This window comes from Oculina patagonica, chromosome 13, assembly GCF_052425735.1.
Source record: "Oculina patagonica isolate OP01 chromosome 13, crgOcupat, whole genome shotgun sequence".
NCBI lineage: Eukaryota > Metazoa > Cnidaria > Anthozoa > Scleractinia > Oculinidae > Oculina > Oculina patagonica.
This window is the reverse complement of record NC_135770.1, coordinates 30,719,690-30,936,025: the sequence shown is the minus strand read 5'-3', so window position 1 is coordinate 30,936,025 and position 216,336 is coordinate 30,719,690. Positions and strand designations below refer to the sequence as shown.

The 216,336-nt window shown below is 39.5% G+C and overlaps 4 protein-coding genes and 6 long non-coding RNA genes across 11 annotated transcripts; 5 read left to right on the top strand and 5 right to left on the bottom strand.

Moving 5' to 3' along the window:
* Positions 1-11,690: 11,690 nt before the first annotated feature.
* LOC144635570 (uncharacterized) lies at positions 11,691-14,752 on the top strand. Its single transcript, XM_078494663.1, has 6 exons — positions 11,691-11,697; positions 11,902-12,065; positions 12,177-12,585; positions 13,487-13,537; positions 13,964-14,029; positions 14,503-14,752. The coding sequence occupies exons 1-6, from the start codon at positions 11,691-11,693 to the stop codon at positions 14,520-14,522; spliced, it is 717 nt and encodes a 238-aa protein (XP_078350789.1). The 3' UTR covers positions 14,523-14,752.
* Positions 14,753-33,337: 18,585 nt separating this feature from the next.
* LOC144636103 (uncharacterized) lies at positions 33,338-33,847 on the bottom strand. Its single transcript, XR_013567467.1, has 2 exons — positions 33,579-33,847; positions 33,338-33,522 (listed from the first exon to the last, which is right to left on the bottom strand). It is a non-coding gene; the product is annotated as an uncharacterized LOC144636103 (long non-coding RNA).
* Positions 33,848-41,568: 7,721 nt separating this feature from the next.
* On the bottom strand, positions 41,569-86,212 carry LOC144636080 (uncharacterized). Its single transcript, XM_078495223.1, has 4 exons — positions 86,048-86,212; positions 85,492-85,562; positions 55,788-55,966; positions 41,569-41,958 (listed from the first exon to the last, which is right to left on the bottom strand). The coding sequence occupies exons 1-4, from the start codon at positions 86,209-86,211 to the stop codon at positions 41,848-41,850; spliced, it is 525 nt and encodes a 174-aa protein (XP_078351349.1). The 5' UTR covers position 86,212; the 3' UTR covers positions 41,569-41,847.
* Positions 60,890-62,903, top strand: LOC144635568 (uncharacterized). The gene is made up of 3 exons (XR_013567380.1): positions 60,890-61,658; positions 61,798-61,878; positions 62,819-62,903. It is a non-coding gene; the product is annotated as an uncharacterized LOC144635568 (long non-coding RNA).
* Positions 86,213-87,130: 918 nt separating the features above from the next.
* LOC144636098 (uncharacterized) lies at positions 87,131-93,107 on the top strand. 2 transcript variants are annotated; one of them, XR_013567462.1, is made up of 3 exons: positions 87,131-87,220; positions 90,158-90,960; positions 92,976-93,107. It is a non-coding gene; the product is annotated as an uncharacterized LOC144636098 (long non-coding RNA). The 2 variants fall into 2 exon arrangements; XR_013567463.1 differs by having other exon boundaries at positions 90,158-90,965; positions 92,980-93,105.
* On the bottom strand, positions 90,839-96,867 carry LOC144636102 (uncharacterized). Its single transcript, XR_013567466.1, has 3 exons — positions 96,661-96,867; positions 92,940-93,119; positions 90,839-90,949 (listed from the first exon to the last, which is right to left on the bottom strand). It is a non-coding gene; the product is annotated as an uncharacterized LOC144636102 (long non-coding RNA).
* Positions 96,868-100,158: 3,291 nt separating this feature from the next.
* Positions 100,159-125,632, top strand: LOC144636041 (uncharacterized). The gene is made up of 9 exons (XM_078495182.1): positions 100,159-100,289; positions 102,425-102,755; positions 109,758-109,884; positions 110,996-111,053; positions 111,838-111,933; positions 112,929-113,113; positions 114,275-114,695; positions 115,425-115,478; positions 124,139-125,632. The coding sequence occupies exons 2-9, from the start codon at positions 102,475-102,477 to the stop codon at positions 124,201-124,203; spliced, it is 1,287 nt and encodes a 428-aa protein (XP_078351308.1). The 5' UTR covers positions 100,159-100,289; positions 102,425-102,474; the 3' UTR covers positions 124,204-125,632.
* A 36,866-nt stretch (positions 125,633-162,498) lies between these two features.
* On the bottom strand, positions 162,499-174,576 carry LOC144636104 (uncharacterized). Its single transcript, XR_013567468.1, has 3 exons — positions 174,532-174,576; positions 167,079-167,188; positions 162,499-162,594 (listed from the first exon to the last, which is right to left on the bottom strand). It is a non-coding gene; the product is annotated as an uncharacterized LOC144636104 (long non-coding RNA).
* Positions 167,375-171,472, top strand: LOC144635567 (uncharacterized). The gene is made up of 7 exons (XM_078494660.1): positions 167,375-167,451; positions 167,910-167,949; positions 168,013-168,604; positions 169,256-169,402; positions 169,556-170,276; positions 170,618-170,849; positions 171,185-171,472. Exons 1-7 carry the CDS (start codon positions 167,375-167,377, stop codon positions 171,470-171,472), a joined length of 2,097 nt encoding a protein of 698 aa, XP_078350786.1.
* Positions 174,577-198,721: 24,145 nt separating the features above from the next.
* On the bottom strand, positions 198,722-204,990 carry LOC144636099 (uncharacterized). The gene is made up of 4 exons (XR_013567464.1): positions 204,770-204,990; positions 201,163-201,235; positions 200,445-200,517; positions 198,722-198,820 (listed from the first exon to the last, which is right to left on the bottom strand). It is a non-coding gene; the product is annotated as an uncharacterized LOC144636099 (long non-coding RNA).
* Between the last annotated feature and the right edge of the window lie 11,346 nt (positions 204,991-216,336).

Here is a 216,336-nt window from a genome sequence, read left to right as displayed (position 1 = left end):
GCATTTTCGAGCTTCTTCTTCTTCTATTTTTCTGCGGGACGGCATGCCCCAGAGCCTTTCGGAAAAGCTGGCCTTAGGGCCCCTTTTGTGGTTACCGTCGCCTAGTACACCATCGGAAGTCGCTTATGAAAAATGTTATTCAAACCCCTGTTTTTCGAGAGTTGATGAAAAAATCCTCGGTCGAGCTCCTCTGCCCCAATCCCCTCGAAAAGCGGCCTTAGGGCCGATTGACCAGGCCTACAACTCTTTAAAAAGCTGGCTACCCCCCTGAATTGTGAATTTCATTTAAGAGAAGAAATGTTCAATAGTTCAGCAGAGAAAACTTTATGAATAGAACAGTTGTTTTATTCATTTCGTTTACCTAAATATACTAGTACACTTAAAGCTTCAGTTACAGTTTCCTAAATTGCCGTGCAGTAGCATGACATTGAATCTTAATTTTTTAAAAAATGACAAGAGAAGTGAACATGTTTTAAGCCTAGTTCTTGTTTTGACTAAGTGACATCTACTCGTTTTGTCCTTTGACTAGATAAGAAGTAGCATATAGTTTCTGTGTTGTTTATTAGCATCAATTTGGGGTCACTCCCACTACCACATCTTCCTAGCGTCTTGCAGCCCCTGGTTCATTGCCAACCTTGACCCAACGAAGGCATCCTAACATCTAACATGAGAGAATAAACAGATAAGGGTGAGTAGGGTGACTGCCATATGCAAGAGATACATTAAGAATATTTAATGGTGGCAAAAAGGTTTTGATTAAATGTTTAAATCTTTAAATGTTCAAGCACTTACGGGAATCGTCCATGCAATTTTCCTCAAAAATTAAAGACCTTGACGAAGTTTAACTAGTATTCACGAGTCGATTTACGTTGACTTCTCGAAGTTCATGCGGACGATTTTAAAATGGAACTATAGACGAACCAGCAATACCCAAAATGTGCAAGGAGTATAAATCGAGTCTTATTAGCCAAAATTAGATTCGGGGGGCTTTTAAATCCATGCAGAATACATGTATAACCCTGTTTTAAAGTGGAGGCAGTGTTGCTATGTGGTTTAGGGCGCTGGTGTTGTAATTCGGAGGTCCCGGATTCAAACCCTCCACCCTGTCACTAGCTGGATTTGTTCTCGGTCTTCGCAGAGTCAAAATTCACGTCACGCCTTGTATATAGCCAACTGGTCTATCTCATTGGAAGTTAGGATTTGAAACTATGTTATGTTCATTTAAAATATTTGTTTCTTCCGTTTCAATGGCATGCATGTAAACTAGCTATCTCGGAGATGTATAAAACTAAGTGCATAACCACTATAAACAACATTTACATTTTACATTTAAACCACCACCGTGGAATTAACCGAGTCATGCACGATGATCCGCGATAAAACCACTTTTTCTGAATTTATTTAACTAAGCAGATGACAAATCATCTATTATGATTAAACTAGAAAATGAATTTTCATTTCCATGAAACGAACTTTCATTTCCGCGAATTGAGAATGTGTGTTTAAGCTTCAGACAGGTGGTCAGTTTCTACGAGATTTCTGAGTGTACAATTTCCTAGTAAATACTAACACTGTCGTACCAGTGAATCAATTATGACTCGTTCATCACAACATCGGATATCAGCAATAAAAAAATCATGTATTGACATGGAAGAACGAAATGTAAATGGTTATAAGGCATCCATGCAGGATCACGCGATAAGTGTCGCTTAACGAATATTAGGAAAACAATAATTTTGTTGGTTAATGCCATAGGGGCTCACTTTCGAGAGGAGACAACTGATTTGAATGGGATTTTTTTTTCGTGGAAAAATGGTCGCTTATTTCAAGTGGCAGCACAGGGAGCTTTGACAAAATTATTTTTTGTTACTGAGTTGATAAATGAAAATATAGAGTTGGAAATAAGTTTTGGCTTTTTTCATATTTTTTTATCATAAGTTTCGGCGAAAAATTAAAACAACACTGAAGATAATAGAGTTTTCATGGAAAAACATGATCCTTTATATTCATGCAACTCAGTCCGGCTATAAGTAAGTGATACCTTACGGAACTGCTGATGAGTAGTGGCTTCCCCAAAAAATGGCTTGATTGTAACCACCCCCGTTTCAGGTATCAACTTGAATACTAATTCTTTTGGAACTGGTGTTCCTGGCTCTAACTTCCACAATGCGGAGTCATTAGACTGACTTCCGTCCCATAGATGAACATTGACACCACCTGCTCGCAAACAACTGTTGTCGAAAAAAAAAAAACAAAAAAAAAAACAAGCAAACAAAACCAGTAGTTTCACTAGCAACCTTTGTGGCATCCCAGGTGTTAATGTATGGAATCCCAAGCTAATGGGTTCCCAAGTCTCCACTAAAAATAGTGGGAATAAGGAGGGGAGAAGTATGCATGTGGAAGGGGAAATGTTGTATGTACATGTCAAATAAAATAATAAATGTACTAGCGTTGAGGGACCAACAAACTGCAGTGCAGCCAACGTCCATCACAAGGCAGTACTAAAAAGTGTGAAATGAAATAAAACTCTGCACTAACGTTGAGGGACCAACAAACTGCAATGCAGCCACGTCTACCACAAGGTAGTGCAGGAAATGGCAAAAGTAACAGAAATAACTGAGTAAAATTAAAACAAAGATAAAATTTGCACTAGCGTTGAGGGACCAACAGACTGCGATGCAGCCACGTCCAACACAAGGCAGCACAAATGAAATGAAATAATAAAATGAATAAAATCAAATAAAATATTAAGTAATTGTTACCAAAATAAAATTTTAAATTTAGCACAGAATAATAAAATAGTAGTAATAACAAAACATTTAATAAGAATATTTTAAAACATCATTAAGGTTTAGCTTGTATGTTAAAACCTACAAACAGTTTTATGTTATGTTATATTACAGGTTTAAGGTTTAAGGTTGGGGAAAGGCTTTAGGTTAGAGGGTAGGGAAAGGATTTCCTTGGTTGGTTTAAGCTGAGAGTAGTGTAACTTTCTCTAAGGGGAAAAATTTAAGGTAAGGGGGCAAGGCAAAATTGCTTTTTGGTTTAAATTTGAGTTTAGATTAAGGTTATGGATTCGCGTTAGACCTGAAGGCAAGTAAAAATTTAAATTTGGAGGTAAAAATTATTTCATGTAGTAGAAAAATAGCTTAACTTGTGGGGTTGGTTGAGGTTTTGTAAGGTGGGGAAGGGGAAATGTCTTAGTGTAAATAACAAGTGGCGTAAAAGGGTTAGGTTAAAATGTTGTAATGTTGCATATACATGTAATGTGCATGAGTAGGAGTAATCTTGATATATTACTTATTTTTCGTTCTTCTGTTTTAGATTTTAAAAATACTTTTTATTCCAGAAAAAAAAAGCAATAAGAATGGTGAAACATTCACGGTAACTTTAATCAATGTTGCACTCTCTTTTTTCTCCGCTTAGGTACAGCCATTCTTCATGGTGAATGTCAAAATAGAACCATCTGTCACTTTTGGAACCAAGATTAGCTTTGACAAAATCTATTTGCCTTGCTCGCTTTTCTCCTTTGGATTGCGGGGCCCAGTTTTGCGAAGTTAAGATCCATTCTGCAATTATACAAGGTGAGCAGCCATTGCCAATGAAAAATAATAAGAGTTTGAAAGTGTCACAGTCTCCTATGGGTTTTTTCCAAAAAAGTGCTTTAATGTCTTTTGGCCAGATGTTTAAAGGATAAAATAAATCGCCATTAAGTAGGTTGAAGAGCTGTAAACGTCGGTTGGAAATTTGTTGTCTGTTGAGAGGTCGGATGTGCGAAGCATAGAATAGTAAAGTTGATTCTTCTGTAGTCTCTGCAGTAGCCATAGTTAGGAAAGAGTTGTTGTGTCTAGTATAGGAATAAGATTAAAATAAGCATAATGAATTTGGGTTATGCGTAGGTAATAATCTGATTCGTTGTGTAAAAACATAAAATCAATTTGTGTAAAAATGAAAGAAAAGGAATTAAAATGAATTTGGTATGGTGTAAAAGGAATGAAAAGGTGTATAGAGTCGAGAGTTAGGGGTATTACTCTGGGTAAGATGCAAATTGGCAGAATGGTAAAAATCTTTCATTTTTATATTCGCTTTAAAAGCGTGTTAAAATAGGTTTATAATATATATGGTCGTAATCAGGTTCTAGTGAGAGGCGCGGCGGTCCAACGGCCAGCGTGCCGTACTCCGAACCGAGCGGCCCGGGCTCGAGACCTGGCCGGGGTTACTGCGCCGTGTTCTTGGGCAAGACACCTCACTCCCACAGTGCCTCTCTCCACCCAGGTGTATAAATGGGTACCGGCGACATAATGCCGGTGGGTAAACCCGCGATGGACCAGCACCCCATCCAGGGGGGAGCAGAAACATTCCTAGCTGCTCAATGCCACCGAAACCGAGATAAGCCTCGGCAGTATGGGCCGCATGGCTCGAGGCTTCCCTTAATCAGGTTTAAATGAGAGGGTGTGGTCAAGCTTTCTGGAGTTTCCTGGTGCTACTTTTTTGTCTCGTTTAGAATTAAAGAAAGAAAAAATCCCTTGGGGGTTGGGGGGGGGGGGTTAAATAACCCTTTGTATACCTGGGAGTTTAGCTACAGGGGTGAAAGGATGGTACACGGGGTCAAGACAAGTATGGGTGACTTTTCCAATGGGGTAAATGGAGAATATTAATTGCCAGTGGAAGGAAGAGTTTAAGTTAGTACATGTATTTTCGTTCTTTAAATGGTTCAAATGGGGTTAAAAAGCTTTGGAGGGGGGGGGGAAGTTAGGGGTTTAGTATTGTCTTTGGTTTATGAGATGGTTATCAGGGTAAGGCATTTGAGGGTGAATCTTACGGTTGGGTAAGAGGGAATTTGTAAATGGTAGTAAAAATTATATCGTTCTGTAGTCGAGATAAATTGGCTTGTGTCAGGGTTGAAGGAGGAACTTGTCAATGGAAATATAAAACCTGTTCGTTCTCAAATTGACATAAATGGGGTTGGGGGGTTCATCCTGTTTTAAGGTGGGATGAGAGGAAACTTGTTGATGGAGGGGAGAGAGAAAAATTAAAACTTTTTCGTTTCTTTTAATGGTTAAAATGGGGTTAAGCGAGATGTAAAAGGGGAGGGGGTTTGAGGGCTGGGTTATATCCTGTCTTGGGGCCATGAGGTGGTTTACTGGGTAAGGTATTAGGGGGCGAATCTAAAGGTAATAATATGCGTTTAAAATATAATGCAAACTAATGTTATTATTTTTTATTATTTTTATAGGAGTGGGATGGATGGTGTGATAATACAAAAGAAAGTGCATATGATTGGTCAAGGAGAAAAGGTGTAATTCCGAGAAAGGAAATGTATATAGGAAAGAAGACGGGGAATTCGCCTGGCCGGCCAAACAGTAAAAGGATGCATCGACACCAAGGCTCCTAATAGTTGTGAGTCGTCAGGGGCAAAGCACAACTGAGCGAGGATGTTTCTAACCTGGTACCCGGTCATTGCCCGACATCCTCGTGCCGAGTCCTTATAGAAATGAGATGAAGAGATTAATAGAGAACATCAAGGAGAGATTATAGAGACCAAAAAGGAGGACAGAAACGCAGTGTAAAAAGAGAGAGACGGACAGAAAAAAAAAATTTTTGTATTAACAATATTACATGTACGAGGAGAATGTACGAGGATACTTTTAAACGGAACCTTGAAAATTGTTGTGTACCGTGGTGAAATGTATATAAGGGGGAATTTGAATAAAAAGAGAAAAATTAAAATTTATAAAAAGCTATTAAAAAACAAAAAAGTACGAGTAACCTTGTACAATTTTTAAGCCATACGGGGGGTGGGTAACAATAACATAGTAGCAGATAAATCCTAGCGGGAAGAAATAAATAAAATACCTTGCGTAAATGATCCGCGTCAGGCCAGTAATATCCAAATCGATGTCAAAATAACCAAAAGCTGCTAACAAACGCTTTAAAAAACTTGAAATAAAAATTTTTTGCCGGGAAATACTGTATCAAAAGGCCCGCAGAGCGTAACCAAAAAAAAAAATTTTTTGCGGGGTTGATCACGCAAGCATTGCGTGATCAATGTGACGCGCATTAAAACGCTACTGTAGTATCATCGGTCAGCGGTCTTTATTGGGAGCGAGTGTAGAGCGGGCGGTAAGTTGCTTTCATCATCGTTCTGTGGAGTTATTTCGTGGCAAAATCTTGAAATTATCTGGAGTACGACTTTTCGAGGGTCGATTGGAGGTAAAATAGAAAATGAGATATGTATTGGAGTACGGTTGATGCAGCTTGTAGATCATGTAGGGCAATTCTTCGTTCTTTACATCACGCGGTCGGGTGAAAGATTCTTCGTTCTAATTTCATCATGCAGCCAAGAAAACGATGGTGGCGTGTACATGAAGGCACGTTGTAAAAGGTTGGTTGAATTATTTTTCGTTGTAATTTCTTGTGGGTAAGTTGTAAAAGGTGGGGTGGTAGAATTATACTCCGTTTTCATGATTGCAGAACAATTGTTCGTTCTTTACATCGCGGTCGGTAGAATGATTCTTCGTTCTAATGATCATACAGCCAAGAAAAACGAAGGTGGCGCGTATACGATGGGACGTTGTAAAAGGTCGGTTGAATTATTCTTCGTTCTATTTTCCTGTGGGCAAGTTGTAAAAGGTCGGGTAGTAGAATTATATTCTGTTTCCATGATTTTTAGTTGGTATCTGTGAGAAGTGAGATAGAAACTCGGGAGATTTCAGTTCGTAAGGAGCCTAATGGAGCTGAGGTATGGTTAGGGGGAGAAAGAAGAAAAACAGAAGAAGTAAAACAGTTACATAACATTGGTCATTAGGGAACCATGCCCTCATATAATGTGATATAAATAATGTCATATAAAATGCTTTAAGACATAGCTTAAAATATTTATTACAAATTGTTCAAAGAGCTTGTACATGGTGTATGGTGTACTAAAAAGATCCATGTGCAATAATTGTATTTTGGCTTAAAAGTGTATAGATATTGTGGACGTTATTTGGTAATGATTAAGATTAAAAACAGAGGCTCTAGATAATTTGTAATGCAAAATTAGCTAGTGGGAAATGCTCTGTATGGTACAGTTCATTTTACATAAATCATTGTTTAAAAGTTTTGGCTTTCAGAGAGAGATTAAAAGATGTTACTATATACATGTACATGTACACCTGTACATCAGGAAAATGTTTTGGAAATTATGACACTTATAATGAAAAATTACATAAGTAAGCAAATTATTATAACTAAAATAAAACAAGAAGTATAGCCTGCAGGCAATCTTTGCAGTCTTTTCTGCTAATAATAATTTATAAAAACATGGATCATTATGGCAACATATTGTCATGTGCTTGTGGTATGTAAGGATAATTTATTATGAAGTGATTTGTTTGTGAGGAGCATTGTGTGGAGTTTTGTGGTATTGCAGTAGGCTTTTGAAAGTTTGGGAATACGTAAGTTGTGGTATTTTCGTAGGATTTGTTGTACTATTTTGTCTGTTCGTAAGTGTTTGTTATATATAGTTCGGTAATAAACAGTCGATTTGGTTTTTGTTTGTCGTGTTCTGTTTCGTCTTTTGTGTGCTGTGAAAGGGAGCCATGGGAATGAATTGTCTGTGATAAGTTTGTCTGGATAGTCAAGTGCGTTCAGTCTTAGTCGAAATAAATTGTGTATGTAGTTGTAGTCGTCAATTGTCTTACTAAGTCGGCTGTATCGTACAGTTTCAGTCTTGATGATGCCAGAAAAAATGTGTTGAGGATGATTAGATGAATAGTGCGGGTACATGTATTTGTGGTGTGGTTTTTGAAAAATGTGGTAGTGAACTTGGTGGTATCTGATGGTATGGTGATTTAATGAAATGGTGAGGTCGAGGTAGTTGACTGAGTGATTGCTGGATGTAAAAGTGATTGGAATTTGTGATGGGTATGCTGCACATAAGTTAGCAATTAGAATGTTAGTATTAGCTTTATTAGTAAGTATAAAGCCGTCGTCAATGTAACGACAAAAAATAAAAATGCCATTAGTATTAAAATTGTTATAGAAGTTATACTCACTAAGGAGTAAAACAAGATCAGCAATTTGTCGACTATGATAGCTGCCCATAGCGACGCCCTTTATTTGCTGATAAACAAAATTGCCAGCCCTAAAATAATTACGTTGGTTAATAAAATTATTAAGGTTAAGTAAATAGTCTCTATAAAGATTAGGCAAATTAAGTAGCTTGCAGCTGGTGATAATGGCTTGTATGGTGTTTTGATATGAGATGTTGGTGTAAAGTGATGCAAAGTCAAAAGTCGTGAGCTGAAAGTCATCTATGTCCTTTATGTCAACGGTTTGCAGTTTGTTTATCAGTTCAGTAGAGTTGTTAACCAAAGGAAAAGGAATGTTGTTAGTAGTAAAAATTGTTTTCAGTTGCAAAATAATATTGTCAAGTTCTTGTCCTAGGAGTCGTGAGGGGTCAGATGTTATCCAGGAGTGTGCAGTGATGATCGGTCTACCAGTAAGTTTGTCAATGTTAGTTGTTGAGGCAGTATTGTCTAGTTTATGTACTTTAGGTAGGAGTTTCATGTAGGGTATCTGTAAGTTTTTTTCTTTTTTGTTGTACAGGTGGGTGTATACCGCAAGACCACACATACGAGCAAGTATTTAGACTTCCATTCACACAGCCCAGCGCAAAGCAAGAGAGCCGTCGTTAAGACTTTAATGGACCGAGCTAAGTGCATTCCATCAACAACTGCGCAAAGACAAAACGAGAAACAACGCGTTATTAATGACTTAAAAGCTAACGGTTATCCCGGGAGCTTCATCAAGTCAGCTGGCGAATCAAACTAAACAAACACGCAACCAAGAACCCAGGAGAATCCGAAGGCATACACGTCCATTCCATATGTGAAAGGAGTGTCGGAGCGCGTTCGACGGATTTTGAGCCGCGAAAACATCAAGACAGCGTTTAAACCAGTACGAACTTTAGGAAATATCTTCAAAAAGCCCAACGACCGACCGAATAAAGATCAATTGAAGGGAATCGTATACAAAGTGACTTGTAGGACATGTCCATTTACATACGTTGGGGAAAGCAAAAGAAACTGGAAATCGCGGGGAGCCGAACACAAGCCCGGAACAAACGGAAATATTAACTCCGCGATTAAACATCATGCAGAAATCGGCCACGACATACATCCAAGTTACGCCGAAATTCTTGAAACAAGTGTAAGCAGCAAGAACAAAAGACTGTTTCTGGAATCCTTGCATTCCTTCTCGACAAAAACACAGCAGGAGGGCATTTTGCGGGCGCATGCGTGCAACCGCTGTACAAAGACCGCGTGATCTTGGGAATAAAAATGGCGCGGAAGATTCAAACTTTGTTTTTTGTACTGTTTATCGTCACATAATTTAATATAGACGTAAACTTCGCTAAGAAAAAGTGTTTTGTGTGTGGCAAGGCACTTATAAAGCAGATTTTCTGGCCTGCTTCGGGATCGTTGTTGCAAATAATGCCAAAATATCTGGGGCAGGTAGGAAAGCCTTCACCGACAAAAGTCAAACAGGCCGTAAATAGAGGAAAACATTTATTCGTGTGGTGGAGTGTGATATATTAGGATCAAAACTTCACATCAAATCAATTGCTGTAATACAGGCAGAGTGCGAGCAATATTATAGCTTGTCGGGAGATTTTTTGCCTAAAGGGACGGCCACCAAAGAAAAGGGTTTTCCCTGAGGGGAAAGACATGTTTGGGTGTTCTGCACATGATAATGCAGCTCACTGATGACTCTAAAGCAAAGCCAACTTGCCCTCGACTGGCAAACAGGGTTTCCTGGAACAAGAACTGCAGTTCTTTAAATCACATTTAAGCGACACAGAAGTAAAACAGTCGTTATAACAGAACGAAAATCAATCTTAAAGAAACAAACGTTGAATGTAATTTGAAAATAACATTGTTTATAGTTAAAAATTATTTCTTAAGACATTTTATGCAGCAGTTATTAGAACGTTTCTGAAAAATATATATATCGCTTGTTCGTTTCGTGCTATTTTTTGACTGGTGATCAAGGCTAGATTTTGATAAAGGAGCCAAAAATGTACTAATTAACATAGTAAAATGTAAACAAATAGTCTACCAGCAAAGAATTACCATAACACTTTAAAATTAAGACCGATCTCAGTAATTCTTTTCTTGTTCAACGGAATAACTGTGGTACATCGAAATGTGAGGTTATTTTGACCGATGCTTAAGTTTAAGGAAATAATCACAAACGATAGTTTCTCTGTTAGAATAAACCAGCGAGAACGTATGTTAAAGAAAGCTAAAAATTACCACAATAGACCATTTTTTAACGCTACCTTCGCAGCATTAGACGATAGTTCAAGTACTTCAGGCTCCATATATCATCGGTAGACGCTGGAGATCAAGGCTAGATTTTGAGATTTTTGCATCGTGAGAACGATGAAATTGCAGTTTTATGAAAAATCTGAACAAAATCATGACCACTCGCTCAAACCCGGGATACTTGATTATAACATCGTATAGTTAAAACTGCTGTTTTATATTTTAGTACTAAGTAGCCGTAGCGCTTTGTTCGTTTAGATATCCCAGCTATTAAAAACATGGGCAACGTATTTAGGTTCTCGACATTCGGTCGCCATTTTGTCCACGCGCAATGTTTAATACACATATAGCCAAAGTCGATCAGATAAACGGCACGCCGACACCAAACTATGCTTGTTGTTGTCAGAAGATAAAGCAAGGACTCTTAGTATTGTATACAGCAAATAAAACTTAAAACACCTTTTATTTTGAGCTGAAAATTGGGCCATAAATTGTGAAAAATATGTAAACAATCGATAGCAGAACTTCTCTGTCGTACGCACTAGCCCATATCGACGCATGCGCACGCAAAATGCCCTCCTGCTGGCCTGGGCTAACTTGTTTTTACCTAAGCATCTAATTGTTTTAAATTAAACTCTTCAAAACAAGTTAATAAAATACCACAAATATAGAATCGTTGTTTTTGTTTTCGCTCATTTATGAGAGTTGACGCAGCTTTTTTCACTTATTTATTTCTCAAGTGTAATTTCTGTTTATCATTACATGTTCAAAGTGAAAGGAATCCTTAGGAAAATAGTTTTTCATGGCATCAACGAACCCGTAGATTCGGAAGATTATTTCGAGCTTGGCATTGAAAACTTAAACTAGGTATTTCTGAAATCATGAAACAGTTCAGTTAAGCTGCCTAATATACAACAAGGCCAATTACTACTGAACTGGACAAATATAAAAACGATTGCCAAAATAATTATTGTAAAAATCATGAGATCAAAATATATCCCGATTTTAAGTTTTAATCGAACTTAATAACTCCTGACTAGTTTTATCAAGCAACAGAAGCAAACATAAATCGTTGATGTGCTAAAGAAATCGGCCACCTTGTCCCCAAAGTTCAGCGTAAATCTTAAAATATGGGTCGCAAGAATTTTCTGTTTTTTAAATCAGGGTAGGTGCACCAGTCGCTGCTCGCGTCCTGCGTCCTGCTGTGTGGTTGTGTTATTGTATAGTTTGGTCTATATTTTGGTTTGAAATGAAACTCTGCTGTATCTGTTAAACGTTTTGACTCTCCGCCTCTTGTCCTTGCAAGAAACACTGGGCTTTTGACGTAAGCGAAAGTCAGTTACAAGGAATTGCTTGCACTTGAGTCCTGTATTAGACATGACAAGTAAAGAAAACAAGGGATTAATAACTTTAAACGAAAATCACTTTTAGAACAATTTGAAGCAAATATGCCAATATTTATTCTTCCTACAGCTCTTCGAATTCTCTTTAACCTCTCTTGGTGATATTAAAATAACCCGTGTGAAACTCATGCTTTATTTCAACTGAAAACGTCAATTTTGTTTGAATTTTTGTCTGATTTCTTTAGTGTGGCTATTTGCGGACACTGTTTTTTTCGTCGACCATGGAGGAGAATGCCTTACGGAAGTCCTCAATGGAACCATTCGTAAAGTTTACCTTTGGGAGCTCGACGTCGATGAATACCAAAAAGCGAAAAAGCATCCAAAGTTCGAGGGGATTTTCGTCTGTCCTGTTAGTATTCACTGGTGACGAAGATATTCATTCCATAAAGAATTATGATCATGGGCTTGTTTTATTTCAGCACCACAACTAAAATTATTTGCTCTTTTTTATGTAAAACAGTGGCCTCCAGAAGGAAAATCCAAGCTGATAAAGGAATTGTTATCATTACCTTGGAGAAAATCTGGAGAACAACCCTCTGGAGAAGTGACGTCTCTGTTAGACGCAAGTGTCCTCCGGCAGCTGGTCAGAGAGTATTTAAACAGCAACCCTCCCAAGACCGTGGAAGACGTTAATTCTCGGGCCGAGCTGAAGGCTGTAAGCCATTGGCGCTGGCTTGAGGGCAGCGAAAAGGTAGAATTCGTTCCAGGTCCTCACCATGATCCACGGCTGAAGATAGCAGCCGATTTTGTGTTGAAAAAGTGGAAAGCTGAGCTGCTCGAGGAGGAGAAAAAAGCAAATCAACATCCTCCTTCTAAGAGGAAGAAGATGGATGCCGACGATGACTCATCCAGCGACGACATCATCTCAGGTGGCTATTCTTACTAAAACATTTTGTGGCAATAGTTATTGTGTTTATATTGTATTTAACAAATTGACATCAGTTTTTTATGCGTCTGTCCTGTTATTGATGATAAATTGCGTCATAAAATTGTCAAAGTGTTGTAGATCCGCGAGCCGATAGGCGAGTGGATCTACAACAAACTTTGACAATGTTATGACGAAATTTATCATCAATAACAGGACAGACGCATAAAAAACTGATGTCAATTTGTTTTTTACAATAACAAAAAACCAAAACTGATTTTAAAACGAAGGAAAGAAATGCACGAGGAAGATGCGATTGCCGTACGGCCGCAGAATCTAATTTCGTCGCTGCCATTCGGAGAATCACATTCACAGGCTCGTAAATTAAAAGTTTGGTAAGAATACGGACAGAATTAGAAGAGAAAATTCGAATGGTTCAACTAACCTTTAATCCAGTGAAAAGTGTTCACAAAATAATCGGCCAAAACGCGGTTCAGCTTCGTAATTTCATTGACAGCACACATTCCCGCTCAACGCCGATTTTCAGATCTGAATCCTCAATAAACATCCTCATATCACAACCGATAAATTTTTGATGATTTTCTCATTGAAGACTTCTAGTTTCGTGGAATAATTCTCAACTCACCAAGAATACAGCGCTAAATCAGCGCTGAAAAGTTTGACAAACTCTTCGCTAATTGCGTCAGCAACGAGTTTCATGCGTCTGTCCTCTTATTGACAATGAAAATTAACCAATCAGCGCGCGTGAATTCGCTGAGTTATTGTAAAATACTTTGTATTATTATATTATTTTTCCTTCGCGCATTTTTTCGCTTCTCGTTCGACAAACTAACGGAAAAGAGAGGGACTACTGGCGTTATTTATTTCATTTATTTTTGCTTTAGATCTCAAAGAAGGCATATTCTTTTTGAGGATGTATTACAAGCCATCTGAAGGTTAGTCAATTGAACATATTGTTATCCGTTCACTGATCAAAATAATTTTCATTGATGCCGATATACTGTCAATATTATTGCAGCTGAAACCATTGAAGCTATCGGTGCATGTCGTGTAAATAAGTGAAACCTGAAAGCTCCCTCTTTCGCATTATTGCCAAATTCAATTTGCTTTGTGTGGCAATTAAATAAGAACTTATAACGACGTTTAAGAAAACCATTTAGAGTCATAGAGGGAAAATTTCATAATCGCCCGCGAGGATACTCTCGGCCCAAGCCATCACTCTTTTTCAAAGTGAGCTAGAAGATCCGTTGCACTTTACAAAACCGTCAGAGTTAAGACGGCGTTAGTATGATTCACTCTAGTTTATGAAAAAATAATAGGTTAAAAGATGTCTGATTATTGTATTGTTAATTTCCTCGTAGACGAAAAGAATGGCATGGTTAAAACACCATGGCTCCGTTCCACAGATAAACGGATTGTCTCCACTGGTGAGAGAAACGTTAAAATCTCCTTTTTAAGCTAAAGGCTTACACGAGTGACTGGGATATTCTTAGTAGGAAAAAACACCATTATGTGAAAAAGCGTAAAGACAGGCTGTTGCAAAATGATCGTAATTTTTGAAAGATAGTCAAGTGCTCCAAAAGTGTTTGATATTTAAATCTTGTTCACCTAATACTCGCCGTGAAAAAAGGCGAAAGATTGCATAACGGAAAATGATAAACATAAAAAATTTAACCCACAAAGTGGCTTTAAGAAAGGAAGAAGGGATGAGATAATATTTGACAGATGTAAAGAGGAGGGGTCGTAAGGGAAAAAATCAAGTCATTTTGCTTTTTTTGCTTTTCATTTCCCTGCCAATTTATTTCTTTTCTTTTTTTCCAGTTAAGGGGAACTTTCATTTGATCCATTGACTCTTTTGTGGGATTTTAATTTTCTTTGATTCTTTGTATTTAAATTGCAGAGAAAGAAGCAAAGGTGTGACTCCCCCGTCCGTTCCTGTCAAGATGGAAACCGCGGTCCATAATAAGCACTGGTCAAAACTAATTCACCCACGTTCTAATAGTGTGATTTCACAGACCACATGCTAGCCTAATGACAATGTTGAATGCTATCGATCGATTTAGCGGAAAACTCACTTAAATGGAACACATTTTTCCACCTATTGAAAATCTTATTCAGTTCACTTTGACAATTAAAAGTACATTAATCTGCTTGCTTGTTTTGTCTGTTTCACTGAAGGAAAGTAGGATGCTACAGTAGTCTACGTCAATAAGAAAAGAAGAAAACTATGTTGCCGTCAAGTTTGGGATTGTGTTAAACAGTTTTTTTCGGAACCATATCAAAAAATTTTAAAATAAGAATTAAAAAAATACTGTACTTTTGATTTCGAATAAAATGCACAACAATATTCTCTACCATTAACCTGGCCACGCTACGGCACTCGCGGCCACATTTCTGAACAGCCAGCCGCACATTTAACGTCTTACGCTTTGGTTGTTGTTTTTCCTCCGCGTGTTGTCCACTGCTGAAGAGCAGTGTAATATCACCATGCTTTGCAGCTCTCGTGAAATGACATGTCTGAAGGCAGTCAGTCCCACAGTTTCAAAAAAAATTATAAAGAGCAAAAAACGAAGGTGTTTAGTTCTGAAACAAAATGCAAGATAGAAAAAATGTGTGTGATGTTCGCAAAAAAGTTGATATGCAATGTTTACCCGCGTGGAATATTTATTTGCATGAAATGAGAACACAAATTTTTGATTATAGAACAAAAGATACCGTTTCACTTTTAAAGTTGCATCTTTCTATTTGGTGGCAACAAGCAAGTTGCAAAACTGTAGAGAAGTGTGAAGTTCCACAAATGGCAAATGTTTGAATGGAAAAATATGCTGCGAAAAGTTTAATGTTCGTTGACGTTTGGGGTTTATTTAAGTGTAAGAACTTGTAAAATATTTCTTTGTTTTGGAGCTATTGTTTTCCTGCTCTTCAATGTTTCGAGATTCTTTGTTGTCTTGGTCGTTCTTTCTTTTACGTCACTTTGCAATTGTGATCAGTTTCACAGGTTTCACGCCGAGGAAGAGCCGACGTTTGTCACAAGCTTTTACGTGTGCGATAATAAAAGTCGCCTCCTTCCAGTAATTATATTTTTTACACAATAGATACTCTGTCACCTAAAAACATTTTACTTTAGTTCTCTCAGTAAATGTACTGCTGTTTTCAAGAGTGAAGTTATATCTAGAGCCCTCTATATATTTTTCTGGGAAAGCTCTGATACGTAAATTAAACATTGTTTCTTGATTTGCAAGTTAAAAATTTTGTTCACATAATATATTTGTCTGTCTGTATTTCCAAGGAAGACACCTTTATAAAAAACTGTTTTATTCAGAAGTCAAACCATCATATTCTTCGTATCACCATCTGTTTTTGCAGTGTTATCGCCGGCCCATACCTTATTCCCGCTGGGAAAATGAATGACTGTTATTCTTGGCCTGACCTCTCATTGGCCTGACCTCTCAGTATCAACTAATTTCTTAATTTATTTCCTATGGCCCAACTGTGGTCGTATTAATGGACTTCATCTGTACATCTAATATGTACGGATGAGTTGGGACTGGACAACTTAAGGCCAACGTATCTCTCAGTTGTTGCAAATAATCTCAAATCTTCCAGAAGGTTTCTGATCGTCACTGAACCAGTCAGAAAATTCCATCACCTCGCAGATATTGTAAATTAACATATCAGCTTGTCTCACGTGGTTACTAAGTCTCACGTTCGCGCACAACTTCTTTTTCTAAAACCATCGGGCTCAGTCAATTCCCCAGCGTTTGACGTTGTTCCCAGTCCAGTCTGGGCAAGAATCATACTGACAAGTAGCTCTCATGACTTAAAGCAATTATTCACTTGAAAATGCAGTGTAGATCGCAGCATTTTTAATTAAGTCGCTGGAAAAGATTCAGAACGCTGATTTAAATAAAAAGAGTAACGTTTTACGCTTCGTTTGTTCAAAGGGTAGATGTAACTTTATCCGGTGTATTAATGAATCTCTATCGGCAGGGGAAAATGGAGTTAAAACGTTATCTACTGAGAGGGGAATTCTTTGAGAATAAAAGAGAAAATGAATTATGAAGTGCCGGTGTTAACGAGAGGAGCGATGCGACGAACAACACAAACAACTACTCGAAAACTGCCACTCGCTTGTTTTAATCCCTTAATATGCAACTCAACATACACACAAACGTTACGCAAACAGTACAAACGTCAACTAATCTTTAGATTGACTTCTGTAATGGCATCTGAAAACATTACAAATAAAGCATTTTCTTGCGAAAGATGTTAAAAAATGCCTTACTTTGATTCAATATATAATCAAATCGCCACTAAACTGAAGGGTAACATTATGTACGTTTCATAGTAACTACTATATATCAACAACAAGAACAACAACAACAACAAGCTTTATTTGCATGACTATAAGTACATACAGTATTGCAAAGCGTAAAACTTAACTAGAGCGAAACTTATAACAATCATAATCATGTAATAGGAAAAAAGCAAATTTTTATGTATGTTACATTAGTTTCATTCTGTTGAGGAGAGCGTGACTTTTCAGTCTTGCGTGACTAAACAATCGTGACGTTGCGTTTTGAGAGTTATGTGAGTGACAGGTGTCAAAAGGAAGATTCGCACGCGGTGTTGTAAGAGTTCTCGCTAGGCTATAAGTTTCGGGAGTCATGTTGTGCATAAGAGCTTCTTGTTGCATTAAAAGTTGTGTTTAAGAAGAATATGGCTTGTTATCGTCGCAACATTTTTGGCGACCACGACGGGAGAACATGAACTAGTGGAAATTCGAGGAATTATATTGCTCAAGGGGAGCTCAAGGTATCAATTCGCATCGCTTCGCATCGCATCGTCTCGATTTGGATTTTGACAAGGTGTACAAGGCTATTTTGGATTTCGCTTGTGGAACTTCGCACAGGATTTGGACTGTTTGCGGCCGTAAAAGTTCAGGAAAATTGTGTTCAAGGTTTGTTATTCGAGTTAGGATTTGTTATTGGCATTGTGTTTGGATTTGCAATTCGCATCGGTCGTTTCGCATCGTGTTTGGTTTTTGCACAAGGGTGGCCATATTGGATTTCGTCTTGGAACTTCGCAGAGAACTTCGAAAACGTTTTGCACCGGATAAATTGACTCGAATCATCGAGGAGGATTCTAATTCATGCATATTTTTCGTTTCACGGTTTTGTCGTTGTTTATTATCTTGAATTATTCGTCAGAGTCGTTCGTAAGGAAATCGAGTCAACAAGAAGGTTTTGGACATATTTGTAGAGCACGTGTCGTCGAGGGTTTTGCTTCACATTGCACGATTATGACGTTGACAGGAGAGTCAGAAGAGGTTAACAAAGATGAAGAGCGAATTATAGAACTTAAACGAGAAAAGAGGAACAGAAAGACTGCAGTTACGAAAACGCGCCACAATGTGGAAAGAATGTGCGCGAGTGGCGAAGATCCCGAGTTGATTCAAAGCGAAGTTGACACTTTGTGGAAGGTACTGGAAGCATGCCTTGCTGTCATGGACGAGCTACAGAAGGCTTATCTACACTTGGGGGACAACGACAGCAAAAAGTCGGTCGCGGAAGAAATAGAAGCTTTGGAGAACGAAACAAACAATGCTATCGAAAAGGCCGAACGTGTGGTAAAGGACATCTTGGAGAAGAAACACGTGGATGCAACTAAAGAGGTATTGCCGCAAACTCCCCCGATGAATTTACCTCCTCCGTCAGCACATTCGCCTGCTTACAGCCACTCGTCAGGTTCACAAAATCCAGGTAACTGTAGCCAGCGACTTAAGCCTTTGAAAGTTCCAGTGTTTAATGGTGAGAAAAGTAAATTCGAAGATTTCTGGGAGATGTTTTTGAGTCTTGTCGACCAGGGAGGGGAGCCGTCAACTATTAAAATGGCAAGATTGAGACAGAGTCTTACAGGAACTGCCCTTGAGGCCATTAGGGGTCTAGGGGTTACGGAACCCGAATATAATGAAGCTAAAGATATTCTTCAGTCGAAGTTTGGTGGCGAGCGAAGAAAGCTACAGGCATACATGGACCAGATCGAAAAGATGCCCCCATTGAAGAGTGCTGATGTCCAATCTTTTGAGCGGTTTGCTGATCTTGTTCGAATAGCAGTTGTTAAGTTGCAGGCAGAAGGGCGTGGTGGAGAGCTTGGTGATGGTACATTGCACAGTTTGTTGGTTAAGAAGTTGGCAGACAGTCAGGTTGAAAGTTACAGTCGCTGGTTGAGAGAACATAAGAAAGACAAGTCGGTGTTAACTTTGAGGGATTGGTTGAAGGAGGAAGTGAGGGTCCGAGTCGAGGCAGTGGAAATGGCACATGGGATTGAGGCTGAGCCTGTTGGAGGTGCTGTAGATGGTGGTAAGCATGGTGATAGGGGTCGTGGAAGCAGGAGTTTTTTCGGTGAAAATGGTAACTTTGGTAAAGAAACACCCTTTCAGAGAAACAAGCCACCATGTGCATACTGTAAAGGTCACCATGGAGTGTGGAGCTGCAGACGCTTTCAGAATCTGGAAGTGAAGGAGCGTTGGAATATCGCAAAGGAAAAACGGCTTTGTTTTCGTTGCCTGGCAAGTGATCATGAAGGAAGAGCTTGTACCAAGACTCGACCATGTAACATTAACGGTTGCACGCGGAATCACCACTACTTGTTGCATGGCTTCGCACAGGATAATACAAAGGATGGGAGAGTGGTGACTTCACGGGAGGGGGCACCTACTCATACACACACATCGACCGCCAAGCAGGAGACAGCAACCGAGGCCCTTTCCCTTCGTACAGTGCCAGTGTGGTTGAAGGCAAATGATCGCAAAGTAAAGGTGAATGCTATTTTGGATGATGGTTCTAACGAGACTTTTCTTAACGAAGAAGTCGCAGGAGTTCTTGGTCTCAAGGAGAGATACCAGACAGTTACAGTTAATGTTTTGAACAATGAAGTAGAAACATTTCAATCAATGCCGTTGGATGTGACTATCGAGAGCCTTGATGGGGAGTTTAGTAAGGACATTAAAGTAAAGACTTGCCCTAAAAGGGTAACTGGAAACTACAAGGTAGAGAACTGGAAACAAAGTAAAGACAGATGGGCTCACCTTAAGGAATGTGACTTTGCTGAACCTGCTCAAGATGGACTTGTGGATTTGTTAATAGGTGTGGACAATGCAGAGCTGCATTATTCTAGAGCCGATGTACGTGGTGAGGAAGGAGGGCCAGTTGCTCGCCTTGGACCTTTGGGTTGGACATGCATTGGATCACCAGACGGGAAGCCGTGGACAGGAGCAAGGGCACATGTTAGTCGCACTTTGTTTGCCCGGGAGCCCAATGTCAGCGTTGATGGTGTTTGTTGTGACATTGATCGTACTTTAAAGGGATTTTGGGAGATAGAAAACTGTGGCATTGAGGGACATGACACTGTGATTCTCACTGAAGAGGAGAATGAAGCGTTGGAGAAACTTAAGGGATCAATTCGTTACACTGGGAAAGGATACAAAGTGGGTGTACCGTGGAAGGAGGATAAAGCTCGGTTACCGGATAATTGTCAGACAGCATTATCTCGGTTGTGCAACACAGAAAATAAATTGAAGAAGGACTGTGCTCTTGGAACAGAGTACTCTCAAGTTATCAAGGGTTATGTTGAGAAGGGGTACTTGCGAAGAGTTGAACCAGATGAACCATCACCACCGGAAGTTTGGTATTTGCCTCACTTTCCAGTAGTCCGCATGGACAAATCTACCACTAAAGTACGCATCGTGTTTGACTGTTCTGCGAAAACAGATGGGGTTTCGTTGAATGATGTCATTTGTGCAGGACCTAAGTTACAGAAAGATTTGTTTGATGTGCTTATTCGGTTCAGGAGGAACCCTGTAGCTTTAGCCTGTGACATTAAGGAAATGTATTTGCAAGTGGAGATCGAAGAGAGAGATCGTCCTTATTTTCGAATATTATGGAGGGACCTTGATTCCGGTCGTGAACCTGATGTCTATGAGTTCAGTAGAGTAGTATTTGGTAAGAACTCTGCACCGATGGAGGCGCAGTTTGTCGCTCAAGAGAATGCTAGAAGGCACCAGGATGTGTATCCAATGGCCGCTGAAACTGTGCTGAAATCAACTTACATGGATGACTCGATTGATAGTGTGGAAACCGTGCAGGAGGGTATTCAGTTGTACAAAGAGCTGGACAGTCTGTGGGGAACAGCAGGTATGCAGGCAAGGAAATGGATATCGAATTCTCCAGAGGTTGTTGCAGCCACGCCTGAAGCTGACAGAGCAACTGAATTGCAGATCACCGAGGGTCAAGAACCTGTTGTTAAGACACTTGGTATTGCCTGGAATAGTACGGAGGACACATTCACAATTTCAACTGCAAAGGTACCTACGGAGATTCAGCCGACGAAGCGAGATGTACTGAGGAAGGTTGCTACTGTATTCGACCCACTTGGGTTTGTCAGCCCTTTTGTCGTCAAAGCTAAGATTCTGCTTCAGGAACTGTGGTCGCGGGGATATGACTGGGATGATGTCATACAAGATGAAATTGCGAGTAGAATTGGGAGCTGGTATGAGCAGCTTAGGAGCCTGGGTAATGTGAAGGTGCCTAGGTGTCTTCGTGAAGCAAAGGAGGTCGTTGCTAAGAGAGTTGTTACATTTGTCGATGCTTCGCTGCAAGCTTATGGGACTGTTGTATACTTACAGTGTGTATACAATGATGCTACTACTACAAGTCGGTTGATTGCTTCAAAGTGCAAGGTGGCACCATTAAAGCCAATGACAGTGCCACGCCTGGAACTTATGGGAGCTGTACTTGGTTTGCGCTTGACACAACGTTTAGCTCATGTACTTGGACTGCCCATGCAAACTGTAACATTTTACTCTGACAGTATGGATGTGTTGTGGTGGATTCGGGGTCATGGGCGGAGCTTTCGTCCCTTCATCGCCAATCGCATCGGGGAGATACAGATGGTGACCGAGCCATCGCAGTGGCAACATGTAGCCACAGGAGAAAACCCAGCTGATCTATGTACAAGAGGGGCTTCACCAGATGAACTAATGGATAACTCACTCTGGTGGCATGGACCAAAGTGGTTACTATCAAAGGATAAAGCAAGTTGGCCTAAGATGGATCTTAGGAGTCGTCCCGCTTCGTTACCAGAAATGAAGACTTCAAATCGCAAGGAAGGGGTAGAAGGTGTCCCAAGTGTTCTTACTTGTCGTGTGCAGAGCCTGACAAATCGAGAAGGGAAGAGAGGGAAGTGTGAAGATTGGAGGCTTGAACCCACTCGCTTTTCAAGTTGGATGCGGTTGGTACGGCTACAAGCCAGGGTGTGGCGAGTGACCTACAATATGCGTAACCCAAAGGACAGGGTAAATGGGCAAGAACTGTTGCCAGAAGAAATTGAAGATGCCGAGGAGGAAATCATTAGTCGAGCACAGTTGGAGGCATTTCCTGAAGAATATGAGGCATTGCTGAGGGGAAAGGAAATTCCTAAGAAGAGTTCACTGGGCAAGTTATGTCCCTGGTTGGATGATCAAGGTGTAATGCGGTGTGGGGGTCGACTTCAATTTGCTGAATGTCTTCCTTACGATGTCCGGTTTCCTGTAATACTACCAAGGGGTCAGTGGGTGACAAAGCTGATAGTCAAGTATTACCATGAGTTGTCCAACCACAGTGCTGGGACAAATTTTGTGTTATCACAGATAAGTGGAAGATTCTGGATTGTCGCAGCCCGAGAGGAAATAAGAGCGTGGGAGAATGAATGCAACGAGTGCAAGAGACGAAGGAACAAACCAGCCACACAGATAATGGGTCCATTGCCACAAGTAAGGCTGCGCTTCACATTTCGGGCATTTGACCAGACAGCGGTGGATTACGCAGGCCCGTTCACCACTATACAAGGCCGTGGGCGTCATCGGTTAAAGAGGTGGTTGTGTGTATTTACATGCTTTTCAACTCGTGCTGTTCATCTCGAAGTGGCGTGGGGGCTCGACACAGATAGTTTTCTAAATGCATTTACCAGATTCACCAGTAGGAGAGGAGTTCCCAAAGAAATGGTTAGTGATAATGGCACTAACTTTGTTGGAGCAGTAAATGAACTTAAGGAACTTGTGGGTCAATTAGACAAGGACAAGATTCAGCGAACAACTGCACAGACGGGGATAAAGTGGAAGTTTAACCCCCCAGGAGGACCTCATTTTGGTGGGGCCCATGAAATCATGGTGAAGGCAGCCAAGAAGGCGATTTATGCTGTGCTGAGTAGCAGTGATGTCACAGATGAGGAACTAATCACAGTCGTCACAGGTGCCGAGAGTTTGCTTAACTCTAGGCCACTCACCTATCAGTCAGCAAATGTTAAAGATGATGTGCCGTTGACACCCAATCATTTCCTGTACGGGCAAATGGGTGGACAGTTTGCGCCAGAGTGTGTCGATACTACGAGGTTCAACCCAAAGAAGAGGTGGCGGAAGGTTCAAGAGCTGATCTCTCGAGTGTGGTCCAGGTGGCTAAAGGAGTACTTACCTATGTTAAACACTCGTCCAAAGTGGACCGAAGTTGTCAAGGATCTCAAGGAAGGAGATGTTGTGCTGGTTCTGGATCCAAGGCTGCCACGTGGGAAGTGGCCATTGGGACGTATCATGGAAACATACCCAGGGAGAGATGGACATTCTCGAGTCGCAAAAGTTCAGTGCGGAGAGAAGACTGTGGTGCGACCAATTCACAAATTGGTACCACTCTTGTAAAACATTGAAACATTAGGAAACTTTTAAGTTCAGAACATTTATTGTTAAATTTCATCGCGTTATACACACTGCGGTCCCCTCAGTGCGGGGAGGGGGAATGTTGAGGAGAGCGTGACTTTTCAGTCTTGCGTGACTAAACAATCGTGACGTTGCGTTTTAAGAGTTATGTGAGTGACAGGTGTCAAAAGGAAGATTCGCACGCGGTGTTGTAAGAGTTCTCGCTAGGCTATAAGTTTCGGGAGTCATGTTGTGCATAAGAGCTTCTTGTTGCATTAAAAGTTGTGTTTAAGAAGAATATGGCTTGTTATCGTCGCAACACATTCAATAGAAGATTATTTCGTAAAGATAAGCATCTCAAATGAACACAATTCATTAAAGGAGAAGTTCACACCAAAATGGCCATTTATTTTCTTTACGCCAATAAAAAGTTTATACAAAGAAATGTTATTCACCAAATTTCAGCCTCCAACGTGCGCTAAAACCCTACGAAATCTTTCTTTGAAGTTCCCCAAAACGGGACTCTGTAAAGTGCGAAAACGGACGGCGGACGGCGGACGGCGGACGGCGGACGGCGGACGATGGATGGCAAAAACGAAATTAAAATTATAATAATAAAAAACTATAAAATTAAAAAAAACTATTAAAATGAAATAAATGAAATATTAAAAATCACATTACTAATAGTCGAAGCATCTTCCGATCACTGCTGGGAACTCCTTGAAAAATGCTTGGAAAGTTTAGAAAAGTGCAAAAACATGTAACGTAGAACCACCAGAAACTCAATGGAAAACAAACGGTAAATTTAATTTGCTCGTCCGTTACAGAGCCACTTCACACTAGATCACACTACACTTTGAATACATAATCGAGAGCCTTATATCTAAGGACAACAATAACGTACTCACGATTGGCTCACACACTCTCTAGAGAATCCACGCACGTTCGACCGCTCGACACTACATTCTCTCCTTTTCTTAGAAGCCCTAAACAAACGTCCTAAACATAGTCTCTTAGCTTTGTTTTATAACTTAGTTCACAGAACATAGTCCTGGAAACGCACAGGTTTCCTGACAACTCTCGAGGACCTCCGAACTGGAACTTCCATACTGTCCTGACCTGTCGCTGACGACGCTTGTACCATTTCATTTCCCGGAAGACTCTCGGGTTCTGCTTGAACTGGACTTGACGATTTGACTGGACTCCCTCCAGACAACTCTGAAGACGGTACTTCATCTCCACCTTCTCTGGGTACACCACCTGGGTCATTGTACCTCTTTACAAAAGCCGTGTTACGTTTAAATTCCTCGCCAGCCTCGTTTCTGGCCGTAACCTCGCTTCCTGTTTTCTCAACGACTTTTAAAGGACTCAGACGGAAGTTGGTGGATAGCTTGCTCGACTTTTCCCCTTTCAGCAAAACTGCATCCCCGACACGAACAGACTTGGGCGTGGCACCCCTTCTAGCATCTGCATAAGCTTTGCCCTTCAACTTGTTCGACCAATCACGATCACGAACCTCTTCCCTTGGCACCTGGACAGTCTCTCTTCCAAAATTGGAAGAGAGCGCTAACATTGGATGATTTGTTAAGGATTGCAAGGTCGCAAGAAGCGGTCGATCGACAGTTGAAACAGTTCAGTGCGGACCAAATGGACGATCAAGCAAATGGGCAAGGAAATGTTCAAAAGAGTGACCAAGTAAATGCAGTTGGATGGTCGGAAAGGAAAGATTTGCTTTGGTTGCGGTCAAGAAGGACATTTCAGTGGAGGCAAGAAGTGCCCGGCTCGTGGCCGAGCTTGTAGAAAGTGCGGCGGTATTGGACACTTCAAAGTTACATGTCCCCAAGCACAACAGCGCAGCGGTGGCGATTCAGGATTCAGGGCAAAGGTTCCGGACAGGAAAGGTGCCACTGGTGGAGGCAGAAGGGGCGGTGGTAGCAGAGGAGATAGACGTGGTCGTGGAGGGACGCGAGAAACAAACCTTGTGGCTGGTGGTAATCAAGGTGGAGAACCTCCCGGATTTGTTCAGCATAGCCCCGAGTTTGCATTTTCAGTGGGACAGCCTTCGGGCCATGAGAAACAAATTGCTGGTTTGGTGACCCTGGTCGTCGGAGGCGTGGTTGTGCCTGATGTTCTAATTGATTCTGGAGCTACTTGTAACGTGATGGGCCAACGGACCTGGGATTTGTTGAAACTGAAAGGAATTAAATGCGAGTCTCGCAAAGCAGCCAAGGAACTCTTTGCTTACGGTGGTAAGGAACCATTACCTACTCTTGGAAGTTTCACCGCAGATGTGATGCTGGCTGGAAGCAACGTCCGTTGTAGGACTGACTTCGTGGTAGTTAAGGGAAACGGTCGAACGCTACTGGGTCGTGAAACGGCTGAATTACTCAGTCTTTTGCACGTTGGACCCTCACAAGCGAACAGTGTTACTAGTGGACAACTGGAGAGCGATATCCGAGAAAGATACAAGGAATTGTTCACTTGTGCTGGTCTTTTGAGAGATTACGAGCTTAAACTCCATATTGATGAGTCTGTGAAGCCCGTGGCCCAGCATGTACGGAGAATACCGTTCGGTTTGCGCGAGAAAGTTGACAAGAAGCTCGACGAGCTTTTGGAGCTTGGCATAATTGAGGAAGTACCAGAGGGTCCGTCAGGATGGATATCACCTTTGGTGGTAGTTCCCAAGGGCGATGGAGACGTAAGGGTGTGTGTAGACATGCGTCGTGCGAATGAAGCAATCATCCGCGAAAGACACCCAATTCCTACTGTGGAGGAACTTCTGCATGACTTGAACAGCAGCACTGTGTTCAGCAAAATTGACCTCAAGTGGGGTTTCCATCAGATTCTACTCAGCGAGGCTGATGTTTGGGGTGACCTCGGGGCCGAAAAAATATCAGTAAATTGTCAGAGATGTGTTGAGGGGTTGCGCTGGAGTTGCGACGTGGCGGGTGATCTTATTATTTATGGCAAGGATGTAGACGAACATGACCGAGGTGTTTTTGCAGTGTTGGATAGATTGAGTGAAGTGGGGTTGACGGTGAATGAAGACAAGCGCCAGTTTCGATTGTCAAAGATCACGTTCTTTGGTCATGAACTGACCAGCGATGGCATCAACCCAGGTGAAGAGAAGGTTGCTGTCATTAGAGATGCATGGCCTCCTAAAGATGCAACTTAGGTACGGTCTTTCATGGGTTTGGTTCAGTACTCAGCTAAATTTATGCCAGATGTGGCATCTATTGCCAAGCCTATTCAAGAGTTGACCAGAAAGGGCGTAGCCTTTAACTGGGGCGAGGAGCAGCAAATGGCTTTCCAGGAGCTGAAGCGTTTAATCACTCAAGCAGGGACACTGGCCTACTTCAGAACCAATTTAGGACCAGAATTGTTGAAGTATGCGTTGAGGAGCTTGACTGACGTGGAAAGGTGCTACAGTCAGACGGAGAAAGAAGCATTAGCTCTGGTCTGGGCGTGCGAGCGTTTCAATATGCATTTATCTGGGCTGAGTTTTGAGCTTGAAACGGATCACAAGCCCTTGGAACGCATTTATTCGCGTACGTCAAAGCCATGCGCCCGAATGGAGAGATGGGTTTTGCGGTTACAAGGGTACGATTTTAAGGTGGTGTACCGGCCTGGGAAGACAAATATCGCTGATGCCCTTTCCCGGTTAAACTCTGTTGAGCAGGATGACTTTGTCAGAGCTGTCGTGGGGAGTTGTGTGCCTGTAGCGTTAACACCGAAAGATATTGAAGAGGCATCTTACAATGATGAGGAACTGTGCCAAGTGAAGAACTGTGTGAGGGCTGGGATCTGGGAACGATGTACTCTTACTTTGTATGCGCACGTCAAGGACGAATTGTGTACCTACGGTGAGCTTTTACTTCGTGGCAGAAGGATAGTTTTTTTTTTTAATACTTCAGAAGACTTACACTACAGTACATTACATTTTAATAACCCTACATACAATACATTACACAGTACATTATATTATATTACACAAACATACTACATTACTTACGTTATACGTTACATAAGTAATTACGGTACATGTTAAACACCTAATCTCCAAAAAACTTAATAATCTTATACATTATATTACAGAGAGTTGATAATTGGCTTCCACTTTTCAACGTGGCACAAGGATAGTGGTTCCCAGAGTTCTGCGAGACAAGGTGGTGAAGTTAGCTCATGAGGGTCATCAGGGTATCGTGAAGACAAAGTATCGGCTCCGCAGTAAGGTTTAATGGCCGGGGATGGACAAAGATGTTGAGAAAGTATGCAAGGCTTGCCATGGTTGTCAGGTGACTTCAGGTTGCGACACACCCGAACCTATGTCTCGTGTTTTGCCTCCGAATGCTCCTTGGCAAAATTGCAGTGCAGACTTGTTAGAGACATTGCTTCGACGATCTTGGTGCTTGTAGTAGACTTCAGAATTGCAACCTGTAATCTCTGTATCTTTTTTTTTTTTCAGGCTTAACACCATCAATAGTGACTAAGTTTAGATAATAAATACCGGACTAATATCTGGACTAATATCTCAAGGGAAAATTTAAACTCGAACGAACAATATCTCTTCCACTTCACTTTGTCGTTTCAGTTTATTTTATCGTATCAGGCAAACTATGTACTAATTAAGTTAAGACGTCATTGAAAGTTATTCCTTTGTATTAATCAAAACGCCGACAAAACAGTTTTTAGAAAATATAAAATCACAAAGTTGTTATTAAAGGCACTCATCTGGCTTTCATGAAGTTCAACAACAACAATAAAGTTCTAGCTTCTATAACGGCGAATGTTATCAGTTCACTGAATGGAGTGTTTGTTTCGAAAAACTTCTTGGTCATTTCCCCTTGCTTCTTTGTAAACATGTTTTGGCGGGATAGCTAGCGACGCCAATTACCGTATTTACTCGAATAAGCGCCGCGGCGCTTATTTCATTTTTCGCGCCTCAAGTGCGGCGCTTATTCGAGGGCGGCGCTTATTTAAAAACTGGACGCCACAAACAATGTCATCTAGACGAAACTTCTACAGTGACTAAACGAAGGGCATTTTGATTGTCAGTATTCGGCTCTTACGGAAGAAAGTAGTTGCGCTTGCTGTCCCGACAAAGTTCACGAACTTCAAAACGTTAACAGAACTACGTATTGTAAGAATTTTGGATAGAAAAAAAATGGGCGAGCGGTAGAACTTGAACTGCAAAACATTGCTTTTGATGAAAAGGAATTTCCAAGGCTGTTTCAGAGTTTCATTGTAGTGCTATTTTTAGTTATACGGAATTCTTCGAACAAGCGCCGCATCGGGTCTGCGCGCTTATTCGGGGGCGGCGCTTATTAACTTTTTTGTCCCAAATGCGGCGCTTATTTGAGGGCGGCGCTTATTCTGGGGCGGCGCTTATTCGAGTAAATACGGTAAACGTTAGTTGATGTTCGGCTAATGGTTTATATACCAGATTTTGTTTAGAGGCATAAGGTCACAAAAACTAAAGGGGGTTAAAAGATTACTTCTCTTGTCAATGTTCTTGTACTCTTAAACACAGGCTTTATACCGAAAGCAAATTTTGCACACTGCGCCCGTTTTTAGAAGTGAAATTCCAGCTGACTACATGTGACAGGGAAGTGACAACACGAACACTGAATTGCATTTGATTGGTTTACCAATCTACAAAGAAGCTAAATGCTGCATTTGAGGCAATTTAGGTTAACACGGTCTTTTCTAACCGAACAACAGCCTAAGGTCTACATTACTTGCAAAAATGTTGAACGATTTTCATTTCGAACAAAAACCGGCCAAATTTTTTAAGCGTCCGAAATACAATATACAGTACAGTATATTTTTTTCAAGTACACAAACAAACCTGATGAATCAAGGAAGGGTTTTGAGATGACAGAAAGAGTGAAAGTTGTAACAAAGAAAATAGAACCAGATGATCCTTTTGAAGGTCTTGTAGCAGTTATTAAGCCACTTTGAGCTCCAAAGCTTTTACTGTCCTTTATGGAGCGAACCCTAGTCGAGACACGGCTTAAGATACGTAACGGTTTGATAGTACAGCATTTGTATTATTTTCGCGTCGGTGTATCTGTAAAATCTTAAAGCTGCAATAAAACTATCAATTTCACAGATGTTGTTTCAGTCTAATTCGTGTTTTGTAGGTGTAAATTTACTTTAGCTATGTTTCAGCAAAGTTTTCGAAATTTTGCCCGAAATGAGACAAAAGTGTCCTAAAATTAAACATCGGAAATCAAACGTCCAGATTTTTGTCAAGTTATGTAAGTAAATTGTTGCCAGTCTATATACTCACCAGTAAATTGGTTTGGTTTTCAGCAGATGATGCTTCGACTAATAGTAATGTGATTTTTAATATTTCATTTATTTTATTTTAACTACATGTATTATTTCTTTATTTTATTATCATTTTTTGTTATTTATTATAATAATATATATTTTATATATTTTCAGCCTGAAGTTTGTCGGACAATTTAAATACTTGAAACTCCTTTCAAGGTATGTCATCCGTAATCTTTACAGTCTTTATCAAACCATTTTTATTGGATAGTGGCTTTATTTTTTTTTTGCGAAGTTTTGGTTTTCTTATCTTCAAGCTTCTTTTAGCTGCTGAGATTAGCATGTTCTCCACTTTTTTTAGCCTGGTGTTAACATCTAGAAACAAGTTGTCGTCATCAAGATAATCTCGTATGAGCATTTGAAGATCAGGTGAGCGCAAGACATCTTTGAATTTTGATGCACAATCGTTTTCCCAGAGGAACTGCATAGGAAGACGTGACAGTGGACTATTCTCAATTGAGGATTCAGGTTCACCAATAATTGTGTAAATATTTGTCGAGGTGATTATCGAACTATGATACGATAATAATAATAATAATAATAATAATAATAATAATAATAATAATAATAATAATAATAATAATAATAAAAAGGTGCTTAAAAACGCATTTTACAGCCTGACGGAGTCTCAATGCTTTTTACAATACGATATAGAAAATGGTTCGGTTACGACAAAATTTGAAACATTTGGAAACAAATATCGAAATATATCTACGTTGTACACATATAACTGTTATTTTTAAATATTAAAATATGTTAGCAGCCCGAAGATATACTCTGAGACAGAAGAATCCAGCTATTACTTTAGATACTGCTGCTATGTTTCAGCTTAGTTAATTATATACTTACATAGAAATTCAATGAAATTTTCTATTGCCACCAAATTATCACTTATAGATTTAAAGAGACATCTGCAGAAATTAGTTTACTTGTTACAGTTGTGTTTGAACTATGCGATTTTACAGAAATATTTTTACAACTAAAAAAATATTAAAAATCTAATTCAAAAGTTGTTAAATACCTGAAAACCAAAACTGTATAAAGAGCTGAGCTAAACCCCTCCCACAAATATGGGGCTGAGGCCAGCCTCAGTTTCAAGAACTCGGTTGACGACGTCCCATTGGACTTGTTGCATTGCGTTTCTGAAGCTGGACAGTTCCTATTTTCACGGAGGGAGGGGAGTTGTTGGCGGTTGCAATATCCACAGTTCGTGCATCTCCTTTAAGAATCTGGCTGGTTTCTTCGCTCTGTATCGAGATCAGTTTTAGAGTCTGGCTTGTTCCCTCCACGTGTGACACTCAATCTTGGCCGTTTTTGATTCTTGTAACCTGCGTTTTGTATTTTTTTTTCAGGATCAGGATCTTCACGGCCTTTTCAAGTTAAAGGGCTGCTCCCTTGTCACAGAGTTTCAGCTTGTAACTTTCTTCCTTGTAAGAAAAGGTACGTTTCCCTCTAAAGGCTTGCTCCTAGAAATCGGTTTGCAGTCCGCGGCATTTTCTTTGACGACCGAGGAATCAACGGTACTCCTCTTGTCGTATCAGTCGAGGGTCTCGTTTTTGAAAAGTGTTTATCAAACTTTCCCTTTGGGGATGCGCAGGTGTCAAGATTTTCCGCTGGGATTTTTTTCTCCTCCTCCCGCGGCGTCGTCGCGGTCGGGTTGGTAGGCAAAACATGAGTAAATCAAAACGGATAGCGCGCTTATGTTGTTTAGTACATCCTAGGCTGACATGATGATAAGCAGTTGGGCAAGTCGTTAATGTAAATAAGAAACAATAGGGGACCAAGGATTGTTCCTTGAGGTACCCCACATTTTAGCGAACAGGTTTGAGAAAGAGAACCTTTAACATCGTTGTGTACACCTAGTTAAATATGAGTTGAACCAGTCAAGAGCTACTCCTTGAACACCGTAAATGTTCATTTTAGTTAAAAGAATTTCATAAATAAATAAATTAATAGCAGCCACAATTTCATTTCATCGGTTTTTTGGAAGCTTCAACTGCCTTCAATTTCTCAATGAGTGAGCAGGATTTTCGGTCTAAATTCCCGGTGGTTCTGGCGGTCTGGCAAATTGCACGCTTTCAACCATCTTGTTTGAAACCATGTGTTAAGGATCCGTGTGCAGTTTGACCGGTCAATTCGTCTTTTTGATCTGTTTGTCGGACTATTTTGATGGCAGCCGGCTGTAGGCTAGTAGAAAGATCTCGCTTAGCAAATTCAGTGTTCATTTGTCTCATTCTAAGCGAATTTCCCCTCCTGCTTGATTTGGTAACCTCAAAATAAGAAGATAGTCTGTGTTCCATAGTTACCACTTTAAACATTTCTAGTGCCACCTTCTTCTTATACATATAGGCCAGGTTATGCCATTTAACACGTTTTAGAACTTGGTGATCATCATAGGTGGTGGGAACATCATGTATCTGCCGAGCAGCTTTTATATGCAGGTTTTCAATTTCATCAAAAAGGGCATGTGAACAACTACCCCAAACTGATATGCAGTACGTTACATTTGGCAGAATCATTTTGAAATAAATATCCTCTAATTGGTTTACCGGGAGGTACTTCATCCTTTTTAGCATCTTAAGTTGGGCGGAAAAGGATTTCGAAAGCTTCTTAATATGACTATCCCAGGTGAGTCTATTATCAATTAATACACCTAGTGATTTAGCAACATCAGTGAAGTCAAGCGTGAGATTTCCACACCTCACTTGCTGAAGAGGACCAATGAATTTCTTTCTGGTAATAATCATGGTCTCGCATTTCCCTGTATGTATTGTAAGCTTGTTTATACTGCACCAGTGAACGATTTCTTTAAGTAGGATGTTAAGTAGTTGAATGACTTGATCTACTGAGTTTCCGATAACAAAAGCTGTTGTGTCGTCAGCGTAAAGGTGCAGTTCTCCATTTGAAATGCTCTCTGCAAAGTCATTTACGTAGATTGAAAAAAGCCGTGGACCCAGTAAGGACCCTTGTGGGACTCCATGTGATACAAGGTTTAATTGGGATTTTACCCCATTAAGTTCAACAAATTAGTTTGCGATTATCCAGGTAGCTAACTAACCACCTTAGCAGATTTCCATAAATGCCGCAAGCTTGCATGGACAAGGAATATAACTTTCTGATCTCCCTGTGAACTCATTTGGTTTGTCTGACATTGTCACGGAATACTGACCGCTTTTCGTCTTGTTTCATTCAACTTACAAAGTGAACACGTGCAGTATCGGACTCCCCTCACCCCCTCTCGGGTTGTACAGACAGAGGGCGGGCGGGCGTACGCTAAAGTCAGAACCAAAATTTTTCGGCATGATGGGTTTACCAAATTTCTTTTAGCTAAGGGGCACTGTTAACATCTCACAACATACAACGTACAACTATTTTGAAGTGAAAGACGTTCTTAGTTGAAAAAAGGTGCAGGTCTGATCAGTGACCAACTTGACCTTCTTCCATCCCAAGTGTGTTGTTTACAGTGCGTTGCTTGCTCTACAGCATGGTGGATTTTGTATTGTGTGACCTTCAATTGCAAAGGGCTCATTTAGTTCAAATGTGACAAAAGGCCACAAACTATTGGAATGCGGCAAGGATAAGTTTTGTCGATTTGGGAGAATGAGTGAAAATAAATGATGGGATATGTTAAGTTTGGAGGAATATGACAAAGATGTAAAAATAGATAGACAGACACACAGACAATTTTATTTCAACACGGAATCTCTTCAGTTACAAAGAATTGGTTCCTAGAAAGCCGTGCTATGAAATTGAAAAAGAAACTATACAATTACAAAATTTAATAACAGGAATGAAAAATGCTACTGTTAAAAGCTTTTCTGGAGACTGTATGTGCGCAAAGATTTACTTAATGCATGGCTCAAGAGACTGTTGCGCTTTGATGGAATTCGGAAGAAAATTTCATAATTTAGCACCACTTTATGAAAAGCTCCTTTTTAAGCTTTCAGTTTTTTGTTTCTGGAGCGCTAAATTGTAGCTCGAGTCTCTGAGATTGTAAACAGTTTTGTCACAAATCGGGTTAAATACCTCAGTTAGGTACTCTGGAGCTTTGTTATGCATAATTTTATGCATTACGATCGCACTGTGTTGTTGACGCCGAACTCCAAGAGTGTCCCATTGAAGCTTTTTCAAAATATCAACAGATCTAGTTTCCCAGTCATTTTGAGTGATGATTCGAGCGGCCCAATTATAGAGTTCATCGATTCTGTCTGACAGGCCCTTGTTAAAGTGTATACGACATGAAAAATATTTTTTGCTAATTTGAAAGGCCTTTCGAAATACAGAAGAATGGCGTTTTTCTTTTCGAAATATCTTTTTTCGTTTCAGAGATATTGACGTTTTTGTATTATGCAAATTAGATCAGTGATGACGTCACAAGATTTGACTCAAAAAATGGTAAAATACTTCTCCGGACGCCGCGACTTCAATGGACAAAGGCGAAGTAATGGCCGCTTCGAAATCAACAGAAGGTTTTGGAGAGAAGTTGGACCTTATCCTGGCAAGACTGTCCAGTTTAGATATGAAAATGGAAGATTTAAACTCCACAGTTAAAAGTTTGGAAAGCAAGATGTACCAAATGGAAACCGAAATCGACTCCGTGAAAAGCAAACACAAGAAGTTAGACGAGAAGTTTACGCAAATGGAAACGAATGCCACGCTCGTCGATGAACACATTGTCGAACTTAACAGCAAATTGGATAAACGCAAGGATGAACTCGACGAATGTCGCCAAAAGATGCTCTATTTAGAGGCTTATAGTCGAAGAGAAAACCTGAAATTTGAAGGAATTGCTGAAGCGCCCCAAGATAATGCAGCATCAAGTCCAAGTGAGGCGACCAAAGATGTCCTTGTGGACTTTCTGGAAAACGTGTTGGAGATCGAGGACGCCAAAAGCATCGAGTTCCAGCGAGTGCACAGGCTGGGAAAACCAAACAGCGATAATGAAAGTGGTGGCCGCACTATAATTGCACGTTTCCTGAGATACGCAGATAAAGAACGTGTCTTCAAGCAGGGGCGTAAACTCAAAGGAACCGATTTCAAGATGTTCGAAGACATACCAAAGGAGTTACATCAAAAGAGGAAAGCACAGATGGAAAGATTAAAGGCGGCGAGGAAAGAAGGAAGACGCGCAAACTTTAGTAAGTCTGAGCCGGACAAACTGTATATTGATGGAAAATACGTTTAAATGTGACTCTCAGTTTGGCTTAATTTACTTTGAGTATTCAGAATTGACAATGTTTTTGTGGTATAGTATTTGAGCTTAAGGTCTAGACTCTGAGAGTAATGGACAAATATTTTCGTTCTTTACTATAACAATAGACGGAATAACCGCCGTTTTAAAGTCTCATTCCATAGCACCCAGATATTGTTTAATTAATATTTGATCTGCGGTGGTGGAGCTTAGGAAGGTTGTTTCTGGTAGATGGATATTTACATGGAACATGAGGTAAGTTTTCTTTCTTTCCTTCTGTTCCAGCTTTGTGTTGTGTACGTTAAAGGCAATGGAAAATTTTATTACTACTTATATGTACTGATGAGGTACGTCGCGCATTTTACAAGTAACCCGAAGAGAATGTTTAGTTTATTATTATTTAAACGTCGCAGAAGCCCAGCAAAGCGCTTTTCAATTAACACGTACAACTTCTTCTATTTTCTTGCATTCTTCAGTAATCCCAGAGTTAATCCAATCTCTATGAAATAAGCGTTAGTATGTGCAAATTAATTTCGTTAAATGTGAGGGGCATAGGCAACTTCAAGAAAAGGAGAACGATTTTCACTTGGTGTAGAAAGCAGAAGGCAGACTTTATCTTCTTACAAGAAACTCATTCAAAAAAAGAGTCAGAGACATGTTGGAAAAACGAATGGGGTGGAGAGGTCATTATGGCACATGGTATTCAAAATTCCCGTGGGGTGGCAATTCTTTTCAAAAAGGGTGCTGATTGTAAAATTCATTTAAAAATTCTTGACCCCTTGGGACGGTATGTCATGCTGAAAGCAGAAATTAAAGACAAAATGTATGTTTTGATCAATATATATGCTCCCAACAAAGACACGAACATCGAAAACTTTCTCAACAATCTGCTCATGACTTTGCAAAAAAATAATTTAGACGAAGAAGAAAACATTGTGATAGGCGGGGACTTTAACTGTCCTCTAAATCCGGTTTTGGATAAAAAAGGAGGTCTATTGAAACCTAGAAAATCTGTTGTAACCACAATACAAAGTTTACAAGAAGAACTTGATCTGATAGACATATGGAGAGTCAAGAACCCAATGGAAAAAAGTTTTACATGGAGTCAAAACTCTCCTAGGGTTTTTTGTCGATTAGATTACTGGCTGATTTCAAACACTCTACATGATCTAGTTAAAACGACGGATATTATTCCAGCCATTAGAACAGATCATGCAGCTATCTCTCTTGAACTTGTTAACGGATCTAATGATAGCAAAGGTCCGGGTTTCTGGAAAATGAACACTTCTCTCTTGGATGATGAAGAATATGCAAATAATATCGCAGAGAAGATACCAGTTTGGTTAGCTGAAGGTCGTAATGAGCTGTCGGACAATCGAAGTATTTGGGACTGGATGAAATACAATATCAGGGTATACACAATTCAGTTTTCAAAAAGAAAAGCACGGGAGAGAAATGAAAGAGAAAAAAGTCTTCAAGAAGAGTATGTTAAAGCAAAACGTAACTATGAAAAAGAATCCAACGATTCCAATGCGACTATTCTTAATTCCGTTAAAGACACTTTGGAATTGTTTTATGAAGAAAAAGTCAAAGGAATTATTATTCGTGCAAGAGCCCGCTGGCATGAACACGGTGAGAAAAGTACCAAATATTTTCTGAATCTTGAAAAAAGAAATCACATCAAGAAACATATGAGAAAATTAAACATTAACGGTTCGACGACCACGGATCCATTCAAAATTTTGTCCGAACAGCGTCGCTTTTATCAGGAATTGTATACGAGTATAAATAAGGATAAGGATAACTCACAAATAATCGAAACTTTCTTTAAAGATCTAAACATTCCAAAACTTTCAGAAGAACAAAAAATATCGTGTGAAGGTAAAATCACTTCAGAAGAATGTAAATTGCTTTTAGATGGTTTCCAAAATAGTAAAGCTCCTGGGAATGATGGAATTCCTATAGAATTCTACAGAAAATTCTGGTCATTAATTAGCGAGCCTTTTATCAAATGTGCAAACGACTGCTTTGAAAAAGGTGAAATGTCTTCCTCTCAAAAACAAGCTGTCATAACTCTCATTGAAAAAAAAGGAAAAGACCGCTCTCTTTTGGAAAACTGGCGACCGATCTCGCTCGTAAATGTCGATGCAAAAATTATGTCTAAAGTTATAGCTACTAGAATAAAAAATGTTCTGCCAAATATTATTCACCAAAATCAAACTGGGTTTATAAAAGATCGCTATATTGGTGAAACTGTACGCTCAATTCTTGACATAATGGACTTTACAGCCGAAGAAAATATCCCTGGTCTATTGATCTTTATTGATTTTCAGAAGGCATTTGACAGTTTGGAACGGAATTTTCTTCAAAAATGTCTCATGTCGTTTAATTTTGGTCCTGATGTCATTTAATGGGTAAGAACTTTTTATAAAAACATTCAAAGCTGCGTTATAAACAATGGTGTTACCTCCGATTACTTTACAATTGAACGAGGAGTAAGACAAGGAGATCCACTTTCCCCGTATCTCTTTGTGGTGGCTGTAGAAACCTTGGCTATCGCAATTCGACAAAACTCGCTGATAAAAGGTATTACAATTGGAGGGGAAGAAACAAAGTTACTTCAATACGCAGATGATACAACGGCAGTGCTTTCGGACACTAATTCAGCTCAAACTCTTTTCAGGATGCTTGACGCTTTTAAGAAGGTTTCAGGTTTAGAGATTAATCCTACCAAAACTGAAGGGATGTGGATTGGTTCTACACGTGAAAACAAAACAAAGCCCTTTGGAATTAAATGGCCAAGTGAACCAATTAAAGCCTTAGGGGTATACTACTCTTATGATCAAAAATTACTACACGAGAAAAATTTCATAGAAAGATTGGATAGCGTAAAGAAGCTCTTAAATATTTGGTCTGCTAGAGGTCTCTCTCTCTATGGGAAGGTGACAATAATAAAATCCATGGTTATTCCAAAATTTGTTTTTGTAGCATCATTATTAACCGTCCCCAAGGGAGTGATCCAAGAACTGAATCGATTAATATTTAAATTTCTATGGAAAGGTGTAGACAAAGTTACGCGTTTGTCAACAATAAATGACTATCAAAAAGGTGGGTTGAAAATGATCGACTTGGAAACAATGTGTAAATCTTTAAGACTAGCCTGGCTAAAAAGAATTTTTATCGAAAATGGCGGCACTTGGAAATATTACTTAAATCACCTATTGAAAAGCTTCGGTGGCCTTTTTTTATTGCATTGTAATTATCATATAAAGGATATTGCAATACCTTCACTTTTTTATACTGAGTTGCTTCAATGTTGGGCAGAATTTCGTGATGAGTTTTCTACCGAAAAACTATGGCAAAGTGTAATTTGGAATAATCAAGACATTCGCATAAATAATACACCGATTTTTTATAAACACTTCTTTGAGTCCGGCTTTATTAATGTAATGGATCTTCGATTTGACTTGAATACTACAGAATCCTATAATATTATTTCAAAAAAGCTCAAAAAAGCAAACTTTTTAGTATGGACAGGCCTCAGACATGCCATACCGTCCCACCTCCAAGAATTTAAGTCAAAAGCAGACATCAGCACCCCTCTGGCAACCTCACCCTCTTTGGTTATTAAAAATAATGTTTTTGATATTAAAATGAAAAAATCGAAAGACTATTATACATTGCTTATAAGCAAAAAAGCGCAATATCCTAATATCTCTTTAGCTCTAAAACGCGATTTTAATTTAACTGACGATCAATTAGAAAAAGCTTTTCTTTTACCGCATACTGTGTGTTCCGAGCCCTACGTCAAGGCCTTTCAATACAAGGTCCTTAACTCTATACTATATACCAATTCCAAATTATACAAAATAGGATACATCACAGATGATAAATGCTCCTTTTGTAAGTTTGAGCCGGAAACCCCGAGACACCTTCTTTTTGACTGTGTTTATTCAAAACTCTTCTGGAAAGATTTTGAATTTTACTTTTATTCTGTATCAAAAGAATATGTCCACTTGAGTTTAAAAGATGTGTTTATAGGCATTACAACTTCAGAAAGCCCCTTACTAAACTATTTCCTATTAATAGGAAAACTGTATTTATGGGATTGCAGAAGATCGCAAATACTACCAAGTTTAGGTGGGTTTAAAATAAAGATTAAAATAAAATTTCTAACAGAAAAATATATCTCAACAAAGAATAAGACCTTAAAAACGTTTAATAAAAAATGGACGACTTTTTGTCCTACTTAGTCTTTTTCTCTTTCATATGTATATATATTTTTTGCCTCATTTAGCTTATTTTTGTAAACCTCTATTGCCTTTGTAAGTGTTACCTTTTTAGTTGTAAGTGAGAATGTAGGTAGTGTCCTCATTATATTGTAAGTAGCTTTATCATTGTAAGTAGTGTGAGTAAGTAGTGTAAGTAAGTATTGTAAGTAGTGTCCTCATTATATTGTAAGTAGTTGTAGTATTGTAAGTAGTGTAGGTAAGTAATGTAATGTAAGTATTGTAAGTAATGTCGTATTGCAAAATAAAATAAAAGAAAAAAAAAGAAAAAAAAAAGAATGTATGAAAAAAGAAAAAAAAAGAAAAAGAAAAAAATAAATGCCGCAAGCTTGCATGGACAAGGAATATAACTTTCTGATCTCCCTGTGAACTCATTTGGTTTGTCTGACATTGTCACGGAATACTGACCGCTTTTCGTCTTGTTTCATTCAACTTACAAAGTGAACACGTGCAGTATCGGACTCCCCTCACCCCCTCTCGGGTTGTACAGACAGAGGGCGGGCGGGCGTACGCTAAAGTCAGAACCAAAATTTTTCGGCATGATGGGTTTACCAAATTTCTTTTAGCTAAGGGGCACTGTTAACATCTCACAACATACAACGTACAACTATTTTGAAGTGAAAGACGTTCTTAGTTGAAAAAAGGTGCAGGTCTGATCAGTGACCAACTTGACCTTCTTCCATCCCAAGTGTGTTGTTTACAGTGCGTTGCTTGCTCTACAGCATGGTGGATTTTGTATTGTGTGACCTTCAATTGCAAAGGGCTCATTTAGTTCAAATGTGACAAAAGGCCACAAACTATTGGAATGCGGCAAGGATAAGTTTTGTCGATTTGGGAGAATGAGTGAAAATAAATGATGGGATATGTTAAGTTTGGAGGAATATGACAAAGATGTAAAAATAGATAGACAGACACACAGACAATTTTATTTCAACACGGAATCTCTTCAGTTACAAAGAATTGGTTCCTAGAAAGCCGTGCTATGAAATTGAAAAAGAAACTATACAATTACAAAATTTAATAACAGGAATGAAAAATGCTACTGTTAAAAGCTTTTCTGGAGACTGTATGTGCGCAAAGATTTACTGAATGCATGGCTCAAGAGACTGTTGCGCTTTGATGGAATTCGGAAGAAAATTTCATAAGTTAGCACCACTTTATGAAAAGCTCCTTTTTAAGCTTTCAGTTTTTTGTTTCTGGAGCGCTAAATTGTAGCTCGAGTCTCTGAGATTGTAAACAGTTTTGTCACAAATCGGGTTAAATACCTCAGTTAGGTACTCTGGAGCTTTGTTATGCATAATTTTATGCATTACGATCGCACTGTGTTGTTGACGCCGAACTCCAAGAGTGTCCCATTGAAGCTTTTTCAAAATATCAACAGATCTAGTTTCCCAGTCATTTTGAGTGATGATTCGAGCGGCCCAATTATAGAGTTTATCGATTCTGTCTGACAGGCCCTTGTTAAAGTGTATACGACATGAAAAATATTTTTTGCTAATTTGAAAGGCCTTTCGAAATACAGAAGAATGGCGTTTCTCTTTTCGAAATATCTTTTTTCGTTTCAGAGATATTGACGTTTTTGTACTATGCAAATTAGATCAGTGAGACGTCACAAGATTTGACTCAAAAAATGGTAAAATACTGAATGAATAATATCTCTAAAACTATTGAAGCAGTGTTCTTAAAACTTAGCACCACAAATGTGCATCACAAAAGGAACAAAATGACACCCTTAGTATTGTTGTCATAGCAACTCTTTCAGCTCCAGTCTCTCTCTGTCAAAAAGACAAATATCCCCATATCTGACCTCTTAAGTGAGACAAAGGGTCCTGCTTAGAACAGACTAGTTCCCATATTGCCTTAATTCCCACCATTGGTTTGGCTGCGCTAGATGGTTCTTGGTTTAAGACAAAAACTAGGAATTTCAGTTTTTATTGAGACAGCACCAGCGGCAAAACTGTTGTCATGGCAACAGCCCTAAGAGTAACATTTAGTTTCTTTTGTGATGCACATTTGTGGTGCCAAGTTCCAATAACACTGCTTTAATAGTTTTAGAGATATTGTTTATTCAGTATTTTACCATTTTTAGAGTCAAATCTTGTGACGTCAACACTGATCTAATTTGCATAATACAAAAACGTCAATATCTCTGAAACGAAAAAAGATATTTCGAAAAGAAAAACGCCATTCTTCTGTATTTCGAAAGGCCTTTCAAATTAGCAGCAAATATTTTTCATGTCATATACACTTTAAGACCAACCAAAACTATATCACAGTAATCGAAATAGGAAAGAACTAAGGATTAAAAATTTTGATTAAAACTTCTGTTGGAACAAAATGTCTAATCTCTTCTAGTTCAGCAATGCCTGAAGATATCTTCAACGTCAGTAGTCAATGTGATTCGACCACGATAGATGCTCGACAATTCAGACACCTAAAGACTTAGCGGTTTTTACTCTCTTTATCGGATCATTGCCCAGTCTAATTCGGAGAGGAAACGTCACTACAGTCGCGCTGCTTATAGATAAGAGCAAACTAATAAATACTGGGTCTTGACTACATTTAATCTTAACTTATTGGCTATAAGCCACTTCCCGTTCGTGTTAGAATTTTTGTTATTAAGCTTACTTGTGAGTAGCCGAGACTAGTAAAACAAGAGAAATAATAGGTGATGTTACTAAATGACGTCTCTAAAAGCCGCCCTTAACGTCGCCCCCGGCGTTGCCTTGGAGATTGCGTTGAACGTTGGTCTTGCGGTTGCGGTTGCCTGGCATGGTCATCGTAAACTTTCCTCCAGGGGAGACATTTGAACATCTATACAAGGAAAGAAAATTACAAGTGTGACCACGCATAAATAATACATCCCACTATATCACCAAATCGTAAGATGAGACTAGTGACAAATACGTTGCCAAAACGTAGTCCGGATTTACATTACTTTTCTCTGCTGAATACGGTCTGCAGACACTGTCAAAGGGGCGCATTCTGATTGACTTAAAATTTTTGCCAAAAGAGAGGATATTACAGTCAATCGGAATATAAATTACAACCGACACGTTATTGATGATGTACTTGACAAGCTCCATCTCCTATTTGGAAACAGGATGGAAATGAGTGCGAGCCAAACAGCATATGCTTAATTTCCATGAGGTAATTACTTTCCAATTTTCTAAACAGAATGTCTCTCAGCAAAAGAGGAACTCAGTCATAGCAGTTCTAAAATGCCGTCACACTTTGATTCGGCAACCATTGAATCCATTTTCAGCCGTGCGTTTACAAGGCACGTCATTCCAAAATGGCAGGGAATACATTGTTCTTTTGTCTAGATGTTAATTGCATGGCCCTGATTGGCTCGTTTAAGCCAAAGATTCTACTGATGCGATAATCAAGGCAACGAGGACCAATTAACATGGAGACAAAAAAATAATCTATTTTCTGCCATTTTGGAATGAGGTGTATTCAGCCACCCGAAAAGTGATTCATCTCCATCTCCTCAGAAATAGAAATCACGTATACAGATATTCTCAACCCTCTGAAGAGATCATCTGGTAGAAGTAGATTTTGGTCTCGTCAAATGTGTCAGAAATCTGACACACGACGCGTCTACGCATGCACTGCAATTACTTGTAACGTAGATGGATTGCTCACTTGGTCGTTATAAATAGGTCACGAATTACTTTTCTATACGTTTATGAAGGACTACGACAAATAATTTGTACGGCAATTCGGCTAATCGTGCCCGTCTCGGCGAAAAGTGATTAAAACAAAACAGCTCTTTTTTAGCGACGTTTCTTCTTGGTTCAAACAATGGTACATGTCAGTATGATCGTAAACATAGTCGCATTTTCTTTGTGATTTTTTTTTTGTTATTTGTTTGATATAGGAGTTGCACAGCAGATTTTCAAAACTTAGCAGAAACACTTTACATGGCACCTGGTGCACCTTCATTGTGACTGCGCCGTTTTATCGTGACTGCGGTTTCATTTTGAAACAAGGAGTATTTTGACGAGTGGGATATTTATTGCTGTTTGCCTCGAATAAATTGATGCACTTCATCGTTTGCCGAGTTTTAACAGGTTTCCTTAAAAATTTCAGCGCCTTTAAACTACACTGGAAACCACATTGGTTTCCAGAAGGTAAAGTTTAAGCGCGTCGGGCATTCTTCGCTTTCGAAATGATCTTTACTTCCGCTCATTTGAAATTTAAAACTGTAGAATCAGATGGTTTTAAGTTTCATCTCGTCGCAGTCGCAGGGGCCGTTCGCTTTCCTATAAGAGTCGTAATTGATATAGTCTCTTACGCACACACTCTTTTCGCTCGTAAGGCATGACGAACGCAAACAGCGTCTGCGTAGGAGGATATATATAACTAGTAGTAATTGGAAATTATGATAGTGGAGGGGGGGGGGGGGGGGCAGGGAAAGCTGGAGGCAAGGAGTGGGAAGTATGATATTATATTTTCATATTTTCTTAATATTTGAGTTCTGTTTGTGATGTGCAAACTACAATGAAAAGTCCATGCAGAAAATGTGACATTGCCAAGCTGATGAAACCTGATCTGCTTGTACCAACCCATCTTTCTAAACCATAAGAGAAGAATAAAGCCTTTTGATTGTGTCAAGCGAAGTGGCTAAAGGTCTTTAATGAATGCAAATAGAGTACAATGTATATTACCCTGGAAAATGTTCGTATAGTTATTTGTAATTTATGAAATAAAACGGTCCTGAAGCCGATCTGTTTTTTGGAAAACTAAATTTTCGGTGACTTTCCTGTTCATCTTCATCAGAGTTCAAAAGTTCGTTTGTGCTCGCGCTACCAATCCATTTCGCTTCTTACGTTATTGATTTTAAATTAAAGGCACATAAGCGTGAGGGAACGCTTTCCGTTCGTTTACAGCGTCGCTGTAATATATAATAATATATACTAACAGTAATAAAAGACTACTAAACTGAAATGTAGACATTCTAAACATTTTGATACCAGTCCATTAGTAACAGCTTTCAATCATAAAATACAATAGAGGTAACTCAACAGTAATATAAAATGGCTCAACAACTTGGGACAGTCTGTATACAGCTTGTCAATGCTTAGTGGCCGAAGGGAATATATTGGTATATTAGAGAGTCTCCCAAGTCTGTACTTAGCCTGAATTTCAGACATCCCTCTGTGGTCGCCTACTCCCCAGAAGAGACGTCTGAACACATCTGGCTCTAATGCCGTCCGGTGACGTCACTACACTTTGGTTTTAATTCATGCGGAAAAGTTTCTGTCGAGGCCATGAAATTGTGAAAGAAAAATCGCTTCAATAAAGGATTACAGGGTAACAAATTGTTTTAATAGTAAACTATTGAAGACTTAAAACAAATGAATGAGATTTTAATCGACTGCAGGCTATATTCTTTTACGGAACCGATTTAATCTGAACTGATTTGCTTTATCTAGCGATCAAAATATAATATGTTACGCAGCGGACAAATACAACACACTCGTGAGTACTTAAATGAATCAGTTTAGACGGTTACAGAGGCATCAAGAAACGGAATTCAATACAAAAATATCCTACTTGACCGTGGGCACTGAGTTCAGAAATCACTGGCTTATCGAGGCTACGTAGGACATAAGCGTCAAGTGGCTTTGTTGACAAAACAAGAATACGTATAAATTTGGCAAAACACTGCATGTCGAAGCGACGAATGCCGCCAACTTAAAACCTACCGGTTTCCATTACTATTCTTTATCCATAGGTAAACTGATAAAGTAATAAACTCAAGGTAAATGACTAATAAATTCATTTCTGGGAAGGTGAACTCTTTCGAACTCTTTCCAAACGTTTTCCATTTACAATTCTCGCGCGGTAAAATTCAGTCATAATTTCACATAATTATGCAAATAATTTTGAAATCAACCAATCAAAATCACTACCCGGTTTTCGGGTAGTGACGTCACCGGACGGCATTAGGGCCAGATGTGTTCAGACGTCTCTTCTGGGGAGTAGGCGACCACAGAGGGATGTCTGAATTTCAGGCTAGTCTGTACTCAGAGAGAAGTTGAATCGGTTGAGCTAAGCAGCTAAGTTGACACATCACAACTCGGTGTCATCATCAGGGGCGAATTGCAGCGTCTGTTTCCTAGAAAACAAACCACTACACAGCTTTCTCATTATCTGATAAGTAGCTTTAGTCAGATTTGCCACTGATGCTCTGAGTAATATAGATACAACTTCACTTAAGCTTACCTTGGAGAAAACTGCGAAAAATATTCGAAATTTAAGAACGCAAAGGAACGAAGAAAGCACACACGAAAGCGCAGTCGAAAGTGCATGGATTACAAGCTCTGAGCCTGTTATCCTTTCATCGCTATTGTTGCGTTTTTGCGAGAAACAAAAATACCATTTCCCGTCGCGTCGCCGCAGGTCGTCGCGAAGAAGCTCATTTAATTTTTCACGAACGGCCACTATTTTAACGATGTTCGGTGGCGGACTAAAACTCTACTTCCCTGGATAAAATCCTGTTATGCTTTCCATGTGATTTTTCGGTATTATTTTAACTTCGGGTACACGATTCGGCCATTTCTTCAAACAAACACGCTTGTGCGATTCCAAAATGGACGCCATATTGAAACATCACGAAGCAGCATGGAGATGATGTCATTCGCCCCTGAAAAATTTTCTGGGGTGGCCAAATTGATAACCATACATAGATAGATAGCCCAAAAAACTCGAATAAAAACGCAATTAGAAAGCGTTCTCCGGCTTCGTCGAACGCAATAATGTAGAGTACACTTATAGGCATAAAGGGCGTTTATTAGAGCAGGACCTTTTCCCTGGACTGGCACAGCTTTTATGATAAGTTCAAGATAAGCAAGGACGCTCCGTAGGTTCGAAGTTGCCCGTACGTCCAGGTTTTTTAGGTTGGATACACGACCAAGCTATTTCGCAGGTTGAACAGAATACGCAGCTCTTTTTTAGATGGAACAAAGCTCTGTGTTACAGGGTACAAAACCAAGCCCTTCCCTTTCTCTGGGCAAACACACACGACGAAACACGACAGAACACTTGATTGACGAACTGGCTTTGAAAACTAATATGTATCCCCCCCACACACACACACACTTCAGTGCCGTAATTATCGCTGGCGCAGCACAAAATTGGTTTGTCAAGACACAAATCGTTTTATCAGGATCGTCCTTGGCGGAATAGTATGGTGTAGGACCTTAGGACTTTAAGCGCCTAGGGCTGTCCCAAAGATGCTCGAACTTTCCCAAAATGTTCCTCAAAATTTCTAAAAAAAAAGTTGCTCAAAATCCAAAAGTTGCTCGAAAGTTGCACCAAAAGATCCAAAAGGCTGCTTTTGAAAAAGACAATTCTCCAGATAAATGCTAATTCCCCTTTGAAGGTAAAAGTTCTAAGCATTGTCATACAATTCAACTGTAACAGAAATATCTAAATAACATATTAAGGCCAAAATGTGTTGAATTACAATGATTTCTTTCACTACTAAGAACAATCGTGAAAATTTTGATGACGTCATGTTGCTGACGAGTTTTTAATGCTGAATGATCTGAAAGTTGAAGCATCTTCTGAACTTTGTCGGAAATCTTCGGCAAATTTCGTCAATCTTCGTAGAAGTTCGAAAAATGCCTGGAAACGTTCGTATAACCTTCGAACAATACTAGAGCAATCTTCAGAAATCTTCCTTTAAAAAATGAAAAGTTGCTCAAAAGATGAAAAGGTGCCCAAAAGACAGCCCTAGATGCGCCGCGCGGGGGAAGGAGGGGGTGTATGCGCTTGGCTTGGAGTACGACGCCCCCCCCCCCCCCACACACACACACACACACGTTTTAAAACGCTTCGCCGCCTCTGAATATCAAGGAATTGTATAAACCGAAATGCGAGACAAATGTAGAAAACTGGTGGGCGACGCGGAATGTGAAGCAAACTGACGGGAAAGCTAGTGATAGCAAGACTTAGAGTACATGTTCACAAAAATAGAACAAAGTCGAAAATTCTTGGCAAGTGTCGAAAAATGGAATTCGCTCATATTCCTACCACAGGTAGGTTTTAGTATGAAAGGAATCACTGTGTACGTTGTTTGGATGAATATCGATTCGTTTTCGAGAAAATCTATACAGTCAACTCTCTCTAAAACGGATACCGTCGGGACCGGCTCCAACTGTCCGTCTTAGAGAGGTGTCCGTCTTATGGGGAGTTTTGTTACAGTAAAATGACTGAAAAACGGCAGGGACGGGACCAACAGCAGGTGTCCGTCTTACAGAGGTGTCCGTCTTATAGAGGTGTCTGTTAAGAGAGAGTTGACTGTAATACGAATACCGCAAAAATGACGCTTTCGGTGCTCAAAATTTACGCCGTGTTTGTTAGCTTCGCGTCAAAAAATAAAGCAGTCTGGAAGGAAAATACCTTTTAAGTAGAGAAGGTGCCCTCGTCTGAGCTGCGGGGAGGGGGTGAGCGCCTCGCCTTACTTTTTTGCTTCTTACTATCGAATATAGTGTAGCACTGATATTGCGTATAAACAAGAATTACATAGCAAGACTGCTTTGCAGCTCTTTACATGTAATTGTTCTTGGCCGTTAGGAAGACAAATACCGGCATAATAACCATAATAATATTCTATCACCACCTTTAAAACGGTTCAGAGAAGTCAACTTTTCTGTAACAAAGTTCGCTCCGGGAATCGAGTAGGGCTTTCCACAAGTTGCTCGAGATTTCCCAAAAAGTTGCCCGTAATTTCTCAAAAAGTCGCTCAAAAGTTGCTCCTAAAATCCAAAAAACGTTGCTTCTGATAATAAAAGTTGCTCGAAAGTTGCTCCAAAAAATCCAAAACGCTGCTTCTAATCAAGAGAATTTCTCTAAATATATGCTAATTTCCCTTTGAGGGTAAGATATCTAAGCAGTTTTATGCAATTTTACAGCAAAAGAAGTATCTAAATAACATATTAAGGGAAAAATGTGTTAAATAACAAGGATTTCTTTAACTGAGAAAAATCGTGAAGATATCGTTGACGTCATGTTTGTTGACGAGTTTTGTAATGTTTTAATGCAGAATGAGCCGAAAGTTGAAACGTCTTCAGATGTTCCTCGAAAGTCTTCGGCAAACTTTGTAAATCTTCGGAAACGTTCGTATTGCCTTTGAACAACATTCGGATTATCTTCGAAGATCTTCGGCCTGGAAATTGCTCAAAATGCAACAAGTTGCTCGAAAGGAAAAAAGTCGCTTGAAGGGGAAAAAGTTGCTCGAATGATGAAAAGTTGCCAAAAAGTTGCCGAGCAACTTGTGGAAAGCTTTAGAATCGAGTAAGGCGAATAAAAAATATTAATATTTGCTTGTGGTTAGAAAACTTGAGACGTAGTTACCAGATAATATTTAAAACTTGCAACGTAAACAGTGTTAGCTCTAGTTTAAATCGTTTCCAAAACGACTCAAAAAGACACCGGGAAACAAGTAAATAACAATATTTTGTTAAATGACTATGTTATTGCTAAAAACCTTCTCCACCGCATCCCCTTATTTACGCCGGACCAGCATAAATTTTTATCATTCACGGAAGACAGACCCAACGACAATTAACATCTTAGATTATGTTTTGTAAATAAAACGACGCCAAGAGCTCAAACTGCTTTCCACGTAGTGATTTGATGTCATTCTTCAACATTTAACAGGTATTTTCATTCCAGAGTGATTCAATTTTTGACGCGAAGCTAACAAACTCGACGTAAATTTTGAGCTCCGAAAGCGTCATTTTTGCGGTCTTCAAGTATCGATTTTTTCAAAAAACAAATCGATGTTCAGCCAAACAAAGTATACAGTGATTCGTTTCATATTAAGGCCTACATGTGGTAAGAGTATGAGCGAAATCCATTTTTCGACTCTTGCCGTCTAATGTCTGACCAAAAAGGCCGAAGTAGATGTTCACAGGAAATCCACAACATAAGCTTCAAATCTTCAACATGAACCCGCGCTAAAGGAAGCAAATTCACAACATTAGCTTGGAGAATAGTCTAGGAAAACCAATAACACCAGAAGCATGAGCGACGGCCATAAGATTTACGGAAAGGCGGCTTCGGGGACGTAAGGACAAAAACTTTGGACAAGACTTCAAGACCTTGTAAAATTAGATGAGGCAGAAAACCTGAATAAATGAGCCTACATATAGGCAAAAGAGGCCTCTGGGGACTTGAGGGTCATAAGAGCTAGTTCTCACCACCGACGAAGCAGAAGGCTGAGCCATATTCAAAAGCAGAGAACGTTATGGTCTAGTGAAAATCAAACAGACGGAGTTGTAAGCAGAGTTTTCAATTTAGCTTATGACTCCGTCGCTTATAATCCATTGAAAACTTAACTGTCGGAGTCGCAAGCAGAACGGAAGTACTCGGAGGGCCCGAGAGCTAGCATTGTGATTGGTTTGTTCTTGCGCTTCTGCTTGCAACTCCGTCAATCTTGTTTCACTGAATGATAAGAGGAATGGGAAGAAAATGGAAAAGTTCTGATTCTTCCAACTCCGATTCCGTCTAGCTTATGACTCCTCTTACGACTTCCATTTTCGAATTTCACTGGGTCGTAAGCGCCCTTACGACTCCGACTACGACTCCGTCGCTAGTGAAAACCAGCCTTTTAGCTACACGTCTGCACTTACAGCTCATAGCAAGGAACCAATCACAACCTGCCCATCATCTCAGGCCTTGAAAAACCGACAGAAACACAGAAAGTGTTTCTACAGTAGACCTTCTACTTTTGGACATCTCCATGCATCTGTGTTTGTTGCTTGACAATATCCACTGAGACTTGTTCTTTAAATTGTAATACTTCGACCATGAGAATACTGTCTTAAGTCATTCGCACTCATCTGAGAAATATGCCCAAGAAGATAATCGCGGTGATTGATCCAGCATAGTTGTCAATAAGCCTCGTTTTTTTGCGATTGCCTACATGACTTGATCTGATAGTGAAGAGTATACCTGTATTCGTAGGTCTTTGTTTCTACTCGAGGGTATCAGTATAGTAGCTGGATGCCAAGAAAGGGAAGCATTCCATTGCTTTCAATTTCCATCGTAAATTTCACTTGGAAATACGCGTTGTTGAGCATGTCTAAGAAATCAGTTGCTGTTGCTACATCCTGCATAACGTGAGTGTATCGTCAACAAACCTCCGGTAGAAAGTGCGGAGTAAACCTTCTTGCTCAAAGCGTTCTCAATGGAAGACATGAAAACGTTGGCTACTTCTATGGAAGTCACTAAAGTGGTAAAATGCATTCGTTAATTTTCGTTTGGCGCTGCGTCAATATACAGATCACATGAATTAAAACTTTTATCACGTGGACGCTATTCATTCATCGGGAAAGCCAACACAAAATTTCGTGACTTTGGGGTACTCTCTGCTGAAAAACAGTATGAAATACTTTAAATTTAAACAGGAACCTGCTTCTCTTTTAGGCCGACCATTTGGCTCAAAAGCGCCATTTTTTCATAAAAAGTCTGAAACAACGATGTTTACATGGCCATGGAGTAACCGTCAAAAATAGCATCATCGCTGAGAAGGCGCTTGCAAAAGCTAACCACGTGACAATATTTTCAGATCACGTGTTAAGAATCGAATTCCAATTTTTCAATGGCGGTTTTACCACTCTAGTAGTTTTGACATAAGGGACTGACTGGGGATCCAATAGCAACGCCATAAGTCTGTTGGTGCCAGGGGGAAGAAAGTCCGCACTTTTCTTTGACGACATAGCAGTGCCTGGAAACGGTGCAAGTCTGTGTCTATCAAGCCGTTGCTAAGAAAGACGTTACCCAAAGTTTTGTTTTTCTCAGAAAGATTTAAATGTCAATGACTGCATGTGTGTGAAATGCGAATAGTTATCTATTCTCACCTGTCTCCCTCACACCTATTGTTGAGTATGGGCACCAACAGTCTCGTGTTGAGGATAACCCTAAAATACCATGGAGGAGACCACAAAACCCGAACCAAAATTGCCCATCCTCAAAAAGAGAAGAACCCCATACTAAAACCCCATCCTAACAAAAACAGAAATTAGGAATGATGAATTGCAGCGTAACAGCCTTTCAAACGATTTAGATGCACATAAAATTATTAACTTGCTGAAAAGGAGGCACCCGAATCCTTTGAAGACAATAAGTTGGTGAAGTGGGCACCTGCTTTTGCGCGTCTATGGTACGGAGTGGAATGTCGGAAGGATTTGTCAGCCTTTGAAACTGTTTTGATAACGCGAAAGAATTCCTGGTCAGCCAACAAGGATAGGAAATACGCCTTCAACTGTACTGCCAGCACATGCAACTTCTCTGTCAAGGTCGAAGCAATGACAACATAGCTGGCAGCCTTGGGATTTGGTAACAGAAGCCAACTCTCCAGCATAACGAAGAGCTTAATAAAAGACATGTGATTAACAGCAACACCAAAAAGAAAATGTTGTGCATTTCTGTTTTGTTTTTTTTGAAAAATAACTAGAAAGGAAAATGGCGCGCAAATGTAATTTGAATAAGGGCCGGTTCGCACTAACGAATAAGTTTGAACTGTCCTGACATGTGACAAAAAAAGAAATTATCGCGACAAGTTGTCAGGGACATCTTGAAGAGGAACAAAAGAGAAAATACAAGTTGAATGGCTTTGGACTTGCTTCTGGCATCCTCGTTCACTTCTCAGCGTGACCGTCTTGAGCCAATATCAAATATGCAGGACCACGTGGTGAAAATTTTAAAACAATTCGCATTTGAAGTGCGCGTGTTTGTTCTCATGCAGCGGAAAAACGAGTCGTGACAAGATGACTTTTCTTTTCTTTTCTTTTCTTTTTTACCCATACATTGGGACAAACACTCAATATATAAACATGCTTTACGGTGCATGCTGTAACACCAAGTTTTGAGTACGTGTTGTTTTCCGGTGCAATCCGGGCAAAAACACAACAGCTAATTAACAACATTATTGTTATCTGGCAATATAAGGGGCATCAGCAAGCAGATTGCCATGAATTGTCCAGCCCAGACGCAGGACAAGGACCCCTTTGAAGTTTCGTCCTTTTTGGCAAAGATTTTTTAGTCCAAACAAGTCATTCAATCTTGTTTAAAATTTTTGCGAATGTTTTACATAGAATGACAAAAATGTACCACGCGTGCAACGCGGACCAATCATAAGACAACTCGGCTGCTATTGTTGTCATGTATTGTTGGACTAGTTTTGCGTTTTCAAAATTAACAAAACGTATTCGCACTCGTTTTCTGCAACAATTGACACATTAATGGTGAAATCTAGCAATTATTGATACCAAACCAACCGAAAGGCTCCTAAGGGCCTGTTTATATGGAGGAGAGTTGTCCCTGGTACGAGGGTTACCCTCCATACCGAGCCACCCCAGGCAAGAGAGCTTTTCATACGTTTCTTTATAAATAGCTGCGAACTGTTTATATAAGAAATTGCAAAGTTGGCTCGGGGGGCAGGTTGACCCTGGGTGGAGGGTCACTCGCTTTGAAGGTAGGGTGACCGTGGGGAGCGAGCCAACTTTTTTTCCATATAAACAGTTTGGTTATTTTCGCCTCGCCTGCCAGGGACAAGTTGACACATACGGAGCATGCGCAAATGCTGGAATCGGCCAAAACAACATCGAAGTCGGCGGTAAATTTGTCCAAAATGGACTTCGTCGATGTTTCAGTGTTCCTGATTTTAGAAAACGCCGCTCTAATAGATATTTCAAAATAACTTTTGCCAGTCTTTTGAACCGAGAGGGCCAAGTTTTGGCTCGGTCAATAGGGACAACTTTCTCATATAAACGCTCGGTAAAAGATAGCGCGGGGAGAGGGTAACTCTCCTACCAGGGACAACTCTCCTCCATATAAACAGGTCCTAAGACAGAAAAAATCGAAATAATACAAACTTGCCCCAGTGGAATTTAAGAGGCAGGCACAGTGCGGTAGATATGCAAATGTATAAAACCATGTGAAACAAATTACAGGCGCAAAGCCCGGGATCGATGTAACACGGGGCCGACAGAAATAAAAATTTAAAAGGAGAACGAGTTAAAAATTCTAATTGACCAGCCAAAAATACACACAAGGTGAAAAACCAAAGTGCAAAAACCCATTCAAAGAACAAAAGCTGAAAAATCACGGCGTACAGCTTGTGACATTAAAAATTCAAATAGCGAACGTGAAAGGCGAAGGTGAAAAACATTACGGACAACATGAAAAATACAAAAGCCCACAGAGCAGAACTAAAACAAGCAAAATGTTAAACGCAGCTCAAACAACAAACGAAGTCAGAAGTGTTCCGCAAAGCCCATATGAAATGGCAAACGTTAGAAGCAGGGCGACTGATAACATATGTAATAAAAATCTGCAATAACACAGAAAAACATACCAAACTTGTAATAGCCCGCAAAGCCCACAAAGGGACAAAACATTAACGGCAGAGCAAACAACATCTGAAATTAAAAAAATGGCCCGCAAAGCTCGCATGAAAAGGGGCAAAACGTTTAAAGCAGGGCAAATCACATACAAAATTACAAAATGGCCCGCAAAGCCCACATGAAAAGGGACAGACGTTAAAAGCAGGGCGAATAACATACCAAACCAAATATAGCACGCAAAGCCCACAAAAGGGGTAAAACATTCAAAGTAGGGCAAACAACATATACAATTACAAAATGGCCCGCAATGCCCTCATGAAAAGGGGCAAACGTAAGAAGCAGGGCAAACAACATACCGAACCAAATATAGCCCGCAAAGCCCACAAAAGGGGCAAAACATTCAAAGTAGGGCAAACAATATTTAAAGTTACAAAATGGCCCGCAAAGCCCACATGAAAAGGGGCAAACGTTAGAAGCAGGGCAAACAACATACCAAACCAAATATAGCCCGCAAAGCCCGCAAAAGGGGCAAAACATTCAAAGCAGGGCAAACAAAATAAACAATTTAAAATGGCCCGCAAAGCCCACGTGAAGAGGGGCAAACGTTAGACGCAGGGCAAACAACATACCAAACCACATATAGCCCGCAAAGCCCACAAAAGGGGCAAAACGTTCAAAGCAGGGCAAACAATATATAAATTTACAAAATGGCCCGAAAAGCCCACATGAAGAGGGGCAAACGTTAGAAGCAGGGCAAACAACACACCAAACCAAATATAGCCCGCAAAGCCCACAAAAGGGGCAAAACGTTCAAAGCAGGGCAAACAACATACGAAAATACAAAATGGCCCGCAAAGCCTTCATGAAAGGAGGCAAACGATAAAAGCAGGGAGAACAAAATTAAACAAAACCGTGGAACCGAAATAAACGAAGCACATGAGCACTGCAACGAAACACGTGGCAAAGAACAGAGATAACAGATTTTACAAACCTCCAAAGAAATTGCATGGGCCTGCGCTTGTGCTGCCGGAATAGCTTCAACTTGGGCTGCGTTTAGTGGTGGGTCATTTAATTTTGCAAAACAGCTTGCGCTTCTGGAACTGGATTCGCAGGAACCTGTGGCTCAGCCATGCTCAAACGACCTACAATGCTGCTTCGAGAGAATGGCAACATTCCTTTGTTTACTCTTCCTTTTATACGTGCGAGGTGACACCGCTGAGAATAGTGAACGACACGCCACTCCGTTTTGGTGCCTTTTGTACAATCGCTTCATTTAGATCGAGTTTTCACGTCCACATCATGTAATCAACTTTTCAATAATACCATTTGTTCTTGTTGGATAAAAGATCATTTTAATCAACTCAACGCTTTTGTGGATATTTCTTATCTTGGTTATATACAATGCGTGGCTCAAGGAATAGTTTACAATTATCTTGAATATACTCTAGGCCTTCCTTCCGGCCAAATTTCATCACAATCTCATGATTCTCTTCCGATGTCGTCAACCTCGCAGGTTGAGGTAATTAAATATTCTACAATATCTAAGACCTGACTTTTCGCCACGTTACCAGTAAAAACCTCTGAATTGTTTCTTCAGCTATTTTTGCGAGTGCACTACCGCTGAAAAATTTTCGGGGCTTTTTTAAATACTGTACTTGTATCCCTGGGAGATTTTGCGGCAAATGAAATCGATGAAGACAGGACCACTGAAAAACATGCACAGTCGAACCTCTCCGTACGGACACCTCTCTAATACGGCCACCTCTCTAATACGGACAATCTCCGATGGCCCAACAAAATTCTCATATATTTTCTTTAGAAAAAACCTCTATAATATGGACCCTCTCTAATACGGACAACGGACACTAAATCTCGGCCCCAAGGAACAAATTCATACAAACTTAACCTCCTTATTATGGACACTTCGGTGATCAGGCGATGGTATTTTGTGTTCGTAATGCAATTTCCTCTTTGTGGTTACAAAAAATACAAACGTGACGCTTTATTCATCTTAGACGTTTTCGGATTTGTGCTTAGTGTAAATGTTTTACCTGCAACATTGCGTTGCAGAACATTTCGAGTTACTAAATACTTTAAGCTGTCAATAAAGTCGAAAGTGACGTCATAGTGGTGACCTCTATAAATACGGACACCTCTGTAATACGAACACTTTGCTCTGTCAATTCGGTGTCCGTATTAGAGAGGTTTAGTTGTATGTACAACAACAAAAAAAACAACAGTAACAGCAACAAAAACAATCATTTCCTAAACCTTTACCTTTTCTAAATTTTCTTGCGACACTCTCCTCCTGGGTGAAATTACCCCATGCCTACGGCCATCGTAAGAAATTTCCAGTTCTTCTGGGAATGGAGTGTTAAGGTCCAGCTGCCACAGCCTCGCTGTGTCTTTACGCAGAAATTCAGGCATTAGCTCTTGGCTTGAAAAAACACTTAAACCTGTTGTAAAACATCGCAGTTATAAAAATTAGAATTATTGGGGTGTCTGAAAGACCAGGAACACATCCGGAACACCCAGCAACACCCCGGAACACCATTTTTTCAACACAGATAGTAAAAACTTAAAATGAATTGAAATATATTAAAATATATAAAAATAGACAAAAATTAATGAAATGAAAAATATTTAAATAAATATTATATAAAGCTGAACTGGAGAATACTCATTGCTTAAAATTTATACGCAATTAGAATTTCAAAGATTGACCTTTCACAAACGGACTTCAACTGAAGGCTCTTAGAGATGTTTACGGAAAGTTCCATACTCGGCCTAAGTAACTTAAGACTTCCAACAATGACCCGAAGATTTCATAATATTTCCGAAGTTCGTTGTCTGAGAACAGCGAAAGAAAGTCATAAGTTCCATATCTATGTCGGATGTGACGTCAGGGGTAAATATTAAATTGTTGAGGACACGCATAGTTCCATATCAGCATAAGTCACTGTCAACTTTCCATCGAAATCTCCCTCCTCCCCCCACCTACCCCCACAAGGACCTACAAGAACGGTAACTTTATATTGCGTGACAATGAATGCAGAGTAAAGTCGCGTTACACGTTTGAAACAACAGGATTTTTTTTCCGTCGGAAATTTTGATGGTCTCGTTTGCGGTCACAAAAGGACAGTCCTGATTGGTTTACTAATAATATTTTTGTGATGAATAATCGTTCAATCTGCAGGTTCTTTTGATGCTATGAATATATTAAATAAACGTGGAAATAACGTTTAGCGGTTACTTGCATTGAAGAAATACTTCTCAATCTTACCGCATTTACTCGAATAAGCGCCACGGCGCTTATTAAATTTTTCGCGCCTCAAGTGCGGCGCTTGTTCGAGGGCGGCGCTTATTTAAAATTTGGACGCAACAAAGAATCTAACAATCTTTTACAGTAATTGAAAATAGCGCCTTTTGATTGTCAGTATTCGTCTCTTGCTGATCATGAAAAGAGAAGAGGCGCTAGCTGTCCTGGCAAGGTTCGCGGCCTTCACAACATTTACAGAACTACGTATTGTAAGAATGGTGGATAGAAAAACTAATGGGCGAGCGGTAGAACAATCCCTTTGAACTGCAAAACATCGCTTTTGATGGAAGGAAATGTCCAAGTTTGTTTTAAAGTTGCTTTGTAGTGCTGCTTTTAGTTAGGGGGGGGGGGGGGCTTATTCGAGTAAATACGGTAATCGTTTCTGGTTCACTTTTTGTCTTATAGAGGGAGGCCACGGAATTTCCCGCCATGTCAACATTTTTCCCGCCATGTCAACATTTGCTTTGTGAGGCCGCAGAATTTTCCCGCCATGTCAACATTTGCTTTGTGATCTGAGGCCGCCGGAATTTCATATCAAAGAACAGATAATGTTTCTTAACAAAGGTCGCAACTAACGCGCTGGTTTATCAAACTGTAGGTTAGGAGTATTTATTGTAAAGGGCTTATTATATAAAAATACAGGCACGCTTTACTGTTCTTAAAATATATTTCTTTTTTTTACGTTTATTGCTGTACTGAGGTTTATTGCTGTAGTTAGTTCACAGTCCTATACGGGTCTTCTGATCGGTGTATCAAGCGCAACAGATTCGATGCACTCCCACGATGATGTTAAGCGTTGACCTTATCTGTTAATAAACGACACGCAATGCACGCACAAGAGATGACGTTTTTTCCTGAACTTGCAGCAAACGAGCAAATTCTTAGTGGTCCAACAGGCAACAAAAATAAAGCCCCTTTTAGCTGGCGACAGTGCCTATCCACTAACGAACTGGCTAGTGAAACCCTACCCGGACGCCTGACTCAGGAGCAGAGAAAGTTGAAAACCTAAAATTCGGTGCGCTACGATCTGTAGTGGAACGAGCATTTGGCATGTTGAAAGTACGTTGGAGAATTGCGTTGAAAAAGGTTGAACAAGAAACGAGCATCCTAAAAAAGAATATGATTGCTACGTGAGTTTTGCACAACATTTGCATTGAAAGGGGTGACAACGATAACAATGATTCAATAACAGAAGATAAACGATTAGATAAAGACAATTATTTTGATGCTAAATCTTTAAAAATGTCAACTGTGGCATTTTTTTGTTCCATTTGCCTGCTGCGTCATGGAACATTTCAGCCGATCGTTCAAATCTTGCGTTGTGCTGTTCCATACTTTCTTCCCACATTTCAATAAAAGAACTCTGTCAGTCTGGAGTCGTACTTTTTTGCCTTTCTTTTCTCAGGCGGTTCTGATTCATCGAGAGAAACATTTACACTTTCGATTTGCGAACCCTCGTTTACACTCGGCTCTGAGGTAAAGGTAGAACTCAAGTCATTGCCATTTTAATAATCGGCCATAGGGATCGGCCATTTTAGAGGGATCGATGATGTCGCGGTGTCCTATCACCTCAACAAAGATGTCGAAATTTTCTGAATTCCATCTTCTCCAGTCGAGCGAGATCGCTGCTTGAACTGCTTGAACTCGTACTCTAGATTCTGCTGCCGTTTCTTCACTTGCTGTAGCATTCTCTGGCTTTCTGGACACCTTTCTTTATACAAAGAATATATATCGTTCCAGATTTTGATTTTTTTCTTTTTGTGAAACTCCCCACAGCATACTGAATTTGAAGGCCCACGCTTCAAGACGTTCGTGCGTTTCTTTCTCAGTCCTGTCAGCAGACTAAACGCGAGGTTTTTTCGTTTTGTGTTTGCCGCAGCAGCAAGTACTTCGACATCACTTGCAACTGAAGACTAAGGCGATAGCGTGCTTCTTGCCAGTAGAATTGGTGATTGCATGCGAAGTGGATCATGTAAAGGCTCTGGACCTGCTGGCAGGCTTCGCAGTTCAGCTGGATGATAAAATGTGGCGCTTGACGATGGAAATGGCCAATGTTGACCGCCGTTCATTGGCTGATCTGGATTTGCTCCTCTTGCAAACCGTCGATTTAAGGAATAAAATGCGTGATTTGTGATTGTGTGAATTTTCTTTTTACAAAAAGAAATGAGCGTGTCGTACAAGTCTTTGCGTGTTCTGATAAGGCATTTGATTGACATTCAATTTCCTGAAATTGTTTTGATAGTGCGGAGTGTTTTAACATTTTGGTTAAAAGGTGGCTGTTCCGAAAACGCGGAGTGCGGAGTGCGGAGTGCGGAGTCCGAAAATGCGGAGTCTGTAAAAAAATAAAAAAAATAAAAAAATAAAAATAAAATAAAAAAAGTGTGATAAAAAAATTAAAATAAAATGAAAAATATATAAATATTAAACTATAACCAACAAATGCAGTGAAATTCTCATCTGCTACAAAGTGCTCAATAGCTGAACTAGAGCGGTGAATAACAGTAAAATCTCAAGAGTTAGTTTATGTGGTCATTTATTCGCTACTCTGAGTTTCATGCCTCGTGCGAGGCAATCATCAGGCGACTGCCAGAAAAAACGGTTACATTCAAAGATATTTGAAAATACAGAACAATACAATACATTGCGTGTCATATGTCACGTCACGCGAGAACTTTATCACTAGTTAAAAAACGTTTTTCAGTAAGAATTTCCTAGAATGTCTGCAACACGATACAAGCTCATTTCTGCTGTTCAGAGTTGACATTTCCGGTTTACATAAAATGAAAAATTTCTCCCACAAACACAAATTACATCTCTTGGTTACATTCGAATAAGACCTAGCCTGTTTAACTTTGCGCCACTTGATGTCATACTTTACTTTCTGATCTTTCAGGTTCCAGATATACTTACTTAGTTCAGTGGCGTGTTTATACCGCTCATTTCGAAAAGAACATACATGATTACGGTATCTTAATTTAAACGTAGTGTCACATAGCCCGATGTATGTTTCCTTCGTGGTTGGTGTGGTGACTTCGGCCTGGTAAATAATGCTTTCAATGTTACAATTTCCATCCATAGGACACGTGCTAGATTTCCGGCAATTGCAATTTTTCGTTTGGTCAAAAGCGGATACCACTTCAACCTTTCATTCAATGCCACGCCAAACCAGACACCCCGCACACGAAAAAACAGGCAACGCAACATCCTATGGTTTAATCCACCATATAGCAAGAACGTGGAAACAAACGTCGGCAAATGCTTCCTTTCCCTTATTGATAAACACTTCCCCAAATCTAACCCACTTCATAAAATTTTTAATCGTAACACAATCAAATTAAGCTACAGCTGCATGGGCAACATCAAAACAATCATATCTAACCATAACAAAGCTGAAATTAACAAATCCACCAGTACTAATGACCAAACGAAAAATTGCAATTGCCGGAAATCTAGCACGTGTCCTATGGATGGAAATTGTAACATTGAAAGCATTATTTACCAGGCCGAAGTCACCACACCAACCACGAAGGAAACATACATCGGGCTATGTGACACTACGTTTAAATTAAGATACCGTAATCATGTATGTTCTTTTCGAAATGAGCGGTATAAACACGCCACTGAACTAAGTAAGTATATCTGGAACCTGAAAGATCAGAAAGTAAAGTATGACATCAAGTGGCGCAAAGTTAAACAGGCTAGGTCTTATTCGAATGTAACCAAGAGATGTAATTTGTGTTTGTGGGAGAAATTTTTCATTTTATGTAAACCGGAAATGTCAACTCTGAACAGCAGAAATGAGCTTGTATCGTGTTGCAGACATTCTAGGAAATTCTTACTGAAAAACGTTTTTTAACTAGTGATAAAGTTCTCGCGTGACGTGACATATGACACGCAATGTATTGTATTGTTCTGTATTTTCAAATATCTTTGAATGTAACCGTTTTTTCTGGCAGTCGCCTGATGATTGCCTCGCACGAGGCATGAAACTCAGAGTAGCGAATAAATGACCACATAAACTAACTCTTGAGATTTTACTGTTAAATATTAAACTAAATATTAAAAAAATAATACACATTTTTGCACAGCTTCGCCCGAAGCAGTGAAGCGGATCGTTCAGACCGCGGCCATTTCTTTCTTCAAAAATGACTGCAGTTCACGTTTCACGAAATATTAACAAACAGTATTTCCAATTTTTTGGAATCACTACTCGTAAACTTCAAATAACTTTAGTTTCTTTTTTACCAAAGAGCCTAAAGCCATGTTGCCTCGTAAAAAATAAAATACGCCTGGCTTTCCAAGATCAGGATACACAGGAAACCCTCTAAACTGAAGATCCATCAGCTACGTGGCACTTGTCAACTCCGCCTTCTAAACTTTTCGCATTCTAATTGACGAAGTTCATTTTTTAAAAAAAAAAAAAAAATGTGTGACAACGATACGTTACGCAGACTTATAGTTATAGTGAAGTAAAAAAAAAGAGATTGGCCAATAAAAAAGCAAAAAATAAAACTTTTCAAAGAGTGCCAAAAAAGCCATTCAACCGCACTGCTCTGCTTGTCAAAACTTCCATTCATCTCGCCCGTCTTGGATCGATCTGTCACAGAGAGATGCACGCCTTGCGCGTCGTGTAGCCATGTCGGTCAGAGGACAAGGTTAGTAAATCGATTTCTTTGCAAGAAATGTGTATTTTTTTGATTGGTTTGGTTGAAATTTTCAAAGATGTTATGCTTACGTTCAGTTATGAACTTCTTCTCAGATAAGGAACATCCACTGGTGATTAGTAGCGACAATGAGAGCTCTGACAGCGACAAAGCCAACGAGAAATCGTAAGTTTGTATATTCAGTTGAATGAAGTTGGGTACTTTTTCTAACTTGACGTTGTACACGAGAATTAAATCACTTAAATATGACAAACAGTACTTTATACTCTTGGTAATTCCGTTTGTTTTTTTCTTCCCGATCTAGTTCCAAGGAGTTAGATGTTGATTTGGTGATTTCTCCTCGTGGTATAAAGACAGAAGCAGTAGAATTATCAGCGAATGAAAGGTACCATTGAGTTCTCAGAGTTCCATGTTTTAAGAACAAGCGAATAATTTATATGATATCAAGACGTTTAATAAATAGAGGCTAAACATCAAAGAACAGTATAAAACAAGGAATCCGCAACGACAAAATGAAACGAACTGAGTGCGAATCACGCGTCATGGGCATCCAACAGTCCGTTTCGGTGAATATCTGTTCGGAAGACCTATAATCGCCTACGATTTTCGGATTAAAGTGTGATGAAAAACTTGAGGTTTCTACAGCTCAAACTTTCGTGACATGGGGAAAGTAATGCCTGCTGTTTTCGGAGAGAGAAAAATGTCGTTTTGGGCACGAAAAAGGACCAGCCACGTTTTTCGAGAAGGCAACAGCGGCTCGTAAATTCGGGTAATAATATTTCGTTACCTAAAACTTTCTGAAGTTTGAAAGTTCAGCTTGCGTATCCGAAAAGATACACTTTTCTTAGCGTTTAAAAATAAGGCTTTAAAACGCACAAACGTAAAACGCACATAACGTAAAAACGGTGTTCCGACACCTATAGTAAAATTTTCTCGTTGGCTGCCCCTGACGCGTTTGCGAATGCAAAATTATTGGGGCCATGCTTTACTGTGTATTCGTGGAAAGCCAGGCGAAGCAACATGGCTTTAGGCTCTTTGGTAAAAAAGAAACTAAAGTTATTTGAAGTTTACGAGTAGTGATTCCAAAAAATTGGAAATACTGTTTGTTAATATTTCGTGAAACGTGAACTGCAGTCATTTTTGAAGAAAGAAATGGCCGCGGTCTGAACGATCCGCTTCACTGCTTCGGGCGAAGCTGTGCAAAAATGTGTATTATTTTTTTAATATTTAGTTTAATATTTATATATTTTTCATTTTATTTTAATTTTTTTATCACACTTTTTTTATTTTATTTTTATTTTTTTATTTTTTTTATTTTTTTACAGACTCCGCATTTTCGGACTCCGCACTCCGCACTCCGCACTCCGCACTCCGCACTCCGCGTTTTCGGAACAGCCGTTAAAAGGTTGAATTAATATATGATCGGAATTTCCGTAATAGATAGCTTAGCAATATGTGTGTTTAGATGAACGCCTTTGTATCGAGTGGTTCATATCTTGTGACTCCTTGTAAGCGAGAACAAAAAAGAAAGAAAAAAAAAACAACAAAAAAAGAACAAACGAATTGCCCATGAAAGTTACCATGGATACCATCCATGAAGTTACCGAGGTAAATAGGTAGGTTTTTCAAGTACCCCGAGATAAAATGACCGATCGCGAGGCAAACTCAAAGATAAGCAAATAAAATAAACAGAGAAATTTGAAATTAAATATGATGGCGCGAGGTTTAGATTTCCGGAGGTCAACTTTGCGTGTTCAAGGCAGCAAAAACGTGGTCTTAGAATGTGGAAAGCTAAATGGCTTGCTGATTTATAAGTATAAGCTTTTTTTTGGAAATTTGGCGTTTTAATGAATAAAACACAAGTCAAGGAAGATCTATAGTGCATTTTCTTATATGTATTTCGATTTCATCTCTTATAAACGGAGTCTTCACTTTCTAATTCTTCGGTGTCTGAAACACTGACATAACAAAGCAGTAGAGGACTGTCGAAACAGTATGAATAATAAATGCGAGATGATGCTAGCAAGCACCCTCGAATTATCCACTTTCGCATTTCGCGCCGAAAACAGTATGAAAGATTGACCTTGGTAAAGTGTTAAGTGTGTGACCGCAAACACCTCGGTAACGTATTCCCGCGTGAGTTTACCTTGGTGTTATTTACCTTGTGTATGTGTAAAACGTTCGTTACAAACATACCGGAATTTCTATTTTTAGCGTTTTCGTCACAAAAAACATGTATGAAATACAGTAGAACCCCTATAAGCGGCCATCCTCGGGGAAATGGCAACTGGCCGCTTAATAGGGGTTCGTCAGAAATTAGCAAAAGACATTTTAAAAAGGTTTCGTTTCTTCAATACAATTATAGCGTGAAAAGGAATAACGGAATCACATGAAGACGACAATAAACCCGTGTTTGAATGTTTTTATCAGCCGTCACTTTCATTTTTGACTCTTATCTGTCCGAGCTTGTTGAAAACAAAACCAAACATCGTAAATTACATTCTTACTGGCCGCTAAATAGGGGCAAAAGCAATAGAAAAACGCTCATCGGGACGGCAAAAAAGGTGGCCGCGGCCGCTTAATAGGGTTGGCCGCTTAAGAGGGGTTTTTCTTGACAGTATTTTACTGACAGTAGTTTCGGGACTTCAGTAACTGGCCGCTAAACAGGAGGTGGCCGCTTAATGGGTGGCCGCTTAATAGAGGTTCGACTGTACTCTATTTTCAGATATTGTTCTTTGATCGTTAAAAGCGGACAATGAATCACAAAAGAAGTGGAAAACAGCGCAAAACGGTCGGCGCAAGAAGGTGACGTAGGGGACGAGTGATTCGAGTAACCCTCAATTCCTCTTGCGTTCTTTTGCGTCGAAAATAGAGAGCACGTTTTTTTGGTAAAAATCATAAATAATATGTGTTCTGTCATTTTGTTTTCCCGCGTGTTTTGTAATTTTATCTTCCCGCTTGTTTTGTCATTTCGTTTTCCCGGGTGTTTTGTCGTTTTGTTTTCCCGCATGTTCACCATTTTTATTTCCCGCATATGAAAAAAGAAGACTAAAAATTATCTCAGCAAAATGTTCCCGGAAATGGTATATCTTCTAAAAACACCTTTCTTTTTAGTGGCGCGAAAGTCTTTAATGAACTCCCTGTAAATATTGCAAGCGTAGATAACATACTAGCTTTTTACAGCTTAGCATAACATTTCCTTTTATAATAACTTTTTCTACCTGAATGACCCACCCTGTTTAAATAAAGTTTCATATACTTACTTACTTTCGTAATGATTCAGTATACTCACCAGGTAATGAGCTAAAAATGAGAAACAATACTGATAATAAACAATACTGAACGATTGCTGTAACCGTTCTTGGGTGTCCTCAGTCACCAAACAGCTTCATTCTGATGTCGAGTACACGCTTGTCTGACTAGAGAGAAGAGATGTAGTATCCCAGTGAATGTTGTGTACCCCTACTGAGTGGTAGCTATCAGCAGTCTGTAAGTGCTCTTCACCAAACAGTTTCATCATACGCGCGCTTCTTGGACTCCAAAGTGGAGATGTAGTTGCCCAGTGAATGTTGTGTAACCCCCTACTGAATGATAGCTCTCAGCCATCTCTGAATGTTCTTCGCCAAACAGTTTCAGACTGATATCAAGTACAAGCTTGGATCCGGCTCCAGAGCAGAGATGTAGTCGCCCAATGAATGATGTGTAACACCCCTACTGAATGGTAGCTGTCAGCTGTCTCTGAATATCCTTCACCAAACAGGTTCCATCTGATATAAAGCGCACGCTTCTTGGACTCAAGAGCGGACATGTAGTCGGCAAGTGAATGCTGTGTTACACCTACTGAATGGTAACTGCAAGTGGTCGTTGGATGTTCTTCACCAAACAGTTTCCGTCTTATTTCAAGTGCATCCTTCTTGAACTCGAGAGCGGAGTTGTAGTCTCCAACTGGATGTTGTGTAGCCGCCACTGAAAGATAACTGTCAGCAGTCTCTGAATGTTCTTCACCAAACAGTTTCCGTCTGATATGCTTCTTGGGCTCCAGAACGGAGATGTAGTCGCCTAGTGAATGTTGTGTAACCTCTGCCCCAAACAGCCTCAGTCTGATGTCGAGTACACGCTTCTCTGACTTAAAAGCTTCTGAGCAGTCCCCTCTCCTGTGTTGAATGGCGGCTTGGTCTAAATAGATGTCTGGAAAAACCGAATAGCGAATAGTCGCGAATAGTACGAATACTCCCTAATAGTCGCGAATAGTATGTGATAAGTCGTGAATAACGGCCAATAGTAGCGAATAGTAGTTGGATAGTGACGAATAGTAACAAATAGTGACAAATAGTTGCAAATACTAACGAATAGTTGCGAATTGTGACGAATAGTCCTGAATAGCGACGATAACGAATAGTGACAATTCGAGACCAGAATACTCTTTACTACTGATCAAAGTCAATGTCTTATATTGATCTGTTTACTTTTCAGCATATACCACATTCTTCCTAATTTGGAATGCCCCTTCTTTATAATCCTCTGCACCCTTAGCGAATTGAAACTGTCAAGTTGAGTTTAAGACGAAATAAAACTACCTGGTAGAAAACTAGCCTTTGAGCCTGAGAACTTTACAAAAAAAAGAAACAAGACCAGTTAATACATCAAAAAGAATTATTAACGAACAATCATTTTATGAAATTATGGAACGAAAACAAGCTGAGCACCAAAACGAGGCTATACCTCGTGGTTTTAACACTGAAATCGCAAATTACACATATTGAAAAGAGTGACACGAGACAGCCCAAAGGGCCTTTGATTGGTGTTCCGTGGTGAAGCTATACCAAACTGATTTCTCTCGCTGTTTGTTTTTAGTCAGAAAATCGGACTTCGTGTTCATTATTGTGGGTAAGCGTACACTTGCCACTTGCTTGTTGGTAAATCAAGACCTTTCACACCTTCATACGTTAGCATAAATTAGGAAATAATGATGGTTTCATGTTTGTTGGCAATTCTAAACTAGCCATCATTAAAGAAAAGCAAAAAATTCGCCATTCGCTAGTTAGCAGTGTAGTAACAGTTGTAAGTTGTTAATTTACTACAATGTATTACTGCGAGAGCTTGTCCGTTTGCTTCCTTTTTAGTTAACTGACCCCAATGCACTGTAATAAATTTTGTGCCTTCCTCTTCCGAATTATCGTTCGTACTTATAACGAGCGCGTCTTTGTTTTACCATTATTTGAATAAATTATTTTAAGTGGCCATTGTATTTTCCAACGGAAATGTTTTTCCACAAAAAACCGACTTATAAAATATTCGGAAGCATTATTGGTGTTTTGAAGTGTTCGAGTCGTTCTCGTAAGTCCTCGGACAGCTTCGGAACTTTTTGTAAAAATCTTCGAAACCCTTTTATTTAAGTCCGTTTGTGAAAGGTCAATCTTTGAAATTCTGATTGCGTAATTTTAAGCAATGAGTATGCTCCAGTTCAGCTTTATATAATATTTTCAATCATAATTATGGCAACAGCCAACGAACCATGAAAAGCAGAAACAAACAAAATGGATCGAAATCTACCAATTACAACTGCCAAACGTGACCTTTTGACCCGGTTGAAGTGAGCTTCTGTTTCCCGAGAGGTCCGCTAAGATGATTGACGGCAGCAAAAAGTGTAAACCGTTGGTTGAGAATTGAATTTCAGAGTTCGCATATCACTGAAAACCACAGTAACTAGAACGTTTCTTTTTCGTTTCCTTACAATGAAATATCACTTGGTTGGAATTGTGTTTATCATGCCAACACTTCTGTCGAAGTTTGGGAGTCTTTCAAACACCTAACAGCTCCAGGGGGGCCTATGTAACCTATGGGTCAGAGGGCAGTTATTGAATATTGTTGGCTGAATTGGGGTTTGGGGTGGGGACATTTCTGACTCAGACTCTTGGCTGCCAAGACTCGATAATCAGGTACCCCAGCATGGGATACCCATAGCCCCAAATGGGAAAAGATTAGTAACCAAAGGTTTTTGCAATCCTAACGGTTTCTCTTGCTGAGTGAGGCTATATAACACACAGAAGCAGGCCCGTAGGGAGGGGGGTGCGACGGGTGCGTCCGAACCCCCCATCCCCCACCACCCCCACGAGCGTTGGAAGTCCGCTCATTGTGACAAAAAATCAAATAAATAAATAAGTAAATAAATAAATAGAGACAAATGGTAATGTATTTCTGTACTTCGGCTATTTACATTCAATATGGTCCTTTGGGTTGAAGGTCCACCATCAGCTGTGGTACCGGTATATTTTGGACCAAATTGTACCTAAGTTCTACCTAATGTCCTGATCCTTCATCGGATTTTCAACCTTGAGACTGGTAAGTCGACATTACTCTTTCGTTACAGATATCATGATCGGTTAGACCGGTCGTCTCTAACGGTAGACGACCGGACTCAGTTTGTGTACAATTGCGCAACCAAGCATCCCCACTAAAAGCACCCACATTTGTTGCACTTTTCAAGCAACAAATCTCTGTACTTGTTAGGCACGCACTTTACATGTGGTGTTTGTACTTTTTCTGGCACATTCATTCAGCACAGATTGTTCTCCCAATAGATTATAATTAAAAGTCGAGGAACCCTACAAAAAAACACTGCCTTGCTAAAAATGATTAACGGCAGCATGCATATAACTTATTTAACCCTTAGCTTACTTATGTTAACATTTTCCTTTCCCTTTGTTTTGAACCATCGTAACTATATGATATTTTTTTCTTGCTCTATGGTTCGCATTTTTAATTCACTGACTGTTGGTTTTCAGGAATATTTTTTTGTTATTGCTCTAGCTTGGTAAAGTCTGCGTTCGAGCCCAATCAGGCCGAATCTTTTCCCGATTTCTCATCATAAGGAATAAATAATCGAATCAACAAGGTCTTCAGTAGAAATTGTAGAGCGGCGTGACAGGGTTTTTTCTTTACATCGCACGATTATGCCGACGACAGGAGAATCTAAAGAAGTTATCGATGAGGAAAGAGCTATAGAACTAAAAAAAGACAGGAGAAGCAGAAAGACTGCAGTAACCAAAACGCGCCACAATTTAGACAGCCTGCGCGCGCGTGGGGGAGATTCCGAGTTGATTCAAGATGAGTTCGACACTGTAGAAACCATTGGAAGCCCGCCTCGCCGTTATGCTTGGGGGAAAACGAAAACAAAAATTCGGTCGCGGTAGAAGGAAAGGGTTCGGAGAACGAAATAAACAATGCTAGTGAAAGAGGCCGAACGTGTGGTAAAGGAAATCGTTCGTTAAGAAAAAACACGTGGATGCTAGCTGCTGACTCCTCCACCGAATTTGCCTTCTCGGACAATCCAGTCGCCCGCCGAGCGACACTCGTCAATGGTCACGTCACTCAGGTAACTGTAGTCAGTGCCTTTAACATTTAGAATTCCAGTGTTTAGTTGGTGAGAAAAATAAATTTGAAGATTTCTGGTTAGTTGTTTTTGAGTCTTGTCGACCAGGGAGAGAAGCCGACAAATATTAAAATGGTAAGATTGAGAGAGAGTCTTACAGGAACTGCCCTTGTGGCCATCAGGGGTCTAGGGATTACTGAGTTATTCTGTAGTCTTATTTTAATGACGAGCGAAGAAAGCTTAAGGACCAAATCGAAAAGATGCTCCCTTGAAGAGCGCTGATGTACAGTCTTCGAGCGATTTGCTGATCCTATTCGCCTAGCAGCATTGCAGGCAGAAGGGCGTAGATAACTGGGGGGTAAAGGTACATTGCATAGTCTGCTGGTGAGGAAGTTCAGTTGACGGTTGGAAGCTACATTCGCCGGTTGAGGGAACATAAAAAAGACAGGTTGGTGTTCTGTAAATGCTAAAAGAATCTGGGAGTGAAGGAGAGTTGGAATATCGCACAGGAAAAATGGATTTGTTTTCGTTGCCTGGCTAGTGGTCATGAAGGAAGAGCATGGGATCATGGGATGGCATGGAATTGGATCCCAGTTGAGCCTGTTGGAGCTGTTGCGGATGGTGGCAAGAACGGTGATAGAGGTCAAAGAAGCAGGAATTTGGAATTTAGACAGTAACTTAAGTGAAGAAGCACCCATGCCTACAAGCAAGCCACCAAGTGTGTACTGTGGAGGAAATCATGGAGCGGGGAGCTGTAGATACTTTCAGAATCTGCGAGTGAAGGAGGAATATCACAAAGGAAAAACGGATTTTTTTCGTTGCCTGGCAAGTGGTCATGAAGGAAGAACTTGTACCAAGGCTCGACCTTGTGACAGTAATAGTTGCAAGAGAAATCATCATCACCTATTGCATGGCTTCGCACAGGGTGATGCAAAGGATGGGAGAGTGGTGACTCCACGGGAAGGGGCTCCAACTCCACACACACACACACACACACACACACACACACACACACACACACACACACACACACACACACACACACACACACACACACACACACACACATCGACCTACAAGCAGAAGACAGCAACCAAGGCTTTTTCCCTTTGCACAGTGCCAGTGTGATTAACAGCAAAGAGATGTTCGCAAGGTGAAGGTGAATGCTATGTTGGATGTCGCAAGAGTTCTTGGTCTCAAGGAGAGATACCAGACAGTTATAGTTAATGTTTTGAACAATGAGATGGAAACATTTTAATCAACGCCATTTGATGTGACGATAGAGAGTTTTGTACGAATATTATAGTACAAACGTGCCCCAAAAGGAAAAAGGGCAAACGGAAGCCACAAGGTAGAAAACTGGAAATAAAATAAAGACAGATGGGCTTACCTTAAGGAATGTGACTTTGCTGAACCTGCTCGAGATGGACTTGACTTGGATTTTTTAATACGTGTGGACAATACAGAGCTTCATTATTTCAGAGCCGATGTACTTGGTAAGGAAGGAGCCCCAGTTGTTCGCCTTGGACCTTTGGGCTGGGCACTCACGGCACTGGATACTTAGTAGGAAAGCAGTGGACAGGACCAAGGACACAGTGTCGATGGTGTTTTCTGTGATATATTGACCGTACTTTACAGGAATTTTGGAAATAAGAAAACTGTGGCCTTGATTTATACTGAAGAGGAGAACTCGGGATCTTGAAGAAACTTCAGGAATCAATTCGTTACACTGGAAAAGGATACAAAGTGACTGTACCGTGGAAGGAAGATAAATCGTTCTTACTTTCGTATATTATGACGGGACCTTGATTCAAGTCGTGAACCTGATGTCTATGAGTTTAGTAGAGTAGTATTTGGTAAGAACTCGACACCAGTGGAGGCTCAGTTTGCGGTCAAGAGAATGCCAGAAGACACCAGGATGTGTTTCCTTTGGCCGCTGAAACTGCGCACAAATCCACTAATATGGGTAACTTGATTGAAAGTGTGCAAACTGTGCAAGAGGGTATTCAGCCGAACAAAGAGCTGGTAAGTCTGTGAGGAATAGCAGGCATGCAGTCAGGGAAATAAATATCGAATTACAACGACGTTGTTTCAGCCACTACTGAGTTGCATCTTACTGAGAGACAAGAACCTGTTGTGACACTTGGTATTTCCTTGAATAGCACAGAACTGAGACAAGTTTACTTTTCCGACTGTTAAGGTACATACGGAGCTTCTACTAACAAACCGAGGTGCACTGAGGGAGGTTTCTACCATATTCGACCTGCTTGGGTTTGTCGTCAAGGCGCAGGTTCTGCTTCAGGAGCAGTGGTCACGGGAATATAACTGGAATAATGCTATTTATGATGAAATTACAAGTAGAATAGGAAGCAACTACGAGTAGCTCAGGAATTTGAATAATGTGTAGGTGCCTAGCTAGGTGTCTTCGTGATACAAAGGAGGTAGCCGCCAAGAGAGTAGTCACATTTGTAGATACTTCGCTGCAACTTATGGAAAGTTTGCGTGTGTATACAATGATGCTATCACCACAAGGTCGCACAGAACCCTTGCTTATTAATAAATTCAATAGCCAAATTTTCTTGGAGGGGTGTTATCTCGTAAAGCATAAATTCCCTGAACTTTGAACATCAATTCCTCTAAAATCAACATAGACTTATTAGGGGATGATGGAATTTTACCATGATCGTTGTTTCACTGGCAGATTACCGTTTACGGTAATGCTTGAGCACTGAGAGTTAAACTGCAGATAATGCGAGTTTTTAGCTAGAATAACGTATCGAAATAATAATCATATAAATAAGGTTGCCCCTTTCGAAAATCTTCCGAGTCGATAATGCTAACAACAACATGCGCTTTTTAAAGGTGTGAATCTAATTGCGATTTAATTCATATTCGCCGCGATCCGTCTAAATCAGTTTTGAATGTGGTGGTGTGGGTCATATTCGCCGTTGTCCAAGAGAATAATTTAATTGGCGCAAAGCAAAGGTAACTGATGGTGGAGAGCGCCGACCAGACAATTCTTGTGCAATGGTGCAACGTTCATGGCATCTGTTGGGAGCGTGAAGTCTGCAGATCAAGAATGTTATCCATGGGTGGACGACTCGGTACATCGAGTCATACGACGAAAGAAAAGCACGTTGTGATGAGTTTCCAGGAATTTCATGAGCCAGAAAACGTTGCGATGGGAGAAGGTCGTGTTGTGAAAGCATTAAGATCTGGAAGTGTACGAATGAATATGCTGTTTCAAGCAACCTGTTTTGAATAATGCGCTCGCTATACGTGTCTAAACTCACTTGCAACCTGTTTTCTGTAAGCGCTACAGATACAGCTGCTGAACGCCGTATTTGGCCCCAAACAATTATCTTGGATGAAAATGGAAAGCTTCGTGGAATGAGATCACTGGGTGATTAATTTTATCAACTAGATTGTCAAGTTGTCCCTACTGGGTACGCCTCAGTTGCGTCATCTCAAGGTAGCGACTCATAGCATCAACGTTTTGGACATGTACACTGGTCACGCCTCAAGAAATGTGTCGAGAGTGAATATTAATCTGTACAAGGGATTGACATCCAAAAAATGACTGTACTGTATTTTGGTGAAAGATGTTTGGCAGGGAAGATGTTTCAAAAACCATTCCCCGCAATGGGAGAGATACGGCCGACGCGGAAACTACATTTGGTGCATAGTGGCGTCTGCAGTCCATTGCATATACACTCGATTAGAGAAACGAAGTATTTCGTTACGTTTGTTGATGATTACACTCGTTGCTGTGCTGTAAACTTAATTAAACACAAGTCAGAAGTGTTTGATAAATTAAAGAATTGGAAGCCACAGCTCCCACGATGTCGGCAAAGCGATAGAAACTTTGCGAGCGGACAATGATGGAGAGTATTTGTCTACTGAATTTAAAAACTATCAGAAAGAGAAAGGATTTAGACATAAGTTGACAGTACCACACTCACCCCAACAGAATGGTGTAGCAGAACTAATGAATCGGCCTATATTTGGTCGAGTCAGCACGCTCGATAATCGCGCATGCAGGGTTATCGAACATCTTTTGGACCGAAGCTGTCTCTACAGATGCTTATATGAGAAATCACCTTCCCATGACGGCCCTAAAAGAGAATGAAACTTCTTATGAGCGGTGTTATGGGAGGAAATCCGATGTGAGCTACTTACGAGTATTAATTTTGGATGTATGGCCTATTTCCAAGTGCCAGACGGTGAAGGACGAAAGCTTGACAACACGCCAAAGACAATGCGTTTTGTGGGCTAACGGTTTGACGTTGATATCCTTTTTTGATAAGACACACGAAAAGCGCCTGTCAGATATGGCTACGACAAAAGAGCAGACACTTCAACTCACCGCGTGCACCATGTCGCCTATCATCTATGCGAGGTTGATGAACCTACAACTTTACAAGGAGCAATGTCAAGTGACCACGCTGCAGAGAGAAAATTCGCTACGGATTCAGAGTACAGTTCGATGATTGCCGGGAAACAAGAAGTATTATCCCCAGGTCGGAAAGCTATTGGATGTAAATGGGTGTTAAACTGAAACACGCTGGGGACGGTAAAGTGAAACGTTTTAAAGCACGCTAAGTGGCCGAGGGTTATGCCCAGAAATATGACATTGACCATGATGAAACTTTTTCGCCTGTAGTTCGCTCAGTTTTGTTCAATACGTTTTTGTTGGCGTTTACAGTCCAGAATCAGAATGATTTGCTGATTCACCAAATGGACGTAGAAACAGCATTTCTTTGTAATGGTGAACTTGGTAAACTTGATGAAGAAATTCAAATGAAACACCCGGAAGGATACGTTAAACAAGGAGAAGAGCATCTGGTATGCAAGCTAGAGAAGTCGCTGTATGGGTTAAAGAAGACGTCCCGATGTTGGAACAAAACTTTTCGGGAATGTATTGAGAAGATTGGTTTTACTCCATCCTCGGCAGATTCCTGTTCGTTCGTCAGAAAGGAGGATACGTTAACAATCATTGAAGTCTACGTTGATGATCTGATGATACAAGCGAGAAACATTTCGGAGATGAAAAGAGTCAAGCACAGCCCGATGTTGCAGTTTATGAGACAGCTGCGTTACTATGTTGGAGTCTGTCTCGTTTATGAGAAGGAAAACAAGCAATTCCAGCTTCATCAAGGATAGTACATCGAAAAGGTGCTCAATGAGCAAACAGAAGCGAAACCAATATTTTACCTGCTGTTTTGAACGTCAAGTTGCAAAAGAAAGGTAGTGTTAGCAGACCCGTCGAGTCGATATCGTGCCAGTCCATTGTTGGGAGCCTACTTTACGCTGTAATCGCAACTCGATAGCTCGTCAGGACATCGCCGAAGCAGTGGGAGTTGCGTCGAAGTTCTACGCAAATCCTACACAAAATCATTAAACTGCAACAAACGGATCCTCAAATATCTGAAAGGAACTGCATATGTAGGGTTGGGTTACAAAAATTGCAAATTGGGCGGGTGATACGGATGAACTTCATTCCACATAAGGAAACGTGTTTTCTTTGGAGAGGGAAGCAGTGAGCTGGTTGTGCAAGAAACAGGCTATCGGTGCCGCAAATTTCCCTTTCGTAAACGGTCGTTGCCATTTGAAACGGTCGATGCCATTTCTCAGAACGGTCGTTGCCATTTGAAACGGTCGATGCCATTTAAACTTTGGACCAAATCGCATGAAAGGATCTTTCAAACTTCTTGAGAGTATCAGATGTTTGTTTAGAAATGTCAAGCGATTCCAAAAATTATTTTGGTTTTCTAGTTGACGAAATATCCGAGCTTCGGTATACCATAAGATCGCTATGTTCTCGACAATTTGGCTCAGCCCGGAAGTAAGAAATATTGAAACAGAAAATTGCTGAAAACCTCACGCAAACGAATGAATGGATGAATATCTCCATTTACTTTAGTAACCTAATGAGAATATTCTATGCCTGTTTAGAAATGCCAAGCGATTCTTAAAATTATTTTGGTTTCGAAGTGGACGAATTCTTCGAGCTTGTGCATACTATTAAATCGCTACGTTCTCGACATTCGGCATGCCGGTATGCACAAGCTCGAAGAATTCGCCCTGAATTCGTCCACTTCGAAACCAAAATAATTTTAAGAATCGCTTGGCATTTCTAAACAGGCATAGAATATTCTCATTAGGTTACTAAAGTAAATGGAGATATTCATCCATTCATTCGTTTGCGTGAGGTTTTCAGCAGTTTTCTGTTTCAATATTTCTTACTTCCGGGGTGAGCCAAATTTTTTACAAGTGTCGAGAACATAACGATCTTATGGTATACCGAAGCTCGGATATTTCGTCAACTAGAAAACCAAAATAATTTTTGGAATCGCTTGACATTTCTAAACAAACATCTGATACTCTCAAGAAGTTTGAAAGATCCTTTCATGCGATTTGGTCCAAAGTTTAAATGGCATCGACCGTTTCAAATGGCAACGACCGTTTACGAAAGGGAAATTTGCATCGGTGCCCTATCAACAGCAGAAGCGGGGTATGTAGCCCTCAGTGTGGCCACCCAAGAAGCAAACTGGCTTTGAAAGTAACTCGCAGACGTATGTCATAATAAGGAGTACCTCCAGAGGGACCAACCGTAATTCATAAAGACAACCAAGGAGCTAGTGCAATGGCAAAGAAACTTGTGGGTCATGCTTGGACCAAGCACATCGATTTACGCTACCACTTTGTTCGCGGAGGAGTACAGAATGGAGCGATCGTTTTTAGATACCTTGAGGTTGCTATTGTTAGCGGCTAATAATTTTAGCGATTTTAGCGAGTTGGGCGAAAATCGCTAAATTTAGTACAGTAGTTGAACCTCTCTAAAGCCGGGTTTACACGGGCATTTTTTATGTGACAAATTTATTTGATCGTGTAGATGGCACAACAATTATTTGTCAGCAGTTCAAAGTTTAGTGCGCCATTAATGACCTTGGACAGTGGAGATATGCGCTGAGATACGCGCGCACAGTGCCCAGTTGGAGATTGGTGACCACATTTGCTGACGCAATATTTGCCACATTTTATGTGACGAGCCGTCTACACGAACAATTTTCCTATGTGACAACTTTTATTTGTCACATGAGAGCTAACACGCCAGCTTGTCAACAAATATATTTGTCACATAAAAATTGACCATTTTTTCTCATCTACACGAGCAAATAAAGATTGTCACATAAAAATTGCTCGTGTAAACTCGCCTCAATACGGACACCGAAGGGCGGGAAAGTTTAAATACTCGAAACGCCTTGTCTCTTTGTAGTGGCTTTTGTTTGTCAAAATGCCTGTTTGTGCAGCTCAAACAGAGCTTCAAGAGATACAAAAAGAGTTATTTCTTTTCACCGTCTTTCAATATTTAAAGGAGAAGTTCACTCCAGAATGGCCATTTTTTTTTAAGCCAATAAAAATTAAGTTTATACAAAGATATGTTATTCACCAAAATTTCAGCCTCCAGCGTGCGCTGAAACCCGTCGAAATCTTTCTCTGAAGTAGCCCAAAACTCGACAACTGAACGTTGCCATCTTGGAGCTGGTAAGTTAATTAATAGTCGAAACTCCTTGTTTCTTTGTAGTGGCTAGCGCTTTTGTTTATCAAATTAGCTGCTTGTGCAGCTCCATGTTGCTCAAACAGAGCTCCAGGAGATACAAAAATCTTTTCAAATGTTTGTGTGTTCCGAAAACTATTCAGAAGACTACTTCTAAGATCATAGATTCAGTCTCCTACGTGAAAAACCCACAAAAAAATAAAAGCCAGACGCAATACCAACCAATGCTACGTTTTTTGTTATTTCACTTTTTACTTATATTAAATAAAAGTAAGTCAGGCGTTTATTGAAGCCGGCGCTTAATCGGGATCCGGTGTTTATTAACGAAGTGCAATTTTCTGTATTTTTTTCAGATTGATTTATTATTACCTAGCTTTACCTATCCTTCAAGACCCACGATTTTTCCCGCCCGACAAACTGTCCCTGGGTCCCCGAGGATGACTATTACCAAAGTTACAGCATTGCATAAGGCACGTGCAGGTTGTAATCAAGATTTGTGACAAACAGAACATAAACAACCAATAAGTCCATAAACGGCAATGTGGCCAACATCTTCCGCGGTTATAAACGTCCTCTTCCACTGTTATAAACAACAGTGCGTCAGTCATGACAACACGAACGCAAACATTGCTGTTTCATTTGTTTACAGCATCCATCCTAGTTATTTTATACCGGACGTTTCCTTGAACATTATAAAAAAAAAACAAAATAGCAAATCGTACCGGTTTGTCGTAGCAGTGCTTTTTAAGAGAATATATATTTACATGTTTGCTCGACCGCAAATAAACGCCGGGACCTCGATCAAACGCGTACGCCCTCGGCGTTTATTTGAAAGTGAGCAGTTTTGACCTGGCGTTTGTACGAAGCCGGCGTTTAATTGGGGACCCGCGTTTGTACGGCGGGGGTAAAGGTGAATTTGAGTGAAATTTAAGGAGGTTTAAAGAAAGAAAGGAGAAAGAAAATTGTTTTTGAAACACCACTACGACGACGGCAACAACAACAACTACAACAAAAACAACCATTTTATTTGCCAGAAAAAATGTAAATAATTACAGCATGAACAAAAATTAACTTAAATTGGCAAAAAACGTCTCAGAATAGAAATAACTAAACAGGCTGACTTGTTAAAAAAAACTTGAATGCTATGACCGGAATGTACATGAAAATGAATATAAAAGGAAAAAGTCTGAGAAAAAAGTAAAAACAAGTAACAAGTAAGGTTAAAATTTTGCTTGATCTAAAGTGATATAATTCAAACATTTCTAGCCTTGTCAGTCAACTACAAAAAATGACATAAATCACTTTGGAAGTTGCGATCTTAAATTTGATCAAGAAGAGTTTCTCTAGTTGATTAAAAACCCTCTCTGAAATGGTTGGTGTTGCGTTGGTATTTATTGTGTTTAATTCCACGCAGGAGACTGTATCTGTGACCTTCTTCGAAGCCGTCTTCCGTATAGTTTTTGGAACACACAAATATTTGTGTCCGCCTTGGCAGGAATTTTTCGTTCCTGCCCATTCTCATAAGCCATTTTTGAGCAATTTTTTCTTTTAGATATTGAAAGGCGGTCAAAAGATTTCTGTATCTCATGGAGCTCTGTTTAAGCATCATGGAGCTGCACAAACAGGCATTTTGATAAACAAAAGCCACTACAAAGAGACAAGGAGTTTCGAGTATTTAAATTTCCCCGCCAAACTTCAGGCTGAGCTCTTTGACGTCACGCATACATTACCAGCTCCAAGATGGCGGCGTTCAGTTGTCGAGTTTTGAGAAAGATTTCGTAGGGTTGCAGCACACGTTGGAGGCTGAAATTTTGGTGAATAACATATCTTTGTATAAACGTTCGATTGGCGTAAAGAAAATAAATGGCCATTTTGGAGTGAATTTCTCTGACGATTGTATTGCCGGTTCGTTCAATTTCACTTTGACTTCCTTAGCTATCATAGCATATCGTACTCCAACCCAAAGATATGTTCATTAACACGATATCGCTCATTTTTTTTTCAATTTTTGGAAATCGCTAAATTTAATACTCGCTAAATATTGCTCAGAAAAGTTCGCTAAAATTAGTAGCCGCTAACAATATAAGGTAATGTTGCCACTGATGAGATGATTGCAGACATTCTAACAAAGGTAGCATTCCTTTAACTAATCTAAATCGGTCTAAGTCCGGATTTTGCGATCGAACATTGGGTTATGCGTTCCATTTATGGACAAACCAATCTTATATAGTGAAGAAATTATTCAACATGACTCGAGCGTGGGACAAAGAAAAAAAAATCTGAGTCCCCGACGGGAATCGAACCCATGGCCTCCCAGATACCGGTTGGGCGCTCTAACCAACTGAGCTACGAGAGACTCGCTGTGAGCTGGGCCATTTACTAGGTTGATATGTGACACGCGTCCTGCATACTGCTAGGATCAGCAATGTCGAAATCATTCACTATTTATCACCGAGCTTGAAATTTACCATCTTTATTATTTACCAATCTTATATAGTTTGCAATCCGAACAATTCACTTCCGATGGTGGATCGTTTAAATAAATACTGTGACTGGTTTCAGATTTTCGTTCCATTTGTGCGAACTTCGTCCGAATTATATAACATGGTCGGTCAGCTCGGCCCCTTGTCGTTGTGGCTCGATTATTTTTTTATATTTTCGTTACAGCTAACACAAAGATTCAAACAATCTGAATGGATTAGATCCTTTGCCTATGAAGCTTTTTTTTTTTTCGCTTCAAAAGCTATAAACTTGTCGAAAGGAAATGAGGTGATTAAAGCCATAATCCTTCCCGCACCCCTACGAAGTCAGCTTTTGATTCAGAAAGTGAATTAAATATTCCTTGGAGTACGTCGCACTATTTATTCCGAATGCGTGCGAAAAAACAACTCGTCAATGAGCATGAACTTCATTTTATTTCATGTTGTTTTTAACTTTCTTGGATGGCTTGTGATTACAACATCGGTTTGCCTGTCTGTCTTTAGCCTGCATAGATTCGCTCTGTGCTTTCGGCTTTCACCAGTAAACTCTTTTCTCAAACACTTTGCAATTACATGTATGAATTATAGACAGTGGTTGTAGATAGTTTCTGTTATCAATTTCTGTATTTCTTGAATAATTGTTTACGAATTAATGTTATGTACTGTTCCAGTTTTCCCATATGTTTGTGTCTAAATTTTCCCATGGACTTAACACACAAATATGTGAAAACTTAAAAAAGACTAGTATAAGACCAGTATACAAAGTTTGACTAGTATAAGACTAGTATAAGAAGTGAGAAATTGTCCATCAGGGAAAATTAGGGTGGTGTATGTAGGGAATCACACTTTAAAAGCGGATATCAAATCAAAAACCTCCAACCCCTACAGAATAATAATTTTTTTGAGCAAAGGGGGTGGGTCATGTAATTTTCAACCCCCTATCAGGGCTGGGTCAGTCAGTTTGGAGCCAGAAGGAAGGGGTGGGTCACAAATTTTCAAGCCACCTCTTTTCCAATTGCTCCGGCCCACCCCCCTGGTACTTATTGACCAGTCCCTTACTTTTTATCTACGCCGTCTCTGCTGTCTATAAAGTTGTCCTTCAAGGTGTATGTTACTTAACACAACAGGAAAATCAAATATACAAGGACTTTGGAGAGAGCAATTTGTTACTTTACTGTGACTATAATTGTTTTCACACGGACACTTCGCCGACAGGAAAGAAACACTCAACGGCAGAAATAGCTAGAAGTATTTCGGCTAGCAGTTGAACTTGTTGAAGGATCATTTATAAAGACTATAATAGGACATTATGTCCTTTTGGGATTTTTTGGCGGTAAACTTTCGGGGCTCGCAAAAAGAGGCTCGCGGCTGGGAATAAAAAATGGCACGCGATGCATGCCGAAGCGATGCGGTTTCACAGGGGGTCTTACATAATTTTGAGGAAAAAAACTTTTTTTTTTTTTTTTTTTATTGCAACATACACACACACAAAAATTAATATATAGCCTACTTACAGAACAATTACTTAGGTTACCTACATGTATTAACGTACAATTACTTACATTTTTACATTTCACTGCATTAGAATTGCTTGCATTCTTCACACTACTTACACTACATACATTACTCACATGCCGGTTACATTACCTAATGTACAATAAGTTACATTTGTTACGGGACATACTACATCACATTGCTTACGGAATCTTCAGTTATTATTTTCACTATTTAGCTCTCCCTATTTACCCTAATGGACGTATAAATAAAGGACGAAGAACTTATTTTACTAAAAAAAAAAAAAAGATTAAGGTAAATTTTCACATCTTAGTTTATAGTCAAGTTTTGTTTTAAACTCAGCCCAGTTAAGAATTCTCTCATTAATTTTCTGAAAATGGAGGAAGTAATTTGCAAACAGGAGGCAGAAGTTAAATTTCCTTAGGGTGTTGTCCTTAGAGTGTGGTACGCCAAAGAGAAATTCGTAGCTTGTAGGAGAAATAGAGGTGTTATGCATCCCATTGAACCACAGTAATACTTTGTTGTGAAAAGATATTGTTTCACTACATTCTTGAAATGTATGGAGAGCTGAATCAGGCTCACCACAATAAAAACATCTGCTGTTATGCGTAATTCCATAGAGATTGAGCTCTTTCTTTGTCACCACGATTCGATGAATCAGCTTATAATAAAATTCTCTCAATCTATTTTCTTTACAAATATGTTTTACTCTGGTGAAGATTTGACGCCAAGGCAAGGCTGCCGGAGCAAGGAAAAAACTTAAAGTAAATAAAAGTAGCTGACACCTTGTGTGTGAAAAAGACTGTTATCCAACTGCAGCTTATATTTTTAAACATAAGAAGCTTGTTAGACGCATTGTTAGTGATTGTTGAGGCAAATGTATATCCGTAGGGTACTTTGTTTTGTCTTCAAATGTGTATCTGGAGGTGCTCCGGTCCAATTACAACACTTGTGGACGGAGCAGAAGACTAATTATAATCTTAGAAGGAAAAATTGCTTGTCAGTACCAAGACCAAAGACTGACTTTCTCAAAAAGTCGATTACTTATGAAGGGGCCACATTATGGAATTCTTTGAATAACGAGGCCCGCCTTAGAATCGTTGGCAAGTTTCAAGGGTGCTTTGAAAGTATTAGGCATTTAGAGGCTGTGTATTTTTTGTTTGTTTGGAATGCTTAGTTTTGTAGTCTTTATTTGTTATTTAAGAGTTTAGTTAGCTTCATATACTAATAGTAATTTGTAAACACGACCACATCAGCTATGCTGCAAAACATTTATCGTGTATAAATAAAAGCTTTTATTATTTATTATTTATTATTATTATTGTATCATGAATAGCATAGCTTGAGGATCTGAAGGAATTCAAATAAGTACAGATGTTATGAATTCACAGACCAAGGATGCAAATAATACACTTTCTTCGTAGATTTGCTCAATTGAACAACAGTAATATTTTATTTTATATTTTTATATTTTTTTTAGATTTCCCTATGTTGTCTCAACAATTTTTTTATACTGAAGTGTGATATCACGGATAAACGACATACGATACGCGCGATACGCGCGAGCAAGCTTTTAAAGAAAGGTCAAACGGTCTCTTGCTCACAGTGTCCCTTTATATTATAAGAATTAGAAATTTCTGTCTACTAAATCGAATAGATTCCATCAGATATAATTAGTCTCTTTCGTTTATACACTGTAGCGTTCCGTTCTAACTGCACGGAAGTATTTTGCTTTTGTGTTTTACACGGCGATTTCTTGTTAAGTTAAACTTGATTTTCTGTTCGATCGGGCCAAACAGACAAAAAGAACCGATCGTTCGATGGCATAAAGTGATGTCACGCCATCGCTTAAAAAGGCTCGGGCTCGCAGGCTCGCAGAATAGCCTCCCCCCTTCGAAAAAGTTGCCACTGAACTAGAAATGAAAACTGTCAAGTAAGCAACATCAAAAGTGAGTGTTTCATTTTTCATTTTATTTATTTTTCCATCCTAATGTTATGACAGTTATTTTTGACAGTTGCTATTTGACCAGTTGGAATCTGGTTACCAGTTACCGGTTACCGATTTCTAATTTGTATACGTAATTGGACTACATGCTGTCCAATTTGGAAATAATTTGATGAAAAAAATTCCGAGGGCAGCCAAAATTGGACGAGGCCGTAAACCGAGTCCAATTTGGCTGTCAGAGGAATTTTTTGAATTAATCTAATTATTTCCAAATTGGACAAGCATGTAGTCCGGTTACATACTAATTATATAGCTTGTAGTCTAATCCAGCATAAACAATAAACTTATGTCCAGAACGGGAAAAGCATTCAACAATAGTAGGCATAACACAGCACATGCAACTCACTCAAAACATTGTCTTCACAAATAAAACTTAAACAAAACAGTGCAATTTTATTCACCTGAGTTTGCGAAGCTTGCTACAAAGTAAGTGAATACACTGCATTAATCGATGAAAGTCGTAAACAGTGTCCGAAGAGCTTTACAACTTCTTGAATCTGACATACTTCTTCCCACTATATCGTTCGTACTTCATCGCCGTCTTTTCTTTTCGAATTTCAGCAAAAAAACGACAAAGAATTGCATCTAGCTCATGGCCATGAATATCTGACAGATTTCTGGCTTCGCTTCGCTGCACTTACGTTCACCCAAGTTTTGTTCTATTGGAGGTGTTTTGCTCTTGGTTTTTGCTACTTAGTGAAGCTAGCTCCTCTTCTGACAACGCAGAAAATTTCTCTTTGTTGTTACTATTGCTGAAAAGCTCAAAAGGAATGGAAAAACGTAGCAAACTTCCCTTACAAAATTATGCCATTGTCGACTAACAATGCCACAAGTTCACATGGCTGACGCTATGCTTTGTGCTAATTGGCTAATATCCGTCACATGTTGTTTTTTCTTCGATTTGATTGGCTGAGACAAAACTGTCCAATTTTTCTTACATTGGACAGTTGGTGCATTTTACCTGAAAGTCCTAATTGAAACTATCCAAATTTAATCCCAAATTGGACAGTTCTCAGAAATTAAGGAAAAAAAACTGCGCTGACAATATAGGATTTACTGACAGCTATATAATTAGGTATCTAAACTAACATTCTTCGATCCAATTTAAAAAAAATCCTTATGGGAGGAATTGACAGGCATTTGTATAATTCTGATACAGCAAACAAAGTACAAGAACAAAAACAAAACATATATTTTGCAGTGGCTGTTAAAAATAGCATTTCTTGTCACGTTTTGTTCATTGTGCAAGGTTTGCGAAGTTTGAAGCGTTATAACTTAGAGAAAATTAGGTTTAAAATTCGGTTCTTTGCAGGCGTGATGTTACACTCGTTACTGTAGTCATCGCAATATTTCACTCGCCGATCGCAACACATGCTCAAGGTATATCAGCTTACAAAGTATGGAGTACGCATCTTTTTACCCAACGATGTGCCATTTTCAAAACGTTATAACTTTCTATACCGGCAATGAAATTTAACAGAAATGCACAAACAGGCACACAACTGGGTGTACTATACATCGCAACTTGCAGAATATCCATCGCAACAACAATTTCAACAAAATGACACCGGTACTCCGGGCCCAAAGAAACCCACTTCCGGTTTACCAACTCCGGCAATCGACTTTGAGGCTTAATAACTTTCCACTCCTTGAGAATATTACTACAAGATTAACAGTATTGCTAGCTCCTAAGGTCTTCTATTCATCACAATCCACAAACAGGCCATCACCACAAATGTCAGTTGTATATCAGGCAACAAAATATGGCTGGCTTAACATTTCACTCACCACATGCCATTTTCAAAAGGTTATAACTTTTTTTGCAGATATTGAAATGAAATGAAACTACACACGCGAGCACATAACTAAGTGTACTATCCATCGCAAGTGTGTAGATATCCATCGCAACAACAGTAATCGATCCATTTGGGTACAAAACAACGCTGTTGCTATGCCTGGAAATGACTACTTCCGGTTCTGCTACCCGGATGCCGATTTTGTGGTTAAATAACTTTTGTCTCTGACCAAACATTATACCGAAAAACTCAACATCGGGAGATAACAAAGTGTATCATTCATCGCAATCACCCACAAGATCTTCGCAACGTTTTTCAAGTACATATCAGCCAAGAAAATACGGCCGCCATAACGTTTGACTCGCCACTTGCCATTTTCAAAAAGTTATAACTTTCTCTACAGATATTGCAACGAAATGCGACATAGACAAGTACGCACATAACTTAGTTTGTTAGCCATCGCAAGTAAGGATATATCTATCGCAACAACAATAATCGATTTATAAGGTACATAATAATACCTTGATGACACTGTTCGAAAGTAACCCACTTCCGGTTCACCTACTATATAAGGTTATTTTTCCTTTTCTGTGTACGAATGTAACCGTCGGAAAGAGCGAAATAAATTGTTTGTTCAACGTTGAAAAATCAACACTTTTAAACCCGCGACATTTCCTCAACGTTTGAGTAGATGAGTACCTTTTGTCCCTTTCCTTTGCACTTTTACGGCCAGTCAAATGAACAGCATCTCGACTTTAGTTTCCACGCTAAGCAATTCGCAATGTGAATAGTGTCGCTGTCGCAGTGATCTTGGCACTGCGACATCGCTTCAATGTTAACTTCAATTGAGTCGCGCTATCTATGGCCTGTGATTTCCCTCTTCCTCGACATTTGCTAATTCTTCCAGCTTCAAACAGAATTATTTTAGTACTTGAAAGAGTCGCGAAAGATAGTTTTGTTGTTTTGGTGACTGACGTGAGATATTTTCCCGTCAATATATTCTGTGACCGTACAGAAACAATGATACTGACTGTAAGAAACAATTCTTCCTCATTCGCCACAAATTCTTTTAGTTTTGTAATCGTTAAGGTTCTTTTAATGAGATACCCTACTAAAACTTATGCTTGACAAGTTCGCATTTACGTGGAGGTCAGGAATATACAGAAATGTACATCACTGCGACACCGATCGTGAACATTGTGAATAAAATGATCATCTATGTTGGCGCGAGCTAGCGCTGCCGAAAAAAAATTAATAATTGACTCTCACCTGAGTTTGAATTAGGTTTTATGAAGCCGTCTTCATCCGTGATAAAGTCTATTTGCTTCGTGTGTTCTCCTCTATTGTACAGTTTTACATGAAATAAAATAATTAAAATAAAGGTGACAATCAAACACAAACAATACTGATCATATTATAACATTGCGAATACGTGTTCTTTGACACAACAATTGCGTCATATATTAGATATTTAGCAACTGGAGTGCTCACACAACTTCTTCGTGTTATCTTCAATAGCTTTCGTTATAGATAAATGGAAGGGCAGTTTATTTCTAAAATACTCGTGGACTGATTTACTATTCAGCTCCACTGAGTGGCAAGAGCTCGCAGCCGACTTCGCAAATCGGGCGCAAATCCAGCTCAATACACAAAATTGTAACATATAATTAAGCATTTAAGTGTCTGAACATAATTGACAAACTGAGAAAATAATGCTTTTCTCGAGTACGTTCGATGACCGAACTACACTGGATCAAACTAAAAGTTTGATAACTAGCGTTCGATTACCGAACGATTGCTTAGATCACTACAAACTCCAAATTACCTTTGATGTTCACTCTCTCTCATACACCGAAGACGTTGGTCTATAGGCTCGCGTCTACCCCCTTTTCTTATTAGATTAATGTTCACTGTTTGATGGTTAAATGTTAAATTAAACCGATCGGCATCCTCAACGAGACGCAGTACCGGCTGATTGTTGGCGGCCATACTTGAGTCGTCACGCAACGCTTCCTGCAGATGTGGTGTTGGAGTGAGGTGTGGGATTGCGGAAAATTAATTCAGTGGATGAAAGAACGAGGCATATAACAAATGTGCTGTTTTGTCATTCTTTTGTTATTTAATGAGATGCAAATGAGCTTGAGCTGTTTTTCTGCAATCCCGCACCTTAGAGTGGTGTTACCAGTCCGGATTGTCCTAGACTGTCCACAGCCCTCTATTTTTTTGTGTTTTTTTTCCGATCGATGAGCGCGCGGTGAGAACGGCGAGAGAACTGGACGCCAGCGCAAAACGGAAGCCGTTCGCGCTCGCTTCGTTTGCTTTTTTGCGTTGAAAAATTGAGAGGCTGTGGCCCGGGGGGGGGGGGGGGTACTCAAAAAAGTTTTATACGGGGAGGCTCCGCCCCAAGTTCTAACCCCTTACCCTTTTATATACTATTTTTGACAGAAATTGTACCCCTTTCGTATACCTTTAACTGAAAAAAGGTACCCCTAAGAGACATGGCGTGGACTTAAAATAGGACGTTTTCTTGTCATTTTTATTTAGCGCTTAATAAATTAAAATAATACAGCCATAAATTGCGTCTGTTCGAAATATTTTAATTAAAGGTCCTTTTAAAAAGCCAAATGACAGATTTCCATACCCTTTCATATACTTAAACTCGTGAAATCCCTACCCTTTTATTTACCTGAAGCCTGAAAAAGGTACCCCTTTCGGGCGGAGCCTCCCCGTATAGGCCATTATAGGGAGTACCCCCCCCGGGCCGGGGGGGGGCTGTGGACAGTCTATGATTTGTCCCCATATATCGGGACAAAAATGACGTCATGAAGCTATTGTTCGCAAAGAAAATGGCGGCCGTTTCGAAAAGTCACACGCACACAAAGAAATTTATTGTTTCCAGTCTCTCACGCATTTTGAAGTTGAGATATTTATACTCTTTGAACTTTGCTTGTCTTAATTATCGACGATGAAGTCACGATTTTTGCGGTCAGAGTTTAAGGTAAGTAATATATAAGCATTATTTTGTAGCATTCACCCATTTTTTATTGAGCTAGTTTTATTTCTTACTAGTTCTAAAGCGTCATTGTGCAAAATTTTACGAGTGTGGGCCATTCCAAAAAAATTCACCCCCCCCCCCCCCCCCACCGTTGACGAATTTTTCTTAAGAGGTCTAAAATAAAAATAGAAAAACACACTGCGGTGACAAACATGACAAGACAACGCATAAGAATAGAAATGTCTACGATTAGGTCTAAAATATGTGGCCACTTTTGATTCTTTCTGAGGGGGTAAGTAAAAAATGAGCAAAAAGTGGTCTTTTTTCTGATGGGTTTAAGAAAAAATCGGGTTTTTCTGAGGGGGCATCATGTCGGCACTTTGATCTTTTTTTCTTAGGGGGTAAATTTTGACGTACCTCGTCAACAGAGGGGGGAGGGACAGGAGAGTACATATCCCTCCTCCCTACTTTTTGCGCCAATTTCTCCCTCCTCCTTACTTTTTTTTTGCCAATTTCTCCCTCCTCCCTATTTTTTTTAGCCAAAATTTCTCCTTCCTCCCTATTCTGTACCTCCCCCCTCTCAACAGGGGGGTGTGGATATAAAATGTAATGGCCCTGTAAGCAACGTCAATTTTGTGTAAGGTGTCTTTGAATATGAGGCTGTACGAGTGTAGACAAACCGCTGCTGTCGTAATGCTTGTGTACTGCGCCGTTCCTTTGTGTTAACGGGAATCGTTTTCATTTTTATCTCTGTTGAGTACATGGAAGAGCACACATGATTGCTTCAGGTACTTTGCCCAATTTGTGGTGTTAAACGGAAGGGGAAAGAAAGGAAAGAAGCCCTTAGATGTGCGAATGAAATCCGTGAAATTTGGAAAGTGTCTGCGCTGGCTGATTCACCCAATGAGCATCGCAAATAAATTTGCATGAAAGAGGAAAAACTTTATTTAACGAATAATTGAGGTGCACATTGTCTAGTTCCAAAAATTCCCCCACCTAAGGGATTGAAATGAGGCCTCTACTCTTTAGAAATCTTAATAAAGTTTAGAAATGATTTGCTTAATTGTTTTGAGTTTAAGAAACAATCTCTCGCTCTTTGTGTGTGAGAAGAGGAAGGGGTAGTGTGGAGATTTTCTGTAATAACACATTGTAATTTGTTAATAGCCAGGGCCAGGAAGTATTTATTTTGTTTGGTAGTGTAAGGGCCTGTTTACATGGAGTAGGGTGCCCCGGCCGGCTTGCTGAGTTACCCGGATAGCAGGGTTGAAACATAGCCCGCCTGTAATGTATGCAGAATTCACAGCCCTTTTCATGGAAAAAAGCTAACTTCAACTAGAAGGGTGCCCCGGCCATGTTAACATAGTGTCCCGGCATGGCAGGTTACGCGTCTACCATGTAAACGCTTCAACATTGTTTCCTAAAGAAATGTTATGTACATAAAGTTGGCTCACCCTAGGTAACTCAGTTAGCCGGGGCACCCGCCTTTCTTGTAAACAGGCCCGAAAACATGCTTTATAGATTGTAAATGTCATGTCAGCAGGCAATGGAACTTTGCACGATTTGTTTAGACATTTTGGGAAATTTAAAATGACCTTGTGTGCTAAAAAAAGGAAAAGTAGACTAAGCGAGTTAGGAAAAATAGGCTGAAAGTATTTCCACGACTGTTCACCTATTCACAGATTGATAAACTTAATTTCATTATGTTTACATTGTCATTACTGAAGAAACTTGCAAGTCACTAGCTAATACATGTTCATGCAATAATTTATTTCAAGCAAAGTCTTCCCAGATGAAACAGATCAACACCCAAACCACTGAACCCTATCTTTTATAAAAATCATGCTACAAAATATTTTTCCTTCCATTTGTTTTGATTGGACTTGCATGAAAATCAAATCAGCAGCTAGTGTACTATCTTCAATTGCCTTTTCAAGAGCTAAAATGTGGGATAGTAGTTTACGGTATTATTAGGTGTGATGTCTACTGTTTGTTGTTTGTTAAAAAAAAATTATATTTACTGTCACACTGATCATTAGCCTGAATTTCAGACATCCCTCTGTGGTCGCCTACTCCCCAGAAGGGACGTCTGAACACAACTGGCCCTAATGCCGTCCGGTGACGTCACTACACTTTGGTTTAATTCATGCGGAAATTTTTTTGTCGAGGCCATGAATTTGTGAAAGAAAAGTCGCTTCAATAAAGGATTACAGGGTATAAAATTGTTTTAGTAGTAAACTGTTGAAAACTTGAGACAAATTGATGAGATTTTAATCAACTGCAGGCTATATTCTTTATGGAACCGATTTAATCTGAACTGATTTGCTTTATCTAGCGATCAAAATATAATATGTTACGCAGCGGACAAATACAACACACTCGTGAGTACTTAAATGAATCAATTTAGACGGTTACAGAGGCATCAAGAAACGGAATTCAATACAAAAATATCGTACTTGACCGTGGACACTGAGTTCAGAAATCGCTGGCTCGTTGAGGCTGCAGGACATAAGCGTTCGAGCGGCTTTGTTGACAAAACAAGAATACGTATAAATTTGGCAAAATACTGCATGTCGAAGCGACGAATGCCGCCAACTTAAAACCTACCGGTTTCCATTACTATTCTACATCTGTACGTAAACTAAAAAAAGTAATAAACTCAAGGTAAATGACTGGTAAATTCATTTCTGGGAAGGTGAACTCTTTCGAACTCTTTGCAAACGTTTCCAGCTGTTTCCAAATTACAATCCTCGCGCATTAAAATTCAGTCATAATTTTACATAATTATGCAAATAATTTTCAAACCAACCAATCAAAATCACTACCCGGTTTTCGGGTAGTGACGTCACTGGACGGCATTAGGGCCAGATGTGTTCAGACGTCCCTTCTGGGGAGTAGGCGAAATTCAGGCTAACTGATCATAGCTGTAATTCATTTTTACAGGGCCTGCAGTTGGCAGGGGAGCAAAAGCAAAACACAGAAGGAAACTACTATTAAACATGTTAACTGAATTTTGAAAATAAATGTTAAAGTATATCAATCTGACCATCGATCATTTTGTGTTCTGCTCAAATGTTCATTCCAACCCACACCTGAAAATTTCATTGTGTTGTACTGCAGGATATATTTGTGTCACAAAGAGACAGAAGTTGTAAATGAATTCAAAACACTGTGACATGTAAAAATAACCTGTAATTACAACAAAAAGCCATCTTAGAGTAAGCAATTCGCTATCCATGGCACTTGGTAAACCTTTTCTGCTGTGATCAGTTGCGGGGGGGGGGGGGGGTTAAAACATGTACAGAAAACCAATATTCACCACTTTTCATTTCACAACCATTAGATATGATCTTTATTGGGAAGTATGTCACATCATAGTGTTCAGAGGATGTTACCAAATAGGAAGCTCAACTTCAGCTTATTGAAATCAAATGATAAACAGATGGAGATTGAACACATATTTAAATATCCCTATGCAAGACCTTATGTACGAAAAAATAGGGGTGATCAAGTTCACAAGTGTGCAGGTTGCAATTTCTTTGTAAACAAAGCTACTTTAAATGAGTGGCGTATTAGAAAATTATAAGCCCTTTGGAAATGCTACAAACAATGAATGTTTTGCCGGCACAAATTGTTTATTTCATGCCAAGGTAGAACAAACGCATCATTTGAGTCAATAGCCAACCAACTATAAATGCAAGAAGAAATTTCGGTTGCAAGTCATGAAGTAGATGCCTTGATGTGGTGTCCGGTCGTTTCGAGACAAAGTCTTTTCGAGACACGTCGTTTCGAGACAAGTCGAGGTCGATTCGAGACACAAGTAAAGTCGATTTGAGACAGACTGAGACACATGTAAAGTCGATTCGAGACAAACTGAAATTGTTTCGATATAAAAGTAAACTCGAGAAAAGATCAGTATATTAGTTTGCGAATAATCTATAATTCGCCGAAGCGACTCGATCGATCGACGTAAATAATTCCCAGTGCTCCCGCGAAGTCCTTCCGATACCCAGCCCTCCTCCGCAATGAGAACACACAAACGAGACCAAGTTTATGTTTATTTACAAAAGAGATTTGGATCAATATATTTATGAGACGTACTCTATAACTCCACAATAGTTATCAAGAAACACAAATACGATCAATAAAGTTGTGTAACTCGGTGGTGCACCGGACCTCTGAGGAAACTTGAGTTTATCTGACGCGTGGGTAGGCGAGTTTGTAAATTATCATATCAATAGACGCGTTAACTCATTGTGTTAAAAAAACTTGCTAATTTTCCCTATTGTTCTAACGGAAGTGAATAAACCAATCGAAACGCTTAAATCTAATTGAGCTAACATTTCGATCCTACGGAGGGTAGAAAACACCTAGGGCGCGAAGAATGATCATTCGATCTCACGATCACATCACGACTATCAACTACCGTTCCCGAGTTAAAGCGAGTTTTAAACTTATCACGATGGCTACTGCGCAGATTTTAAACTGCATTGTATGGGATGAACCAGTTCGGCCTAGACAACAAGGCATCCAATGCGACGGCTGTTTTCGCTGGAATCATCGAATCTGCAACACCGGTAAGTTTTCAACACTTTTATACATATTTCCACTTACATACCGCGACAGGTACCCCGTGACATATAGAGACCATAGCGACCTCAACTGTATTTACCTTTTCCTTATTAAAATTTTTACTTTGTTTCAATAGGTATTTCTCAAGAGGTTTACCGGGCTGCAGTGAGAGATGGCACCGAAATTGATTGGCAGTGCGCTGTCTGTACCCATGCTGATTCCGTCGGTTCCGTCGCTGATCCTTCCAGCTACATGGAAGCGCCAAACCTGACCTTCGCTGATTCCGTCGCTGATCCCTCCAGCTACATGGAATTGGAAGCGCCAAACGTGACCTTCGCTGACCATGCAGAACCACAGCCCGATGCGGAGAGTACCCGAATCGAAGACCCCGACGAGTCCCAGGCTGATAACGATGCGGCGAACCAGTATACTGACCACGAGGAATCCTCTCTTCTTGACCCCGCCCCGGCTGAAACGTCGTCTTCCTTCGCCTTGACGTACGAGATCGTTGAAAGCAGCTCCAAAAAAGGCAGACCGAAGCTGATAGACAGCCATGGGTTCACCTTCACCTTACATAGGAGGCGAGGGGTTGTCACCGACTGGCAGTGTTCCGTTCGTCCCAAATCAAACCCGTGTAGAGCCACAGTCAGACAACGCGGCGACCAGTTCCTGTCCGGCAACCATCTCCACAACCACCAGGCTAAAGTGGGGGCGTTAACGGCAGCCAAAATAAGCGTGCAGGTTAAAGCCAAGGCGGTAGAGGACATCTTCAAACCAGCACCAGCCATAATCGATGAGGTAACTTTACAACTTTATAACTTACGTTAAGGAGAATTTGGAGTATTTAAGTATTTTGACCAACATCTAATTAGCCGAAATCAATTGTTCTTGTCATATCCGAAACAACCTTAAGTCTTTTTTCACTTGAAGTTTTGTTATGAAAACTTTACACTTACATTTTTGCGTATTTCAGTGGACACAGTTTCGTAATATGTATATTATTCTTAATATAAATAATCCTCTAGTTTGAGTGATTTCAGTTAACCGGTGAAACAAGTTATAACTGTTAGTGCGTAATACTAAAATTACTCTTTTAAACTTGTGTGGTATCAGTACTAAAACAATTATTTACTTAAGTGTCAGTAAAATCCACTTTGATGTACTGGTGTGTAATAAACAAAAAGACGAGCAAGAAAAGATCGATTTTTTTTGATACATTTTCTTGTTGTGAAACGCATTCGGTTACATCTTAAAGAATAATCTCAGTTCTACGAGTTGAAAACATTATTGCTTACCCGGCTAAGTCGCTAGTTGTCTGCATTTCTGTAATAAACTGGTTTGGTTAACGAACGGGTTTATAGGGTTTAGGAAACAACTGCTGAAGAAGTAATGTTGACTAGCTCAAGACATTTATTAATCTGGGCGTAATCATACAGGAACGTGGTCGATATATTCGAATATCTTAGAGTATGAAATTACGGGAAAGCAGTATTTAGCATAATATGCGAAAAAATTCCTTCGAACATAATGTGATTTTGGAAGCGAGTCGCACGTCCCTATATTGTGCGCGCGGAAGCGAAACGTTCCGCTTCTAATGCTAATGGGGACTGGAAGCGAAACGTCTCGCTTCCACGCCCACAATACACTATTAGTCAGCGGAAAGATGCGAAACGTTTCGCTTCCTACGGCCAATGGGCAAAAAGATGCGAAACATCTCGCTTCCACGCCCACAATATATATATATATTATTAGTAGGGGAAAAGATGCAAAACGTTTCGCTTCTTACGGCCAATGGGCAAAAAGATGCGAAACATCTCGCTTCCACGCCCACAATATATATATATTATTAGTAGGGGAAAAGATGCGAAACGTTTCGCTTCCAACAGCCAATGGGCAAAAAGATGCGAAACATCTCGCTTCCACGCCCACAATATATATATTATTAGTAGGGGAAAAGATGCGAAACGTTTCGCTTCTTACGGCCAATGGGCAAAAAGATGCGAAACATCTCGCTTCCACGCCCACAATATATATATATTATTAGTCGGTGAAAAGATGCGAAACGTTTCGCTTCTAACAGAAAATGGGCAAAAGTATGCGAAACGACGACTTGCTTCCACGCTTACAAAAATCAAGTCAATGAGGGTCACGAATGTTGGTGTGCCAAAGCTAACATTTCGCCGCGCGAAGAATTTTGAAATAAATGCCTTGTACTGACGTAACATGTTTTAGGGGCTCTTGGTTTCCATAACTGAACACCAGTAAAAACTTCGCGCCATATGCGTGGTTGTGGTTGAGTGAAACCTGGAAACTAGCTGTAATTCCACGTGCTTTTATTGATCTTGTTCGCCGCCGCAAATTTCCCTTTCGTAAACGGTCGTTGCCATTTGAAACGGTCGATGCCATTTCTCAGAACGGTCGTTGCCATTTGAAACGGTCGATGCCATTTATACTTTGGACCAAATCGCATGAAAGGATCTTTCAAACTTCTTGAGAGTATCAGATGTTTGTTTAGAAATGTCAAGCGATTCCAACAATATTATTTTGGTTTTCTAGTTGACGAAATATCCGAGCTTCGGTATACCATAAGATCGCTATGTTCTCGACACTTGTAAAAAATTGGGCTCAGCCCGGAAGTAAGAAATATTGAAACAGAAAACTGCAGAAAACCTCACGCAAACGAATGAATGGATGAATATCTACATTTACTTTAGTAACCTAATGAGAATATTCTATGCCTGTTTAGAAATGCCAAGCGATTCTTAAAATTATTTTGGTTTCGAAGTGGACGAATTCAGGGCGAATTCTTCGAGCTTGTGCATACCGGCATGCCGAATGTCGAGAACGTAGCGATTAATAGTATGCACAAGCTCGAAGAATTCGTCCACTTCGAAACCAAAATAATTTTAAGAATCGCTTGGCATTTCTAAACAGGCATGATAGAATATTCTCATTAGGTTACTAAAGTAAATGGAGATATTCATCCATTCATTCGTTTGCGTGAGGTTTTCTGCAGTTTTCTGTTTCAATATTTCTTACTTCCGGGCTGAGCCCAATTTTTTTTAAGTGTCGAGAACATAGCGATCTTATGGTATACCGAAGCTCGGATATTTCGTCAACTAGAAAACCAAAATAATTTTTGGAATCGCTTGACATTTCTAAACAAACATCTGATACTCTCAAGAAGTTTGAAAGATCTTTTCATGCGATTTGGTCCAAAGTATAAATGGCATCGACCGTTTCAAATGGCAACGACCGTTCTGAGAAATGGCATCGACCGTTTCAAATGGCAACGACCGTTTACGAAAGGGAAATTTGCTTCGCCGCCGTCCGTTCGACTTTGCGCTGACAGGATTGTACGTGAATCGTCAATGTAGTAATGTGAAAATCTTAAATTCAGGTACGTTTTTTGTTAAAATTATGTTAAGAACTATAAGGGACCGTTTTATTTGTTGTGGCAGAGTCAGAGTCTTCTACCCGATTTATTATTTGGCAAGGTTTATATTGATATACATAAAAGTGATGGGAACCTTTAGAAATTTGTCAAAACAAAATACCCATTCTAGAGGCAAAAATTGAATCATATCATAAAAGTCTGGGATACCTTTTGCGTTTTTTTGGTGAACGAAGAGGAGTGCATTTATGCCAAAAAATTTCAGCCAAAGACATAAAGCTTCTGTAAACGCTCTTTCTGTAAAGGGCTAAAGCCCCTCAGTTATGTGGTACAAACGCCTCTATAACTGATAGACTCTCAGGTTTGGAGTTTTTTGAGTTACAAACTTGAACGAACAAAGTTAAGCGGACATCGCATTTTCATTTTTCTTGTTATTAATCTGTAAATCCTATTATTCCGATTGTCTATCTAACGTAGAATATTCTTAAGGTTATACCGTTGCTCAAGTAGTTATTCAAGTAAGTTTAAGATATTTAAAACAGGCAATTGTGTTCAACAGCCTTAAAGCATTTTCGTTTTTTAACATTTTCTACATGGTCGAATTCGCTCGGGAAGGGCTGTAATGGACGGAATAACGAATGCGAGGCTTTTTGTTGTATTTTATACATAAGACGTAGAGACAAATACAAGTTAACTTGCGGCACGGGTAGAAATATGTCAAATAAATTTATATTTCTGTGGCTCTTTTTATTAGGAAAATGTTGCGCTTTCCACAGAGGGTCTGTACAATGAAATGTTTCGCATCTTTTTACCCATTGTCCGAAGGAAGCGAAACGTTTCGCATCTTTCCCCGACTACTAACATATATATATTGTGGGCGTGGAAGCGAGATGTTTCGCATACTTTTGCCCATTGTCCGTTGGAAGCGAAACGTTTCGCATCTTTTCCCCGACTAATAATATATATATTGTGGGCGTGGAAGCGAGATGTTTCGCATACTTTTGCCCATTGGCTGTTGGAAGCGAAACGTTTCGCATCTTTTCCCCCTACTAATAATATATATATTGTGGGCGTGGAAGCGAGATGTTTCGCATCTTTTTGCCCATTGGCTGTTGGAAGCGAAACGTTTCGCATCTTTTCCCCTACTAATAATATATATATATTGTGGGCGTGGAAGCGAGATGTTTCGCATCTTTTTGCCCATTGGCTGTTGGAAGCGAAACGTTTCGCATCTTTTCCCCGACTAATAATATATATATTGTGGGCGTGGAAGCGAGATGTTTCGCTTTCACCCGCCATTAGCTTTGGAAGCGAAACGTGTGGCTTCCGCGCGCACAATATAGGAACGCACGACTGGCTTCAAAAATCACATTATGTTCGAAGGAATTCTTTTGCATATTATGCCAACTGCTAATGCCCCTGAAATTACATATCAATCAAACACAGGATATCGGTATTATTATTACAATTTCAATAAAACTTTAATCGAAATGAGATGTTTGATCCACGATCCGCGTGCAAGTTTTGTCGCTCCCATGCATGGCCGTCCTTTATGTTGCTTTTATGCGGTAAATGTGGATTAAAAAAACTAGCCTTCTTTAAAAGATAGGTTAGACCGATAAAATAACTTCGTATTCTCAACATATTTCTCAAAAGTAGCATAACAAGCTACAAGACCTCGGGAAATCATCGCTCAGTCCTGTCTTCGTCCACCATTTTGAAAATGGACGCTTGTTTTGATACATGATCCGTGAATCAAAAGTCGGCTTCTCATTGGCTAAGAGGCCAGTCGGCCCTATCCTGAGCTGTGTTACGGTTACAAGATGGCTTCGCTCTGTGAACGAAACTGTTCGCTTCTCAGAACAGATAATGTCCGCAGAAAAATATCCGTTCAAATTTTCGTGCCAAATGGCGGTTATTGTTATATCGATTAACTGTCTTACAGTGCGTTTCACAAAACTTTTGACAAACAGTTTGCGAAGTTTGTTTGAAACTTTGAAGTTCGCCGCGAACTTGAGAATTTCATTTTAAAGTTGTCAATCAAATTGCGAACTTTGGAACGAAGTTGCGAATTTCACGCAGCTAAGTTCGCAAGATGGGAAGTTCATTTGCTTTCAAGTTTCTTGGGTGCCATTATTCCACGTCTTCTGTCTATTTTCGATTGAAATGCCACAATTGAAAGGAAATTAATTGTCAAAGACTGAAGTCAAAAACGAACGAAACTTCTCTGTTGTAAAAACACGTAAACAACACTTACCTGGAGCATTTTCACCTTCGACTGCATTTCTCTGCTGGTTTTAGTTTCACAAATATTTCTTCGCTCTGCACTCTTACCTCGAATTGGTAGCGGTGATTCTTCCTTTAGTAAATCAACTTGATGCATCAGCGAGTGTTTTGCATCGAAAGGTAAGCTTAGTTCCTTTGATCTGAGGTGAGAAGTTTTAGCTGAAGTCTACTTGTAAATAATTCCGTTCGCTGAGAGTAAAATTAGCTGCTGTGTTTTTCGTCCGTTTTGCCCCTAAACACAGCAATGACATTCGGCAAGTCCGGGGCAAGTCCGCCATTTCAATTGAAAATAGACGGAAGATGTGGAACTGTCCTGTTGAAAGCAATTCGAACTTCGCAACTTGTAAACTTCGTTGCACGTGAAATTTGCAACTTCGTTTCGAAGTTCGCGATTTGATTGACAACTACATAATAAAATTCCCAAGTTCGCAGTGAACTTCGGAAATTTCAAATGAACTTCGCAAACCGTTTGTCAAAAGTTTTGTGAAACGCTCTGTAAATCGCAATCGATGAAAATCGATGAAGGAAAAATGGTTAAAAAATTGTTTTGTTTTGTTTCTGGTCAGCACCATGGATCGAGACCCCTGGTGCTGACCAGAAGGATCGCGGCCTCTGGGGAAGAGAATGGGATTACCCACCGGGGCTGTTGAACTTTCGGCGCGAAAGTTGCCGTTATTGTCTGCCAAACTTTAACGTTTGATATTTTTTGTAACTTTTTCTAAGTTTCTCGCGAAATGACTTCCGATTGATGGATCGTCCCAAGCCGTGTCGGATCGTCACGATGTTGGCGACCCGATACAGTTCGGGTGTATTGGACAACAAAGTTATTAATTTTGATGATTCCAGTGAATGTACAAGCTAATCTCGTACCCAGATGTCTACTTACCACGGTAGTACACATCTGGTCAAGTGCGTTCAGTTGAAGGCTGGTTTAAGTGTTTTAATTTATCAGCAAAACACGAGTGGCGGCTTTTTTTCTTCCCCAACTCTATTTCAAGATTGTGTTACTTGTCTTTCCTTGTAATGGGAAAGAAGTTCATTAGTTATTTACAACGGCCAAGTGAGCTTTTCATCCACTAAATTGCCGAGCATGCGTATTCCCGTCGTGTGTCAGATTTCTGACACATTTGACGCGAGCAAAATCCGACTTTACCAGATCTTCTCTACGAGGGTTGAGAAGATCTGGGTTCGAGATTATGTACAAGCGCTAATTTTCCTTTGTTTCGTTCATTCTGATATAAGTACTTGGAAGACTTGAAAATGTAAACACGTTTGACATGCAGTAATGTTAAACAGGGTCAATGATGTTAGTCATTACAATGTACACTCACTGTATAAATTTAATTTACCTTGAAACATGGTTCAAAATCCATACAAACGTCTCTAGTTGTAAGCCAGCGTCCCCCAAAACCATATAAACTCTTAAAATTTTTATCCATTTTGTGATAGCTGTAAAATCCTGCCAAAGACCCATTATTTGAAAGAAACTAAGATGAAAATCACTATGTTTGCCCATTTTAAAGAGTATCACAAAAATCATAAAAAAATAAGAGTTTATATGGTTTTGGGGGACGCTGCCTCAAAATAAGAGATGTTTGAATGGATTTTGAACCCTGTTTCAAGGTCCATAACTTCGTTTCTGTTCATCCTGAAAGCATCAAACTTGGTCAAATGACCAATCTAGCCATAATCTTCATTTGGTGGTGTCAGGAGATTATTCATTACTTGAAATTTGAAACTCGCCCCAGTTCCCTGCGCAATTTCGGAACGGCCAATACATAAATGGTGTAAACCAGTAATTCTGTTTTTCGATCAGGCACCCACATCCTTTATATCCTCTGTTGTAGTTAAACTATGACAAAGCTTTATTATATACAACAGCATCTTGCAACACATTCATGGTGTGTTGGAACAAAAGCTACAAAACCAGATGGTTATGCGAAATGAATATTCCAAGATGTATGAATGCCATATTTTTAGCCCTAAAGTTTGCATTTCTAATGTAATTGACTGGCAATCAAAATATCCCCAACCCAATTAACAAATCCCACTTCCCTACACAGTAACATACGCATCCAAACAAACACAGAAATGCAAGTGCATCACAAGGATGAAGACATTTTGATGTTTGTGCTGGCACAAGTTGATGGTGAAATCCTGTGCACAATACTTGATGACTGCACTTCAATGAAACAATTTGATTTTTGCAGATTTTCGAATAAAAAGTTCCTGCATGATCGTCGTTCAACTGTACAAGCACCTTTCTCCCTCGGCCTTCCTTTGTGTTACGTTGTGTGTAAATGCGGACTCGCTTGAAAGAATTCTTCTAGAAAGAAAAAATATCCCTATTCTTTTAGTATGTTTCCTCTATTTCGCATAACACCTTTGAAAACCATCTCTTCGTCCTGGTCAGTCGGGGGAATAAGAGCCAGTTTTGGCAAATCGTCGTTGAAGCACTCGAAGAATTTCCGAATTATTTCATCCAATCAAAAACTAGAGCAAGCGCTCACGAGTACTCATTCTCGTCCCCATAGCCCTTTCGTTTCTCTTGCCAATCCGGCTAAGAGAAGCGAAAGGGCTATGGGGACGAGAATGACGAGTACTCCGAATCCGTCGCGCGTATAAATACGTCATGTTTCCTTACATGTCTCCCTTCGTTTCCTTTCGTTTCCCTTCCCGACCGGTAGCGCATGCGTATTACATTTTTCGCCAGTGAATCTCGTTAAAACTGGTTTCGTCAACTGACTAACCTCACGATTACTTTTCTGTGATATAGTTTTTGGATACTTGGATGCCTTGTGACGATTTAATTGCTCCAGCTAGGTAAGTCCAGAGTTGATGGAGTTAATGTTTGCATATATTGTATAAATCTATGTATATAATACTTGCTGCGATAGTCGCTGAGCGAGATAAAATGAAACGAATCAGCTTCGCGTCATCGATAACTCTTGTGAAGATTGTCTGTCTGTTGCGAGAAAATATTAACAGTGGGCTGCATTGTAAGCACTTTGGTTTTAATGTATTTAGTAAAGTTTGTTACCAAATGTGTTTGATGTTCTTCGAAAAGTAGCGACAGCACAGAAAATGAGATCTCTACACAAGAGATACATTGACGACATGGAAGGGTAGTTTGGCAAATTCTGTGAGGCTAAATTAATGACCAAAAGTAATTTACTTGTTGACACTGGGCGATGGACTCGGGATCAAGAGGCCCGGATTCGAGCGCTGGTAAGAGTAATTTTGTTCTGTTGAGTGCTACATTGGAGTTTAGAATATAGCCACTGTATACACTGACGCTCTGGGGTTTGAGCGGGCATCATACTTATATCTAACTAGAAGACCAGTACCCCCGATTTGCTAAATATATGTCGAATTCGCTGAATAAGGTTCACTTCTATTCTATTGTTTTGTTTTTTAACTGATTTTTTAAAAGCCCGATTTCATCAGAAACGTTTAACATGTTGAAATGGAACTAAAACAGAGACAAAGAAGGCGACAAATGAGGAAAGAATCAATGAACTTAATTTCTTTCTCTCGAGTGGTGTATGCCACCATTTTGCCGTGAACCGCGAAAATTGATTGGAAATTCACAGCTAACTTAGGTCTAAAAACTACAAAGTAGGCTAAGGGTAGATTGAAGGTAGCCAATACACTTTGCCTGTGGTGATCGGTAGACTAATTATTTGACATAAGTTTAATCTGATCTGTATTTAATTGACACTAAATTTTCACCCTCATCAGAGTGAAACAATGATGTAGCTTACAAATTAGCACGAATTACTGTAAACACCTGCAGATAAGCCCCACCTTTTTCCCAAAAATCTTCGCTTAAAATCGATGGTGCAGCTTATCTGCGGGAATATTTGAAAAGGTGCTGTAAATTTCCGTGAATTGACACTTAAATGGAAAAGTATGTAAATTAATATTACATAAAACTACGACACAAGTTTTGCAAGTTTGCAAGTTTGACAGCTTCTAAAAGCTTCTAAAAGCTGTTTGCAGCATCGATGATGGCCTAAAACTTTAACAGTATAAATTGATACTCCACGAGTGAGAAAATACCACAAATATTCATGTGGTAGATGGCCCTCTGTTACTTCCCCCTTCAGCACTTTGATGGCAAATTTTTTTGAATTTATCTCCAACAGATGGCTTCCAAATCTCTTTGTCGATATGATAGTCCCGAAACCAAAACGCCTCCATTTTGTTTTGCTTGTTCGTTCTCGCCGTAATCCAGGGATGTAGCTAAGAAAACACTAAGCCAGCTCATCAACAAGCCCAGCTGGCTTTTCTGGCCTTGGCAGCTCTAAAAGTTTATCCAAGCCTTTGTTTTCATGTGAAATTTCAGTCGGATTTAAGTTCTATTTCAGCCGGTTAAATTAGCCGGCAGCCGGCCCTCAGCGACATCCCTGCGTAGTCCTATTTTTACTTCCGATCTAATGCCTGGTTACTGTGTGGAATGAAATAATACCTGTCAACAAATACCAAAATAAGATCAATCATATGTCAAAGTTGGTGTTCATTATTTTAAAGAGCTCAAATTTGTGGTAAGACTGAAGTATTTTCCGTTTCCAGCCCTCCAAGTTTATTTTTTTCCTTAGTGGCCATTTGCCACCAACTGCTCAAGTTTGGTCACCAGTGAAAAATTTTAGTCACTAAATTAAGCTCACACTTTCAATCCTTCTCAATTTTAGTCGCCAGGCTGGCAAGTTTGGTTCCAATTAAGTCGCCAGCTCCAAAATTTGAGTCGCCATGGCAACTAAAATGGTCTTAACTTGGAGGGTTGGTTTCAATGGTTAATAGTGAGTTTACATTCAAAGAAGAAGAGTTGACTGGACTTTGGATTTTCTTTGATTTACTTTCAAAAAACTCTTTTCCAACATTTGAGTTGCTAAATGCAGGTGCGGCTTATCTGCGGGTATATCAAAAGTAACATTCTTTTAAATCTTTTTTCCCAGACTGATACACACCCGCCACCTTGCTTCGCTATCACGCCATTTAATGCAACATGCAAAGAGTCAAGATGAAGAGGTCTGATTGGGTAGAGCCAAATGCCAAAAGATACAAGGGAGACACAGCAATATTCAAGAATGTCATGGTTTTATTGGACAGTTATGTCACAGACAGAAAGAATGGTCAAGTGGCCATGCCAAGCAGTATGGATTTGGCTGGACTCAGAAAACCAGAAAAAGGACGGTATAAAGGCAAAATAGAGTTCACGACAATGATGACAAAAGAGGATGTACTGCAGAAACTACATTCAATTTTCCCTATTCTACAAAATACAAGGTACTAAATATTTCTGATACTAACAGTAACAGTGTGTTGATAATATCATGTGTTATGATTTTGTTAAGGTTATGGTACTGTATATGTTCCCAGTTCAAATTTGTCCAAAAATGAGGTATCATTTTAGTAAGTATGGATAACTTTCAGTAGCAGAAAAATAGACCAAAACCCTTTTCATTGCAAAGTAATCAGACGTTTTGTATGTGACATAAAAATTAAACCTGATCCAAAGTTGACAAACTGTCAGCTATTAAATCAGACTTTCCAGGTAGGAAAGGGGGGTCACACTCACTATGTTACACCCAGGGTACGTAACAGATTGTCACGTCGACATACACGTTGTGTTTTGCTAGAAGTGAAATTTTTGTATGACAGTCAGTGTCAGGGTTTTCAATCACATTTTAAAGAACAGTAATATGAGTATTGAAATGTTTAAAGGGACCGTTTCACGGTACTACGCATGTACAAGCTATGACGCAAGCAAACTCACTTCTATTGTTTATAGACCAATCGGAAGCGATATGTCAATATGTAAATCCAGCGCGTAACAAGATACCACTGCATTGCTTTGTTTATATGTCCGGCCGGGTACGATATGAAAAAAGGCGTAAAAAAGAGAAACGATTTTCAGTTCTCCTTATACTTTAAGGCTTGCACATTCAACGCTTTTGTTATGATAGAATTCTTCCAATCTCATGCAGTTGCTGTGAAGATAAATCAACTGAAACGTATGTTCGAATTCGAATTTAGATGCGGGAAACTACAATCGCAAAAACATTGATGTGGACATACGATTTCTTAGCTTATGCCGTGATCTAAAATAGTTGTACCTCCTTGTAGCTATTTTCTTTATGGTATCGAAAATCTACCGCTTTGTTTTGTTTTGCAAGAGAACTTTGTGACCGTTGTGTAGTGAGCAAACAATCTATGTGATCATTCGCGTGCGTTTGTATCTTATCACGTCCACTATCACATCACACCTATAAATTTTATTCAATTGCATCAAAACACTGTTCATACCAACCCGTACATTCTACAGTTATGAATTTCCAAATGATAGATCCTTCTGTAAGCCACACAAGACCGCTTAGCACCACACTAGACTGATCTGTTTAGCTTTTTGATCTCAAAGTACTCTTGAGAACGTCCTGTTGCCAGTCGATCTTGATATCGCCTACAAGACTCCATACAGTACTGTGCAAAAGTAATGCAAACGAAATTCGTCGAAATTCGCAACTTTTCGGGGCTTTTCGACGAAAAAATCGCGAAATTTCGTTCGAAGCGAATTTTCGGTGAAAAAGTAGCAGTTTTCGTTTTGTCTTTTGTTTTAAACGTCGCGATTTTTTGTGAGCATATTTCGCTTGCCTCGAAATTGACTTCGAAAATTCGAGCGAAAATTCGCTCTGTTCGAAATACACCCTTCGAAATTTCGAGCTCTGTTTTCGCTGTGTTCAAATGTCTGTTGGCCTTTTCTAAAGCTATGGCTCTGCCCTGCTTCATGACTATAAAGAATGTCTCTTTGAGGTGCTGCCATTCAAACTAAAAGACGATGACCATTGTTTTATGACAGATCGACCAAGCAATTAGCCCCCTACCTTAGTCTGTGATTCAAAGTTAAAACTTGATTCCTCTTTTTCTATGTTTAAGTGGCAAAGTTTATACTCTTTTTTTCGATCACACATGTAAACACATCCGCCATATTGAATCCGTGATACTTGAACCCAGACTTCCACGTGCCCAAAGCAAGTGTGTCAACATTCAACATGGCGGACAAGTCACATGGCGAGCGTGTGCTGGCGTATGTTTCACCATTTTATTGAGCCACTAGATCGAAGGAAAGAGTAGATATGGAGGCGGTGAAAGATTTTTACTTTCTCAATAGTTTTGCGTACAAAGTAGGACTTATTTTACAAGGTAAGATGTTCGAAAAGTTTCTTGTACGATCGACATGTAAACTTTGTGGTCGCCGCGCCATGTGCTTTCACTGATATACTGTAATTTGTACAGCTGTAAACAAGAATCTTCCTCAAGGCAATTCGTTTGAGTTATGTAAAGGTACAAATAAAGTTTTCTCACATCCAAAAGAGGCTGAAATGTTTTCAGTAGTAAACCTTTTATTTGTTTAACCCCTGTCTTGTTTCTTCGAAGTCGGCTTCTGAAAACATTTGTATCGCGCTTGTTTATGTTGTAAATATAGCTTCTACAGTGGTGTTCTTTGAAGTTTTAGGAACTTTCATTTGCCCCAAGCAATGTTTCAGTTATATTTTACTTTGCCACGGCTCAAATAATTTATTTAATTGTTATGACCTTGATGGAACGCGCTTCGCATTAGTTTATTAACTGTGGTCGAGTGAAGCTACATGCATATGCAGCGATTTTCGCTGCTTCGAATTTTGATAAGTCATTGTTTGTCTACCTCGAAAATTCGCTATTTCGAATTTCGCAGTCTCGAAATTTTCGATGAAGTTCGTGATTTTTTCGTGTGGAGCGCAACGAAACATGTCTCGATAATTCGAAGAAATTTTGACGAAAATTCGCGAGAACAAAAAACGAATTTCGACGAATTTCGTTTGCATTACTTTTGCACAGTACTGTATACACAAAAACACATTGGAAGTGCCATGTCACAAGGTCTTCTTGGCCTCCAAAGGAAAGATAACATTCTCACCGGAGTGGTTTTAGCACACTCTACTCCATGATTTTCCATTTTAGATCCACTTAAAAAGTGATCGGTGTTTCGTCATTTCATTTTAAGCTTTAAAATGGAATTCCCTGTGTTCAGGATGGAAAAGAAAAGACCCTGGAAGTTTGTAAATATATGCGGCGAGTTGCCATGATCTTCTTGTACATTTTGATGGCACAGCTAAAGACGAAAAACCTTCTTCCTTAGACCCCTAGAGTTCTCTAAAAATATGCACAGAAAACAGATTCTGATTGGTTTATTTTAATGCCCTAATTATCTATAGAACAATAGGAGAACCAAAAAGTCTCCAGGGAGGGAGGGAAAGGGCAATGGGCGACACGTGCTTTTTACGGCCGGTTACAGCCGGCACAGGAATTTGGGGGTTGGTTTTCGTGTGGCCAACTTTGGCCAGCACGGAAGCCAATAGGTTAAAGAGCCCTCGCAAAATTTAGGAAAACATGCTGTTGCTTAAATAAGTATTTTTCAAAAGTATAATGTCATCTGGAGCTCTAAACATTATTCATGTTCAGTAATAGGATTGGTGTACCAGGAACAGGAAAAAAGTTTTGGGCACTTAGCTTTTTGAACTACAGGAGTTCAATCAACATGGCCTATATTCAACCATCATAATTTGCATCATGCAATTCTGCACTTTTGTGGTTCCTTACTCCTTGTGCCCCAGGCTCAGCTGGCTAAAGGGACAAGTGGCCCCTTGGACGAGAATGTTGGGACACGATTTGATTGGCTGAATTGTAACAAAAGAAACAGCCAATCAATGAACCATTTATTGCGGTTTTCAGTGGAATGCAAACTCTGAAATTCAATCCTCGACCACCGGTTTACATGTTTTGCTGCCGTCAATCTAGCCTGCGAACAGGCTCTCTGGAGCGCTTGACCGGCAGGGAAAAAATGAAAGGGGAAAGCCTGCATGCATCTCTGAGAATCGCGAATGCCGCCCGCGAGCACCCCGCAGATTGCTTAGCTTGTCAACTGTCACATTTAAACAAATTAGCGCTCGCCGGAAGTCAAATTTAAAACTAAGGTAGACAATTAATAGTACACATGAAATTTTGGCGCTCGCTTGCCCGCAAGAGCCATGTCTCATGGAGAAACTCCAAAAAAACTCTGTACAGCCAAAAAACAAAAAGAAGAGAGCCCGAGCTTTAAGCATATCTTGCAAATAGAATAGAGCCAAACAAACTGAACTACAATGGGCGCCAAAAGTGTTGAGACAGTCGGCACTTTTTGAGTACCTTGGACAATTTTTACCCCTCACCCCTTCAATATAACCCCCTCCCCCCGAAACAATGTTGTATTTGCTATCTGCAAGACTTGCCTCGTTTGAGAACAACATTGAAAAGAGGGGAGGGGGAGTGGTTCAGAAACGGCAGCAGATTAAAGGTGAAAAAACGGGAATTTTAAATTAGTATCAATTTCATCCAACTGTCTCAAGGACTTTTGACGCCCATTGTCTGAAAGGGAATTCTAGCTTTTTGCAATAGTTATAAGTGCAAACTAAGAATCCATGGAAATACATTGTTTCGTGGACTAAGACGCATTTTTCTGATATATAACATAACGGGTTACCACGGGTAACCACGGGTAACCGAACAAATTAAAAGGAATAATAGTATCTTGTTTCTCAACTATTTTGGTTACCCGTGGTTACTCGTGGTTACCCGTTCATTTCGAGAAAAGAGGCCGTTTTTCACATGTTATTGACAAGCTGTTTGTTAAACAATCACGGAAAGTTGCGATTCCATTCAATTGCATGCATTTTTACGTGATTAAATGAATAATACCGTCAATAATAACGTGAAAAGCCGTCAGAGTCACGGGCATGTGACGTTTTACGTAGTTGCGTGACACCGTCACACAAGGCGATCGTAGGTTCTAAAATGCGCGAAAATAATCGGTGGAAAGTAATATATATTCGATATGTGTACACTGTCCACTGTTTACAATTATTTAATCCATTGTCTTGTTCATACTTGCAATTATTCTGGAAATTACGCCTTTATCTAGAGACTTCACGGTATCGGAGATGCGTCCTCAAAACAGATCAAAGGTTATGAAAGTTATATGTTCTTCTTTCGTGCATCGTCATGTAATTAGATTTACCATGTTAAAAATACTTCTTCTTTAGCTAAGAGATACGCAATGCGTCCTGTCCACAAGCTGTCATCGCATTCAAGTTTGATCTTTCGTGCAATTTGTAGAATCTTTTTCACATTCCGCTCTGTAAATAGTCCCTTTTGCCGTGCTTCGAGGAACTTATACCATTTGCTACGCCAAAACATTGTCCTGTTCTGAACGAAACGTGTCTTGCGCTGGCGTCTGCTTACCGCATTAGTTTCTAGACAGTAAATCGACCCATCCCATTCCTTAACCTTGGGATTTTTCTAAGAATGGACCGCTTTTCCCGGGAACACAGTTTTTGGTGGCGTCCGATAGCTTTCCTCGTCACGCACGCTCGATTTTTTCCTCTGCTCTAAGCAGCTTTAAAATGCGATACAAAAAACCCGAGATATTTATGGTTGGTGCATAATTTATTTGGAACCTAATCCTATTAATTTCTTTGCAAAGCAGACATACGCACGTGTTTCAACACAAATTCTAGCCTTAAAAACTATTTGGCCTTGTTTATGCGCAGGCCTAGCCGATTTGTGACGTCATCGCAAAATTACAATAATCACGATATTTACGCGATAATTAATCTTACGTAATGCAGCGCAGTACCAATGTGGTCACCTGATTCTAAAGAATAATATATGTTTTTGTCCATGTTATTTAGTTTCTTATTTTCAAGAAATACCGAAAAATCACCTTCAGACAATGGGCGCCAAAAGTGTTGAGACAGTCGGCACTTTTTGAGTACCTTGGACAATTTTTACCCCTCACCCCTTCAATATAACCCCCTCCCCCCGAAACAATGTTGTATTTGCTATCTGCAAGACTTGCCTCGTTTGAGAACAACATTGAAAAGAGGGGAGGGGGAGTGGTTCAGAAACGGCAGCAGATTAAAGGTGAAAAAACGGGAATTTTAAATTAGTATCAATTTCATCCAACTGTCTCAAGGACTTTTGACGCCCATTGTAGCACAACATGTGGCAGAGTACAGATTTTGAGGTGTTATTTTTAAAACTCTACAAACGGGAAACCACACAGCGCTCTAGGCACTTCCTTGGCCACAGTCTTATGGCTCTATTCGATGCATAATGCCTCCAAATAGAAACAGTACCCCCAGAAAGAAGTCAGAAGCAAATTAGGCTGAAAGACCGAATTTCACATAGAATGGCAAATGTCACGAAGTGGTGTAGGCCCGTCACCTTTATTTACCATGACAGTTTTAAATTTTTGTCTCTACCGGAAATGAAACACTTTGACGACATCACGAATAATTAAAATCCACCAATCAGCACATTGCGTCACAAAATTTGGACACGAACACTCGATATCCTGAGAGATGCGTGCAGGCTTTCCTTCTCGGTGCTTTGTACCTTGTCGCCGGCGCTTCGCACCGTCCGTCCGATCGCTCTGGAAAGCCTGTTCGCAGGCTACAGTCAATTATCTTAGCGGACCTCTCGGGAAACAGAAGTTCACTTCAGCCGGGTCAAAAGGTCACGTTTGTCAGTTGTGATTGGTAGATTTCGATCCATTTTGTTTGTTTCTGTTTGTCATTGTTCGTTGGCAGTCGCCATAATTATGATTGACGGCAGCGAAAAATGCAATCGTTAGTTGGATTTTGAATTTCAGAGTTCGCATTTCACTGAAAACTGCAATAAAATGATTTTCGTTATACTAGAGTTTCAAATAGTTGATTTGATTGGCTTGATTTGAAACTCCCTTTAGTTTGTAAAATGAAGGCAATCAAATCATGTGTCCCCAGAGCCACTTGTTTCTTGTGCACAGGCTTTGCAGACTAAGAATGACAAGCAGCTCTGGGGATAAAAGCTTGTAAGCAATCTGGTAACATACATCACAGGAATCTGTGCCCTTTTACATGATTTTTGGTTTCTTAAATGCTCATTAAGGTTATTGATAAACATTTCAATCAACTGATGCAAAATAGTCGTTGTCTTAAAGAGACCTTTGAATTATTTCAAAATTTAAGACAAACAACCAATAGGAAAAGTTTGAATGAAAATCTATGGGCATTTTACTTTAATGGAATTACCTTAAAAGAAAGTACTTAATAATCAGCAGTTTTATCAGAACGGCCTCCCTTATAAGGACTGTAAATTAATTTTGTGTCAGTAGAGAGTAACTGATTAACATCACTAGGGATAACCATGGATTCACTTCATTTAAATATTTAGACTCAGTTGTGCTTCAGCCAGAAAAACTCGAAGGTTGCTGGAATTTCATGGTGAGCCAAGAATGTGGGATGGAGAACTCATAAGAAGACACATCCATGGCAATTCTATTCTTTATTTGCTTGCCAAGGTACAGTGTGTATATTAACCTTATTTGTTACAGCCAAGTTAATTGTCGCTTTTTTAAGCTGTTGAATGTTATAATTAATAAAGGGATAAATATTATTTTTTGAATAGGGCATGTCTTAGAAAACACCTTTTTTTCACTTTCACTTTTCACTTAATTGATACCATAGTTGAATTACGTATACAGTGTATTTCAATTTTATACTACTCACTTGTTTTATTATGAATTCGTTTGTTTTAGAATTTGTCTTGAATTTATTTAAACAATAAAATCAGTAAATGTTTATTTAAAGTATAATATTTGTACATGTATTACAGAGTAAGATGCGAGGTTGTACTGGACTTTTAGACTTCCCAAGATGTATAGATGTATAGAGCCAAAAGTTAATGTAAATCAGGTCAAATTCTGTAATTGTCTGTTGCCAAAGTAATGGACACAGCCAAGATTTACAATCCATACTGGAAAGCCTGGAAAGTCCTGGAATTTTATTGTGGCACTTTCCAGGCCTGGAAAAGACTACCAGTCCTGGAAATTTCTTGAAATCTGTTAAACTCAAGTACCAACTGAATTCTCAGAACTAACATTTAAGAAATGTATTGCAGACAGTAAGGAGAAATAATATTGAGATCTTGGGGGTGAAAGGGTTAATGTAAATTTTGGAATCCTGGAAAAATCAATCTTAGTCCTTGAAAAGTCCTGGAAAATCTGTGTGAAAAAGGGCACGAATGCTGTCCATAGACATCAGCCCCCCTCGCCCCTCTAAACTATTTATTAGCAGTGTCAAAATATTGTTCTGCCACAAATAATAAACATACACATGACTTGTATATTAAGTGAACAATTTTTGGCCTGATAGATCTGCGTGTTATAAGGTTAAAAAAATGAATAGAATTTCCTGCAGTTTCACTGACCCTGATTACACCTTAATGCTACAATTCTTCTTTTAAGGTATTTTGATTTTTTATTATTGTTAGCTACCAGCTTCTCTATTTGTTTGGCGAATACCCAACTTGTTTTTCCTTTGCCACATACAGTACATGTTAACACCTTTCATATAATTACGTAAAACTATATTACTAGATAATCAATATCTAGCATATTTGTTTCATTTAAGGGAAATCTTGAAACAAGAAGGGTGTCTGAAGATTCGATATCTGAAGTGTTACATGCAGGTAAGATGCTAGGAGGCTGCATTTTGTAATAATAATCTGAGAGGTCTTGTAAATTACATGTAAGAGTCCTTTCAAAGAAATGACTTGTCAATCTTTTTCTTTCTTTGTTTTCAGTCTATTAATTTAATTACAAAATGTACAGAAAAATGTTTATTTACAAAGAAGCACAATGCATGACAATGAATTACATGTGTATGGTCATGTGTTTGTTCTGTGGCTGATTGGTTTCAACCTATCACCAAGTAATTTTGTTGCTTCATGCATAAATTTCTTGTGCATGGTGTTGCGTACCAATCGATTTTTGGCTAAAGCAGTTGTATTTAATTCAACAACTAACATACAACAATGTTGTATGTTAGAAACAATGTTGTATGTTAGAAAACAAAAAAGTTGAAGACTGAATAGTAAGAGCTAAATGAAATTCAAAAAGTGTTTAAAAAACTGCACTTCTGGCGTAACATAAGTGCGCCCATTGTTTCAATCTAGAGACACTATTTAGTTCACTAACTTGCTTCCCAAAGAAAGGTATTTTTCTTAGTCCTTAAAAGTGAAAATGGCTGCTATGAAGTAAATGGCTCGTGCCTTCCAAATTTTCTAAAATAGAGGGGTGTCACACCACAAGGAAATTCTGCAGCAAACTATGTTATGGACAATGATGATGGTGACTTTTGTACAGTACTGTATTACTTTGACCTAATTTCTTTTCACCTGTTACATTCACAAGCTGGGTCATAGGACCCTTTGATAATGAAATGGCTAAGACCTTGGTCTTGTATTTTGCTAGGTAAAGGACTAAACAGTGGAGATGAATGGATGGAAGTTTTGTACAGGGCTGGAACAGATGAAAGCCCATCGTTTGAAGTAACAAACAATAATGAAGGTAATTTAACTGAATTGGGAAAGTCGTCAACTGACCTGAATAACATTATCTCCTCCTTTCATTTGCCTTTGTATATTTTTTTTTATTTGTAATCTATAAATTCACATTATCGGGTTTGATAAAGTGGAGAAAACTAATAATAATTTATATTATTATTCATTCAAAATATTTCTTCATTTCTGATTGGCTTTCAATCCCCAGCTAATTCCAATTAACTGGCTAGCACCGACCAAATTTGGACGACGCTTCTATTATTGGACGAATGACGTAATAATTATTGGACGATTGACGTCAATCGTCCAATAATAGAAAAATTATTGGACGATTGACGTCACGCAACAATGGCTTTGTACAGAGGTCAGCCGAAGGCGAAAATGGTCGCTAAATTTCAACATTGCGACAAAAAAATTGCCAAAATATTAGATGATAAAGATAGCAAAAACATCAAAAAAGCTTTGAAGGGAAGTCACTTGATTTTTAGAGCTTATCTTCAGGAGAGAAACATCAAAAAACCAGCGACACCGGAGGAATTGGCCACTGTTAGCGAAAATTCTATGCCAAAGTTAGTAGCCATTTTAATTCATTTTGTGTTTTTAGAGCTCTTGGAAATATTTTGAATGAATAATAAAACAATTATTGAATTCGGCTTTCGTATGATATGAAGAATTATGCATATCTTCATATCATACTTAGCCTCATCCAATAATTGCTTATTATCTGTACAAGTATATCTGAATTAGAATACTCTTCTTTGAGTATTTATGATGTGCAGTGGAGAATGCTAAGAAGTTTCTCTATGTTAATCAAATTTCAAAACACTGGTAATTATTAGGTTTATGCATAATATGTAAAAGTTCTTGCTGTGACTTTCTTTTACCCTGATCACTTGCTTTTAGTTCACAGCAAACCAATAACCTTCTGTTACATTTGCAAACTGTAGCAGAAATGTTTCTCCACAAACTGACACTTAAGTTGGTTTCACGATTGACTTGCAGTTTGGCTTATAAGAAATCCTGCCTTGTATTTTCCACTTGATCAAGACCTGTCTTTGCTGCCGAGAAATAGTACAAGAGCAAATCCAGTTGTTCACCTGTGGAAAACTTTCATCTCTGTTGCTCCGGATACCCTAATAACAGAGAGGCATCCCAATTTGGAGGAAATTCTTGTGGTTAAACTTAGAGTAAGACATGCACATTTGCTTTGTCACATTTTAAATATTGCTTTCTTTAAGCACACTCATAGCAATAGCAACGATTACTAATCAGGTTGGTGAGCCAACAGTTAAATAATTTTTCAGTTTCTCAAAAATCTTGGAGTTTACATGTTCAACTGTTAAGTCAGATCAGCTTGTCTGATAAAAAGTGAAGCTTGGTTTACTCAGCAACAGAAATGCTGCATTTACTTGGCTATAAGCAGAGTGCCATGCCACAGCGGCGTGGTGGGCAGTAAGTAAGTAAGCAAGCAGAATCATTGACTGGAAGTATTTCCATAAAATATCAGATGCTATTAAAAACTAGCCATGGTATATTGCAATTCCTGAGTTTTGATTGGTTAACTGGCATTGGTATATGAGCTCACATACTATTGACCACAAATATGATTGGCATACGCATCAACAAGAACAGCCGGGGAGCTCAAATATTGCAATTTTGTGGGTGTTTTTATTAAAACAATTATTCCACTTGAGCTTGTTGGGTATGAGCATGTAATAACCAACTCGGCGCTAGGCACCTTGTTGTCTATCTACCATCTCATATCCAACGCGTGCTCATAGAATAATTGTTTATTATTAATTTTCTACTCTGGAGGGCAAATGTCATGAGAGGTAGCCAAAAGGGACCTGCAGAAGAACAGTAGCGAGGGAAAGGGTTGAGTTAGGTTTCAAAGCCTGCTGTAATTCTGGGGTTTGTATGAGATACCAAGAAACATGGTGAGAGATAATAAAGCCTTATTTCCCAGCTAAGGAAAAGGAAATGATGAGGATAAGGATGATGAAGAAATCACCAACAATTAATTGATTAACAGACATCATTAAGACTAAGACTTTAATGGATCACAAAACTACTGGAAACACCAGTAGTTTTCATTGTGGTCCTAATACAAAAATAAAATACTAAGGAATTGGAATTAACTAACGTCGATTTCCATCAATTATTTCACAGGGTATAATTAAGACCAAAGCAACTCTAAAGTGCATTGTTCTTGGACACAACTCAAAACTGTCCTGAGTTTCATTATAATGTGTTGCGCACTGGATTGGTAAGATCCAGGTCCATCAACAGTTGCTTAAAAAGTGAAGAAATTGCAAAATGTATCGAATTTTTATCTCATTTTGCTTTAGGAGCCAGAAAGTGCAAAAGATAATGCATGGAAATTAAAGGAAGCACTCAGGTCAATGAACTGGACAAAATCTACAGTCCCACAGTGTAAAAGAGGAATGTCTCAAATGAACTTTAGTGTCCTTGTGCGTGCTGTTTTAGAGTACTTAAAAGACAACCATCCTACTACTCCCGAAGAATTCAACTTTCAGGCTGAGCTGAAAGCAGCAAGCCACTGGCACTGGTACAAAGATAATGAACCGACGCAGTTTGTGTCAGGCCCTTTTGATGAGGAACAGCTTAAGAAGGTTGCTGAGGTTGCTTTAAGTAGCTGGACTCATAAATTGAATGAAATGAAGAGTGAAGCTGAAAAATTGCAAGCGAAAATGCAAGAAGCTGGTGAGGAAAATGAATTATCTTGCAACATTGAAGAACAAATCTCAGGTGACTACAAACATTTTTCTGTTAGTTTATTGCTGATGGGGGGGGGGGGTGGTGTTGGGTTTTACCCTACAAAACACTGTACCTACCGAAAACCAGTTTCTTTCCCTTTGAGTTAGGCGGGTTTTCGCTACAGGCATGAAGTTATTTTCTACCAAAAGAAAAAGAGCCCTTCTGTTGGTAGATAGTATCCAAACTTTTCCGTGGGCTTTACAAATGTGAGGAGTCTTTATGACAGCGAATTTTGGATTTAAATTGTAGTTAATTTGCAAGCTGGAACAAGAAAACTATTTTCTTATTTTTCTAGAAATAAAAGGATTCTGGCAGAAACAGACTGCATCTGTTTTCTTATGTACCTAAAAGCTACTGATTTTTCAACTCGTGCCACTCAATGCTTAGTTTTTCTTGCCCAACGTTTTTAACACCCCTTACAAGAAAGGCCCCAGCCATACCCTTAATTATAGTCTGAAACTTCTTTGGGAGTGACGCTAAGTAAAGTTCTGTGAAATGTAGTTGAATTCATGCAAATGACCAGGTAGTGGTTTGTAAAATGTATCCTCCCTTGTAATGTTTTTTTATTCTTACCTCACTCTACTGGTATATGAATAGTAGTTACTAGTAGTGAACATACTTTTTATGAGTCAAAAAAAAACTTCGTAATGTCATACAAGTTACCAGAATGGTAAGGTTATTCGCATTCCAACACAGACTAAATTTCCATGCCTGTTTTAGATCTTGAGGAGGCCATTTTCTCCTTGCAGCTGTATTACAACATGACGCTGGAAGGTAAGCGAAAAAGTAACAGCAAATACTGTTAATTAATACAGTCAACTCTCTCTTAACGGACGCCTCTATAAGACGGACAGCTCTTTAAGACGAACACCTGATGTTGGTCCCGTCCCTGCCGTTTTTCAGTCATTTTACTGTAACTAAACTCCCTATAAGACGGACACCTATCTAAAACGGACAGTTGAAGCCGGTTCCGACGGTGTCCGTTTAAGGTGGCTTAATACAGTTTTGAGGGGGAAAGTGAGCCCAACTTTTAACTCTCTTTAAAAATATTCAGGAATATTCTGATAAATCTGTAAGACAGATTTTTCGCAAAATAGGAAAATGTGATAAAATGCCCCTTTAAAAAATAGCTCAAATTCTGTCTTACAGATTTTTATTTTATTTTGCATGAATGTTTAATCAAAGCCAATTTGTTATTTCTGAAATTTTGAGGTGGGGTCATACGGGTAGATTTTGAGAAAAACGCTGTTAAAGCAACTAGTGCCCAGTCTCCTCCCAAGCACTCGGCCACTCATTTCGGCTCTTTATTGATTGCTTATTAGCATTTTTTTTGGTCAAATGTCGCATATGATGGCTTTATGCTTTAAAAAACAGTAATAAGAGAAAGAAAGAACATTCCTGAATATTTTTAAAGAGAGTTAAAAGTTGGGCTCACTTACCCCCTCAAAACTGTATTAAGCCACCTTAAGAAAGAGTTGACTGTAGGCAACCTTGTAAAAAGCAGAAATTTGGTTAATTTATAGGCGATTGCGTCAGTCGATCGTCTTATGTCATGAGGCGGTCGGCGGAATCTGCACTTCTGTACTGCATTCTGTTGCATTCGACCAATGAATAGAACCGAATGGGACTGAGAACTAGCTACAGGAATAAATGTTATGCAAAACAAAGTTCCAGTTAACAAGAAATCGCCGCGAAAAACACAAAGCAAAATACTCCTGGAAAGTTAGAAAGGACAGATACAAAGTATAAACGAAAGAGACAAATTTTGTATTTGATAAGTTCTTTTTAATTCAGTGGGCAGAATGATCACATCTCTACATTTTGTAATACAATGGGCCTGTGTGGTCAGTCTGTGTAAACAATTACGAGACAGCACTTGACCTGCAACAAAAATCTGGCTAAGCAGTCCAACAAATTGTCTTATAAAAGATTCTGGGTTTTACCTCTTCCAGAGATTTTCTTTTGCTTCTAATACTTGTCAAGCTTTGCTTAGGCGCTTTCGACTCGATGGCCAGCCAAGTGAAGCTGTTTCGCTTTCCCTTCAACACTTCGTTGGACGACATAATTCTCTGTCCCATACAATAGAAAGCCTATGAGTTCTGTTCTCTAAGTACAGTGATTTTCAAGCGATGTAGTCATTACTTTAAGGCTATCTGGTCCATAATCTTCACCAATGTGTTTGTTTCTTTAATTCGGCGAATTCGGCGTAAATAAATTCGCTCAAGCAAAGTGTGAAGCTTAGTCGGCTCGTAGTTTCGATTTCGTCGGCAATTCCCTTCTTGAGAAACCACTTAATTGAAAAAGAGAACCAAAAACCAGTGCTTGTCAGTGCTGTGGTGTTTAGAGCTGTCTTCTGGTCCTCTACTGTGCTCTAAACGCCAGCCATTTTTTGTCTCGTGTCGTCATAACAACGTCATGACGACACGAGATATATGCTATAGAGGGAGGCCACGGAATTTTCCCGCCATGTCAACATTTTTCCCGCCATGTCAACATTTGCTTTGTGAGGCCGCGGAATTTTCCCGCCATGTCAACATTTGCTTTGTGATCTGAGGCCGCCGGAATTTCATATCAAAGAACAGATAATGTTTCTTAACAAAGGTCGCAACTAACGCGCTGGTTTATCAAACTGTAGGTTAGGAGTATTTACTGTAAAGGGCTTATTATATAAAAATACAGGCACGCTTTACTGTTCTTAAAATATATTTCTTTTTTTAATCGATGGCGTGACATCGCTTTATGCCATCGAAAGATCGGTTCGTTTTGTCTGTTTGGCCCGATCGAACAGAAAATCAAATTTAACTTAACAAGAAATCGCCGCGTAAACACAAAAGAAAAATACTTCCGTACAGTTAGAATGGAACACTACAATGTATAAACGAAAGAGACTAATTATATATGATGGGGTCTATTAGATTTAGTTGACAGAAATTTCTAATTCTTATAATACAAAGGGACACTGTGAGCAAGAGACCGTTTGACCTTTCTCGCAGCTTTGCTCGCGCGTATCGTTTGTCGTTTATCCGTGATATCACACTACAGTATAACGCAATATTTGTTGAGACAACATAGGGAAATCTAAAAAAGTATAAAAATATAAAATAAAATATTACCGTTGTTCAATTGAGAAAATCTACGAAGAAAATGTATTATTTGCATCCTTGGTCTGTGAATTCATAACAGCTATACAATCAAGTTTTTCCTCATAATTATGTAAGACCCCTTGTGAAACGCCATCGCTTCTGCATGCATCGCGTGCCTTTTTTTTTTACGTTTATTGCTGTACTGAGGTTTATTGCTGTAGTTAGTTCACAGTCCTATACGGGTCTTCTGATCGGTGTATCAAGCGCAACAGATTCGATGCACTCCCACGATGATATTAAGCGTTGACCTTATCTGTTAATAAACGACACGCAATGCACGCACAAGAGATGACGTTTTTCCTGAACTTGCAGCAAACGAGCAAATTCTTAGTGGTCCAACAGGCAATATAAATGGAACAGAAATAAAGCCCCTTTTAGCTGGCGACAGTGCCTATCCACTAACGAACTGGCTAGTGAAACCCTACCCGGACGCCTGACTCAGGAGCAGAGAAAGTTGAAAACCTAAAATTCGGTGCGCTACGATCTGTAGTGGAACGAGCATTTGGCATGTTGAAAGTACGTTGGAGAATTGCGTTGAAAAAGGTTGAACAAAAAACGAGCATCCTAAAAAAGACTATGATTGCTACGTGAGTTTTGCACAACATTTGCATTGAAAGGGGTGACAACGATAACAATGATTCAATAACAGAAGATAAACGATTAGATAAAGACAATTATTTTGATGCTAAATCTTTAAAAATGTCAACTGTGGCATTTTTTTGTTTCATTTGCCTGCTGCGTCATGGAACATTTCAGCCGATCGTTCAAATCTTGCGTTGTGCTGTTCCATACTTTCTTCCCACATTTCAATAAAAGAACTCTGTCAGTCTGGCGTCGTACTTTTTTGCCTTTCTTTTCTCAGGCGGTTCTGATTCATCGAGAGAAACATTTACACTTTCGATTTGCGAACCCTCGTTTACACTTGGCTCTGAGGTAAAGGTAGAACTCATTGCCATTTTAATAATCGGCCATAGGGATCGGCCATTTTAGAGGGATCGATGATGTCGCGGTGTCCTATCACCTCAACAAAGATGTCGAAATTTTCTGAATTCCATCTTCTCCAGTCGAGCGAGATCGCTGCTTGAACTGCTTGAACTCGTACTCTAGATTCTGCTGCCGTTTTGTTCACCTGCTGTAGCATTCTCTGGCTTTCTGGACACCTTTCTTTATTGCGTTCGACGAAGGAGAACGCTGTCCTAATCCGTTTGTAGTCGAGTTTTTTGGGCTATCTTTGTATGGTCATCAATTTGGCCGCCCCAGAAAATTTTTCAGGGGCGAATGACGTCATCTCCATGCCATGTGCTTAGGAAAAGGAGAGAGGCCCTGGGTACGAGGTTGGTGCTTCGTGATCTTTCAATATGGCGTCCATTTTGGAATGGCACAAAGATGTGGAAAGCATAACAGGGTTTTGTCCAGGGAAGTAGAGTTTTAGTCCGCCACCAAACGTCTTTAAAATAGTGTCCGTTCGTGAAAAATTATATGAGCTTCTTCGCAGCGACGCGGCGGGAACTGGTATTTTTGTGTCTCGCAAAAACACAACAACAGCGATGATAGGATAACAGGCTCAGAGCTGGTAATCCATGTACTTTCGACTGTGCTTTTGTGTGTGCTTAAGTGAAGTTGTATCTACATATATTATTCGGAGCATCAGTGGCAAATATGACTAAAGCTACTTATCAGAAAATGAGAAAGCTGTGTAGTGGTTCGCCCACGGTGATGACACCGAGTTGTGATGTGTCAACTCAGCTGCTTTGCTCAACCGATTCAACTTCAGTCTCTGCGTACAGACTTGTGAGACTCTATAATACACCAATATATTCCCTTCGGCCACTAAGCATTGACAAGCTGAATGCAGACTATTTCAAGTTGTGCACCATTTTATATTACTGTTGAGTTACCTCTAGATCTATTGTATTTTATCATTGGTATCAAAATGTGTCTACGTGTACATTTCAGTTAAGTAGTCTTTTGTTACTGTTAGTATATATTACAAATAACTATACGAACATTTTCCAGAGTATCTTCTTGATATATATTCTACTCTATTTGGATTCATGAAAGACCTTTAGCCACTTTTCTTGGCACAATCAAAAGGCTTTATTCTTCTCTTATGGTTTAGAAAGATGGGTTGGTACAAGCAGATCAGGTTTCAGCTAGACAATGTCACATTTTCTGCATGGACTTTTCATTGTAGTTTGTACATCACAAACAGACCTCAAATATCAAGAAAATATGAAAACATAATATCATACTCCCACCCCTTGCCTCCAGCTTTCCCTTCCCCCCCCCCCCATCACCCCACCCTACCGAACGCACTCCCCTAATTTCCAATTACTACTAGTACAAAGAATATATATCGTTCCAGATTTTGATTTTTTTCTCTTTGTGAAACTCCCCACAGCTTACTGAATTTGGGGGCCCACGCTTCAAGACGTTCGTGCGTTTCTTTCTCAGTTCTGTCAGCAGACTAAACGCGAGGTTTTTTCGTTTTGTGTTTGCCGCAGCAGCAAGTACTTCGACATCACTTGCAACTGAAGACTAAGGCGATAGCACGCTTCTTGCCAGTAGAATTGGTGATTGCATGCGAAGTGGATCATGTACAGGCTCTGGACCTGCTGGCAGGCTTCGCAGTTCAGCTGGATGATAAAATGTGGCGCTTGACGATGGAAATGGCCAATGTTGACCGCCGTTAATTGGCTGATCTGGATTTGCTCCTCTTGCAAACCGTCGATTTAAGTTATCGCGAAAGGAATAAAATGCGTGATTTGTGATTGTGTGAATTTTCTTTTTACAAAAAGAAATGAGCGTGTCGTACAAGTCTTTGCGTGTTCTGATAAGGCATTTGATTGACATTCAATTTCCTGAAATTGTTTTGATAGTGCGGAGTGTTTTAACATTTTGGTTAAAAGGTTGAATTAATATATGATCGGAATTTCCGTAATAGATAGCTTAGCAATATGTGTGTTTAGATGAACGCCTTTGTATCGAGTGGTTCATATCTTGTGACTCCTTGTAAGCGAGAACAAAAAAGAAAGAAAAAAAACAACAAAAAAGAACAAACGAATTGCCCATGAAAGTTACCATGGATACCATCCATGAAGTTACCGAGGTAAATAGGTAGGTTTTTCAAGTACTCCGAGATAAAATGACCGATCGCGAGGCAAACTCAAAGATAAGCAAATAAAATAAACAGAGAAATTTGAAATTAAATATGATGGCGCGAGGTTTAGATTTCCGGAGGTCAACTTTGCGTGTTCAAAGCAGCAAAAACGTGGTCTTAGAATGTGGAAAGCTAAATGGCTTGCTGATTTATAAGTATAAACTTTTTTTTGGAAATTTGGCGTTTTAATGAATAAAACACAAGTCAAGGAAGATCTATAGTGCATTTTCTTATATGTATTTCGATTTCATCTCTTATAAACGGAGTCTTCACTTTCTAATTCTTCGGTGTCTGAAACACTGACATAACAAAGCAGTAGAGGACTGTCGAAACAGTATGAATAATAAATGCTAGATGATGCTAGCAAGCACCCTCGAATTATCCACTTTCGCATTCAGTTTCGCGCCGAAAACAGTATGAAAGATTGACCTTGGTAAAGTGTTAAGTGTGTGACCGCAAACACCTCGGTAACGTATTCCCGCGTGAGTTTACCTTGGTGTTATTTACCTTGTGTATGTGTAATTTACGATGTTTGGTTTTGTTTTCAACAAGCTCGGACAGATAAGAGTCAAAAATGAAAGTGACGGCTGATAAAATCATTCAAACACAGGTTTATTGTCGTCTTCACGCGATTCCGTTATTCCTTTTCACGCTATAATTGTATTGAAGAAACGAAACCTTTTTTAAATGTCTTTTGCTAATTTCTGACGAACCCCTATTAAGCGGCCAACCTCTATTAAGCGGCCAGTTGCCATTTCCCCGAGGATGGCCGCTTATAGGGGTTCTACTGTATTTCACACATGTTTTTTGTGACGAAAACGCTGAAAATAGAAATTCCGGTATGTTTGTAACGAACGTTTTACATTCTTACTGGCCACTAAATAGGGGCAAAAGCAATAGAAAAACGCTCATCGGGACGGCAAAAAGGTGTCCGCGCCGCTTAATAGGGTTGGCCGCTTAAGAGGGGTTTTTCTTGACAGTATTTTACTGACAGCAGTTTCGGGGCTTCAGTAACTGGCCGCTAAACAGGAGGTGGCCGCTTAATGGGTGGCCGCTTAATAGGGGTTCGACTGTACTCTATTTTCAGATATTGTTCTTTGATCGTTAAAAGCGGACAATGAATCACAAAAGAAGTGGAAAACAGCGCAAAACGGTCGGCGCAAGAAGGTGACGTAGGGGACGAGTGATTCGAGTAACCCTCAATTCCTCTTGCGTTCTTTTGCGTCGAAAATAGAGAGCACGTTTTTTTGGTAAAAATCATAAATAATATGTGTTCTGTCATTTTGTTTTCCCGCGTGTTTTGTAATTTTATCTTCCCGCTTGTTTTGTCATTTCGTTTTCCCGGGTGTTTTGTCGTTTTGTTTTCCCGCATGTTCACCATTTTTATTTCCCGCATATGAAAAAAGAAGACTAAAAATTATCTCAGCAAAATGTTCCCGGAAATGGTATATCTTCTAAAAACACCTTTCTTTTTAGTGGCGCGAAAGTCTTTAATGAACTCCCTGTAAATATTGCAAGCGTAGATAACATACTAGCTTTTTACAGCTTAGCATAACATTTCCTTTTATAATAACTTTTTCTACCTGAATGACCCACCCTGTTTAAATAAAGTTTCATATACTTACTTACTTTCGTAATGATTCAGTATACTCACCAGGTAATGAGCTAAAAATGAGAAACAATACTGATAATAAACAATACTGAACGATTGCTGTAACCGTTCTTGGGTGTCCTCAGTAACCAAACAGCTTCATTCTGATGTCGAGTACACGCTTGTCTGACTAGAGAGAAGAGATGTAGTATCCCAGTGAATGTTGTGTACCCCTACTGAGTGGTAGCTGTCAGCAGTCTGTAAGTGCTCTTCACCAAACAGTTTCATCATACGCGCGCTTCTTGGACTCTAAAGTGGAGATGTAGTTGCCCAGTGAATGTTGTGTAACCCCCTACTGAATGATAGCTCTCAGCCATCTCTGAATGTTCTTCGCCAAACAGTTTCAGACTGATATCAAGTACAAGCTTGGATCCGGCTCCAGAGCAGAGATGTAGTCGCCCAGTGAATGATGTGTAACACCCCTACTGAATGGTAGCTTTCAGCTGTCTCTTAATATCCTTCACCAAACAGGTTCCATCTGATATAAAGCGCACGCTTCTTGGACTCAAGAGCGGACATGTAGTCGGCAAGTGAATGCTGTGTTACACCTACTGAATGGTAACTGCAAGTGGTCGTTGGATGTTCTTCACCAAACAGTTTCCGTCTTATTTCAAGTGCATCCTTCTTGAACTCGAGAGCGGAGTTGTAGTCTCCAACTGGATGTTGTGTAGCCGCCACTGAAAGATAACTGTCAGCAGTCTCTGAATGTTCTTCACCAAACAGTTTCCGTCTGATATGCATCTTGGGCTCAAGAACGGAGATGTAGTCGCCTAGTGAATGTTGTGTAACCCCTGCCCCAAACAGCCTCAGTCTGATGTCGAGTACACGCTTCTCAGACTTAAAAGCTTCTGAGCAGTCCCCTCTCCTGTGTCGAATGGCGGCTTGGTCCGAATAGCGAATAGTCGCGAATAGTACGAATACTCCCGAATAGTCGCGAATAGTATGTGATAAGTCGTGAATAACGGCCAATAGTAGCGAAAAGTAGTTGGATAGTGATGATGCTTTAGGCCGCGTAGGATCCAATTTCGGAAGTGGATCGAGAAGGGCCTGGTGAATATCTTAGACCGATAAGGATCCAATAAAAGAGTTGGATCGAGTAGGGTCTAGTGAAAGCATTTTATTGGCTCTCTGTGGGTGCCTTTGTTTATTAGCCAATCAGAATGCTCTGTTTGTTTCTCTTTTTTGCACCGAATTTCCTTTTTTCCGCACTAAATAAACTCATTTCTACACCAAATTTACTAAAAACTGCATTTCTCTAAGCCAATCAGATTCGAGAAATTTTTTCATGTATATTATTAAGAGAAAAATCGAACATTTAATCCGACTTGAAGATGACTTAGTTTAGGTCGAAAACGTTTAGTGAACTGACCTTTTCAAAGTTACTTGTAAATATTTACTGTAACCCAAAGAAATATTAAGGACAACCTAGATGTACTTTGTTAACAAGTTATGTCTCTCCAATTTTGTCCCTGACTTACAGCTGGACGATTTACCGACATTGACAGTGCCAATCTTGAAACTGACACCCATCCCTTATCGATGTGAAACAGAGATCAAGTTCAGCAAGGATGGTTTTCGAAGCAATCAGAAAGAGTTTACTAGGATACCTCCACGCATCCCGCAACCACTTGCAGTTCATTGATGTATGGAGTGCAAGAGTGAAAGAGATAAAAGTCCTGTTAAATTGATGTCAAAATTGCTGTCAAATTTCATTACAAGGCCAGTCATGCGTTGATTATATGCAAGTAAATATTAGTAAAAAGTTTCATGTTTTGCTTTCAAATGGGTAATTGATTTTTTTGGTTGTTTTGCCTTTGGTTATTATTCACTATATAGGCCAGGTAACAGGCAAATAACACAGGTCAAAATGGCATTTATCGTAATTCGAGACAAATATTAGCTCAGTTTTTGAAACGGGGTATCCTGTGTTTTAGCAAATTGGAGTTGGGAAGGGATCTTAAGCTTATTTGCTCCAGAAGTGGCGGCCTTTTGTATACAGCTTTGCTCGCCAGAGAGATCAATCATCTTTTTCATCTTTTTCTCGTAAACGAGTATGGCGATCTATCATTTTTTCTATTGATTGTAGTAATCACCTTGCTGTAAAATGAATGAAAACCAGTTTCTGTTGCAGAAGAATAAAGCCAGTACTCGTAATTTAATTGTGGTGTCGAGAACACTGCATGCTAGAAACAAGTTGAATCAGTGTCGATTAACAAGCGTGCTTTGTCATGGAACACATTAAATTGTTCGGTGAAGTCAATTTAGTACAACTGATTATTTCATGTTTTTTGTCAACCAGGGAAAGATTTAGAAAATTTCTATGCCAACTTCAATTTCGAGAGAATCACCCTAGTTTAGGTGATTCCTCAGAAATAAAAGTTGCCAGACTGTTTTTTCTAATCTTTCAATATGTTGTCTTCCAAGTACTGTTTAGAAAAATACATTAAAAAAGATAGGTTGCCATGCTCGCAAAAGAGATATGATGGGCCATTATGCCTGTCCTGGTACTAATTACGTGCGTTATTTCATTGGTCCACGTTACATTTTGCGGTGACTGTAAGCAAAGGTTATTGGAGAAATACTTAAAAAAAAATTGACAGGTAGAACGTCCCTAGCATAAGGAACAATGTAATATATAATTTATGAAAAATATCACGTAAATCCAAACGCCATGTAGAAATAGCCGCCATTTCGTTTATGTGCGCGCGCTAATTACGCGTAAAATTCTGCGTAGTGCAATACTTACGTGGCTAAAAAGAGGTCGTCTGGGCGAAACAACCTGCATCTTACAGAAAAGAAATATCGATCCAAATTTTAGAATTGCTCATTAGCGCAGTGGCAATTAGTTTCGAATTTGCCACTATAATATTAGGGATAAAAATAAAAAAGATTACGTACATTTTAAATAAACCAAAGATTAGTTGTGTATTTGCAACAGCTTTGAATTTGCCACTATAATATACATGATAGAAATTATTTTAAGGTTGCGTAGATTTAAAATTAACCGAAGGTACGCAGTAAGAGAATCTGTGTAGGCAAATTGTAGAATGAAAAGCAAAAATGCGATAAGTTCAATTTTACATATATTATTGTATATCTTAGTATTTTAGTTTGTAAATAGGATGGATAGTAGGGTAACTACATGTTGAAAAGCCCTCTGATGTGGAAAGCATATAATAAAGTATTATGTGTCTGTTATATCTGATATCTTTATTTTGAATCTGTAATCCATTATTCTTTTTTATATTATATATTTTAATTAAGGTTTGACCGTATGCAGGGCCCCTTAAAATATTTAGCAAATGATTAACAAAGCAACATTATTTTGTCTAAAAAAATTCGAGCAGAGGGTTTCACGCGCAAAAAAAGTTCCAGCACAAGCAATCTGTGTAAAAAGAAGAATTCGTGCAAGCTGAAAATTCCCCACCCTTCCCATCACTTTTCTAATGGTCTGTCCCTGATTGGACAGTGTAATAGGACAGTTAAAGCGCCGTGTCTGTGTAATTGGACATTACGCGTCTTTTTGCGCGTGCTGTTGTGCATTTTGTTGAGAAAACTGTTATGTTTTTCAGTATTCACAACGACTTTTAACCATTTCGCCGGTAAAGTTTGTTCCTTTCTCGAATTTTTTCATAGTTTTGATTGATTGGTAACAGTACTTCGTTTCGTGCAACAAATCGGACTCCCGCTTCGCGGTGGTCCGATTTCGTTAACCACTTGTATGATTACAGACCGAATTGGACTCCCAGTCCTATTACCATTATCAATATTAAAAATTATCGAAACAGAAAAAATAACACTGACAGTGGCAGCACATGTTACTTTTCAGCTGTTTTGTGGATTTAGATCAACAAGAATGCATGCATGCTCGTATCGGAACTCAGCGTAAAGAAAACAGTTAAATAATAACAATTAGGGCCTGTTAACATGATCCCGGAATGACTTTCATTCCGGAACGAAACTGGTTCCGGAATGAAGTTCGTTCTGCATTCACATGACAGGGTCGACCGGCTAAACCTAAGGCGTTTTAACGTGCGTGGCTTTCGCACGAGATCAAAAACAAAGATGGCGCAGGTTTCGCGCAAACATGTTATTGTGCCCATTAATGGCCACATCTGCAATTTTAACGAGCAATTTGACCATAGGACTGCTTCTTGGGCTAAACAGGATGTGCTATCGCATATTTTCGCATTGAGTTCAAACTGTGGCCTCCGTATGCGGTTTCATCTCGGAACGAAATTCGTTTTGTGTTTGCATGATACCAGAATGTAATTTCATTCCAGAACGAAAATTTTATTCCGGAATGACTTGACTTTCGTCTCGGTACAGATGCAGAGAAATATGTGGGGATGAAATGAACTCGTTCCAAAGTCATCCCGGAATCATGTAAACAGGCCCTTAGACTACGAGCCCGAGTTTTGTATGAGTGAATAGTCAATGAGGCGTTGATTACCTTATTGTTGTTAATTTCGCGAAAATGGAACGGGGAAAGTTCGCGGGACTTTAATTTCGCGATTTGGCTAAAAAAAACTAAATTTCGCAAAAATTGTCAAAATGCTGGTCTGCATTAAATAAAAGTTAGTCTTAGAATTGGCACAACTGATTTTAACTCATAGCAATATACCGTAAATGATCTAATTAACGCCCGGGGCGTCTATTAAATTTTGGGGGTCCTAGGGGAGGCGTTAAATAGATACTAGTGGTAACCACAGGTTAGAAAGTGCGGGCCTCGACAAACTTTTGTTTTCGGATTCTAATCGTTCTTTGTGGAGGAAAAAAATTCTCAACTTCCCAGTGTTTGAACGATAAATTTTCGGATCCTTTTGCATTAACCGTTCATGGTGGAAGATTACGGATTGATAATTGACAAATCACTGGACAAAAGTAACGCGTCACGCGAGGAATGCGTGATTTAATCGAGATGTGATTTTCCTCTGTCGAACTCGCTATGTTGTCAGTGTTGTAAGGAATTTTTCGAGATTAAATAACTGTTGTTGGAATCATTCGTTTTGCTCTGGTTTATCTGTGATACAATCACAGCAAATCTTCTCAAAACCAACGCCTGAACAACGTCTATATAATGTTTCTTCCATGTTACAGAAGCCTCGATCTTATGTGACAAACTGTTGACATTGACACATTTTTCGCATTCTTATCGTGTTGATGAACAGATTTTCAACTTCCGGTGTTTCGACAAACTGTTGTGATTGACACATTTTTCGCATTCTGATCGTTCTTGGTGGAAGAACAAAATTTTCAACTTCCGCTTTGCAGCTAGTCTTTTATAAACGTGGCGCGCACGCGTCATACGCAATCCGCTGGTCACTGTCAAGATTAGGGTTGCGGGCCTCTCGGGCCCGCAATGAGGCGTTTACTAGAGAGAGGCGTTTATTTCACTTTAACTGTAAAAATGTCAACAAAACAAATAGGATGCGTAGTTTGCTAGCGGAGTAAGATACAAGAAAGAGTTGGTGAGTAGGAGACTAATCTGATCTGCGCTAAATGCAAAGCCTAGAGATGTCGTGTATAGTTCGATATCGATGTTTTCATTGTCATCGGGCTCAACCATGTTGGCGTTGTTGGCCTCTTCGATGTCCGAGTCGAACAAGAAACTAACTATATTGCGTGATTTTACTATATGAAGCATTTCCTTGGTTTTTGAGGTGATTCTTGGAGGGGGGCGTCTATTAGCGTTTATTAGAGGGGGGGCGTCTAACACAAACTTTACACTTTAGGGGAGGCGTTTATTTGAGAGTGGGCGTTTATTAGATTATTTACGGTAGTTTCCAATGACACTGAACAAAACCACTTAAGGTTATTCCACTGAAATAGAACCTGCAGTGAGATTTTTGTCAAACTTTGCCTATTGACTGTTTATGTTATAGAACTTAAATTTTTAAATAAAAATGGGGGTGCCCATGCACGTTTAGGAGCAACAGCTTCTTGTTTATACCCAATAAATCCTTATAAAAATCACCATGTTTATAGTCACGTTTCCGACGATTATTTCTTATTCTACACCGAGAATTGGTCCACATTTATTCTACAGAAAGAAAGTTGCTACTCAATTTAAAACAACAGAAAAAACTGATAGGTCGCCATGCTCGTTTTCGATAAAATGACGATTTTACCTCTGGCGAGGTCCAGCCGTAATGAAAAAGCCGCCATTTTTGAATGCGCGCGTGCTAATCACGCGTGAAATTATGCGCAGTAGGGATGCGCAATGCAATACTGGGGAATCACCTTAACAAAACGAAACTGAAACAGCTTGGCATGTTCCTTTTTAAGAATGCAGAGCTAGTTTGATGACTGTACCAAGATAATCATGTAATAAACTGACGGTAACGTTGATTAATTATAACGAATTATATAGAACGATATTAAATTTTGCGTCGTTAATTTTCGCGAGAACTTTTTTTGGGGGTCTTTTATTTCGCGACTTTTTTAAAATCGCGAAAATTAAGTCCCGCGAAAATAAGTAACAATAAGGTATTCGCTCATAGAAAACTCGGGCTCGTAGCGGTTGTCAACAAACACAAATTAACAAGCGTACGTAATTCATTGTTGAGCATTAACTTTTATTTAGAAATGGTGGCTCCTAAAAGCCATCTGGTTTGTAGTAACCTCGTCTTCTTTGCCGTTGGGCTCAAACTCATCGTCCGTGGACATACCTCGTCGGTTAGTTTTGGAATTATGTCGGCATAGTTGTATTCGTCTTTTGTGCCGTCAAGAGCATTCGAAATCCTAAATGTCTTGAACGGTTTTCACACAATCTCATTCTATAATATTTGCCTAAGACTGTTTCTGCTCCTTCGCCTTAGATTTAGTTGCAAAATTACGTGACTCTCAATAATAAAAGAGAAGAAGGGATTGTTTCGACTTGTTGCCACGCCTTTAGAAACTGACCAATCATGTTTTGCAAGATTAATGCACCTATCAGTGGTTTGCCCCAGGATGGGGGGTGCGAGCAACTCCAGGGGAATTTGACTATTTCAGGTTTTCAAATGTCAATTTCCCCACACTTGGGTCTACATTGAAAGTCGAATTCCCACCCTTGGCCAGGCCCTCTCCACTTTCCAAGATGAGGACCGAGTAAAATTTTTCACCGAGGGGACTGTTGTGGATGTCAAAATCTCTACCCAGATAGGGCTATGCTAAGTCAAATTCCCGTGGGTTGTAATGGTTTAAGGATGTGAACTTGAGATCACGTTTTTTGTAGTCACTTGACTGAGGCACGGCCAGCGTCCATTTCAGCGCACCAAAGTGTTTTCTTCTATTTAAGTTCTTGTTTGGTGAAGTTTAGGAATTTTCGTGATTGTGAACGTGAGTTGAATTTAGCGATAATGGAACTAATATATTTTGATCTGTTAACCGTGGGACATCGTGTCTCAGTCTTGACATTTACCCTCTGAAAACTACTTATTCTGTTACCACCGAAACCCATTACTTGGCAAACCGAGGTGGATGTACTTCATAATTAATAGCGGAGCTCCGGCGTGCGAAGCGCGTCAGCGTAGCACCATGGGTAAGGAAAATATGTCAACCGATGAAGCCGAAAAAATTTGGTTGTGACGCAGGCGTACGAGCGATCGTCCGTACAGACTCTGGGGGAGGGAGAGGGGAGTCTTAAGATAACCCGACGGGAGGGAGGAGAATGTCATCTTTTCTTAAGTCCAAAGCGTGTATTCATGGAAAAACGTCAACGTTTTCGGTTTTGTTGAAAGATTTTCATCGTAGAAACCTGTAAGAACACTTCAATCATTACTTCATATTTTTTTATGATGAAAAATGAACTGGACATTTCATTTCGTTTAAACGAAGCGCTTGTACAAAAGGCGACAAATCGAACAACGCGTCGTTCAGTTTAAGCTGAAAGAAACACAGAGAAAGTGAGCAGGAGAAAATACGTCTTCGCTAATATTTCTCGCTCTCCCTCATCTTAAGTTTTTACACATCATGGTAGTTATGGCAAATGATTAGGGCTTACGGGAAGATTCGAAATACTTGCGCAGCTGGAGTTGTCGAAAGGAGAGCGAGCGAGTTTCTACCGTTTCAGCGGCTGTAGTGTTCAAGGGCCACAAAGGCAATCCCCAAAGGCTAACAGGTGCTTTTAGTACACACAGTACATGCTTTCCCGCTCACTACACACTCTTCGCATTCCGGATGTACTCTTATGAGTAACCGCTGGCCTACATGTAATACACTACATCCCTCTTTTCCTTCGCTTAAATACTTAAAATCAAATAAAAGAAAAGTTCCTTTAAACATGCGTTTTGAGTTTAGTTCTTGTTTCAACACTCGAAACAAAGTCACTAGCCTATGCATAAACATGGTCCTTGCGGTTAAGTCCATATGAAAATGTTCAACTGTTATTTTTGAAACACAACAATGAATATGACAGTATAAAGTTCCTTGAGTTTAGTGCAGAACATAATCGTTCAGTGCTTTCGGATGGCTAGTAATTCTGCCGGATCTTCTAACTGGCTGCTCAGCTGTAGGTACAGCAACAGGTCGGTCTGGTGGTGACTCTGTCATTGGTACTGGATTCTCTTGCATGGGTGATATCTCGGTCGTCTTCGGTTCGGTCGGTGGTTCAGCATCCTGTAGTGAAGCTCCCTGTTCTTTCTGATCTGGCATGTTAAAGGCGCGCTATGCGAATAATCTTTCCTAGTTTATCGTATTGTGAGGCGATAGAAAAGGCTGGTATTTCAACCTTTCAGACAGACGTGAAGCATTATCCGTTAAATTATCTAACGATATTGTAAGCAAGGAAGATCACAAGCTGGCTAACCTGCTACCGCCTATGGCCAGTTCTCACGCTCAGCGTTTGAGAAATAAGAGACGTTTTGACATTCCAGTTTGCCGCACCGATCGTTTTATGAAATCGTTTATTGTTTGCCACGCGATGTAAATAATTTTTTTTAACACAATTGTAATTAATTTTAAAAAATTTAAACCATTTTTTATTGTAATTTTTACAATTTGTACGTAATTCAATCTAACGACTGCAATGCATGATATTTTTTTAATAAAAGAGTTATCTTAAGGTTTCGCTTGTACTGAACTCACTGTGGTGATCTCAGTATCACCTGGTCTCCACAACGAGACATCACCTCATATGACTCCTTCTCATAGCAAGACGACAGCTTGTTTTCTTTCTTCTTCTCTAGCAAAACAGTGTCTCCTACAGCTGATCAGATCATCAGCTATATAAGCCACTCCTCGAAGACCGGCCACTGAATGGGTGATAATATGCTGGTACTCTTCTGGCGCGGCATTGACTGCAAAGCTCAGACGCTTGTACCGGAATATTCTGTCATGGGTGGCAAAAGCAGCGATATCCCATGAATCAGCATCCAACCCGATCTGGTGAAAACCCCATCTCAAATCTTATTTCGAGAACACAGCACTCCCATTTCATCTATCGTTGGTATGGGCGATCTCTCACGGACAATAGCTTCATTGGCCCTACGCATATCGACACATAACCTTATGTCCCCTGACGCTTTTGGTGCAACAACAACCGGGCTAACCCATGCTGTGGGCCCCTCAACTTTCTTAATTATGTCCTTCTCAAGAAGTTCGTTTACCTTGGCAGTTACCTTATCTTTCAGGGAAAAAGGTATACTCTACGCATCTCTTGAACCACTGGGGTTACACTAGGATCAACATGCAACTTCAACTGGTAACCTTTCAGTTTTCCGATCCCATGGAACACACTTGGGTACTTTGCCTCGAGATGTCCCACAAAAGTGCTATTAACAGTGTTACAGTTCCCTGTGCTAAGAGTTCCTGCTGGATCCACACGAAGGATTCCAAGATCTGTGGCAGTCGAATATCCTAGCAAACAACGACCTGTTTTTGACAACAACGAAATCTGCCACAATCTTCGTTTTACCAACCGGCAGGGACTTCTGACTGAAACTGACCTTCGATTTCAAGCGCACGACCCCCATAAGCATACAACTTTCTTGTGCAAGGTTGCAACTGAATGTTAAGTCCCTGATGTTTTGACTCTTTAACAGTGTCCATGCTTATTAGATTGTTCCCAGATCCAGAGTCAACCAACACATCCCTGTTGACTCCCCCAACGCTTACACAAGTCACTGGCTCAGGAGAAGCGGCCAAATTGCATGTCTGCTCTTCTACAGTAAAGGCAAATGAATCATTCTCACCTGGGGGTTCCAACGGTCCCTCCACAAAATTGGCCTGACCTCCTTTTCCTCGACTCTGATGTCTTCCTCCCCGTCGTGGAGTGGTATTTAGTTTTCCAAACTTCGGGATCCTTCCCCCTTGCAACAGCTAGCATAGTGTCCGTACTTGCCACACTTACTACACTTCCGTCCACGAGCTGGACAATTACCGTCTTTAGACAAGTAACATTCTTTTCCACAGTTGAAACAAACACTTTTACCTTTAGATCCACGCCCGGACCTTTCTTCAACAGCATTAGTCCCTGCTCCAACACTTGCTCCGGGTTCTTGTTGTTCTTGACTTGGCGTAACCATTTGACTCGCTTGCTCACGCGACGCTTCCGACTTTCGGACCTTATCCATCGCAACCTCTAGCGTAATATTAATCACCCCGAGTAATTTCTTCTTAAGTTCAACATCGGGGAGCTTTTCGATCAGCTGATCTCGCAAATTTTCCTCCAAAGCTTCGCCAAAACTGCAGTGACGAGCTTGTTTTCGTAAACGAACCATAAATTTGTTAGCGGTCTCCCCCTTGTTCGGCGCAAGTTGTCGAAAAACATGGCGCTCGTATGGGGTCATCAGATAATTGCAAACTTTGTATAAAACTTTACTAGAACTAATAAACGCATTATTTTACAAAACAACCTTACCAGTAAAAATCATATAAATCAAATAGTAGTTAAACATATTTGTTTACTTATAAATGGATTTTGTTGCAAAAAAGAAATGGACTTTTTTGCAATATTTCGCATTTACTAGTAAGTAATTTATAATTACTAGTAAACGCGCCATCTTTCAAAAAAGAAATCGACTTTTTTGCAAGATTTCGCATTTACTAGTAAGTAATTTATAATTACTAGTAAACGCGCCATCTTGCAAAAAAAATCGACTTTTTGGCAAGGTTTCACATTTACTAGTAAGTAATTTATCGTTACTAGTAAAGGCGCCATCTTGTAAAAAAGAAATCAACTATTTTGCAAGATTTCGCATTTACTTGTAAGTAATTTATAATTACTAGTAAACGCGACATCTTGCAAAAAAGAAATCAACTATTTTGCAAGATTTCGCATTTACTAGTATGTGCTTTATAATTACTAGTAAACGCGCGATCTTGCAATTATTCGGCGGTTAGCGCTTGGATTTTGAATGGATCTTCGATTGAAAGCGACGAGTAGAAGCTTCAACCTTTCAGTTTACATGGTGTTTGATCTGAAAGCCTGGCGATTCCGATTTCTGGGTGAAAATCGGCTTGGCGCTGGAGCGGTCGAAATCGAGCTTTCCACCCTTGTTCTCTTCTTATAACGTGAAGTAACATTCAACGCAAAACCCTCCAAATCGCCCAAATTCAGCATTTTGAGGCTCAATAACGACAACAGACAACAGCTGAGGTAAGTTTACGTTTATTTTGACCTTAAACATAGACATTACTCGAAATAAGTTTACGATAATAAGACCCTTTCAATATCCCCAAACATTTCTTTATATTTCGAACGTACAAACAGTCACGTTGTTTGTATGGGCCCCCTGTGCTGGTGAAGGCAACGTGTTGTTGCATGGCTATTGTATTGTGTATACCACCGGTGAAGGAAAAGCGTTATTGTATGACTGTTATTGCGTATTCCACTGGTGAAGGCAACGTGTTGTTGCGTGGCTATTATACCCGGCGTATCAGGTCGAACGTTCGGTTTTCGAACTCCATCGAACGCAAACGAACTTAATCGAACGATTAAATTCGATTTTGTTAGGTCATCGAACGAAATCGAACTCACAAAAAAGAAATGCAAATCGAACGTTCGATAAAGTCCGATGACGTTCGATTTAGTTCGGTCGTCGAACGACACCAAAGCGAGCGACTTACGTCGTATGACGATATGATCTGAATCGAGCGAATGTTCAGTTTTCCTTCATTTGATGATCACGGGGATAAATGCCCGGGTAAATGCGTCAATCTATCCAGCCATCTAAAGTTATGTTTCCTTTATTTCCATACTTTTTGTGTTAAAATGGAGAAATAATTCTGTCACTAACAACAATAAAATAACGGTTAAAACATGTCACATACGGCGTGCACCTTCATCCCCATGTGCAATGCTATATTGTTTACTCATATAAAGTTTTTTTCGCAAAATGTTATTCTTAAATACGGTTTTCACTTGATACGATACGCCGGGGGTTGTATTTGAGTATTTATAATTAGATCCCTCATACGATTTTATAAATGGCTTACTACGTATTCCCGGGCGTATTAGATTGCTCGAATATTATGTTTTGTGTCTTTAGGATCAAATAAAAGACAAATATTGTACGATACCGTGTCCAGTCACTTATTCCAAAACCATTTAAGGAATAATCATTAACTTGTTACTCGCTCATTAGGTTCCAATTTCGTTATTTTAAATTTTAGCTACAAGTTCGATTTCCGAACTTAATCGAACGCTTAATTCGATTTCGTTCGATTTGGTTCGGAAATCGAACTCACAAAAAAATTGTTGTCCGATTTCGTTCGATGACCGAACGAAATCGAATTAAATCGTTCGATTAGATTCGATTTCGTTCGATTGAGTTCGATGAAAAATTTGTTCGATTTCGTTCGGTGTGATACGCCGGGATTACTTTTGTGTATATCACCGGTGAAGGATATGTACTTATTGACTGAGTGGGAGGGCCGGACGGAAAAATATTTGGCTCGAGGTCAGGACGTACGGACCGAGCGCAGCGAGGTCCGTGCGTCCTGACTGAGAGCCAAATATTTTCCCGTCCGGCCCGACCTAACTCAGTCAATAAGCATTTTATCATATGACCACTGAATTTTTTGTTTTTCTTTCGTGGATGCAGACGCGGCGGCCCGTTTCGCGCGCATTTTGAAAAGCCAATGGTGGCTCGTAATTTGTTTGGGAAGCCAGTAAAGTGCACTTGAACTGCGATGTGCGCACAAAGTTTTGAACTTTTGTTAAAATTTTCAACCAAATCTCCGAGTTTTAGCTCCATTCCAAGAAGATTTAAATCCGACTAAATCCCTGGTACATGATTGCAGTTAGTAGAAATTTCAAAGGAAACGTTTATGAAGGACTACAACAAAGAATTTGCACGACGTTTCGGCTAGTCGTGCTCGTCTCTCAGCGAAGACTGAATTTCTCCTGATTGAACAACTTAGCGACGTTTCTTCTGAGCTGAAATTCCCAATTGGTTTGAACGAGAGGATTAATTAATTTTGCACCAAGAAGGATTTTGGATGTTAAAACAACATAATCTATGAAACTACATACAGACTTGGAAAGGGATTGTACTGGCAGTTCAGGATTTTGCTTCGCTCCGTTTCCCTTCGGCTTCAAGTTGTTTTGTTTACCACGGATCGGAGTATTCATGAACGTCTGCTGTTGCTGCTTAGTCCTTGAATTCGTTAGTTCCTCGACGATGTTGAGCTCTGCATTACAGTTGATGTCCGAATTGTGCTTAAAATGCCGGCTTCGTGAAAACAAGCGGGAAACTGTGTCATAATCAGGTTAGTCGTAAACATGTACTCGCATTTTGTTTGTTGTGATTTTAAAATTACGCAGCAGAAAGAGAAATTTGAGTTTACTTCGCATTTGCATTTTTTCGTTAATGTTTATCATGACTTCAAACCAGGATACGTCTTTGTCCGATTTTTTGACGGCTTTTATTTCGATTTTATTGTTGCGGTCAGGAGTATTTCTTCATCATTTGTCAGGTTTAAACACGTTTTGTTTTAATTTCTGCGCCTGTAACTAACATCCTTTCTAGATAGTAAAGTTTTAATTAACACGTTGGACATTCTTTGCTTTTTAGAAAAATCTTAACTATCGTTCATCTGAATTCAAAGCTGTGGAATCAACTGGTTCCAATTCCGGCATCTCGCGAGAGTAGCGGGGCCGTACGCTTTTCTAGTAGGGCCGTACGGCTTTTTCCGGCCCTGCTAGAGCGAGGCGTACGGCCCTCATACGGGACTTTTTTTCATATGGTTTTCCAAGGTGGTGAAGGCAACTTGTTTTTGCGTGGCTATTATTGTGTATACCACCGGTGAAGACAAAGCGTTATTGTGTGACTGTTATTGCGTATTCCACTGGTGAAGGCAACTTGTTGTTGTGTGGCTATTATTGTTTATTAAATTCTCAACCTCGGATATTGCATTTCTAGCTTTCTGATTGGTTCACTGAATCCCGGTTATCAGCTCATATATATTTGACCTTATATGGGAAGTGAGTGCGGCAAGTGCCGCTCAGCGGCACTTGCCGCAACGATTAAAGCGTTATTGTGTGACTGTTATTGCGTATTCCACTGGTGAAGGCAACTTGTTGTTGCGTGGCTATTATTGTGTATACCACCGGTGAAGGCAAAGCGTTATTGTGTGACTGTTATTGCGTATTCCACTGGTAAGACAACTTGTTGTTGCGTGACTTTTATTGCGTATACCTGTGGTAAGGAAACGTGTTGTTGCGTACACTTCTGGTGAAGGCATTGTGTTGTTGCATGACTATTATTACATACACTACTGGTGAAACGAACTTGTTGTTGAGTGGCTATTCTTGCACATACCACTGGATAAGCAATGCCTGTGTATACCACAACCACCAGTTAGGGTAACATGCTGTTGCGTTGATATTTTTTACGGACTACATGTAGTCAGGCAAGTTGTTGCTGCGCGATAATTTTTTTGTGGTGCACCACTAGGCCCTGCACTAAAGGTAGGCAGGTGTCGCGAGGTATTTTTTCTTGAGGATAAATTGGAGTTTTAAAGTCGTTCTCTCATAGGCCGCTGCTCGTTTCAAGGTGCTCGAGGAGAAGATTAAGTTTCTAGAATAGCTGAAGACCTTGGAAGGTTCAGAGGCGGCTCTCGTAGCCTTGCGTCGGCATATCAGTCGTCCCATGGCGATGTTTGACAAAAACGAAAGTTTTGATCTACTACAGTCTCTGGTTCGCCTGGGGACGGACGGGGACTAGCCGGACGCCTTTTACTCCCAGTCATGGCCTTAAAATAATTTTTTGTTCGTGTTTTTTTTCAATAAATTGTTATATTCTCTGGCTTTGTCTGTCTCATTTTGCCTCTCATCCTCCCGCATCCGCTTTCTTCGTTGTTCGTTGACATTGGGGGGGGAGGGGGGGGGCTGCTCTCTGTCTCAATTTCGGACCTAGTTCGAAGCTCGGGGTCAACGAAGGGGTGGGTTCCCTGCTTGTTCCCTTTGGCTTTTGTTCCGCACGGGTATTTTTCTTTTGTTCCCCTTGTAGGGTTTTTCTTCATTTCACGCAAGAGTTGTTGCGGTTGCCGCAAATTCATCTACGGATGATATTCCTCTATGTGATGTTATGCAGGGGACCTCCCCTTTCGTTGGCCCCCTCCCTTCACTAAGTATGGTCGCAGCTGGTCCCAGTCAAGCCTCGTCAAGCCAGCTTCGTTTCCGTAATTCTCAGTTTTTCAGAGCTGGAGAGATTCATAACCATTTGCCGGTGTGGGAGCAGTTATTGAGCGGGTATAGCTCTTCCCAGGTGGACTTCATGGAGATTATCCAGGAGGGTGTTAAGATTGATCGGTTTTTCAAGCCTTTTAAAGAAAACTTTAAAGGTTCCTCATATGATACGCCGCTTCCTCCTACTATGCGACTTGATAACGCCAAAGTTTGTGAACAGTTCCGGGATTTTATCACTGATACCATCGTCGATTGGGTAAATGCTGGGGTACTCGCGGTTTGGGCTAGAGTCGGTGAGGTAACCCCCCCCCCCCCTGCCGCCGCCTACATTTTATGTTATCTTCTCATAGGAACGGGTTACTTCGTAGCTATCAGTAAATCGCAGTGTGTCCCTTCAATTGTGATTCGTTTTCTTGGCTTTCTTTGCGATTCCATTCGCCAGGCTTTCCTTCTTCCGCCTGATAATAGGCTAAAGTTCAAGACACTGAGGGAGGACATTTTATCCTCCCGTTGTGTTGGTTTAAAACCCTTCGGAGATTCGCGAGGAAAGTTGTCTCGTTTAGTTTGGCCATTTCTGGTTGTAAACTTTATGTCCGCGAAACTTTCAAGGCCATCTCCCAGCTCTGCCGCTTATCCAAGCCTTTTGTTCGTATTGAAGGAAATCTTTGTGCAGAGATTTTATACTGGCGTTTTCTTGACGAATGGAGTGATTGTTTCCCTTGGCGTTCTGAGAATCACGTAACGGTTTCACTCTTTTCCGACGCCTCAACACGCGCTTGGGGTGCAGTCCTGTTTCGGGATGGACACAAGTTTGTTTCCAGAGATTCCTGGCCCTCCGAACCTTCTGCAGATGTCAATTTGTTGGAGTCAAGAGCTTTGTTAAATGCTCTTTTTTCCTTTAAGGAGCAGTTGTCGAATTCCCGCGTTGATCTCCATATTGATAACAAAGTCCTCAAGTCTGCACTGGACGACGACGGTTGCAGGAATTCTGCGATTAACGAGGTCGTCAAAGAAATTTTCCGTTGTAGTCGTGACCAGAACTTCAGCATTCAAACTTTCTACGTACCTTCGAAGTATAATTCTGCTGACAAACCCTCGCGGAAGTTTTTAGAGTATGCTTTCTCCTGAGGCGTGGCTCTATCTGGAACGTCGGCCCCCATTCTTTCGATTTATTGTCCTTGGACAGTAACTGCCAACAGAACAACAACGGCAATCCTTTGCCACACTACGCGCCCTGGGCCACCCCCGGATCCGCGGGGGTGAATGTTTTGGCGAATCCCCTTCCAGCCGGACACAATATTTACGTGTTTCCACCTTTCGTTTTGCTTTGCCCTCTTCTGCGCTTCATTTTGGATCAAGATTTTCATGATGCATTTACACTCATTGTTCCAGATATTCGACCAAGGCCATTCTGGTGGGCGACTCTCCATGCCCTCTTAGTTGATCGACTACTTTTGGGCAAGAAGGGGTCCAACTCGGTCCTGCTTTTCCCCTCCCAGCGTTCTCAAGAATGGCTCCCGCGTTCTCTGCAGTGGGACCTCTGGGCGTTCCGATGTATCTTCTAGTGAAGTTTTTGTCTTATGGTGTCTTTGATCCTTAGATTCCAAGACCGTGGAAAGCTGCCTAATGACTTTGATACCAACTTTTGCCAGGCTTGTGGTTCGCGGGTATATCTTACAAAGTTGCTGTGCCTATCAAGACTGTTGACCATGCAGAGATTGCCAAACGTTTCCAAGAGTTTTCAGATGTGTTCAAAAGCAAGCCCTACCAGCGGCAGAAGTTCGCTCTTGAGCAACAGCTTTCGGATTTCTTTGCTACTTTGTCTCCCCCGAAAAGCATTTCATCGTGCACTTCAGACGATATTATAAAATTTTTAATTAGTAAGGACAAGTCGGGAAAGACTGTGTTACATAGGCAGTCATGTTCTGGAGTTAATTGTAATTGCCCAACTCGTTTGGCAGCAGGAACGGTAGACACTTTGTTAGGGAAATTGAGGGCCATTTTTAACAATATTGGCCGTTTACATGATTCCAATCCTGTAGTGCACACCAGGAGCAGGCGAATAAAGCGATAGTGCCTTAGCAAGCAGTTCCTTTGTTTTTTGTTAATTTTTCTTAACTTTTAGGTTTTTTTAGACGTTCTTTTCAGGCCAGCGCTCACCTTTCTGTTATTAATAAGTATATCTTAGTCAGGGACGCCACCTTTTTTGTTGTCGATTTCTTTACCGGGGATCGTGCTTTGGACCTAGGCCGCCTTTTGGCAAACCAAGTGTTCAGGCTTAAAGACCGAAAGGGGTTTTTACTTAAGTTTACCCTAACTAAAACCAATCGGGGTGATGCATCTTGTCCATTTGTTTTGGAACCCTTTGAAGGAGTGTTAAAGAACAAAAATTGTAATTTTGATGGTATCGGTGCGAAACGCGCGAAAACGTGATCAACAAACATTTATGTAAATTCAGTTTTAAAAATAGTACATTATCCTCCCTGCTTACTCATTAGCATTAAGTATTGGATAGTGACCCCTGACGAGCAAAGCTCGAGAGGGTATGCCGAAAGAGCTAAGAGCAGCAGGGGGAGTGGTGGGTGGGTGCATCATTTATCCCTCTTATTAATTTAATTACTACCTTTACTGACTTACGTGCATAACATAAAGCCTTCTCTTACTTACTATCTTTGACCAACGTTCGCAACAACTGACAATTCTAATTAATTCCATTTTATTATATAATGCTAATGACGTCACTGGGGATGCTAATGAACTATGAATAGTACATTATCCTCCCTGCTTACTCATTAGCATTAAGTATTGGATAGTGACCCCTGACTGCGCCACTCCACAGACTGTGCCTTTATCGACCATTCCCTTCCTAACATACCTTCCAATCTTATTCCTTACACGTACCCATACCTAATCCTATACCAAATCCCATACCTTATTCCATACCTCATCCCATACCTCATCCCATACCTTATCCCATACCTTCTTTCATTTCTTATCCCATACCAATCCCTCAACCCCATTTCTGAATTGGAAGCATCATTTTTTTTGCTGTGACTAATCAATAACACTACTTGATTTCACAAAAAAAAAAAAATAGCCAAATTACAAAACTACGTAAGTTTTCTCTGGGGTAATAATAGGCTAGAATATTAGGATTATAGTAAACGACGCTGAGGTCCAAGCAAAGCAAGCCAGGATAGAGTCAGGATAACGCTTATACCGCCCGACCCCAACACTTGATTCGACGTAATACAATGTTAGCGGTTGCCACGGTCCTCCAACCAACATGGATCATAACAGATTCTTAAGTTACACCACTGCGAATGACATGTAAAATCACCCGCCGTTTTCTAAAAGTTCCAAGAAGTTGTTGGGCGTCAAAAAGACAAACTGCAGCTGGCACAACACGATCGCCCCTAAGAACGACTACGTGGGAGGCCAGAGCTGTCACGGAGTCGGCGAAAAATTAACACTAACGACACAAAGTGTTAAAAATGCTTCAGTTCCAATAATCGGGCGTCAAGCTAGATTCATTTTGGCGCGAAAAGTAAACATATTTCCCGTACTATTCCAAAAGACAGTCCGCGATTGTTTAAACGACCTTCTTTTCCGGGAGGTGGGAAGGTTCCCGGCCCACTTGCCCGCAACAAAATGAGTTTACCGTTAAATTTAAAACCAAATTTAAGGTGGCTCCATAGGGTTTTGAGATATTACGGCGCGCGCACAAGTGATACCCATCAAGAGATCATTTTCGCGTTATTTTTTAAACTAGTTAAATAAAAGCTGCCGAAATATTAAAAACAAGGACTAAAATATGTTGTGCATTATTCTTTTTAAAATAACGGCCTTTGTTTTTGAGCTACATCTACTCAAAAAGTCCTATTTTTTGGTGTTTTTATGGTTTTAATCGCAAATTTCTTTAATTTTCTTCGGTGAAAATTTTTTAAATTCTCCCAACGGATTGAATCTGATGAAAAGTAACTTTTAAAAACAAAAAAAGTAGGGGTTGTCCAGGTCGTTTTTGCGTTTTTGGTTATTTTGTGTTTTTTTGACTAAGCAAAAAAACTGGCTTACAAATTTTTTTTAAAAAACGGCAAAAAGGGCAGTTAAAAAGGTATCACATTTAGGCCAAATTTTAAGGAATTTCACCGAAGGAAACTCTAGTAAATACCAGGGGAAAATTTCTTTTTTCGCCCGAAAAACAATTACGTCATCAGAATAGAAATTGTCCAAGATCGCTATTTGAGCATGCGCGAACTTTCGAACCGTACGAGTTGATGTGTAAAGACGAGCGTTCCCCGTTGTTGTCGGTTTTTGTGCGAATATCTGTTAACCCAAAGGTTAGTTAGAGACATACCTTAATCCTTTATGTAGCAGAATCTCTGAAATTCTGCTCGAAGTATCTCACAATCGCGGAGACTATTCTTTTTTTTCTCTTTTGCTTTCGATCGTACGAACTTTACAAAAGCGGCCAGAAGCACCGCGGACGTTGTAAACACCTTTTTAAGGTGTTGTAAACTCTTTTATCTGCTCAACACAGGAAAGCACGGGTGTTGTTTCATTGGCAGGAAGCAAGTCTCGCGTTTTCTCGCCGAAAATTTCACGCTCGCGTGAAGCCGCCATGTTTGTTTTGATTTGCCGGCATTTCAAGCTCGTACCCATTCTTCGCGCGGTCAAGAAACCCTATGGAGCCACCTTCAGTGGTATTGGTGACCTAAGCCTTCTTAAGGTCCCTTACTAGCGCTGCTACCTTTGTTGGCAATCAGAGCTCTGCTTATGAGGGAGCAAGTCCGGCCAAAAGAAACCATTCTCGCACAGCCGCTGGTGCTAACTGTTGTTATATTTATATTTAGTATTAGTGTAGCTTTTAGTTTTTAGCAGTGTCCCCTAATTAGTATGGTATTATTTTCCAGGCTATAAGGTTTTGACACTTAAATAAAGTTTCTTATCTTATCTTATCTTATCTTATCTTGTCGTAATCCGGTAATACGATATCAGTGACAGTACCATTACACTCGGTAAGTAAAATGAAGCTAATCGCAGAGCCGGTCCACTCTTTCGTAAATCTAGGATCATGAAATCAACTTTTAACATCCACGGCAGTTGACAACATCCCTAGAAGGAACTGTTGTTATATTCTAACCGGCGTTGCTTGCAGGAGAACTGCGCGTTCGCGATCTTGTTTTGATTCAAGAGTGACTTGTTATCCAACTCAATGATGTCCATACCTACAGGGAATCTAAAGACTTTCCTGCCTTGGAATGAGGTGTTTCTTACATGTTTCTTACCGACCGTTCGTAACCACATCGATAGTAAAATAGTTTTGCCATTTAGAAAAATTGTTGCCGAACAGAGTGACAATCACTATAATGGTAACTGCTCTCCGACACGAACAGCCCAAAAGGAGAACGAACATCTTTCGGTCTAATGCCAAACGTAAATAGGAAAAGGGTCACATCCACAGAACTTTTGGGACCAGTGATTGTCTTTTCAACCCTCGCATTATTACCGGCCAGCATAAAAGAAAGGTAAAGGCTTTTTATGCTATCTACCAAAGCTATCATTGTATGCTGAGACGTATACATGGTATCTGACGTAAAGGGTAAAACATGGATAGCGGAGAGCGTGGGCGTTCATAATATCATATGACAATAATACCTGACTGTAGGCGTTTACAACTGCTGACTCTGTGGTGAGAAAGGCGCCAAGAGATAAGAACAAATCCCCTCCCAGTACTTCGCAATTTCTTTCCTTCATAGCCAAAAGTGATTGACAAATTTACTCCTCAATAAAGGACCTGGCCAACGGCGCCAGTCTTTTCCCAGTTCTAAAAATAAATGCTTGAAAATGGCAAGCAAAAAATCCCCATAAATTTCTAGAAGGGCTAGAGTGGGATAAATAACTGTCCCCGGATAAAATAAACTCATATAGCTCGGCAAACGAGATTCTCCTTTGTTTTATTATCAAGAACGGCAGACTGCTTGAGTTCCTGACCATTCCAATGAAAAGGTTAATCACTTGACAAAACACACTTTTTTTATATACAACTATATACAACGCTGAAAGGGTTGCTTGGCGACTGTAAACAACGCTTTAACTACAAATGTCACATTAGGGGTCTGGTAAACCAAACTTCTAATAGATGAATAAAAATAAACAGTTTTTAGAGCAAACAATAAGTTTGATCGCGACCAAGTACCAGCCTATCTATTGAACATGCATTTTAGTTGAGAAAAAATCGGTTGCGAATTATTGGATATCAAAATACGTTCATATCCTGATTTCTCGTCTATCTCAAAAAATTTGTTTTGAAAGGCAAATCGGGGAACTAAGGCAATTGTTCCCCCAAAAAATAGGTTTGCCTTTGAACAGAGTTTTACAAACATTGCGTCTACATATAACTTGAGGATTATTTGGCACAGTAAGCTGTTATGAAAACAAGCCAAGGGTTTGACACTGCCACTTCACTTGACACCATAGTAAATGCCACACAAAATGCTACGTTATTATATCAGCAAACTGCATACACACTGGATGGGACTTGAAAAAAATGCTTCATCACTGTTCTCAGGTATTAAGACGTTCCACAAGGGTAGATGATTGTATAATACGTCCGCCTTAGGACTTGAAGGATAGTATGATTACAAAATACACCCGCCTGAACTTGAAGGATCCCTGAGTGTAAAGGTTTGAGAATGCTCGGAACGCCATGTTATAACCCTGTTTACATCAGCTATACTGTCTCTTTACCTGGTCATTTTCCCTGGGCTTACGTCTCTTTAAAACGTTACCCACATAGTTAAGAAAATAGCACACAATATTTCAAAACTATCCAACTCAGGAAGATATCTAACGAAGAAAACCGAGAGGCAAACAAATGTGGGAGACAAACTTAAGCCCAGGGAAAATGACAACCATAGCCCGCTTAGCAAGCTAAAGGGCAGGTCATGCAAAACAATGCGCTTGTGGTGTCATTTCCCAGAACCAAAGTCAGTCGGGACAAGCAAAACGTATACGGCCAGAAAATTAGAGGTTAATGACAATTTTACTGATGATTCAATCATTTAAACGCCAAACGGCTATCATCATACTTCACACATGCGACCCCAAAACACTTGTTGATACATCAACGCCCCATGTGGCCATCTGGCCGCAGGTCCAACATCTTGGTGGGAGACGAGGCCGTCCACCTCCACCAAGCCCCTCCTACGGAAAGTAGGAGAGAATTGCGACCGACCAGCGAAAAGACCTGAAAGAGCATAAGTGATTCCTCTTTGGACGCTACCAGCTTGGTCAAGATAGCTTGCAAATTACCATTGGAAAACAAAGGATGGAACTGGCGCAGCCAAATCGGCTGGCTCTCGCACTCCCTTTCTCCCTGGCTATGTCCACTAAGCTCTCCAAAGCCGCTATAGCCAAGTACGGGTCAAACAGCTCGGAAAGGTTTAGATGAGAGCGTCTGAACCATCACCACCGCCGAATCAACAGTGGAAACATCAGCGGACTTCCGCAAAATTTGAACTTCCTTCAAGAGTTGGGCCAACTAAAGAAATTGAATTGAAAAACGGAAAGAGTTTTCCAGCAACGTTGGATCCTTCGCAGACTAAGTTAAGCCAGACCCTTTCTCGATACCTTCAAATCAATGGAACCTACACGGTCAACAAATGTAATTCATCAGACCCCTTCGGAATCCCGTTCAACACTAGCTTGAATCCTTAACAGTCTTTATAACTAGTGACAAGACCGTACTCGATCCAAGTCTATTTATTGGATTCTTATCGGTCTAAAATATTCACCAGGCCCTTCTCGGTCTACTTCCGAAATTGGATCCTACGTGGCCTAAAAATCATCACTAGACTCTACTCGAACCCACTCTTTTATTGGATCCCTATCGGTCTAAAATATTCACCAGGCCCTTCTCGATCCACTTCCGAAATTGGATCCTACGTGGCCTAAGACATCATCACTAGACCCTACTCGATCCAACCCTATTTATTGGATCCTTATTGGTCTAAAATATTCACCAGGCCCTTCTCGATCCACTTCTGAAATTGGATCCTACGCGGCCCCAAACATCATCACTAGACCCTACTCGATCCAACTCTTTTATTGGATCCTTATCGGTCTAAGATATTCACCAGGCCCTTCTCGATCCACTTCCGAAATTGGATCCTACGCGGCCTAAAGCATCATCATTAGACCCTACTCGATCCACTTCTGAGATTGGATCCTTATCGGTCTAAGATATTCACCAGGCCCTTTTCGATCCACTTCCGAAATTGGATCCTACGCGGCCTAAAACATCATCATTAGACCCTACTCGATCCACTTCCGAGATTGGATCCTTATCGGTCTAAGATATTCGCCAGGCCCTTTTCGATCCACTTCCGAAATTGGATCCTACGCGGCCTAAAACATCATCATTAGACCCTACTCGATCCACTTCCGAGATTGGATCCTTATCGGTCTAAGATATTCACCAGGCCCTTCTCGATCCACTTCCGAAATTGGATCCTACGCGGCCTAAAATATCATCATTAGACCCTACTCGATCCACTTCCGAGATTGGATCCTTATCGGTCTAAAATAATCACCAGGTCCTTCTCGATCCACTTCCGAAATTGGATCCTACGCGGCCTATAACGTTTTGCCTGAAACTAGCAAAACAAAAAGAAAAACAAAATTTTTTAAAATGGAAATATGAAACTTAATCACGCTGCAAAATCGTAAAAACACCGCCCATTGTACTTAACGTGCAACACGTGGCCCAGGGGACCCAACACAGGAGTAATTAATGCAAAACCCAAGAAAATGGACCACGCTAACAGCAAAATTACAGCCCAAATACGAAAACAAAATTGCCGCCGGTAAAAATAACAGACAACAGCAAATAAAACCCAAAGAAAACAATTGAAATAAAACGTGGAAGCGCGCCACATGGGTGAGAAGCAAAAACAAACCAGTGGACGTGAGAAAACCTAACCGAGAACTGTAAACACCCAAGCCAAATCCTACAGCGGCGCTCAGCCGAACAATATGACAGTGCAAAAAATTACCTCCAAACTTTCCTTCTTCAGAGGCTTGTCGGGTACCTGGGAAGTCGAAGCAGAACTTATATTGGTAGCCAGCAAAGACGGCTGCGAAGCAGAAGAGAGACTCAAAACAACCAGAGATAACACGTTAACGGCCGACGATACCAGAACCGGTGCAGAGACAGAAGCTGGAGGAATTTGAGTTGTCACAGATGGCTAAAAGCCGAAATAATTGAGGCCGGATCCTGTCGTCCACGCTGGTCGGGAGCAGCATTTCGAAAACTGCGCTTAGTCTATCCATGGCCAACGTTCGCAACAACTGACAATTCTAATTAATTCCATTTTATTATATAATGCTAATGACGTCACTGGGGATGCTAATGAACTATGAATAGTGTTGTAACGTTGTCGGTGTCGGTGTGGTTTCGCATCGGAAAAAGCAATTATCTTGGAATTGACCAATTATATTCTTTCTCTAACTTATCGATAACACGTAAGTTTACTTTTCACAGGTTGTTTTATCAATACAAAAATTTCTAGTATCGTATTAAAAGGTTTCTTAAGTTGTTTCGACTGTTAGTTCTGTTTTCTTATTTCCAAATATGCCTCTTTCCGAAGCGAAACCATAGCAAACCATAACAAACCATAACAAACTTAATAGGTTATCTTTCTATTATCTTTGGTTTCAAAAGATTGTACATTAATATCTACAGAAGTGATTGTTCTTTTATCTTGAATATTGTATAATAGTACAATACGATTTGGAATTTATTTGTACACCAGGTACTGCTGGTAACGCCTTTTGGTTTGGCCTAAAACTCGCAAACAACTTATTATTAATATATGGATGGGGCGGTACGAATGTTAATTCAAGGAACGCCCTTTCTTCTTCGAAATTTACTTGAGAGTTGTGTTCGTTTGATTACAATTTACAACCTTTTTGGTTTGGATTTTTCGATACAATCTTATAACTTTAATTTAATATTGTTCTGCAAAATAATTCTTTGTAAATTTTACTTTGCTCGCCTTCTTTTATTTGGACCAGTTGCCTAGTGAAACAGAATCGAAATTCACACCTTTGCACGTTCTGGAAAATAGACCTTCCCGTGTTGTCACCTTCTCGTGGCGTGCTCTGCGCATGTCATTACATAAGATAACATTTTGGATTTTGACATTTTTGATCGTTGATTGTCAGATTATGCCTGGTCCTTTAAAAGCGCGCGTGCAAAATTGATCGTTTAAAGAATTGTGAGAGAGAATTGTAGTAGCCAGTCAAGTTAACTACTGAAATAAAACAAAGTGAAAAAGAAGAAGCTATCTTCGTTTGTTGAAGTCGAGAGAGCTAGCCCCCTGAAAAATCACTTCAACAGGAGAATGAGGTTTGCCCTGTTTCCTGGATTGAGTATTATTTATCCCTTTGTCACTTGCTTAGTGTTGAATTAGCTGGCGGGTATTTCTTTGGAACTACTGACCGGAGTAAAGTTGTAAGCGCCAGACCTTTTCTTGGTTCTGCGGGTAATAACCGTCTACGTAAAAACCTCACGGAGGCAAAGATAGCTTGCGGGGAGACCCCCCACAGCTTAAGGCTTGGCCTTTCAAATACTCTTAACATGATGGGTTGCTCTCCAGATGAGATCTCGGCGTGCAACGAGGACCAATCATAAGACAACTGCCGCCAGTGCTTCTTTGTTGTCATGAATTGTTGGACAAGTTCTAGGTCTCAAAAAACGTATTCGCATTTGTTCTCTGCAACAATTGACACATAAATGATGAAATCTACCAATTGTTACAAAACTTGTCCGCTGGTGCGAATCGGCCCTTAGTGCGCACGGACACAAAGATTCCGCGCAGTTTTTAGGGCGTGATTTTATATTACTTTTTAAGTGATCTATTGCAATAACTTGATCCAGACACAAAGAAAAAACGAGCCACTTAGGGCAAGTTTACCTAATACTAGACGTGGACTTTTGGAATTATGAACCTCTAGTTTTCAAAAATAAAGAACTTCAGTTATTTGCCAGTAATTAGGATATTTTGTTTCAGGAGGTTATTATGAATCTGTTTCTGTAACTGGTCAATTCCAACAAACAAGGAAAATGCAATAGTCCTAACATATCTCTTTGTTATTTTAGAGTTTTGTCATTTGACAACTTCGCGCTTTGTACGCCACATTGCTCGTTGGCAGCTCACCGTGTCATGGATTTGACAGCCTAAGTGGTCACACCGGTGGTTTTTATCACACTGTTTGTCGCCACGGTGTAAATCAACTTTAGATTAATTTGAAATGAAAAGTCATTAATTTGATTATCCAATTAATAGACCATATTCGCATTCTCGGTATTAGACTGGAACTAGCTAGCAATGGAGACTAATGCGGGTAATCTGTTCGAATGCAAATGCATTCTCGTCCCCATAGCCCTTTCGTGTCTCTTAGCAGGCTAGGCCTTGGCACGAGAAAGCGAGGGGCTCTGAGGACAAGCAACGAAAACGTCGCCAACCCAAAAATTTTAATGAGCAAAACAATGGCGTAGCCTGCACGCGCGTTATAAATATTTGTACATTTCTTTGCTGCCGCCTGCAAAACAACAACGAAAAACAACCGAGTTTACCAAAATTTTTTATTTAGAGTTTCAAGAATGCTTCCTTAACACATGTAGCTGCTTTCAGCTGCACAAATCGCCAAATTTTCTGCCGAAGGAACTCAGGCTGAGTGTAAAATGGTAGCTTTTTCCAAAATTTCATGAAAAGAGGACAACCTCGCAAGGTTGACCCAAATTTTCGAAAACAATTTCCGGGAACTTTCAGTTCCATTTGATTTTGCTTCTGGAATTTCCGGGGTTTTCGGTTGAATGGTTCGCATTTCGGAAAGTCAACACTTTCCGGATTTTCTGGAAACTTTCTGAGCAAATTTCTGTACCATTCGTCCTTGTTCCGAAATCTCCGGAAGTTTTGGTCGAATGGAAAGCGCCCCCTGTGTCCCCAGAGCCCTTCGTTTTCTCGTGCCAAGGCCCAGCCGGCTAAGAGAAACGAAAGGGCTATGGGGACGAGAATGATGCAAATGACATGAATCTCTTTTTAATGATATTCCCCGCATTAGCCTCCATTGCAAGCTAGTTCGAGTCCGATACCGAGAACACGAATATGGTCTATTAATTGGATAATCAAATTAATGACTTTTCATTTCAAATTAACCTAAAGTTGACTTACACCGTGGCGACAAACAAGGGACCTTAAGCAAACACTTGAAGCGGTTTGGTGGAGGCGGCGATGGCCGCGCGGGAGTGGGTTGAGGCCGCCTCCTCTTGGCGCGAAATTAGGATATTTAAGCTGGCGTGGAAGCGGCGACGAGCTACGGCTGCTTTACCTTCACTTTAAGTGGTCCAATTTTACTTTGTTCGTGAATTTGACAAGTATAATGGCAACTTTTCGAGAAGTCCGAGACCTTCTAGCTTTCGCATGCTTTGAGGACATCATAGACGAGGACAAATTTCTGTTGTTGTGGGATCTTAACACGTCGAAAAATCTTGACTTTCCTTACGAAGACTACGGCCGATTTGACCTGGACGAGATGGACGACTCAGTGTGTAGCAGAGTTTAGAGTCAAGAAACGTGACCTCCCGGAGCTAGCTGCTGCTTTGCAAATACCGAATCAGTTTGTGTGCCATCAGCGGTCAGTAGCCGATGGAATGGAGGGACTTTGTATGCTGCTCCGACGACTTTCATATCCCTGCAGATACTCAGACATGATAGCGCGCTTTGGTCGGCCGGTGCTGTTATGAGCATGGTTACAAATACTGTGCTGGATTATATCTTTACCACCCGCAGCAGGGGGGGGGAGAGGTGTCTCTAAGGAAAATGTTGGTTCAATCATCACTGCCGGTATGACGTCACGCTTCGCATGAGTGATATTAAAGATGGCGGGAAAAGCGCCAATCGAGAAACGTGTTAAGAATGTGGCATTTTACTCCGTTACCCTCCGTCATTTACTCAAGTCAATGATGCAGAGATGTTAGCGAATGCAACCGTCTTTCTTCTGGTATTTTTTGGTAGATCAGACGTTATATTCATTTTTTAAAATCAACTGAAACACCTTCGCAAAGGGTAGAATGATCGATGAAATCTGTAAACAGGTCGAGGTTTCGAGCGTCACTGCACAGCGAATTTAATTTTTATTGTAACAGAAATAGGTTTGGCACAGGATGCACGGTTCTTGATGTACGTGCAGTATCAGACTTTCAGCATTCGTGGATCTTCATATCTTTCCCCTTAAAGGTGAAAATCGGAGCAATCAAGAGGAAAAAGGCGCTACACGGGTAATTTCCAGTTGGTCACCCATCCATGTATTAACCCCGGCCGACAGGACTTAACTTCAGCCAGATCGGATGGAGCCTGCGCTTTCATTGGGTATTACAGAAAAACAACACAGAATAACTTTACTCTAGTCTTTATTAATCGGTAATTTTTTACTACTTGTCCTGCGGCAACGAATTTGAACTCATGTCTATTTCGCACAACACGTTTGGAGCTTCTATGGTAAATTGTGCCAACTTGAAGTTGAAGATAATTGTATAACTTTATTCTAGCTCGCAGTGCTATGAATGTACAATGACTACAAATTAAATAAAATTATATTTTTAGCATGCAGAACATAAAATCCGTTTTCGTCCTAGATTTACAACAGGTGAAAAAAATATAAGGTGTCAGAGAGGTAGTGGGTTACTACTGAGGAACACGAATGCGAGGTGCTAGGCCGAGCGTGAACCACTTAGTTAGCGACCGCCCCTGCCGGGTAGGGGGGTTAATGGAGCTTCTCAGCGATCCAACATCTTTACAATCAACGCCGGGGCAGTCGGTACATTCTGTTTGTTCTCTTTTCCTGGTTTTTGCTTTTGGATCCTATCCCATACAAGTTTTGTTAACGATGCCATTCTGGTTTAAGAAACTCAGCAGCGACCAATATACAGTTGAACTCCGCTATTTCGAAACGTCAGGCGAAACAAAAAAGTTCGAAAAAGCCGATAGTGATTTACAGAAAGGCAAGTCCAAGGGAAATGGGTTTATATTCGAAATAGCGGGGAAGTCAAAATAACCAAGCTTGAAGGAAGTAGCAATTGTGAAAAGTAAATATCAGGTGAGCGGTTTCAATCGCCATAAAAAGTGAATACAAAACTTCAACTATAGAAATTTAAATAATTTAATGTTTACATGTATACCTAACTAAACAATAAACAGACTCAGCGAATGTTAATACCTTACCCTTGTTACCTATTTTCGGGAGACTTAATTTTCGCGAAATATGCCTGTTCCATTTGCGAAAAATTAAGTTCCCGCTAAAATAAGTTACAATTAGGTATTTCCACTATTCTATAATTATTGAATAAAAGCTAATTATACAATCTCCCCCAAGTTGTAGGGAGAACAGAAACTGTAACGGTAGCAAATTGTTGAAAGTTCCAGAAAAGCTACCAGAAAAAGAATTGTTCATTTTAGCAGTAAATATATACATGTACAGTACGGTAAATGTTCATGTGTTTATTTGATTTATTTGACGTCGATGACTTCAGTAGGGGCATTTATCCACGACAGGGGGCGCTTATTAGAATAGGGGCACTTATAAGAATGGGGGCGCTTATTAGAATGGGGACGCTTATTGCAATAGGGGCGCTTATTGACAGAAAAACATTCGAAGGGGGGCGTTTATTCGTAAGGGGGCACTTAAAGAAAGGAGGGTGCTAAATCAAATCATTAAGGTAGTTAGTCACTGAATGCTTAAATAGCTGATAGTTGATAGACTTTAGTCAGAGAGAAACTTAAGGAGGCTCAATGTAGCTTTTTTTAGCCCTTGAGTGGTTGTTTTGAAAATGAAAACTATCTAGGAAGCCAGTCCTCAATTTTTGACAAACTACACCATAATGATCTCATATGACCAAAGTTTGATTTTTTACTGGTTTCTTAGTAACAGTGGTTACCATAGCAATGAAAGTCATTTTCTTTTGTTTTCAAACAAGCCTGATTTTCTCGAAATCTACTGGTAGATTGACTCTTGGTATTCATTTTTTGATCAATATGTTAAAGACAAAGGTATAGTAGAAATTTCACAAAAAATCTGTAAGAGCATTCTTAAGTAAATCAAGAATGAAGTTTTTTGACTGCAATATGAAGCACAACCATTAATCTTGTTGCTTACAACTTCTAAAAAAAATCCGCAAGAGCATTTCAGAAATATTAAGTGTCCATCCATGAGAGGACCAGGCAACAGATGATACAGCTCAAATCACCGATTTCGCCCAAACTTAGCATAAATGTTGGGTATGGTGAGCTATTCACTGTGGCAAAACATTAGCTCAAAATATTTTATTCCCTTGGAGTTATGGCACCTTTTGCAAAATTGACCATTTTTCACTAATTTATGCATATTTAATTAGCTGACTTTGAATGACCAGTTCCACAAGAAAAAAGACTTCTGAAAATAAAATTCACTGCATTATATTCTGTGGTTATTAGGCTTTAAGTACAATAATTTACTTCAACCGTCCGATTTGATTTCTTCTCCTCAAACAGTCTTTTGGAAGGTACACATTTCGTACTGCTGGAAATAGCCTTCAATTAGTGCCAAATATCTCCCATGAGCAACAACTTATATACATTATTCTTACATGGTTAATGAAAGTCATCATTTAACTTCACAAAAATGGCACAAAATGTTTGGGGACCAATGTATTTTATTCGTACTGAGGAACTAAACACACGTGACTTAACGATTTCTTGCTGTTTCATCAAAATTCACCGAAACACAGAAGCCATTTATTTACTCCATTTGGCACACAATTGGTACAAAATAGCTAATCAAGCATAAATCTATCGATAACAATCAAAATATTGGCAAAGAAAAGGCACTTAAGGCATTTTTCGGAGCATTTTCAGAGCCATATAAGCTTCTTAATTCGGCAATGTCGTTATAGCAAATGTAAATACAACAGCGAAAGATTTTCTTCACAAGCTCGCTCAATCCAACATCTAAGCACATCAAAGTTAAGAAACAAGACAGTAATGCTACATACATGCCACATATGGACACTTAGATGCTTTCTTCCGAAGATTTTGTTCATCCTTGCTGCACTGCGATCTCAGTTGACATGTGTACTGTTGCTTTGAGGCGCGCTGAACTCAGCCAATCCATCGTGGTTCATACTTCGTGAAAGGTATAAACAGGTTGTCGATAAAGTCATTCAAAGAGCTGTTCAAAGTTCACGGAGGGACAGTTCTCTCAGCCAGTTTACATGATATAAATTTAACTGAAAATAAACAGCCGCTATCCCCCGCCATCTTGGATTTCTTGCTTTGAGCCTGCCGTTTCAGTCAGCGGTAAGGCCCGTTCACTTGTCATCACGAGCAACCACACGCGTGTTCATATATTTGCCTTTCCTCCACGAATGCTCGTTTTCATCAGAGTAAGTTCCGTATTTATTCGATTAAGCGCCTTGAGCGCTTATTAAATTTTTGGACCTTGAGAGTGGGCGCTTATTTTAGGCTGGGCGCTTATTAAATTTTCACGATTTTCAGCGAAAAGTAAGTTTTTTTTGTAACAAAAAAAAATGACTGTTCATTTAAAGTTTCTGAAAAATAGAGTAAAAACCCACGAGTAAGAACCTATTGTTTTTTTTAGATAACCTAAGCAGGTTCTTACGTAAAGGGTTATTAACGCAAATTTAGTAATGTTTAATAAACAAGCAGGAGTGCTTTATCAAGTTTAAAACACGAGGCGCAGCCGAGTGTTTTAGACTTGATGAAGCACGATCTGCGAGTTTATTGAACGGCTTCAAAGACATTCCTAAATATGCGTGTCCCAATAGAGTTCATATCATCGATGCCTTTGTGGACGTTGGAGATTAGCATACGAAAAAAATATTACGTAGAAAATTAGTATGCAAGAAAATCAAATCTCACGTGTTTTGAACTGAACGAAGAGGACATGGCGTCCACTTCCAGGGCTTGTCGGAAGCCTAAAAATGCCGAGGAAGAGAGGAAATTATTAGAAAGTGCTACCCCAAAGTCAACACAGGCAGTGACAAAGTGGTCCTTGAAAATTTTTCGGGAATGGCAGAATGGTAGGAAAAACAGAAGTCCAGCAATCGAGCCTTGCGCCTTCAGAAATGACAACTCTAAAGTGCAACGCTTGGACACTGACATAACCAGTATGACGGCTGAGTCATTGAACTTTTGGCTGATTAAATTTGTCGAAGAAGTGTGCAAAGAGAATGGTGAAAGGTACAGAATTTTTCTGGATCTGTATTAACAACTGTACTATTAATTTTGTACAAATACAAAAGTAAATGTACTGCGTGTGTAAAGAACATTAAATATTCACCATCACCACCATTTGTTGTTTCAGTTGATGTATTGTTAATTAATGTTCATAAATCACGTGCAGTGACTTTATATCTGATAAAACACCGCATACTAATAAGGAATAGGTTTTATCAATGTAAAGTCGATCCACGTGACGTATTATCGACCAGTTGATAGGTTGATGGGCTTATGAATTATTAATGAGTTTTTGAAGGCTAATTAGGTTCTCAATAGGGTCTTAAGGTCGCGGGGGACAGCTTAGGTTCATCATTATGTATTTATTTAAAGCATATGCACGAAGTGCAACGACTGACATCGACAACTTTACGACGAGATATTTGCATAAAAATATGAGCACGCGCGTGTGATTTGATGTGTTTGCGTGTGGAATTGTTTATGTCTTTTTTAAAACGCATTGTTCTCACCAAAAAAGCGTGGAATATAATTACCGTTTGGAAACCGTCTTTTGATCGGGACACCTTCGGAAATCTCAAAGTTTGGACTTTTCCGACAATTTTGTGGCAGAGAATTCAGCGCGGATATAGAACTTCATGACCGGCCACAGCAGAGAGGCAAACTAGGAATACTGAAGTGTGTCATAACAGAAGCGGAATTTTAAAAGAGCGTTTTTAGAAAGAGATAGAAAGCATTAAATTCAAATTTGCGCATTTAAACCATCATAACTTGCTGGCAAACTTTAAATTAAAAATTCCGCTTCTGTTATGACACACTAGAGGTATTGACTGATCAGTTATTGACAAGATCACAGAGTGCTGTCTCCTAATCGATCCGTAAACTCTGCCACAAAATCATGTTTCTCCTAGTTTGTCATTTACGAGGCTATATCACCGCCGTCAAGTGTAATCTTCCAAGTAAACGATGATATTCAAAATATTCCATCATTTCTTTACGTCTCTGTAAAATTTGAGCTTAATCGCACCCATAACAGCCGAGAAATTAGCGTTCTAAAAGATGCAGGTCAAGCAAAATTTCACCTTATGAATTTATTCATGCTGTAGGTATCCCCCGCGACCTTAATTTCTGAAGAAAAATTTCAATCCTGTTATAGAGATTTTAGTGTTGTTTGGCCTTTTTCAATTCTTGTATAAAATTTGCATACCACATAGTGTTTATGCCAAAATAAAGCACTAATCATATCATATTTTCCCAAAAGTAAACATTTTTAATCAATTTTAGAAATTAAGAACCTGTTAAGAACCTGTGGGCGCTTATTCGGTCTTCTAGGTGGGCGCTTATTCGAGGTTGGGCGCTTAATCGAATAAATACGGGTAGTCTCTGAAATGTCGGAAACCATTTAAAATCAGCCAGTTCTTTCATCTTATATCAGGTTAAAACGAGTATGCTCATTATTTTTTGTTGTTTCTGTGTTTTTTGGGAGGTAAGGGAGGGGGCGAGTGTGGACATTCGACGAATGGCGGTTGTCAGGTTGTTAGCATGACCTGTGTCCATCTGTTCCTTCTGTTTAACTCTTTAACTGCTAAAGTCAACTTTTGTCGACATTTGGAGGAGCAGTCAATGAACCACTTGTGACGTCATCATTTGATAGTCAGCAGATTCTAGTGATAAGCATCTGATAGAGCTAGGTTTGACCTTTTCAAATAACTATTCATTTTGCGTATCGGTCGCATCCTGACAGAGCTTATTGAGAAAAAGTCTATCACTTTTTGGTGCAAAATCGGTGCTTTAACAGGCCAAAACACCTGTAAAAGATCGAGGTCCTCCTTTCAGGGTTTACCAATGTTTTAATCAAAAATTTTTTGGTCTAAAGGAAGGACGGATACACTAGAAAGAAGTTGAAATTATAAAGCCAAGAAGAACGAAAGGAAAAGGAGCAAGAAAAAACAATGGAAACGATTTCGCAAACAAAAAAATTGGCTTATGCGCATGCGCCAAAGTACAATTTTGTACATTTTTCTACATTCTCGTTCCCAGAGCCTTCCGTTTCTTTTGGTCACGTGGTCGGCGAAACGAAGGGCTCTGGTAACACTGACTACCGGATGTCGTAAAATCCACGACATCCGGTAGCGCATGCCCACTGCATAAATGTTCGTCTGCGCCTGCTCAGTAAAAGAAAGGGGAAGGCTGGGGCTGACTGAGACGAGAAGAAAGCAAATTTGAAAGAAGATACGACATTTGAGTTTGGCGTTCGAAAGAGCTGTACAGCAATCCTTGCTACAATTGTCGGAGGACATCAAGAAACAAGGAATGGAACAGGAAGACGGCAGATAGAAAAGTTAGAATCCAGAGGAATTGGAGTCATAGTGTTTAAACACGGAGTCGAGGATGTCATCAGCTGATAACATTCCGACGGTTGATGATACTGTGAAATTTATTTATGGCCATGCGCAGGTACTGTAGAAAATTCAGAGCTAAAAAAGCGACTGAGCGATGAGGTATCATTCTATTGAGCGGCGGTAAGAAATATCACATTGAATTTCAAAGTCTTCATGTATTCATGAACTCCATTTAGTGTGTATATCTTGTAAAGCTAAGTTGATAGTGCAAATGTTTGCAATATTTTTAATGCAATAAAAAGTACAACCGAGTTACACCTTACAAAAGATGTACTTGTCATTTGTTCATAATCAAAGGTCTGCTTCGTGAATACGTTATTCCAACAAACTCCCAGTGTTATTCGGTCTTTTTCCGGTAACATTTTCAAACTTGCCCGCTACATCTTCAATTGTTTCGATGACCGGAAGTATAACGAAAATTGCGTAGAAGCGTTTCATTTTTTTACCCAATTACGCATGCAGTTTTTATCAGCCAATCAAAAAAATCTTTTTACCGTTACCAGGGCCACTACGTCATGTCATTTAAAAAAAATACGCGTGGCCCTGGGGAAGAGGATGATTTTTCTATGGAATCTTCATCAAAATCTTGCTGCATTGTGGAAAAGTGCTTTTCAAGCAAAGTTAAGGGAAATTCAGGATCGTAGCACCAAAAATTCAGTTTAACGGTAAAAAAACCCCGGTTTTTAGAGAAATTTAGCACTGAAAGGGTTAAATAGTCTTAATGTTATATTAATTTTTGGCAGCTTGGAGACTAAACTTGTACCCTCTCTCCTTTTTAAGATCCCACAAAGTTCTTCATTAGGTAGAGGAGTTTGATCAAAGCATATAATCGTTATGTGCGGTATTAAGAACTTTTTTCCCCAGGGGAAGGGAATTTGAACAACCAATAATTAAAAAATACAAATGTCTGGGAAGTGACTGGGAGACGTTGACATTTTGATTTCATCGTTACATTTACGTGTTCTAGGTTCATCATTGCCCTGCATGCCGATCGTTGAGCAGAAAAATTCTGGAACTCTTTTACTGAACAGTATTTTTTCCGGAAACTCCGTTCGGATTGCAAGGTTTCCTAGTTCTAGGGTTCTAGTCTCTTTTGCATCAGGTCTCCCACCAGCGAAAAGAAATAACAGGAAACTGAACTACAAATGGTAAGCGACACCTATTTCTGTTAGTTTGCTAATTTTGGAAAAAAGCCTTTCCATTTTTCAGTAGTCCAACCGGTTCTCTCCAACAAATGGTAAGCACCATAGAGTTCGTTCAGCATCACATTGCGGTACACACATCAAGCTGCAGAAGAGGAAAAATTTTTTGCTAAGAAAAATTGAAAATATTCTCATGTAAATAACAAACGCAATCTACTTACCATGAGGAAAGCGAACATTCGTGGGGGAAAAGCAAATATGAACACGCGTGTGGTTGCGCGTGATGACAAGTGAACGCTGACTGAAACGCTGACAAGTACCGCTGACTGAAACGGCAGGCTCAAAGCAAGAAATCCAAGATGGCGGGGGATAGCGGCTGTTTATTTCCAGTTAAATTTATATCATGTAAACTGGCTGAGAGAACTGTCCCTTCGTGAACTTTGAACAGCTCTTTGAATGACTTTATCGACAACCTGTTTATACCTTTCACGAAGTATGAACCACGATGGATTGGCTGAGTTCAGCGCGCCTCAAAGCAACGGTACACATGTCAACTGAGATCGAAGTGCAGCAAGGATGAACAAAATCTTCAGAAGAAAGCATAAAGTGTCGATAAGCGGCATGTATGTAGCATTTCTTTCTTGTTTCTTAACTTTGATGTGCCTAGATGTTGGATTGAGCGAGCTTGTGAAGAAAATCTTTCGCTGTTGTATTTACATTTGCAGTAACGACATTGCCGAATTAAGAAGCTTATATGGCTCTGAAAATGCTCCGAAAAATGCCCTAGGTGCCTTTTCTTCGCCAATATTTTGATTTATGCTTGATTAGCTATTTTGTACCAATTGTGTGCCAAGTGGAGTAAATAAATGGCTTCTGTGTTTCGGTGAATTTTGATGAAGTAGCAAGAAATCGTTAAGTCACGTGTGTTTAGTTCCTCAGTACGAATAAAATATATTGGTCCCCAAACATTTTGTGCCATTTTTGCGAAGTTGAATGATGGATTTCATTACCCATGTAAGAATAATGTATATAAGTTGTTGCTCATGGGAGATATTTGGCACCAATTGAAGGCCATTTCCAGCAGTACGAAACGTGTACCTTCAAAAAGACTGTTTGAGGAGAAGAAATCAAATCGGACGGTTGAAGTAAATTATTGTACTTAAAGCCTAATAACCACAGAATATAATGCAGTGAATTTTATTTTCAGAAGTCTTTTTTTCTTGTGGAACTGGTCATTCAAAGTCAGCATACAAATATGCATACATTAGTGAAAAATGGCCAATTTTGCAAAAGGTGCCATAACTCCAAGGGAATAAAATATTTTGAGCTAATGTTTTAACACAGTGAATAGCTCACCATACCCAACATTTATGCTAAGTTTGGGCGAAATCGGTGATTTGAGCTGTATCAACTATTGACTGTTTCTGTCCTGTTCTCTCATAGACACACTCTTAATAGGTTAAATATGAAACAGATGTTTTGATATTGTTTCAAGGAATTTGAGCACAGTTATTTAAAATTAAATATTTCGTAATCGTTGCCATTCACTCAGGTCCTTGTATGTTGTAAAACGTTGATTACTATCAAAGACCTTTTATCAAGAGGGAGGTAGTTTTTGCTTTAATTTGTTGGAAGATATTTACTGTCAATTGTAGGAAATGACAAAACGTTGCAAAAACTTCATTTTGATTTACGTAAAAAATGAGCCTTACAGATTTTTGTGAAATTTCATCTAGAGGTAGTCAATCTGCTACACTTTACCAGATCAAAAAATGAATATTTTGGTCATATGTCATCATTATCTAAAGAATGGCTTCCTAGATCATTTTCATTTATAAAACAACCACCTAAGGGCTAAAAAACTACATCAGGCCTCCTAAAAGTGAACTCATTCTTTTCTCATTCAATCATTCAATAGCAATAAAATTGATTTATTAAAGGTATGAGTACTCCAAAAGCAATCGCGCATACAAATATGTCATCATGATGTAGCTTAACAACTTCTGGGATGAAAACCTTGGGCTTAGTCACTTCTCGGATAAGTGATGTCGCCATCAACTGGCACTTGTTCCCCGGGGGGGTACTCCCTATAATGGCCTATACGGGGAGGCTCCGCCCCAAAGGGGTACCTTTTTCAGGCTTCAGGATTTCCCAAGTTCAGGTATTCGAAAGGGTATGGAAATCTGTCATTTACGTTTTTGAAAGGGCCTTTAATTAAAATATTTCGAACAGATGCAATTTATGGCTGTATTATTTCAATTTATTAAGCGCTACTTGAAAGTGTCAAAAAAACGTCATGTTTTAAGTCTATACCATGACTTTTAGGTATATGAAAGGGGTACCTTTTTTCCTTGAAAGGTATACAAAAGGGGTACAATTTCTGGCAAAATAGTATATAAAAGGGTAAGGGGTAAGAGCTCGGGGCAGAGCCTCCCCGTACAAAACTTTTTTGGATACCCCCCCCAGGACTTGTTCGCCCGACTGCATGATTCATAGATTAACAGTAGGTAACTATATGACCATCTATGCCTCAAGCAGTTGTACATTTTTAGCTGCTCATTACAGTGAGTTAGTAGGGGCAGATAAAGGGAGGTGACTTAGGGGCCACTGACCCCTTTTTTCTTGTATTTTGAAGTCTCTATACCCGACTGTTTTTCAGGTGGAACTTTGTAATCACAATGATGTCGTTAGGAGCATCTCCAGGATTGAGCACTTGAATTTGTCCTTCATTTCTGAAATTTCCAGATCCACACCTGATTGGAGTGAAATAGATAAATGGTAATTAGTAGAAACTCAGCTGTGTTCTATTGGAAATCCGCGAATCTGATTGGTTCTCCCACTGTTTTCTATTCGCCGATAGAAAACAGTCGCGCGCGCGTAGCTCTTTAAGCGGTAAATTTTCTTGATTTTTGTCTTCAAAGTGCACAATATTGTAGGTTTTGGACTGCAATCCTTTAGAGTTTCTACTAAAACAATTAGACTACTGCCCTCGTTTTCTATGAGCGATAGTCAACTCGGCTGCGCCTCGTTGACTATTCGCTCATAGAAAACTCGGGCTCGTAGTCTAATTGTTAATTAGAACAAGTTTAGGCTATTTGTGTTCTAACAGGTTCTAATTATCTGAAGAAAAGTTTACATTGTTAATAGAGTTTCTTACTATTGTGAGTTTTTACTGTGGAAAATATATTTTTTAGACTGACCTATTACCAATATACACTGTAGAATATTTTCTTTTAATTACTATTTAATATTAAAAACAACTAAACTTGTCATTTACTTGTCATTTACTTCATTGCAACTTAATTGTGTCAGATTAAAAATCCTGCCTGTTGTCCAGATAAGTTTATAACAAAAAAGGTACTTTTTTCTTACTTCACAAAGTTGTTCAACTTTATCATGACTGACTCAAATCCCGTAGGTCCAGAGAAGTCTAAGTTTTGATTTCTATGAAGCAAGTCAACAGTGACTCAGCTGGAAAGGACCTTTAAAGGAAAAAAAAAAAAAAAGTTAAAATATTAAAGTGTACAAAAGCATTTGCACTAGTATTACCAGAAAAATTCAACAAATTAACATTTATTGGACGGCAAGGTAAAGGTTTATCAGCTAATAATTCACTGATAGTCACCAAGAGCAAGCTGTCTACCTTAAGGTTACTATTTTGTAGTGGCTACTAATTTTAACATTTGCTTAAATTTGTCTCACTAAAATTTAATATAAATTAAACTAAAAAAACCTCCCACCCAACCCCAAAATAAAATAAAATTAAATATAGTCCACATGCAAGATTATTTTACTGTAGTAAAAATAATTGCTGCTTATTTAAAAGGTATTTAAAATGAAGAAGGTAAAACTACATAACGTCTCTCAAAACAGAAAATCCCATTCTTCTTCTTTTCTACAATTATTAGAAGTTTACTGAACATTGAATACTTCTATCTTAGCTCTATGTTCATTAACAAATGGTTTAACAAAAAATCATTTTGAAAGGAAACCAAGCTCCAGGAATCATAGGGGAAATGTATAAAATTATTTTGTTTAAACCTTTGCCCTTGCCTTGATTAGTTGGCTTTACTAGAAGCAGAGGCAATTAAATGTTTGACACAAATAAATATTTTATACACAATCAGTTTAAAAACTCATTTTTGAATTAAGAAGATTGCTCTTTGTATTTGAAAAATTTTTAAAGAAGGCTTTCCTTGATTTTAATTAAATTAAAACATTAAAAATTTGATTCAAGAAAAATAAACTATCATTCTATGACTTGATTTAAGGAACTGGTTATTAAAATTACTCTGAAACTATTCTAAGGAGGGAAATTTTATAATTCCCCAAAAATGGAATAAAGGTATAAAAAAACATATTATAGACAGACAGACTCCTTTTAATAAAAATGGAAATCTATTTAAAAAAGAGTAATTTCATTAAACCCGTGAAACAATATCTAACAATTAAGACTAAGGCCCCGTCCATATTGGCCCGGGTAAATTTGAAAACGCCGCGTAAAATGTTTTCCGTACACATTAACCCGCGTAAATTTGGAAATGATAACAACTTTGGAGGGCGTTTTTGAACAGTACCGTTTTCGGTGACCTAAAACGCCGTTTCAGTGTGGACAGTTGATGCGTTTTCAAACCCGGGTCAGTGTAGACGAGGCCTAAAATAGCCAACTAAACAAAAGTAGACAAAAGGAGTAAACAAAAGGAGTAAACTAAACAAAAGAAAGAAATGCAATTAGGACTAATCGTTAAAGTAAAACCACTCTAAAGCAACTTTGTAAGAGATCTTTAAATAAGAACTGACTAATATACCGATTTAAGCTTTATAGCAGAGCTCCTTAGCGGCCCGAAGGGCCGCAGAGCGTATCCCCATAACTGTCATGCGAGGATAGAATTTAGGAAAACCAAGCATTTGAGTTTTCATGGTCATCGTGGCTAGCGGCATGGTTTGTGGGCGCGTGCGCCTAGCGACGACGACGTCGCCCCAACATGGCGGCCATAGTCATCCGGGATATTATTAGTATCTGGTCGCATTTTTCGTAACCGTAAAACAAGCAATAGACCCTTTGCATAAATGGCGTCCTCATTTGAATAACAATACAGATACATCCTAAGCCTCACGTTCACGTAAAAAATCCTTTGTTAAAAAACACCCACACGAGGCTAAGGATGTACATAGTATTGTTATTCAAATTTGGGCGCCATTTATGCAAAGGGTCTATTGACCTAATCTTCTATCCACTGGATAATGTGGATGTTTCAGTTTGATCTAAACAAAGTTATGGTATGAAAACGCTGGAAACTTTGTTGCGCAGTGTTCACTGTGTAGGCTGAATGAATCCGCGAGTAAGACGACGGCGATAGAAAACTTTTTTACGGAAATAGTTCTCGCATGATGTCCTCAAAAGTTATCTATATTCCGTGAAATTGTGGAAAACAATAAAGATTTACGATGAGACCCGAGATAATTGCGAATGATATTCCTTGTGCAAGTCCAGTTTGCTTGTTTCTGTTGTTTGCTGTTGAATCTATATACGGCTGTCATCATCAATACAATAACTTTAGCAAATGATATGGATCAAGTCCTCTGAAGAAAGAGACAGGACCCTGATGCAAGGTAACAACCTGTACTGAATTGCTGAGTCTGATTTTATGACAGAAAATTTCATGTTCTTCTTACTTTCTGAATGCAGTTTCGATAGGTTCGTCGGCAAGGTTAAGATCCATCTGTAAATACTTTGCCGCTTTCAGTTGCTTTAATATGTAGTACATTTAAGCTTATGCTTACATGTTAGTTCATTTTTTTTGTTCCCGAGTTGGTTTTATTTTGCTATGGATTTACTGATTATCTATTGCCGTAAGTTGATTTTCTTTGGCCGTATAAATTCGAATTCTATTCCCTTGCCGTGATGTTCTGTCAGATGAGAGTTAATTTCTTATTGTTGTGAGTTTATTCTGACTTTCAGCCGCAAATTTTCTCAGCAGAAGAAATTCATTCATACAGTATAAGTGACGTTTTTAGATGTGTCGAACGATGGCAAAGCAGAAAGCTCGAGCAAAATTTATTTATTTAAACTAAACTTGTTCTGAAAATCATGTTTACCCCACCGAGTGCGAGGTGTGAGTACAAACTGACTCAAATTTTTTTTTGCTTTAGTAAAGCTCACTTTTACACTGAAAAACTACACTGAATAGAGATGATTTAGTATATGTTAAAATTTGTTTAAACTGTTCACACGGTAAGAAATAAAAAATAACCACCGATTTATCTCACATAAGTTCTAAATTTGCGTACGTGAGCAACCCATTTGAGTGCACCGATGTTAAGACAAATACAGGCAAGAAAAGTTAGACGGAAATATTTGTTCACAAAATATATTGACGTCTCTTTTGTATAAAGCAAAACGATACAATTTTCTATTCTTAGAAAGCAGAGAATTAACTCTTAATTAATTTTTACAAGGCCGTGAGTTGTTCTGCCTCGAGATTATTACCGTAATTTTGTTGTACCGTAAGGCATTCATTTTAACCATGATCTATTTAAATTTGCACCTTTGGGCCAACATATACATTTCTTTCTATTCTTAGAAAGCAGAGAATTAACTTTTAAATAATTTTTTCGAGGCCATGAGTTGTTCTGCCTGGAGATGATTATTTTTGTTCTACCCTAAGACATAAATTTTAATGATGATCAATTTAAATTTGTCTTGCACCTATGGGCTAGAGTACGGTATACATTAAAGCTTTGACAGCATATTTATCAGAATGGAAACATTGTTAACTTCAGTGAAAACTAAATAAATGGGGAGCTCCGCTTTTAGGCTTGCCTAAATCTACATATTATATACGCAGTGGCTATTCATACGGCACCCGTACGCGGACTTCAGTTTGCTATTCGTACGGGAGTTCACAATTTCTGTGGAATTTCTATGTAATTATTTTTACCAATCCAAAATATTGAAATACAGTAAGCGATTCTATTGAGGGCGGTTGAGTTGATTCAAAATAATTTGTCTGATCTCTGCATACTACGCGAACAGCTAATTCGCAACACTTCGAATTTACAAAGCCACATGAACTCACGGAAATGTCACACGACCTCTCGTTGAAAGAAGCACTTTTACAAGACTAAAAGAAGGCGGAACATTCGGGAAAAGAATTGCTGACAACTTTTATATAAAAATACTGTCTAGTAATTGGCTGGAAGTCAAGACTCTCGTACGAATTATTCGGACTCGCTATTCGTACGGGACGGGCGCCAATGTTTTGCTGTTCAGACGTACGGGATTCTTCTGAGTATGAGTTGTAAGATATAAGTTAAGATGGTATTGGGTACATTTCCCCTTTGCTATAATTTAGCACTTACATAAAACAACGCCGAATACGCCACACATTATAAAGTGCAGTTTGGCGCAAGCTTACAGGTCGCGTACGAATAGCTACTGCGAGCAATTCGTACGAGAGTCGAAACTCTCCTTAAATTTCGATGTAAATACTTATTTCAGTGAAGTCAGTATAATTTATATCATTGTTTAGAGTTACAAGAATTATTTTCGCAAATATTCTCCTGTCTTTTAGTTTTGTAAAAGTCTGTCTTTGAACGAAAGGTTGTGTGACAGTTCCGTGAGTTGAACTCGGAAAATTCTAAGTGTCACGAAATGAGTCGTTCGCGTAGTATGCAGAGACTAGACAAATTATTTTGAATCAAATCAACCGCGCTCAATAGAATCGCTTACTGTATCTTAACCTACATATAATATTTTGGATCGGCAAAAATAAGTTATTACATAGAAATTCTACGAAAATTGTGGACTCCCGTACAAATAGCAAACTGAAGTCCGCGTACGGGTGCCGTACGAGTAGCCACTACCATGATTACGTATTATATAAAAGAGACAAAACTGAACCTGTTTGGGTTATTTCCTGTCAAGGTTAGCGGAAAAGTAGTTTAGAACAGTCTTTGAACTTACCAAGAGAGGTTTTGTAAGAGGTCTTTCAAATTCAAGATATATATCGATTTATCTACGTTTCTGTTTCCTGTTCAGAACTGGCTGGAACATCGAATTATTAACCTATTCACCTTAAATCCACTTAAGGTAACCACAGAAAAATGCAAATTTTAGCTTGCTGCATTTGATAAAGATTTTAGATGTTCAAATTTTATTATGCATTCACTATGTATATTGTTTTTAAGTCATTGCTTGGTCCTTTTTATTGTTCTACCTTCTGCTAACATGGTTGTATCCTTTCGCTCAGGCACGAACAAATGTACCTTGCAGAAGCATCACAACACAATGGAGACAAGACCAGAAGTCACCCTTCAAGCAAAGCACTGATGTCCAGGTAAACTTCCTTTCAGTGGAACCTATTTGTCAAGCAAAACTTCAATATGAATTTTTTTTTAAAATATATGCTAACCAGCCAATGTGCAATGAAATGTATGTTGTCACCCTTTCAAAATTACATATTTGTGGACCATAAAAATATGATATCTGTTTTGTGTTTTAAACTGTACAACTGAGGTGGAATTTATTTCAACAACTAATATAAACCCCGCTGCCTTAAAAAAGGTTGCAGTTGAAATTGATATATACAGATGAAACAACATAAAATGCAATCTGAATTAATTACTAAGATTAAAACAGAAAAATTCAACTAGAAATACAGTTTGGACTTGTATAACCCAAGCAATTTTTTTCAACAACATTGTTATATCCTTCTGCTCTAAAAACATCCGGAAAAAGTGGAATATCTTACACTTCCTACAATCAATCTAAACCATTTTCGCCTACAATCTTTAGGATGCTGCATTGGATGCCCTCTATCAGGCAAATCCCAGTGGTAGATTTTGGCTGAAACTTGATGGTACAGATGTGAAACCATGCCTAATGCATTCAATGAAAGGAGTTTGATGGGAAACTGAAAGAGCTGAGGGCGGAGTATGAAACCCGTCTGACAACATTTAAAGGGTCATCTCAGGCGCGAACCAGAGCAGAATTAGAGGGCAAGTTGAGAGAGAGGCTAGATGAATTAAAAGCAGATAGTGACTTTCTTCGTGAAGGATTGAATGAAGCTGTTGACAACTACAGAAAGAAGTACAACAACAACAATACATCTGAAGAGGCGTTAAAGAGTGCAAATTGGGATGTTGTTGAATTCCAGACCCTCCTACAACAGGCGCAGTCCATGGCCAGTGTTATGGAAACAATCCTGAGTACGCTAAACCCTGCAACGTGCACAAATCGGATAGTGCAGAGGGCTAAAGCATCCATCAAAGACATCCAAGTGGATCAATATCTAAGGAACATCTTCAAAAAGAAGCGATCAGTGGCAAGTCATGTTCTTGTCTTCATGTTGTCAGATGAAAAGAGATCCCGAAAACCCTATGCCCTACCAGTACGATTCATACCATACAGGACACTTAAAGATCAGTATATCCGAGACCTGAGCAAGGACATCAAATTGAAGATGAAGGAGAGAGGCTTGAAATTAGTAGGTTAGATCAGTGTATCATGTGCATGTAATAATGTTAATGTTTTCTATCTGATGCTTAAGATAAACGCTTAGCTTCAAAAATTTTCCAAGGACAGTTTCAATTTTTCTTACTTTGGGTCACAAAAGGGTCGGTTTGACAAAAACAAACCTATTCCTAGTGAAGTATATTACCTGAGAGTTATTTGACCTGATGATCATGTACACTAGTGTGTTGTTAATATATAAGTTAGTTAGAGAGTAAACTTAAGAAGGTGCAAGCCTTCAGAGAAAAAAAAATATTATGAGCTACTAAATTTATTCGATTAAGCGCCCAACCTCAAATAAGCGCCCACCTTGAATAAGCGCACACCCTGTAGGTAGGAAAAGTTAATAAGCGCCCAGCCTCGAAGAAGTGCCCAACTCGAATAAGCACCCACCCTCAAGGTCCAAAAAATGTAATAAGCGTGGAGGCTGCTTAATGGAATAGATATGGTATTTATTAAAAAGTATATATCTCTATAGATCTACATATATTCTGTGTAGGTCAATATCCTATAATTAAAAAATATAATTTTGTTCAACATGCATCTGTTCATAGTTAGTAGTTACTAACTATGATCTGTTTTACTTCTATAATTATTATCATTATTTTAATTTTGTTTTTAAAAAACAGGAACAGTTTCAGATGGAGAGTTTTGTTCTCTGAGGACCCTTGGTGAAACAAGAGCCCTTCATGTATGGCAGTTAATTCACAGTGCCAAGGAAAGTGTCAGAAAAATGAGCAAGCAAACATTGCAGACGATGCTGACAATGACTAACTGTAAGTGTACTTTATCTGCAACTTTTCATACTGGAGAAGATATAAAGGTGACCCCTTTGATGGGTGCACAGTACTAGAACCTTTCATTTTTTATTCAGTCAACTGTATGTGATTACAAGCCTTTTTTTATTAATTATTAACCTTTATTTTTAGTGGATGCAGATGGCTCTCCAAAGACTGCAGTTAACCATCCAGCCATACCTGGTTATGTCATCCTTCAGATCCATGAACTGAGGTATATGCAGGGCATGACCTTTGAGGATGCTATAACTTATGTACGGGGAAGTCTTGTGCCAGACGGTTACACTCCATACACCTTCAGAAAAGACACCCCAGAATCACTGCTTGACAAGTTGAGATCCATTGTTGGCACATTTATTTACCGCAATTCCATTGAGGAATTACTTCAGCAAGGTGTTAACTTCAAACAACACTTGTATGTACCAGAGATTGACCCCCATACTGAAGATGAACGCCATGACCGTGGGGATCATAACCACATCTTCAAGAGAATGGCACAACATGTCAGAAATGGTGGCAACAGCAGCCTAAACTATGAAGCATTTGCCGATGTGCTTAAGGACCCAGCCAGTGGCTTGACATATGCAGCTCTTACAGGGAAGCGTAAACAGAGCCTGAAGGATGCTGAAAGGTTACTTTCGTATCATGTCGTAACTTCTTTAGAGCGACATGGCCATCACCGGGAGGCCCAGCAGGTTAAGATCATGGTAAACTGGCATGACGCTTCTGATGGGCGTGGCTTGACCCAACTAACTCGTTGCCGGTACAACTATAATATGCTTGGATACATCCTTGATGAATGGATGCCTTGGCATCGTACCAATTATGATTTCTCATCAATTGATATCAACAGGTAACTAAACAAATATTTAATGCTTTAGTGCAAGGAACAAACATCATACTATCAAGCAAGATCGACTACTGTAAAAAGTAAAAACATGGTTGTCTTTTTTGTTCATATTTATCTTTGTTTATTATGTCATTCAGTTCCATCCAGACATTTTATTATCTACCTTAAATTAAATCAAGATAATTATTTCCTTTTACAAATTAGTTATTGTAATAAGGGTATAAATAGGGACGAGGGGCTTTCTACAGATTTGTAAGAGTGAAAAGGAGAAGGGGAAGGTGCAAAAAATATTTCGCTGTACAATGCAATAACACTATGGGAATTTTCTTTCTTTTATCTTACAGACCAGTGGAGAACATGTGTGGATTTTCCAGGGAGACTGTCATAGAAGTTACCACTAATATAGAGAGTCAAGAACAAAGGAGGGTGCAAAATGATGCCATTGGCTTTCCAGAGCATCCGCGTGCAGCTGTGACCGATGATCTCGAGACCTTCTACGGTATTACCCATAGAGACCTTGGTAATGTTTTCACTCTGAAGCAGTTCAAAGAGTATTGGCCAAAGGGTGTGAGGCAAGTGTTGACACAAACTTAAATGCCTTTTGCTTCTTAAATAATTTAGCTTGTTTGACATTGGCTATATGATTCATCTCTTACTCTTACACTGTAGGTCTGTCTCTTTTGGAAACAATATTGTCAACCTTATAAGTAAACATAAATTGCATTCAAATGAAATCAAATCACAGCTCTAGCATAAGGAACAATTTATAGGATTCATTTCATTAAAAAAGGTTATTTTTACATAAAATCATTATTCACAGATTGTTTTGGCAGAAAAAAATTCCAGCATCATATTTACTGAATGTGGTAAATTTATACATGTCATTGCTTTTATTTGTTAAATGTAGGGAGTTCAGCAAGAGAATGGATTCAGATCTGCCATTTTACTACTGGACTCTCAATGAACGGTACAGGGATGAGGAATTACCATCCTTTGATGATTGCCCAGAAATTGACGACGAGCAAGACCTGCGAACACACCCTCTGCGCCTACATAGGCTACGCATTAACCAGAGAGAGGATAGCTCGCTTTTGGCATCGGCACGTGCATGTTTGGGACCTAGGCACAAAAGAACTTTGAGGCAGGCTTTTCATAAGCCAGAAGATGTTTTGCCACCCCCACCAGAGATTCAATTGTAATTCAATAGAGAATAAGCATCACATTTCATGATCTTCTAGATGCTTTTATCAAGAAACATATATGAATATATATGTTGTATGTAGTTTAAATTTATGTATTCTTTTATATATCTTTCAAACTAGTATGATTTTTATTTCCCTTTGTGTCAGATTTAGTTATAAATTCGATGTGATATACATGTAATGAAAAAGCAAAATTTTAACTGATGAGGGAAGTTTAAAAAAAAAGATTTAAACTACAACATATTTTTAGATCGGTTTGTTTAAGCATATGCATTCATATATAATCTAAAGAGAATCAACATCAAGTGACTGTGATGCTTAATCTCTAAGTGCCAAGTGTGACTTGCAATTTGCAAACAAAATTACATTGAGGAGATTTGTCAATTAATTCAAAGAAGTATACCACACAATCTGTGTATGTACTTTAATTTTTTTTAATTAATTTTGTATTTCTCTTACATTAGCCATAATGGAAATGCCCTTAGAATGCCCCCAAGGCAAACAACTTGAGTAAAACTGAGCCCAAGTTATCAAAACATAACAAAGTCAAATACAGTAAAATTGTAAATAATGGTACACACAGTCAAAATGTTTGAAAAGTTGGGATCCCATTTGACAACTGTTCATAACTTACAATAAATAATTGGTTTTCATGAAAAACAGATTCTGATGTATCAAGTAATGATTACATCACAAGCTTCTTAGTTAAATTGTTACATTGTACATGCACATGGGGCATGGATTGAAACTGAAAATATTGTTGTAGATGTTTTGATTGTAAATTTGTCTGTGAGTCTGTCTTTTCTTATTATAGGTGTTAACTGCTCATTATAAGGTACGATAAATCATTTAATTGAAAGGTTAATGACAATTCGTCAAAACACATACTTAGTTCTCTCATTAAGCTATGACACCTAGATTTCAATTTCTTTACTAGCAATGGTAATAGCAATAGTAGTTACTAGTCATTTTTACAATAATAAAATATATGTCAGTTGCTTCTTTGTATGACTACTGCAACTTGACTGATGCAATTTAATAACAAGCTAACTTGGCTTAGAAATGTTATTTTGACTTAAAATGGTACAACATCAACAAGGTAAATAACACAATTGAAAGGCAACACATCACTGTCTTAAATGTCTCGACGCAATAAGAAATTGTTTGAGTGAGCCGAAACTATTTGGTTGAATGGACAAAGGACTAAAGTAGAAAGAGTATTTAGGGATGGACCATTAGATTTTTGAAGGGAGATATTTGAATCCCCCCCCCCCCCCAAAAAAAAAAAGAAAAAAAAGTGAGGGAATTCTCTTGCGTCAACAGAAAATCAAGCAAAGCTTTTACAAGGACAAAATACGAAGCGAGCATCCCAAAAAATATCCTGTGGGAAAATGTTAAAAAATTCGAAAAGCTAAAATTCATGAATCTCATTCCCCCATCAAAAAATTAAATGGTCCATTCCCTACCTGAGGGATAACTATTTTCCAAAAACAAAGGGCATTTTTTCATATCCTCCACCTCCCTGCCTAAATAAAACAATGAATGTCCCAACATGACAGCTCTTCACAATTAATATAAATTTTTCAGAGAAATGTGAACTCTTTGCCCTCTAAAAATATGCAAAATGTATAAAGCCGAGTGCGCTACCCCCTGACAATAACTTTTGAAGCCACTAGTGTTTGAAACCTTGCCTACAGAAGGTTGTGGAGGGGTGGGGGTAGTGGATATTAGGAGAAATGCCCCTAAAGCAACAGAAATTATATCTTTTCATTGTATTTATAATCTTGCTTGTTTCTGGGCCACTTGCCCAACTTAGTTGCAGTAATTGATGGGAAGTATCTGAATTGCTGAATTGTTGGCATATACTGATAGAAAACATTTTTTAAAGTCACCATTTGAATGTCATTGTTTCTAATGGCATGAGTCACCTTAGGTACTTTTGGGCCAGGTACATATCCAATTGGCTGCCACTCTTTCCCACCAGTAGCTTGAACCAGTTCAGCTTGCACCACTATGGCATTTTCGTCGCGTTTGTTGGCTGGTTCGAAGTGTAAGCGGACAGCAGGGCGTTCATTTTTTAACAAAAGCTCTTTGCAACGTTTTAAGTATTGTTGAAAGTGAGGATGGTAACTGCTACCCTTTAATCTCGTAACTTCTGTGAATAAATCCAAATCTTTACTTTTCTCAGAACACCCAGAGGCTCCTCCATTTTCATTTGCTTCAGAAGCCTTTTCCAGATCGTTCTCCTCTTCTACGTCCTCTCCTTCTTCAGATTCACTGCTGATGTCACTGTCTAAATCACAGCTTTCCATAAGCTCGGTGATCGTGATCGTGTCTTCTTTTTGTGTCGTAGTTATGATAACATTGCCGACACGTGGGAATTCGGTGCAGTTACATGTCACCTCTTTAAATGCTAGTCTTGGCATTTCGACCAAGTCGTCGGCAGTTTTTTCGACCGGCCTCACAACACATCCGGCTGCTGCCATTCCTGCGATGATTTCAAAGTCCCAGATAACGGCAATTCGTGCTTCGTCTCCGTCTTCTGTTTCTTCAGCAGCAACCTTCGACACAAATATGGAAAGTTCGAACGTGAGAAATGTTTCCATCGATGCTTACATATCGGCAATAACAAACATCGCAGCATCAAACCGCTCGGCGTTAGAACTAGATAACTAAAGCAGTGTCTTACCTCAAATATTGCGCTTGATTTTACTTCTAAGCAGCAAGGAGATTTAATGTCTTTCAGCTTTGCAAGAACAACTTCGCTGTCGGGAAACACGACAACTCTTCGCTCGGACAAGTCAGTCATGAAAGAAATGTGTCCGTAAATGCATTTTAGCTGTAAAATGGGAAAGCTCTTTACGCTCAGTTCAAATCTTGCGTTTAAATCAAGACAGTGAATCATAAGAAGGCTATTTCTACGGAAGATCTCGACATCGCACGGAGCTTTCACTACGGCGTCCATCTCGAACTGAACTGAACACGTGACCTCTAACGGTTGATAATATAGTTTAAATGCAATGCATGACGGGAATTATGCAAATTCCTCCTTTCACCTGATCGAAATTTCAGCTTTTTGGGCCGCCATCTTGAACTATTTTTGTACCTCTTTTGTACCCAGATTACTCTCGTACATGTCACGTGCTGCACGAGGAGTGAAATGATTGGTAGCTACCCTATGGCTACCAAAACTTTCAGGGCACGAGCGTTTCATAGGGGACCAATCAGCACGCTCGTTCCGAACCTCGGACTGTCCGCGTGGTGCCCTGGGGACGAGGTTGTCTGTGCCGTTGTGGTTCTGTCCTATCTGGCGAACCAGTCACACACATATATGGTGGGGGTTTTGGCGCAAATCGAGACAACTCGCTCGGCTCGCCCAGGCTTGCCTCGCTCCTTGTCTCGATTTGCGACCAAAACCCCCACCGTATATGTGTGTGTTGCGGAAAAAACAGGAAGCCATTGTTTCCACTTGGGCAATTGCGTGGGAAAACCCCTTGACGTAATCAAATTGTTTTTTTTTATCTTGAATATTTTAAGCCGGAACAACTTAATCGGTGGGTGATTTATTCTGTTTTGCTTCTTCCATCGCCTCAACGACTTGATATGTTATTCTTCTGACATTCTTCTGCCAAGCAGGCTCAAAAAGTTCGGTGAAAATAAAGAAAATCGCATGGAACACAGCGATCATTTTGAAACTCTTCGTATGTGTTATGATTTATTCAACAACAATATTCAATTTGACTAACATGTGAAACATACCGTGAAATATTGAGCTAAGAACTTTCTAGCACATAAAAGAACAATATAAGATCACGGTGAGTTTATTCACCTCGCGTCATTACTATTTTTAGTTAATAGGTTATTTCCCGATGTAATGACGTCTTTTGTGACCAATCACAGTTAAAATTATAACTTTACATTATTCACATAAGCTTTTTTGTATTACACAAGCAAGCATGGCCGATGTATGAAGACGTTTATCAAACCTTCATTGAAAAAGAAGCAAAGACACAGCTTACGGACATGAATCATTTGGAAACGACAAACGAGGGTCCGATTATAATATTTAACATCAGCTATTCGTGCCTTCGCTTCACGAAACCGAAGCAATTACGGACAACAATCAGATGCTTGGTCGCGTGAATTTTTATCGCAAGGTTAAGTATATCGGAAGCTTAAAGACGTTTATCAAACGTTTCTCGATCAAAATTAAGAAGATTTAACTCAGTTTATCGAAATGATTCATTTGTAGATGTCTAACGATAGCCTGATACAACTAAAGCGTTTTGCCAAACTTGACAAAAATCGGCAAAGTTACAAGCCTAATTGGAATGCAAATGGGTTACGCGTAACCCGAATTGACCAAAACTTGTCAAGTCATCAAAGGACAGACGCCGCACTGCCATAAGATGTCCGCCGTTGTCAACGAACAATTTACCTTGGATACCGTGGCCATAGATGTCCGCCGTTGTCAACGAACAATTTACCTTGGATACCGCGGCCATAAAATGTCCGCCGTTGTTAAGGAATTGTTTACCTTGGATACCGCGGCCATGAAATGTCCGCCGTTGTTAAGGAATTGTTTACCTTGGATACCGCGGCCATGAAATGTCCGCCGTTGTCAAGGAACTGTTTACCATAGCAACTGAATAAAGTTATTTTTACTTTACACACTTGTTTTGTTTATTGATTGCTTATATATTAATAAATACAACGGCACCCAAGCAAAAAAAAAATAAAAGTCAAATAACCCCCCGCTTCTCACCTAAATAAATGCGTGTTACCCGTCTTTCGCTGGCGGCCGCTAAAATATTTTGTCGCAGTCAGAGCGTGACAGGCATGCTGAGGGGGATTGGGACTTTGGGAAAATCAGGATCGTGGATCGTGGATCGTGGAAAAAAAAGAACACAGCCTCAAATGTTATATTTATTTTTTTGCACACTAAGATGAAATCCAGTGTTTATTTTCTCAAATCTGATTTCGACTCGGCAGAAATCCTTTTTTTTAATTTCTCCAGTTCTTCCATTTTTATCTGTTTTCTCAGCCGTTCAATGTCAGGACTTCTTTGCTTTTTACTTTCTTTTGGAAGTGTGCCCTTACGAAATATTTGTTTTTGAATCTCATAACTCTCTTTCTCATTAAGAACGCTCTGAAACTCAGCATCTGTTATTTTGCCGTCAACAAGAGATTTGGAAAGAATTCGGTTGACTGTATCAAACTTTGACATGGCAAGGGCCATGATTTTGCAGTGCTTAATAAGTTTGGGCTCGAGTTTTTTGTAAAAACCGGTTAACACTGCAGCGCTGGCACCGAACGTAGCAGCGACGATGCCAATCGGAAGAGCCGCAGGTATGCCAATCCCTGTCATTGCAGCACCCACCCCCCCTGCTGAAAGGGCACCAGAAACGCCACCAGCAATGAAGCAAGCGTAGTTGATAATTGTCTTTGTTCGCTTGTATTTTTTTGCAACCAGCCGATAGTGGTCAACTTCTTCGCTTAAATATTTCAAAACTTCATTCGCTTTTTGCAAACGGAAGTCATTCTGTTGCGGCAAAGCGGGATATAAAGTTTTAGTTTCCGCGTGTTTTACGCTGTCTTCTTCGCTAACACCATAATCAGGGGCACTCGGGAGAACATTAGCAGATGACATGGTCGTATACATAAAAGTTATTTTTGTATTTAATTTAATTAAATTCCAGCTCATATGTAAGATTTGAGCCGTTAAAATCGAATGGATTTCCATTCTCATCTCTTATCGAAAGAGTCAGAGATGTCACTTGTGCATCAGCCATAACGTCACGCAAGACATTGGGCTGTTCACCTTTGTAATTTATGTTTTCGTAAGCCTTTCCTCGGATGTCGAAACAAGCTAAAACAGAAGATGGTTTACCATTAAAGAGATTCTGTTCTCTGTCAACTAAATCGCAATGAATGAAATAAGTTGTTGGAGAATTTAATCTTCTTATATAAGTTATAGTTCCCAAATGCTTACTATAATTGTTTCCTAGAAGTAAATTAGACATATTTGGATCGACAACTAATTTCTTAAACTGGGCATCTGTGATTACAAGCTGGCCAAGTGGTGTATTAATATCTGTGGGCAATTCAATACGATGTTTGGAAAAATTATTTTTCAATTCACTCGCCAACCTTTTGAGAGTGTAATGACCAGCCGGAAAGGGCACATCGACAGGCTTTTCATGAACGTCCAAAAACCTGATAAATCCATTTTCTTTAAGATTAAACCAAGAGTTAGGGATATGAGATGACAGAAGTCTGATATAGCTCGGTTTTGGAATAGGATAATCGAAATTCACAGTGTGAGGATTTTCTGTTGTGGTGACAGTCAGCACAACCATTTTTATATTAAATAAAAATAAAAAATGTTTAATATAAAAGAGGACCATGGATGCGAAAACAAGAGATTTTATGAAGTGGATGAAAACCCCAGAAGCAACTAAAATTTCTCAAGCGGCAAAAGACAAGGCATGGAAACCTTTTCTTGCGAAATATCCGAACGCTGACCGAACAAAATTTGTTGCACAGGTTGAGTTCGCGTACAACCACACAGCAAATGCAGACATTTATTATAATGCAGGGCAAGGCAATTTGATAAATGTTTTTGCTCTGACAGCAAATATTGGAGCACAGATATGAAAAAAGCACTCAGTGTGCAAAGCGCTGGAGGTTTTCCACAACAGCTGTCACCAAGCGGCGCAAAAGGCTCATCTTTGCCAATTCCCGCGGTTGGATTTCACGAAGCCGCACCGAGTTTGAAAAAAATATTTAACAGCAAAATTAACATCTACGTCACACCAGATCAATATTTCACAACGAAATTAAGAGAGATTTTTCAAAAAACAAAACTGAAGCATTCATCAGGAAAAGAGTCAAAAAGGTGGCTTGCTAGTCCTAATATGGGCTACTGGCCTCAACAACTTAACTTTGCTGTCTGGTGCGCGACAACAGGCAGTGGGATAAGTCGAGAGATTTTCGATGAAGAGCACTCAGCTCTCAGCTTGCCACCTGTTGTGCGTAATTTTTACCTTTTTCACGTTTATTTCACAATAAGGCGAATATTGTTTCAGATGGGGGGAATTCAGAGCGTAAGCGCCTTGCCTGGCGACCCAACGTTTAGCCAGTTCGACAACAAGTACGACGTGGCTTCGTACAAAAGAATATGCGCTGAGTTCGGTGTCGACCCGTCAAGCGATTTTCGTTTCACAAGAGGCGCAAACCACGGACTGGGTGACGTTTATATCTATTTTACGAACATTGGACCAAGAAATTCAGGATCAAATTACCCCGGTTACAATCTTTTTTCGGACGAAGGGGGAAAAGCAAGCGACGGAAACTTAATTTATTACATAGAGCCAGATGATTCCGCAAATGCACAGGCAGACTGGTTTTGTCCTAACGGCACGGAAGGGTTGACCCAAGCAGGTTTGTCGAGAGTAAACCAGTCGATAGAGGCGTTTGTTTATTGTATTCTGGGTTCGCAGGTAAACGTGAGAAGTAGCATACTTGGTTCAGGCGGCCGCGCAAAAGAGGCGCAAAGCGAGTTCCTTGTCCTGGTGGAGGACTCTATAAGGCAACCTGATCTGGCAAAGTCAGTTCAAAGATACCAACTTGCCATTGATGAGGCGAAGGTGCGTCTTAACCTCGCCGTGTGCCCTGGTGCCTGGCTGATGCCAGCAAGGATGGTGATAAACACAGAAAGCGTTGTTGGTTACAACAACCAGCTAAAGCAGGCGGTAGGAGGAATGAAATTAGGGGTTAATCTTGAAGTTAATAAATCGACAAAAAAAGTGGGCGCAACAAGTATGAGCGGTGTGCCATCAAAAGTCAAAAGACCAACAAGCCATCCGAGCTCGATTCACAAAGAGAGTCCCCCAAAAAAGGAGGACACACAAAAAAAAGAGCCGGAGCCACATACGTCTTCAGTGGCTGTTGCAGACGAATCTGAAGATACAGCGCACGAAAAAAACAGGGCCTACCTTATTGCTGGTGCCGTTATTTTTGCGTTTGCATTCAGTAGCTTCTTTTTGTAACTCTCTCGATAAGAAAGATAGCAACAGCGACAATCAAAAGCCAAGCATTCTTGCCGAGAAAGCTGATCACCTGGCCGGCCGTTCGAAACACAAAACTGGCGATCGAGCCAAGGAGGCCCGGCAGAATACTTGCAATTTTTTTGCCAAGTGTCTGAAGACCGTCACCAACACCTTTTGCTAAACCTTTTAAACCGTTTGAGAGAGAACTCAGAATTACGCCAATAGTCGTGCCAACGGCAAGCAAAACTGCTGTGACGGTGAAGCCATATTTTTTGAAAATCTCTTTAACCTTTTCTCTTAATTTGTCTGTTAAAGACAATCTTTCGATCTCTTCTTCTCTTTCATTTTCTATTTCATTAATTTCTTGATTCAAGGCATCAGCTCTTTCGCGAGCTTGTTGTCTTTCTGCAGCTGGCCTATTTTCGTCTTGTACAATAACTTCTTCTTGCTCTATTTGTAGTTGTATTTGTTGTTGTCTTTCTTGCCTTTCTGTTTCGTGTTGTTGGAATTCTTGTAAAGTAGGTGCTTCTGGTATTCTTGTTTCTTGTTCGAGTGTCTGGTTTTTAACATCATTTATTCGATTATTAATTTTCCGTATGTCTTCTTTTGCCTTTTTTATGTTTCGCTCCGCCAACGCTCTTTCTGAACTGCCTTTAGAGGTATCTTCTGAAATTTTTTGTTGATCGGAAATATATTTTTCCCAATATTCTATTTCTTTGTTCCGTTGGTGAAAGAAGTCTTCTCTTGGCAAGCCAAGCAGAAAGAAGTGATTTTCCGTCTGCTTTAAAAATTTCAATGTCTCCACCTTTAGGCCCTTTCGCAACGATTTTGCCACGACTGTTTATAGTCAAATCAAGGCTTTCATCATATTCTGGGTAATGGTATTTGATCGTTTTATGAGCCTCTTGTATCTGAAATTCCCTTGTCAGATTACCACGGCCCTCTATGAAAGAGGTTTCTGCAGTGTGTGAGCCGCGCTCAGGCGGCCTATTCATCGTGGTAGTTCTCATTGGTATTTGTTCGCTTGGTCCGGGCGTTGATGCCCGTCCAGGTTGGAATGGGCCTGTTGTATCGCTGTCATCGTTGTCATTACGGTCGTCACGGTCGTCTGTATGTTCCAAAAGAGGATCTGTGTCACCAAAGCCACCGCTTGCTGCCATGTTATATTAAATAAATATATTTTTTAATTTAAATATACAATGGCTGTCAGCGAAAGACACCGACCAACGTTCGAAGAGAAAATACCAAACGCGCTCAAGGCAGACAGAGTGCGACATCGCGTTACATTTAACCCGAATAAAGCTTCTCCAGAAGAAATTCTGAGAGTTGCTGTGCCAAAGCTTGAAGAGGGTGTCGTTCTCGTGCCAGGCTCCCTGGCTCTTGTGTTCAACTTGACGGTGAGCGGCGAGCCCAACAACTTTCTCGTAAACAACGTCACCCGGGCGCTTGTCTCAAGGATGGTTGTCAGGTTTGCTGGAGAAACGCTGCAGGATACGAACGCTTACGACGTCTACAAACTTTTCGAGGACCTTTTTCTGCCGGTAGAAAAGCGCAGCAACATGTTTCTTGAAGGTATCCAGTCCGAGGATTTATGCAAAATCCGTTCAAACGCTGGTGACAAAAAAAAATCAGGAGTTGACGCGGAAAAGAAGCTGGCAGAAGTGTATGGAAGCAAGTATCGTATCCCGCTGGATCACGAGATTTTGAAAGACCATGGTGTGTTTTATCCGCGTGCACTCGCAAACGAGCTTGTCTTCGAGATAAAACTCAACAGTCCAAGTGTGGTTGTAAGAGGATCAGATCCATCAAAACTTGGCTATGAGCTAACTGACATCCAACTCGAATACGAGGCTATTTATCACAAAGAACTTGCAAGAGAAGTAGAAAGCACTTACCTTAACGGCAAAACTTTCTTTTACGAGCATGTGCATAATTACAAAACGATCACAGTAAAAAAAGCTACTGACACGATAATAAACGAAAGCATTAACGTCCCAAAGCACTCATTGAAGGGTCTTCTACTTCTTTTTCCTGAACCCCATAACGCAGGCGCAAGAGACCCGGAATCTTTCTTTAACCCTGACATAACAAATGTAAAAATCAGCGTGAACGGCGTTCCAAATAAGGTCTACAGTCAGGGCGTTGAAGGAAGAGACATGTGGGAGGATGTTCTCAGGTTCTTTGGCAAACACGCAGACCAAAAAATCTTTAATAACGCCACAAAGTTTTATGCAGAAAAAAAGTTTGGGCTTTTCATTGACCTTCGCTCCATGAGCGACAACAACATGCACGGCAGCGGGCTCAGTTTGGAGAACACACAGGATGGCATAAATTTAGAGATACAGAGAACCGCCTCAGGATCAGGCAATGTCAAATGCTACATTTTCGCTATCGCTGATGCACAATTTTCAATTGTAAATAAAGAATTAGACAGTGTTGAGTATTGATATAGCCATGGATCCTGCCAATATACCCTTCAACGCTATCATTGTTGGACCAACGAACTCAGGAAAAACAAGGTACGTGGTCAATCAGCTTTGTGGCCCTTTCCGCGGCAAGTTTGACTATATCGTGCTCATCTGCCCGACGTTCGCGCACAACAAGACTTATTATCGCTTTGCTGAGGAAGATCCGCGCTTTTATGTTTTCATTTGCGAGCAGCACGAGGTTGAATCTTTGTTAAGGCTGACAAGATTTCTTTTTGAAGGAACGAACACGCTTATCATCCTCGACGACTGCGCTGCATCGAAAGATGTGAAAGGAAGAACTGGTGAGTTGGTGAATCTTGCTTTCTCTGCTCGCCACGCAGGCTTGAGCGTGTGGGTGTTAACTCAAAAAATGACAAGCATAACAGCCTCATTCCGCGAAAATGTAGCGGCAATCGTTTTCTTTTACACCCCCTCTGCCAAGACCACAAAGGCAATCTTTGAGGATTACGCTGGCGAACTTGCCTATGAGGATTACAAAGAACACATTTCAAGGCTGAAAAAAAATAAGTTTTCGCATCTTGTCATTTCTCATCGCCACCCTTACGGCACAGAATTTTTTTATTGAACATATTTTTTAGAGTAATAAATGGCTGACCCGTTCGCAACTTCCCCTTCCGAGAGCGTCAATGGCGCTGCACAAGAATTAGCTTCCGTAATGGAAATGCTAGGAGCTGAAACAGAAAGTACACAAAGCGCTATGGCAACCATTCAGGGCCCTGACATTCCTGCTTTGCGTGAACAGCTTGCAATCCTTGTTTCAACAGGAAAAGCCAAAGAAGCAATCGGTGTGCAGCTTACATACGAGCAGGTGAAGCGCTTGACAGACAAAGAAGTTGAAAAGTACTTCAAGAGATATGATGCATACGTTGGATCCAAAACAACCGACAGCTTGATTGACAGCTTTATTTTTCTTGTAACCAAATTCGTTGGTATGGCCGTAAATATCAAGGACGTCAATGATTATCAGAAGGAACTCAAAAACGACTACATTATCAGTAAAGAGCTGTTCACTTTGGCAGGCGGTCTGGCTTTGAAATGCGGCCGCTTTCTTGCCGTTGCAAATGCTGCGCTCATCACAACAAAGCACATTGATTTAAACGAAGCCGCGCCTGGCGCGGGGACGTGCGCAGCACGCGTCAAAGACGCCCAAGGGGTCCCGACAAAGTTGCAAACCAAAGAAACACCAACTACTGAAGATTTTTCTGAGCAATGCTAAGAAAATGCTAAGTAATTACTGAACAATGCTTAGCAATTGCTTAGCAAAAAAGTTTGCTAAGCATTTTTCATTTAAATATTTTTTTTTTCTCATTATAATTAATGGCTGAGCTCGAACAACGTGAATCACAAACTCCGATTGCTCAAGAAGTACAGAACCAAGTTACTTCAACAACTCCTGCAACGAAGCCTGCCAAAAATCCAAAGCGAGTAGCTGCTGGCAAGCTTGCAGCTGAAAAAACAAAACAGGCTCGTGAAGCACAGAAAAAAGCTGCTGTCGAGGCTGCCGCCATAATTGCAAAAGAAAAAGAAAAGAAATCTGCGTCTGAGAGTGCAAGTAGCGCGGCACCAGCTCTGACCGAGGCTCCGCCAGAATCCAGCGGTCTCAGCACAGATCAATGGATCACTTTGCTTGGTATTGGCGTTACAATTGTTACAACTTATGCCAAACGCGAAGACATCAAAGCATTTTTCAATAGAAAAAGCGTAAAAGGTGATGACTCTCAAGTTACACCAGAGAGTGCAAGAGTTGAAAACACAGTCAGAGAGGCTTCGGCACTGCCAAGTGCGATATCTCCGCTGCCATCGATAATCCCGCAACCAAAAAGAGGAATCCGTAAGATGGATTAAAAAAAATTCAATTAAATATTTTTTTATTTATTTTAGTCTAGTGGGTTAGCAAAATTATCGTTACACGCCGGACAAAAGAACCAAATTTGGCACACGTAGTCTTTGAGGCATGGGCTTTAAGAAAATCTGATGCTCCAAAAACATGGATCGCGAGAAAAGACAATTACGTCATCACAAAAATCAACAACATATTTGTCATCTTCGATCCGCCATCTTGGATTTGAAAATTTTTCCAAAACGTAAGAAAACCGCCAAAAATTACTAAAAAGTACTGAAAACGATAAAATGGTGCAAAAAATGCCCAAAAAATGAAAATAACTGCATTAAAAGTTAATTTTTATCTATAAAAACACAAAAATTACAAATTTGGTAAAACATTTCTCTCAAAATGCCGTTTTCATGACAGCATCAAGTCTCTGACACAACAACCTGTCATATTAAATTATTTCTAAATATATTTTAGATAAAGATGCAAAGCTTGGCAGTGTTTGGTTGAATGTTGAAAAAGTTATAAACTGTTGAAAGTCGGCGCGGGCACTTTCCGCCCCCTGGTCTGGATAGTGTTAAGATTCCTTTTTTGTGACGAAAAACGCCCACTCCAGCTACACTTTGAGGAACAGTTTGATTTTAAGTGGCTTTTTGAATAATATACCTGCCTTCTCCGGAATTGCCACGCACTGACTTGCAAATTATTTTCTTTCCACTTCCACCTTCAGGTTTTTAGTGAAAAATTTATTAGGCTCTGTACACACGGCCAAACCCCCAACCTGGTATGCAGCTCTTTGAATATTGTTAGCAAAGCATCATGAAAAACAACTTACTTCCTGTTAAAAAATAGTTTTTTTTAAAGATGTAATTGTAATCTGGTTTTCTACTTACTTATAATTATGTACTGTCATTCTCTCTTTAGTTTCTGAGTGTGCTGAAGAACAGCTAACTGTAACGAACTTGCTTTGTTTTAAGTAAGGAAAGGCTTCACAAAAAGGCAAATTTGTATCGCAGCCCAACAAAAAGACGTGATCATGAAATGCAGGATCGGAATTGACTTTGATTGCTCCATACCTAAATTTCCACAGAATCGTAATTGACTTCTCAGAAAATGTGTACCAATTCCAAACGCCACCGATATGCCAGTTTACTCGGGAGACTTCCCTTGCATACTAAAGAATTGGCCAACCAGTCCAACAGCGCCAAGACCAATTCCGTGTCCACTGTTCAAATTTCAATTTTGCTCTGCCCATTTTGAAGAGCGTCAAACAAATAAACTATTTATCTGATATCCGCTTCTTTATACATGTTTTTAAGTAAAGTCCATCATCAATTTGTCGCTACTCTTTGCAACTACCGAAGTACTTTTTGTGCTATCCCCTTTCTTTTGAGTGTTCTCATTCTACATGAATCCCATCTTTTGAAAGAGAGTTTGTTTTTGGTATCGCGAAGAAGGCATTCCAGTTCTTTCCTTTAGGGGACTAACATTTACTTGAGCACCAGGCCTTTATTTCTCATTTGTGCCATTCCTCGCTCACTCTGGCAGACAGCGATCCTACACTACCTCCACTTAATTGACAGTTTTCAGTTCTTGCCTGAGAAATGGCAGAGAGATTTGTTCTGAAAACTCTAAAAAACAATTGTGTAACGTTTGGCTAGGATTGTAAATCAGGACGTTACCGTTAAACACTTCACATTCAACCGGTTTTTTCCGGTATCTTGCGTTACTTTGGGTAGACTTGGGCGAATAATATACTAAGGTCGCCTTTACGTTGCTGGCTACTGATGCCATGCACGCTTGCTTTGATTCGATTTTCTGACAAAAGACTTGTGGTAAATAATGGCAGCCAATTCCTCTTAATGGTCGGGTGATTTTAAAAGTGCACTATTAGACGGGATGGGTTCTTCGTTAGCTCCTAAACCCCTCTAGTGTTCTTAACTTCGGCTTTTTTCTGTTCGTGGGCTTAATTGATAAAAATCACATAAAGCCGTCTAGATGTTTCCTGGATGACTCATTACACGCTGAAAATGTTGGACACTAACCCAGCGACTGCAATTGATCATGACGTGGTTGTCTAGAGCATGCTCTAGGTCTTGAAGATACTCTTGCCTTGTTCTCTGTGGGAATGTATCAATGCCAAGAGAACTATTTCTGTTTCTGCACATGCTTCTGTCAAGATTGTCGTTGCGTGTCGCCATTTTTTGTAATCTTGCCCCCAGCTTTTCGTAAAACCCTCCTGTTGATTAAGGTGCGCTTGCACTAGTTTCCTCTCCTTATAATATATTAGTAATGTCCGACTAATATGCGTTGCTTTTAAAAACCAATCCACCGATTCTTAGTCATTTAGACAACCAGTACCGCGCAACAGAGCCCCAAGGGCATTCCACAACGTCTTCTCGATATGCAGTCCTCAAAGCACTATAAGGAACTTTTCCCCATACAATTGTGGCACGTTTTACTGAATTCTATGTTTTGTACATTTTTGTTTACAGAGAGCTTAAATGTTTGTTGTTACGTACCTTGCATGCTGCAGCAAACCATGCTAGCCACACACAAGTTTTTGTCAGTTGTTCTAATCTAGTTTGTCTGTAAGTAACATCCGCTGGAATATATTTATCGAAATAACTTTTTTTAAAACAGGCCTATGCTTTTAATTGACAGTTATTATAAAACATTGTCAAACTGTTGTGCTTATCCTGTCATCACGAAAGCCAGGAAGCCCTTACTAAATTCCATTCATTGTCATATTACACAAAACAACCAAAAATACCTGTCTGACGTAAAAAATGACGTCACTTTCACCATCCAAGTGAGACGATTTTTTTGGAGCATCATATTTTTAGAAATTTTATGTTCAAAGGTCTTTGTATACCAAGTTTGGTGCTTTTGTCCAGTGTGTAACGATTTCTGCAAAATTTGGTACTAACCCACTGGACTATTTTTATACTGAACCGTCATGTCCGACAACAAGCTCGTGAAAACACTCATGGATGCCGCCACCATTACAGGTCTAGCCGCCGGAATCGGCTGGGCTGCCAAAAAAGTTGTGAAAGAAAACTTCACATCCGACCCAAGCGGCAGTTTTATGAACTATGTAAAGTTCACAGCCGTCATGACAGGCAGTATTGCACTAAAACAATATCTCGAGGACCAGAAAATCCTCCCCACCAATTAAAAAAAAATTCGCATAATATAAGAACAAAGACACACAATGGCAAGCATCGCGATTATGGCTGGCGGAGCTATCTTGAACGCTGCTGCTTTCATTGGCGGCAACTACCTTGCTAAATATTTGGATGGCGGAGATGACGCAGCTTTAAAAGAAAAAGAAAGACACAACAAAGCTCTCGAGGCTTACGATGCTGCTTACGCTAGGTACTCTCGCGACCGCACCAAGCTCCTCGACTGGATACAAACCAACGCGGAAATAAAAGAGCAGGCCAAACAGAACTTCACAAACACTGACTACGCTTTCAAACTCTACAACCAGGAACATCCTGACAAACAAATTATTTTACCGAAAGCGCCCAAGTTTTCTGATTTTTATCAGCCAAGCGAGCAGCAGAAACAAGGTGAACTGATGTTTGTTGGCGCTGGCGCGCTTGCACTTGGGTACGCTGCCTTTCGGTTTCTTTAAACGTTTCTTTTTTTCTTGTATACGCATGGATGCAAAGATCTCGAAAGTCTACTACAGCCCCCAGGGTTACTGGAAGGGAATTGCAGCGATAAAAAAATTAGCCGAGGCCGCCAAGGTTTCCGAAGATGCCGCAAAAAAGTGGCTAGTTAAGCAGGCCCTTTGGCAGATCTACCTTCCAGCACCACGATACGTTCCTCGCCCAAAATTTGATGTTTCTACTCCTAACGCGGTCCACCAGGCGGACCTTCTTTTTCTGCCACACGACAAACTGCCGCGAGGGCGAAAAGTTTACAAATACGCTCTGACTGTTGTCGACGTTGCCAGCCGTTACAAAGAGGCCGAGCCTTTGACCTCCAAAGATTCAACTGAGGTTGCAAAAGGTTTTCAGACAATTTACAGGCGAAGTGCACTAAAATGGCCACAGATGCTTCAAGTTGACCCTGGTCGCGAATTCATGGGAGCTGTTACCAAAGAAATGGAAAATCACAAAACCTATATTAGGCGCGGGCGTGTTAACATTCACAGAGATCAAGCTATTGTGGAACGTTTTAATCAAACACTGGCAGGGCGCCTGTTTGGTTATCAGTATGGTGTCGAGATGAACCTGCCATCTGGCCAGCGGTCGACAGCGTGGGTAAAAAGGCTTCCAGAAGTTGTTACCGCTCTTAACAACGAAGTTACCAGTCTTACTGGAAAAAAGCCTGCTGCTGCAATCAAAGAAAAGGCTGTTTCGTCCAAACCGTCCTCAAAATATACAAGGCCTGTTGGCAAGAAAGAAAAAAAAATACCCTCTCTCGTTAATGTGCGCTATCTCTACCAACCTGGCGAGCTAGAAGGCGGCGTAAAAAGGGCAACAGATCCGATTTGGTCATTAAAAGTCTATAGCATCGAAAGGTCTGTTACTAAACCTGATCAGCCAGTGCTTTATTACTTGCACGATGGTCCAAAGCGCGGCTTCGTGCGTGAAGAATTGCTTGTTATTCCTCCAAATACACAGTTACCACCTTCGCGAAGCGAACCCTAAAAAAGCTATAAAAGTTTTGAGCTTATACCCGTAAGCATTTGTATGTATCCCATCATCCGCTATCCATCGCTTTGAGTCAAAAGGCGACAGCGAGACCTTGTTGAGATGCATTCCGTAAATCTCATGACCCTCGCTTCTAAGTATGTTCATTCCATGCAATAACTGCTTCCTTTCAAAAAGTGTTTCTTTGTACTGTTGGTGGATTATTTGCTTCTTGACAACGCTCTTTTTTACACCCTTCGCTTTTTTGATTTTTTTTTGGTCCGCAGTTTGCGTGCCGTAAATGATAGAGTACATTTTGGGTCTGAGACAAACACACTCTGATATGGGGGTTCCCGCGCATTCGTCTTTCATTTTTCCCAAGACCTTTTTGTTTTCGTATGAATGGAGTGGATGCTCTTTTGGGTAGTCGCTTGTATCATACAGAGTTTTGTTCCATTCCATGTCTTCGTAGATGTCATCTGTTTCGATCTCGAGCAAAAGGCTGTCTGTGTCTGTATACAAGAGCTCGCAACGTGGACCGTATACCTTTTTCAGATGGTTGTAAAAGAAATCATACATTAGTATCTTGCTGTTGTCAAGGATAGTCATCCCAGTGTAGACAGGCTTATTAAGAATAAGCTTGCTTTTGCGCATGTCTATTCCAACCAGATCGTTAGAAAACATTACATGCCTTGAGTACAATGGGCTTGCAATCAATTTTCGTATTTTGTTTGTTTCATTGCTTCGCGCAATTTTTATGTCAACGCGGTTACGCAGGTTTTCCATTGTTTTTCCAAAAACTGAGTTGTTCATTAGCTTGTAAAAGTTCTTTTCAAAGTCGTTTTTCGCTTTTTTCCTGAATTCTGTGTTCATCCGGATGTACGGCTCCATCCAACATTCCTGTTCGAACTCCAAAACCCTGTGCACTTTTTTAAGTTTCATTCCCTGTTTCAGATAAAACTGCAAGTTTCGATAATGCACAACATAATTAGTTTTGTCCTCAAGAGTCAACACGAGCTTTTCACTGTCAGGCGGATCCAGATCAAGGTCTTTTATTAATTTATTTTGGTAGGGTGAAAACAAGTCCTTATTTATTTTCTTTTTCTCAGGTGCTAATGGGTAGCTGTTGTGCTCTTCATGCAGTTCTGCAGGGTATTCGAGGTCTACCTCCAAAATCCAGCCGGTTTTTGCAAACTCCTTTTTTCTCATTATTTCTTTTTCAGTCGGCATAACTTTTTTCCATCTAAAACCACTTTTTGGCAGTGGCTTGCTCATTGCCCACCCATAAAGGTTGTTTGCATCAAGGTACATAATGTATTTTTTTGGCTTGCTTGGGTCATAGCCCTCGACATAATGATTGTTTGCCTTGGCATATCTCTTGCTTACCATGGAAATACCTCCTCTTATTCCCCTTTCGACAAAGAGATGCATTTCTGAGTCTGTAAGGAGCTCAAGCTGCACGCCTGTCTTTTTCAAGAGTGCGTCCCAAGAAAGGCCAGGCGATGTAAAATAGTGAGCTGGATCGAGGCCATACTTTTCTTGGCATATGTTTCGAAAGTTCTCAAAAACATCGGCCAAAAGAGTTACGTCAGTTTTAACGTACAAATCGTGGTAGTCGCCCAGAGTTTTGCATCCAAAAGCCTCCCATACACTCTTTGCGTGATCGTACTCTTTATCTGTTATGTGCTCGTCGTTTAGCTTACTGTAAAACTTTTCTTTTTCTGGCAAACTTGTCTCGATAAATCTATCCCATGAGTCCATGTACTCGTAAGGATAGATACCCTTTTTGTAAAGAAGTTCTGCATTTTTTTCTATTTCTGCTTTTTTCTGATTTTCTGATTTTTTAACAAATTCTGCATTTTTTTCACTGTTTATTTTTGATATGACTTTTGTTATTTTCAATGACTCCTTCGGTGTTGCGCTTACAAGTGAATCGAGGCTTCCTTGTAGAAAGTTCAAGCTGTCAATGAAACGCAGACCTCCTAATGAAAATGTAATGTATTTCTCCATGTTGTTGGCGACGCATTTCACCTCTTTTTGTGTTGCTTGCGACAGCTTCGACATCGCTTGCATTAAATGGTGTGCATCATAGCCCCTCAGGTTGTGAAATACAACTGGTATTTGGTCCGTTTTTGGTTTTATTCGCATTTTCAGGTTGCACGCGTTGTGCGCGGCTCCGCGGTACTTGCCTGTTATGTGGCAATGGTCCTTTACTGCATCTCTGAAGTTTTGCCTGAGCAAAGGTTGTCCGCAGCATAAGCAGTCATCTTGTTCTTCAGCTGCTTCTTTGTGTTCCTCTTCTGTCAATCTTTTCAGAATCAATCTTTTCTGAATGAGAATCGAACTGTCTAGTTCTTTCTTTGCATTGTAATAACATTTTTTGTGCCATTGCCCATCATAAGTGTATACGCTACCTTCTTCACTTTTCCATACAGGCAAAGAGTCTAAAAAGTAATCTTTTATCAAACTTTTTTCGCAAATATGGCAATCAGTTGCATTTTTAAATTTTTCCCAATCTACTGAAGTCATCACAAGAGGTTTTGGCAATGACAAACTGTTTCTTATTGTTTTCTCTTCCTCTTGAAGACAGTTCAAAAACACTTCAACAGCATTTTCACCTCTGTAAACCACTGGTCGTTTGTTTCTGCCATCACTCCTTACAACTGTGTAAGCAAAACCACATGCCTCGTGCTGTTCTGTCTTTTCAGTGTAGCTTTTTTGCTTGCTCTCTGGCCCAAGCTCGCAGCCTGAAATCTTTCTGACCAAAGCCTCAAAGTCAGCATATATCACGTATGGCGCCCTCATCTGTTTGTGATGATTTTGAAAAGAAAGGGTATTTTTCCCCTCTTCCGGCATCTCGATCCTTGTCGGCCTGCCGTTCATGCCATTGCAATATTTTTCGTGGTTCTCGAGCAAGTCTGCTCTTGTGAAACCGGTCAAGCACATCATGCAAAAGTGTTTTGCAGTACGATGTTTGCTCTGATCAAAGAGTAAAGCGCTTACTTTTTTTACAAAACAATAGTGCTGAATTTCGCCTGACTCAATTAACATAAGGTTAATACGAGGAATGGTTTTTTCTTTTCTGCTTATTCTGTGTACAATCACAAGATTGTCTTCCCAGCCGAACACATTTATTGCAAGGTTGCTGTTTTGCGCCTCAAGCTTGTCAATCTGTTTTACAGGTGTTGGAAAGACAATTCCTTCATAGTTAATTCCGTCGTTAACCGGATATTTGCTTGTTCTTTGTGCGTCCTTTCCGTCTCTTGGTGGGAATAAAGCAGCTCTTAGAGCCCACTTCAAACATTCATTATCCCTGTTTCGCACGTTAATGATTGCTTTCTTGTTTGCCAAATTGGCTGGGAGAGGTAAGTAAGTTCCTCCTTTTAATGGCTGATAGCGTGCAACATTCACGTACGCTTCGGTTATTCTTTCAATAACCCAGCCAGAGCCTCGCTCTGACCAAGCCTCAATTTGGCCCTTTGCTCTTTCAATAAATCTATCGAACTCTTGTTTTATCTGTTGTTTATTATGTTCGTTAAAAACGTGCGGTTCTTTTTCTTTAAAATAATGCTCCATCTCTTGTGTTACACCAGTCTCTAAATTTTCTTTTGTAAACTTTATTTTCATCTCAAAACTTACTTTTACGCTTTTCAAATCTCTTATTTCATTCTTTACCAAATCAATAAACTTTCCTTTTGTTTTCTTTTGAAATACAAAAAGGTCTTTGCTGGCACGGCCACCCTCTGGTATGGTCATTTTCCACACGCGTAGCCATTCGTTAAAATCGGATTGGACCAATAAAAAGTTATTGTTCCATTGTGTATTTCTTTGAAATTCGCGTATTTCTCTCAAGAGTGCTTGCAAAACTTCTTGCGAATAACTTGCAGCAGACATCTTGTCTTATATACCAAGGAAAAACATTTGTTCAATTGGAATTATTTCTGGCGCACCAATTCACTTGGCGGCTAGCGATTTGTGCGTGCCTCTCGTGCCGCTCGCGATTTTGCGTGCCGCTAGCGCGTACACACATATATGGTGGGGGTTTTGGTCGCAAATCGAGACAAGGAGCGAGGCAAGCCTGGGCGAGCCGAGCGAGTTGTCTCGATTTGCGCCAAATCCCCACCATATATGTGTGTCAGTCCTATGACGTAATGTGATATCATGAGCCAATCATATCACGCGTTCTATCTAGTAACACGCAGCATAAGACTGGTAACTAAACTCTGTTGCAGTTCGGTCTTTGAGCGAAGTTGTTTTTTCGACGGGTAGGGGCAGGGAAGCAATATTTGACTTTGTTTTGACTCTGTACGAAAATATGCAGCGGCCATTTGCAATAATTGCGTTTACCTCACAAGATTTCTATCACAAATCGACAGCTTACTGTACTTTCTGTTTTTCAAATTCAACAAAAATGTTCGAGTGGATCGAAGATTTATATGGTTGCTTTGCGAACTGCGTGTTTCCGTCCAGCCAATACTCCGCACTTTGATTTATCCTCAAATCAAGATCATTCAATAGTCCTGAAACGTAGAGGCAAATAAGATCCCTGAGAAGCAGTGCAACCAATTTTAATTTCGGTGCTGTAAATAACTACCACTCAATCTACGCAATTTTACTTTGTTCCCAATCTTGTCACTAGCACGATCGAAAGCTGGTTCGCGACGTTGACTAGTGCTTTTGGATAAGGCTTCTCCCGTGTATTTATTATTTATTTCAGAAATGTTCTTGCCGAGTACATTGTATGGCTGGAGTGCTTTTCTAACTGTTCCTGGTTCGTTTTGATTTAAAAATCGATTGAAAAAGCAGTACTGGCATGAGCGAAACACCACTGAAAGCGCTTTGTGGCCTAATTAGACTCTAATTAAAACACCACAGAGCGCTTTGTGGCCTAATCAAAACACCACAGAGCGCTTTGTGGCCTATTCGAAACACCACAGAGCGCTTTGTGGTGTTTTATTTTAAAAGCTAACATTAAAATCTTGATGTCTCGTTGAATCGCAGATATCTCACGGCTATTTTTTGAAAAAAAAATTTTTTTTCGATTTTTTACCCCACAAAGCGCTTTGTGGCCTATTCAAAACACCGCAAAGCGCTTTGTGGCCTATTCAAAACACCGCAAAGCGCTTTGTGGCCTAGTCGAAACACTACAAAGCGCTTTGTGGCCTATATTCGAAACACCACAAAGAGGGTCTGGATGGGGGGCTATAAATGTCAGTTGTCAGTTAAAATTTTGGCCATTTGTCAGTTGTCAGTTAACTTTTAGGCCATTTGTCAGTTGTCAGTTAATTGACTGTTAATAATTAACCATGTAGCTTAACTATTTCTTTCTGACCCAAATTTAGCTAAAAAAGCACATATTATGTAAATTATATCATTAATTCGAAAATTGATAACGTAATAACTTATTTTTTTCCCAATTTTGACGTTGAAATCATTGCAATTGGCCTTTTATGTTATGCCTTTTATGGCCTTTTACGTTCTTTATCAACAAATGCTACTCAAACGATAACCTAGTTCGCACCGCCGCAACGCTTCAAAATTTAGTTCTGTGCAGGGCCGCCGTAATGATTTCATTATTATAGCACACTGAACAAAATGACTTGATTGTGATTGGACGAGAGCTCTACCTATCACACTTCTTTCCGAAGTTGACACGACGTATTTCGAAGTTGGCACGAAGTCTTCTTCCGAAGATTTCCGAAGTTGACTCGATGACTTACGAAGATTTACGATGTTGGCGCGAAGTCTGATGAAGGTTTACTTCACTGAAGTTTACACCCAAAGTAGTCTAAAGAGGAACCGCGGGGTTATTAAGTTTATCGTTCCCGAATGGTCATGATTCACAGTACGGAAAACTAGAAATAAAAAATAAAGGCACGTGTAATTTTAAGAACTTTCAAATAATTACTTGTGCCTATATCACGAATTGTACGAAAATGTCTTGCGATTTCCTATACTATTTCTAAGGTATCACATTGCACATTACATGAAAACTAGAACGATGTTTTCTGAACGCGTAGCCGTTCCCAGTTATCTTTCTGGGGAGGAGGGGCAGGGATGGCGCACTGGTTTGCAGTGGTGAGAGTGCTCATCTTCCACCGATGTGGCCCGCGTTTGATTCCCTCACCTGGCGTCACATGTGGGTTGGGTATGTTTTTGGTTCTCGTCCTTGCTCCGATAGTTCTTCTCCGGGTTCTCCGGTTTTCCTCCCTCCACAAAAAATCAACACTTTCAATTTCAATTTCAAAAAGGGATACACGGCTTCTAGCTTTATAAAATACCGTGTCCAATATTTCGAACCGTCAGGGGAAACCAAACGTAGTTCGAAATAGCTGATAGTAAATGACTAAAGTGCAAATTCAAGGGGAATGGGTTTTAGTTCGAAATAACCGAGTTTGAATTTGCGCGGTCCAACTGTATTTATTATCATATTATTCTGGACTACCTGGCATGATTTATATTTATACCAATACCAAATACAAAAGCACTAAGAATACACAACGTTAATTTCGCTACCTGTATCATTCTACAGCTTCCACTGGTCGTCTGTCATTATACTGAGCAAAGTAGCTCGAGAGTGTTGCTTTACCGCTGTTTACCACCCGGTCGGAGCCATTCGATAAATTTGATGTCGAAATCTCCAACGTCTCGTTTTATTCCTTGGAGCCAAGGAATTAGATCAAGGTGCTTTTTGAGCGCCTGAACCGTATTCACGGCTTCTATGTCGTTTAAATGTCGTATCCGAATTAACGCCGGCATTTTATAGAAGCAATGGTGTAAGCTGGCGCGCACCCAGCGTCAATAGGCAGAGTCAATAGGTGAAATACGTACATGGGCCATAAGGTAAATTATTAACGAAACATGACACTCTAGCATCCTACTGCTAAGAGAGGTCAAGATTAAGTATAAGTATAGTAGATATAGTATTAGTATATATTTTGGACGAAAAGAGTCGAACAATGTTATTTACAACGGGTTTTTGTAGGATATTAAGGACAATCGGGTCTTTTGTCAGTTGTCAGTAAAACCCACTCCAAATGTCAGTTAACAGTTAATTTTTAGGCCATTTGTCAGTTGTCAGTTAAAATTTTGGCCATTTGTCAGTTGTCAGTTAACCCCATCCAGACCCTCCACAAAGCGCTTTGTGGCCTACTTTCGTTGTCATTATTGTAGCGATTCCGGTATGGTTCGCTGTCGTTCAATGGTCAGTTAAGTTATTAAGCAATTTTTGACCGGCTCGTTCTTTCACGATTACTGTTTGAGTAGTCTGAGTAGTGTGAAAGTTTGAAATAGTCGGAGATAAGTTTAATAACGTACATATGGGGCTCTGCGGAAATATTACCAGGAGGTTAATTAGGCGGTTACTTTTAAAGAAATCTCTGAAATGAACCAATCGGAAAGCTTAAGTTTAACATTATTTGAGTTTTTTTTTGCTATGGAGTGTTCATTATTTCCTTTTTTTTCGGGGGGGGGGGGGGCTGGCTGTACCTTCGACAACAGAAAAACTTAAATGACCCCCCCTCCCTCCCAAACAGAAACTTCAAAACTTTTATGACCCCCCAATCCTTTATTATATGCAAACAATTTATTATAAACAATTCATTATAAATGGCAGTATTAGCATTTAGAGAGAAAAAATTTGCTTAATTTCACTTGGCTAAAGCTTGCTTGAACCACCAAGGAAAAACAAAATCTATAAATTACAAATAAAACATTCGAGTTAAAAATCTAGGATTCGACCCATGGTCATGCATTATGCTGGATACATCCTCGTACAGGGTCTTCGTTCCCTTTGACCAGACTCAAGGTATGAAAATGTGCTGGATATGAAAAGGCTCAGATGGTTATTCAATAAAGTGTGAATAGATAGCCTTCGTAATATTTTGGGTCCATGAAAATAAGAAAACTTTCATGACCCCCTACTAACTATCTTGAAACTCTAATGACCCCCCTTAAAAGACACGCCTTAGGCTTTTCTGCCCCCCCTAATAATTTAGCTATCCCCCCGCCCCCAAAAAATAATTAATTAATTAATAATGAACAATCCGTTAGAAGCTAGGAATGTCACTGAATCTCCAATAGATTAAAAAATGACAACTAATACAATTGGCGTTCCCAGGATCGGCTGGAACTATTTAAAACTGTTTTAACCGAAATACCTATAAAGTGAAAGCAGAAGTAAGTATGTAGTATCAACTACATATCGCATGTTTTGGTTGGGGAATTTTTGAGGGAGTTATAATGTTCAATGATTTATAGCTCTATTGTTAGTCCTTGTTTGTAGATGTTGCAGTTAATTTTTGATCTTAGTTAATTTTTTATTTTAACTAGTTAGTTTTTTCTAACTAGTTGATTTTTTTTAACTAGTTAAATAATGGGGTTAGGGTTAGGGTATCATATATTTTAAAAAAATAGTGGTTCACCCAACGTTTCCTACGTGGCAAAGTGGTAAGGGGTTGGACAGCAAATCCAGAGGTTGAGAGTTCAAATCTAGTGCAGGTTAGTAAAAAAAAAAAATAAATAAATAATAGTACTTAGGGGAGGGGGATAGTAGCAGATAGTAGGGGAGGGTTAGTAAGGATGGGGGGGTATGAGATATCAAGGGGGGAGGTGTTCTACTTTTTCTACTTATTAACCTAGAATAATAATAAAAAAACTAGTTAGAAAAAAACTAACTAGTTAAAATAAAAAAATTAACTAAGATCAAAAATTAACTGCAACATAGACACACCCCTCAGGAATCATTGAACATGAAATGAAACTCATGTTGGATACTGATATCCCCGGACTGATATAGACATTTCTTTACACAAGTCTCTAGACCACACCCTAACATTGCAAAGTGACGAACTCGACCAATATTTATAAACATGGACCTCGTACTAGCTCAATAAAATACATGTAATTCAGTTACAACAAATAAGAATACAAATCTATTTTATTTATTGCTAGACTAGAATTTATACAACTAGTGTTTTCATTTCAGGTTTATTACCAGTACCACTATCAACTATAATCCCATAGATATTTCTACACAATAAAAGACAAAGTTTTCTTTGTTTTGAAAAGAAAAAAGAATTGGCTTCAATAATTTGCAATGCTTAACTGAATTAAAAAAAAAAATACCGGTATGGGCACATAAGTTCACGCCCCCACCCCTGGAAACTTACTTATGAAAGGTATGATCAGGATGCTTGTTGTGTGCAATTTTTGAAAAGAACCCTAAATGAGACCAATGTATTTGTGGCTTGAGAAAAAAATCTAGATAATATTTGTCTAAGTGAGACAATGAGCATCCCTGCTCCTTTCATATGGGATTCGCCCCCCTGCCCCCAGGCTCATGGATGATACCAACTGTTGCTTCTCCCAAACAATTTCGAAAGTAAATTTTAGGGCCTGTTTTTTAGCGTGTGTTGCAAAACCACTATAACCTTGAGATTTGTATTGTTGTATTTAAAGTTAGGATAAGTTTTGGAAATTCTCTTCTATTTATTTTACACTGGGCCCCTGTTGATACCAGTTCTGCGACAGAAGGGGTCACCCTGTTTAAATATCAATTATTATTATTTTTATTATTATTATTATTATTACTGGTAAATTCCTCACTGCATTTACAGTGGTGCTCTACTAACACAGGCCACCAAACCATTTTTTTTATCATTTTTGACATTTTTTCATTAACTTTCTTATGGCTTCCATTCACATCTAGCCTGCAAATGCAGACGTATTTCCGGAATCGGCCAACAGGTGACACTGTGCTCAATTTTTTTCACCAAACCTAACTCATGCTTTTATATTAGCTTATTTATCCAGAAAACTAACTAAAGGAAGGTGGCCACAGTTAGTCATGCACGAACAAGACTGGGTTCTTAAAATGAAGATAAACATTCTGTCACTCTTAAAATCGAGATCCAACAAAACTATTCACATACAACACAGTACAGTGATTTGTGGTTCATTTAGTAAAAAAATGTTTTAGATTTATTTCAGACTCATTCTCCATTTACTTAATTATTAATTATTAATTATAACCGGTAGTGTGTCTATGAAAGAAACAATGATAAATATTTTTATTGTAAAAAAGTACATGAAAAATAAGTACTGTCATTCCTCATCATTCTCACTAAACTTGTCCCCTATTAACTGTTGTAGAGGTCTTCATCATCATTGCCTTGTTCTTCTTGGCCTTCCTCCTGATGTTGTTGATCATTTTGCCCTTCTCTTTCCTCTTTTTCTTTATTATCTTCTTCTACTATAACTCCCCTTCCTCCTCATTGATCATATCATCTCATGTCTCTTGAGGTACAGGTGTATATGGTTTGGCCAGGCTGTTAAAAGATGGCAAGGAATTTACTTCATTAATAGACACCAAAACATTGTAGAAAACCAACAATTTTTGTGAATTAAGGGGCCTGTTTTTTGGCTTGTCAAATTACAGGGACCATTATCAGGCTTTTGTTTTCAAGCTTGTTCTAGTTGATTCCATTTCATCATTACTTAAGATGGCTCTACAGACAAGTTATTCTGGGCACCACTCAAAGTTTGCAACAGTCAAGTATTGCCTAGATGCATTTTGCAACTAAATTGTTTTGAAAAAAAAGTTTTGTGTTGTGTCACAAAAAGTTTTGTTTTGTCAGAGTCTTTTCACACAATTTGCACAGTTACTGAGTACTGCAATATTTTGGCAACAATTTTTAGTGTTGTGTTTCGACAAGAAATGGGGGATTTGTAAGCTATACTCCCTGAACGATCTCTGGTGAGACAGAGAAGTAGTTTTCTTTTTCTAAGATTACAAATACAAATGGGCACTACATGTACAGAGCCCCTGACATGGTTAATCAACGAAGGACTGTTGCAAAACCAAAACAAGAAGGTAAGGTTATACAAATAAAGTTGAGCATTTTTTGCAAGTCAAATGTTTCTTAGAGGTGCTTATGGGCAACAAAAGTCTACTTGGGGCAACCAATAAGACACATGAGCCACCAAAAAAAAAAAAACAGAACTGGTTACCCAAAGGGCAAATTATAATTGACAATAAAGTAAGTGTAGAACTCTACATTAATAGCAGCCAACCTCATTCTTAAAACTTTGTGGCATCCAAAAGTTTTCTGTCCCCTCAACTCGTCAACATGCGAGGCAAGACAGCAAGGCAGAAATCCTTAACTCCAAATAAAAAGTCTAACCGCAAGCTAACTAAGCTAACTGTAGGCTAACCAGATTGCTATTTAAGCTAACTGTAATGCTATTTAGGCTAACCGGAGTGCTACGTAGGCTAACCGGAATGGATCGCATGCCTTGCTGCCTCGCACTTTGTGATGACCCCTCCTCAACCTCTCTTAAAAAGACATATTAAACCCTATAACTCCTGAGAAAGTACTGCCAATACGATAAAGGCGCATTTATGGATGGACTTCACAAAATTTAATTACTTTGGCAAGACACAACTTAAAAAATAGTTATTTATCAACACATGGCAGCTGTACATGTATACCTTATTTACTCAAACTAATAAGCGCTGATGGCAATTATTAAGTTTTTCACCCCTCAAGTGCGGTGCTTATTCGAGGGCGGCACTTATATAAAAATCGAATGCCACAAATAATCTAATCGATACAAAACTTTAACATTTAACTAAAAGGAGCGACTTTTGATTGTCGGTATTCGTACCTTGCGGAAAAGAGAATTTGCACTTGCTGTACCAGCAAAGAACAGTAAATCATTATTGAACTGCAAAGCATTGCTTTTGATGAAAAGAAATTTCCAAGGCTGTTTAAGAGTTGCTTTGTAGTGCTGTTTTCAGTCTTATGATATGCCTTGAATAAGCGCCGCATGGGAACTGCAGCACTTATTTGGGGGCGGCACTTATTAACTTTTTTGTCCCAAATGCGGCACTTTTTCGAGGGTGGAGCTTATTCGAGTAAATAAGGTATACTAGTAAGGGCCAATGCTCACCATTCTAAGTCTCTTCTCTTCTTCGGTTTGTGATGCTTTTCCTAATCCAATCCCTGATTCTCATCCATTAATGCTAAAACAGAAATTCAAAGCATTATTATTATAAATATAAGAATCACAAAAATGCATTATAACATGTTGAGTTAGACTGATTGTTTTTTAAAAAAATGCACAGGTAACTTGTAGAAAAAAAGATTTTCCTCAGTAAAGGGAAATTTATATGAGGTTAAATGCAATTTAACCAAGTTAACCAACAACAAGTGTCTAGTCAGCTGCCATGGTGGTAAGCGGTTGCTATAGCTAGATCTTGTCAGGCTCAGTACTCTACATTCCTGGACATTATAGCATGGTGTAATGTCTTCATGCGGTTCTACGGTTCTTGCATAAATCTTGTATGCTTTAACCGAAAAATATAGCTCGAAATTACAATAAAGTTTCCATTAAATCTTTGTCTTTCTGTCTATTTTAAAGCCCTTGGATGGAGTAGGGTTTAGCAAGCTTGGGAGACAGTATTGACAGTATTTGTCCTATCTTAGGTAAAAAAATGTTTTGTGAAGTTTGTTTTTCATTGCAATGCTGTTCGCTTGAATCCGCCGTCATAAACTGGGGGCGGCGCTTATTAACTTTTTTGTCCCAAATGCGGCGCTTTTTCGAGCGTGGCGCTTATTCGAGTAAAAGTAATAAGGTATATGGTGTACTAGTAAGGGTCGATGCTCACCATTCTTAGTCTCTTATCATCTTCGGTTTGTGATGCTATTCCTCATTCAACCCCTGATCCTCATCCATTAACGCTAAAACAGAAATTCAAAGCATTATTATTATAAACAAGAATTACAAAAATGCATTATCATAATTTATGTTGAGTTAAACTGATTGTTTCTTTAAAAAAAGGACGCATTTTAATATAGAAAAAGAGATTTTCCTCAGTAAAGGGAAATTTATAAAATATGAGGTTAAATGCAATTTAACCAAGTTAACCAACAACAAGTGTCTAGTCAGCTGCCATGGTGGTCAGTGGTTGCTAGCTCTTGTCAGGCTCAGTACTCTACATTCCTGAACATTATAACATGGTGTAATGTCTTTATGCAGTTTTATGGTTCTTGCATAAATCTTGTATACTTTAACCGAAAAAATTATATAGCTCGAAATTACAATAAAGTTTCCATTAAATCTTTGTCTTTCTGTCTATTTTCAAGCCCTTTGATGGAGCAGGGCTTTCAAGCATTAAGCAAACTGGGGAGACAGTATAAACAGTATTTGTGCTATCTTTGGTAAAAGAAAAATGTTTTGTGAAGTTTGCTTTTGCATTGCAATGCTGCTCGTCGTAAACTTTCGTGGCAATGTTCTGCCAATTATTCTGCTTTCTACCCGTCGCGATAATTCCTGTTGTATCGCTTCATTAGCCCATATTTTAAATAAACATTTGGTCTCAAAGAAGCTTATAGAAGGCCCAATTTTGAAGCTTTTGGGCACTCGCCTCCTCACTGCAAGTCTGCAATTATTAACACATGTTTAGTCTGATCATGATTGAAACTACCTCGTGAGGTAGTTTCAATCATGATCAGAATAATCATGTTTCAATCATGATTCGCGCAATGTACTGCCTGATGTGAACACTTTTCACAACAAAACATGTAACTTTTATTCGTGATCAGACTAATCATGTTTCACCTAGTGTGAACACAGCTTTACACACTTTACACACAGAGATAATGGCATAGCCACCTAATGAAGACATGTCAAGGCATTGGTGTGTATTCCTATTTGGTGCAATTTGGACCAGCTACCTGGGGGACAAACCTACTAAAGGGGCAGTGATGCTCGTCCTCTCGCTTAGGGGTGTAAATTTCGGGTTTTTGCTCTCACTTAGGGTGTTTCGGGCAAAACGCTAATTTTCCTAACAAACAGCTTTCGGGATGCCAGGCAAAAACAGTGTTTTGTCTGTGTTGCATAAGAAATCAGCCATTGTCTATGCCTTCTTAAATTCTGATTTTTCACAGTTATTTAAAATCCATACACCAATAGGGCCAATATGAAATAAAAGTAGTTTATGGTCACATTTGACTAATTATCAGGTGTACATGTATGTTTAGCATTTTTCGCATGAAATAAGTGAGACAATTCCAGGACTCTGTTAAGTTCATCACTCTCCTTGGTAGTACAAGCAAGTCGAGCTTAACAGTCAAGCTTAACAAAACAATCAAGGACCTTAAAGGTTGAAACATGAGTGAAGCCAAAGATATCCACTCATTTGAAATGCTGGTCAAACTTATTCAGCAGTGTATTATGCATGGTTCAATGTGACCTGTTAACAACCTACACCCCCCACCCCCACCCCCTGGTAATCCCTGGGACAAGTCGGGCCCTTGGGGCCCGGGGATGGGGAATTGTTTAAAGCAGTGTTGTCCTGGGGGGTGGGACAAATCAAAAAAATAACTTCTGGTTGTTCCTTTGATGTACCTAACTTCATGGTTTAGATGCCGGCGGCTGACAAAACGAATGAAGAAGACTGGATATTCGAGGAAAAATCCGTCGTATTTGTTACAGAATGGTTGGAGAGCAAGAATTTATTAAAATACTGCTCTTATTATTAAATAGTGTTATAGCACTGCAGGTAATTAAAACAGAACTTAATTACAGATTGATACCTGTACAAGTGTAATTATGGTCAGTCTTCTGATTGTATAAAATTGGTAGTTGATTTAAACTTATACAAAAAGAGACAGATATTTACTAGAAGCACTAGTTTAAATCATTAAAGAAAATTCAGTTTTGCTTTCCTATTTTGACCATAAATGTAGCTAGTATAATAACTTTCTGTCCTTGAGTTGTAAGCTTCTTTCTTTCGAGGAAGTGTGGGGAATTAAATAGAGTTATATTTTCATATTTCTTCAAATATAGTAGACAGTTATTTAAATTTGTTTATTTTATATCTGTAGTACTGGTATCCTTTGTTCAATTAACTCAAAAAGCGTTCAAGTTCTTGACAAAACGTCTGGCTTTCCTGTTGTATATCACAAAGCGACGTATTTATGGTCGATGGGGAGTCCCACGGAAAGGGAATTGCGTCTTTCTGTTTGCCTGGGGGTGGGGAATAGACCACCACGAAATAAAAAAAAGTATGCCTGGGGAGAGGGGGTGGTAACAGGTCAGATTAAACCATCCATTACATCATCCTGGAGGCCAATCATTGTGCAATTTATGTTTTGGTTTCCTCCACCAAATCTACTCATTCTGCAGTGCTGGTGAGGATGTTAAAGTGAAGGCTTGAAAGCCAAAAGTATCTGGAAAAAATTCTCCAGAGAAAATTAAATACATTATTTCACAGTAAGAGGTTATAGAGGTGGTTATAGTTTTTAATGCCAGAATAAAATTAAAGGAGAATCACACACTCTAGGATTACGGTGTGTGACATTTGCAGACTGCAGACTGCAGACTTGCTGACTTTTCACTTTGGTTAGCCTAATACGTCGCACTTCGGTTAGCCTACTATTCACTCCGGTTAGCCTACAGCTCACTCCAGTTTAAGCTAGCCTGGATAGCATTTCGGTTAGCCTGTTTACGGTTAGCTTTCAATAATACGGTAATGGAAACACAATATATTCTCTTAGTCTGCTTCTGCAGTCTGCTGATGTCAGATACCGCAAGAATTATCCCTTGGTACATCATGCATATCTCTTTTGCAAGCATGGCAACCCATCAATTTATATTTCTAGAGACTGTGCTTGGTACATGGAAGGAAACATTCAGGGAAATGTACATGTATTGTGATTTCATGATTGTGCCCAGGAGCTTCCTTTTCTTTAAAATAGGTAGCTTTTATCACTGCCAAAAATGATAGATGAAGCAAAGAAATATAACTGACAAAATAAGGGCTCAAAAGTTCAAACTCTCACAAGAATGGAAAATGAATGATTTTACTGCTTTTGACTATATATATTTTTTCCAACTAAGCTGCAAATTTGGAAGCATTATAATTTTGGCGATACAAGGTGTAAATAAACTGAGTAAAAATTTGTGCTCAGCTGACGGCATGACAGTGTTTCTTTATACCCGTGACGAAAACGATTATACGATCTTAAATACTGCGCAATTAAGCTTAAATAGCACGATAGATCCTAATTGCAAAATGCAAAACACAACAGTGTGGAGAATACAAAATAAAGTGCTTCGCCAGCTTGGTTCGTTCGTGCCGCTTGAGAGCAACACGATCAACAATAAGCTAACTATAAAGTTTAACATGGACGCCCCTTGCTTTTAGAAGTAGACATTTTCAATCCATTACTACAAACAGCATTATACAATACATTCACAAAGCTTCTTACCTTCAAATGCAGCTGTAAATGTGTTCGGGAAATGCAGAAAGATCCGGCAAAACGGTCCTCACTGTAAAAATCACAAGATTCGGGCTTTCATGATTACTTGGTAAACACCGTCCAGACCGTCCAGTCCCCCAGTAAAATAATCTGATCAGACACGATCACAACGCATTATCATTGGAAGAAACAACAACACATATGATTGGTCGAAAGGTGTTAGCCCGGTTTGCAATGCAGTTGTCGGTTGGTGCTTTATCGTCGTCCGCCATTTTGAATGGTGTCACGTGGTCGCATGTCAGTTAAAATCGTGAAATGATTTTTTGCGTAGCTCATGCGTATTACATTTTTCGATATGCGAAAAACCTACGATTACTTTTCTGTGATATCGTTTTTGGATACTTGGATGCTTTGTGACGATTTATTGCTCCAGCTTGGTAAGTCCAGAGTTGATGGAGTTAACTGTTTGCATATATTGTATAAATCTATGTATATAATACTTGCTGCGATAGTCGCTGAGCGAGATAAAATGAAACGAATCAGCTTCGCGTCATCGATAACTCTTGTGAAGATTGTCTGTCTGTTGCGAGAAAATATTAACAGTGGGCTGCATTGTAAGCACTTTGGTTTTAATGTATTTAGTAAAGTTTGTTACCAAATGTGTTTGATGTTCTTCGAAAAGTAGCGACAGCACAGAAAATGAGATCTCTACGAGATACGTTGACGACATGGACATTTGAGCGGGCATCATCTAACTAGAAGCGCGGTACCCCGGATGTGCCAATTGTCGAATTCGCTGAATGAGGTTCACTTCTATTTAAAAGCCCGATTTCATCAGAAACGTTTTACTTGTTGAAATGGAACTAAAACAGAGACAAAGAAGGCGTCAAATGAGGAAAGAATCAATGAACTTTATTGCTTTCTCTCGAGTGGCGTATGCCACCATTTTGTCGTGAACCGCGAAAATTGATTGGAAATTCACAGCTAACTTAGGCCTAAAAACTACAAAGTAGGCTAAGGGTAGATTGAAGGTAGCCAATACACTTTGCCTGTGGTGATCGGTAGACTGATTATTTGACACTAAGTTTTCACCTTCATCGGAGTGAAACAATGATGTTCCTTACAAATTAGCCCGCCTTGTTTGAAAACATCATCAAAATGCTAAAAATCCAAAAAATACTGGCAGGTAAAGTCTTATAAAATATTTCACAGATATTTCAACGATATAAGAATGAAAAGGCTAAGATTTCTAACAGTACAGGTTGCTAAAATCAGTGTGTTTCTTATATTCAACTTGTAGATCATTTTAATGAAACTCCATAGGGATATTGCTTTGTGAACAATCATAGTCCTTGGCAAAAACATTTGTACCAGCATCTGATTTTCACATTAGATGAGCAATGCTGTCTTAACCCCTTTGATTTCTAAGACCGTAACAATGACATTTTAATGACAACTTGTTGTGAATGAGAGCACTCTTGAGTTAATGCTACTGACTTAAGTAACATGCATTTAGATTAATCCTGCTTTGAACAACCTTGCACTGGTTCAATGGTCATACTGGATGAATATAAATTTGCAAGGAGCTCGAAATTGATCCCTTGTAAAAATTTTACCGCGAATGCGCTGCGATTCGCGCCGCGTTTTTGGCCGCCGCGATTGGCGCGATCGTGGCGCGATTGGCGCGATCGCGGGCTTGGCGCGATTGGCGCGATTGGGCTTGGATCGCGCCGCGTTTTTGGCTGCCGCGATTCTCACTTCGCGGCACGTTGGACCGGGAATCGCGCCGCGATTTGGCTTGGATTGCGCCTAAATCTTTAAATTTAAAAACAACTGTATCTTGGCATTTTGCACACCGACAAAACAAACACACTGGCTCTGTATCAAAACAACATCATTTATTTACAGAAGCTTACAGAAAAAGACGGCCAGTTTTGCTGCCAAGCACATATATTTCGCAATGGTCACAAGCCGGAGAGCGTGAGCCTTTAGTTTACAAGCAAATAAGAAAACAGTTCTTCTGTAAAATGTCACGAAGGGAACAACACATACATAACGGCAACTAACCTTTTCCTTTGTTCAAGCGATGGAAGATGCAATGATGTGATCTACCAAACGAGCGAACTATCTCTTGGTCATGCATCTGCGAAGAAGCCGAACCGTCGAAGACGCGCTTTTCCCTGAAGCTTTTTTAAATAATACAACATTTAAGTCCCAAGCATCAACAGGTACAACTTCGCATTGAATGGTCCTTACCGTCAAAATGTTTATCTCTTTCCACTGTTCGAGTTTTGCAGTTTTTTAAAAATCACAGTTCAGCTGTAGTGAGTCAACAAAGTCCGTGACGAATTCCACAAGATAGCGCTGTCGAAATTAAGCTGTCGCTCGAATTAAAAAACAAATTCTAGCAGTTTCCACAGAGACGCTTTTCCCTAAAGTTAGGTCGCTTCTAAACTCATGTTATTAACAGAAGCAGCCAAAAAAGAACACATTTTCCAGTCCTGATTATGAAGAGAAAGCATTCCAACTTACTCGAAATAAAATTTCTTTTCTGGTCCGGACAGCGCGAGTGATGGCGTGTACTATGTACCACGTGACCTAACTCAGCCAATCGTAACGCTCAGTTCAGGACACCTTGCGGGAAAAGGCGGGAACAATTCGCTGTGTGTGGTCTACGGGAAGGTAAATAATTATAAAGCTCTAAAAAAAGCTCATTATGGCTGACAGAAATTTGTCATTGGATTGAAAAGAAAGAAACAAAGTGTTTGAAAAGATTAAAAAACGGACTGTAAAGAAATGAAAATTCTTATCTTTTAATTTATCTTTACTCATTATCACGCGCCGCTTTGTCGTGCCAGTTCGTCTAGACTAAAACTAAATAAAACTTTTCTCGTGGGAATCACGTCCTCACGGCTCACCGTCGCGTATTAAAATGTTTTTCCGACATTTTAAATCAAACTAGTTTTATTACTACTTTGATTAGTACTTTTAGTTTATTTCATCAATACAAGTCATGATTAGCGTTACGACCACAGCATGATTTGTGAGAATTTCAAATATTGACTTTCTCCCGGTGATGGAGAAGTGAGTTCTCGCCGGGAACACTTCCCGAGATTTATTCCAGCCCCCCAAATCGTGGTGCGGTAGTAATCAATCGCGCCGCGATCGTGGCAATCGCGGCGCGTTCGCGCTCACTTAAAATCGCGTCGCAATTGTAACAAATCGCGGCGCGATTGCGACATTCGCGGCGCGATCATAACTATCGCGGCAATCGCGGCGCGTTCGCGCTCATTTACAATCGCGGCGCGATCGCGGTAAAAATTTTACAAGGGATTATTATTGATTTGACTAGTAAGATAGATCTACAATCTGTTTGGAGCAGGTTTAATGCAACATATTTTTTTTTTCTCTAAAGCAATTTCTCTCTTTATGCAAACCAGTGGGGGGGGGGGGGAAGCAACTTCTCATACATTCTCTTAAATGAAATCTGAGCGATGTTCTCACAACTCGCAAAGCAATCATGGGGGCGGTAGTCAGCGGATACATTTAAGGCGCATGAGCAGTTCCTCTAATTCTGAACTTGCCAAAACAATTTTAACAAAAACAACAACAACAAGGTGCCAGCTGGAGAGTTTGGTTACTTTTTTATCGCAGTAAAGGAAGTTTTCAAAGTTTTGTCTTTAAAGCAGCGAAAGGTTCTTGTTGTCAACATGTGGTGTTTGTTATAAAACAAAACACGACAGAAATAGTACGTAATGAAAATGTAGCGATGGAATTTACCCGTGCCGGTCGGAGCTATTGTTCATGCTATATTGTTTCGAGGTTCTTGTTGACTTGTTCGTTCTTTGTTTTACATCAGTTGTGATCCCCATGTGCGTTGAAAATCGTAGACCAATCATTTGCATTTCAGCGCTAAAAACGTACCATGACATAAAAAAATTCTGCATTTTTGTAACTACACAACGATGACGACAAAATTTTGGGATAAAATAGTGCAAAAAAAAAAAAAATAGTGCCTTTACGTTAGTGAAAATAGTTCTGACCCCTTAACAATCGCTGACTCACGGCATCATTGTTGTGGTTGCTATACCTTCCATTTTGCGGGAAAAGATCGCCTGCTGCCGCACCATCCAAAAACCACTGACTAGATTGTGAATTGATCACGTTGCAAGTTGTGAGAACATTGCTACTCGGTCCCAGACCTCGTTTCTATTTCCCCCCCCCCCCTGATGCAAACATACTTTACATCACACTAAAAGAGAAAAACAAAAAATAAATAAATAAGCTACACTTACATGAATTACAGAGCTAGATATACACATGCATTATTTACAAGATAAGTTCATTGCACTATTTACAAGGTAATTTTAAGTTCATTGCTAATAAATTGCACTATGTTACATACTTACATGGTTTTTTAATTTTCAAACAATTATATCACATAAATTAACTACTTCTAAATATAATTACTTATTTTGGAACAATTAACCATTTTTTCTCGAAAAAGTATTTCCTACTCAGTTTTTTTTTCAATTTCATACTTATTTATAACATTTGCTTGAAATCCTTGAATTTTTGTTTCGTTTCCTCTGAAACAAAACAGCATCGTTTTGGACTCGATGTGAACTATTTATACAGTGGGGGCTACAACCCAATCAAAAGAACGCTCGTAGCCAAAATGTCAATGTGTTTAGCAAAGGCAAACAACCTGGTAAAAACGTGTTCTTCAAATATCAAAAAGACAATCATCATGAAGACGAAAAGATATTGAGATTTATTAAAAATAGAATATCTCACGACTGCAATGCTTTGAAGTTCGATTAAAGCAATGTATAGGTAAAAAATGTCAAGAGAGCCCTTTCTGTTGTATCACCCACTAATGTAATAATTAACCACTAATGTAATAATAACCATTACAACCCTCCAAGTTAAGACCATTTAAGTCGCCATGGCGACTAAAATTTTGGAGCTGGCGACTAAATTGGAACCAAAGTCGCCAGCCTGGCGACTTAAATTGAGAAGAAGGCTTGAAAGCATGAGCTTAATTTAGCGACTAAAATTTTTCACTGGCGACCAAACCTGAGCAGTCCGTGGCCAAATGGCCAGTAAGGGAAAAAATAAACTTGGAGGGTTGCATTAATGTAATAAATATCAACCACTAATGTAATAATAACCATTAATGTAATAAATATCAACCACTTATGTAATAAAAAACTAACCACCAATGTAGTAACTTTTTAACCTTAAATATAATAAAAATCTTAACCACTAGTGTAATAACTTTGTGACCACTAATGTAACAAGCTCAAATAAATTAATAAGCTGTTTGGTTAATGCAACAATGTCAAACAAAACAGATAATTTGAATGACAACTGAGACATTTTTTTTTTTTACCGAAAAGTATCCATTGTTCTTTTTCTTTCGTAACGGTGAAGAAATCGTTGCTTAAGTTTTCTCGAGACGACACCTTTGCAATGAAGAAATTCACTTTCGACCACTTTATCAAATTTGGATAGCTTTAAAACCTCTTTGCCATGGAAACACAGTGCCTTCTTTTCATTCACAGTCATCACACTAAGTGCTCAGACCTGTTTCACCAAAATTGAATTTAAGCTGATTTCTGGGATATCGAATGTTCCTTCCAATAACTGAAAACAGTTTCATGTGAAACATCATCGAAAGGCCTCGTTTGTGGTTCTTTCTTGTTACTAGCTGCTGAATTAAATTCAAATTGGACTAAAGAAAGCAATATCAAAAAGTAGATACTTTTGACCATGTTGTAACCACTAGATTGCAGCTTTGAATGAAAGCACATAGAGGCACGGCATTGGACAATTGACGTCCAATAATAAAAACATTATCACAAGAATGACGTCAGGCAACAGCGACTGCGTAATGGTGCAGAGCAAGAACCCACAAAAAATGGTCACCATGCAGATTAAAAAAAACGACGAAAAAAATTATTTTATGATAAAGATAGCAAAAACACAAAAAAAGCTTTGATGGGAGGTCATTTTATTTTTAAAGCTTATCTTCATGAAAGGAAATTTAACAGCGGAGGAATTGGCCACTGTTTTGCGGAACATTTACGCCAAAATGGGAACCCATTTAAATGCATTTTGTGTTTTTATAGCACTGAAAATATATTGAATGAATAATAAACAAAACAGATAATTTGAATGACAACTGAGATATGATGATATTATGATATGAAGAATTATGCCTATCTCTCATTACATTTATGGTCACAAAGTTATTACATTAGTGGTTAAGATTTTTATTACATTAAAGGTTAAAAAGTTATTACATTAGTGGTTAACATTTTTATTACATTAGTGGTTAATATTTATTACGTTAATGGTTGTTACCGTATTTATTCGGCTATAAGCCGAGACCCTAAACTTTTGGTTTTCAGAACCAGTTCGAGTCTGACAAAAAATAAACCCAAAACACTCGGCTATAAGCCGAGACCCAGTTTTTCCTTCAAACTACAAAACAATCCACGTGCAGCAAATCAACATATTTGTTAAATCACAACTACATGTATGCAATCGAAAAAACAACAAAAGAAATTACTAATAAAAGGTGAATTTATTTAGAACCGTACATACGCGTGACAGAAAATTTACCTGAGTTTAGAATCCGATCTCAAACAATCACGCATTCTTCTGAAGAATTATAATAAGTGGTTATCGATCATCATACCAAAAGCTACTAGTTTTCAAACAACTAAACCTTCCGATGAAAGTTGTTGCTGAGGTAGAGACCGTTCAGAACAACTGCAAAATCGCCAGAGAATACGGGATGAATACTGTTCAGTTCGTTGCAAAATATTTCACAAGTCGCCAGCGAGCAGATCAAGCGGATGAACTTTAGATGTTATCAACACGAAACGCCGTGCTGTTGCCAGTATTTGTCGAGTATTCTGAATCCAATCAAACTTTTCTGAAGTGGTTTCTTTTAGCAGGGAAGTCGTGGTATTAAAAGTTTGAAGTTTTGAACAAAAATATTACATCCAGTCAGCCGCTTTCTGATAGATCGTGTTACAATGTTTGCCCAGCGCGTGGGAACAGCTGCTTCTGATTGGTCAGTTTCTGACGTCGCCAAAGCAAGTCAAAACAATCGGTTCTATCTTTCTTGTCTTGAAGTGTCACGTTAGCGGTGATTCTGCATAAAACTTTTAAAAAGCTGAAGGAAAAGAAACAGTCTCAGGCAGAAATTTACTTGTGGAAGAGATTGCGAGGAAATTGTTCAATACATGCAAGATTTCAAATGATCTCGACCGTTCAAAAGACGATCACGCACGCCGACAAAATAATATTCCAGAGCGAGCCGATGGACGACCGCAGTTCCAGCCTACTAGTAAAGACGAATAAAAACTTCATTCTTAACGTTTCTTCACTAAACCAAATGGCTTTTTAGGAGCCGCCACTTAAATAAAAGGTAATGAACAAGAATTAATTACAAATGCTTGTTAATTTTCTTTATCGATGATCGCTCGGCTTATAGATAGATAATTTATTCAAATTCAACTCTTTTCTAGTACCATGGAATTTTTTTTCGGCGGAATACTCGGCTATAAGCCGAACCCCCAATTTGGTTGAGTTTTGACCAGTTTTCTGTAAGATTTGGTGAAAAAATCGCTCGGCTTATAGCCGAACAAATATGGTATTACATATTAAGGACGTTCACGCAAAAATTTTCTACTCGATAGATTTCTTTAATTTTTTTGGTGCGGTCAGATAATGAGTTTCTTGTGTCAGAAATGCAAAAAAAGTTGGGGTCACCGACTTTGTTTAAGAGAAAAAGCGTGTGGAAAACTACCCTAATTTTGAAAAATTGGCGCACGGTAATTCAGCATGGTTTGCAGGGTTTGTCGTTAAAAATATCGAAGATGAGTAAAGGGAGGCTAACGATCTTAATCACATATTGTAGAAGTGTGTCTGTTGCGTAAATAATTCTTAGTTTTTCCATCTTTAATGTAAATTTTAACCCTGGATAAACGAATTTGAAAATGTCGTACGGCAAAAAGGAAAGCTTAAAAAGTGGAATTCAACCGTCAATGTGACAAAAAAATCAAACTTCCACTCGATAGATTTTTTTGATTTTCTCACAAAACGTAGATATCAGTTAACAAAAGTAGTCCATTAAGAAAAAAGTAGGGGTCACCGACCATTTAAGAGAGCAAATTACAAGCGAAGCAAGCAGAACGGCAACTCACCCTATATGTTCTTAGAAATTTTACTCAGCGCGCGCGCTCAAAGTATGGCGTGGCATGGCGTTGCAACATGAATTACGTGCCAGTAGGGATGCGCATAAACAATTAGCGCGAACGTCCTTAAGTGGTTGATATTTATTACATTCGTGGTTAGTATTACATTAGTGGTTGATTATTACATTAGTGGGTGATACATCTGTGTTTAATTGTTATGTAAACATTCTAGCTATATTTTCTTTATTGTTGACTTTTTAAATTTTACACCAATAAGAGCGCACAGAAGAGCAAATGACGAGGATTTATGTTAATTTGTCCACTTTAAAGAATGCGAATTGTTTGGCTTGCTTTCCTTTTTGAGTACCGTTTCACATGCAACCCTCCAGGTTAAAGTGCACCTAACCCCCCAATTTTTTTTTTTCGCGTAAGTAAATTACCATATTTTGCTGAGTATTTCTGCCCCAAAATTTTTTGATTTGGTTAAATCCTTGATTTTCTATGCCCGGTGGAAGTCCAGCTCCGTTTGGTTCACGACCGCGTTTAGGGTGATCTGGGGAGAGAGAACACGTGACGTCAAATCCAGAACGATGCTCAGTCAGTTCTCTTCAATTCCTTCTTTATATCGAAGTTATTCTGGGGCTTTCTGCAGCGAAATTCTTATGATTGGGCCCCCAAAATCACCTCATTTCTATTGAAATTGACAATGTCTTTCTCTTCATCTGATTTGCAGATGAGTTTTGACTGCGAATACTAAGAAATTTATTTTATTGTTCCCGAACTGAGCACAGCTATAGAAGCCAGACAGCAATAAATATTTGTATAAGAGTAAACTTGCTTTTGGGGTGACAACTGCATCTAGTAAGATTCCAGTCTGTGTCAAAACACCCAGCCTTGACACCGGTTTTATTGTTCGGGTGATGTTTCATGGGCATGCAGAGAATTACGCCTCGATTGACCTGAAATCGTAGGAATAGAATTAGCGTGGAGTGCAAGCGGTGGGGAGAACAAAGACCTACTGTACGAATGCATCGAGCGGCCGATCGATGTGCCGAATGGGGAGAAACAAGCCACCTTTCTACACTTTCGAAATTCATAAATGCCTGAGGTCACTATACAAATATCCAACACACTGAATCAAGTTGATTTATAGGTTAGAATTCACCAGTTTATTCTTTTTGCTCTCAAACATCATAAAATAAATGAATTGTGGTGTTTACACAGCGGTCCCCATTTGTTTTGAAGCACTTGTGCTGTGCTGCTCACAGCTCACTGACAACAAGACTCAGAAAACTCGGAGACTGCATCACCTTTCTCACCTTTTTTTGTCATATACAGTAGTTTGAAAGAAATTCATCTTTGACTTTTTTAAGAAGTCCTGGCCGAAATACTCTTTATATAAAGTCCTTTGCGCGAGAAAAACTAGTGTCACGCGAGGCTACTTCGCGCTATGTAACAAATGTTCCTCATACAATAAAACATTTATTCACTTTACTTAAAAAAAAGTTCATGAATTGACCGTACAGTCACTCATATTTGACTCGATTAAAACTTACATGTGTAAGACCCCACAAGAGTTGGAGTGAAACATAGTGAAGCTGCTCGCCGCCACGATTGCCAAAGCATCATTTGAAGGAAGGACTGTAATCCAGGTTGTCTCGCTTTGCCCACGTTGTTAACAGTGAATGTTTCTCTTCGAGATTTACATACTATCGCACAAAATCATAGGCATTGCAAAAAAAAGAAAAAACGGCTACAAAGAGCACTGCCAGCGAGTGCTCACATCGTGGCCATTACATGATCACCAAGACTTCGATAGCTTAGCATGCATAATAATTTCGTTCGATTCTTTGCTTTTGGACGATCCAGTTCTATAAAATGGTATTGTGTGAAGCGCTTTATCCTCTTGTAAGTTCTAAGTACTGTCACAGTCCGCTACATCGCATTTTGTTGATATTTTCCCTCTCTATTGCCTACTTTTCTGAAGGAAACATGAGAACTGATTCGATATGCAGATTGTTGTCTTCTTGATTTGACGTCACAGTTCCACTAGACTCATGCCCCTTACACTCAGCCGTGAACCAAAATGGCGGCATTTTTTCGTACTTCAACAGGGCACAGAAAATCAAGGATTTAACCAAATCAAAAAAAATTTTTGTGCAGAAGGTACTCAGCAAAATATGGTTATTTACTTACAGTAAGCGAAAAAAAAAAATTGGGGGATTAAGTGCACTTTAAGACCATTTTAGTCGCCATGGCAACTAAATTTTGTAGCTGATGACTAAATTAGAACCGAAGTTGCCAGCCTGCCGACTACAATTGAGAAGAAGGATTGAACGCATGTGCTTAATTTAGCGACTAAAATTTTTCACTGGTGACCAAACTTGAGCAGTCGGTGGCCAAATGGTCACTAAGGAAAAAAATAAACTTGGAGAGTTGACATGAATCATGTTGATTCCTTTGTGAAAATCTTGTGATATTCAAATTCCCATGCCTTTCAGATTTTTTACTTTAGACCAAACAAACTCCTTGTCTTGATAAAAGCTGAATTTGGCTTTAACAGGCCGTATTTTACCAGAACCTTGCCGGTTTTGTTGAAATGGTAACCAATGGACCCGTTCAAAACGAATTTCGTTCATATCTTCTCTGACAATTTTAATTTTTTCTTCCATCATCCATCTAACTACAGGCGTCTAGGCATCTCACCTTCAACTTCTGGAAGATTAAAAAGCTTGATACTTTCTCTCCTGCTGTACGCCTATAATCTGATGTTGCGGCATTTTAGCTTTTGGATTTCTGTCTTGTTTTTCATGCTCTGAGCTGTCGGCTACTGATTGCGAGCTTAAGTTGATGATACAGGTATTTAGGTCTTTCAGATCTTTCTCTGTTCTCTGCAGCCTTCTTCAGAACCTTGTTATCTTCTTCAACCTCGGTAATGCGCTCTTTTAATGATGTCAGTTCGGAAAATAGGCCCAGGAGCTTGTCAATCTTGGCTTCCAATTTCGTGATTCTTGCCGAGGTTTCACAACAATGGCCCGTTTCACAGTCTTCATCCATTTGCGAGCCAGTATTTTGTCTTGGTCTTTTGTGTGCAGTGCATTTACCATCAGTGGTGGCCTCTTCCTTTTGGTTTTCATCCATTTTGAGTAGATGGAGTGCTGAATTACTGTAAACACCCGCAAATAAGCCACACCTTTTTTCCAAAAATCTTCGCTTAAAATTGAGGGTGCGGCTTATCTGCGGGAACTTATGAAAAAGGTGCCATAAATTTCCGTGAATTGACACTTCAATGGAAAAGTATATGTAAATAAATATTACATAAAACTACAACAGAGTACTGGTCATTGCTTTTGCAAGTTTGAC

What these genes read in the sequence shown, in the direction of transcription:
- LOC144635570 (XM_078494663.1), top strand. An exon ending in AGGGGATTTTCGTCTGTCCT is followed by an intron (nt 12,066 to 12,176) that starts GTTAGTATTCAC and finishes TATGTAAAACAG; the next exon opens with TGGCCTCCAGAAGGAAAATC. An exon ending in CAGCGACGACATCATCTCAG is followed by an intron (nt 12,586 to 13,486) that starts GTGGCTATTCTT and finishes TTTTTGCTTTAG; the next exon opens with ATCTCAAAGAAGGCATATTC.
- LOC144636080 (XM_078495223.1), bottom strand. Translation starts at nt 86,211, where the DNA reads ATGGCCGCCAACAATCAGCCGGTACTGCGTCTCGTTGAGGATGCCGAT. An exon ending in AGAGAGAGTGAACATCAAAG is followed by an intron (nt 85,563 to 86,047) that starts GTAATTTGGAGT and finishes ACTGTACAATAG; the next exon opens with AGGAGAACACACGAAGCAAA. An exon ending in AAAACCTAATTCAAACTCAG is followed by an intron (nt 55,967 to 85,491) that starts GTGAGAGTCAAT and finishes GTTTTACAACAG; the next exon opens with GTTTAAGTGTTTTTTCAAGC.
- LOC144636041 (XM_078495182.1), top strand. Translation starts at nt 102,475, where the DNA reads ATGCAAAGAGTCAAGATGAAGAGGTCTGATTGGGTAGAGCCAAATGCC. An exon ending in TTCTTTATTTGCTTGCCAAG is followed by an intron (nt 109,885 to 110,995) that starts GTACAGTGTGTA and finishes GTTTCATTTAAG; the next exon opens with GGAAATCTTGAAACAAGAAG. An exon ending in TTCTTGTGGTTAAACTTAGA is followed by an intron (nt 113,114 to 114,274) that starts GTAAGACATGCA and finishes ATTTTGCTTTAG; the next exon opens with GAGCCAGAAAGTGCAAAAGA.
- LOC144635567 (XM_078494660.1), top strand. Translation starts at nt 167,375, where the DNA reads ATGTACCTTGCAGAAGCATCACAACACAATGGAGACAAGACCAGAAGT. An exon ending in GAGAGGCTTGAAATTAGTAG is followed by an intron (nt 168,605 to 169,255) that starts GTTAGATCAGTG and finishes TTTAAAAAACAG; the next exon opens with GAACAGTTTCAGATGGAGAG. An exon ending in GATGCTGACAATGACTAACT is followed by an intron (nt 169,403 to 169,555) that starts GTAAGTGTACTT and finishes CTTTATTTTTAG; the next exon opens with TGGATGCAGATGGCTCTCCA.